At 38.8% G+C, this 234,083-nt stretch overlaps 8 protein-coding genes and 1 pseudogene across 10 annotated transcripts; 5 read left to right on the top strand and 4 right to left on the bottom strand.

The window, feature by feature from the left end:
- Positions 1-9,275: 9,275 nt before the first annotated feature.
- Positions 9,276-32,973, bottom strand: LOC308688909 (annotated as a pseudogene). Its single transcript has 22 exons — positions 32,941-32,973; positions 31,582-31,664; positions 31,427-31,479; positions 25,523-25,761; positions 25,180-25,463; positions 24,951-25,047; positions 24,319-24,626; positions 23,578-23,707; positions 21,101-21,209; positions 19,791-19,900; positions 17,445-17,544; positions 16,990-17,147; positions 16,141-16,252; positions 15,982-16,066; positions 15,699-15,808; positions 14,976-15,084; positions 13,673-13,859; positions 13,528-13,605; positions 12,852-12,947; positions 12,552-12,633; positions 12,240-12,388; positions 9,276-9,378 (listed from the first exon to the last, which is right to left on the bottom strand). The product of its transcript is annotated as an uncharacterized misc_RNA (transcript).
- A 2,340-nt stretch (positions 32,974-35,313) lies between these two features.
- On the top strand, positions 35,314-50,208 carry grapb (GRB2 related adaptor protein b; the record flags this gene model as incomplete). The annotated part of the gene is made up of 5 exons (XM_081360276.1): positions 35,314-35,391; positions 36,158-36,255; positions 38,450-38,569; positions 49,038-49,206; positions 50,029-50,208. The coding sequence occupies 5 exons, from the start codon at positions 35,314-35,316 to the stop codon at positions 50,206-50,208; spliced, it is 645 nt and encodes a 214-aa protein (XP_081216402.1).
- A 2,578-nt stretch (positions 50,209-52,786) lies between these two features.
- On the bottom strand, positions 52,787-84,933 carry slc5a10 (solute carrier family 5 member 10; the record flags this gene model as incomplete). The annotated part of the gene is made up of 15 exons (XM_081361584.1): positions 52,787-52,983; positions 54,391-54,481; positions 55,758-55,973; positions 57,995-58,163; positions 58,638-58,788; positions 58,934-59,041; positions 67,347-67,482; positions 69,771-69,976; positions 72,233-72,313; positions 74,183-74,288; positions 80,360-80,464; positions 80,729-80,788; positions 81,927-82,031; positions 84,237-84,308; positions 84,823-84,933. The coding sequence occupies 15 exons, from the start codon at positions 84,931-84,933 to the stop codon at positions 52,787-52,789; spliced, it is 1,914 nt and encodes a 637-aa protein (XP_081217710.1).
- Positions 60,085-70,141, top strand: fam83gb (family with sequence similarity 83 member Gb). Its single transcript, XM_081361582.1, has 5 exons — positions 60,085-61,303; positions 62,412-62,579; positions 62,674-62,798; positions 65,089-66,301; positions 67,635-70,141. Exons 1-5 carry the CDS (start codon positions 60,845-60,847, stop codon positions 68,115-68,117), a joined length of 2,448 nt encoding a protein of 815 aa, XP_081217708.1. The 5' UTR covers positions 60,085-60,844; the 3' UTR covers positions 68,118-70,141.
- A 4,140-nt stretch (positions 84,934-89,073) lies between the features above and the next one.
- Positions 89,074-144,635, top strand: LOC308687754 (caskin-1; the record flags this gene model as incomplete). Its single annotated transcript, XM_081360475.1, has 22 exons — positions 89,074-89,655; positions 115,031-115,082; positions 117,276-117,373; positions 118,258-118,403; positions 118,527-118,622; positions 121,048-121,169; positions 122,853-122,961; positions 126,549-126,657; positions 126,768-126,862; positions 127,820-127,934; positions 133,905-134,144; positions 135,992-136,093; positions 137,996-138,186; positions 138,312-138,393; positions 138,857-138,966; positions 139,870-139,980; positions 140,060-140,161; positions 140,554-140,692; positions 141,506-142,449; positions 142,682-143,315; positions 143,579-144,398; positions 144,539-144,635. The coding sequence occupies exons 1-22, from the start codon at positions 89,562-89,564 to the stop codon at positions 144,633-144,635; spliced, it is 4,608 nt and encodes a 1,535-aa protein (XP_081216601.1). The 5' UTR covers positions 89,074-89,561.
- A 5,090-nt stretch (positions 144,636-149,725) lies between these two features.
- LOC308687763 (interferon-induced protein 44-like) lies at positions 149,726-155,437 on the top strand. Of its 2 annotated transcripts, XM_081360487.1 has the most exons (7): positions 149,726-149,950; positions 151,779-151,812; positions 152,143-152,344; positions 153,701-153,841; positions 153,950-154,145; positions 154,426-154,530; positions 154,704-155,437. In XM_081360487.1, the coding sequence occupies exons 1-6, from the start codon at positions 149,917-149,919 to the stop codon at positions 154,509-154,511; spliced, it is 693 nt and encodes a 230-aa protein (XP_081216613.1). In that variant the 5' UTR covers positions 149,726-149,916; the 3' UTR covers positions 154,512-154,530; positions 154,704-155,437. The 2 variants fall into 2 exon arrangements, 1 of the variants encoding a protein (XP_081216613.1); XR_014029793.1 differs by having other exon boundaries at positions 149,783-149,950; positions 153,950-154,530.
- A 10,801-nt stretch (positions 155,438-166,238) lies between these two features.
- Positions 166,239-167,525, bottom strand: LOC308688908 (paraneoplastic antigen Ma1 homolog; the record flags this gene model as incomplete). The annotated part of the gene is made up of 1 exon (XM_081362347.1): positions 166,239-167,525. One exon carries the CDS (start codon positions 167,523-167,525, stop codon positions 166,239-166,241), a length of 1,287 nt encoding a protein of 428 aa, XP_081218473.1.
- Positions 167,526-179,307: 11,782 nt separating this feature from the next.
- LOC308687759 (interferon-induced protein 44-like) lies at positions 179,308-207,051 on the top strand. The gene is made up of 7 exons (XM_081360483.1): positions 179,308-179,563; positions 179,645-179,678; positions 204,395-204,599; positions 204,755-204,901; positions 205,004-205,175; positions 205,516-205,616; positions 205,703-207,051. Exons 1-7 carry the CDS (start codon positions 179,527-179,529, stop codon positions 205,868-205,870), a joined length of 864 nt encoding a protein of 287 aa, XP_081216609.1. The 5' UTR covers positions 179,308-179,526; the 3' UTR covers positions 205,871-207,051.
- Positions 196,285-203,501, bottom strand: LOC308688354 (uncharacterized protein; the record flags this gene model as incomplete). The annotated part of the gene is made up of 3 exons (XM_081361358.1): positions 203,247-203,501; positions 198,322-203,158; positions 196,285-196,308 (listed from the first exon to the last, which is right to left on the bottom strand). Exons 2-3 carry the CDS (start codon positions 202,465-202,467, stop codon positions 196,285-196,287), a joined length of 4,170 nt encoding a protein of 1,389 aa, XP_081217484.1. The 5' UTR covers positions 202,468-203,158; positions 203,247-203,501.
- Positions 207,052-234,083: the final 27,032 nt, after the last annotated feature.

The following is a 234,083-nucleotide window of genomic DNA, read 5'->3' as shown; positions in this document are numbered from 1 at the left end:
ATGACAGCACGTTATGGCTCATGCTCTCAACTGCGGCTCCCAATCCCACATAAAATTAGTCCCATCACGTCCCTTCTTCATGAAAGGATCCGGAAAAACAAGAACGATGCATAAAACTCTCAGTTACATCAGGTTTAAGGAACTCCTTGTATGATAATACTCCTTGAAAAGCGCGAGGGTCAGTGCCGCGCGTCTTGGCACACTCGAGCCTGAAGTTTCTACTGGACGAGTGACGCGCTCTGTGGCGCGAGGAGAACTCCTGTGCGCGCGCGCTCCCTCTCTCTCTCTCTCTCTCTCTCTCTCTCTCTCTCAGTTCAGAACAAACGCGCGTCTTCCACAGCAGCGCAATTTATTTCTTCCAGCAGAAAGTGAGATGTGGAGGACAGGGATTCCCCCAGGAACAGATCCAGATTCAGGCGAAACATTTACAGTTTCTTTCACACAGTCCCTCGACGGCATACATTTATTTACCTTAGAGATGCCTTTTTGAGGGCAAAGTTTCGTAAGTTTGCTGTATGTGTCTTTATCCAGTAGCCTATTAGGTGACCTGAGCGCTTATTAAATGTAGTCGTCTTTGAACATTAGTGTTTCTGCTGCTCTTAATGAGCTCATCCTTAATGACTTTTAGTCCACTCTTACCTCTGACCTTTCAAAGATTGACCTTTTATTTTCCATAAATTATACCTTCAGACAGTAATCATTTTCAGCCAGCAATCATATTATTCTTCACTTCTTATTCTAGCCTATAGTATAGTGTGTGTCCTAAGGTGGAATACTGCCCTTTTACTAATATAAATAATAGCCTACTGTGCTGTAATGTCATTCCAACAAACTGTGTACAATATACTTTTTGTACAATATACTTTCATATAGCCTACAGTTCAGTGATAAGCTGGAGCTTATTTTGTACTAATCTTTTTTTTTTTCTCAGCTTTGAGCATCAAACTTCAAGTCTTAATTTCTATGCTGTATTTGGCTATTGAAATAATACATTTTATGAAGAGAGAGAGATGGGGGAAGAAAAGGACAGTTGGGTAATTCTCCCTTTATAGGGACTTTTATGAATATCTTCATTTGGAAAGATTATTCATAAATAAAGAAATGTTTTTTCATTGTAAAATGCAAAACATTTGGTATATGGTTCATTCTAATACATTTTACCCAAAAACATCAGAAGCCATTTGTAGTAAACATGTTTGTGTGCGTATCTGATTCTTCGCCAGACATATGATATCAGCATTAGTTTTGTGACCCGGGTTAGGTTACCATAACAACCATTGCTATGACATCACCATAAAATGCATTCGGTGTTTTCCTGAATGTGTGCACAATTCGTGTCCGTTTTAAAATAATGCCATTCTGAATTGTAAAGGTTTAGTTTCATCCCTAATTAAACATCTAAATCAGCTAATCAATGTCTTCAGGATTACTTGAACATTGTGTGTAGAAAATTACTTCAGGAAAGTGACCCCGCCGAATTACAGGCCTGATAAAAATGACAAACCCAGAAGCATATGGTGTAAAAGGGTTAATCACAAATGATACCCTGTAAGTGGATACTCCTCAAATGATTGTGGAAATGAAGTGCTCAGAATCAGACTAATGGTGCATGGAAGCGTCTATCAAACCAAGTGTGTGCTTTGTGCTCCGTCTGTTTGTGTGAGTCTGAGCTGCAGACAGGATCGAGTGTTTATAGATTTAAACAGGTTACAGGCCTATGCATTCCACTGTGACTGCAGTACCGTAAAACTGCAACATGGGCAATACACCCTCACACACACACACATTCTTGTACATCTATCTTTATGAGGACATTCATTGACACAATGCAATCTCTAGCCACTTACCCTAACCTTACCCATCACAACTAAGTGCCTTACCCGAACCCTTACCCTAAACCTACCCTTAACCTAATTATAACCTTATCCCTAAAACCAAGTCTTGACCCTCAAACAGGCCTTTAAAGGGCTCTCAGAAAGTGAGGACTGGACAAAATGTCCTCACTTTACTCTCTTTGTCCTCACTCCAATGGTCTAAAACTCAAACTGGTCCTCACAAAGATAGTTGTACAAGTACACACACACACACGCACACGCACACACACACACACACACACACACACACACACACACACACACACACACACACACACACACACACACAATGTCACATTTAGTTACATTTTGGGCATTCATTTTGTCCCCAAAGTATAATTTAAGAAACAGGCATCACAGCTTTCTTTACCAATGTGAAGCAAAGTTCACATGTAATTTAGTAACACTGAGGGCTTTGTACTTTGCAGTGTGGTTTTTGCATGAGGACTGATGGATTGAGGACAGAGCAAAAATCAATGTGATCACTCAGCGGAGTAAATGAAGGGAAACAACACTATAGGTGACGTGATGTGTTTGATCCACTGCAGTGGTTCTTCCTCAAGTGAGTCACGAGCGCACAGAATTAAAAGGTCAACCGAGATAAAGTGACAAGCAATGACTGATTAGAAAACAAGTGCATTCAGAAACATGGATGATAACAAGTGGCACTTCCAATAGTAATAAATAAGCCCTATTAAAAATTTCTTAAAAATGAAAAATTTCAAGAAAAAGTCTCATTTTGATCATTTACTTGAAAGTGTTAGTGAAATTATGTACACAATATAAAAAACACACTAAAAAAATTTCAGCCTATTTTTAAAATTTACACATTTTAATTGTATTGTAAAATTCCATCAAATTAAATAAAAAAAACATGACAATATGTTTAAATTTATGAAAACGAATCACATAAACTAAATGGTCCATTACCTTGCTCCATTTCAGTTTTTTTCGATTGCTAAACGACAGTGAGCACAACTGGAGCTACATGTGCAAAACTCTGTCAAAACTACAGTCTGCACTACCAGCAGTCACCTGAGCTAAACAGTTCACATCACCTGCAAAGCTCACTCCAAGCAACACAACTCTTAACACATGGCTCAAAACAGGCTCAGTGCAGCCAAACACTCTGCACAACCCTCACTGAGATAACACACACTGTCACTCAGAACACACTGAGAGTGAAAACACTAGCATCAAACACCAATACAGAAAATACAAACTTTGCCATCTTTACAGTTTGAACAATTTCAGTGACTTCATACAAAGTAATATTTTCTTCAAAGAAAAGAGTGACATTCTTTCACATGATTTATAAATTTTTTTAGAACATAATTCTTTAAGGTAAATGAAAATTAGCAGTTTGCTTCAATACAGTTTTTCTGAATTGCTAAAACACTAAACCCCATTCTCTGAACAAAATTCTCAATAGTCTAAACCAATTTGTCGAATAAATCGCTCTTTCTGTGAAACATTAAACAAGTTCAGGTAGTTAAAACACAGTTTGCAAATCTCATGCACTCTCTTTTCAAAACTCTTAACACATTCTCACTCACTAAAACACATTTTGCACTGTGATGCACTTACATTTCAAAATGCTAAACACAGGCAGGCTAAGGTTTAACACAACTGCAACACAGTTGTCATCGTTTACACACAACGACTCAAAATTGTTCACACTTATTTCTAATGATGTGACCAAACCAACTGTACATAATACAAGTCAGTTCAGAGTCCCAGAATTTACTCAAAATGTTGCACTGAATGTTGATACCAACAATGGATGGAAACAATATAAGAGGGAGAGAAGGAAAAGGACGAGGAAGAGCAAGTTGGAGAATGTTGTCAAGGCTGGATCTGCTTTAGGGTTTTTCCTTTGCCTGCAGAGATGACATTGTCTGAGATGTGGAGAAACTCCTCCGGCCAGACCAACATGAAGACATGAAGCTGAATACAATCTCTCTCACTTACCTTGATTTTGAAGTTGCACAACTCTTCTGAGTGTACTTTACTGTAACATGCTTTTCATTTAGAGTTTTTTACTGTAACCTTTTTGTCTTTTGCAGTTGGGTCACTGTATTTTCACAGTATGCAAGTGGTGAATATACAGACATTCGATAGGCCTACAGGAAGTTGTCATTACTATACTTTTTTTACGTAATTGCTAAATTTGTTTACTTTGTTACAATATACTTTTTTTCTGTAACTGCATGCTTTGGATTCTGTGTTCTCCATTTTTTGATGTAGTGTGTAATGAATGATCTGTAGTGTTTATAATTTTGACTCGCTGTGTGTATGATCTGAGAACATTGTTTGAGTTTGAGAACAGATAAAATGGTTTTGAGGCAATTGTTTGATTTTGCCAGAAGAGTCAGAGGTTCTGTGAATGTGGTTTGAACATTTGGTTTTGTGTTTAAGGTTTTGAGAAAGTGAGTGATGGTTTCAAGAAATGTGTTTTAGCAATTCAGAAAAACTGTAGTCTGTAGTAATTTACGGAATTACAGTAATTCGAACAAATAATTGAGGGGCTAATCCTGCCTCTCTCTAGCATCAGGCCACAGGTTTTCATCAACATCAGTTCCCATCAAAACCCGTCTTCCTTGTTCCATTTCCAAAATTAGTCTTTCTGAGCTCTACCTATATATATATATATATTTGTGTGTGTGTGTGTGTGTGTGTGTGTGTGTGTGTGTGTGTGTGTGTGTGTGTTTACTAACAAGTCTAAAACAAGACACCTGCTTAGCCTTTCAGCCGAAATGGCAATCAGCAGTGTTTGAAAGGCACAAGGCTGAAATTTATTCTGTTTTAATGTGTGGTTCACAGTTTTGACAGCAGTGTGTTAGCATTTGAACAAAGTGCTGTAAATCCACAGTGTTGTGCAGGTTGTGGTTAAAGTCGTGGGATAAGTGTGTAGAGTTTTGAAAACTGTGTTCAAGCAATGAAAAACGAACTAGAGTTTGGTCCACATGAACTGCTGCTGTGCAGACTGTAGTTAGAGTTTTGCACATGTGACTCCAGTTGTGCCCACTGTCGTTTAGCAATCGAAAAAAAACTGTAAGATTTATACAAAATATTTTATTAAAGGGTTAGTTCACCCAAAAATCTAAATTCTGTCATTATTTACTCAGCCTCATGTCATTCCAAACCCGTAAGACTTTCGTTCATCTTCAGAACACAAATGAAGATCTTTTTGATGAAATCTGAGATTTCTGTCCCTCCATTGACAGCTTCGCAAACTACCACTTTAACGCTTCAAAAAGTTCATAAAGAGATCGTAAAAGTAATCCATATGAATTGAGCGGTTTAGTCCTAATTCTCTGAAGAGACACGGTTGCTTTATATGATGAACAGATTAAATTTAGGCTTTTATTCACATATAAACATTCATCAATGCTCAGATCAGTTGTGGTAAACAGAAGCTCAAGCATAATCGCTTGACGTGCGAGAACCAATGAGGTTCATTCTCGTTACGCAGTACATTTGAGCTAGAATATTTAGTTAGAATATGTGTGTGTTTGTGTGATTTGGGCCTTAAAATGAATGAGAACCAATGTTTGGAAAAGTGTAGTTTAAAATGTTTTTGAAAAATGATACACACACACATTTCTTTATATGAAGAGTTCAGATGCAAAAACCTCTAAGTGCCATCTGAAATTTTCTTCTAGAATGATAATTTTTATCAAGCTCGTATATTTAAGTTCAGTAATTTCACTTAAATGGCAATGAATTTCATTGCCATTTAAGTGAAATTACTGAACTTAAATATACGAGCTTGATAAAAATTATCATTCTAGAAGAAAATTTCAGATGGCACTTAGAGGCTTTTGCATCTGAACTCTTCATATAGACATCTATTGGAGATTCGGGGCTGTTGAATGCTTGATTCTGATTGGTTGATGAACATTCTAAGGTGTGCGATTATTTTCAGGAAAACTGAAGTAGTTGAAGTAGGCTGAAGAAGTTCCAGGTCTTGACCGCATCCCCATTACAGTTCCATATCACTTTGCCAAATGATTTTAGTTATTTCAAAGGTCCTTCCAGCTTCACCGCATGGCCACATTACCACCTTAAGTGTGCATTCTTTTTCTAATAATTCAACAGTCCCTTGACAATTATTCCTTACATATGTGATTTGGGCCTTAAAATGAATAGGAAAACCAATTTGTACCCTATTTGTGCAAAGTGCCAGGTAATGATGAAATAGCTGGCAGTTACATACTTTACATAAATTTACATGATTTAGTTTCCTTTTATAGGCGATTCATTCAGCTAACTAAAATACACTAAAACTAGGGGTCTGATAAATGGCTCTCTTTGTAGAAACATCTCACAGCTCATTATATTTTGACCTGGAGCTAAGGTGCAAGAATGTCAGTCGCTCTCTGTGCAACTGGAACATGCAGTGATTATGTTTGCTTAGATGTGGTAACTGAATACTGTTTAATCAACACTAGAACACATTCATTATTCTGAACTATAGTATATAACATGCTTAAATGATCTATGGGACATAAATGGTCACTTGAATAAACTGGTGTGATCATGTGATCTACCTGACCTTTATATCTGTTCAAATGCATACACAATGGACATGGACTGCAAATGGCATTTTTAAATACAGCAAGTCACAGCAGTGATAATCTCATGCAAAGTGCGCATTCACTTAGTCTATGAATTTAAAAATATAAATACACTCGTATTCAAAGCATCATCTTCCAAAAGGACAGTGACTGCAGATGAGTTGCTTAGCAACCTTTGGCCTTGATAAGAGGAAATTGTAGTCACCACCAAGCAATCACAGGTACACATACATTGAGGCCAGCAAATTCAAACAGCGGGCGATATTCCTTAGATGAATTAAGAGTTTGTTAACCTTCGTTTTATCAGCAAAAGATTAATGAGGACGGAGGAAGCTTGTGCCGTAGGTAGAGGAAGTTGATAAGAGAGTTTTATGGCAAACACAGTGCTGAATCAGCGACTTTCATTGTTTTAAAGGAGACAGCAAAGGGGAGATAGGCGAAAGAGATATATCATACACTGACTCACTAACACAAGCTGAGATCTTCCCTAGTGTGCAGAACCATAAAGCTGCTTATATACTCACATCATTTCCCTACATTCAGGTATAGCTGACAATATAGAATGACAAGTCAATCACTCTCAAATCCGCTGACCCAGCATCTCATAAATGATATTTTATTAAAAGCACTTAAAGGGGGGGTGAAATGCTCATTTTCACTCAATCTCCTGTTAATCTTGAGTACCTATAGAGTAATATTGCATCCTTCATATCTCCAAAGAGTCTTTTGTTTTATCATATTTTTAATTGAAAGATTGGCTGTACCGAGTCTTTCCGGAAAAAAAACGAGCGGCTGGGGGCGAGCCGTGTGGGCGAAGCTTAGCTGTGCTAACGCGCCGAGCTAACAACAACACACAGAGACATTTGTTCAACAGTTTTACTCACCGTTCCAACGCACGACCGCGAACCTTTATCATTGTGACTGCTCGATCCTTAAGCATTAGACGATCTGCAAATGTCGATCTGGGCTTTGTTTATAAAACAATCATTGTCGAAATGCAGGGAACAACAGTCTTACACAACTCCGTTTATGCTCAGGAAAACAAACTCCATCCACGGGTGCCTTAACGCTGGGTTCTTTGGGAATCTGTGCAGGGTTGTCTTGCTCTGGCAACCAAAAACACACTTCTTTGGTGACATTGACTTCCCAAAAGCCGGGCAGGGCGCTTTGATGGCGAACTGCTTTCACTCTCTTGCTCTGGTTTACGAGTGCGCGCGCGCCCGCGATCTTACCGGAGAAGTGCCCTTAGGACCCGTATAAGGAAATTCCGCTCTATCTTACGTGAGACAGAGCCATACTCGAAAAAAACTTTCCGAAACTTGTGACAAACCAGAAGGAGTATTTTTGGAACAAAAATGCTCCTTCAAACGTACAACTTAGTTTTTGAAACTTTGTCCATGTTTAGCATGGGAATCCAACTCTTTACCAGTGTAAAAAACTCAGTATGCATGAAATAGCATTTCACCCCCCCTTTAACATCTGTTTGCTGGATGATTATATATAGAGTTCCATTTGAAAGCATGGACAATAGAACCAAGAGGTCGCTGAGAATTGTGTTTCTGAACGAAATATGAAGTGCCATGTTTGTGTTCAGGACTTATGACAACATTAAAACTTAAAATTGAAAAGTATAATACGAATTAAAGTCTGTGCCTGTGATTGTGCAATTACAAAAAGAAGTAATACAATTATCAAGCCTGATTATAATGCAATCAAGAAAAAAAAAAAAAGTGTATGGGGAGTTACTATGCAATAAAATAACTTAAAACTGACATAACATCATGTTGGTCAAGAGAGAAAACGTCTGCAGACTGGAGAGTGTCTCTTTTAAGGGTTGCTGATGTTGTTCTCATCTTATTGCAGTACTGCCACCTAGAGGTCAACACTGTATTTGATTGCATTCTAATGCGGTATGATGTGCCAGTATGAAAGGATTCACATGTAAGTTTGTGACTTGTTTTTGACAGATGTGTCAAAAAAGGGAGTTCATGCCGAGTTTGGTGTCAAATTGAAGCCTCACCCTCATCCATAGCAAACAACCACAGACCCACAGTCATTTAACATGTATGACACAACAATACAGTTAATCAAATTAAAACATGCACAATACGTAAGAACAATTACGCATTTTATACATATTTTCAACAACCAATTGGTACATTTAAAATGAATAAACATGGCCACACTATTTAATGCTATTATTATTTGATCTATATTCCAATCATTAGAAAATGCATATTCACTAACGTTCAGAAGTTTGGGGTCAGTGGTACTTGTATTTTTAATTAATAGACATTTATAGTGTTATACAAGATTTCTATTTCAAATAAATGCTGTTCTTTTTAGCTTTCTATTCAAAGAATCCTGAAAAAAATATATCCCAGTTTCCACAGTGTAATCAGCACAACTATTTTCAACATTAAATCAGCATATTGATTTCTGAAGAATCATGTGACACTGAATACTGGAGTAATGATGCTGAAAATGCAGCTGTGCATCACAGGAATAAATTACATTTTAAAATAAATTAAAATATCAAACAGTTAAAAAAAAAAATTATTTGGATAAATGCAGCATTGGTGATCTTTAGAAAGATATTTCAAGAACAAAAAAAAATTGACCAATCCCACACGGTAGTTTAGATTCATATTTAGATATATGATCTAATCTAGAAAACATTAGAAATTGTTTTCTAATGACTGAAACATATTTTAAGTTATAAAGTGTAAGCATATTCTATTCTATTGCATTACCTGATCTCATGCAGTTTGATGCCCTCATTGATAAAGACCAGTGGGATCAGCTAGAGGATTCCTAACACTCAGGTTATCGTGGGAATATTAGAGATATAGAACGTGTGGTGGAGGTCGGGATCATGCCAGAGGAAGCGGGACGCCAATGCTAAAGAAACATTAAGAACTGGCCTGTGAGGGAAACAGAAAACAACTTTATGCCCAGAAGTTTAAACATTCAAATGAAAGTTATTCATTATGTTTTAATGTTCATCTAACTGTAGGTACGGTACATGAAATGTATAAATATGTAATGATAAAAAGCTACTAACACATGCAGCGGTTGCTCAGCCAACTCTGTTTCCACATGAGAGCAGAGCGATGCACATGACTGATGGAGATACACACTTAAAACACACACACACAGACCTTGTACAAGAGACACCAGGTTCATACTCATACACATCTTCACTTTCAGCATGCTAAATGATTCATCTTTAAAACATGATTTCCGCAAGCTTGATGTGCTTAAAGGAACAGTTCACCCAAAAATGAAAATATTAGAAGAAAGAGGATTTTTTTTTTTTGAATAGCACTGTAAAGGAATTTCAACAGAATTACTTTTAGCATGACATATACAATACAACAAGAGTGATTTATTTGCACTATGCTCCTTTATATGCTTTGTGATTTTTGTGAACTGTATATGAAACAATATGCATTATTGTCACATGTATACTAGTGATGTCTTAATATGTCTACTTCCGTACTCTAAAGGTGAAAAACAGTCTGAAGTGTGCATTCGATGGGCATGAGGCCATGGAAGAGGATTTGTGAATGGAAGTGAAGTGATGCAACTGATGCCCTAAGTCACATGACAGTGACAACATGGCAGATGTCATACTACACACATTCATACTATATAGAACATACTTTTTTAATGGTCGCAACGTAGGTTTTAAACCAAATGTAGTACCTACTAATCAGTATGCAATTTCAGACAAAGTGAAAGTCATCTTGGACACATTGTATTGTGGGATATCATATAGTATATATATACATATACAGTGCTATGCATAAGTTTAGACACCCATGCTAAAGTTGACTAAAAAGAGGAATAAAAAATCATCTTTTGGAAATTGAACTTAATGCCTTAATTAAAAAAATTAGGAAACATCCAACCTTTAAGGACACCAATTTTCTTTGTGAATGAATAATGTATCGTAAATAAATAAATGTTCTTCCTTAAAATACAGGGTGCATAAGTCTGGACACCCCTATGTTAAATTCCCATAGAGGCAGGCAGATTTTTATTTTTAAAGACCAGTTACTTCATGGATCCAGGATACTATGCATCCTGATAAAGTTCCCGTGGCCTTTGGAATTAAAATAGCCCCACATCATCACATAGCCTTCACCATATCTAGAGATTGGCATGGTTTTATTTCAGTTTCAGGTTTGATTTGCATTGAGAGATGATCTTATGGAAAGTACTCCATGCCAATTTCTAGGTATGGTGAAGGCTATGTGATGATGTGGGGCTATTTTAAATCCAAAGGCCAAGGGAACTTTATCAGGATGCATAGTATCCTGGATCCATGAAGTAACTGGCCTATAAAATAAAAATCTGCCTGGCTCTATGAGAATTTAACATAGGGGTGTCCAAACTTAAGCACCCTGTATTTTAAGGAAGAACATTTATTTATTTACGATACATTATTCATTCACAAAGAAAATCGGTGTCCTTAAAGGTGCATTGCGCAAGTCTCTGAGTTTTTGCAGAACTATGCCCCCTCTGGCGACAACCGAAACTGCAACACTGCAACTGAACGCGCATGACGTCACGCCCAGTCTCAAATTCCGACCCGAATCCCTCTTATTTATTTTACTGTACAGGATTATAGAGGCAATCGCAGTGATCAGAGAAGGGCTCATTCAGCCCATCAGGCAATTGTTTAAGCATGTATGGGTTAGAAAAACGGGTATTATTAACATGAAATGTTGCGCAATGCACCTTTAAAGGTTGGATTTTTCCTAATTTTTTTAATTAAGGCATTAAGTTCAGTTTCCAAAAGATGATTTTTTATTCCTCTTTTTAGTCAACTTTTGCATGGGTGTCTAAACTTATGCATAGCACTGTATGTACATATAAGCGCTGTGTGCGAATATGTCTACTTCCACACTATTTAGTAGGTGAAAAACAGTGTAATATAAAAAAAAACAAATTCATAGTATTTATAAAACAGAAGGCGAAAAGTACCCGGATGACCTACTACTTCCAGTGAGATTCTGAAGTGCGCATTCAATGGTGACTTTACTATCCCAGGGGAGAGGATTTGTTCATTCATACTACAACCATGTATACTATATAAAACATACATTTTTTTAAAGCTCGTGAAGTAAGTTTCAAACCAAATGTAGAACCTACCATACAGTATCCGATTTCGGATGTAGTGAAGGCCAACTTGAGCACATGCCATTGTGAGACATAGTGTATATCATAGATTTATATAGTATACATATGACTCATTATTGTCTGTTTCTATGAGCTGATACGTAAGCTGTCCGCCATATTGGAATGGTCAAATCCAGTCTGTGAACACTCGAGAGCAAGTTAACTGTGCATCTGCAACCTAGTTATTCACATACCTATATCTGCAACAGACATTTGCAGATGATTTTCACAGCATGTAGTTTATCATTAATGTGATAATTCAGCATATGGATAATATTGCATATTGAGTTATACATAAAAACACAAACCAGCACATTCCCATCTCTGAAAGGTTATCCCATTTCACCTGGATTGTATAGCTCTTTGTCTTTACAGCCTTAGGCTGTATGAAAATTTAATGAAATTTATTGATTTGTTTGTGTGAGTGATGAACAGCGTCATGTTAATGTTTAAAGATGTCAAAGTGTCTAGAGAGGTTGAATGTGGAATCTACGTATACTATGGCGTATACTGCAGAAATACAGTAGAAAGAGTATCACTGTATGTTAGAACGCTATTACACAGCCAGTCTACATGTATCACATATATTTCCACATACATGAGTTGTGCTGTTGGGTGACAGTTCTTCATCTGGGTGGTTAATATCAAGACAGAAGCTGTGCAGCAGGAGGCCAAAGCATGTGAGGAAGGTGCAGACGGTGCGAGACCAAACTTCACCAGGAAACACAGCACAAACAACCACAATGTCTACACAAAACTACTGTACATCACTTTAGCTGATCAGATATTCAAAATAAATAAGTGTATTTAAGAATAAGCAGATAATGCTCTTCCAAAGCCAATGAAAGATGAATTAAAATGTTCAGAAAATGCATGACATACCCCTTTAAAAAGCTTCGCCCTTCTTTATCTTTTTTGGTAGGAATCTGAGATTTTTCCCAGTTGGAACTTTCATGATGGAATTGTCCGATGGCTTTCCCAGAAGGGACACACTGAAAAAAAAAGAAGAGTAAATCATAATAAAATTATGCCTCTAAAAATTATTTTATCTTATATATGAAACGTATGGGACTGTTACAATATGTTTATATACAAGAATTTTATCTAACATTCATGATTGGAGCAGGTTAAATTATAGGAATCAAATATGACCAACCACTTATCTGAAAGTTTAGGAGCCCTCCTATCATTTTGGGGTTTTGTTTGGAACATTCGTTCATGCTTGAGTAAGGGAAAATAGAAACAGGACAGAAAGAGGACATCACTTGTGCCCAGTGGAGGAGGAAGTTGACACACACGCCAGAATCTGTGGAAATAAACAAACACACACAGGCTTACTCAGCTGCGCCTGTCAAACTCTGAGCTTAAGATGTGTTACTCATTACTTCTGACAGAAATAGCAAAGTCAAAGAAAAGGAGTGCATGTGGGACAGAGCAAAAGAGTCCGATGTTATGGAGTCCTAGATGTCCTCCTAACATGAGGGAATCAGTTCATTCTTAACTAAAAATGAAATGCTAATTTTAAATGATTTATTAAAAATATATACAAATAAGAAATGGATTAAATAATGAATTAATTAATGTTTAATTAATTAACTTAATTAAAAATATGTTTTATATACATGCACAATTGGTGTGATGTGTTAATGTAGTATTACTTAATTGCAATATTGCATCATATTATTGTGTCATATTTGAATTGTCCTAGACTCTGTATCTGATACATTTGCCTTCACTGGCAGTCATCTGATTTTTGGCAGAAGGATATGTCTTAATTTATTAGATTGTTTTTATTTATTTATTTTCAAATTGTGATTTTGTGTCACTTTTTAAATTTTTTAATTAAATTCATCTTTTTATGTGGCCCTCCTAGTCCTCTCTTATACCTGAATGAGGACAAGGGACAGCTGACACTGGAGCAAGAACAGAAAGCACTTTCTGATGCCTGCCGTAGTGTGACGTGCCTGAGGAAAACAACATTATAAAGTGCATTCACCACACTGATATATAAAAATTCATCATATATTACACATTCATCCATGTACGATGAACCTGATGACTGTTGTTGTCCTGTTAGTTAAACTGTACTGTGCAGGCCAGCCCACAGATGGCGCTAGAGAGCTGAATTACGCTCAGAGAGTCAGATGTGTTCAAAGTTCCATCCGCTGCATCAGAAGTGGACCAACAACATGCGGGAACCAGAGGATCTAATGCAATGCTGTGAATTAATAGATCGGAAACAATGGATAATGTACAGTTGATTAATATAATATAATATATACACATATAATAAAACTATTTTGTAAATGCATGCATATAATAAATAAAAATGCGCATAATACAATAATGCAGATAAAACGGCAAGTGATTCCACTTACAAGACATGGCTATATTAGTGAAACCAGGATTTGTGCCATTGTGACAACTTATGCCATATAGTACAACAACATGGCCTGCAAAAGGTTGACATGTTTAAAGGGGTCATGACATGAGAATTCATATTTGCCTTGATCTTGTGACATATAAGAGGACTTTGTTACCATTAAAGCATCTTGCAAGTTCCATAGCTTAAAATATCCTCCTCATTATAAACAAAACATTTATTTAAGATCTAAAAACAGCTCGTTTTGATATTGCGGGATCTGTGACGTCACACGGGCAAATACATTTGCATACAACTGCCTTTGGAGCAAGACATTGATGAATAGTTATACATCATCACACTTTAGACCCTGCCCACTGGCATTCAGTCGATAACGGCTGACATTTGCCTACACATGATGTGATCGTCAAATAGAATCAATTATAATCACTGACGCTGTCTACACTGGATACAGTATACAGATGCACGTTCAGTTTCTGACATATTCCACTCACTTGAGTCTGTTGACAACAAGACAAATGAAAGAGTGAAAGGACTCGCTTTTGTTTAGTAAATGAGGCACAGTGTAATGAAGAGCGCAGCTGACTGTATTGGATCTGACGGTATATTTTGTTTGTTTTTTGTGCAAAAACTTTATTAACATTATAAGTGAATATTAAATATTAAAATAGTCAAATTTGGCAAGATTATAAGGTATGTCTACACAGAAATTGATGTTCAAAAATAAATCTGCCCTGAGAAATGTTCACTGGAGTAAAAAGTGTGACAACTAACCCCAGTCTTCCCTATGACATGGCAATTTTAATGCAACAATGTTTCATGCTAACATTACAATGAATTGGGATTAGGGTGTTAAAATATTAAAATGAGTAATGTCGTGTCATGAGCAAATTCATTCTTGGCAGATTGTAGAGAAATGAGCGGAGTTGAGTTGTAGGATAGAAGGATCACCTGATATCACTTTGTAGGAAGATATCATTGTTGTTGATGTTTTAACTGCTCCCGAGGCACCACACGACCTCTCCATCCTCCTGCATGATACACACCATCTCATATTCAACTACACACTCACACACGCACACACACACACACACACACACACACACACACACACACACACACACACACACACACACACACACACACACACACACACACACACACACACACACACACACACACACACACACACACACACACACACACACAGGTTATAATGGTTGCTTTGTTGATGATGATATAAATAAATCTAAGCAGTATTGCCAGATCTCACAAGAAAAACAAGCAATCAGCTCTGATAAAACAAGCCAAAAAAAGCAACTGCAACTGCTATTGGTCTTCCTCTGGGGGGTGTTTATGAATCAAGGATTGCTTCATTTAATTTATCTGAAAAAGAGATGTTTTAAAAAGATGTTGTATATATTTATATATAAAATAATGTAAACTTGCATCAGTAGTGGACCAACAACACATGGGAAATGGATTGATTAATAGGAATAATATATATATAAATAAATATATATATATAAATATATTAGTGCTGTCAACTAATGTATGCAAATTAATTTTAATCAAAACAAATACAAATAAATAAATAAAGGATTGTTGTTTGTGTGTGTGTGTGTGTGTGTGTGTGTGTGTGTGTGTGTGTGTGTGTGTGTGTGTCTGTCTTACTCTGGGATGTGCAGTCTATGTGCAGTCTGAATAAAGGGACCAGCAATGGAACATTTATCAATGTTCTGCAGATGTGGCCTCACATTCTCTATTCCTTTTGGAAGTTTGGCCTGGAAAAACAAGAATCAGGTTATCTCTATTTATGTCAAAGTGTGTGTGCGTACAGCTTGTCTATCAGTTTGGAATCCTACCTCCTGGTCCCAACAAAGAGAACAGCTTCTTAGAAGGTCTACATAATTCCTTTGTAGATATCTGAAGTGTTAACAATGTAAATGAGTGGCACCCTGTTTAAGTCCTCGATAAGACATGCTCCATGGCTCTTGACTCTGTCCTCTCTCTGACATTGTCTCTTAGCAGACTTTCCTCCTCTGAAATCAGTGAACAGTACCGTTTAAAATTCAACAATTGGCCATAGACTAGCCAGCATGTGTCTGTCTCTCACCTTCCTCTGTCTCTGGCTCCTCCACGTTATCTGGGTCGAGAGGGAAGCTCTCTGATTGGAGGGAGATGTGACAGTTCTATCCTGTCTCCAGTCCCATTTTCTCATCAAACACCTACTCATGGAGTGATTCAAAATGTAAATAACATGAATAAAACATTTGTACAGTCAATCATCCGACATTGCTTGAATAATGAAAATTTTAAAAAGTAGCTGAGTAAGTGACATGATTCAGGACATGTTCCTGGATCAACATCCTTTGAAGCAGAGGAAGAACATTCCTATCCAACAATCATAACCTACCCTAAAGTCAACAAAGACCACATTTACTTTTTATACACATTCCTGGTATTGTAGTGCATGTTTTGTCAGTGTACAACTGCTAACATATATATATATAAAAAATGTGTATTACGATTTTTACATAATATTAAGCAGCATAACCATTTTCAACAACAACAACTGAAGACTGAGTAAAATTCAGATTTGCTATCACAGGTATACATTACATTTTAAAATATATTAGCATAGAAAACAGTTACAATATTTTAAATTGTAATCATATTTCAGAATATTACTGTTTTTACTGATCAAATAAACACAGCCTTGGTGAGACTCTTATGACCCAATCTTACTGAATCCAAACGTTTGAATGGTAGTGTATGTCATATTAAATGTATTTAAATTTATATTTAAATGTATTATATTTTATACAGCTATAGAAACTTTCCTCTAATGCCTTTAAAATGACTTTCCTTTTCATCTGATCTGTTCAGGCTATTGGTTAGCATTAACCGGGGGGCAAAATGCCTCAGGCTATTACTATGTGTAGGAGTGTTTGTGTCTGCTGACCTTACTTCGAACTTCCTCTTCAATGGAAAAATAGACTAAACGAATGCAAGCACTGTCCAGCCCTGAGATAAGTCTAACCACATCAGGACGAGCTTGATACTGTGACGACACCAGACCAAGAAAGATCTGCTCCCTGAGGGGTGTGATATAGATGTCACACACACACACACACACACACACACACACACACACACACACACACACACACACACACACACACACACACACACTCACACACACACACACACACACACACACACACACACACACACACACACACACACACACAACACACACACACACACACACACACACACACACACACACACACACACACACACACACACACACACACACACACACACACACACAGTTTACCTCCAGATATATTTTTTTAATCAAATACATGATCATAATTCTTCACACAATTATAATCAGACAATATCATCATGTGCCTGTAGTGTCAGTATTGTGGTTCAAAGGCAGTTCCACACAGGTGTCATCTATTTGCGGGTCATGTGGTTGTAACAGTGGCTTAAAGGAAACAGCCACACACTGGTCAGTAGGTCAGTAATGAACATAAAGAACTTAAAGAGCTCTGACCTGAACCACCTGACTGCTGCAGATTAATTTCGGCGTTGATAGTGTTGACATAGAAACGCATACATTTGAGTCACGAACCACTCCGAGTATAAAGTCACAGGTTTCCATCTCTTCCAAATTACAGTAGTCATGGCGTGAACGCAACATAAGCTCATTGTTTTGGATCAGGAGGAACTGTTAAAGGTGGCTGCTGTTTCGTTTGCGCTGCTCAGTGACTGACGTCTGTCTAACTCTGCATAGCATGAAACACTCGACGTGTGATGTCTGCGTGAGCAGGTGCACAGATGTATGGAAATACATAAGTTGAAGCGATAAGACGAACATTTTATGGTCCTACGCCTTCCACAGACGATATATATATATATATATATATATATATATATATATATATACCTTTATACCACTTAACTTAGTGATTGCCAGCAGGATGTGAAGAGACTTTCAACCAGCATAACAAAAAACAATTCTGGAACAAATCGCCTACCCTGCCTTTAAGCCAACAGTAGATACTCTAGAGTCTAGAGGGTGTGCCAGCAGTAAATGTATTAGAGATGGGGTACTTGGACTCAATTGTGAATGAACTCAGACTCACAGCAGGTCACTCCATTGCGTCTAGTGCTCTAACACTCACACATACAGAGTTCACAGCATGAATCTACAGTAGATTGAAGACCTGTCAGAGTCGGTGAGGTGTTGAATATCCACACCATCCCAGAATTCAGTGCATGTACCCAAAATTACATCAGCTGAGCCATATGAGAACAATTGAAGATCTCCTTAGGACAAAAATAACATATTGTTCTCAGTGTAATTTGTAAAATACAAAGTTTGTGATATTATGAAACCGTTAATCTCAATTCAATTCAGTTCAATTCACATTTACTTGTATAGCACTTTTCACAATACACATCGTTTCAAAGCAGCTTTACAGGAAACGCATGTTTCTACATTACAATTTAGAGTAATTTGTTATCAGAGGTCACTGTGTCCAAGTAATCTCCATATTTCAGAAATGTACAGTTCAAGAAAATACAAATCATGCAGTTAGCTAACATCATGCAATCATTTTAGGCAGAAACAATGAGCTCATTAAAGCAATTATTACAAGAGCCTTAAGAGCTATGTTTGGAATAACATACTACTCATGCTATTTAGGAGTTCTACTGTGCAGTGTGCAGATTTTCTATCTAATGCTGCATAGATTAAAATGTCCCATAATGTGAAGTACTCAGCTTTACACAGTGCAATGTGAAGAATGAACTAAAAGTAATAAAAAATGCAATTTGCTTCTTGATTATTCGATCTGTTAAGATGCTTATTTTTACACAAAATCAGATAAAAATTTCAAAAATAACCCTTTTTATTTCCTATATGATACATCAATGATGTTATTGTTTAGTAAAACTAAAACTATTAAAAATTGCTTTCATTAATGGAAATAAAGTTTGAATAAAACAAAAATACTAGACGGACACTTGTACTTAAAACACCTAAATGAAAATTGAAATAAATAATTGAAGTTGAAGTACTAAAATGACTAAAACTGTGATACAATGAAATTAAAGCTAAATAAAATGATAATAATAAAAATGACAAAAGCACAACAAAATTATGCAAACTTAAACTTAAAAATTAAAACTAAAGAGCAAACCCTCTTTTGGCATTAAAAAACTACTGTCAGGATTTACTAAAGACATGCAGTGAAAAATTAGCGCGTGGACAGGGTTATTTTTGCAGCTGACCTTATTACATATGCATTTGCAGGAGTTTCCCTTTCAGACGCAACTTTTCTGGGAGGAGAGCAAAAAAAACTATAAAACTAAAAAACACTCATGATCTCTTTTCTCTAACATAATAATGATTTATGAATTCATGAGAAACAATTTCAATAAATACTAAAAATTCAAGAAATATTTCATGACCTTTTATTTATTTGGTAAGCAGCCAAGCAAAGAGTGGGATAATGTATAATCTACAAATTATTATCATAAAATAAACCCCTTCCTTACATAATGAATTTTTTCACATACTATTACAGTGTACAGTATGCAGTAGGCATAAACATAGTAACTGCTTACTATTGGCGGTGCGTGTTGTATGTCACAGGTCACGCGCGTCTAAGGATGTTCATGCATGTATGCATGTGTGTATGCTCACCGGTTTGTGAGATGTGAGAAAGGAAGCCGTCTCATTGACACAGAAGGTGGAGCAGTGATCTCTGGGTGTCCAGAGTAGGAGATGGAGGGCAGAGTGTAGGCTGTCACACTCATTCTCTGTTCCAAAGGATCATTTGCGGAGGTGGAGAAGCCTGTAGATATGAACACATGCACTGTTAGCAATACAATTACACTTTTCTCAAAATTAGTTTGATGGAAACACTGATGAATCAGTAACCGTAATATTACGATGATATTTTTAGAATAACCGTACAATACTAAATAAATACCATGGTATTAATTAATATGATTAATTAAAAATGCTCTTCTATTGGCCAATAACCATAATGATCCCGATATATTGTGCAACCCTACATTCTAGGAAAAGACAATAAAAAATAGGGCCTAATGTACTCTGTTAATAATATGATGGAATTTTCCATTGTGTCGTGTTTTAGGGTCAAAGGAAATGTCAGTAATCTTAATGGATAATGTGCCATTGATTACCAGTTCCTTTTCCATTTTTCTATGGATTTTTTTCTTACAGTGTACAGTACCATATACCACATTTCAATAGTGTTATCATCTTGATTTAATTTAAGACATTATTAGACCCATTTATAAACCATTTCAGGACCATCAAAAACCAACAAGGATGTTTTTGTTATATTTATGAATACATTTAAGTGTAGAGTACACTAAGATCACATGGGATTTGTTCACAGATATTCCTGCATGCTGATACTGTGACCAAGTGCATTCTGGTACACACTCAAAGCTCTCATTTCAGTATTGCATTACTTTGAGAGAGATAGAATAGCATTCACTGCCCCAACGTCACCTCACGTGAGAGATGTTATCATTGTAGTGCAGAAACACTAGGCAATATACACAGCCCCCAAAAAGTATTTTGACATTCATTCACTTAAAAACATATGAATACCATTGCATAATAGACTATTTCAAAGTTAGATTATTGCATTTATTTCAAAGATAAAACATAAAGTTTGCAGGTGGCAGTTGATTATTCAATGCAATGACATGCATACATTTTAAGCGTGCCTTTATGTCCTAATTCTTACATGCAAGTCTTTTTAGCTTGGTTGCACTTACAGTTCCAGATCCCAGACTGTGCAGCAAACTAGCGGTGTGGCAGAGAGTCGATGTTTGACCCCAGAACACTGAGTAACATTTCTTGAAGGTCAACTTCCACATTTCCAATTCAATGAAATGGACATCAGTTTCACATTCCAAATCATTACCAACAACATATTCATTCACATGGTTACAGTTGTGAGCAATAAAAATACAGCCAGCTATTGTGTGGTTTCCTCTTTATTGAACATACCCACCAGTCCGCTGGCTGCGAGCCCATCTGTAACTGAACACGGCCTCTCTGTACATGCACACCAGAAAAAGCAGGGGGAAAGTCAGGGGCAACAGAGGTAAAACACCATTAACCTGCAACACAACATTTGATGTATTAGCAAGAGATGCATTTTTGTTTTATGGTCAATATTTTAAAGAAACACTATGCAACTTGTTTTGTTTAAAATGAACAAAATTTAAATAATGAATCAATACTTCAAAGTCTGAGGAAATAACAGGAGGATGCAAAATGCAAGTAAAATCTCAGTTTATTTGTAAACGGTCAGATGAAGACACAGGTCGGGGACAAACACTCAGGTGGAAATGAAGCAGGGACGAGATGGCGATCCGGTGGTGGTGCGGTGAACAGCGTGCTCGAGTGAACAACCAGGAACCGTGGAACATCCAGACGACACGAAGAACTGACGAAATCCAGACGAAGAACTTAGCAGACGAGGCACAGGAACAGGACACACACCGAGGAACAACCACAACGATCTGACAACATGAGAGGGAAATTACTGGGCATATAAAGGGAACTGGGATTGATGACAGCTGGAGACACTAATCAACACAACGAGTAACCACACCCACACAATTACATTCACACAGACACATCAGCATGAGACAGCCGATTCATGAACCGTGACAGTACCCCCCTCCCTAGGAACGCCTCCTGGCGTTCCCAGACAACCTTACCTGTCGATTGTAATCATCGATAAGGGAGTGATCCAGAATGTCTCTAGCAGGTACCCAACTTCTCTCCTCCGGACCGTAACCCTCCCAGTCCACCAAGTACTGAAATCCGCGTCCCCTCCGTCTCGAGTCCAGAATACGATGTACCAAATAAGTGGGTTCCCCATCTACGAGTCGCGGCGGGGGGGGAACCGGGGCAGGCGGATTAATGTGAGAATAAAACACGGGCTTGATTTTAGACACATGGAAGGCGGAGTGAATTCTCCTGTACGCAGGAGGAAGTTTGAGTCGGACTGTCACCGGACTAATATTTTTGGTGACAGGAAACGGGCCAATGAATTTGGGAGCTAACTTGTTAGACACGGAGCGGAGCGGAATATTCTTGGTAGAAAGCCACACTTTTTGACCCACGACGTAAACGGGAGGCTTTGACCGGTGGCGGTCGGCCTTGGCCTTCATGCGCCGCCCTGCTTGGAGTAGAGTCTCACGGGCTCTAGTCCAAGTATGGCGACACCTCTGGACGAATGCGTGAGCGGAGGGGACCGCGACTTCGGATTCCAGACTAGGAAAAATTGGTGGCTGGTAACCTAAACTACACTCAAATGGCGAGAGGCCCGTGGATGACACTGGTAACGAATTGTGGGCGTACTCCACCATAGAAAGCTGTTGGCTCCAGGACGAAGGATTCTTGGCAACCAAACATCGCAACATTCTCTCGAGGTCCTGATTGGCTCGCTCAGACTGGCCATTGCTCTGGGGGTGATAGCCCGAGGACAGACTGACCGTGGCCCCCAGTAACTTACAAAATTCTCGCCAGAATTTGGACACGAATTGGGAACCTCTGTCAGAGACCACGTCCATCGGGAGGCCATGTAACCGAAAGACGTGATCTATGACTGTGACCGCTGTCTCCTTGGCTGAAGGTAATTTGGGCAAGGGGATGAAATGTGCCGCCTTCGAGAACCGGTCCACTACGGTTAAAACAACCGTCATGCCTCTGGAGGGCGGGAGGGCGGTGACAAAATCTAGAGCGATGTGGGACCAGGGTCTCGAAGGGACAGACAGCGGTCGAAGTAACCCATCTGGGGGCTGGTTAGATGTCTTACCAGTGGCACAAACTGAGCAAGCCAACACAAAATCGTGAATGTCGCGAGCCATTAATGGCCACCAGAATCGTTGTTTAACTAAAAAACTGGTTCGCGTCACTCCTGGATGACAAGCCACGTTGGAGCAATGACCCCATCGAATAACGTCGGACCGTAACCCCTCCGGAACAAACAAACGGTGGGCAACCAGGCGGAGGCGTTACCCCTTCTAGGGCTGTCTTGACCCTCGATTCGACCTCCCATACTAGAGTGGAGATGACAACCTTCTCAGGTAAAATACACTCGGGAGTCACCGGGCGTTCGGATGGATCAAAAATACGAGATAAAGAATCGGGTTTGATGTTTTTGGAACCCGGGCGGTACGAGAGAACAAAATCAAAACGTCCGAAAAAAAGAGCCCACCGAGCCTGCCTGGAGTTGAGTCTTTTAGCCGATCTGATGTACTCAAGATTCTTATGATCGGTCCAGACGATAAAGGGTACCCCCGAACCCTCTAACCAATGACGCCACTCCTCCAACGCTAACTTGACTGCCAACAACTCTCTGTTACCAATGTCATAATTACGTTCGGCAGACGATAGTCGATGAGAGAAAAACGCGCAGGGATGCATCTTGTCGTCTGAGGAAGCGCGTTGTGAAAGCACTGCTCCTACTCCCACCTCTGACGCGTCGACCTCCACCACAAACTGACGTGTGGGATCAGGGGTGACAAGAATGGGAGCCGAAACGAAGCGACTCTTGAGGTTGTTGAACACTGCCTCGGCAGTGTTCGACCACCTGAACGTCGTTCTGGGGGAGGTCAAGGCAGTCAGAGGTGCGACTAGTTGGCTGAAATTGCGAATGAAACACCGGTAAAAATTGGCGAACCCCAGAAACCGCTGTAGGGCCTTACGGGAATCTGGACTTGGCCAATCTACCACAGCCTTAACCTTGTCAGGATCCATGCGCACTCCCTCAGAAGAGATGATGTACCCTAGGAAAGGAACAGACTGTGCATGAAACGCGCATTTCTCCGCCTTGACAAAAAGCCCATTCTCTAACAACCTCTGGAGCACTCGTCTGACGTGTTGAACGTGTTCCTGGAGAGACGAAGAAAAAATCAATATGTCATCCAGGTAAACATATATGAACTGATCTACCATGTCTCTCAACACGTCATTAACGAGTGCCTGGAAAACCGCTGGACTGTTGGAAAGCCCGAAGGGCATAACCAAATATTCAAACTGTCAGAATCAGAAATATATTTCTCCATGGCCTCCCTCTCGGGAACAGAAAGAGAGTAAAGTTTGCCCTTAGGCGGAGATTTACCTGGCAGTAGATCTATTGCACAGTCATAGGAACGATGCGGAGGGAGAGAAGCAGCACGAGACTTACTGAACACCTCCTTCAGGTCGAGGTACTCCGCGGGCACGTTAGACAAATCCGCTGCCTCACTCTGAAACACAGAACCAGACACAGAGGGACAGGCAGACACTAAACAGGACTCATGACAGTGGTTACTCCATGTGGAAACAGTGTTAGTGCACCAGTCGACACGGGGGTTGTGTCTGGAAAGCCACGGGTGTCCCAAAACCACTGGTGCAAGTGGTGAGTCCATGAGCAGGAATGAGATAAGTTCTGTGTGATTGCCAGAAGTGATGAGGGTGATGTTTTCAGTAGAATGAGTAATCCGGGGAAGCTCTTGTCCATTGAGTGCGTTGGCGGTAATCTGGTGTGAGAGGGGAGTGACGGGGATCTGAAGCTTAAGTGCAAGTTTGAAGTCCATGAAATTTCCCTCCGCTCCCGAATCCAATAGTGCGTTGGTGCAGTGCGTCGATGTTCGACATCTCAGTCTTACCGGGAGGAGGGTCGATGATGGTGATGAGGTCTTCTCGGCGGAGATCCCACCCGATAGTAGCCTCATACTTACTACCGGGCCTTGCTCCTTTACCGGGCAGGAGTGGATGAAGTGGCCCGCCCGGCCACAGTATAGGCAGAGTCCTTGGGATCTCCGCCTCTCCCTCTCCTCCCGGGAAAGCCGAGCTCTCCCCACCTGCATGGGCTCGTGGTCGAATGCGGGGCTGACCGCGCTCGCACCACCGGGCTGGTGGTCCTCCGTGCTGGACTGTGGATGGCTGGGACGCGTCAATCTGGTCACACGATTCAGTCGAGCGTCCACTCTCAGAGCTAGTTCCACCAGTCCGTTCAACGTCTCCGGTAAGTCCATCGCGTAAATTTCTCTCTGAACGCGGTCAGCCAGCCCATGCAGGAACCTATCCCACTGCGCCTCCTCGTTCCAACGGCACTCTGCGGCCAGGGTGCGGAACCGAATGGAAAAGTCCGCCACCGAGCCTTCTCCCTGTCGCAGTTCGGCGAGTAATCTGGCCGCCTCCTTACCCGCCACTGCACGATTGAAAACTCTCTTCATCTCTTCGGAGAGTGCCTGGAACGAGGTGCAGCAGTTGTCTCCGTTCTCCCACACCGCCGTTCCCCAAAGCGCTGCTTTCCCTGACAGCAGGGTTAATACAAATGCCACCCTTGCCTGTTCGCTCTGGAAAGTGCGTGGCTGTAAGGCAAAATGCATGTAACATTTCGTGAGGAACGCTCTGCAATATTCAGGCTCACCGGAATATCCCTCTGGTGGGGCGCTGATGGTGGGGGAACGGTCGGCGTGGGGGGCGCAGTGGGACTCCGTAGAAGTTGTACTTGTTGGGTGAGCTCGGACACCTGCTTCACGAGTGCTTGCACCGCACGACCTGTGCCCGAGACGCTCTCCTCTTGTTGGTCCATACGTGAGATACTGTGAGCGATGAAATCGTTGATCTGGGACGTGCTTGCTGCATCCATGATGTGGTCAGATCGTTCTGTGAGGAAATAACAGGAGGATGCAAAATGCAAGTAAAATCTCAGTTTATTTGTAAACGGTCAGATGAAGACACAGGTCGGGGACAAACACTCAGGTGGAAATGAAGCAGGGACGAGATGGCGATCCGGTGGTGGTGCGGTGAACAGCGTGCTCGAGTGAACAACCAGGAACCGTGGAACATCCAGACGACACGAAGAACTGACGAAATCCAGACGAAGAACTTAGCAGACGAGGCACAGGAACAGGACACACACCGAGGAACAACCACAACGATCTGACAACATGAGAGGGAAATTACTGGGCATATAAAGGGAACTGGGATTGATGACAGCTGGAGACACTAATCAACACAACGAGTAACCACAGCCACACAATTACATTCACACAGACACATCAGCATGAGACAGCCGATTCATGAACCGTGACACAAAGCCTGTTATAACTGCTTATATTTTAGACCTGACGGGATGTTTTTTGTGGAAATTGTGTACATACGTCACTCGCCAGTGCGTGTCTCGTCATATCCGTAAATAGAGAAAAAAGTTGCTCCGGCTACTTTGACGCATGAATTGTGTGGTAATGACATAGGTTAGTTGTCACAACGAGCGAGAAAGGTTGATATGGAGAACACTACATTTCAAACCTTCAGGGAATGAAGCCCTGAACAGAGGAGAGTGCTGGCAAAAAGAGAACGTGACAGAGCTCGTAATAAAACAAGAATTAACATTGGCTTGATTTTTCGGGGATGGCAAGCACTGAGAGATCTGAATTGTTGTAAAAGTGACGCGAAGATGGTGTTTTATTACTCAACAGGTGAGTAAGGTGTTTAATTGAACAGATAAATTGGCATATGTCGCTCTCTAAAGCCCCTTTCACACAGAGATTCCGGAAAATACACGGATAAAGTGACCCGGGAATTGACCCGGGTTCGTTTGATTTTGGTTCATTCACACTGCCAGTGATTTTCCGGAATCAGAGAGTGCATTCACTCACAACCCGTAAAAATCCCGTAAAGACTCGTGACATCAATGTGACTTGTAATGTCTAAGCAGCGTCTTAAGTTTGCTTATGAGCTGCGATTTCTCTCTCTCCAGTGCATCTCTCTCCAGTGCAAACCACGCTTGTGCATTTTTTTCTCTGATTCGATCATAAACTTGCGCATTACGTACCGTTTCACAGCTGGCGAACGATCCCGGCTTCAGCGTCATCGCTACGACACGGCATTATTATGGCTTTTGTTCACACAGCACGCGTTCCGGGACTGAACACGGTAATGTAACTAGGTCCCCAACCCGGCATCGATTCCGGAATCAATCCCGGGTCATGTTTGCGTTCACAATTTCTTGGGATCATTGCGCTGTGTGAAAGGGGCTTAACAGAGTTCAAAGCATTATCTATTGTGAAGGGTCATTTCATTATACAGTAGTTGTTGTAATATATTTTCAAGGAAGAGCCTTGTCTATTGGGCAAAGCTACAGTAACGTCTTCAGCTAGTCAGCTTGAGATTGTTTCCATCTAAACTGGTTATATCTCTTAAGCCTAGAATGTTAAGAGCAGAAGGATAATCTATCTCTCTTAAACATAAAAATATTCATCCGCAGTCCCGCAGAGCTGAAGCACAGCCATAATAATGTTCTTTTGCAAAATGCCTTGTTTTTTAACTGCTAAACTGCCATAAGTTACATAGTGTACCTTTAAATATAAAACATTGTACCTGTTTTGCTCTACTACATCACATGTTCTCACAAAATATGTAACAAAACACTCCTTATGGTTGATTTGGACTATAATGTTTCAGACATTACAAGTATTTGCATTTTGTGTGTTTCAGAGTATGTTAGTGTACAGATGTGTGTATGCTTGTTTTTGGATATCCTTACAGGTAGCTACAGGAGTGTGACAGGCCATGGTCCCACACCAGGAACGGCAAACAAAATATGCAACAGATTCAGAGCCAGGAGCAGCACCTTGAGAATAAAGGTCAGATAGATGTTACAACCAATCCTGAACAGGGGAATTTTCCATTTCATAAACAGTGAAAAGGCTATTTCAGTTCATACAGTTCAACACTAACAAAAGAAATACCAAAACACCATGGTACCTTGTTTTTCAGGGCAAGAAGCTTGAAAATGAACAAATACCAATTAAAACAAACATATACTTTGAAAGCAATGCTAGTTACTTCTTATAAAAATAAATATGTCAAATGAATAACATAAAAAATATAAATAAATGAGTCTCACCAGGACAAAATGTGCTGGGCTTCTCTCTAGTAAACATTGCACAGTGAAACGTTCATTATCCAGAACTGACACAGGTCTTTGATGAGAGAGCTCCAAACACCTCCTACATAAAAAGATCCATACAAAAGAGATTCTGTGCCAAATTCTGGGCTTTTTTCCATAAATCCTGCTATTATGAACATCCTGGGGCTGTAGTTTAGGAGTTCAAGAATTGGATATGCTTTGCCATTGTCAATGATAATTTCTGTCATGCTGTTACAAGCTGACCCAGTGACAGTGCTGTAATAGTGGAATATCATATTGAATACAGTCCTTAAGCTCTTAAGTCCTCCACTAGGATCTGTGTTTTGTGTCTGGCACAGATGAAATAACATTAAAAGACTCTTATTCAAAAGAGAGTACTAGAACACCACTGGGACACAATAGTGCTTGTTATCTAAAACCCTTTGCATTTTACTTCTATAAATATGTTGATGTGTCAATAAAATATAACTTATTTTTGGTTTCATTTGGCTTGCAGTACTGAACCTATTTTATTTTATTTTATCATTGAGCAAACAAATAGCAAAATGATAGCTATAACACCAAAAAGGTGTTGAGAAAAAAGAAAAGAAAAATGAAATTATAAAAGAAAAGTGAATTAATAAAAGAAGGACAATTTAAAAATGAAAAAACCTACTGAACCACTTTGGCTGCTGTAGTCTTCGTTACTCTGCTGTGGTTGGAGCAAACGATGTGGGTGGGGCCTTCCACTATCCAATGGGGATGGAGGAGAGGTGACTGAACACATCACTGCAGGATAAGACAACATGATCCTCTTCCTGTCCTCGTAGACCAATCAAAGAAAAGAAAATAGTTTTATGACATTTTATGCTCTTGTGCAAAGAGAAAGTCATTTAGTTCCAATCAGTGATGGAAAAGAATGGAATTCATCTGCTGAAAACAGCATAAAAAGATGCAAGGTAGGTATTTAGCCTTGGGCACATTGGAAACAAACTGTATTTACATAGCCTTATTTATTCATTATAATGGTTCACACAAAAATTAACACACTGCTCTTTTACATAAAGCATATGTCAAGCTCCCTAAATACTGGTCTGTTTGTCACACAAAGCACATTTTTGCTTCAGAGAACTAAGAATATTGTGCATGAGTCATATGGACTATTTTTATGCTGCTTTTTTTGTCCTTTTTGCAGCTTGGCAGCCTCTGGTCACTGTTTGTTTTTGTATGGGAAAGAGAATTGTAAATATTCTTCAAAATCTCTAATTTTTGTGTTCTACAGAAAATATATTCATACATCTTTTCACTTTTAGGTGAACTATTTCTTTGAGAGTGTCATGTATGCTCTCTGACCTGAATTCCTCTTAGTTCAGTTGGCGCTTCACTGCCAGGGCGTAGAGAGATAATGTCATCCTCCACCAGCAGACTGACAGGCAGATTGGCAAGTTTCCCATCACATCCACTGTCCTGACACCACAGGGGAGGGTGGGGTGAACAGGTCCTCTGTGACTCTTAGCCAATCAGAGGAAGGATGTTTCAAGAACTCTGGATGCATCCAAAGAGTTTAAAGTGACCATGAAATCAAAATTGACAATTATTTTTTTGTGGAATATTGCGGTGTTTATTATAAATTATTAATCCGTGTATCAGTTAAAAAATAATAATAATAATTCATGTGCCCTTGTAATCTTTAATTAAAATAACTTCCCCTCCATCTTGCAGCGACATCTCTTCTCTGATGACATTACTGGCAACGAGGGCGGGACGACCTGTCACTCACATGACATCACAATAGCAAACCACAACCATGCAATCAGTTCCCGATGGACAAACTCAAGTCTCACCCTACATTTTTTCTTGTTTGAGAACACAGATATATGTCACATTAGGGAAAAATAGAGTATTACAACCTCTGTTTCATGCTGACTTTAATTATTTTTCTTTGCAAGGTATTAAAACAATGTAGCTAGCTTAAGCTACAATAGCTGTAAACTTTCAAGAACCCTTAAAGTTTAAAGTTAGCTAGTTGCATTACCACCTACATTACAAAACTTTTTTTGTTGTTGTTGTTGTTGTTGTTGTTGTTGCCTACTACAGAAGAAAATATCATTAGTGTTTTGATCATTTTGTCAGGAAAATGTCGTGCAGGTAGTTGAATTCGTTCCTGGTGGGTAAATGTCCAATTTATTCAGCGTCTCAGAGCTCTCTTTCTCTTTCTCTCTATGACAAGAATACTTTAATACTAATGAATGATAAACAGCTCCAAACGACCGTGTTCGGCGCGAAGTACCGCGAGAACGGTAGGAAGTACCATCGTGAATTTGATTCTAAACAACCGACAGAAAATACCAGAGATACACGACATAATAGCTGAAATATTGTCACGGGCGAAGTAACATTGTGTTAAAACTTATTTAAAAACTAGATGCTATTTAGTAATATCATTAACAGATTTGCTTTTAGCACTGCTTGATACTGATATTTCTTTATATAAGTTAATTTGTATAGGCTAGATCAAGGAGTGTTCCTCCTACTGTCCTGCAGAGCTTCCAATAGTTCCAATCATGCTCTAACACGCCTTTAATTTAGATCTTTTAAATGTCAATTATTTGTCTTAGACTAGACTTACTGGCGAGACTACAGAATAATGGGAAGCAAATGGACTTGCTTAGTGCCCTGCTTCTTTTTTTTTTGCAGTTTGGAACAAACATAAATGACACAATGTTTAAAGGATTTTTTTAAATTAAAAAAACATAACTATATAGTACACCATTAAAGCCCACAGTATAGTATAGCCTATTTCAGTTTTTATGTGTACACCTAAGTCTCCCAAACTATGAAAGAGCAACCTCTGGGCAATAAATGTTCTCCTGGCAAGAAACGTAGATGAGCATGTCTCGACTATTCACTTTTGTACTGTGTCAAACTAGAACTGGAGAGTATAATCAAATGAATGACGCTATCAGGATGTGTGCTCAGTAGGGCACATGTAAATAACCCTGTAAAGTGTTCAGTAAAGTCTCCACACTGCTGGGCATCTCCTCTCTTTCTCTCTCTTCAGCCACTGGAAGATGATCATGGCAACCAGCCCAGCCAGAAGGAGATGCAACAAAGTGTCAAAGCTGTGCTGTCACTATGACAACCATACAACAAGATAACTTGTGTAACATTGCAGACTATATGCAAATGACAGATAAATCAGTATTTAAGATGCACAAAGTATTTTTTTGGCTGAAACCACAGTGGTTTTGTATTTTCCGAAGGTGTATTTGGCACCCTGCACCACCAACCTTTAAGTGGAAAATAAATAAATAAATAAATGCACTTAGTTAATATATGCATTTATGTAAATGTCTTATCTTTTTGGTTCAATTACATGGCAGGTGATCACACAGGGCTGTCAGTAAAACCCCTGACCAGTGAAGACTGGACCATATGGAGTGATGCAGAAAAAACCTGATCCACGCTGCCTGAACAACATCATAACAAAAGGTAACTTTCTGACAAAAGACCACCTCTGATGGTCTCAGGTTTTAAAAGCTCTTTGGGAATCTTAAATTTAGCCCACTTGCCTTCCATTGGCCATCTGCATCTCTGTGTTGTTGCAGATGACAGCTGAGGATGAAGCTGAGCTGAGGATGAAGCCGGGCTGTCTCTAATAAGAGAGATATATTACAGAAACTGATTTGCATGCAAATCGTCTCTAGTGAGCTGAAATACATCAAGCATCAGTGAGTACACAATCTTTGAGATATGATCGTTTGAATGGGTTTTTTGTCAGTATGACCCTTGAATCGATAATAACGTTTATGCAAATTCTTTCAAGAGGTCAAATGCAATCTCTAAATTCTAAATACTTAATGTAAAGTTAAAAATTGTGAACTTTAAATATTCCAATATACCGATTTATACAGTGACACATGCAGTAAAATAAAAAATATATTTTAATAAAGTTATTAATTTGCATATGAGTTTGCAGTCTGAATTGAATGTAATGAGAATGTAAGAGGAATCTTTCAAAAAGGCTCCCGATTATGTTACCGGTCTGATAAATTGAATCACATTCTGAATTGCAAGCTATAGTTATTTTCAGCGATGTCCATCTCAAAACAATGCTAGGTTCATGAAATATATATCAAGGTTGTTTGTAATTACCTCAAAAATTTATATCTGAATTAACTATGCATTTAAATTGAGTATATCTGCTAAAAATGCATTCATTATGCAATATAATTTTGTCTAAGACATGAAATTGGGCGAGCTATGTGAGAAAGAGGTTTAACTTCTAAAATTTTAACTAAACTAAAACTAAACTAAAAGAGAAGCATCACTTACATTTATGCTATAAGCAGAAAGTAAATGCTCAGCTTTTTTATGCTAATAAAATTTAAAGTTTAATTTAAAATGTTAACACTTTTATTTGTTAATTTTTTTATGCTAAGCTTTGGAAAATGTTTATTTTCAGTAGTTTATGTTATAACTTTTTTCTTAAAATTGTGTTGATCGTGATATCTTTATTCACCATATTTTGTGCATATTGTAATATTTTTTTTTTGCTCATATCGCTGATCCTTATAGCGATATGAGCAAAAAAAAAGTCTCTTATGTATAATTACTGTAATGTATTTCTTGCATAGTAACTATAATTTAAACTGTGATATTTCTATTAAGTAACCATAAGTAACAATAGATGGCTCCTCATTACCATGTTCAAATCTTTAACTATATTTACCAAACTGGTGCTTGCAATGAAAGCATAAACTGAAATGATCTCCCTCCCTATATGAATCCTCAATGTTAACACCATACCATAAGTGTTCAGTTTTACTATAGTACATTTTCAAAAGTGTCAAATATGTGTTGTACTTCTAGAAAATATAATAATATCACTATTCTATTCATTTTAGTGAAAATAATGCTTCTGTACTCACTGGCTCAAAGCTATCCTTCTTAAAAGCTCTCATTGTGAGCACTGAAGGGCACTATGATGATTTCTTACATCTTTGTGTGTGTTTGTGCAGGATAGGGGGCTGGGTGGATGCTGCCACCAGCACATGTTCTCAGACATGCCCACTGACTGTCTTCTGTCAGATACAGAGAACTGAAATTATCTCCATGCAAACAATTAAATATTCAGTGCAGTCTCATGTGTAAGCTATTCAGTTCTGAAACGCTCTCTTTAAAATGAGTTAATCAAGCTGCACTAAGTCAAGAGGCAGAGATATTATGTGACCATGTACGTTTATTAAATGTCGTGTCATCTGAATCAGAGCGGACGTGACCAACATGCACAACAATCAAACACATGCACAGCTGCAGCAAGTGCCCACTTATAAGGGCCATGTTGTTAGTTCAACAGAAACTGCCATAGGATAAAAAGCATGTGCCCCCTCCAACAAGATTTATGATTAAATATACTTCATAAATTTATATATATATATATATATATATATATATATATATATATATATATATATATATATATATATATATATATGTACTCTTTGTAGACTATTTTAGTAACACAAATGGAAGTATGTGGAAATTCTGTAATTGTAATTTAAGTAATTGTATAGTAAAATTCCATCAAATTGAATTCAATAATCCTAACATATTATTCATATTATGAATAAGGAATTTTAAATGAGTAAAACAATCCAGAGTTTAGTAAAACATTTTGTATAAATCGTCATGGAATGAGGGAACATTTAGTTCATGTGATTCGTATTCATAAATTTAAAGTCCAAGTGAACTGGAAGTTGCAAACGACTTTTTTCCAGTGTTGTGACATATTTCCAAGTGAAACGAAATATTAAATAGAGGGCAGGGTTTTACTTCAGTGCACCTCCTCTCCATCCCTTACTCATGGAAAACTGACGGTTGGTTAAGGATATTCAACCCAAGCCGTCAAACTGACGTCATCAGAGAAGAAACGCCATTCCAGAGCGGAAGCAAATGTTCAGATATTGATTAAAGATTACCATGACAAGCAAATTATTTATGTGTATTAACCTGTATGGATTAATTGTTCACCACAAGACTAGTAATGCATGCTAAAAAAAGTAAATAGGGTAAAAAAAAAAAAGTATGTATGAATATGAATCACATCAACTAAATGGTCCTATCAATAATAATAATAATAATAAGAATAGCAGGTTATTAACATGTTGTTAACAAGTTTTAGCATGTTGCTAACATGATTTATCATTCTGTTAGAATTAGCATGTTGCTAACATGTTTTAGCACATTGCTTGCATGATTTAGCATGCCACCAGCATGTTTACAGTGCTAACATGCATTAGCATGTTGCAAGTATGTTTTAACATGTTGTTAGCATGAATTAGCATGTTGCTAGCTTGATATAGCATGCTGCTAGCATGTCTTAGCACATTGCTTGAATGAATTAGCATGTTGCTAGCATGTTTTAGCATGTCCTAGTTGCTAGGCTTTGCAAGTGATAGATACTTGGTGGATGAAGCTACTCTATTAGAGTATAGCCTAAACATTTTGATCCCCTCAATGAAATTCTATGGGATTTTTCATAGTATTGATTGCCGAAAACCTAAATCTAAACCTAAAGAAAAGATTTAGCAACCCGAGTCAGAACAGTCTGAAGGTCTGACCTGAGTTTGGTGGGTGTAGCTTTAAAGCTATAGGAAGAGATACTGACTAAATTTAGTCTCAGAAGAAGAAGATGATGATGATGATGATGATGAAGAAAAAGAAGCTTAAATAGGATTTCAGTATGCTGACTTTGTCAAGCCAACATAAGAACAAATATAAATTCACTCAAGTGTCTTAATTTGTGACTGTAGGCTACATACATTTTTTGTAGTGCATTATATTTCATTATATCTCGGCCATTTGAAGAATTGAATCAAAAGCATGTGATGTTCTGATCTGGTCACTGCTTTTCTGCTCTCTTTAATTTTCTCTTTTTTCTTTTCTCTCACTCACTTTCTCTCTCTCTCCTTCCCCCTCCGCTGCACAGCTGTACTGGCAGACACACATATTCTCTCCGTTTCTCTACCAACATTGTGCTTCCTCAGTTTTTCACTCAATGTTTTTGTCGCTCCAGTTTTTCTGCGCTGAAGGCTGTACTCATCATCCTTCTACAGATTATTCTTCTCATTCACCCTCTCCATTCTACATCTCCATACTCCATCCTTTTCAATAATTTTTTTCATCTTTTTCCATTTGTGCTCATCCTTAGCCATCCTTTTTTTCTCTTTCCTCTTTCTTGTCTTCATCCTGGTCTCATCTCCACTTCACTGCCTGTTATTTTCTCTTCTGTTCTTTCTTCAATGGAGGCTGAGGCTCTTTACAGTTTCAGAGCGAGTGAATGTGATGAACTCAGTTTCCAGAAGGGTGACATCCTGAAGGTGAGTCTGAGTGTGTATGTGTGGATGTGTGTGTGCATGCAATAGTTCACTGTGAACACTAGTATGATACTACGAGGATTATAGTCTGCATGCTGAACCTTTGCAGAAAAGACTTGATCAGTGTGTGCATCAGTGTTCTAGCATCTATTTCAGTTTGGATATCTGAATGAATGGGTTGTGGTTTATGTAGCTGGGCAGATTGTGGGAGGGTACAGTGCAAGATAATTCTTTCCCCCGGTTTCACAGACAAAATGCATATTTGAGATCTTTTAACTGAAGAACTTGCACTGGCATATCTTAAAATATGTCACTGCCATTGTTTTGTCTCAAGATGCACACCAGTAATTTTTTTTCTAAGTCATGTTAATAAAAACTACTTAAATGTCCTAATTGAAGTTAGGCCTAATCCTGGCTTAATCTAAGCCCTGTCTGTGAAACCGGGCCATTGTCTACTTTACAATTCGAAATCTATTAGGGAAAATTGTAAACATGTCTCAGGGTAGACTGTATGTTAACTAGTCAGTAAAATACTACACCAGTCAGTCATTTGTTTATGCGTTATTTGAACTTAAGCGGAAAACAGGTCATTTGCATTGTTTTGCAAACTTTTTTTTTTCTTCAAATTTGTTATCTGGGGCTGTTACATAGTTACATGATACTTGATACATGATACATGATAGTCGTTCAAATTTCAACTAAGCAAATAGTTATTCTCTAACCTAAGCTGATAGTGGACATCTGAACATTGATCTTATGCTTATTTTAGGTGACAAACATGGACGACGATCCAAACTGGTACACAGCTGAGCTGTTGGGTAGGCGGGGCTATGTACCGAAGAACTATATCAATGTAAGACCTCACACGTAAGTATCACGTGACCAAAGTCAATCTAATTTAGCATGTGAGTTTATCTGTGAATGACAACATTCATCAAGATATTTTGGGAAACCTTTGCAGTAATCTTCTGTTCTGTTCTTGTAACTCATAATTAATATAAATAAATGATGTAGTTATTGTCTTGTTCAGTTTAATTAATTAAAATGAGCTAAAGTAACACGATGTGTCACAACTTAATTCAATCCACCTAATAGGCCTATATTTAAAACTGAAGTTTACTTAATCCGCAAGAGTCATTTTTGTTGACATAAATAGAAACTGGGCTGGGGATCTGTAGTTCCCAGCATGCTTTGCAATGGACTGCACTCGGAGAGTAAATCTAGGGAAAAAAGTGATATGTGTTATTCAGTAAAGGGAAATCCATGTTAGTGTTTAATGTTCAGCTATGTTGGACATTTAGAAGAGTTTCTAGTGTATGTTTCACACTTTAGTATTCTAGTGTTTATGTTTCACACTTCAGTTAACTTCCGTTAGTGAGCAGTGATGCTCAATGGTTTTCAAGGTGTATTGTGGGTCTTTTTAGGGAGTGAACATTTCTATGCCCTGGAAAGATTTTGCAATTGAGACAGCCCTTAAAAAGACAGACTTCCTGATCAATGCACTGACTTCTGAATATGAAGCTGATTGAGATGCACCATAAGTAAGGGTCATTTCTTTTAGTCCTGATATCGCTAGTAGTTTGTGCTCCAGAAGGTATTTGATAGGTGTTGTTTCTCTGTGGTTCTGAATGTTGTATTTGTGATGTACAAGGTGGATGACAATTGCATCAGTCCCGACCTTGAAATGGTGCTGTTGGATGCACAGCCGGAGCTTTAGGGTTGGGTGTAGGATTATATGTTTTTTTTTACAATTAATCTGATTCATCCAGACTAGATAAAAAAGGTTTCTGAAGAAGTAGCTTCCTCTGTACAAATGTAGGGATTTCCCAGCATTACACCTCACTGTGTCATACAATTTACTAATTGCTGTGGGTGTGGCCTTCCCGATGGTGTGACTATTACTGAAACTGCTAGGTAAGGACATTGCTAGATAAGGACTTCCTTACCCTGCAGTTTTACCATGATGTGGATGATTGAGATTCTTGTGAGACAGTGAGGATTAGCAAAAATCAAAGACCTGACCAAAGCCCTTCAAACATGCTGTGGCTTGACCTGAACAGAGCAGTTTATGACTGAGAACCGACCAGTCATTTTTAACTGAAAGGATGAGTCAGTTAATATTCACGATCGTAATGAAAAAGAGGACTGAATGATATCAAACATCGGCTTACGGTCAATGCAGCTCAAGTAACTTAAGCAAAAACGACAGAACACTTTCGCACAGTGAAACATGTTGTTTCACCCTACCCTATATCATGCAAACACTCACATTTCAAAAAATCTCAAAACATGATGAAAACAATGCATATCTAACACTGAAGGAATTTTGTGAACAAATTGTTTTGTGAAAAAAAAAAAAAAAAAAAAAAAAAATATATATATATATATATATATATATATATATATATATATATATATATATATACTGTATATATACTGTATATATATATTTACTGAAATTTCTAAAAGTTACCATAATTGTAATAATAATTTGGCATTTCTATAGATCAAACAAAGCATGTCGTAAGTCATAGGTTAAATTCCCAGAGAATGCATGAACTGATAAAATGCACTTCTTAAATGCAATTTAAAAAGTCAAAAAAATGCAAAATGTATGAAATGTACATGGAGAGCAAAGTGCTTGAGACAAAAAACACACACACAAAATCAACTGATCATTGTAAGAGGAATAAACTCAACCTGACATCACAAGACAATAACATACACACGTGACAACAAAATAAAAAATAAAAACTGGCAAATGGTGCGACCATATTAATTATTCATAGCCTGATGCATGCTGGGAAGAGGTAGACTGAGACTGAATCACAAGTAAAATTTTCAGTGTAGGCAATTTTTTGAGCTAAAAAAAAATCTGGCTTAACTTAAAACATTGAATTGCTTCTGTTCTCTTCTACAAAGCTGTACTAAAATAATCAAGTAAATCTTTCTTTGATTTTTTTTTTTACTTTATCAAAGAACCCCCTTTTTTAAGTAACCCCCTTTCAGTTTATAAATATACAATACGATGTATTGTGACAGATGAGCTTGTATTTTGCAGGTGGTTTGTGGGTGGAATATCACGGCAGGCTGCAGAAAACCGCCTGAGACCGCTGGAGTGTGGAGCGTTTCTCATTAGGGAGAGCGAGAGCACACCAGGAGAGTTCTCTGTGTCTGTCAGGTCAGATACACCCTACAAATGAAGCCTACATTCACTGCTCACCTCTACCACACACATGTACACTTCATACAAAGGCTTGATATTATTATCCCCTGCATGTGCCTATGTTTACAGCCGACATGAGTGTGCTTGCATATGCGTGTGTGTTAATGTGTGTCCTTGTTACCCTATCTGGCTCTTCATTAATACACTCTAATTAGAGTGGAGTGCATGGTAGCATTTTGCTGTGATGTAATCCTTTAGCTCCCAGCACTCCAGAACCTATTTAAACAGTTCAGAGTTCTCTTGGTGGAAACGGAAACCTTTTAAATATGCCAAGCAAAAAGTACTTTTTATAACAATTTGTGTTATGCATGCATACATAACACATACAAGTGATGTATGCATGTACTTCATATACACGGTTCAGATTGCTAGATTATTGCTAAATGTCTGGTGGTCACTTGTGATTATTTGCTAGATGTTCTGGTGGTTATTGCTAGGATGTTCTGGTGGTTACTTGCCCAATTCAAAAGAGCCTATTAAAGTCGGCATGAACAGAAGTTTAGAGTCTTTTCTTCCCTATTGTGACGTATATCCGAGTGAAACGGCTTCATGAGCAAGAAAAAAAAATGTAGGGCGGGGTTTGATTTTGTCCATGGGGAACTGATTGGATCTTTAAATGGCCGTGGTTTGCTATTTTGCTGTTTACCGCTCACAGCTCATGGTAGAATTCTATTGAATAAGTTGGCATGCGTTGGGAAGGTGGACATGCATGGATTATTTTTAGATCACTTTGCTTTACACCTCTAAAGGCCTGACCCAAAACGTCAAATTCTACTGAGACTAAGAGAAGGAAATTGAAAGAGAAATCGAGGGATAGTTGCAACACAATTGCAGCACAATGAATCCAGTCTAGTCACATATTATCAGCATAGTGCCTCTTAACAAGCTTGAGTACCTGAGGCCAGCACAGATGTTTCTGTGTGTTTACACGTGTGTGATGGAGAGGGAGCGAGAAAGCAAGGAAGAAAAGGCAGGGAAAGACAGAACGATATAGTAATAATAATCATTTATATTTTTAGGTAAATCAACCTTTACAGACCTATGCAGTGACATTTAGTAACCTTTAGTTTAGGAACTCTAACTAATATGAATGCTTAACACACTCTCAGAAAAAAGGTACAAAAGCTGCCACTGGGTGAGGACCCTTTCAAAAGCTACACCTTTGTACCTAATAGTACCACAGCACCTCAGGTACATATTGGTACCTAAAATGGTAAATTTTAGAACCTTTTTAAAGGTTCCTCCCCAGTGACAGCTTTTGTACCATTTTTTTCTTAGATTGCATATCATTTGCAAATGTTTGTTTAAGTAGTCAGAAAAGTCATAACATTTAAGAAAATGTTTATAATGTATATGTCGACAGACCTCCTGGACTACCTCATGGTCCCCCAGGGAATGTGCTCAGTAGCTGATGAACAGCTGTTTTGTGGTATAGTTGTTAAATTATTGTGTAATTTAGCACAGCTGGAATGCTGTATTGACTAGTCATCATTCAGGAATGAACTGAACTATACATACATACAGTACCGTCAAATGTTTCGACAATTTTTGCTATTTCATCAAGCCTTATTTGATCAAAAATAAAGGGAAACAAATATTATTGCAATTTAAAATAATATTTTTCTATTTTAATATACGATGCAAAGCTGAATTTTCATCAACCATTATTGTCACATGATCCTTCAGAAATCATTCTAATTGGCTGATTAGATACAAAGTTGGAAAAAGTTGTGCTGCTCAAGTATGAAAAAAAAGTATGTACATTTTTTTTTCTTTTTTATATTAAGCAGCACGTTTCCAACATTGATAACAAATCAGCATATTAGAATGATTTCCGATCATGTGACAATGAAGACTGGAGTAATGATGCTGAAAATTCATCACAGGATTTTTATTTTATTTTAAAATATATTACAATTGAAAATAGTTATTTTAAATTGTATTAATATTTCAATATATATATATATGTTTTTATTGTATTTTTGATCACATAAAAACAACCTTGGTGAGCATAAGAGACTTTAAAAAACAGTAAAAAAATCTCACGACTACACTATACTGAACCTATAGATAGAGAATGACAAAACGGGTCAGTTGTATTGTTTTGGGCCAATCACAATAAAAGCTGAGTGAAAACAGAAAGCACAATGCTACACAAAAACCAGAAAATTAATGCAAGACAGTTTATGTTGGAGCTTGTGTCTAAGAATTGTTAATGTGTGTTTTTATTAATGTTGGGTCATATGTAATGACTGCGATTATAATGACTTATAATGTCTTACTCTCCCTAAACATGCCCTGTTGTTTTGATGATCTTTAGGACAACTCTCTCTCTCTCTCTCTCTCTCTCTCTCTCTCTCTCACACACACACACACACACACACACACACACACACACACACACACACCACACACACACACACACACACACACACACACACACACACACACACACACACACACACACACACACACACACACACACACACACACACGCACACACACACATCCCAGAGGCAGTTCCTCATTCTGTCACCGTTTCTGTCTGAACAAGCAGAGTGATCTATGCAGGATTGCATGGACTGATATGCATCTGTGTATGTGTGTGTGAGTAACACCCACACAGGTTAAGGGCAGGTGTGGTAGGGTGGAGCCACCAGGTGATTAAAGACACATGCCGCAGGCGCAGGGTGTGCGTCAGTGTCTGCATGTTTCTCAGTAAACCACAAACAATTAAGAGCATGTGTTCAAATAAGAATTATTTACAACAAATTTATTAAAAATAAGATACATTTATATATTTCTTAAAGATTTACCAATTTACAAGGGTTGTGAAAGGCAAAACATATATATTTAAAATAAATTCAAATGCAAGTGATCAAAATGAATTGTAATAAATAAATAATTATACATTCCAAAATTAAATAAAAACAAATCATATTTTAGAATATAGACTGAAAGATAGATTGATTGATTTCAGCAATTAAATTCCATTTGCACTGAAGAGTAATTGAGGAACAATTATTGATGATAAATATGTTTTTGAAAAACAATTAACACATGTACAGTTATAAAATATACTTTTTTTCACATACTTACTGGACATCCACTGTATTACTGCATCTTAAATGTAGATGCATAAGGATATTGATATTGATATTGTATTGTTGCATTTTGAGTGTATTATTATTTGATTTTTAGGCCTGGTTTCACAGACAAGGCTTAGATTAAAGGTAGGGTAGGCAATTTTCAGAGAGGCTAGCAATAGTGAGCTAGCTTTGAAAGCATACGATCCCACCCTCCCTTCAGAGCGCCTCTAAAGCCACGTCTCCTCCAAAACACATGAACACAGCAGGGAGCAAATAAAATTATCACGAGGGACGGCGTTAAACTACCTCATGTCTCAAAGCACATAACCTTACAATAATAATAAACATAAACAACTTAAAGAGCTCTGACCTGAACCACCTGACTGCTGCAGTTTAATTTCCGCATTGATAGTGTTGCCATTGAAACGCATGCATTCGAGTCACAAACCGCTTTGAGTATAAAGTCACAGGATTCCATCTCTTCCAAATTACAGTAGTTATGGCGTGAACTCAACATAAGCTCGTTGTTTTGGATCAGGAGGAACTGTTAAAGGTGGCTGCTGTTTCGTTTGCGCTGCTCAGTGACTGACGTCTGTCTAACACTGCATAGCATGAAACACTCTGATGACGTGTGATGTCTGCGTGAGCAGGTGCACAGATGTGTGGAAATACATAAGTTGACAGGCAGGTAGGACATCGTATCATTGCATTTGGACTGAATGGCATGGTCCTGTGCCTTCCATAGATGATAAATATATACATATAAATACCTTTATACCACTTAACTTAGTGATTGCTATCAGGACGTGAAGAGACTTACAACCAGCATTACAAAAAATATTTTTGGAACAAATCATTTAACCTGCCTTTAAGCCAGGATTAGGCTTTAGTTAATTGATACATTTAAGGTGCTTTTATAAACGTGCATTAGAAAAAAACGTTTAAGTTGCTTTTGTAAACATGCTTTAGAAAAAAAACATTACTGGTGTGCATCTTGAGACAAAACAATGGCACTGACAAGTTGCTTTCAGTTAAAACAGCTCAAACATGCATTTTAGTCCAGTCCTAGGCTTAAGCCTTGTCTGTGAAACTGGGGGATAGTGTATTCATTAGTACGCTGTTGAATGTACTGTACACTGTAAAAAAAAAACCTGTAAAAAAACGGTATTATTCCGGCAGCTGGGGCGCCAGAAAATTACCGTAAAATAACGGCAAAAAACAATCACGTTAAAATACAGTAATTTTCCATAATTAAATAACAGATTATATCTTTAATATTACATTAAATCTTATGTAATTACTGGGATTTTTAATGTTTTAAAAAGTCATATACACCTTTAAAACAATTAAATACTGTAAATTTAAAGGTCCCGTTGCATGCGATTCCATGTTTCAAACTTTAGTTAGTGTGTAATGTTGCTGTTAGAGCATAAATAATATCTGTAAAATTATAAAGCTCAAAGTTCAATGCCAAGCGAGATATTTTATTTAACAGAAGTTGACTACAAAAAACGGCTCGATTGGACTACACCCCTCTACATCCTGCATTAGTGACATCACCAGAACCGTTTCTTGACTAACCTCCGCCCGCAGGAATGCTCCCTCAACTCTACTGGCTAACGTTACTTGCACACTTCTTATAACTTAGCCTACTGTGTTTACTCAGCTCTTACGGTGATTTTCTGAAGTAAAACTGACGCTTCATCTTTTGTGTGATGTACAATAAACTTTATTAAACTCATCAGTATGTTTGATCATCATTCAGACAGCAGACTTGTAGGCTATTATTAATAAATAATGGATACATAGCCTACAAGCAGATGACAAATACGTTATAATAACCGTAATTAAACTACTAAACCATACCTGTTTCATCTCTATACAGCAATCTGACTCTGTAGGCATTATTGTCCGACTCGAAATGAACGCCGTTACTGAGAGTTTCTGATATTATCATCATTCCGTGAGATGAATTTTTCCTGACAGACTGAGCGCGAGCTCATGAAGCTCCGCCCCCTGTGTCGTCCAGCAGCACCTCATTTGCATTTAAAGGGGACACACTGAAACGGCTCGTTTTTCTGAGCCCCAAAAAATGTCAATTTAAACATGCTGTAAAAAATGATCTGTTGGGTATTTTGAGCTCAAACTTCACATACACACTCTGGGGACATCAGAGACTTATTTTACATCTTGTGAAAAGGGGCATAGAACGGGACCTTTAAGGTTTTATAAAATTATTTTATATAATAATGCTGTCTATCTACAGTAATTTTCTTTTAATATAGTTTTTATGTGTAAAATAACAATGAAATTATGTATAAAAAATGCACACAAGTACATAAATTCAAATACAAATGTTTGTAAATTTACAGTTTTATTTTTTATTTGTACAGATCCAATTTCACAACATCTCTAATTACGTTCTTAATAATAGCAAATGTACAGTCAATTTCTTTTAAATTAACTAAATGTATGAGTACAAATTACCTGCATATTTAAAGTATTAGTAATTGAACAAACACTAAACATCAAGATAAGTGATTGATAGGAAATAGAAGCTTAGTATATAATTTAGAACATGTAAAAATATCCACAATAAAAAGCAATTACCGTATACCTTTACAGTATAACTTATTTTAACATTTACAATTACATTTTATCCAAAGTGACTAACCAATTAAGATAATAATTAAAGATAATAAAAAGCAACAAGTGCAGTGACAAGTCCCAGTTAGTCTAGTACAGTACACATAGAAAGGTGTTTTTTTTTTTTTTTTGTAACAAAGATTAAGTATTATTGGGTGAAGTGTTTATGAAAAAGATGGATCTTTAGCAGTTTCTTGAAAATGTGTTGCGTTGCGCCGGTCATTCCACCACCAGGAAACAGTCCAGGTAAATGTCAGTGAAAGTGGTTTTGTGTCTCTTTGGGATGATGGCACCACAAGGCGCCGTTCACTTGCAGAGCACATGCTTCTGGAGACACACAGATCTGAAGTAGTGAGTTTAGGCATAGGGCTACCTTTAAAGACAACTCTTGCTGCAGCATCTGGATCAGTTGCAGAGGTTTGACTGACACTGGAAGAGCTGCCAGGAGGGCATTACAATAGCCCAGTCTGGATAGAACAAGAGAGTTGTGTAGCTCCGATAGGAAGGGCCTGATCCTCCTAATGATAAGGCAAATCAGCAGGATCACAGCAAGTATGTTTTGGCTGAAAGCTGAACCATAAGCAGTTCTGTCTTGGCAAGGCTGATTTAAAGGTGAAGGTCATTCATCCAGCAAGAATTTTCCATCAGGTAGGCTGAGATGCGAGCAGCAACCGTCAGATCATCTAGCTGGATTAAAAGATATGTGTCATTAAGATAGTAGTGATAGGAAAAGTCATGTTTCTAAATGACAGAGCCCCACTAAGCAAAATGATGTCCGAAAGACGTCTTTTCAATGTCTTTGTTACAAAAATCAAAGGTTGAAATGCCGTCCACTGAGGAGCCAGAATGAAAGTTATGAAGTCTTTTTTTGACGTGTTCTGCACGTCCGATATAGACGTTCATCGAACCTTCGTACAAGGTTAAAACTAGTTAAAATGTGGCCATTGTGGACATATTTCAACATCATTTATGGTCTCATTTAGACATAATTACTTTGACTATTGCTGTCAGATGATCTTAGTGAGAATTAACAGAGGTTTAGATGTTGATATTCGTTTAATTTGAAGTGTCACCATTGTGGCGATCCGTGTTTGCTTTAGTTGGGCTCTTGGTCCCCGTTCCTTTTATTTGAGCTTTTCTTTGGCTGCTGTAACAGTGTGTTTGTGTAACACAATTGTTGTGGCAGAGAAAGCCTAGAAAAAGTTTGAGGTGTTATCAGTTCAATGTTGATGATGACATAATTATCACAAAAATGGGCCTTTAATATTGTGTTTAAAGTTTTGTGTTTATATTTGCCATTAATAACCAACAACCTTGTGGAACTGCATTATTGGTGAAGGTGTATTTATTTGAAGGTGTGTAAAAAGCATGTGCACATGATGTTTTGAGCAAGAGTATCATACAGTCACACACAGACATCAAGATTGTGCATATGATTTCCAACAATGGTGACAATTAAAAAAAAAGCTTCATGCTGCAATGCATGATGGGTAGCTTTCATAGTACAAAACTCATCCTTAATTCCCAAGCTTTTTTTGGTTGTCACCGTTGTTGTGATTCATATCCAAAATCTTGATGTCTGTGTGTGACTGTATGATACTCTTGCTCAAAACATAATGTGCACATGCTTTTTACACACCTTCAAATAAATACACCTTCACCAATAATGCAGTTCCAAAAGGTTGGTGGTTATTAACGGCAAATATAAACACAAAACTTTAAACACAATATTAAAGGCTCATTTTGTGATAATTATGTCATCATCAACATTGAACTGATAACACCTCATACTTTTTCTAGGCTTTCCCTGCCACAACAATTGTGTTACACAAACACACTGTTACAGCAGCCAAAGAAAAGCTCAAATAAAAGGAACGGGGACCAAGAGCCCAACTAAAGCAAACACGGATCGCCACAATGGTGACACTTCAAATTAAACTAATATCAACATCTAAACCTCTGTTAATTCTCACTAAGATCATCTGACAGCAATAGTCAAAGTAATTATGTCTAAATGAGACCATAAATGATGTTGAAATATGTCCACAATGGCCACATCTGAACTAGTTTTAACCTTGTACGAAGGTTCGATGAACGTCTATATCGGACGTGCAGAACACGTCAAAAAAAGACGTCATAACTTTCATTCTGGCTCCTCAGTGGACGGCATTTCAACGTCTGATTTTTGTAACAAAGACATTGAAAAGAAGTCTTTCGGACATAATTTTGCTTAGTGGGTAGTTAAAAAAATAATAAAAAAATAAAGAAAGATGGGTGGAATCTAACACAATCGTAATCTTGCTGTAGCAAATCCAAACCTTGTGCATACTTTTAGTGCAATCATATGGAATCAGAAGACTGTTATGAACATATGGAATCAGAACCGTTATGATTTTTATGTTTTAATGAATTCTTCCCATACCTTGTTTGCCATGATCATCTGCTTTCCACGTGACCTGAAATCACACACACACACACACACACACACACACACACACACACACACACACACACACACACACACACACACACACACAAGTTATTTTAAAACTCAGTATTAGATTTACACATGTCAGAATATGTTCCATTGGGACAATGCAAAAACTCAAATGACTATGATCTTGAAGCTGAGCTGGAAAGGCTAACAGTAATATTTTGAGCTGCCATGTGATTTTAGCTAAGTTACATTTATAGAAAGTAAAGTTAAATGAATATGATTTACTGTGACCTAGCTGCACACCTAGGTCCTAGGGGTTCATCATGTTGTATTCATATTCTAGTATTCCTGTTCTAGGCTTTCCTGTATCATCAACAAGTACCTTAAGTTACAGTATTTTGATTTCTTAACGGTCTTAATAAAGTTAGTCATGTTAACTATTACGAAATAAACAAAAGAAACACGGTAGGCCTATTTTTAGTAAAACTGTGGCTATTACAATGGTAAAAAATCAGCTAAAAACGTGTTTACTACAATTATTATAATAAAATAAAGTATTTTTTTAAGAGAAAAGTTTTCAGCTTCCAGACAGTGTTTCAAAATATCCCGCCATTTATTGATTTAATGTTACTGACTATCATAACGAAGATTTTATACACAATTATGGACTTTAATATGAATAACAAGTCTACTAAAGATTGTTTTAGGTCTTTAAGTTAATAAGTAGAGATGTGGGTTGGGTTCAACTGATCTTTCTTAACACAGATCGATAATTAAAAACGCATGCTGCATTTTCAGTGTTTTGCCCTGACCCAGTTGTAACTGAACATCATTTAAGAATGCTAACGTTAGCATGGAAACTGTCTAACCACTTAACACAAATGTAATATAAAATATCGTACACACATGTAGTATGAGACTCTTACCTCAGCCGTTGATCGGTCGGGATGAGGTCCGCTGTGACGACGAACCAGGCTCACTGAAAAAGGGCGCATTATTTCTGGACTGACTGACAGACTACAAACAACTAATATGTGTTCAGCGCTCCTGCTCACGGCTGGTTGCTTCTGTCGAATACGATTATAGCTTTGAACCACTGTGATCACAATCCACGACTACTTCACGAGCGTAGACTGAAACTTCAAATCTCCCGCTTGCCCTTGACACAGATCGACGACAGAGACAGATCTGTAGCTAACTGTTGTGGGCGGGACTAGCAGCAACGAAACGTAATGGCGGATAATTTGAATCTGCGCGCGCGCGCGGGCACACACACACACACACACACACACATACATACAAACGCACACAAAGCCACGCAGATTTGGAAAAACGATTCATAAAAGACATAAAATATAGGCCTAAATGAAATTTTCGGGCAAATAGCCTACAAATGATGATCAAAATGAACATCTATTTGCAAGACAAAATTAAAAGACTATAAATAATTAAATAGGCTTGCCTAATGTGTGTACAAATCTTAAAACTCACTTTAACCCCCACATGCTTAATAATCTTTAAGGAAAACATGTTTAGTGACTGCTGATTTCTGCAGTTATACCTTATTTTCTTTGTTTTCTAATTCCACAGAAATAATCTGTAAAATATTACTTAATTTTTTATGTAAAATTACACATAACCCTATAAAATTACAGAGAATTTCCTTTTAAAAACGTAAAATTAATGTAAAACCAAAATAAAAGCAATTACCTGTAAATTTAATAGTGGACCTTTAAATTACAACAAATATCTGTAAAATAACAGGTATTCACTGTATAATGACAAAACGACAAAATTCTGTTAAAAAATACAGACCGTTTCCTGTAAATGTACAGTTTTTTTTTACAGTGTAATGAGCATTTTATCTGAGAGGAATACTGTAGTGTATCTGCAAGAGAATAAGCACAGACTTGTTCAGAGCCTAATTTGATTATAGTTATTAACACAGTGCTTCTTCTGAATCATTGTGATTCAAAAACTTGCTGAGAGCTGAAATGTCAAACTGTGATTTATTGGGCAAAACCTTCAATCAAACACTCTTATGTTCATATTTAATAAACTGGGAAGTCCAGGCAAGATCTACCCATTAATCTAGAAGGTAAACAACCTCTCTCTCTCTCTCTCTCTCTCTCTCTCTCTCTCTCTCTCTCTCTCTCTCTCTCTCTCTCTCTCTCTCTCTCTCTCTCTCTCTCTCTCTCTCTCTCTCTCTCTCTCTCTCTCTCTCTCTCTCTCTCTCTCTCTCTCTCTCTAGTTACGGGGACCATGTGCAGCACTTTCGGGTTTTGAAGGATGGATTAGGGCAGTACTTCATATGGGATGAAGTCTTCAGCTCCCTCAACCAGCTGGTGGACTTCTACAGAATCAACAGCATTGCCAAAGAGAGGACCGTCTTCCTGCAAGAGCCCGAGGGATCATTAGCTGTAAGAGCCTCACTGAGGTGCCAAAGTTCAACTCTGGTGAACTCTGATCTGCAAATTTGCAGAGCGAAAGGATGTTTGACCAATAGAGGATGTTAAGTCAAACTTTGATCTCTTGGCTCAATGCAAACCTCTTTAGCGTGAGCGTGACATCATATCCTGTTACAAGCTCTTACGAGGCATGCGTAGAGCCAAATGTGACCCCTCCTTTATCAATATCATTGCTGATTTTCAATGGGAATCCTTTTGAACTTCAGAGGTATTTTATTTATTTTTTATTTATCATAAATTGCAACTTTTTATCACACAATGGTGGCAGCTATTTCTCACAGTCGTAATTCATTTTTATGTAATTGTGACTGTCCTAAATTTCCATTTTATTTCTTCCAATTGTGACTTTATCAACTTTCTGTCATAATCATGAGACTTGTTTCTCATCATTCTGACAATATCTTACAATTGCAACTTTCTCATAAATTTAAATTACATTTATTTTGCTACTCTAATTGCAACTTTATTTTCACAGTCGTGACTTTATATCTCACAATTGACTTTCTCATCATTTTAAGACTTTTTGTAATGGCAATTTTTTTCTCATAATTGTGACTATGGCAACAATTTAGGCATTTTTTCATAATTCTGAGACTTATTTCTCCTAATTGCAACTTTATTCCTCCAAAATGTTGATATTATCTCTTTATTACTGACAGTTGTGACTTTATATCTCACAATTGTGGCATGTTTTTCATAAATGTGACTTTTTTTCTCATAATTGCAATGCATTTCCCGTAATTTTGTGTGTGTGTGTGTGTGTGTGTGTTTCAGAGACCACGTCATGCCCATGCCCTCTTCGACTTCACATCTCATCATGCGACTCATCTACGTTTCCTGCGCGGTGATGTCATTGATGTGCTGGACTGTTCGGACGCTCAGTGCTGGAGGGGGCGATGCCGTGGAAGAGTGGGCATTTTCCCACCAGAGTATGTGCAGCCAATTTACCACTGAACTTTAGCTTTACGTGTCACTGTCCTGTACAGCTAAACTCACCTGAATGAGAGCCTGAGACTTATTCATCCATTACACATACTCTCCATAAATCTGAAGGTTAACTAAGTGTCTAATGTATCAATGTTTGGTGTATCAGGTGATTACTTATGACACATAATTAAACCTTATGTGTCATGGTCAGCACTTGCCCATCAATCTCTTTGTAAATCATTTTTAGCAAATCAGGAAGCAATTCTAACTTGTCAACAAACCAGTTTTGTAACACCCTTAAGGATTATAAAAGTTGATTATTGAGTGACATTTACTCGCTGATCAGTCATCATCTCAGCTTCCTGTCTATTCTTCTTTTAAATACTTTCAAGTCCTTTCAAATGGAGAGAGTTTTGTTGCACTTAATGTTTATAATTGATAGACATAAAAAACAACAACTTTTTTTCACACCTACTATATATTCCCTCTTTTAAAGTGAACATTCATATTAAAGTTGTACATACTTGAATAAATGTTCTTTCTCTTTTTCTTAGAAACATACTTTCATGGCAATTTTTGTGATTTAAAAAATCCAATCCTAGATTGATATTCAGAGATATTGTTAAATAATCTGCACATTGATTTCTGTGTAAACACTGTGGCTTTGTGGTGCTATAAAAACATTTGCTCAACCAATGGCGTGAGTCTAGGGTAGGGCTATCGTTTTCTTCAGCCAATGGCAGATTGTGGGAGTGTCTAGGATCCCTGTTACATTTATTGTGCCACAGAAATTACACTTTACCTTAAAAAATAAAAAAAATAAAATGTTTTTACTGTTGTGCTTAAATATTTTAGCTAAGACCACTAGTTACTATATAAAAAAATCTAATTTAATTTCAAAAACCATAATTTAACAAATCATGGATAAAACTAACAGAAAGGAATTTATGTTGTTAAATAGGCCACTGGAGATGATTATACAACTGTATTGGATATGCGGAAATTATATATATATATATATATATATATATATATATATATATATATATATTTAACATTAATTGAAGTTTTTCTGTACTTCTTATTAGATAAGAGAGGGTTATTTTATTGTTTTCAGTCATATGTCTGTTCAGGAAGACCTCTGACTGATGTTCCTATGGAAAACAAATGTTGGATCCACCCATGCCATGTGAAAACATTTGGGATTCTATGCTGTTAACGTGATGACCATAAAAATAAGCAATAATAAGATAATATTATTTTCAGAGTGACCATCATTTAAGTAATTCTTTCTCTGCTGATCAGTTTATTTATTACAAGCAATGTAATTTCATTTACATTGGCATGTATGATGTGTGAAATAAAAGGTTAAACAGTTATTTTTCTCTTTAAGCTGCAACTGCTGTTCATTGATATGCAAAATAGTATATACAGTATTAGCAAGCTTTGGTGCAATGTTAACGGTCTGATGTACTGTGATAAAATATGAGTCAGCAAAACTGCTGACTCGTATTTACACCTATAAATTGCCTGCACGCATTGAATACATGATAGACATTTTAACTGTATAAGTTTTGTAGAAATACAGCAATCAGGTGTAATATTGCGTAAAAAATGTAAGGATGTATTTAATGAGCAGATATTGTCTCTGACCTTTCAACTCAAGGGAAAAAATAAACTTTTATCTACTAAATGTATTATTTGTTCTTGCCGTTCACATTTATATTCTATAAAGAAGCATTAAACCCTTAAATTAGATCATCTATCCATCCATCTGTACGTCTGTGGTTCATTCCCACACACACTCCAAACCCAACACACTTGGTTTACACATTGCTTCATGATTTTAATGTATCAATTTTTCATTTGCGCATTAACAATAAAACAATATAAATTAAGAGAAAACAAAAAAGTTACATATGGACAGTCACAAATATTCAAGTTAATGTTTAATGTAACCCACCCTGATTTTCTGTTCTTAAAATCATTTACAAACTGTTCTTACAGCCATATATTGCTAGTCTCACTCTATTGTTGAAATAATTATTTAGACACAAATTACACAGTCATTGATGTGCTGTACAGAACATTACAGTTTAATCACTGTTCATTTATTTCAAAGAAGAAATACTGCAGTTAAACTTACACCCACTTCTTTGGGAGTATCTAGTAATGAGTTTTTTTTTTTGTCCCAGTTAATGTGAACATATTTATCAAACATAAGATCTTACTTTATGCATAGCATATTGCCTTGCAACATGCACTGTGAGAAAACTCATGGTAACTTATTTTTTCCCCTATTCTCAAAGGTAAATATACAATTGTTTAACATATATGCATTCTATGAAAAGGTAACTGAACAACTATTAATAAGTAATTTGTATATATATATATATATATTTAAAAAAAACTGTTCTTTGTGATGATGATCTTAATTCAGCTATTGTATTGTTTTGCAGTTATTCTGATCTAAATTTAATTGTAATTTTAACATGGATATGTAACAAATAAAATCCCAAAGGTTTTGTCAGTCATCTAGGTGATGCACTTATATTATAATGACAAAAAACTGATGTGCGTGAGCGTGACTGCTAGCTTGAGTACGTTACGCATAGTAAGCATAGAGGAAGATGTTAATGCACACGAGGATGATGGCATTGACGCAGCAGAAGCGAGACCAGAAGGGATCTTCTCTGATGCTGTGAATGACGGGAGATGAATTCCCGGACACAATTCGGCCAGGTCGGGGACTACAGAACCCAGCGGTGCGCACACACTTACCCCTGCGCACAGACTCACAGCCTAGATTGAAACAAAAATGTTGGCTGTGAAATTAACTGCCAAAGGAGCGGTACAGTGATAGTATCAGATGGTAATACCATGGTGCTTTGATGTTTAAAGATTACCATATTCATAAACTTTGGGATATACATGGCAGCTTTAAAGGATTTACTTTATAGCTGAATCGACTTTGTTTCATAATTGACGAATCAACACTGAATTAACATTGAACTGACTCAAGCTGTGAAATGATACTATTCTTCTGCTGTTTGTAGCTGAATTTCAAAATTGATGAACTTTCTTGAACAGAATTTTAATTTGTGTCATATTTGTTGAAGTGTGCATTTTTGATTGCTTTTTTCCTGTTTATTATTGTGATGCTGCTTTGAAAGAATCTATATTGTATAAAGTGCTATAAACAAAGGTGACTTGACATGATATTCTCAGGTTCTTCAAAGAATACCAAGGTATTATCATGGTACAATTTAAAAATCCATGGGCATTTTTATGCTTAAAAAGCTTTAGAACTGAATGAAATGACATATTGCATGATTGCATATAACCTTAATCTGCCTTAAAGTTTTCAAATGTTGTGCTTGGTAACATAATCCACCTGCAGTAAGCTTACTTGCATTCCAAACCAAGAAAATCACTATTGGTATTTCTCTCAGTTCCTTGTGTGTGTTCTCACGCATATAGGACTCTTTTGTTTTGTCAACTGATACATAAATGTAGAACACCACCACACCCTGATGAATAGACCGCAACAAACCTCATGAGATCGATCATCCTGTAAACTCCTCTCACACCTCCATTCTGTCTCAGGAAGCAGGATTAGTTTGTGTGTTCAGGTTTATCTAAACTTGTGATTGTCAAAAATCTCCCCACTACTCAAAAATGGACCTCACTAGTTTAAAAGGCTTATAAATTTGCCAAATCATGTTTATATTCGAATCTAATATTTCACACAGGTTTCTGAAGGGTTCGGGTTTATATCAGCAATTATATAAAAACAATTGAAGTCTATGACATGTCCTCACTAATAGTCAAACAAACGTACGTATGCACGTGTGTGTTTGTGGTCCTGGTAAACCCTACAGTATGGGGTCAACATTTCCCCTCAAAGATGGCAATATCTAAAATCAATTTCCATTTTTTGGTCCCAATGAGGAAAACAGCTTATAAATCATACTAAGTGGTGTTTTTTGAAAATGTAAAAAAGCAGAAAGTTTTCTGTGATGGGTTTAGGGGTAAGGGTTAGTGTAAGGAGATAGAATATACACTTTGTACAAAAATCATTATGTCAATCGAATGTGCCCATAAAACATGAAAACCCAATGTGTGTGTGTGTGTGTGTGTGTGTGTGTGTGTGTGTGTGTGTGTGTGTGTGTGTGTGTGTGTGTGTGTGTGTGTGTGTGTGTTTCGTACCATCTGTCCTGCGGCTGAGTGTAGTTACTTTCTGTAGAGGTATTTCTCTCTCAGTGCTGTTGTGGAGAGTCCACCAAGTAAGATTATGTATCTGAAACAAAAGCCAAACACAATCTATATGACATGCTGCAAAAATACTACTGGATTTTATTAAATTACTTGATTAAATTACTTGATAAAAGACATCAAAATGTATCTTGTATAAGCTACAGTATGTTTAGAACAGCATACTACCATACTACTCTTATTATGTCTGCAGTATATTAGGCACAGTACATTTAATGTATATATAATTCTGTTTCCAGTAATGCAGGAATCCTGTAATGGAATGCTCTTTCCAGTATGACAAAGGAACTGAAAGTAATATCAGTTATGATTTTAAGATCTTTTCTTTACACATTATTTGATTAGATAGACTGTCCAAATTGAGACACATTTTCCACAAAATTGTATTAAATGAGCAAAAGAACCATTTTTATATCTGTATGGTATGCCAATTGCAGAAATAAACATGCATGTAATGAGGCCATGTGACAACAATGAATGTACAGTAGCATACTACTGTTTGCATAATGCTGTTTCACTGCAGAATGTACACTACATTTCAAAAGTTTGGGGTCTGTGATTTTTTAAAATAAATTAATACTGAAACATCAGATTGATCAAAAGTGACAGAAAGACATTTATGATGTTAGAAATCTTTTTTTATTTCAAATGAGTGCGGCTCTTTTGAACTTTCTATTCATCAAAGAATGTTGAAAATAAATAGGAATGTATAATGGTTTCAACAAATATATTAAACAGCACAACTGTTTTCAACATTGATAGTATTAAGAAATGTTTCTTAAGCAGCAAATCAGCATATTAGAATGATTTCTGAAGGATCATGTGACACTAATAAACATCACAGGAATAACTTACATTTTAAAATCTATTAAAAAATAAAACAGTTATTTGAAATTGTATTAATATTTCACAATATTACTGTTTTTACTTATCTTTTTTTGTCAAATAAATGCAGCAATAGTGAGCATATGAGACTTCTTTCCAAAACATTAAACAATCTTTCCAACCCCAAAATGTGAACGGTATGCCATTGTGAACAAAGCCAACATCTTGAGACTGGACAGTTAAAGGAGACCAGACAAGGATAACCAATCCTTTAATTATTTTAATATTCATTCATTTCATCTAATTCTGTCCCAATAATTGGTAGCTACTGTATGTGTTCTATTTTGGAATCTTATAGGAACTTTTCCAGTAGGATCCATTTGGACTGGCTTCAAGTTTTGGTTCTAGGAATTCTGATTTTAGTATTGGTGTAAAACTTAAAATCTATGAAAACATTTTTCAAGAGAGAATATTACCTGTTCCTCATTGGGTGGAGGGGTCAGCAGACTGATCACAGCCACAACAATAGCAGTGAGGGCGCACAGTATGATGGCAAAGTGTAGGTAGTGTACACTCCTCAGGACAGAGGGAGCAGGGTCAAACACTCCACAGCGGGGGGGAGGGAACACAAACTCAAGGACCATCCGTGTCGAGCCCACCACTAGACCCACCATCAGGCCCCAGAAGGCTCCCTGCAAACACAATACCAAACAAACACACATTCAGCTCTGCTGCTCTACGTACAAACATCGCTGTTCCTTTTTCTCAACATGTTATATGAGCGTGGGAGACTGTTAAACTAACTGTTTATTTTAAAACCCTTATTTATTTCAGGTATCTGAGAAATGTTCACTGAATGAACTTTGAGCCGAGATTCTTGACATGACAGGCTCTTATTTGCTTATTTAGGGTTCTTAAGGGTGGAGTGCAGTGTGAAGATCCCTTGACAAGTGTGAAAATTCCAGTGAAATGTTGTCATATTTCAGTGAGAGGTGTCTATTTGTCTATCTATCTGTCTATCTGTCTGTCTGTCTGTCTGTCTATCTGTCTATCTGTCTGACTGTCTATCTATCTGTCTGTCTATCTGTCTGTCTGTCTGTCTGTCTGTCTGTCTGTCTGTCTGTCTGTCTGTCTATCTATCTATCTATCTATCTATCTATCTATCTATCTATCTATCTATCTATCTATCTATCTATCTATCTATCTATCTATCTATCTATCTATCTATCTATATTTCGTTGAGGGGTGTCTGATATTTATGTATGTGTTTTGACAAAGATGCCTTGAGTGTAAAGACAGTAGATTTAATAATTATGTAAGTTAAACTGGTTTTATTCTTGTACATTTTGTATCATTGACTTACACGGATGCGCTTACACAAATATGTTCTACTGTAACAATTTATTTCTTACCCCCATGAATGTCATCTGGCCAGTTTTGGTTTCTTAAGGCAATCTTCTCGGGGCAACTTTAGCTTTCAAAATAACGCCCTAAAACGTTAAACTAATGTTCTCAATGCTGAAAAATATTTTCAGAGCAATTATACTCATAAATCTCACTAGCTAAAATGGGTATTTCCTTTTTGCTGTGGGGGACGGGGATAACTTTCCAGTAAAAGACCCTTCAGGGTAAAAACACACAGGAATTCTGAAATCCCACCCTCCCAGTTTTAAAGCCCTGAAATGATGTGTTAAACAGGTTTTCATTATTTTGCTAAACTGCCTGGTTTACAGCTAATCTTTTGCTAAGACAATATGAGCACTGCATTTTAGCACTAATGCACTCTAATATGAAAAACAGTATTTTGTTCTACTTTGTGAAACATCCAAGATAATCAGCCTAGTACACCACAAAACATTTATTCTAAGCATATTTGTCAAAACACATTGGGATAAGGAGTTTTTCATAGAATCAAATGAAAGAATCACGAGGCCTTTTTTTCTTTTTCTGTATCTTATGCACTCTCACACAATGTTACTCCTGTTCTATGAATATATCCTTGTTTATCACTGGTAAAGACCTCAAGAAACACGTCACACTGGTTTGTTAACAATATCTATCTATCTATCTATCTATCTATCTATCTATCTATCTATCTATCTATCTATCTATCTATCTATCTATCTATCTATCTATCTATCTATCTATCTATCTATCTATCTATCTATCTATCTATCTATCTATCTATCTATCTATCTATCTATCTATCTATCTATCTTATGCAAAGTTTAAATTCTTTCCACCATAACATTATTATACTAACAAACAGGACAGAGGATACACAAATGGAAATTTTGTACTGAATGTAAATGCAATATGCAGCTTATACATATGAATTATCAATGATTTTTTGCTTCTCAAAAGCACACTTTACAATGAGTCATCAACACAACAATATAATGACTTATATTAAGGTGTGACTTATTTTCCAGAAAATACGGATATCTATCATCTCAATCACTTACAAGTGAAAGTTGGAAATCACTTAAAAGTGAAAGCTCTCTTTTGCTGTCATTCAGACATGTACAGTGTCTTTGTGTGCTTTTTGAACAGACAAATACACACACCCTGACTAATCCGATGCAATAAAATAGCAAGACATTCCTTCTTCACGAGAGTGAAGTGGGTTCTTCGAATGCATGTGACTGTCAGTATGTCAATATGTACATAGTCCTCGGACAGTGTTTATTGTAATCTTTTGTGTGTGCATTACCGCTTCATTGGTTCTTTTCCAGAAAACAGCCATTACAAAAATGGCAGTAACAGGAGGAGCCAGAAAGCTGGTCACTGACTGGATGTAAACATACAGCTGACCGCTGTTAGCGCTCTGAAGAATTGGGATCCAAACCACGCTAATCACCACCAGAATAACCGTCACTATCCTGAGAAAACAAATTGCCATACATTTTATGATCATCTTTAGCTTCAGCAACATTTCTTGATATGATAAAGTTGAGTTCTGCAACATCCAAATCCTTGGGACCCCATAAGTAATATTTGCTAATTCATTTCTATTATTCAGCTACTAGTTATCTATCTTCCATCTTCTAGTTAGATAAATAAGAATTTCGTTTTTTAGTTTTTTTATTTAAAATGATCTCAATGACAGGGCATAAATATTTAGCTAATCTAAATGATTAATCCACTCCTTGATTTCTAGTTCTTCCTGCGGTTATGCATTGCATTTCTGAAGATATAAATCATTCTTCTTCTGTGTAATTGCTTTTGCATAAAAAGATGTTGGAACTTGGAAAACATGTAACCTTTAAGCATGTCATAATGATCGATGGTTTTAAATGGGTGACACAATTCTACGCATGAAATGCAAACACACACTCATAAGCACACATAGACACCTGCCAACCAGCAGCAGCTCCTTCTCGCTAGCCCCTCTTCGATACTTCTTCCAGATGTCCATGGTGAAGAGGGTACTGCTACTGTTAAAGATGGAGGTCAGTGATGACATCAAAGCAGCCATCATTACAGCTATCATTAACCCCCGGAGTCCTGGAACACACACACTTACAATTACTTGATTTTTAGGGCTAAAAGATTGTGGCATGGGTTTTATTCACATTTGCTCAAGTTATGTTAACAGTTCAAACATATAATATACACTATTTGAAAAACATAAAATCCTGATCCTGATTACCACTGGGCATGAGCTCGATGACCAGTTTTGGATAAGCAAGGTTGGAACATCCCACCTCTGCACCACACACCTTTACACACTCTTCAGGGTCCACACAGGCCACTGTGTCTGAAAAAAGGAACATGTAATAAACAGTCGCCTATTTAAAATAAATTATCTATAGCCTAAGGTACAATTACGAAACAAACCATTCATGTCTTGTACAATTACAAAACAAAACATTCATGAAACCGCAAATAATGGAAAAGGAAAAAAAATAGCAAACTATAATCAACTATTTGAATAGTAAGGGATACATAATGTTTGATATATCCTCATCATATACAGGGTGGGCCATTTATATGGATACACCGTAATAACATGGGAATGGTTGGTGATATTAAAGTCCTGTTTGTGGCACATTAGTATATGTGAGGGGGCAAACTCCTCAAGATGGGTGGTGACCATCACATATACTAAATGTGCCACAAACATGACTTTAATATCACCAACCATTCCCATGTTATTACGGTGTATCCATATAAATGGCCCACCCTGTATTACGAAACAAAACATTCATGAAACCGCAAATAATGGAAAAGAAAAAAAAAATAGCAAACTATAATCAACTATTTGAATAGCTAAGGGATACATAATGTTTGATATATCCTCATCATATATAGTAAGGGATACATAATGTTTGATATATCCTCATCATATATTACGAAACAAAACATTAATGTCCTGTACAATTACGAAACAAAACATTCATGAAACCGCAAATAATGGAAAAGGAAAAAAATGAGCAAACTATAATCAACTATTTGAATAGTAGCCTACATATATATTCATTTCAAGACAAAACGCACAGTTGTGGAAATGGACTTTTTCCTCAAAACTTTAGTTAGTGACATTCATTTCTTGAGGCATCTTCCCCGTGTGACAACTAGCCCCGGCTGCCCATTTAAGTGTCTGCCTACAACCACTACTTTGTTACAAAGTCAGGGGAAAATAGGAAGTGTCTGTTTCACTTTCCTCCGTTTCCTGTTCTTATTTTTTCCCGGACACCCCGCCCAAAACCCACGTAACTGTTGACTCGACACGACAGTCTATTCGGCCAGCACGAGCACGCCGCGTCATCGGTGCTCATGCTGCCCGACGTCTGGCTTCTTCCTCTTTCTAGCTCCTCAGAAGTAGGGCAAAGTCACACAAAAGCCCCACAGGACTTAATGGACAACAAACTCTGGACATTATATAAACCGGGAGACGGAACGTGGAAGAAACTGTGGAAGTTTTGTTGAAGACCCGGACACTTTTGTTTTATCGCTGTTTTTATTGCTGATATTCAAGGTTTATGCTTTGGTGGAAGATAAACGCGGATCTCGCCGGTTTGGCTTAAGTCTGTTGCACTTGTGTGTGCATATGTGTGTGTGTGTGTGTGTGTGTGTGTGTGTTTGTGCCCCTCCCGGTCAGGTGACTGAGGTGTGTCTAATCACCAGAGCCTCTGGAGATGCTTTGTTCTAGTCTACCTGTCGGTAAAACTGAAAGATGATCTCCGGCTCAGCGGTCAGCCGTGTCCTGTAGGCTATTACTGAACTAAGACTCTGCTCGGGGAAATATGCTCAAATAACGTCTGAGGAATCGTTTATATCTTTAGGAAACAACATAGCTTTTATTTTAATGAAAAACGAGCTTTTGGTGCTTAGGTTATAGCTTTTATCCGCTTTAATTGACACCAACAAAATCGATTGAATCGCCACTTTACCATGGAAACGCTTTACCACGATCACGAACGGAATTTTTCTAGCCGTTAACCGAGGAAGAAAAACTTTGAGAAGGCTTTAGTGGGACTTAACTTATTAAAATCCTTAACGAGAAGAAGAGAAAAAGGAACCGGTTTCTATCACCTAATTCGGATTGTGTGTGGAAACGATGGCGCTCTCTCAAGTTCAGTGTCTTGATAACAATCATGTGAACTGGCGTCTAAATGAATCTAAACCGGAGTTTTTCTACAGTGAGGATCAGCGGCTAGCGCTCGAGGCGCTTGCTACGAAAGGACGTGACGCTTTTGACGCATACGTGAAAGAGCACGAGCTGCGTCCTTTCCTGTCGGAACCCGAGCTCGAGTTGCTCCGTCGGAAAATAGAAGATTATAAGCCCGGTTCTGAGCATCAAAAACCAAATGGTACGACGGAGGGAGAGGACATTGCGGTGTCTTTGCAGTATTGGCCGGACCGCTCCGATATCTCCATACCGAATCTGGATCTCGGATGGCCCGAAAGCACTTCTTACCGCGGAGTCACGCGCGTCAATGTGTACACGCAACCGCCGTTGGACGGACAGACGCATATAAAAGAGGTGGTGAGGAAAGCCATCGCGCAAGCACAGAAGGTGGGTAAACTAGAGAAACTTGAAAAGCACGACTGTATGGTCAGTCCGCCTCAGTAACACTGCAGACCCTTTGTCTATGTCTAGATTAGTCAGTGACTTAAAAAAAAAACTTTTTTTGTCAGCAATTCGGTGCACAGTCGTGTAACGTTACGCGACACATTTCACCAACTGTCCAGTGTCCACTATCTTAACTACAAGAGATTAATGTTATGCATTTGTGATGTGTAAAATGACAGCTAGTGTTCACTTAATTTAGCGATCTGTCGCCCTATTGATAATAAAGGAAAATGCTTAAGCAATATGCATAAGTTGCTATGGCTACCTTTGCACACTTGTACCCCTCTCATTATTAATATTTTTCATTATTTGTCTATAATTCTAAATACTCATCTTGCATTTATAAGCTATCATTTTAATCATGGCTATGAAGAGCAATAATAATCAATGACAACAGGTGATGGCCCAGACAGGGGGGGGGGTATCGAATATCGAACTATTGTATAATTACTAATAAGCAAAAAAAGCTGTTATATTTTTTGTCAACACACTATTCATCACAACTCTTCTCCTTCAAGCTCATTAATTTTTAAAAAGATATCCTGTTTTTTTTTTATTTAATTGTCTGTTATTAATTGAGTTCAGCAATAAAACTAAAAATGTTGAATGTCCAAATATCCATCACGTTTCACAATCACTACTGGTTTCCAACTGACTAATTTTTCTTGTTAGAACTTGCTAAAGCTTGAACCCAGAGCTTCGGCCCATGACACATACCGGCACAAATTCTATTCCTCCCCCTCTCTCTTTACCGCACACACTGAAATGTTCATTCAAATAGATCCCTTTATCCAAAGACATTTGTCACAATGAGTGCTTAAAATGAGATGTAGGTAGAGTACAACCGACTTTGGGTGTGTAGGACTTGTTTTGTGTCTACATCATCATGTTGTATTCTTAATAAAGAGAACATACTCCTTACTACAATAGAAGTGTAATTGGAATATGGCCTGTATAGTATGCACACTGAGAAAGAATTCAAAATTATTTTTATGTTGTCTGGGTTGAACTGTCTAACTAACATCTATACATTTACTGTGTGTGTTTGCAGATGATAGCCGTGGTAATGGATGTTTTCACAGACGTTGACATTTTTAAGGATCTAATAGAGACTGGATTTAAAAAGAAAGTGGCTATATACATTATTATAGATCACGCTGCTGTACAGGACTTCCTATTTATGTGTGAGAGAGCCAAAATGCACAAAGGGCACCTCAATGTGAGTTGAAGACGCTTTCTGTTTTGTAGACTGTTTTAAGTCCTTAATATCACTTATATATATTTATTAATATATTTGTTTGATTTTTTTTTAGCATCTGAGGGTGCGAAGCATCGGTGGTTGCGAATTCTACACACGCTCAGCTCAGAAGGTGCGTGGCTCATTGAGTCAGAAATTCATGTTGGTGGATGGAGACCGTGCTGTGTCCGGATCATACAGGTTTGTACTGTATGTGTGAATTTTAATGTGTGTATGTACATGTACACAGGGCTTGACATCAACTTTTTTGCTCACCCGCCACTGTGTCTACTGATTTTCCAAAGTGACTAGCCACTCAGCATTTTGACTGGCCACAATTTGACATCGATCCAAAAACCGCCATTGAGATATTTTTAATATATTATATTATTTCATAATTTGACAGCCGATATATTAGGCTGCTGTCACTTTAAGACCTGATGCACGGACTCATTATACTGTTTTATATAGCCAATATACTTTATGTGCGTGCACTTTGGGTGTGAGCACAAAATCTGCGGGAATGAGTAAAATTGCGTATAATTCAGTATCAATATGTATAGAAAAATCGCTATTTTTGACAACACTACATTGCACTTAGTTTATTATTTCTTTTAAAAGACTACAATTGAACGATGTATATATTATAAAATTCAACCTGCCAAAGTGGCTAGTAGGTGGGTGTTAATGTCAAGCCCTGCATATACATGAAGCTGTGTTTCCTAAATACAGGCCAATCACATTGTGTCAGAATGTGTCAGAAACTGGTCTGTGTGCCTGTAGGATGAAGTACAGATATATAGCAAGCATGCTAGTTAGGGATGGGCATGATTAATCGACGATCGATAATTGATCGTTAAGAATTTTGTCGATCACGTTTATTTGTTATCGATTAATCATGCAGGTTGCGTTGCGTAGTGTGAGTCTTGAAGCAATGGAATTCATTTTAGCGCGGAGGTAGGCTACCTGTGCATCCCGGCAACGTCATTCCCCTCAGAGCGGGTGTTTTCGGCGGCTGGACTGGCTGTCACCACGTTGCGGTCGCATCTGATCCCAGATCATGTCAACATGCTTATCTTTCTCAACAGAAATCAGTGGACTGGTGCAGAAGTTCTATGGGAACTTCATGCGTTTTCTCAGATCGGATAGCTATCTGATTTATCAAAACGATTCCATTTACACCTGGTCACATAAATGTGTTTTTGCAAAACGGATATAAATCCGATCTTGAATTCCCGCGCTACATGCATATTTAAATTGTTGCACGTCCGAAAGCAACTGATATGAGCTGCATTTTATTGATCATCAGCGGAAATTTCTATATCAAAGACGGCAACAAGATATTGCGGCAACAGCCCTGGTAAGATCATTTCGGTTCTTTACTTTTAATGAAGATGATTGTGTGTTGATGAATTACTTTCACTTTGATTTGCGATAGTTTGCACGTTGGCTTGATGAATAGATGCTCATCTGTGGTGATGCGTGTTGCAGTAGCGTCGTCATATCTGGCTATAACATGACATATAGCCTAGGCCTATAAAACGCTCTCACATGTTTATTTCTTAGCATTTTTGGGATAAGTCAAATTTACATAGTGATTTCAACAACCAGATGCATTTACACTTGTCCAGTTTCGTCTGGAATGCGTCTCAGATCTCCTCCTGAAGTGGTTTGAGCGATCGGGTTTAAATCCGTCTCGAATGCGTTTCGGAGGGCATTTACATTTGGTCTTTTCACGGATAGCTATCCGATCACAGAAAACGGATGAAGTGGCCATGGGTCTCTGTTCAAGAACGCCGGCTCGCAGCTGCAGGTTCCGCTGTTTTAGAGCACCGCAGGGCATCTTCAAGTCTAACGTTACCGAACGTCCAGTTTCACTGCCACAAGTTGATCTTCTTGTAATAAAGATCTCATCGAGGACAAACAAACTGTATTTTTGTATTTACATTGCATTTTTAATTTATAAAAAGTTAAAGAAATAATGAATTTCAATATAAAAATATTAATGATTAATCGATAGTCGATCGTTAATTCCCCCGACGATCGACTAAGAAAATTTAATCGAATGCCCATCCCTAATGCTAGTAAAACCTGTATGCAAATTAGAGGGTATAAATATACAAGGGGGTAACAAAACAATCAAACTAGAAAATGAATTAAAAACAATAATCTAGCCAAACAATAATAAAGTCACACAAGACAAGCCTGATAAACCAATCACATGGTAGGAAATACCAGAATACAAAAAAGGGAAGTGTTAACAGACAAATCAAGAACAGGAAAGCTACAGTAGTGAGCTACTGTACTGTCACAGAATTGGACAACATAATGTTGCTATTAGGTAGTTACCCCTTAACACTGGTGGTAACATTCTTTAAGATATTTTGAGTTGCTAGTTTAAATGTCAATTTATGTGCTTCTATTCTGTGCATGTATTATTTGTTTGTCCACTTTGTTTTTGTTTCTGACTTCTGGCATTTTCATATTTCAGTTTTACGTGGACAGCTTCTCGTTTGGACCGCAACATCATTACAGTCATGACTGGGCAGTCCGTTGAAAATTTTGACAAGGAGTTTCGCGAACTGTACCTGAACTCTCTTGGGGTCAGCCTCACCAAGATTCCTTTGGTGGAACTTCCGGAGCCTGACCCTACCCCAGTTGTCGTTCCTCCCCCTGTTTCCGCAGCTGTTGCAAGAAAACTAATTAACCCCAAATATGCATTGGTCAATGTAGATACAACAAGCAAATCCTCTTCAGACAAAGCTAGTGCCAAGATCAATCCTCTGGTCCAGATTCCCAAGCCTCAAAAGGAGTTGCAAATGCACCCAGGACTTGTAGGCTTGCCAAAGGCAGATCTCATTCTCTACTTGCCCATCTGGCCCGAGCCAGACCCATCCAGTGATGTTATTGGGTATATTAATATTCGTGACACAAACAAGCCAGCACCAGTGCATTTAATGCGCTCGCAAATGTTTGAAACATCTCAAGCGATCCGCTTTAAAGACCCTTTCACTGGCCCACCTGAGGAACCGCTACCAGATAAGGCAACCCTTCGTTCTACAACAGCACAGTTGTCTAAAACAGATGCTGTAGATGCAAAAGGTCAATCACACGCCCAGCTTCAGCCGGAAGCTGAATCTAGTAATGCCCTTAAAGAGACACCAGCCAATACACCTGATTCGCCAAGCTCTCCAATCCAGCAACAAGACCCCAAACCCAACCTTCCTCCACAAGAGCAGGAGCCCAACCATGAACCACCAGAGGTCCAAAAGGCTTCAGATCTGCCTGTTCCCAAGCCACGCACTATTCAGTTGGTGGTTAATATGCCTAAAGGCTCAGAAGACTTAGAGGTCACTTTAGTCAGAAGGGAGGAAAACCAGACGTTGGATGCACACATGGATGCTCAAGACAACGACGCCATTAGCACTGCTGTGACCTGTGCACATTCATTAAAGGATAAAGATGAAAATTCCACAATGTCAGATGAATACTATGAATGTACTGATTCCGATAGCAGTGACAAACTCCCTAACGGAAGGTTAACGGGTTCCGGTCGTGTTGGAGAACACAGCCCTAATGCGCTTAACGTGATGGCCCGCTTCTCTCAATCCATGCTGGACTTGAGATCGGATGACGTTGAGCTGGATCTGCAAAGCACTGCCGAGAGGAATCTACTGAACACGCAGAACAGAAACAAAACAAAGGTAGGTAGGACTTTGATTTAGTGTGTCTGAATGTGAAAGTGCTTTTTATCAGATTTGGCTCTCCACTCTACCAGTCATTAAACCTGGGAGTGTCTCAAATAGATGAAAAGAAGCCAGGCATATGCGTTATGAAACGCACAAGGGTGTGCCGATGTTGATATTTCCTGCATGCCTTAACCTGCTAAAAAAACTACCCCTATAAAGTGTTAAAACGCATATATAGGGGTAGTGGATGGGAGGAGGGTAAATGTAAATGAAGTTACATATCAGATGAGAACAGGAAAATAGCATGTTATCAGGGTTTGTCAGATCCCCATTTTGGTGGGATTTCCCCATGAAAGTAGTAGTAGTGTTTTATTGGATAATATATATTATATAGGCCATTATTGGATAAACTTGTGCATGCTCCTTTTTTCCCCATTATAAAATGATATACATTTAGATTCTGCTCACTTAAAGGTAATCTTTAAAAACTCAAGTACTGGTATTCTTTAGCAAATCTCAAATGAATATGCATTTTTCATATTGTATGTTTTAACTTAGTGATGCCTTAATAAACTTTATAAATATGGCTATTTATTGTTTATCAACCATAACATGAAAATAATAATTTCCCAATATACGGACATCCCTACTTTTATCATATAGTTCTAACAAATATTTGCCTAACGCCATTAAACTATTTCCAATAATATTCTAGACTTTCTATAAAATTCGTCCATTTAGTATGATGTAAAAATATTTTGAAACCAAAAGCATTTTGGGGGGCATAAAATTATCCAGCTTAAGGTTGTAGCTGTTTTTTATATGGTTTCTAGCTGGTTTAGAATAGTGTAGTACAACTTGGTCAAGCTTGGTTAGGTGTCCACCTTGGACCAGCAACAAACCAGCTACCATGTACCAAAAACCAACTTGACCACCATAAGCTGGTTACCTGATTTTCTTTAGGTAGTCTTAAAAGGTGACAAAGCTTGCACAGAAGATGACATAGCACAGAATTTTTGCAGCTCTAGCGGATACAGCAGCTGGAGCGTGTGTGTAGTACCTGGGTAGAGTGCCCTGCTGATCATGCCAGGTAGGATGATGAAGATCATGGGAAGCATCTTGAGATAGCTGGCAAAGATGGACGCCCCTTTGGCGTGACTCATATTCTTTGCTGACAGAGATCTCTGCACGATTACCTGCCAATGATCAACCAACATTATTATTTTGTATTTGCTGAATTCTTTAAAAATTCATTAGAACATTTTATAGTTTATGTCGAACCATTTGAAATGATGCCTGAAGGCTGTTTATCATTTTTCTTTTTCACGTATACCTTCCTCCCTTTCAGCTTTACCAGATGGTCTCCAGGTCGCCTCTTCGAGACGGTTATGGCCGGGCCAAAGTGGTGATTGCAAAACCTGGAGTGTTCCACAGACCCCCTAAAAGCAGCGGCCATGTGATCGGGGGCCACAGGTACTGGCAGGGGAAGATGCATGGCCATGAACTCTCCTCAAGTGGATCAGGCCAGCAAAACCTAAACCGTTCAGGTCGGTCCCCCAGGAGACAAAGCCCCGCCTATACGATAGAAGGACTGCGAACAAGCCAATCACCCGCTCAGCGCCTCATGCACTCTCAATCTCTTTCCCCTGCTCAACGGGCCTCTCAAACAAAGTCTCCGTCTCCTCGTAGACGGGTCGAGACTCGCACGCCATTAGGAATCTCTTTATCTAAACTCGCCAGTTTCAAACACCTCAGGGGGAAGGTTCCAGTGAACACGTCTGGTTTTGCTTTTGGGGATAAAATGTTGACACATAGTCAAAGTGAAAAGTAACTGATTTGTAGTGGCTTTCTTCCCGTAAAACACAACTTTGTATTGAGTACAAAGGCATGAATGTGTATTGATGTAGCCACCAGTCTCCACTGATAAAGGCTTTTCAACTGGAGTTCAACTGGATCTAAACTGACATGAGTGTTACAGTGGCACACAAACACTGACATTTTCTGGACCGTGGCAAGGAGCACTTGCTGCGTAAAGCCTTACTCTTTATTGACATGCTTTTGAGTAATCTGAACTAGTGGAAGGGAATTTGGTGGTGGATTTATGACCATGGTGATGGCAATTTCACATTCACCTCTATTGGCTAATTGGTGTCTCAGATTGTGGGAAAAGGACGTTGAAAGTTTGTTACAGTACAGACTGAAAGTGGGTTATATTTTAAAACGCACACACTAATATTCTGAGTCTGCAGTTGTCCCTGTTTTTTTCAGAGGAGATCAAGGCCTGTTCACACCAGGACAGATGTTTTGTGCAAAAAATTAGTTGTGAAAAACATTTTAATTTTAGTTAACGGCTTGTAATGCATCGTTTCACATCAATTTAAACATTTGCTTGCTGTCGATGCAATTTTCTAAAAATAAGGTTGAAAGGTTTGTGCATTAGGTCACATTCCTGTTACATAAAACTAAGACTTTGTGGTACACACAAATCTAAAAGACTATTTTGCTTAGAAACAGATTATAACCTGGGGAATTCAGTTTTTTTCCATAAGCACCACCTACTTTCAGAAGTAAGTTTGTATTTTCTTTCAGCCTATCTACAGGTTTTTACATTTTAATCTGAAAAAAAAAAAATTGCATGCAGATATTTGACCATATTTTCATGCCAAACATTTGTGGTGGTGTGAACAAGCCTTCAGCTTTTGAGTTGGAGTCAAGGCCAATCCCTCCAACATCCAGACCAAGACCTGTCCATTTCTTATTCAGAAAAATGCTGAATTTATTACAGCATTCATTTCAGATACTGAGCCACTTTTCGAGGTGTTAAACTGTGGTCACGGCTGAGGACCTTAGCTAAGACCCAAAACAAGACTTTTAAGATTTGAGGAGCCCCCAACCAGGGGACCTACTGTAATAAGACTCAGACCAAAACAACATGTATTGGGCCTTGAAGGGATTCCAACTCTTGACAGTATTTCTAGGAATTTAATAATTTGTCTTCTGATGGAATTTTTTTTTTTTTTTTGCCTTCCAAGGAGGTTTGAAAATAAAATGCTTTTTAAAAATGTTATGTGCACTATACTTTAAAGAAGGAACGTGTTACAACTTTAATTAGTACAAAGACAGTCTTCTAAATTGTCTCAACCATTGTGCTTATGTTTTTAAATAAATAAAGCTTAAAAAGCAAGGTGTTTTAAAGATGCTAGTCAGCACACACTGATTCCTACTGTTTCTGTAAGGATATACTTGAATCATTTGGGGATGTTTTCAGTGACGCAAGAGCCAATGTAGGCTTTAGTCAGGGTAGTTGTACTTAATTTGACGCGAATCTCTCAAAGTCTCGTTTTCATTGCGTCAAATTAGATGGGTCTACCCTACCCTGACTTAGGTCCATTTCAGGCTCATGTCCTCTACATGAGGCCTTTTACATTGTGAGAACCAGGGTGGACTTCTCTATTTTTGTGAGTAAGTGTGTGTTTAAGCATACCTGATCAGTGCACCAGTACCATGTTGCAAGAATGGTTAATCCCAGTGTCATGCCTGGCCAGGGTAGGTCTCCGTGAACAGGGTCTCTGAACAGGTGCATGGCATCAGCCCTGGGCAGGTGACATGTTGTGTTTGGGATGATCTTAGATGGCACCGCTTTCAAATACACGCTCTCCAGGTTATTGTAGCCTCCAATTTTATTGAATGCTGTAACGTACATAAATACATATCAGCTAAATCTACTACTGTTTTGGGTAAAATGTAGAGATTTGGCATAAAAATGGATCTTTGTAGTATTGTCAAACAAACATGGCGTCAAAACAATGTATATTTTGAATTGAATACAATTAAAAGTATTATTTAAATTTCTTTAACTTGTTTAGACTTGTGTGTATCATTGTGTGTGCGTGCATTTTTCATTTACTTTTCGGTTCTTTAAAAACGTTACAGATGGTTTTGTGTAAGTGGCTAAAGACAGTCATGGGATTTACCACATCCCCATGCAAACCAGCTATGCAGGTTTTAAAGTGTTTCAATGTGTCCTAACCGGACATGATGCGATAAAACCTCTCTCTTTGACAAAAATGTGAGGTGCGTTTTTTGTTCATTCTGAACAGCTGTGTAGAGTTACGGGACATTTCGTTTATTGCCTGTGACAGCCACTGAAATCTGCTCCACATTACACCAAATATGTTGATTTTTGCCTGTTACTGTGCAGCATCATGTAGTGTTTTCACTTTGACTGAGGAAAGGCAAATTCCATCATAAGGTGAAAGTTTGACCGTTACCTCACTAGCACCATGCATTCTTAAAAATAAAAGGTTCTGTATTGGCATCGATGGTTCCATTAGGAACCTTTCCATTGCACTAAAGGTTATTTATAGTGGATAAAGGAGATCTTTAGATTATTAAATGTTCTTCACACTAAGTAAAAAAGTGGTTCTTCAGGGAACCCAAAATGTATATTCTATGGCATCACTGAAGAAACCCTCTTTTCGAACCTTTATTTTTAAGAGTGTTGGAATGTTTTTTGTTTTATTAACCTGTTAACTGTCACCCCCCTTTTTTTGAGTAGACGTTAAAATGCACATTTCGAACTTAAATGGTTGTAATTAAAGAATGCTTTGGAGTATAGGCATACAATTGGTCTTGTTTTAAAGAAGACATTTGGCAGATTTTTGTAGAAGTGAAATAAATTAAGAAAGTGAAACAGGAAAAAAGTTATAGAAGTTTGAGTTTATGGAAAAGTACAATGTAAAAAAAATAATTATTCATATTTTATATAAAATATATATTTTTAAAACCTGGGCAACTCTAAAACTGGAAAAAAATCAAAGCCAAAAATCTGAACAAGTTGTGTTTCAAAATTTAGGTTGATATCTCAAAAAATGAGCTTTCAGTAAGATTTTGTTTGGGCGCAGTACCAAACCTTTTCACTAGGTGACAACCAGACTCCATTGCTACCCATATAAGGGCGCCTCCATTTCCATATGTGGTGATCTGAACCATTATTTCCACAATTTTCATACAATTTATGAAGTAGACATTCTATTCAGAAGTAATATGGGAAGTTTGGCAGATTTTGATATGAATTCAACCTCTAAGAAACACATAAAAATGTTCATTGCTATTTCAAAATAAAGGTCTGAACACGCCTTAGGAATATGAAAATATTCTTGATGCAAATTGATAAATTAATAATGATAATAATGATAAATTAATCTGTAATTTATTTTGAAAATCAGTCACCAAATATGAAAACTAGAGATTGTAAGCTTTCAAATGATATATAGTTTGTCAAGATTAGTTTAGGTTTAGTATAGGATATTATTGTTTTAAATATGTAATGGATTTGGGCCCACCGGTGGGCCCGTGACAGTTAACAGGTTAAAGCACTTATTTGCACTGAATACTCACGTTTGTGAATATTCAAATTTGTATGCATTTTACAAAAAATTAACGGTGCAAAATTTTATGCATTAACGCAAATATAATTTTTAATTTCCGTATTTATTTTAGGCTATCTGGAAAATGTATTTAAAAAAAAAAGTTCTAACAGTCCATGCTATTTGTTTAGAGTTATTTATGCTATTTTTGATATTTAGAAATATTTATCTATTTCTATTTCTGAACCAAATTTCACTATATCGCAAATTTTTACTATTACTTATTTTATTATTTTCAAAATACCAGCAGACAACCATAGATAAGTCAAGCTAAAACTGACTGTATCTGCATTTAGGTATCTGCATTTATATGCTGAACATATGACATATATGTACATGGAATGCATGGTTAAAAACCACATATAACCCTGAAAATGTGTTTCCCAAAGATGTTCTCTTCCAGCTGCCATCTGTTTTCAGCAGTGGCACTTTCACAAGATGGTCTTACTTCCCTAGTGACAGCTGACATTAAATCCCTGCCAGAAGAGAATAAAAGAAGAAGCCTAGACTGACTGACCTGTAATGGTGAGGATGACTGCGCCAATGATCATGACAAAGGTCTGAAGAGTGTCGGTGTAGATTACAGCAGCCAAGCCACCTGGAGAAACAGAGGACTAAGCCAGTATTGCTCAATTCTCTCATGATGGTTTAATATGATATGAGTCATCGAGGTCAAGTCTGAATCAGCACTTGTAGACAGAGGAGTAAATACAGTGACAGCAGAGCAGCGGATTAAAGTCATTATGCAATTATGCTGGAATCAGTCATGTAGACTATAATTACTGCTGCAGAAATTAACTGTTACTGAACCGCTGGGCTTCTGTGAGAAAGTTCAAACAAGTAATCATTTAGTAGAAGCTTTTATCCAAGCAATTGACAGTAATACTGTGGTTAAGTACCTCGCTCGAGGTTTGCACTGTCAACAACTCAAACCAGCGACATTCCTGTTACCAGCTCTGAGTTTTAACCATTATGCCACTCTATCCAGTTTTACAACATTGCAGTTGAACGGCGTGACATCTTAAGCTGTTTTGTCACGCTACACTGCTGATTGTTGGAAAAAGTTCTCACTACTGAAACATGTAGTGGTACCCTTTTATACAATAAGCATCATGAACAATGATAATTTATTAATCTAGGTGGATGCGAAGTTATAAATATACTATTGTTCATTGTTGATTCATGTATTATGAACAAACATTAACAAATGTTAATTTATACTTGAGTAGCAGCCTATATAAAATGTAGCCTATTAGTAATGTAGAAATTAACATTAACCGAGATTAATAAATGCTCTCGAAGTATTGTTCATTGTTAGTTTGTGATGCCTAATACACAAATAGACTACCATTCTCAAGTTTGCATTAGAAAGACAGTTAAGTTCCCCCTCCCTCCCAAACTTTTATTTCAAATAAACACATTTCTTTTGAACTCTCCATTTATCAAAGAATCCTAAAAAAAGTATCACTGTCTCCACGGAAATATTAAGCGTATTAAGATAATATTAAAGGGATAGTTCACTTTAAAATAAAATTTTGGTATGTTTTAGCTTACCTCAAGGGCATCCAAGATTTTTTTTCCGCAGTAGTTTCAATTTTGATATTTTTAGGCCAAACCGTTCTTGTCTGTCAGTCATATAATGCAGGTCTACGGTCACTGTCTCAAAGAGCATGCACAGAGTCCAAATTAAAACAATTCCCCATCGTAATTACACATTGATGGCCTAAGACACGAAACGAGCAGTTTGTGTGAGAAAACGAACAGTATTTATATCGTTGTTACCTCTTGAACACAGCCGCGTCCAAATGATCTGAGGGCGCGGGCGGGTATAGATATATACACTAGACGCGGCTGTGTTCAAGAGCTAACAACGATATAAATACTGTTCGTTTTCTCACACAAACCGCTCGTTTCGTGTCTTAGGCCATCAATGTGTACTTACGATGGGGAATTGTTTAATTTGGACGATGTGGGATTGTTTTAATTTGGACTCTGTGCATGCTCTTTGAGACAGTGACCACAGACCTGCATTATATGACTGACAGACAAGAACGGTTTGGCCTAAAAATATCAAAATTGAAACTACTGCGGAAAAAAAGACACCTACATCTTGGATGCCCTTGAGGTAAGCTAAAACATACCAAAATTTTATTTCAAAGTGAACTATCCCTTTAAGCTCAACTATTTTCAACAGTGATAATGATAAGAATCTTGAGCAGTAAATCAGCATTTTAGAATGATTTCTGAAGGATCATGTGACACTGAAGACTGATGACGCTGGAAATTTGGCATGGGACAGGAATAAATTACATTTAAAAATGTATTCACATAGAAAACAGTCATTTCACAATACGATTGTTTTTAATTCTGTTTATCAAATAATGCAGCTTTGGTGGGCATAAGAGACTTCTTTTGAAACACACAAAACAATCTTAATGACCCCAAACCTTTGAACGTAAAGACAAACCTGCAATAGTGTAGAGGGCAGTGACGACCAGCATGAGGACAGTGGAGAGGTAGAGATTCCAGCCCAAACAAACCTGGACAAACAGAGCTCCAGAGTACAGATCCGTCTGCAAACCATACAGGATTTAAAGATTTTAGGTTGCTCATAGATATAGGAGACTTAATTGTGAAGTGTTTCATCACTATAAAAAATGATATGATCAATAAGTTATGACAACATATGTTTTTACATTGCTTTAACTCATCAAAATATGTTAAGCAATTTTTAGTAAGTTATCTAAGATTCAACTCATTTTTAAAATCAGTTTAAGTTTAATGCAATTTAAGTTGAAATGACTTAAACATCCATGTTGATTACTTAAAAATATAAGGCAGCATCCTTTTTTACAGTTATACTGCATTTGAGAATCAACTCTGTTTACTCTTGTTAATAAAGTAAAGACAGTCGTTGACACACATTAAAGGGTTAGGGTTAGGGTTCACCCAAAAAGGAAAATTCTGGCATTAATTTACTTGTAATTGACATGTTGTTCAAACCCGTAAGACATTCGTCCATCTTCAGAACACAAATGAAGATCTTTTTAATTCAATTTTTAATTCCCTTCATTGACAGCCTATGCAACTACCTTGCCAGCTACATGTCACCCAGTGGTTTAACCTCAGTGTTATTGTAATGCCAAGCCAGCAGAGGGAGCCATCACCCGAGTACTGACTGAGCGCTCCCTCTGCTGCTTCTACATTCACTTCCTGTTTGGGACTACTTAAGCTGGGACCATGTGCTTTCTCATCGCGAAGTACTGCCAGTTTACCCTGCCTTACCAAGCGTTTTTCCTGATATTCTGCATGTGTATGATTCTGCCTCGTTCTCTGACCATTGATTCTACGGATTTCCCTTTCTGGATTGTTTGCTTGTGTGGACTGATCTCAAGGTTTGACTTCTCTGCCTGGTTTCTCACTAACGTCTCTTGGATTATCCTTTGGATTGTCGAAAGATCGGACTGCTTTACTGTTATCGACCCTCTGCCTGTTTCCACGTGTTTGTTGTTTGGTATTTGCAATAAACTTCTGCATATGGATTCTAATGCTGCATCAGCGTCCTCATTACAGAATACTTCGCCTACCGTGAATCCAGCGGAGGTTTCCAACTTACAAGCCGCATTCGCTTACCAAAGTGAGGTTCTGAAGAATTATCAGGAACAACTTGCAAAGCTACAATCAGTCAACGAACACCTGACGCACTATGTACGATCTCTTCCTCCTCCCACGCCTTCAACGGTAAGCTTTGCTCTTCCTAATAAGTTTGATGGCTCTGCTGAACAATGCAAGGGATTCATTCGACAAGTAAAGCTATATTTTGAGTTCCAACAAGATCGATTTGAATCTGAGAAGAAGAGATGTGCATTTCTCATGACTTTGCTCACGGGAAAAGCCCTCGATTGGGCTTCAGCGGTGTGGGATAGCGATACACAACTCAGGAGATCCACTGAGTATTTCTTACTTCAACTTCAAGAAGTTTTTGAATATCCCGCAGGGGGCAGGGATATTTCAACACAACTTATTAATGCAAAACAAGGTAACCGCACCGCAGCTGATTATGCTATTGAGTTTCGCACACTGGCAGCTCAGAGTGGATGGAATGATGTCTCTCTTAAAGCTACCTTTTTCAACAGCCTCAATGTTGATCTGCAAACTGAACTCGCCTGTCGTAGAGAGGATTTATCATTTTCAGAACTTGTTAATCTCACCATCAAGATCGATAATCTCATGAGACAGACTCCCAAGCAACGTACTAACAGAACAGTTTATAATCATTCCCCTATCAGCCATCTCACAGTTGAAAAATCATCTGTTGAACCCATGCAACTTAACGTTTCTCGATTGACGGAAGAGGAACGAACAAGACGTCGACAAAATCATCTTTGCTTCTACTGCGGAGAACCAGGCCATCGCAGTATCGGTTGCCCACTCAAGGCCAAGTCTTCAACAGGGGTAAATATTCACAATTTCTCTGTCCTTAAAAATAAGTCGCTTACACTACCCGTCACCATAAGAACTGATACTCTGTCTCTTGATCTCACAGCGCTGATTGACTCTGGAGCAGCTCTGAATATCATCAACAAGGACATAATTCAGAAGTTTAATATTCCTACCCAACCATGCATTCCACCCATTCAGATCAAAGCTATCGACGACACTCTCATCAATCAAGGTATCCAATGTCAAACAAAAACCTTGAAACTTCAAACCGGTTTGTTCCATCAAGAAAACATCACCTTGTATGTCGTTGACTCACCCAAATACGAAGTCATCTTAGGATTTCCTTGGCTCACCATCCACGATCCTTCCATTTCCTGGTTCCAAGGGGAATTAACTCACTGGTCTCCATTCTGTTTGATGAACTGCCTTTCAATTCAGCCACAACCATGTCTCACCACAAGCATTGAGAGTCCCGAAACCCAGGTAAAAGTATCCATCCCCAGTCAATATCAAGATTTGTCTGAAGTTTTCAGCAAGACTAAGGCCACACAACTTCCTCCACATCGTCCATGGGATTGCGCCATTGATTTGCTTCCCAATGCCATGCCTCCCAAAAGCAGAGTTTACCCGTTGTCCAGGATTGAGGATCAAGCTATGGAGGAATACATTGAGGCGGCTTTAGACTCAGGGTTCATTCGTCCATCCACATCTCCTGCAGCCGCCGGGTTCTTCTTCGTGAGTAAAAAGGATGGTGGTTTAAGACCCTGCATAGATTACCGTGGACTGAACAATGTCACAGTAAAATTCCGCTATCCCTTGCCTTTGGTACCTCCGGCTCTGGAACAACTACGAGAGGCCACCATTTACACCAAACTAGACCTACGAAGCGCATACAATCTCATCAGGATCAAAGGTGATGAATGGAAGACTGCATTTCTCACCACTAGGGGGCACTTCGAGTACCAGGTAATGCCCTATGGGTTAGCCAACTCTCCAACTGTCTTTCAATCCTTTATAAATGAAATTTTCAAGGACTTCATGAACAAATTTGTTATTGCCTACATCGACGACATTTTGATTTATTCCAAGACAGAGACTGAACATGTTACTCATGTGCGTGCAGTATTATCCCGTCTACTGGAGAACCAACTCTATGTCAAAACTGAGAAATGTGAGTTCCATGTCCATCAGACATCTTTTCTTGGCTATCAAGTCAGTCACCAGGGAGTGAGGATGGACTCAATCAAAGTTCAAGCAGTCACGGATTGGCCTCAACCTACTACCATTAAGGAGCTTCAGAGATTTCTAGGCTTTGCCAACTTCTACCGCCGTTTCATCAGAGATTACAGCACTATCGCCTCTCCTCTCACCTCACTCTTGAAAGACAAACCCAAGAAACTCGGTTGGAATGAAGAAGCAAGCCATGCTTTTGCCACCCTCAAGTCAAGTTTCACCTCAGCTCCCATCCTGAAACATCCTGATCCTGATCTACCGTTTGTCTTGGAGGTGGATGCATCAGACTGCGGAATAGGAGCTGTTCTCTCCCAACGTCATGGACAACCAGGCAAGCTTCATCCATGTGCATTTTACTCCAGAAAACTCACGAGTGCAGAAAAGAACTACGATGTTGGTAATAAGGAATTATTATCCATGAAAGCAGCCATTGAGGAGTGGAGACATTGGCTAGAGGGCGCTCGCTACCCATTCCAAGTCATCACCGACCACAAGAACCTTGAGTATATAAAGGGAGCAAAAAGACTTAATCCTCGCCAAGCTCGATGGGCCCTCTTCTTCACTCGTTTTGATTTCACCGTTACTTATCGACCAGGCAGCAAGAACAGTAAGGCAGACGCACTCTCCCGTAAGCATGACCCTCCTATAGAGGATTTCAAACCCGAAACCATTCTACCACCCACTGTCATTCTGGCTCCAGTCTCATGGGACATCATGGAGGAGATTCAACGCAGACAAGAACAAGATCCGCCACCACCACCACAATGCCCACCAAACAAACAATACGTACCCCAAGACATGCGTCACCAAGTACTCCAATGGGTTCATACATCCATCAGCTCAGGACATCCAGGTATATCACGCACCCTCCATCTGGTAAAGAACTCATTTTGGTGGCCTTCAATGACCAAAGACACAACCATCTTCATCAAATCCTGTCAGATCTGTGCTCAATCCAAGACCCCCAAGGAATTACCCTCAGGCCTACTTCAACCATTACCCATCCCACAACGACCATGGTCTCATCTCTCTATTGACTTCATCACTGACCTGCCACCATCTGACGGATTCACAACCATTCTAGTCATCATCGACAGATTCTCAAAGTCATGCCGGTTAATTCCATTAAAGGGATTACCTACAGCCATGGAAACAGCTTTAACTCTCTTCAACCATGTATTCCGCATGGCTTACCTGAGGACATTGTCAGCGACAGAGGAACACAATTCACCTCCCAAGTCTGGAAAACGTTCTGCAAACAATTGGATATTAACGTTAGCCTCACGTCTGGATACCATCCTCAGAGCAACGGCCAGGTGGAGAGACTCAACCAGGAGATTGGCCGTTATCTACGAACCTATTGTAGTAGGGAACAACATAGGTGGTCAGAGTTTCTTCCCTGGGCCGAATATGCCCAGAATTCACTCACTCATGCATCTACAGGCCTCACCCCCTTCCAGTGTGTCCTGGGGTATCAGCCCCCTATGTTCCCGTGGTCGGGTGAACCTTCCTCGGTTCCGGCAGTTGACGACTGGATTAAACGTAGTGAGAGGGTGTGGGACAGTGCTCATGTGCGTCTTCAACGGGCTGTAAGGAATCAGGAGATCCAGGCCAACAGACGCCGACGTCCACACCCTCCCTACGAACCTGGACAGCGGGTCTGGCTCTCTACGAGGGACATCAAGCTGCGTCTGCCCAGCAGGAAGCTCAGCCCTAGGTACGTAGGCCCTTTCAAGATTCTCAGACGTATTAATGAGGTAACGTACCAGCTGGAGCTTCCTGCTAACTACCGTATCTCTCCCTCTTTCCATGTGTCCCTTCTCAAACCGGTCCACCCGGAGGCTGACCCCGGCCAGATGACCCCAGAACCACCGCCACCCCTGGATGTAGGTGGTATGCCCGCCTACCAGGTAAAAGAGTTACTGGACTCTCGCCGTAGAGGGGGTCAGCTCCAATATCTGGTGGACTGGGAAGGCTATGGACCTGAGGAGAGGTCATGGGTGGCCGCCAACGACATTCTGGATCCATCGCTCACGGAGGAATTCCATCGAGCCAGACCTGACCGTCCAGCACCCCGACCGCGGGGACGTCCTCGCCGAGCTCCAGGAGTCGCTCCTAGAGGGAGGGGTTCTGTAATGCCAAGCCAGCAGAGGGAGCCATCACCCGAGTACTGACTGAGCGCTCCCTCTGCTGCTTCTACATTCACTTCCTGTTTGGGACTACTTAAGCTGGGACCATGTGCTTTCTCATCGCGAAGTACTGCCAGTTTACCCTGCCTTACCAAGCGTTTTTCCTGATATTCTGATTGTCTGCATGTGTATGATTCTGCCTCGTTCTCTGACCATTGATTCTACGGATTTTCCTTTCTGGATTGTTTGCTTGTGTGGACTGATCTCAAGGTTTGACTTCTCTGCCTGGTTTCTCACTAACATCTTTTGGATTATCCTTTGGATTGTCGAAAGATCGGACTGCTTTACTGTTATCGACCCTCTGCCTGTTTCCACGTGTTTGTTGTTTGGTATTTGCAATAAACTTCTGCATATGGATTCTAATGCTGCATCAGCGTCCTCATTACAGTTATGAAGCAACGTGAGAGCATGTTCACGAGAGCACCACGCCACATGCAAGAGCAGACGTTGTTGAACGCGTGTTGGAGATTAATATTTTGTAAATAAAGTGGTAAATTTTGTGCCAAAGTTATAGCATTAATGGTTTATTAGCAAGCCAACAAGGAAGCACACAGGCATTAGGGTGTGAGTGTTTTTATATGCCTGCAGTGAAAAACAGATGTTGAAACAGCTCAACTACATTCTCTTTCACAACTTTAAATTCCATGGGTGCAGAAACATGCCAGCACAGCAATACAGGACCGAATAAATGAAGCCTTTGTAGATTAATGTTTGACTTTTAGCTTTGTGTGAATGAGACAGCAAAAACCATGAGTGAATGTATGTGTTTTCATGCTCACTGAGATCTTGGTAAACACAGACAGCAGCAAACTGAGAACTGACAAGTACGTTCGAATACGCTCTCCTCCAAACCGCCGACCCAGATACTCTGGCATTGTGACAATCTGAGAGAGAGAGAGAGAGAGAGAGAGAGAGAGAGAGAGAGGGAGAGAGGAAGTGCAGAAGGGAATGGCATGATCTAAGCAAATTAATAAGCAAATCTGGGAAAGTAGAACATGTGGTGAGTTTGTGTGTGAGAGAAAGAGATTGTGAGTCTATAACACGTGGCAGTATTAAACATAAGTTCTGAATTATTAATTCACATAGGACTGTATAGCTCAGCTAGAACATCGGTATGAACAGTGAGTCAGTGTACGTCTAAAACTCACCCCAGAAGACACATAAACTGGGACAAAGACCCAGGCAAGGGCCAACAGGACATAAGTTGCCTAATAAAGAAAGAAAGAGTTAGTGCACTGTGAAAAATCTATTTCTTCATCAGGATCAATTTATTTGTGAAACACATTTAAACATCTCATTTTACAACAAGATCATTTTACTTGAGGAGCAAAACTGCATGAGATATTACATTGTGTTTGCATTGAATATACAGTGGCCCTAAAGGGTATTTTGAAAATTTAGATGCATCTAAATTTATATTTTGTCATCGAATCTAATGACATTCAAACAGCTTAAAGGAATAGCTCACTCAAAAATGAATTCATTTATTCACCCTCATGTCATTCCAAACCTGTATGACTTTCTTTCTTCCACAAAACACAAAAGAAGATATACTGAATAATGTCAACTGTTTACATGCATAACATGAAAAGTTAATGGGGTCCAATATGACATTGGACATCATTGTCTTTCATTGTATGGAGAAAAAACAACAAAAAAACAGACATATTTTAAAATATCTTCTTAAAGTAAGTTATACAGGTTTGAAAAGACATGAAGGTGAATAAATAATGATGAATGGGTGAACTATAACTTTGTGCAATTTAAGTCTCAATTTTTTGGGAATTTAGTCATGCATGAGGTTTTATTTATTTCACATTTCACATATACACCTCTATAAATTTAGACAACATGTACAAGTAAAAAGACAAACTACTTAAGCCTTAAGATACTATATTTTTTACTGACATTCTAGACAAAAACCAAGAATTATATTTTCGGTAGCACTTTATTTTACAGCCCTGTTGTGATACATATGATGTACTTATTATAATCAATTACAATAACTGGGTAATAACTCGTTACTAACCCTGAACCTTAACCTAAACCTAACCTTAACCCCTGTAGTTACCTTATTACCCAGTATTTTCTTAGGTAAGTACACTCTAAGTACACGTACTGTAAAATAAAGTGCAACTGAATTTTCAGCACCCATAAATAATGTAGTTTTAAGACAGAATCTGGTCTTTTTCTCCCCCTAGTGCTGATTGAATGCTGGTGCATTAATATGAACTGCTAGATTTTTTCGTGTTAAAGTAATGATTAATAACGAATTATGACTAATACATATTTTGCATTTGTTTGGAGTAAATGGGAAATGAGGCGTTAAAAAATGATGTCTCTCACATTCCATTCAAATCCAGCAACAGCGATCCCTCCTGCTGCTCCTGTCCCAGCCAGACCGATGAACAGTCCTGAACCCTCACTGCTGGCAAACAGAGATGCACCAATCTGCACACATTCATTCATACTGCATATTAGTGCCATTCTCAGGACGGACGACGTGAAACAACTTGATTTACCACAATCAGCTTCACACTCAGTATTTGCAAGATCGCTGACAAGACATGTGTTACATAGCCTACATTTCTTTTTGAATTATTATTAATTGTTAACAAACATGTATTCATTACTTGAATGAGCTCATTGTTTCTGCCTTAAATTAATAAATGGTTTAAATGAATACATTATTAGCTAACTGTGTGATTTGTACATGCATACATTTCTGAAATACAACTTGGACACTTTTCTGAGAAGCTGCTTTTCACAATATGTATTGTGAAAAGCAATGTGAAATTCGTGTATAATTATTATAGCCTACATATGTCATATATGTTTAATAATTATATACAGGGCTAAATTTGTATGACCTCATTTTTTGTGACCTCATTTTAATTGCGATGTACATGGAATTGTACAAATTTATTTGTCACTATGCGGGACTAATTAAAGCCACTGCATGCAAATGAAAAAGAATGTGCTGAAAATGAAACAGAGCACCTAAAATATATGCCTTCTCTTATTAAAGAGGGGTCCAGATGTCTCAAACCACTAGTTAAAATACTTTATTTGGGGTATTTTTTATTATAAATTCTACATAATAATATGAGCAAAAGGTTTAATTAACATTAATATATATTTGGTGTGTCCATCTTTTGCTTGACTCTCCAGCTGCATGAACTTAGCCTTATAAATGTATTAAATGGAACTTTATAAATGTCTTTACTGTAATTTTTAATCAATTGAATGCGTCCTTGCTGAATTAAAGTAGGCCTATTAATAAATTTCTTACCCTAAATTTTTACATTTTTGAATGGTAGTGTATAACGGTTTCCACAAAAATATTAAGCAGCATAACATTCATAATAATAAGGGCATGTTTACACAACAACATTGCATTTGCGTTTTCGCATACAGACATCGTTGTCAAAACTATATCTGTTCACAAGGATCCGCGAAAACGACTAAAAAACACTGTATTATCCTGTCAGGCCAGTAGTTGGCGATGTCACTTTGTAACGAAACACTACGCGCTTATAGACTGAACACGCATGTGCATGATGTCACTGTTTTCACAAATTCACTTTTCTTTAGTTTACACAGAGACAATAACAGTATCGTATTTAAAAACTTGCACTTTTAAACAAGTTTTCAAAAGTTTGTGTTTTCAGGTCCCCAAAAAGCCGCTGTTGTGTAAATGAACGGCCTAAACGCTTAAAAGGTTTTCTGTTTTTAGTTGAAAACGGTGTCATGTAAATCAGCATATTAGGGGCTGTTTACACGACACCAATTTCAACTAAAAACGGAAAAATTTTAATGCGTTTTTGCCGTTCATTCACATGACAACAGCGTTTTGGGGACCTGAAAACACTTTTGAGTTTTTAAAACGATACTGTTGTTGTCTCTAAACTACAAAAACGTGAATTTGTGAAAACTGTGACGCCATGCGCATGCGTATTACGTGTTCAGTCTTTAAGTGAGTAGTGTTTCTCATAGACATCATGATGTCTATGGTGTTTCTTTACAAAGTGACATCAACTACATGCATAATAGTGTTTTTAGTCATTTTCGTGGATTCGCGTGAAAGGAGATCGGTTTGACAACATTGTCGTCTGTAGCCTACATGAAAAACACAAAGGAAAAACTTTTCAGGTTTTAGTACATCGTTGTCGTGTAAACGTAGGCCTACCCTTGGAATCATTTCTGAAGGATCATAATTGTACATTAGAGCAAACTGTTTTAATTTGGAATTTTTTTGGGCTTATTTATAGATTTAAATTTGGTTTTGCAGTTTGACTTTTGGACACCACTGTATATAAATTCTGACCTAAAATCTGGATGTTGAAAATAAATAGTTTCATGTCCATGTTATTTTACTCTGTGCCTATTAAAAAAAGAAACAACTTTATTCAACATTGTCTATAAAACGTTTGCCTTGAGATCACTTTTATCACATCAACCTCTGTAGTTTATTACTCTACCACTTAAAAGTAAAGTTTTATTTTTAGGCTGTAAAGTAAAAAAAAAAAAAACTAAAACTAAACTAAGTATTATTTGTAAATTATCTCCTCAATAAGGCTTAAACAATATACATTTAAGTAAATGTATGCTTACATATTGCTTCAACTGGTTCAGTTTACATTAATGATCACTCACCGGCCACCAAGCCATGTCTCTGCCAGCCAGGAAATATCCACTTAGTGTGTTTCGACTCACTCTGCAAGATGACTGAAACACACAATAGTTTATACGGAATTTGTATTCGAACGTTGTATTTCCCACTCTAATATCTTAGATGTTAGAATAAAGTAACGTTTAAAAAAAAAAGATTCCTTTCTAAATCCACAGTTTACATCCACATGTTCTTAAACACAATTGTGATCTATTTTTTTTTTTTTTAAATATAACTCTTAGAAAAAAAGTTCTATATAGAACCATAAAGGATTCTGTCATGTGCTTCATAGAACCTTTTAGGGGTTCCCATCATTTTATGGATTTAGTTTAATTAATTAATTAACACACTTTATCACTAGAATACAAAAATGAAATAATCCCTTAAACATGAAAGTATTATGCAATCATTTAATACATTTCTCCGTATGTATAACCTTTTTCTGCAAAAGTGCATTCAACCCCATTGAATCTTTTTTTCTAAGAGTGTAAAAACACTGTGACAACAGAAAAGATATATAATGTTTGATACAGCTAATACACGCACATGCGATACACAAATATATCTCACCCATATTCCAACTGCGACGTTCAATAAAAAATACGCTCCAATTACAATGATATCAGATACGCTGAAAGACTGGGAAAGGGCGAAAAATTTAGTGGTAGAGTTAGACGCCATGTCCTGCCTTCACACACACTACACGCAGACTAAGACCACAAGGCAAAGAGGCTAGAAAGACACAAGGCGTTCCGGTCAGCCGGCTCTGTGTGTGAATTGATCATTAAACACATCAGTTTAATGAAGCAAACTTGCACCTACATGAGAACAACAAGGCAGATGAAACACATCCGTGAAGACACGCAAACCCTGCTGCTTGTTTGGGTTTCAGAGACTTACACATGCACCTGCACATAGAGACAAACACCAATGGCTACACACACACACACACGCACGCTTAGACGTATAATCAGAGCATTTAGACGTGTGATCTAACTAACCTAATGTGACTGTCAGAGTCTAAAAAACATCCCTAGACACACTTAACAAAGTGAATCATTTACTTAAACACCCACTGGTGCTAGCCATTAACACACACACATGCACTAACCGTCAGCATCAATCTTACACATGGACATAAGTATACCTTTAGTGTTTGGGGTCACTGTTCACATTAGCAGTACTTTATTTGACAGTGTGGCAGGAGTATTTGCAATCTAATTTATTTGAAAATGCACCACAATTGACCCATGATAAAGTTAATTATAGTAAAAAAAAAACCTCTGACTTCTGTTTTCCAGAGTATTTCTTTCTAGTATGTCATTTTATTTTGGCCTTGGTAGTTTTAAATGATGGCAGTGTTAATGTTTCCGGTGACTTTTTGTCTCTCATTGAGTTATTTATTATATTTAATCTTTAATGCTTTGAAAAGTGTATGGCGGATAAGATTTTGCTCTTATGCTCACCAAGGCCATATTCATTTGATCAAAAATACAGTAAACAGTGATATTGTCAAATTTAAAATACATTTTTTTTCTATTTTCATATGTTTTTTTAAGTAACTTATGAGGTCAAAGCTGAATTTTCAGCATTATTACTCCAGTATTCAGTATCACATGATCCTTCAGAAATCATTCTAATATGTGAATTTGCTGCACAGGATAAAAATCGTATTATTGTTGTTAAAAACAGTAATAATATGTGGAAACTGTGATACCATTTTTTTGAGGATTTTTTGATAGAAAGTGCAAAAGAACAGCATTTATTTGAAAGAAATAACAGGTAAAAGTCTTTTATGTCACTTTAGATCTGTTTACTTTTAGATCAAAATAATAATTAATACCCTCATTACCGCAATAAAAAAAAAAAATATATATATATATTATATATTTAAATAACATACAATATAGTAGTATGTATTGCGCTGTGTATTACAGTAATGAGAATCCAATGAGAATCCACACTGGGAATAATAGAAAAAGAAATAGGAACACATCTGGATGCATTACGCTACATTACACTTTCATGCTGAAAAAAATAAGTGCGCTCTTACGGTAGCTCAATCCTTTTCCTGGATATTTACTGTACCTTCTGGAAGGGTTTAGTTCCAGCCACACTTGCTGAATTAGCTGTTTCAGTTGTGTTTCATTACAGCTGGAACCAATCTCTGCAGGAGGGAACGGTTGGTGAACTAGTGATTAAGGTTGGCAAACACAAAAGATTCCAGGTTGGACAGAGCCAGGAACTGGTAGGAGGGGAATCTCCCTGCGGATAATTTGGAGAATAAGTTTTACCTCACAAATAACTGGGTATTAATTTAGTTATTGCAGTCCTAAAAACTGACAGTGCAAAATAAGTAAAGAACGGCTAATTACCCACTGACTGATGTGGGTTAGAACGAGCCCAAATTAGACATCTGCTCTGGTTCTGCTGACACCCTTAGGGAGGAATGTATCGTATCAGAGACTTTTAATTGTAAGATTGTCACCAAAAATTATGTCTGAAATGACAGAGATAAGGAGTAAGAGAGCGATTAAATTATATGATAATAATCAGAGCAGAATGGCTATCAGAGTCTGAGGGCCACCAATGAGATTTAAAGGAACAGCTCACTTAAAAATAAAAGAAGAAGAGAGAATACTGTTGTGTTTCTTTCTTCTGTGGTATAGAAGTTTTCATATGTTTCACCATACTGGAACATCATTTTCATAATAAGCATAACTGATATTAGTGTGATGCACCATCAAGGTTTTTCACTAAATACAACTTACATTTTCATCTGTTCATCTGTTGCTCACAGGCTGTTGCTTTTAACCTTGCCAGGTTGTGGTCACTGTCATTGCTTTTGTTATATTGTGTGAATATATTGGGAAATATTCCCTTTTGTGTTCAGCTGGAAGAAAGAAGGTCAGATTTGGAATAGCTATGGGTGAGTAGCCTAAAAAATGACTGAATTTTATTGTTTATTTTTTTGGATGACGTGTTCATTTAATAGTGTGCATCTTCCCCCCTTCTTTAAAGGACTGTATGTCTATGGCTCAATACACGGTCAGTACCTACCCCACTAAAATTTGTCCTGTGACCTTTCTCCTCAAAAACACACTTGCTCGCTCACACACAAAAACAAGACACACTGCTTCCCTCCCTTTTAATCTGTCAGCTCATGGGAAAGGGTCTATTTAGTCACGCCCCCTGATTGATGCAGCACCATCAATTTAACCAAGCTCTCTCTCTCTCTCTCTCTCTCTCTCTCTCTCTCTCTCTCTCTCTCTCTCTCTCTCTCTCTCTCTCTCTCTCTCTCTCTCTCTCTCTCTCTCTCTCTCTCGCTCTCTCTCATACACACACTGTGGCAAGCTGCTTTAATATTAATTCCTTTAATGTGTTTTTATGTTAATAGTACTTACTTTATAATTACTAGTGTGTCATCCAGACTAGTATCCCTTTTTTAATTCACTACACTCTAAAAAGAAATCCAGGAAACCCATTTCTGCAACAAGTTTATAATTTGAATGTATTGATTCACTTCATCTTTCTGTAAGGTTGAAGTTTTGTGGTTATTGTGCTGAAGAGGTTGTGGGTGGCTATATGAAGGTATTTACACTACAGTGACTCTATGAGCAATGACTGTGTTAACGCCATTGACAAGTAATGTTTTATTTGTTCATTAGATTTATATGTTAAATAAGTTAGTTTGTGTTATGTTAGCTGTTTATTTTAACTGAAAATAATAAACGTGACATGACTTTATTACAATGCCGAATTCAGAGCAAACATATTCACGTTGCTATTATCAGATGATTTTCTTATAATTTATTTAAAAAAAATGCTTGCTGTTTTTTCATTTTTGTTGTGTTTATTTTGATATTGAGAGGAAAGTACACAGCACATTTACATATTCATCTAAACGTCACTCTCAGCAGAGTGGGCGGCATCAGATGTTCGCTTACAGTATGTCGCTGGTCACGTATTTCGAACTTCGTTTTGCCCCTAAGTGAAGAACGAAAAATAACTCCATCGAGTATATCAGGGCCTTAATGATATTAAAAACTTGAGTTTAATGCTACAAATTATTACGTTCCCCTAACTCACAGTTATTTGTTGGATGAACATAATTTCATTGGAAATTGTCATAGCTCAAAAAGATTGATGGTTTAATTGCAGTTAGATTAGTTGCAGTTCTTTTTTTCAGATCCCACATGTTCACCTCCAGATAGCATATATATATATATATATATATATATATATATATATATATATATATATATTTTTTTTTTTTTTTTTTGGTAACTGATAGTGTTTTTACTATAAACTATTCTAGTTTTTAGTTTAGTTTTCTAGTACTAACTGAATATATATATATATATATATATATATATATATATATATATATATATATATATATATATATATATATATATATATATATATATATCAAGAGTTCAGATGCAAAACCCTCTAAGTGCCATCTGAAATTTTCTTCTATAATGATAAGTTTTATAAAGTTTGTATATTTAAGTTAAGTAATTTCACTTAAATGACAATTAATAGGTAATTTGCATTTAAGTGAAATTATTGAACTTAAATTTACAAGCTTGATAAAAATGATCATTCTAGAAGAAAATGCATCTTTGCATCTGAACTCTTCATATATATATATATATATATATATATATATATATATATATATATATATATATATATATATATATATATATACACACACACACATATATATTATTCTAGTCAGTTTTTTTTTTTGAATAAATGTTAAATCAGCTTGCCATACATACACAGATAGTACACAGACACACACACACACACACACACATACATGCGCACATGAGAAAGCGACAGCGGATTACAACCTCCAGCGCCCGCACGCACATCTGCCTGGATGTTTACGTAATATATACGTTCTCTCTACGAGCTTCGGGTCAAAGAGACGGCTTCTGTTTTGATTTACACAACATCTGATGTTTTTGTAACGAGCCATGTCACCGTGCGTAAATACGCGCAAGGTTTCCGCGCCGTCCCTTTAACCTGAAAACGAGTGGATTCTGTCACCTCAGTACGCAATAAGACCTCTTTTCGTCGTTAGCGACTGCGTGGACGCCACTGGTCACTTCACTGGGCATGTAAACGCGTCTTGCGCCTCTCTGCGCACTCGACCTTTTAACGATGAACGGCGAGGATGTGCTGGCGTTAACGGCACCGTTAGGTCGCCTGGTCCCCTGAAGATGCGCTGGATGTAAAAGTATAGCAATGACCGAATGTGTGAGAGAGGGTGCTTGAGTGTGTGATTGAACAGGATGGGGAAAGAACAGGAACTCTTGCAGGCGGTGAAGACGGAGGATCTGATTACCGTCCAACGGCTCCTCCAGAGACCCAAACAGGGCAAAGCGAGTGAGTATCACACCCACCGATCTTAAATGTCTCATCACACCCTCCACACACCCCCTTGCTATTGCTTCAATGACCACTTAAACCGACGCGGCTTTTGAATATGTGATATTATATGGCAAAACACTTTGCTTTAGCGAAATAAATAAATGTGTGGTGAACAATTTCGTGCATTTTCAATCAATTACCTCTTAAGAGCATGTAGAAAAATGACTTTGTAGGCCTTCTATGTTAGTGTCGTATAGCTACGCGTCTAGATTGGGAGCCGAGAATCGTTTCTGGTAAAGGACCGCTTACATTTTTAAAACGTACCAAAACTAAATTATTTTTGTAGCGTTCACGAACGCTTCTCGTGCATTTTTTTTCGGAGCACCCTTTACGTCCAGTTCGATATCTAAACGAAACGTTCCTTTTAGTGACTCAAAATCATACAGCGCGGCAGGGTCATCCAAATGACTCTGGCGTGAGCCGGTTCTTTTTTGTTATTATCAGCGCAGACATCTACATTCGCTGATTATAACGGAAGCGTTCCACTTTTGTCGCGTCGCTCAGTGTAGATGGATCGTCAATACTTGATGCTCGCTGTGGCGGGCCGCGCCAAATCCGCTTTGATGCCCAGATGAGCGCGCGCTCAGATATGGCAGGTGGCTCAAGATCGCCAAAGATTAAAGAGATGGAGTATTGAAGGAAACATGTGCAGATGGATATTGGCATTTTACAGTTATGGCTCATTAAGTACCTGACTATTCTTCATATTATATAGATTTATAATGTCGATAAATAGATACCATCTTTATATTATATCAAAGTACCTGTTATTCCTATCAGAGAGCTAGAAACGTTGTCCTTATTTTATTTCCAGCTACCTGTAGATAGATAGATATATTGGTAGACAGACAGACAGACAGACAGATAGATAGATAGACAGATAGATAGATAGATAGATAGATAGATAGATAGATAGATAGATAGATAGATAGATAGATAGATAGATAGATAGATAGATAGATAGATAGATACCATCTTGTTTGTCCATGTTGGGAAGCATGAGGCTTGGGAAGGGAAGAGGGATTATATTAGTGAAAAGCGCCAGATGTCAGAGTAATAAAGTGTGTGAGTATATGAGAGAGAGAGAGAGAGAGAGAGAGAGAGAGAGAGAGAGAGAGAGAGAGAGAGAGAGAGAGAGAGAGAGAGAGAGAGACTCAGCTGTTTGGGCGTCTGTCCATTATGACGTGTAAAGGGGCGTTCACGCTGACAATCTTTTATTGTGACCTCACTGGGTCACAATACTGTTTGAAATAGGTACACGTATTGCTAGGTGCCATCATTTTAGTGACGTATATGTAGCTTGTTTTTAGTGAACTTTTGGTAGGCTATAGTATTGCATGACCACATGCTTTTTTTCTGAGGCAAGTATAGAGGTCAATTCACACCAAGAACAAAACCTATAAACATATCCATAACAATAATTATACTAGCATCCACACCAATGCACAGTAACGTTATAAGCATGCGCTGCAGTTTTGTGATCTGTCACTTTAAATGTTCAAGGTCTTTAAAGTAGGATGGATTCTGATTGGCTGTCCGTGTTTTGATCTTTCATCAGCTGGAAAAATAGTTTTGAAAGTGATTCCATGATATAATTCCTCTGTGGGGTTATCATTATAGTTGTGTTGTGAACACTGCTATTCCTTTACATTTAGAATGATTTTATAACTGTTGTATAATAACAACGTATAATATACATTATAGTTATCATCCTTGAACATCCCTTAAAATGTTCTGTTAGTTATCGTCCTTGGTGTGAATGGGCCTTAAAACAGACAGTTTTATCTATCTGCATCCATATTGAGGATGCAGAAAGTATTTGACTGTTTTGGTGGGTCACAAATCATGCTCGTTTGGAATAGCTTTTCCTCTTATTTATACAATGAATTCTATACAGTCCTATACTATACAGTACATACAGTGACTGTTGCACAAGATCAGGCACACGCCGCACAAACATACGCGGACACATGCCTATAATTGAAATGCAATTACCACTTCCAGTGCTGGGTAACATCCCAGGTGGTCAGAGATGCATCTCCTGCTATGGTAGGAGGGGCGGCCTGAAATGAAAGCAGGCCACTCTCTCTCTCTCTCTCTCTCTCTCTCTCTCTCTCTCTCTCTCTCTCTCTCTCTCTCTCTCTCTCTCTCTCTCTCTCTCTCTCTCTCTCTCTCTCTCTCTCTCTCTCTGTGTGTGTGTGTGTGTGTGTGTGTGAGAGAGAGTATTACAATAATAGCTATACTGAAGATGCCCTTCTTTTCCTTGTGTTGGTAAAGAAACATACACCTTTTTTCTGGTGCATTTTTAGACACCATCATCTAGAAAAAAAGAGCACAGGTTTTTTTTAATGTATACCTGTAGAGTGCGTGTGTGCTTAATAAAGACATGAATGAAGACATATTTACCTTTGTAGATATTCTTTTAAGAGAGTAGTTATTGTTTTCCTCTGAAGGCATAGTGAGGATCAGTTGATGTGTCGGTATGCCAGACTGCATACATCCTTTCTGTGATAGTTGCTAAACCCTTGCTAACACCTTTATGTCAATGTCCAATATGTTCTGCTGTTGGGCTGTAGATGTTCTCATCTCAGAAAGCTACATCATCTCTCAAGAGACTCATAAATTAAAATGTATGTTCTCTAAAGGTTTATTACATGATCTCCTTGAACGTTCTTTCCCTTGACCTTTGATACCATCTCCCTTATGCTCCCCTGAAACTACATCAGAAAAAAAGTGAATTTGGCACAAATTCTGCTCTGTTAATTACAATATATAATATCTTGTATATTATGCTGTGGTGTTGTTTTAACTGTGGTGTTTGAGGGAGTGGCTATTGACTCTTGAATATGGATATTTAATTAGGTAGGCAGGGCAAAAAATAAGGATTGTAAATAGTTGATGCTGGTAATTAATAAGGCTATAGTTGCTTTTAAAGTTCAGTTTAGTGTTAATAATGCGGTTGTGTGCTAATTTATGCTGTGTTATTTGAAGCCACCATTATGGAGGTTAGCGCTTATAAATTTGTTGGCGATACTGGGTACATTCCAACATTTCTTTTGAAGCATTGTCTGCTTTTGTGTTATATTTGTAATTTTTATGAATGAACGTGTAGATTTGCGTATAACTGACCTGATATAAAGTACGTTTAACAAGTAATTTCTATGTAGATAAATCGCTTTTGTGCTTCCACATAAAGTATTTTTTCTGTCCTAGATCTCTTTTAAACAACGTGTTGCTCACCATTATCTGAACAAATTGATTCAGTAGAGCAGATGTCCATAGACCTCCCAAAAGATTAAATTAGTGCCTGTAAAAGATTCATATATCTTAAGCAGGTTGATTTGACACCGTTGCTTCGAGAAACTCCTTGTTCTTGAGCAGTTAAATGTTGTTCTTGCATGGGCAGTGATCACTGATCATTGACACCAGGGCACTTAAAACACCTGCTACTGCGATTAGCATTTAGAGCAGTAAGTAGATTCCAGTTCTGTTTGAGCATTTCCAAGAATTTTCCTGTTTAATATGACTGAATTAACTTGACTACATCAGATACAGTACATCAATTCATCTAATTTAATAAAAAATATCTTCAGTATAAGTAACAACACATAGTTTAACTTTTTGTGCGTGTAACACAAAGTCTTATTTGATTCGGAGATGTGAAATAATTCATTACTTCTCATGTTATTCCAGATCTTTTATGAATGACAAGCTACGCGCAGATTCATTCAAGCAGCAGAACAGATGAAAAGCAGGGAAAAATCAAAGCATTTCAGAAATGTTTGTTCACAGCATAAATGGTTTTCAAAAATCCATGCACAAAGAAGCACATTTGACCTATTTTTAGTATATTTCTGTCACTGATTTCATTTTCACATGGTTCCCAAAGGTCTTAAGAGAAAAAAGAAAACCCAAGTGCACTAGATGTTTGATAATTTACCAGCTAACAGCATTTGTAATGTTTTTGTTTTGTTTCTTTTTTTAAGAATGAACATGTAGATTTGCATATAATTGACCTTATATGAAGTAAGTGAACTAGTAATTTGACCTATTTTTAGTATATTTCTGTCAGTGATTTCATTTTCATGTTTCCCACAAGGTCTTAAGAGATAAAAGAAAATCCAAGCGGACCAGATGTTTGATAATTTTTACCAGCTAACAACATTTGTAATAGTTTTAAATGGTAATTTTTTTTATATATGCTGGTTTGTGCATGGTTGCATTTAAAGATTAGTATATTGTAATATAGCCATAAAATAAAAGATGGATTGTTGCATCAGATATGACTGCAGAAAACTAGCTTGAGGCTAGTTTTCTTGGCCGGATTATTAGTTTTCTGTAAATGTGATTTTCTGGCAGGTTAAATGCTTGACTGTCACTTTAAGAAGTGATGGGGACAGTGGAGTTGAATATGAGGATTGAATGTCAAGTATTAATCATCTGTCTTGCGTGACAATTTTCAATTGGGGGTCTGTGGGGGTTCTTGAACATACTGCTTTGGGTCAGTAGACTAAAATGTCAAAAAAATTATTCATTTATTATTTTAGCATTGTTTATTTCTAAATGCAGTTCATTTCTTCTATTGTTTTTTAATTGAAAGAAGCTACAACATGTACTGTTTGCTAATGTTATAAATAGGGGCATATTATGCCCTTTTACAAAGTCTCGGTTTTGTTTTTGGGGTCTACTAGAATTGGTTTGCTTGAATGTTCAAAAAACATATTCTTTTTTTTAGATATTTTACAATACTGCAGCACCCCAGTAACGCTCTAAAGCATCGTTAGCCAACTATGGTCGCAAGTTCCGTCGTTATCAGCATAGTTCAACGATTTGGTGTTTCCCGAAACCATCGTTCCAACGAACATTCGCAAACAGCATCGCAAACTTGTGTGGTTGGAACGACAGCTCTCGACCTGTGGTTAGAAGCATAGTTTCTAGTTTACATGAGATGTAGACTGAATAAATCCTTATCTTTAGCAAAATAAGCAAGCTGACATTCAGTACAGCCCGTGTTACTTATTTGGAATACATACAAATGTAATTTACGTCTTTTAGTTTGTCAAGAGATTTAAAGCACCGTTTTTGAAGAGTGCGCATGTGCGAACGTGCTCTACTATGTAAGAACGAGCCAAATATTGAGCAAAATAACTGAGAAAAATTAGAAATGGTCTTCAGATGCCATGTCTGTAACTTATATGACAAAATCTAGCGTTAATTCGATCTCAAACAGATTAATTAAAATAAGTTATTAGTCCACCACGTGCGAGACGTCATAAACCAACGTGGTTGAACGATACTTTGCTACATACGGTTTCGGGAAACAGTCGTGACTAGCTAGTTGATTTCTCCAACGATGCATCGTACTATGGTAGTTAAGCAGCGAGCTATATAGTTGTACGGGAAACGCACCCCTGTTTAGTTCCAGTCTATACTTCCGAAAAGTGTAATGTGCTCTGATTGGTTGGCTGGACCAGTTTGTTGTGATTGGTCAGCCGCTTCGAGCGTGTTTGGGAAATGTCACGCCCCTCACCATAACTGCAAGTTTCAACACACTACTAATGCAACTCAACCAGGCCTTTTCTTTTTTTTGCGCATATGTTGGGCGGAAATGATTTAAATGAGGAATATATGTTCATTCCTAGAAGAAAACTCAATCGAGGCTTTTCAGAGAGTTTAAGAAAGAGTGCGCACTGATATAGAGAAGAATCAGACCTCAAACAGCAACATTAAACACTAAAGAAAGTTGAAAATGTAGCATAAAAGCATAATAGGTCCTCTTTAATAGAAGTTATTCAGAAGAGGTTCCTAAGTTGGAAAATGTTGGCATCCTTTGGGCAAGTGTTATCACTTTGTGTATGAGGTATTTTATTTTCTTAATCTTTCTGTTTTAATGAACCAAACTTGCTTCTGTGGATGTTTATCAGGAGTGGCGGCACATTTGTTTTGGGATTTCAGTACAACAGATAGCGAGTCGGAGAAAAAAAAGCTGATGCTTTCTGCTTACTGATAACAACCTCATTGAGCAGTCAGCAAAATATTAAAAATAACAAATTCCAGCACTGACTCATTCATTATCGCATACACAAACAAAATGAAACCCATGCTTGACAATTGGAAATGCTTCCCCTGTATCAGATAAATCCTTTTCGAGGTGGAAACAGGCATTGTGTTTGCAGATTCACAAACTTGAGTGATGTTTTTGGACTACAGTTACATTGCTTAACATGAACTTACTTCATTTATATTCATGTGTAACTGTTTTTCTGCAACTGTGCCTCTTCACAGGGCCTCATCTTTGCACAGTGTGTGTGTGTGTGTGTGTGTGTGTGTGTGTGTGTGTGTGTGTACTATAGCCACCGTGTACGGTGTGAGCAGGACATTCCCAAACCAGCAAAAAGAAAATGCCAGAACACATCAGCTCAACCAGCCATGAACATCAATGCACTCTCAGAAAAAGAAAGCGGGAGTGAGAGACAGAGAAGGAAATACCATTTATCTCACCCTAAAGGAGAGCACATGAGAACACGCAAGACTTCATAGACAGAAATTTCTGTATGCATATCTCACATCCAGGGAATATATATCACTACCCTACAGATATATTCACCTCAATTTAAACTTTGCATTTAACTCTCTGATGCATGGTGAACACTACAGATGTGTAACTCTCTCATAATTAATCATTTTTGAATTATTACTTCCATATTATTAAGATATGGAATCATTACGTTTGTGTTTAGAATTTTAAATAAACACAATTGTTGTTATTGTTAATTGAAATTGAATTAAAGGTGAAATCAAATTAAATATAAATATTATCTGAAAAGCTTGAACTTAAATAAGTTAAAATGAAAATTAGAAATGTTGTCTTGAAGTTGAAGTACTAAAATGACTAAAACTGAAATAATAAAGCTAAATAAAAACTAATAAAAATGACAAAACCACATAATAAAATGATTAAAACTTAAACAAATATTAAAATATAAAAGTCAGTTAAAATTATTAAGAAATACTATAATAGTATATAAAACCAAAATATTATAATTAAGATGATTATTTTTTTATATTTGTGTTTTAAAAATTCCTGCATCACAGGGTTAATTCTGCCATCTTGGGTCTTTTCTTTAAAGCACTGACATTCCCAACTTATGTTTTATTAGCTTGGTTATTCATCCAAAATTGTAGTTGTAAGGCCACAGGTTATGATTTAGCTTTGTTCATTTAAACATTTATTGTGTATTTGTTTACGTTTTTGGTTCCTTGAATGCTGTCTGACCTTAGATCAAATCAGAAGATGGCGTGAGTGTGTTTAGTAGCAGTTCAATTACTTGCATCGAGCTCTTTCACGCATCCATAACTGTCGAATCTTTAAAGTGGGTTTTACGATGGCTTCCCCTGTGCTGGTTTTGTCGTTGTCATTGTCAGATCTTCGCATTGTAAACTCAAACTGATCCGTCCGCCGTTGAAGCTGACACTGATTGGTTGGGCCGTAATTTTCCCGGACAAGGAGGTTTCAGTGGACTTGAGGCCAAATGTGGAGTTGAGAATGTGAACGCTGAAGATTCATCTGTGTGTACAAGGCCAAGTGTGTGCGGTGCTGCACTTTCAACAGGGTGACACAGATTCCTGCACAGGCCGGTTACTCTGACCAGAGCCCTTGTGTCCTAGAGAAGGGCACTTAACCTTTTGCTTTGGCTCCATGCTGTGTATCAATGTTCCTGTTAGAGTCTAGAAAAACAACTACTCCTGTATTCAGTATCTATCCAAGTCATAAAGGTTAAATGGCAAAAGAAGATCATTCAGTACAAATTTAATTCTGCAACCTCCATTCCCTTGTCCAAATTGTACATTCATATAAGCTGGTCCTTTTCATGGCTAATATGAAACATTTGGAGGCAGATGTATTTCATTTATGTTAATTATTCATCTGTTTTTTTTCTTCTGTTGACTTTAGTTGTCCACTTCACTTTGGCATTTATAGAGACATTGCTGCTATGTGAAGGTAGTAGACTTTAACAACAGCCCAGTATTTACTTGGTAAAGTGTATGTGTATTCTTCCTTCCTTCCTCCCTCCCTCCCTCCCTCCCTCCCTCCCTCCTTCCTTCCTTCCTTCCTTCCTTCCTTCCTTCCTTCCTTCCTTCCTTCCTTCCTTCCTTCCTTCCTTCCTTCCTTCCTTCCTTCCTCCCTCCCTCCTTCCATCCTTCCTTCCCACCTTCCTTCCTTCCTTCCTTCCTTCCTTCCTTCCTTCCTTCCTTCCTTCCCCTTCCCCCCCTTCCCCCCTCCCTCCCTCCCTCCCCCGTCCACCCTCCCCCGTCCACCCTCCCCCTTCCACCCTCCCCCTTCCACCCTCCCCCTTCCTCCTTCCTTCCTTCCTTCCTTCCTTCCTTCCTTCCTTCCTTCCTTCCTTCCTTCCTTCCTTCCTTCCTTCCTTCCTTCCTTCCTTCCTTCCTTCCTTCCTTCCTTCCTATCTACCAACTTACCTACCAAATACTATGGGTATACAAAAAAGGTAATTATGGGATAACAGCGGTTATAGTTTAATTATAATTGTATTAATATTTTGAATGAGCTTTTGTTTTGTTGTTGTTGTTGTTGTTGTTTTCATGTTAGTTATAGTTAGCTGTTAGCTATTTCATTTTGTGCTTTTGTTATTTAAAAATATTGCTATTTAGGTGTCATTTATATACCCTCCCTCCTTCCCTCCTTTCTTCCTTCCTACCCTCCCTCCCTCCTTCCTTCCTTCCTTCCTTCCTTCCTTCCTTCCTTCCTTCCTTCCTTCCTTCCTTCCTTCCTTCCTTCCTTCCTTCCTTCCTTCCTTCCTCCCTCCCTCCTTCCCTCCTTTTCCCTCCTTCCTTCCCACCTTCCTTCCCTCCCTCCTTCCTTCCCTCCTTTTCCCTCCTTCCTTCCCACCTTCCTTCCTTCCCTCCCTCCCTCCCTCCCTCCTTCCCTCCTTCCCTCCTTCCTTCCTCCTTCCCTCCTTCCTTCTTTCCTTCCTTCCGTACTTCCTTCCTTCTTACCTACCAAATACTATGGGTATACAAAAAAGGTAATTATGGGATAACAGCGGTTATAGTTTATTTATTATTTTATTAATATTTTGAATGAGCTTTTATTTTTTATTTTTTGTTTTCATGTTAGTTTTAGTTAGCTGTAGCTATTTCATTATGTGCTTTTGTTATTTTAAAATATTGCTATTTAGGTGTCATTTATTTTCATTTACTTGCCAAGGCAACATTTCACATTTTTGTTTAGTTTTAGATTTTTAACTAATATATTTTGTTTTATTTCAACTTTATTTGAATTAACCCTGTATTTTAATTAAAGAACCCTGTATAACAAACTAGCTTGTTTTAAGTATTCAGATGACATACTTATTAAATTAGGCAATAATATTGGTCTACAGTTGCTTCTTCAAAAGAGTAACAAACATTTTATTTTATTTTATTTACTCACCAGTGCAATTGAAAACCCCTTCCGTCCACATGTTGGCAGAAGTAAAGGTATAGGAAAACAACACACACATTTGCACAACAGGCAGCGGCAGCGTGGTGTGCGTGTTGTCTAGCACCTGAAGCTGTTGATGTTAATGTGTAGTAAGATGTTTCAGAGGTTATGGTAGGTCAGCTGGAGTCTGGACAGCACAGGTTTTTGCTGCATTGAGCTGAGCTTGACAGGTCTTGTCTTGGAGATGAAAACAGAACAAGGCAGGCCTTCAGTAATATGACTTGTTGTGCTGGTTCTGCTTGTGTCATTTTGTAAAGCTGTTGTGGGTTCATTCTGGGATTTGGAAAATAACATCTGAAACATCACACCAAAATAAACATTCTGCCATCATTTACTCACTCTCATGTTGTTCCAAACAGGACAGCATTTAAGTCGCTACTCACGGAAAATCTTATCTATTGTATGGCTTCAGAATCATTGTAATTAAGCACATATATACATTTAATGTTGCTTTTTTGTCTTTTTTGGAACTTGTCAGTGCCTGGGTAGAGTTGCACCAGACTTTCGTAAGTTTTTACTTAAATTGGAACGTAAAGTCCTCACTAGGTACACATTAATACTAGCTGGTTTGTAACATAGTCATATACGTAAAGTCCCACTGAAGAGCCTTGAAACGTGCAGCTTTATACAGTATTTTGACATAATTTCCACAGGGCGGGGCATATCAAACAGCCCCTCCCCTTTTTTAAAATAGCCAATTGTGTTTAGTATCACTAATAAACTTGACTTGACTTGACTTGACTTGACTTTAATGTAAGAAACAAAGTCAAACAGTTTTGGAACAGCATGAGGGTGAATAAATGATAACAGAATTCTTGTTTGGTGCTGACTTCAAAGGAAGCTTCACATTTTGTTCGATGATTCTGCTATGGAGAAACGGCAACAAGAACACAGCATGAAAGTACTTCATAATCTCCTACAAACATAATTTCAACTCGTTTGTGATTTTGTCCTCAGCTAGGATTGTCTCTTAAATAACTCAGTGACTTTAATGAGGATATTATCAATCTGACTCAAATAATAGGGAGATTACCCTCAAAAACATAGGGAGCAAGTTTAAATAATCCTCTACACAAAGGGAATATAAGCAGCCGCTTTGCTCTTCCAACAGTTCTTCCAGTAAATATATTTCATATGATATATCATATTTCAAATATATTTTATACTCAAAATATTGTGACATTGCTTGTGAAATAGTATTTGAGGTCTAAGGCTATATAGGAAAGAATTTGCTCATTGTTTTTCACTTCCATGCTTTATGTTGTTTTTTGTACTCCTGAGATGAACAACTGGTGTTTGTGTATGTGGAGACATTGTACATGCTTAAGTACTGTTATGCATAAAACTATTTGTCAATTGAGTGACCAGGGCAATGCTGAGCATCTGTATTGGCTCAGACTAGAGCCGTGTGTCTGGGCATCGGCATATTGCACATCCGTTTTTTATCCTCTTAAGGCTCTGTGTTGGTGTGTGTGTGTGTGTGTGTGTGTTTTGGTGGGGTAGGCTAATCCTTGAGGTGACGAGAAATGACCAGAGGAACAAAAACAACACTGTTTCTGCTAGAACTTGAGATCTGAAGCTGCCTTTTCTTGTTGTTACATTGGATATTATTAATATTAAATTACTTATCTCATTACAATGGTGCACATACACCAGCAAGAAGCATGTCTGCCAATCAGCATATATTTAACATTTAACTGTTACGAAAGGATAGAGGGGACAATAGCAAGTAAAACAGGTCTTTATTAGAATATAAAGCACAAGTCTCAGAGTGAAAGGGATGCAGACAAAGTTCCCAGAAGTGTTGGAAGATCGCCGGTACAGTTCTCAAGAGAGGTGTGTAGATCACAAGATCCTTCTCAATGCGATGGAACACTTTGATGAAGATGCAGGCAAGGCAGCGCAGGCTTGCGTGGACAACTCGATCAGATGGTCAGACGTGAAGTGATGAACCCAGTGTTGGTGAAGAGTGAAGACTTTAACTGTAACGACGAACTTCCAGACGAAGACAAGGCAGGAGACACGAGGAGCCGAAGAAACGGGAACACAACAGGCAACATCCACAAAACAACGATCTGACAAACACAAGATGCATGAGGTGAGTATAAATAGGCAGTGGTAATGCACAACACCTGTTGCTGATCTCCCGGAGGACAATCAGTGGCCACGCCCACACACACACACATTCATTCACAAAACACTCACACACAGTGCAAGGGAGCGTCAATGAATTCCTCAACCGTGACAGTACCCCCCCTCCTAGGAACGCCTCCTGGCGTTCCCAGACCCCCTTACCTGGCGATTGTAATCATCGATAAGGGAGTGATCCAGGATGTCCCTAGCAGGCACCCAACTTCTCTCCTCCGGACCGTAACCCTCCCAGTCCACCAGGTACTGGAATCCGCGTCCCCTCCGTCTCGAGTCCAGAATTCGATTTACCGAATAAGTGGGTTCCCCATCTACGAGTCGCGGCGGTGGGGGAACCGGGGCTGGCGGATTAATGGGTGGATAAAATACGGGTTTCAATTTGGAAACATGGAACACGGGATGAATTCTTCTGTACGCAGAATGGAGTTTGAGGCGAACTGTCACCGGGCTAATGATCTTGGTGACAGGAAATGGGCCAATGAATTTGGGAGCTAGCTTATTAGAAACGGAGCGGAGTGGAATGTTCTTAGTAGAAAGCCACACTTTGGAACCGACGACATACACGGGAGGTCTTGACCGGTGGCGATCGGCCTTAACCTTGGTGCGCGCCCTTACTTGGAGCAGAGTCTCACGGGCTCTGGTCCATGTACGGTGACACCTCTGGACAAAAGCGTGAGCGGAGGGGACCGCGACTTCGGATTCCAGACTAGGAAAAATAGGTGGCTGGTACCCTAAGCTACCCTCAAACGGAGATAGGCCCGTAGATGACACAGGTAACGAGTTGTGTGCGTACTCCACCATTGAGAGTTGTTGACACCAAGAGGAAGGATTCTTGGCGGCAACACATCGCAACATTCTCTCCAGATCTTGGTTGGCCCTCTCGGTCTGTCCGTTGCTCTGGGGGTGGTAACCCGAAGATAGACTGACAGTGGCCCCCAGTAATTTACAAAATTCTTGCCAAAATTTGGAGACAAATTGGGATCCCCTGTCAGAAACCACGTCTGTCGGGAGGCCATGTAACCGAAAGACGTGATCGATGACAGTCACCGCTGTTTCCTTGGCTGAAGGCAATTTGGGCAAGGGAATAAAATGAGTCGCCTTCGAGAACCGGTCCACTACGGTTAAAACAAACGTATTGCCTTGGGAGGGTGGGAGGGCGGTAACAAAATCTAGCGCTATGTGGGACCAGGGTCTCGAAGGGACAGACAGCGGTTGAAGAAGCCCATCTGGGGGTCGATTGGAAGTCTTACCAACCGCACAGGTCGAACAGGCCAAAACAAAATCTCGAATGTCGCAAGCCATAGATGGCCACCAGAATCGTTGCTTAACTAGAAATCTAGTACGGTTTACTCCTGGGTGACAGGCCACATTGGAACAATGACCCCACTGAATAACGTCGGACCGTAATCCCTCCGGCACAAACAAACGGTTCGGTGGGCACCGAGACGGAGGCGTTACCCCTTCTAAGGCCGTCTTGACCCTCGATTCGACCTCCCATCAGAGTGTGGAGATGAATAGAGTCTCCGGTAAAATGCACTCGGGAGTAGACGGGCGTTCGGATGGATCAAAAATACGAGATAAAGAATCGGGTTTGATGTTTTTAGAACCCGGACGGTACGAAAGAGTAAAATCAAAACGACCGAAAAAAAGAGCCCACCGAGCCTGCCTGGAGTTGAGTCTTTTGGCAGATTGAATATATTCTAAGTTCTTGTGATCGGTCCAGACGATAAAAGGTACCCCCGACCCTTCTAACCAATGTCGCCATTCTTCCAATGCTAACTTGACTGCCAACAACTCCCTGTTACCAATGTCATAGTTACGTTCAGTAGGAGACAAACGATGAGAAAAAAACGCGCAAGGATGCATCTTGTCGTCTGAAGAAGAGCGCTGAGAGAGCACTGCGCCTACCCCCACCTCTGACGCATCGACCTCCACCACGAACTGACGTGATAGATCAGGGGTCGTAAGAATGGGAGCCGAAACGAAGCGGCTCTTCAGGTTGGCGAATACAGCTTCGGCTGTTTCGGACCATCTGAACGTCGTTCTGGGGGAGGTCAAGGCAGTCAGAGGCGCGGCTAGTTGGCTGTAATTACGGATGAAACGTCGGTAAAAATTGGCGAACCCCAGAAACCTCTGTAGGGCCTTACGGGAATCTGGACTTGGCCAATCCACCACAGCCTTAACTTTGTCAGGATCCATGCGCACTCCCTCAGATGAAATGATGTAACCTAGGAAAGGGACAGACTGTGCATGAAAAGCGCATTTCTCCGCCTTGACAAAAAGCCCATTCTCTAGCAACCTCTGAAGCACTCGTCTGACGTGCTGAACGTGTTCCTGGAGAGACGAAGAAAAAATCAATATGTCATCCAGGTAGACATAAATGAACTGATCGACCATGTCTCTCAGCACATCATTGACGAGTGCCTGGAAGACCGCTGGGCTATTGGAAAGCCCGAAAGGCATAACCAAGTATTCAAAGTGCCCTCTGGGGGTGTTAAAAGCGGTCTTCCATTCATCCCCCTTCCTGATGCGGACCAAATGATAAGCGTTACGTAAGTCCAGTTTTGTGAAGACCGACGCTCCCTGCAACCTCTCGAAGGCTGAAGACATCAACGGCAAAGGATAAGTATTCTTTACCGTGATGTTGTTCAACCCTCGGTAATCAATGCAAGGTCGCAGAGAACCGTCCTTCTTCCCCACAAAAAAGAACCCCGCCCCCGCTGGAGAAGAGGAAGGTCGGATGAACTTGGATGCCAGAGAATCAGAAATATATTTCTCCATGGCCTCCCTCTCGGGAACAGACAGAGAGTAAAGCTTGCCCTTAGGCGGAGACGTACCTGGCAGTAGATCTATCGCACAGTCATAGGGACGATGCGGAGGAAGAGAAGCAGCTCTGGACTTACTGAACACTTCCTTCAGGTCGAGGTACTCCGCGGGCACGTTTGACAAATTCACCGACTCTTCCTGCAAGACAGAACAAGACAGAGACGAACCAGCAGACACTAAACAAGACGCATAACACTCAGTGCTCCAGGCAGAAACGGAATTATGTCCCCAGTTCACCCTGGGGTTGTGCTGCACCAGCCAGGGGTGACCGAGGACAATGGGAACCTGAGGGGAGTCCATGAGGAGAAATGACAGTTCTTCGGAATGATTGCCGGATGTGGTGAGTGTTATCAGAGCGGTGGTGTGAGATACTGTGGGTAACTGTTGTCCGTTGAGTGTGCTGACTGAGATCTGGTTAGCGAGTGGTGTGGTGGGAATCTGAAGCTGTTGTGCAAGTGACCAGTCCATAAAGTTACCTTCCGCGCCGGAGTCGAGAAGAGCTTGACAGTGATGTGACCGAGTTGCCCACTGCAATCTCACCGGGAGGAGGGTGGAAGAGGTTTTCTGGATGGAGACCCCGCCCGACAGGATCCTCTTCTTCACTGCCGGGCACGCTCTTTTACTGGGCAATTATTGAGAAAATGTCCAGCTCCGCCACAGTAGAGACACAAACCTCGGGACCTCCTTCTCTCTCTCTCCTCCCGGGAGAGCCGGGCTCGACCCACCTGCATGGGCTCGTGATCGTCGACGGGGCTGACCGCATCACGAGCGTTGAGTGGGGGGATCCCAAAACTCCTCTGTGTAGGTGTCGTACGAGTGTGTAGTTCCAACCGATGCAGGCGTGCATCCACTCTTAAGGCCAGTTCGATCAGGTCGTCGAGCCTCCCTGGCAGATCCAGGGTATAAATCTCGCGTTGGATGCGGTCAGCCAGCCCATGCAGGAAGATGTCCCATTGCGCCTCCTCGTTCCAGCGGCACTCTGCGGAGAGGGTGCGAAACTCAATGAAATAGTCGGCGACGGATCTTTCTCCCTGGCGGATGTCTGCCAGCTGGCGAGCCGCCTCTCTGCCTGCGACTGCCCGATCAAACACCCTCTTCATCTCCTCCGAGAGTGCCGCGAACGAGTCACAACAGGATCGATGGTGTCCCACACCGCCGTCCCCCATAGCGCCGCACGCCCGGACAGCAGTGTGAGCACGAAGGCCACCTTCGAATCTTCAGTGCAAAAAGTCTGGGGTTGGAGAGCAAAAAACATAGAGCACTTGGTCAAGAAAGCTCTACAATAACTTGGCTCACCAGAATAACTCTCCGGCGTCGGAAGACGCGGCTCATGTTGACGGGCGGGTGCGGGCGGTGCGGGGGGGACCGGCGGTGGGTTGGGCGCAATGGGCTGTGTCAGTTGTTGAATCTGTTGGGTGAGCCCGGACACCTGCGCTACCAATGCCTGCACCGCTCTTCCAGTTGCGGCGAGATTCTCCTCCTGCCGCTCCATACGGGCTGTGTTGTGTGCGAAGTAATCTGTGACTTCAGATCCGCTTGCTGCCCCCTGCATGGTCAGATCGTTCTGTTACGAAAGGATAGAGGGGACAATAGCAAGTAAAACAGGTCTTTATTAGAATATAAAGCACAAGTCTCAGAGTGAAAGGGATGCAGACAAAGTTCCCAGAAGTGTTGGAAGATCGCCGGTACAGTTCTCAAGAGAGGTGTGTAGATCACAAGATCCTTCTCAATGCGATGGAACACTTTGATGAAGATGCAGGCAAGGCAGCGCAGGCTTGCGTGGACAACTCGATCAGATGGTCAGACGTGAAGTGATGAACCCAGTGTTGGTGAAGAGTGAAGACTTTAACTGTAACGACGAACTTCCAGACGAAGACAAGGCAGGAGACACGAGGAGCCGAAGAAACGGGAACACAACAGGCAACATCCACAAAACAACGATCTGACAAACACAAGATGCATGAGGTGAGTATAAATAGGCAGTGGTAATGCACAACACCTGTTGCTGATCTCCCGGAGGACAATCAGTGGCCACGCCCACACACACACACATTCATTCACAAAACACGCACACACAGTGCAAGGGAGCGTCAATGAATTCCTCAACCGTGACATTAACAGAGTGCAGCAATGCCCACTTTTCCAGTATTGTATTTTTCCAATTAATTTTTCCCATAAGGATTTAAAAAAAAAAAAGGTCGTTGTTAGTCGTGAACCAAACCAACTAGATATGAGGTGAACCACAACAATGATTTGTAGCAAAAATTTAGACAAAAAGGCAAAGGTACAAGACTGTGTACATAAAGGCTTTTAATGAGAGAAAGAACTATTGCAAATGACGTAATCAAATGAAAAATTATGGAGAAATATAAAGCTATTGATTTAAAGATGTTGATTATAAATCTTTAGAATCACTATATTTTATGTTTATTGCAATATATATATATATATATATGCAAACAATTACACTGACTTATTGGAGATTTCTTTGCAGAATCATGGGTAATGTAGTTTTTCACCAAGAATTCTACTGTTCAACATGATAATAAAAAAAAATTAATGCTGATGGCTTCAGCAAAATCATCATATATAAACAACCTCAGAGCTCACAGTATAGTCCCTATAGGTCTGTCTTTAACATTTGAAAAGTTATTGTTAAAAAGACTATTGCACTCTATATACAGCAGACCTCATGCGCTGGAGAAACAAGCGCGCAGCCATCTTTAGAATTTTGCGTTTGAACTTCTGTTTTTACGGTAGCTCTGTATATTTCTATAGCATCGCTGTTGAAGAGTAATTACTGGTGAAGTGTAGAGTTAATGTTAACATGAGCATTGTAATGTTTGAGGCGGATGTCAGTAGACCGGGAAGATTTTAAAACGAGCTGTTCATTCAAAAATATTAAGATCTTACCTTAATGCTATGGAAATACAAACCGGAAGACCGAACACAATGAGCGCAGCGCTGAAAAGGGGCGGGGCTACATGAGGTCTAGAGTGGAGAGGAATTTTGGACCAATGAGTTTTCATGGTGGGCGGGGCTATGTAGCACAACACATTCAAAAATAGAAACCAGTTTGGACAAAACTTTTGGATTTACATTGATGAGATATAACTTTGTCTAAAGCCCTATTCGGACGGGATTAACTTTACAAGGGTAGATGGAGTAATGTAATTTTAGAACAGGACGTCTGTAATATATATATATATATATATATATAACAGTTATGTATATATATAAAACAGTTATGTCCGGTCGAACGATGTAGGCCTATTAATTAACTTCAGATTGGATTGTGTTGGTAATAGGCACTTACCTAACGCTAAAAGATGTTTTGTGCCTCTAACAAGTGCTTTCGATCTTCTTTCTGATCTGAGTGGTATGTGGAAAACACTTGAGTTTTGCCACAGACTCGTCCCAGCGTCTAGAACACAACTGAATGCTTTTCCAAGCGTCTCCATAATTGAAAAACTGCGGAAAACTACTTTTAAACAGGAAATGATGAAATGTTTACATACATATTTACAGCGGGTCTATTCACACAGGATTAGCATTACCTGAGGTAATTTTTCCGGAGCTTTTTACTGAAGGTAAAAGTCGCCGTAATATTTACTGACATTGTCCGTAATGATTACTGAGATGGCACATTCGGACGGGACTAAAATCACAGAGAAGCTCTGGTAATTATTACTTTACCCCACCTCATGTTAAACTTCAGTAAAAGTATAAAGCTATATCTTTTTGATAATCAATATATTGTTCTCTGGAGAACTTTTTAAACAAGTTTATTTAATCTCATTGCTGTCTAGGAGGAACTTTTCTATGGGTTCCCTCATATGTATTTTTAGAGTCTAGTGTGAAACTGACAGTCACGTGTACGGCATGTGAGGCCAAACTAGTGGAAGAAAATGGTTGTTCTCTCCATGTTTCTCTCTCTCTCATTTTCTTTTCACAGTCAGCTTGCTTCAGCTTCAGGGCATGGCTGCTTTAAACCGAACACAGTTAGATGATGCTGAGGGATGCTGAGAGTTTGTGTGTGTGTATTGTGAGAGTGTGTGTAAATATGCAGTGCACACTAGTCCTTTTTTTGGTGGTATTGAAGAGACCGTGGTACATTTACTTTGACACAAAGAACCAAATATAACTCGCAGAATTCAAAGGGAGTAGAGTGGTAAATGTGGCAGTATATGTTCAGCATGTGCTTTGCAATTCTTCCTATATATAGTGCTCATGCTTTCAGGTCATTTTAAAATGATAATCATTAAATATAATTATAGCTATGGGTTAGAGCCTAAGAATGGGGGGAGACAATGTGTTTGTGTGTGTGTGTGTGTGTGTGTGTGTGTGTGTGTGTGTGTGTGTGTTGTTCAGATTACTGTGCTTGTCCCAGATTATGCTCCAGAGCTGAGAGATTAAATTACTTCCTTTTTAAAAAAAGAAAACAAGCATGGAGGAATGCTATTATTATATGCATTTTTTTTTCTGAATTATATATTAGGTCACTCAAATAATTTTCTCACTGTGCCATTGTGTGCTGTTTTTAAAGGTGAATCTCACATCCGTCTTAAATGAAGGGGTTATATTTTTACATTACATTTTGCATAAAGAAAGGAAGACAATTTTCTCATTAGATTATTATTAAATTAAAATGAATTATTATATATTAATGAATGAATACAACTGAAAAAATAATATAGTTTAGCATTACTCTAATGAGAATAAGAGTTATAAGAGTTCACATAAGACTCATTAGATTCTCATTACAATTAAATTAAATAATATATTTTATATAATATTTTTTAAATTACATTATTGACAATTGAGGCTTCATTGCAATGAAAATAATGCCACAATTGAATTTCTTTAAGCAAAATATCAGCACTCCACCCCCCTTCTTTTCGATTTTGTTTTGAATTATGACCTGGACATGTTCTTGAAAGGTTTGGTGAGATTCACCCATAAAGCATATCACGCCTCCAGAGCGAATCTTATCCTCTATAAATTATACTCCCTTTCCATTTCCTCTTCTGGGAGTACACTTGGGTAACCTTAATCTAATTCCTGAATTGTGAATATTAACCTCAGTGTCAGTTCCATGAAAGGTGTGCAGCTCTCGACACCTCTTTTGTATTGAACTTGTGTTGTATCCTTCACTATCTTCATAACCACTGATAAGGCTGGATAAGTCTTAGCTCGTCCCTGCAGGGGATTTGAAGCTCAGTAAGTCATGTTCTGTGTTCACCCTATCGCGCGTATAGCATCAATATCATGCAGCTTGACAGATTAATGTTGCATTGGATTGGAATGTTGAACATTCCGAGGTCCTTGAGTATTAAATGTAACATTTCTTCACACTAACTATGAGGTTCTCAAACATAAAACAGCTGATTTGTACCATTAGATAAGCAAGTTAAGAGCAAGTTATTAAGATTATTACCTTTACGTCCCATGCAGCAAGAACAAGAATGTTGCATTTTGGTTGCAATTATGTTACATTTCACTAAAAACACTACTTTGACCCGCCCTAAAACACTGTAGGACGGTGACTGGAAGAGTTTGGTTCATGTTGTCCACATGTTGTGTTTTCTGCGCTGCATGAACTTCAAAAGGATGAGGACTCACGCTGGAATTATGGAATTCATATGAATCCAACATTACTGTTCGTATCACTGTGTATCAAGCGCTGAGAAAGCCTCTAGAGATGAAATTCAGATATGGTAATAGACGTTTCATTTCTGACATGCGCTGTAATTGGAACTGTTTCAGATGATGTGCAATGTGTTTTATGAGAAAATTAAAGTGTTTTTTTTACCTCGGATGCTTGTAAACCTGTTGTAGGAGACCTCCAAAACAAAATTAAGAACCTTTAAAATAACATAATGGGGGCACTTTAAAAGAAACATGGGTATATGTCACATTGGGTACATTAGTAAATTAGTATTTACCACAACCTTTTTGTAATTTTAAAAAATAGTTCACCCCCAAAAAATGTAATTCTGTCTTCATTTACTCACCCTCATGTTATTCCAAACCCCTACAACTTTCTTCTGTGGAAAACAAAAGAAGATATTTTAAAGAATATTATATATATATATATATATATATATATATATATATATATATATATATATATATATATATATATATATATATATTTTTTACTATTGAGATTTACCTATAAGATGTTTCTTCACATAATTCAGAGCTTCTTCCCCACTCTTTTCTCTCTTAACTCTGTTCTTTACCAGTGTTATTTTAGTATTCATCCATAATGTTCCTATTGTAAGCCACACCGGGTGAATTACAGTGAAGTATCAATATACTGATACATTACTGTCATTTGGATCTAGACAGAACCTGCGGGGCTGAGCATTTGCTCTAGAATTGATCTGTGATTGTGAATCTGATGTCAGTCAGTTACATGCTTGTCTAGGCGTCTGTGTCGTTGGCTGTCAATGAATTGATTATACATAATCACTAACAAAATGAAGTACAATGTAGGGGCTTTAAAACTGGTGCTTTAGTGCAATGATTATCCCTTTTTCTTGAGAACAAGAGATAGTGATAAAGATAGAGATTCAATAGTGTTAACAAGGTGTGAGAGCCTAGGTAATTTATAGGCTTTCATGCAGCTCTAGAGTTGGACTAGAGTTGGATTAGAAAGTGCAGAACAGGCTAGACAAAAACTGTGTGTTTTGAAGGTAAAGTGTGTCATTTCTGTTCAACTAGCAGCACCAACTGTAAATGCAAAAATAATGACTGTCCTGTGGATGTTGTGTGGGCATGTGCCCAATTACCCATATGGTTAATCTGGCCCACAGCCTAACTTTGCCTAATTTAATATAAAAAGCAGTACCGCTTCTTCACCATTAACAGAGGGCAATGAGGGCATCTACATTTTATCCACCATATGTAGCATGAAATCGCCATGCTACAGGTGGTGGCCTCCCATTGGCTGGATGTTTCAACAACTGTCTTGATTTCATGTGGTGAAGAGACTGGTATTCAAAAGCCAGAGAAGGTACAGAACCTAAAGTCATGGCTATCAGAGGGTCTGAGTGCTACTTGAATCTCTGCAGTGAGAGACTGTAGGTTTATTAGGAACTATTAGAGCATTTTTTTGAATGTTTCCCAGCTGTGACTTTCTAAATTTATCAGTGTGCTGCATAGCTAATTAACTGGTTCATGTCATGATGGCTCAATAATACCTATTTAAGTCCAAAAACATTGCCTTATACCCACAATAGCTATGTTTCCATTCAAAGTTAATTTAACTTTTGCGAATAAAGCGTCGTTATGTTCAAAGGAAATTGGTGCTAAAAATGGAAGTTGCTGCAATCAGGGAAGCCACTGTGGCTCTTTTTTCCTGCATCATAAATGACTGGCATCTCAGCTCTCAGACGAAACGCAATAAACGCTTTCATAATATCTTGTGTTTGGATTCCTGGTGCTTGGGAACTCAATCATGTGAGACACTTCTGGAAGGGAATTAAACCAAATCATTCTGATGACAGACTTTGGCTCAGGCACTTCAGAATGATCAAACCAACATTTGAGATGCTGTGCAATGAGAGAAGTCCGCTGGTTAGTCCAGTTATCCAATCACATCCACTGCGCATCGAGGGATTCATTAAAAATAAACAATACAGCTTCTTCACCATTAATAGAGGGCAATGAAGGCATCCACATACTAGCATTAATTGTCAGATTATATCCACCAATTATGAAGATTCTATCATTTACTCATCCTTATGTCTTTCCAAAATATGACTTTCTTTCTTCTGTAGAACATAAAACAGTAACCAGCTTGTCCAAGCGGCTCTTTTTCTTACAATGAAAGTGAATGGTGACCACAGATGCAAAGCTGGAGATGCAAACGACTTAAATTTCAACCTGTTTCTCACACACAGCTTTCTGTGAATGCAGAGGACTTGGAATATAGTGCACAAGTCAAATGAACTAGTTTTAATGCATTTACGCCGCTTTTTGGAACTTTGATATTCATTGTTTCATTATAAGGAAGAGAGCAACTCGGACATTCCGCTAAATCTTTCACTTTGTGCTCCATGAAACTGAAGAGTTTGGAACGACATGATGGTGAGTAAATGATATCAAGATTTTTGATCATGGGTGAAGTAATCCTTTAAAAGGCCGTGAACTGTATGGCAATATAACGCCAGGGATTGAGCTCTTTTTGAGAATTACTTGGGGAGAAGTCTTGTTGGGTTTCAGGGGAAATATATGATTTCAGCATTTGCCATGACAGATGATGGATTATATCATCTTAACCTTTAACCTTTTGTAGATTCCCAAGTCTTGCACACTCTGCAACACTCCAGCTGGGTCTGCTGTGAATAAACTGAATGCAATATTGAAAGAGGATCCAAGGGAAGATGAGTAATAAAGAATATTTAAAACACAGGAGGTTTTGTGCGCTCGTGAGCAGGGGCTGGGCAACACTGATTTTTTTGTCATGGTTAAGGTCAAGGTTTCCATAGCAACAGGCACCATTGAGGTTGCAGTGATAATGGTATGAATAATTTATCACATGGAAGGATTATGACTGAGTTCCAAAACACCTCATGGTGTGTGACTGTATGTGCACCTGTTTGTATGTATGCAAAATGTATGGTTCTGCGGCCGTTAACTTCTTCCTTTATCGTGATACCATCACCACCGTTACTGGACAGACATTGCATGGCAACTTCAGGTGAGGAATTGCCATGGTATTTCTGTCACATTCTCTAATTAGCATCACAGTGACATTGAGTCGTCATGGAAATGCTCATTTGCGTTTTTCTCATTCCATTCAGTTGTGTTTCTGAAGGTGTCTGGGAGTGTGTTTGTCGAAAATAAGATGCTTAATTAGTTGTATATTAAATGTGCAATAATTACGTATCTATTAATTTAGAGATAAAGTTGAATAAGGAAATTAATGAACTAATTTATCATCACCACCACCGTATAAGCATAATTGATTAGGCTGTGATCAGCGAGTATGAATAATAATGTCATTCATACATAATTAATAGCTTCTTAAGCACGTTTAGTAGAATAAGACTGCTATTAAGGTCAAACGAGCATCACACACACATACAGGTTGTTTATTTCACAAAAAATAGTGATATTTTTTCTGCATTTCAAATTTCTGTCGCTTTCTGTCTGTCTCTACACTCCCATCTCTGTCTCACCCTCTGAGAAGGCTGCCATCTGGACCACTTTCATTTAGAGCACACACTCACACACACACACACACACACATACACACACACACACACATCTGGAGATTAATGTATCAAGCCATAGACATTTGATGGAAATATCACCCAGAATTTAATGCATGATTTTGATTAGGATTGTCAGTGTTTTGCTGTAATACGTCATTGTGTGAATGGGTGGCTTATAACCAGCTGTGATTAAACAGTTTTGTTTGAGTTTAATGAATGGAAACTCTACCTGCTCATGGGTTTGGCTGAGAGGAATCCCCTCTGTGACTGATCCACTTTGACCTTTGACCTTAGTCCTCAATATAAACATGGTGGGAAAGTATTTTATAACTGCCAACTAGGATCCTGCTTCAACGTTGTCACAAACGGTTGCACAAACGTGAGGAAAGGGTCTATTTGCAGCAGTGTCAATATATCCCAGTTTCACAGACAAGGCTTAAGCCTAGTCCCAGACTAAAATGCATGTCTGTGAAACCAGACCTATATGTAGGACTATTAAACAAAACTCAAAAATACTCAACGGGAACAGAACAACCGTAATACCACGACGAGAACTGACAAAGAACAGAAAGAAAACCAAGGCTTAAATACACAGAACAAACCAATCAACGAAATGAGCAACAGGTGTAACTGATAATCAAACAATGATTAACCAAGGTAACCAACTGAAAATACAGGAAACAGAACTAATCACATAGAAAAACCCAGATAGTCTCATATGCCTTGTATACATTGTACGATTTTGGGCTGTCCCAGATGAAAGATGACCAAACGTGCTGATTTCTGTGGAAAAAAAACACAATTGCCAAATTGCGATTCATCTGGCTCTATTTGTTTACCACGAGCGTATGCTGATGATGTTTTATTCTTCTATACTAATGCTGCGTTCCAGACAGCTCGGACGTCTGATTGCCTGGAACTCACCGAGATCTGAAGTGGGATATTTAATTTGACATATTCCCACATCCAACCTCATCTGGGATGCAACATAACTTGCGTCATAGCCTACGATTTAATAGGTGTCATTATCAGTCTACACATGTCCTACCCAAGTTTATTAGATCCATGTTGTACAGTGCGACTTGTAATGATCTTATAGGATTGCTGAAATCGCAGGCATTACTAAAGCAGGCATTACTCATTTTAAAATCTTCCCGGTCGACTGATATTTGCTTAGTCATCTGCTTTAAACATTTCAGTCCTCATGATAACTTTCGTTAACTTTACATTAAGTAAATCCACTGCAAAAGCTAATTACTCCTGGACAGCAATGCCATAAAAATATACAGAGCAACCACAAAACGGAAGTTAAAAGACAATATTCTAAAGATGGCAGCGCCCTCGTTTCTCTGGCGCATATGGTCTATACAATTATTGTTTTAAAAGGATTTTTTATTTATTAAAAGTAAACACAAAGCTATTATGATTGACTATATTTTCATGCCATCTTTTCATATATAACCATTGCATGCATTATGTTTATGTCTGACCAAGAATGTTTTTTGTTAGTTGTGTGTCCGTTTGGCCAAATTAATGGAACATCTCCCTTGACAATTATAAACTGCATTAATTCTTTATCATTATTTTTTGTTCAGAGTTCAGAATATTCTGTTTTCTCCTGCAGAGCTCCTGGGTGCTGCTAAGAAGGTGAATGTGAACTTCCAGGACACAGACGGGTGAGTTTCATCTATACTACAGTGACATCACATGATGTCAATCAATTAAATTGAGTAGTGATGAAATGATATGGGCTATTCAGTGGCCAGCGCCTATATTAAAGGAAACAGCGTTTGCAACTTAATGTAAGGTATTTCCAGGTGAAACATGGCTGTACGTTATTTTATTCTTTGGCACTTGATTGGATTTCGAAAAGTGAATGTTATACGAATTGGCCATTAGGTGGTTAGAGGGAAGGGCTTGAAAACTACGAGTGATTGATGACATCAGTACCATGCAGTCTATTTTGAGTTCATGGTTAAGTTAGCTAGTGGACAGTGCAGATTACAGCTAAAGCAGAGGTGTGTTGTTATTAGAATGCTGCAGTGTGCTAGTAGTAGAGAGAGATAGTGTGTGTGTGTGTGTGTGTGTGTGTGTGTGTGTACACGTGGTTTGGGGCTCTGGCAGAGAGAAATCTCTTACTCATGGAAGTAGGTCATAGCCTCCTGCTCAGTTAGACAGTGAGGGATTGGAGTAAAGTGGCAGAGTTGAGCTGCAATGAAGTCAGATTAGGGACTCTCTAAAAAGTTACGCATCGACCTCAAAGTGCCCCATTATGCTCTTTTGGATAATAGTGTGTAATATATCTGTTTGTGAATGTAAAAGGTCTTCAATGTTTCATTGAACAAAGTGCATGATAAAAGCAGTCATTGTCTCCCAAAAGAAAGAACCAATTCTGAACTGCCTAAAACGAGTCGTCAGTAATTCTTACTGTACTTCCTGCTCGAGCCTATGTAGGTTTGAACAGTTTAAAAATTCAGATATGGTAATGAGCGATTGGTTTTCTTACACACTGTAAGTGGCAGACCAGTCATGACAGACTGGGCCATTTGACCAATCAGAGCAGGCTTTCGGAAAGGAGGGGTTTAGAGAGACTGGATCAAACCAATTCAAACACTGTGAGAAAAGAGGTGATGCTGCGATGAATAGCTTTTATGAGAAAATTAACTACCCAAGCTTTCCTTGGAGTGTTTATGAGCAAAGCTGTGACTCATTTGTGAATGAAACATTATTTTGAGTGGAATCTCCTGATTGAATTGGTTGCTCCACTTCCCAAACGTGGGTTGCGTCTGAAAACTTAGGCAGCAGACCTGTTGAAATTAATTCTTTAGTTTTTATTGGCAACCTGTAAAATAGCAAAATATGGGCACTTTAAAGCACTTGGATTGGAAATAAGACCTGACATATTAGGATTGGGCATTATGAGGACATATAGCTATTAGACTGTTTTGAAGAAGATATCTTGACCATAGCAGGCCTAGAAATTAGTACACACACAGATTAACCTCAAGATTTTCTGCAGAATAGTAATGCCTGTCATTCACTCCCCTGTTTCTGATCACCGACCATGAGTTAGTTTATCCTTATTTAATTGCATTTTAAGTGCAAGTGGTTAACTTAACTAACTTAAACTTAAATTTTAAATACATGTTGAATACAGGTTTTTTAACATGAAATTTCATTATTTTTGTCTATTCTAAATGGAATCAATAACAGTGCAGTAGAGGTGATTACGGGGGCAATTTCTACAATTTCAGGACACGCACAGTTCTGTCTCTAACTGAGAAAAATGAATGCCTTTGAGAGAAATTTCATCAAAAACAGATTTTGAGAAGTCTTCTGCTGCCTGAACTTCTATTATCTTTGAATCCATAGTAATATCTATCTAATCTCTAGTAGGACGCTGGTTGGATGCTTACATGAATGACAGATGCTAAAAGATTTAGTACCAAATAAAGGTGAAAAAAATTCAGTAACATTAATTAATACATATAAAGCAATTATAATATGACTTTGATATCATAATGATTTACCAAAACCTGACTTTTTTTTTCTTATGTGACAGAAATTGGCTTCCATATTATGGTACAACAGGTTATTTTAATTTAAACCCAACCACTCTTATTGCACCAATAACCTTTTATTAAATTTGAGTCATTTATTGGCTCGGTACTTTTGCCATATGAATGTTTCTTATACCAAAAGATCCCCCATACTTCAACATTTTTACCATATTTAAATCGATTCCAAAGCTTTCCCTCCTAAAAACATGTGCATAATTATTATTTTTTTTTTATTTTTTTTGCAGATTCTATATGTCGCTATAACATAACATGGTTAATGCATATTGTGTTTGTGTGCTTGTTTTGTAGGTTATCTGCCCTTCATCATGCTGCTCTTAATGGTAACGTGGAGCTGATTGCGCTGTTGCTCGAGTCACAAGCCGTCGTTGACATCAAAGACCAGAATGGTACAAACACACACAGTACCTTTTAATAGTCTCATATGTACAATATGTACAGTATTTACTCAATTTACAGATGAATCAGTTATTAAAATAGTTAGACTACCGTTCAAAATCGCTAAGAGTTTTAAATATTTTTTGAAAGGTCTCTTTTAAACACCAAGGGTGTATTTATTTGATCAACAATACAGTTAAAACTGTAAAATATAATTTAATTTAAAATAATTGTTTTCTATTTTCTACAGGTATCTAAAAAATACCTGTCCCCTTTGGAAGCTTGTTTCCACAAATGAATATAAAAAAAAAATCTCTTTTTATTTCTCAGATATGATGTTTTTTTCTCAGAATTGCGTAATATAAACTCGCAATCGCGAGTTATACAGTCAGAATTGCGAGATATAAACTCACAATTGCTAGTTTTAAAGTCAATATTGCGGATAAACTCACAATTGCGTGTTATAAAAATCATATCTCAAAATCAAATCATCTGAATTTTGTTTCTCAGAATTGTGAGTTTATAAAAGTCATTTAGAGATAAAAAGTCGCCTTTACTTTTTTTTATTATTATTAATTTGTGGAAACAAGATTCCATAGGGTACAGTATTTATTTTTAGATAGAAAATAGAAAACAATTATTTAAAAAAATGTAATAACACGCAATTGCGAAAAAAAAAAAATGTCAGTCTTTTTTTCCTCAGAATTGGACTTTGAAACTCGCAATCGAAAATAAGTCAGAATTGCGAGATGTAAACTCACAATTGTGAGAAAAAAAAGTCGCAATTGTCTTTTAAATAATTTTATTTCGTGGAGGAAACAAGCTTCCATAGTCCCCACACCTTTGAATGGTAGTGAATATGTTTCTCATTGTAACTACCTCCTGTTTTCTGAAGGGATGCGGCCCTTACATTACGCTGCTTGGCAGGGCAAATGTGAGCCCATGAAAATGCTGCTCAAAGCAGGGTCATCAGTCAACAGCCAATCAGATGAGGGACAGATCCCTTTACACCTCTCATCACAACACGGCCATTATGAAGGAGTGAGTAAATGCACATAAACAGTCAGACTTGCGTGCTTATGCACATATGCTGTACACACACACACACACACACACACACACACACATACACACACATACTCACTGCACTGTGTGTGTTTGCAGAGTGAGATGCTGCTCCAACATCAGTCGAACCCCTGCCTCAGAGACCACGCTGGGAAAACCCCTCTAGACTTGGCCTGCGAATTTGGACGTGTCACGGTCAGTTACGCAGTGTTTGTGTGTGTCTCTCTGTGTACGGCACGCAGGGGTTTGTGATAGATGGATGAGAAGCGGTGCTCCGCAGTGGGAATGAGGGACAACAAACCTCTTCACGTTTTCAGCCAAATGTACAATAGGAAGCCCGACATGCACTCACACCCCGGTTTCCACTGCTTGCAAATGAGCACAAGAGACTCCTACGTAACAGTTTATTCAGACTTGGGTTTTGTTAAAGGTACAGTTCACTCAAAATTAACATTCTGTCATTATTTACAAACTCCAAACCCCTATGACTTTTTTTTCTTCCGTGGAACAAAAGGAGCATTTTTTTTAAATTGTACTGGATACTAGTATTTTCATGCAACTGGAAGTATTCATGTATGTATTTTTATAATTATTTATTGAATCATTTCAAATCACCTTGTTCACTTATTTATGCATGAATGTCTGGGTTTGTTTGTTTTTATGTATATTTGATTATTATCTCTATTTGTTCATTTAATCATTTAAAATCCCCTCTTTCATGCAAAATAACCATAAATGTATTATAAACATCCATGTACTCTTTACTTCAAATCTTATGAAGCCATATTAGCCATAGTTTTGTGTGAGGAACAGAGCAAAATTTAATCATTATACACTGATAATCTTCACGTCAACCATTGCAACTGGGTTATTCAGTTCACCGAGAACCTTCAGTGAACTAAATCAGTCTGATTTTTCAACGACTCATTCAGTCCACGGCTCCGTCCGAAAACTTAAAAATGCTGCCTTCTGAGGCTACATTTCAAGATAGGAAGGCATCAAGGCACATCCAAATCCAATGTTAGCTTCTTTTCCAGTCTCCTGAGATACCTTCATTGTAGTAATTAAATATTTGCTTGGTTATTACCAAAGCTTGCTCTATTTTGTTGTAGATCATTAAACCATCATGAGGTATCTTCATGTGCCTACAAAGTCATTGCCTGATAAGGCAGCGAGGCAACAGGTCAAGTTTTCAGACGCAACCCACATTTTGGAAGTGGAGCAACCAGTTCACTCAGGAGATTCCACTCAAAAGAATGATTCATTCACAAATGAATCACTGCTTTGCTCATAAACACTCCAAGGTAAGCTTGGGTAAATCCATTGAAAAATGACTTATCTGTTCCTCACATAAACCCATCAACTTCAGACGTCTTGCACTATACATGAGTCCATAAGTGAATTTATGAGTTTGATACTTTAATGGTATTTGGCATCCCTTTGAAGTTTAAAATCCTTCTTTTGTGTTCAATGGGAGAAATAAATTCATATGGGTTTAGAGAGTCATTGAGGGAATTATTCTTTACCATTCACCTTTGTTTTATTTGACATATTACATATTGTTTTGCTGACCTGTTGTTTTATTTGTCCTAATAGATCATTTCTTAGGCCATGTCTCATATTTTTAATGTTAAAGTTGCTATAAGTGATGTTCTGTTTCGCTAACTTCCAGCCAGACTCAGAATCTGAATTAGATCACTCCCTCTCTCCAAAATATCTTGCTCCTAAAACATGTCAGCGAACCTGTCAGCTTACTCGAACGCTCAAAGTGACTGACAGGCGGAGAGCGCCTCAAAGTTCTCTGATTGGCTAAACAATAGCAATCAAATTCGTTTTTTGCTGTTCACAGAGCTTAAAGCCGTCACAGAGACAGGTGTGATGTCTCATGATACCCATTTCAGTGATATATTGCATGCTATTCTAGAAAAAAATATTTACAACACTTTTAACTCATGTAGTTTTTACAGTGTAAAAATAATAATAATTCTTAGTTATACATATTAATACAAATTAAAATAAAACACAAACGCCTAATGCACTTTCTATAGTTGAAACGATTAATTCACTGAAGTACCATTTACTGTTCAAATGTTTGAGGTCAGTAAGATTTTTTTTTATCTTTTCTTATGCTCACCAAGACTTCATTAATTTGATATAAATACAGTACATACATTAATATTGTATTAGTTGTAAATTGTTGTAGATTGGATTACTACTATTTACAACAGTAATATTGTAAATTCAGTAAAAATATTAAAAACTGTTAAAAACAGTTGTGCTGCTTAATATATTTGTGGAAACCAAATTTCTTGATTCTTTGATGAATAGAAAGTTCAAAAAACAGCATTTATTTGAAATTTGAAATATTTTGTAACATTATAAATGTCTTTACTGTCACCCATTTTAATCGATTGAATGTGACCCCGAACCGGTAGTGCAAATACCATGCTGTATATGAGTGTGGCATCATCCAGCAACCATGGTATATATCAAAGTATCTTTCAATCACATAACAACTTTACCATGGTATTACCACAGTCTGCTTTTTGTTCTGGGATAAGGCTTACACACCCGTTTAAGCTGTGTGTGAATGCATGCATGTTTTCTGTGTGTTCTACAGGTGGTGCAATTGCTCCTGAGCAGTAACATGTGTGCTGCTATGTTAGAACCGAAGCCCTCCGATCCCAATGGCATCAGCCCGCTACATTTGGCTGCCAAGAATGGGCATATCGAAATCATCAAGTAGGTGTCCAGTGAGACTTCTTGGCTTTGCAACTACGATGACTTGGTTCTTACCACTTTATTTCTGCATGTATGCTGAAGTAATAACAGCTGTTAAGTTGTCATTTAGGTTGAACACATTGCACATATCCTATAGTCAGATCAAGGCTTTGGCATGATTATATTACAACTTTCTCAAACTATCCGCTGATTAGATGTGTTGATGAGAACACAATTATCATCAATATTTCTGAATATCATTAATATATTTGGTTAAAATATTTATTTTAAGAATATATCTTAGAATTAGAATATATGCAAAGTCTGCAAAACAAATGAGGAGGTAATGTGAGGATGTTTACGATAAAGTGTTTTATATTGCTTTCATTTAGCAGTTATAAATTTTGTACAAGGGGACAGACATTGACGGGCGCAAAATCCTGACACAGCATTTAGCTCAGTGACACAAAACTGTCTCTGTTGCATGGCTGATGTGGCAAGACAGGTCAGGAGCAAAGGGATCGGGGATGATGGGAGAAATGAAAGGCACTGTGAGCTGTCCGATCAGTCCCTGGAGGCTTCATTCATTAGATTCACACACACACACACACACACACACACACACACACACACACACATTCAAACCGAGTGTCCTCGTTTTTCCCTTTGATGGACAGTGCCGTCATTGCCTAGTGACGCACGTCGTTAATTAGTGATTTCATCATTCATCACACATTTTAGGCTGCTTGTGGATCAGTATGAATGTGTGCATGGTTTGACGGATATGAAAGACACATTTTAAATGCCCATCCTGGACATCAGTTCCTACAAAACGGCTTCTCAACTAACATGCCAAATCCGCTGCACAAATCTGGAGCAAGCAAGCACTTGTCCTGGCCACTGTTCATCTACCTTAGTTTTATGCAGGAATTATTATATTTTAAAGATGTCCTATTATGCTTTTTTACATTTTCAAATTTCTTTAGTGTGTAATGTTGCTGTTTTAACATGAAACATTTCTGCTAAGTTACAAAGCACAAAGTCACTCCAAAGGAAGTTATTCTCTATATCAGTGTGCACTGTTTCTGAACTCCCTGAAATGCCTCGATTGTAGTCTTGAGTTTTCTTCTGGGAATGAACACATCACAATATTCCTTATTTAAATAATTCCCGGCCAAGGCATAACGGGAAGAAAAGGACAAGGGCTGGTTCTGGGCGTGACATTTCCAAAACACGCTTAAAGCGGTTGACCAATCACAACACAGTGATCCAGCCTACCAATCAAAGCACATAGTGCTTTTGGAAGGAGGGGTTTCAGACTGGAACTAAAAAGAGAATTTCAGACAGAGTGGGAAGGGAAGTGCTGCAACAATGTCAAATATGTGATTTTTTTATGGAACATTCAAGCATGAAAACCTATTCGACCCCAAAAACAAAATGAATATGTCTCCTTTAATACTTACATTTACTTACTGATACTTACATTTGATGTGTTTCGACCCCTTCGATTTTTTATTTTAATAACCTTTTCCTGTAAATAAGAGTGCAAAAGGTCTATCTTAGACTCTAAAGTCTAAACTTAATTTTTTATGTTCATATTGATAAACTTTGTACTAGCTAGAATGATGTTGTGAAAGAGAGCCTTTTTAAGTGTTTAACTAAAAATATGCTTTTATAAAGTGTTTTGTGTGTGAATGTTTTCAGGTTACTGATCCAGGCTGGTATAGATATAAACCGACAGACTAAATCAGGCACAGCGTTGCATGAAGCTGCTCTCTGCGGGAAAATTGAGGCTGTACGACTGCTGCTGGATGTGAGTATTTCATTATTATATGCATTATATTATGTGTGGGGTCCAAAATAAACTTTTTACCACCAATGACATGCATACATTTTTTTTCAAAATATGCTTGTATATAAAATATTTACCGGTCAGTAAGATTGTGTGGGAAAGCTAAAGCTTGTTGAGGTGGAGATGAAGGAGACAGGGGACGGAGAGTGACTGTGCAGCGCATGTAATTTATTCAGACACTTCAAAAACCAAAATATATCACAAGAGCTTTTCAGCTGAAACTCAGACTTCGGTATACAACACTTTAGCACGGCTTTCACGTGCACAGCTCACTTACCAGGCAGGGACTCTCTGCACTCACGCCCTCTGCATTTCACCCGTCTCTCAACTCGCTGCAAAGTGCAAATACCTGTTAGTTCTCATTAACCAGGAGCGTTTCCCTTACCATTCCCCTGCTCTCACTTTCCACCTGCAGCTGCCAAACCACGCAATCTTCCACAGATTGTTTGATAATTTATTTGATCAAAATTACAGTCAAAACAGTAAAATTCTAATATTATTAATTTTTTTTATTATACTTATTACAAATCTTTTATTTGTAATATTTAGATTTTATTTATTCCGGTGATGGTAAAGCTGAATTTTCAGCATCATTACTCCAGTCTTCAGTGTCGTGATCCTTCAGAAATCATTCATATACTGTATGCTGATTTGTGGCACAAGAAACGTTTTTTATTTATTTATTATAATCAGTGCTGAAAACGTCTCAGGTTACGACTGTAACCCTTCTTAGGAGATGAGAACGTAGCGTGTGACGGCATACATGGAAGCTACAAAGAGCAGCCGATGAAGCAAGCCGCTCCCAGGCAGGAGGAGGAGTGGCAAAGGGACTCAGTGTCTCGTTCCCTTCTCAGGGAACAAGGGTTACAGTCGTAACCCGAGACGTTCCCTTTCGAGGGAACTCACACTGTGTTGATGACGACACTATGGGGAACAAAATACCCACTATGCCACAACGAAAACTGCCTGTCCCAGTGTGAAGCTGTCTCAGGCACAACTAGGACGAGAGCACTCATGCGCCAGGTGTAGAGGGGAGGAACAGACTATAAAATCTCATAATGTGTGCGGAGTGGCCCAGTCAGCCGCATCACATACCTCATGAATAGGTGCCCCTGAAAGGAGGGCTCTAGAGGACACCATGCCTCTGGTAGAGTGATCCCTCATGGCCAAAGGTGAAGGCAAACTGCGCACCTGATAGGCCAGGGAAATAGCCTGAACAATCCAGTTACTGATGGCCTGTTTGGATGCGGGAAGCCCGTTCTTGGCCGACCCGAAACACACCAGCAACTGGTCAGCCTTCCTCCACAGAGAAGACCTCTGAACATAGATGTTTAGTGCTCTGACAGGGCAGAGTAAATGAAGTCCCCCATCTTCCGCCGTCACATGAGGTGGGGGATGAAATGCCTGCAGAACCGTCGACCTCGCCATATTAGATGGCACCTTAGGGACATAGCCCGGTCTAGGGTGCAAGATGGCCTTAATTCTCCCAGGAGCAAACTCCAGGCATTGCTGAGATATGGAGAGCGCCTAGAGATCTCCTACTCTCGTAAGAGAGGTGATGGCAAGGAAAATGACCACCTTAAGCAACAGGTTCTTGGCCTTAGCCGACTCCAGAAGGTTGAAGGGGGCCTCAACCAGCCCTTCAAGGACCCCTGCCAGGTCCCATGTGGGACCACAGGAGGATCTGTTGCGCCAGTCTGGAAAGAGTGCGCAATCTCAGACCCCCTGGTGGTTTAAATAAGACACCACTGACGTATTGTCTGTTCTCAAAAGAACGTGGTGACCTTTGAGGTCTGGTAGGAAGCTACTCAGAGGCCGGAAGACTGCCAACATCACTAGGCAGTTTATGTGCCAAGAAGAATGCTGGTCCTGCCACAGACCTCTTGTAAAGCGCCCATCCATGACCGCGCCCCAGCCCGTGAGGGATACGTCTGTCGAAGCGGCTTTCCAGAGACATGACGCTCCAAACACAGGACCTTGGGACAGAAACCAAGGTTTCTTCCACATTGATAGGGAACAAAGGCATCTGCATGTAACCCTTAACATGCAGAACGGATTTCCCTTCAGGGAAAACCCCTTGGTTTTTAACCACCACTGTAGGGCTCTTATGTGCAGCAGGCCAAAATGTATCACGTTGGACCGATTCAGATGTCTTAGATCTAAAAATGGACACAACCCTCCATCCTTCTTTGGAACTATGAAGTACCGGCTGTAGTACCGAACTCCCTGTCTGGTGGAGGAACATATTCTATGGCCTCCTTTACCAGCAGCGAGTGAACTTCCTGTTCTAAAACCCGACCCTGCTCTGGGTCTACTGCAGTTCTGACCACCCCCTTGAACTTCGGTGGGCGGACCCGGAACTGCAGCCTGTACCCTCTTTCTACAGTGCGCAGGACCCATGGAGATATATTGGGGAGGCATTGCCATGCCTCGACAAAATTCACTTAGGGAACAACCCTGGGGGCTGGTGTCAGTTGAAGGGTTGTTCCCTTGGTGAATTTTGTCGGGCAACGGGCAATGCCTTACACAACTCATTGTGTAAGTCTGGAAAGAATGTGTTTGCCGTACGGAAGGCTGTGATCGGTGCTGCAGGAAGTGCTCATCAAGCTTGCTTGTAGCCTGCGCCTCCTGCTTCTCTTTTGGCCAACTGATGTTAAGTTTGGCCACAGCACGCGTCACAACCTCCACGAGCTCCTCATACGCTCATGTGCAGATTGAAATGGCACGTTTGATTCGTTTAGATCCCCCGCCGCGATGCTGAGCATGTCTACATCTGAGTCAGACAGCTGCAGCACCGGGCTCTCAACCCGAGCGGAAGATGCCGCGGGGCGGGCTTCCGCACGGGGAGTGAAGGGATCTGAGCTATTAGATAAGGACAGAGAAAGTGGCGAAGCAGCCTCTGCTAACTCTCTCTGCGAGCCCCACGATCTGAGCTGCTGCACCACCTCGGTGGACGTGGGACACCCACCACGGGGAGTGCAAGCCTGGCCGGCTTCATCAAATACACCTAGGCGGGAGCGCAGCACTCTGATAGATAGTGCTTCACAGTGGCCGCAAGCAGCCCCCTCAAGGGCTGCCTGGGCGTCCTATGCTCCCAAGCAGTACACACACACATATCATGTGTGTCCCCACCCGTGATAAAACGAGGGCAGGGATGCACACACATTTTAAACTGCTCGCTTGCCATTTCACAATATATATATCACAAACAACACCAAATAGACGATTAACACAACAGAGAGCGCTTGTTGAAGAGCAAAAGCTAACGCTGTTGTGTGCCGGCGTCCCTTTGTAGCTTCCGTGTATGCCGTCACACACAACATCACTCAAATCATCATGCATTATACAAGATGAGTCAGTCTCCATTTCTCTGTGAACCTTGTTGTGATAAATATTCCAAATCTTTGTGTGTTTGATATGAACACTGGTCGTGTTTGGGAGTTTGCTGGTATGTTAATGATTGTTATATACGTGAACATGTTCATGTCTGTATTGTCAGTGTAATCACTATGTACCATGTGAATGTGTATTCTGGCTTTTCTCTTCAGAGTGGTATCAGTGCTGGGGTGAGGAACACATTCTGTCAGACAGCGCTGGATATTGTTAACCAGTTCACCACTACCCAAGCCAGCAAGGAGATCAAACAGATGCTAAGAGGTACAATGGGAGAAAAAACATAAATTCACACAGAAAGGTAGAGTCAAAGGCTTTCTGAACTCACTGGTATCTGTGTGTGTGTGTGTGTGTGTGTGTGTTCCTGCATACAGATGCATCGGCTGCTATGCAAGTGAAGGCTCTGAAGGATTACTGCAACAACTATGACCTTACAAGCCTCAATATTAAAACAGGCGACATCATCACGGTAAAGAAGCAATTATTTTACTGTAACAATGAAGCAAGTTTACACCCTGAGTCACGCACATATTTTTTGTATGCAGGAGTAGTGGTTATTTACATACATTGCTATTCAAAAGTATGGGTCAGTATGATAAAAAAACCCCAGAAATTAATACTTTTATTCAGTAAGGATGCATTAAATTAATCAAAAGTGACAGTGAAGACATTTATAAAGTAACAAAAGATTTCTATTTCAAATAAATCCTGTTCTTTTGAACTTTGTATTCATCAAAGAATCCTAAAAGAAATCTTCAGTGTCGTTTTTCCAAAAAAATATTAAGCAGCACAACTGTTTTCAACATTGATATTAATAAGAAATGTTTCTTGAGCAGCAAATCAGCATATTAGAATGATTTCTGAAGGATCATGTGACACTGAAGACTGACAAATTATGCTGAAAATTCAGCTTTGCATCACAGGAATAAATTACATTCTAAAATTATATTATAATTGTCACGAACACTCGTTATTTTAGATTTTTGATTATTTTTCATGGACTTCAGAAGACAAAACTAAAAGTCCATGAAAAAGAATCAAAAGTGAAAGATAACTGAGTGTTCCTGACAATAATATAAAATAGTTGTAACAATCGTAATAATATTACTGTTTTTTTTTCTTTGTGAGCAAATAATTATATTTTAAAAGAAATGTTTCTAACCCCAAACTTTTGAACAGTAGTATATAAAACATAAGTCGCATACTTTTTGGAAACCTGGGTTCGACCTAATAGTCTTTATAACTTTATCCTTTTGGTAAGACTATACAATAAGGTTCTACTATATTATGTTAACATAAGTTAATGCAATGAAATAATAATGGGCAAAATACATTTTTTAAACCAAAATAATTTTATAATAAGATTTGTTGCATGGTGCAGAGCAATGTTTTGGTTGTTTTCAACTTTGGTCTGTTTGCTCCTCAGGTCTTGGAGCAGCATTCTGATGGACGATGGAAGGGCTGTATCCATGATAACCGCACAGGAAATGACCGCGTGGGTTACTTTCCGTCCAACATGGTGGAAGTCATCAAAAGGGCAGGTGTGCCATCGCATCGTCACATGAGCCTTCTAGGATGTCATGTGATACATATGCACATTTTAATCCACTTTAAAATCAAGGTCAATCTGAAGCTCATCTACCTGGCATTTAAATGTTCATGTGTGTGTGGGTTCTGGTGAGTTTGTATTTAGTGCATGCATTTCTGCATATATATGAGTGTTGTGTATTTATTGTTGTGTTTAGATTAGGGATGAACATTTTGTTCATTTTGTCTTCTTGAGTACTCAATTGGTACATCAACCTGTTACTATTGGAACAAACCTCTAAGTTTAAATATAGAGTGCATTAGCGCCCATCCCGTTTTTCAGCGGCGCATATTTTTTCCATTAATTTTTCCCATAGGGATTTAAAAAAAAAGAGTTATAAGCCATGAACCAAGACAATCAGCTACAAGGTGAATCACAACACTACAAACTTTGATTTGAAGCAAAAAAAGTATTTGAAAATCAGGAAAAAAATACAAAGGTAAAAGACTGTGTACTTAATATCTTTAGGGAAAGAACTACAATCCCATAAAGCATTGCAAATAGCATAATCGGATTAAAAACGATTGAGAAACATAAAACAGCTAATTTACAATTGTTGATTATAAAAACAAAATATTTTAAGTTTATTGCAAAATATACATATATATTCAAACATTTAAGTATTTTGAGAGTGTATAGATATTGATTCGATTACGCCATTCACATTGCTTCATGGGAGTGGGCGGAGTGTTGCTTTTTTGACTCTCTGATTGGTTTTCTATACAGCATCATGGGTAATGTTGTTTTTTCACCAGGAATTTCTCTATTAAACACGATTATTTTAAAAATAAGCTGAAATAATGTGGGCTGATGTCTTCAGTAGAAGCAAATGCCATTGATTAATAACCTCATAGCTCACAGTAGGTCTGTCTTTAAGGGTTTATAAGTTATCATTCAAAATCAAAAAGTTTTATATCCGGAACCTGGCTGTTGCACTCTATTAAACTTCCAAAAAACTACTGTTAGTGCCACTGACATAAATGATACCTCAAATTATGAAGCTTGCTGAACAAAGTGATCAGATGATTGTTTCCCTAGAGAATTGTAAACTTTGATGGAGCTTCTGTCTTCTGTGTCTTCTGTGTATTTAAATACATGAGTACTCAAGCCCAATCCTAGTGTGTGTGTGTGGTTGTGTGGTTGGCTGTTCATTCGCTCTATATCAGGGTTGCCAGGTCTGCACAATAAAACTAGCCCAACTGCTAAATCAAAACTATCCCAATCACTTTCAAAACAACCCCGATCGCATTCCCCGGGAAAAATCACGTTCCAGGGGGTAAAAGCCGCATTCCGGGGAGGGGAATGCTTCAACCCGCGGACTACAAAAACAACCCGTGGCAACGGTGTAAAACCACAGATTTGGCAACACTGTTCTATATCCAACTGCCCTGCCCTTTATCACCAGTCAAGTGATTCTAATTAGATGCGTCAGCTCGAAGACATGAAAGAGAGGGAGTGAAAAAGAGGGCAGATGAGAGTGTCTCATTTATCTGTCACTGTTCGGTCATCTCTGCGTCCACCTGTACCATCTTTCCATGCCCTCCTTCATTTCCTTTCAACTCACATCAGTGGATTCACACTTCTGCACATTCGCACACATGCAAACAGGCTTTCACACATTTATACATGCAGATCAGTGACAACTGCTGCTTCTCAAGAGTGAAGAAACAACATCACTTATCACTGTCAGAATATGTACTCAGATTTACTTTGTTCTGGTGTTTGTAATTTGCTATTTAATAAAAAACATTAAAGAGAAGCTGAGCTTCTAGTCAAGATAAAAATGACAGTGATTAAAACAAGGGCTGCGTGATTAATTGAAAGAAAAACAAAATTGTGATGTGGCTTAGTGCGCTTAACAAATCCCAAAGTTTGTGATTTAATTAAATAAATATATGGGCTGCATGTTTCGGCACTGTGTTACATAGTTTTTGTGTCTCAGAGCGGCTCAGTTCACACAGTAAAAGCTGCTCTCCATCTCCACATCTGCTCTGAGTTTGGGTCGCTTAATGTGTGTTTGGGAATGCAGCATGTGCCAACAATCTTCTCAAACTTTAGAAGTGCTTATAAACCAGCTTATGCCAACAAAAGAGAAGCTTTAAGGGTTCCTGTGGTTTTATGCCAGAAATTATTATTTTCTTGAATACCCTTTTTTACTGTGTTATTAGTGTATAATAATTGTATTAATATTATTTCTTAAAGTGCCCCTATTATGCTATTTTAAAGTTTCCTTATGTTGTTTTGTAGTCTTTTACAACTGGTTTACATACATCAAAGTTCAAAAAACTGTTTAATTTCCTTGTCAGATGAATCAATCTCTCTAAATCCCTCCTTTCCGCAAGCTACTCTGCTCTGATTGGCCAGACAGCTCAGTCTGTTGTGATTGGTTTACCGTGTACAGCGCGCGCGTCGAAAACAAAAATGCCCATTGCCATAACAACGTCAGATCTGTGTGTCCTGAGGCTTCCTTCACCGTAAACTAAACACAGTTATGAAAAATGACGTTGATTTTACCATATCTATGAGAGTGTGAGTCCGATTATGAAACATTGGAAGAACAATTATTGAACCCGAACCTCCATCGCAAGGACAACTCGAGCAGAATGATTCTCAGTGATACACTACTCAGTTTGAGGTACATTATGAGATGTTGCAACTGTAATTCCTCACCATCAGCATTAACAAGTGCATGTACATCAAACAAACCGATTATTTTACTTGTAATAATTTATTTACCGAGTATTTTTCTAATATATTGCAGTGTACACGTGGAAACTGTATCAATAACAGTGCATGTATGCAATGTATACATTAGCCGAGCTCTAGCGTGAATGACTGATTTAACATAAACGTTGGTAAAACAGGTCTTGCTCCATGCTTAATCTTTACTCAAAGTAGTGAGAACGACAGACATTATTAGACACAGTTATAGGTAATAGTGGCCCACAACTGATTAGCAGAAGTATTTCAGTAAGACAGTGATAACGTGAGTTAGCCAGTTAGCAGGAGACCTAGACAATATAAAACTCAAAACGAAGTATTTTGAACACCATCTTTCAAGAGCTAGCGGTTTGCGAATCCTGCATTGAACTCCGAGATTTGAGAAGCAGTCGTCAGTAAAATAAAGGGAACACAACAAAAGTTTAGGATTAAACTGCAGTGGTATCATGGTAAAGATGAATTTTAACCACTGATTCTTCACATGCTCGTCCTTGGGCAGTGGAAAAAAACTGGCTTTACCTTCACATTGTAGAGCACAGCGTCTTCTCGACATGATGCTATCCAGTATCCACAGGAATCAGCTGCAGGTTTGAGGTTCAAGTTTTCCCTGGTGTCTGCGCGCGCAATAAGTGGGTGGGCAATATGCTAATATTTCGTCTTGACGTCACAATGAAACAGCTTATGACTCGTTTGAAAAACGATTCATTTAATTGACTCAAGAGTCGACTCTTACTTTTGAAAGACAATAACTTTATATACGGTGCACTTTCAGCTTTAAAACTTTGCAGGATTCACTTAGAGCTATGTTACACACTACATGAAAGGTCATTTTCAAAAATCCATAATAGGGGCCCTTTAATTTGTTTAATAGTTATTTGTATTATTATTATTTTTTCATTTTGTTGTCATATCGATATATAATCACACATAACTTCTCTCATAAACTTCCATTGAAGTCTGAGACCCAAACTAGTGTGTTTAGAGCCTCTTGCTGGATGAACATCAATATTAGCATAATTTAAAATCAGTAATACAGAGATGTGCCATAGACTCCACGTGGGACTCTATGGGACTCCATGTGTGAAATTTGTTATTACTTTATACTTTTTAAAAATGTTTACTTTAATATTGCATTGGTGTAAAGAGTACCTGAAAACCATACTTTAAAGTTAAAGGTCCCGTTCTTCGTGATCCCATTTCAAACTTTAGTTAGTGTGTAATGTTGTTGTTAGAGTATAAATAATATCTGTAAAATTATAAAGCTCAAAGTTCAATGCCAAGCTAGATATTTTATTTAACAGAAGTCGCCTACATCGAACGGCCCGTTTGGACTACATCCCTCTACTTCCTTCTTTATTGACGTCAGTAGAACAGTTTTTTGACTAACCTCCGCCCACAGGAATACTCCCTGAACTCTACCGAAATTCGTTTATGTACTTGCGCACTTCTAATAACTTACTATGTTTACTCAGCTCTTACGGTGATTTTCTGAAGTAAAACTGACGCTTCATCTTTTGTGTGATGTACAATAAACTTTATTAAACTCATCAGTATGTTTGATCATCATTCAGACAGCAGACTTGTAGGCTATTAATAAATAATGGATACATACAAGCAGTAATTAAACTACTAAACTATACCTGTTTCATCTCTATACAGAACTCTGACTCTGTAGGCATTATTGTCCGACTCGAAATGAACACCGTTACTGAGAGTTTCTGATATTATCATCATTCCGTGAGATGAAATTGTCCTGAGAGACTGTGCGAGAGCTCATGAAGCTCCGCCCCCTGTGCCGTCCAGCAGCAGCTCATTTGCATTTAAAGGGCACACACTAAAACAGCGCGTTTTTCTGAGCCCCAAAAAATGACAATTTAAACATGCTGTAAAAAATGATCTGTTGGGTATTTTGAGCTGAAACTTCACATACACACTCTGGGGACATCAGAGACATCTTGTGAAAAGGGGCATAATACGGGACCTTTAAAGTAGTAATATTGTTAAGCCTCATCTACGGCTGAAGCCACATCCTCTTCTCATATATGAAACACTTACGATTCAGCAACTACCTGCTAATGCACTCGCATTTGCGTAAAGTAGACGTTTTGACAAGTTGGTGTGAGTAAGGGCAAAACGCACAAGATATAATACCTTCAATACCCTGTAGATGACGATATCGCTTCTTTTGTATAAGAAATAAACCACTGCAAAAAAAGTCAGGTGCTTGCAAAATGTAATGAGTAACTGCATTACTCATCACAAATGCATTGGAATATTTTGAATATGTTCAAAAATGAAGTCAAGTAGAGACAAAAGGTTGCTAATTTCTACCAGAAAGACTCAGAGTGCAACGTTTACATAATATTTATTCCATAAAGTATTAACAGATGGTAGTGAGCTATAATGATTCATATATAGTTATTATTATAAAAAAGTTATTTGGCTTAGGCCCCGTCCTTAATCCAGATCTTGGGGGAAGCAGATTCGGGCTGATCCTGCTGAAAGATGAAGGCAGGGGAAGAGCCCACCCCAGACGGATGGACAGGGACCGACCTGGTAGAGGTGGGGAGGATGGAGAGGGACGTCAGCCTCATCAACTGCCAATGTAAAAGAGAAAGTTCAGCACTCATATTCCAAATGTCAAGCAGTGATTGGCCAGACCTCATAGTTATGAATGAATGACGTAGCATTAGAGTCTTTCTGGTAGAACCTACGCTAAAGCTTTCATATATTCGATACTCAAAGTACAAAGTAGCCAAAAAGATACTTAAGCACATAATTACATTTACTCAAATACTTTACACCACTGCAATAATGAAATGCACCAATATTGAAATGTTACATATACTGATTGATGTACACATTCCAACACACTTCAAATCCCCATTTTCTCCCTTTTCGTGCATGAATGTAGTCTGCATGCATAACACATAGATCAGTTATAAATTTGGTGTTTTTGGGAATGCATTTCAAGTATGTTTTTTGAAAATAGTATGCATGAGTATAGTTCTTTTTTTTAGTTTTCTAAAGTGTTAATTTACACCTTGCATGTTAACTTACGGGGTAAATATAAGCTCAGCTATAGAGTTAGATATTTTTGCTTGAACATGTTTTGTTTTGTGTTTCCTTTCCTGTTTTTTTGTTGTTCTTGTTGTTGTTGTTTGTGGTTTTTTGGTGTCGCCTGTTGTTCTGTTGTACCCAGGTCCCTCGACCCAACAGTATCTTAAGATACAGATCCGTCCGCCAGCAATTGGTTCAGTTGTCATGGTGAACGGTGACTGCTCCCACATTTTTTCTCTGCCCCTCACTCCCCCACCCCCTCCTACCCAGCCCCTTACCCATCAGCCCCTCTTCACCTCATTTGGCTATAATATGCCTACCTGCAGCACAATTGGGTATGAACCAGCCTCCTCCTGCTCAGAGGAGCCACAAAAAGAGACAGGTATAAACACACACATACAGTCAGAAAAATACACATTTACCCGTCATAAGCATATCATATCATACACCTGGCTTTTTTTTTAAACTTCATGACCATAGTAAAATGGAGTAAACAAGATGTGAATCTGAATGTCTTTGAGAAAGTTGGATGTGTAACATACAAAATTAGCAGTATCAGAGATATTTGTGTGAAGAACATGTCCAGGCCATATTTCACCCCAAGAAAAAAGTAAAAAACATAATGTTTTCCATGTTTTCTGGTATAAACTTTTTTTTTTTTTTTTTTACTGCTGTGACTTTTTTAAATGTCTATTTAGCATATTTTCCCCCAATTCTCTTTTACCATATACTGTAGTTAAAAAATTATCACAATTAGTTTGAAAAAGGATATAAATATATATTATATACGTATTTTTTTACAGAAATTAATACTTTTATTCAGCAATGATTAATTAAATTGATTAAACGTGACAGTATTGTTTTAAAAAAAATCCATTTAAAATATATTCTGTTCTTTTGAACTTTCTATTCAATAAAGAATCCTGAAATCAGTTTCCACAAAAATATTAAGCATTTTCAGCATTAATAATAAGAAATGTTTCTTGAGCACCTAACCAGGGGTGCGTTTCCCAAAAGCATTATTAGCCAACTATGTTCGCAAGTTCTGTCGTTATCAGCATAGTTCAACGAGTCAATGTTTCACGAAACCATCGTTCTAATGAACATTCACAAACAGCATCGTAAAGTTGTGTGGTTGGAACGACAGCTCTCGACCTGTGGTTACAAGCATAGTTTCTAGTTTGCATGACATGTGGACTAAATAGATCCTTATATTGAGCAAAATAAGCAAGCTGACATTCAGTACAACCTGTGTCTTTTATTTAGAATACATACAAATGTAATTTACGTCTTTTAGTTTGTCGAGAGATTTAAAGCACCGTTTTTGAAGAGTGTTCATGTGCGAACGTGCTCTACTATGTAAGAACGAGCCTATGACTGAATCTGTAAATAAAGCAAAATAACTGAGAAAAATGAGAAATAGTCCTCAGATACCATGTCTGCAATTTATAGCAAAACATCTAGCGTTAATTCGATCTCAAACAGATTCATTAAAAGAAGTTATTACTCCACCACGTGCGTGACGTCATAAACTAACGTGGTTGAACTACCACTTTGTAACAATACAGTTTCGGGGAAACAGTCGTGACTAGCTAGTTGATTTCTTCAACAATGCATTGTACTATGGTAGTTAAGCAGCGAGTCACATCGTTGTTCGGGAAACACACCCCAGCATATAAAAAAAATTGTTACAGTATTTTTTTTTTCAGTAATACTGCAGAAATTACTATATTACAGTCTTGAGAAATCTTGGTAGCACTTTGTTTTACAGTCCTGTTTCCCATGTACATACTATGTACTTATTATAATTATAATAACTGGGTAATAACTAGGTTATTACCTTAAACCTGACCTTAACCCATGTGGTTACTGTACTTTATATTACCCAGTACTTTCTTAAGTACATTGTAAGTACACATACTGTAAAATAAAGTGCAAGAATTTCAGTGCTAGACATTACATTTCACAGCTAACTAAAGTTTTGTAATTCATTAAGGGGTCTGAATATTTTTTTGGTACTGTAATTACAAATATAACACACATGTTCATCAGCAAGGATCCCAGATTACTGTTGGATATGCTACAGTCCATTTGAACTGCCCCCAAATGATCCCTTTACTATCTGCTTCCTCTGTGTGTATCTGGTTTTGCAAATTAGGAGCTTGCAAAGCAATGTATTTCATTCTTACCTCACTATGAGTGTGTGTGTGTGTGTGTGATATCTTTCAGGCTCAAGGGGATCCGTTTCCAGCCCTCATGGTTCTCCAACCCTCAGCGGCCAGCAAAGCAGCGCAAATGAGGAGATTTGGGTTCTGAGAAAACCTTTAGCTGGTAAAGACACAGTTTTTCAATGGACAGTTGATGTGACGTGAGCAGTGACCTGTAGCGTGATATGCCATACTTTATCTCAAACTATTTATATTTATTTATGTTTATTATGTTTGCTGCTAATATGGTCTCATATTAAATGGGAAACTACATGGGATATTTACACGTTTAAAAATATACACTACCATTCAAAAATTTGGAGTCATTAAAATGTTTTCAATGTTTTTGAAAGAAGTCTCTTATGGTCACCCAGAAAGCATTTATTTGATCAGAAAAACAGTAATATTGTGAAATATTAATGCAATTTAAAATAACTGTTATGTATTTGAATATATTTTAAAATGTAATTTATTCCTGTGATGCAAGGCTGTATTTTCAGCATCATTACTCCAGTCTTCAGTGTCACATGATCCTTCAGAAATCATTCTAATATGATGATTTGCTGCTCCAGAAACATTTTGTATTATCGATTTTGAAAACAGTTGTGCTGCTTTATATTTTTGTGGAAACACAAATTGTGGTATAACATTTTTTTTCAGGATTGTTTTACGAATTGAAAGTTTAAAACAACAGCATTTATTTGAAACAGAAGTCTTTTGTAATATTATAAAAGTCTTTTCTGATTGTATTTTTACCAATTTAAGGTGTCCTTGTTGAATAAAATTATTCTTTCAACAAAAAACATCCTATACTGACCCCAAACCTTTGAACGGTAGTTTATAAATATAAATAAAAAGGACTATTTAATTGGATTCCAAACCTTTAAAGTCCCCCTGTGGTGAAAATCAATGTTTTAATTTTGTTTATATGTCTATGTGGTGTTATTAATGACAAACCATGTGCAAATTCATAAGTCAAAACAGCATTGCTGAGTATTTTCTCCTTAAAACGGCAGTGAACCAAAGACAGACTCAAAAATGCTGTTTGAAATTGCTGGTGTTTCTGACGTCACAAACCACCTTGTTACCAATCAGGTCAACGTGTGATCGTCAACGAGTGGATCTCTGAGCTGGTGTGAGTGAGTGGAGGCGGGGCCAATTTGCATATTCATAGAACCCCATATTCTAAATGAGGCAAGGTTGTAGAGTTACATTCAAGCAATGAATACTTTTTTTTCAAGGAAAAAACTTGTAAATATGTACTTTTGGTTGTCAAAGGTGAGTTTTAAGGGATAATATGATTGACCACAGGGGGACTTTAAGATTTTCTTTTTTCCTTGGAAAATAAAAGGAAATATATTTCAGAATGTTTGACGTGCTCTTTTTCATACAATTAAAGAAATAGACGGTGATTTATATGGTCAAGCTCTTAAAAGGAACAAAAGCACATTCAGTACAATGCACAATATTCCAAGACTTCTGAAGCAATACAATACCATAGTATGATGAAAAGACATTTAAGTGGTTTTTCACTGAAAATATCATCAAATCTCATTTCTGGATTCGTTTGTGGAGCTTCAAGAGCCGTCGCAACAGACATCAGTGATGTTATTTGTGGCTCTTATGCATGTCGGGACATAATACGCTTAAATGTTTTGAAATTACAGAAGATCCAAAAACGTTACCATATACAGTCATATAATTTCAAAGAAGTTTGTTTTAAGTTATCTGTCAACAACCTAAATACGTTACACTTTATTTCAATATTCCACTTTAGACATTCTACTGACCATAAGTAACTTTGAAACTTTTTTAGAGTATTAGAAGACTGTAAGGTCAGGGTTAGGGGTGACAGTCAACTAATACTGTAATGACTGCTAGTTGACATGTAGTTGCAAGGTTACTTACAGTTAGTAGAATGTCTATCAATAGAATGTACTATCGAAATAAAGCATACACACAAACATGGACATACTCAACGTTTTTTTTATTTCTGGTTTCTTGCATGATAACTTGTACCTGCCAGCAGGGGGCAGCATGGGCAGCACAGGCAGTCTAACCAGTGGACGTTCATCTACTAGCGGACAAAGCAGTAATGCCAACGCTCACCTCACCAACTCACCAGTGCCCGTGCCGACCACCCCCACACACTCACCCGGAGTTAACACACATGGCCTCAATGTGCCGGGACTGCATGCTCAGGCCGAGGGCGTGAAGGTGCGGCGCACACAAAGACCATAGATGCACACGAGGACAGATGTGTAAATTCTCTCTTTGTCTGTCTTTCTTTCTATTTCTCACATTACTGATCATGTTTGTGTGCATTTGCGTGTGTGTTTTAGCTGTTGGCCACGGTGCTGTCCCAGTCAGCCAAAGCAAAAGAACATCTTATGGACCAATCACAGTCTTTAGATCCTAATTCAGGTACTACGAAATGTATACCAACAATCTCAGATCTAACTTCACTTTTCTTGTACGATTACTGGTCTCCAAGTGAATTTTAGAGGATGTATGAAGTCAGCAAAACGATCTATTGATTTAAAATTTTTCAAAGAGTGTGTTTGCACTTTGTTTCTTTCAAATAAATGCCCCTGGCTTGATGTTTTGCTATAACATGCCATAAGATCAATTTTAAATGTGTGTGCAAATACTTTTGGGAGCCACTGTAATTTATATTTAATTTTATGCATTTAAATATTTACATTCAAATATTAGACTGATCTTAGAATACAGGTTTGTCTCATTATGTCTCATTTGTACACATCTCATATATCCATTGTTCTATGCCTCCAAATGTTTTAATAAGCCCATACGTGTATTCAAAGTCCTGTTAATTAAAAATATGAATCGTTAATTGGTTTTCATTTTATTTACTTTTTTGCTGTAGTGTCTTCTCAGCGCACTCAGAGTGCATCTGCTGCCCCGCGCCAGCAAAAGAAGAAACCCTTTGTGGATCCATTGCTCCAGAGGAAAGATGAAGTTTCAGCTGAGAGCAAGGCAAGTGTGTGTGTGTGTGTGTGTGGTGGCACAGATTTGTTTATGTGAATCATAATGTGTCTATTTTTGTTAGTGTGTTAATGAGAATAAATATGCTTTATTTATTTTTATTTTGAACAACAAAAAAGATACAAATAAGTCTAAGTAAAATTGATTATGTATATATATATATCAATATATTATATATATATATTGAAAAGAAATCTTTTATTCTCACCAGGCTGCATTTATGTGTTCACAATACAGTAATATTGTGAAGTATTATTATAATTTAAAATAACATTTTTTCTAATGGGATATATTTTTATGTGTAATTTATTCCTGTGACTCAAAGCATCATTACTCCAGTCTTCAGTGTCACATGATCCTTCAGAAATCATTCTATTCTGATTTGTTGCTCAAGAAACATTTATTATTATTATCAATGTTAAAAAAATGTATGCTACTTTTTTTGCTGAAACCGTGATACATTTTTTAGGATTCTTTGATGAATAGAAAGTTCAAAAGAACATTACTTATTTGAAATAGAAATATTTTATAATAATATGATTATACATGCATTTATTGTCACTTGTGCATGACGTCCCTGTTTAAGGGTTACTATATTCAGATATACAGTATCAGGGTTTACGTTAAGGTGTTTCAAAGAATATATCCAAAAAACACTGTATTACTATGGTATGTTTGGTTAGTGATTTATGATTTTGAAGCAAGAATATTTTTTGCTGCCACACAGTGGTTTTAGTGTGTACTACATGACACACTTTCATACTAGGACTTGGAATCATGATACTGTCAAAGCAATGTCTGAATTATTGATGCGTTTCCGTCTTTCCCTGCCATACTGTGTTTGTTTGTGTGTGTGTGTGTGTGTGTGTGTGTGTGTGTGTGTTTGTGTTGTAGAGCTCAGAGGCTGTTGTTGAATGGCTCACTAGTGCACAGCTGCAGTTCTACACGGCAAACTTTCTCACTGCTGGTTATGACCTGCAGACCATTAGCAGAATGACACCAGAGGTAACACAAATAGTTCTTCAACTTAAAGGAATAGTTCACTTCAATTAAAATTCTGTTTTTGTGTGTGTGTGCCCCACAGGACCTCACTGCTATTGGGGTGACAAAACCAGGGCACAGGAAGAAAATGCTTTCAGAGATCAGCAAAATGAACATCCCAGACTGGATACCTCAAGAGAAACCAGTAAGAGAAATAAAGTCGGGTTCCAGAAGTCTGGAACTCATAATATAATTTAAACATATAATAAAAAAGAAAAAAAAAGAAAGCTTTATTATAAAAAAAAAAAAATGAATACAAAATCTGTATCTGTATAATATTTTTGTTTCACATCAAATAAGCACATTTGTGACGTTTATTGTAGAACATGATTTTCAGATTTTGTGAAGTCATTAAAGCAAAAGAAGGACAGACCAAATATGAGTAAAAGTGTTTTGCTAATAATATATATATTTTTTTCTTTGAAAAGTCAAAATTATTATTTCATTAGGTTTTAGACTTTTGGACCCCACTGTATGTATACACATGTACAAACTTGCTGTTCAAATCTGTTACTAAATATCTGTGTAACTTTGTAGCCCAGTCTGGCTGAGTGGCTGTCTGCAATTGGTCTGAATCAATATTACCAGACTCTAGTTCAGAACGGCTACGACAATATGGACTTCATCAGTGATATTACTCTGGAGGACCTAAAGGAGATCGGCATCACTAAACTAGGCATGTATACTACAAATAATTATATTTAATAATATTTATAATAAATATTTTTTTCTTGATATCCCTGCTGAAAAGACTGGCAGTTGGTCACTAGTATATTGTGTTTTGGATGATGTTCTCTAGTGGGGGATGCATGTGCTGGTATGCCAAGCATGGCCATATTGAATAGCATGAGGAATAAGAGGACATTTAAACGCTCTGGAGCACAGAAATGAAACAAGTTGGATTTTAGATGTATATCCTATGCAGGTTTTAGCCAAAAAAAAAATTTTTTTGTGACACGAGTACTTTCAAGAAGAAGCTGACACACATCTTCCCTCAGCCCTTACTTAAACCACAATCAAAAGCACTTACTAAACTAAATGTTTTTCTCTTACTTTATGTAATTTTACTTCCGCTTTAGATGTTTTACTATTTTTTTTAAATGTAGCATTGTGGTTTTGTGAGTACTTTTGGATCTTGTATGAAAAACTGTTAATGTTCCTCACTTGTGAGAAGGATGATAATAGCATCTACTTAATGTTAATAGGGATGCGGGTTTTGAGTCTTCTTTTATGCATGATGTTTTTGTCTAATTTTACATATATGTTTTAATGTTTAAGATGCATTTGTGCCCAATGCCAGTGTCAGGGTACCAGGTGCCATTAATGCTGGTAAAATAACAATGAAAATAAGTCAGGTTTTTTTTTTTTGGTCAAAATAAACAATATGACTACACTGATCCACCCTTAGTATTTATGTTGGTCTTTTCATCAGTGAAAAGTAACAAACAAAATTAATTACTGTCCTCCTCTTTTTTTCTTTCCCACTTAGGACACCAGAAGAAGTTGATGTTAGCTGTCAAACGACTGAGTGAATCTCCAGAAGCAGACATTCACACCAAGGAGAGCCAGATAGAAGAAAGCACAGACTCAAAACAATCATTAGAAACCAGCACAGAACCAGATGTGAACTCCGTCCCCTCTGTTCGAATACGCAAAAGAACAGAAGGCCGTGGCTCTCCCCGGCACAGCACCCATGGGCGAGGCATACAAAGAGCTAATGCCCCTCCTCCTCTGAGAAAACCTAGCTCAATTGAGAGTCCCACCCCAACACCTCCACACACCCCTACTAAAGGCAGAACCTCATCTTCTGCTTCAAATTCTCCTACACACATCACTTCCTCCCCATTAAAAACACAGAGCAGGGCCAGAGGGCCTTGTGACTCTCCCCGTTCGCATGCTCAAGCTCGTAACGTTCCATTACTTTGCCTACCACCTGAAGGAGAAACCGAAGAGGGCAATGGTCAAACTCCATCCCAGCCAAGAAGTGGACAGTATATCCTTACTGATGCTGAGCATGACTTACCTTTGCCAGACTCCTCTGTGAAATACGCAACACTAGGTGGACACAGGGTCACTCCTTGCAGTTCAGCGAAAGCCTCTGGTGAAACCCTTGACATCAACAGTGTCAATCGCAGTCAGTCATTCGCCACAGCTCGGCCTCGCAGACGGACTCGTCCTCCAACTCCACCAAAACGCTCGTGCTCTTCCATTTCCACTGGTAACCTGGCTGATGAGGCTGTGGCTGATGATGTAATGTCTGGCGAAAAAAGGGCTAACAATTTGCTACTCAATGTGACATACAGGGAGCGCAGACGTAGCGATTGTGGAATTGCCTCTGAAAAAACTTCATCTGGGGGCAGCGTTAGAGACATTGCTGCCATGCTTGAAATGTCCAATATTGGAAGCAGTGGTAAAGGAAGTGGTTATTTGCAGGTAATTAAACAGTTACTGTCAAAATAAAACAATCATTCTGTGGTCAACTTTAAGATTCAGAGCAATTATTGCTGATCATTTTTTTTTCAATCTACCTGACATCAGAATTGTCCCTATTTACTGTCTTAAAAAGTTCCTGGACTCATTTTTATTAGTTAAATATCAATGTTTTACACATGCTTAGGTACGTATTGATGCCTAACTGAGTTTTGATGTTTTACCTGTTCTTCAGGCAAGCCAAAACCTCCTTCGGCAGAACCGAGAAGTTCTGAATTCTGACGCAGATAGTCGCCGCCGCACAATCAGTGAATTTTACGACTCTCTAAAGCAGCCTGACAATGATGTACAAGAGGCTGAGATGAGCCGAGCCATGCAGGACCTCGCACATCATGGACCAGCACCTTGTGAATCCCATCCAATTAAACAGGCCCCTGAGCCACGTCCACGTTCCATGATCACTCATCTGGAAGGAGTTGTTTCTTCTCTGCCACAAGAGGAGTGGTCACGGATGGATGCCACTGCAACTTTGAGAAGACCACGACCACCACATTATTCAGATAGTGAACATTTTAACCTGACAGAAACGAGTACGATAAAGCGAAGGCCCAAAGCATTGGCTCCACCACAGAGTAACGGCACTGATGGAGATGGGCTAGAGAACTTTCGGAGAAGACCTGTATCAGAAGCTTGCATTGGAGATGGTGGTAGGGAGGCAGAACTGCAACATGACAGCTTTGGCTCTCTTCCAAGACAAATACTAAAACCCCCAGTTTCACCTAAACCAGCAATGGCACTTCGCAAATTCGATCCCCCAACTCCTTCAAGGAGGGTTCCATTACCTGGACCAGAAGGTCAACATAGCCCAGGTAAGAATGTTATCTATGAGGTCATTGTGTTCCTCATATTATCTCACCCTTTGTCCTGCAAACTGGCAAACAAGCATAAATCAGCCTAGCAAGCCAACATAGAAATTCATGCATTTTATGAAATTCATGGGTATTTTTAGACAGTAGTTCAATGAAACCAGGTCCTCTGTTTAGCTTGATATCAACAGAGATATTTTCTGAATGGATTTAAGTTATTTAAGATGTAAAGTTGTACATTACATGGTTTCTTTGTCTTTTTATAGTGGAGATTAAGAAAATCCCCCCTCCAGTATCTCCCAAGCCAAGTCCACCTCCTACACTGCCCAAACCTGTAAAAATCAAGCCAATCCATACCACTGGAACTCCCGGTTCTCCTCAGGCTGATGTTCTCAGCCCATCTAGTGCCTCCTTCAGCCCTGCTTCAATTGAACAACTGGAACATCTAACACAGACTTTGAGTCCGGTCACCCCAAAACCAATGGAGGGAAGCATGCTGTCTCCACGTCCAGCAACTTCTCCAGCTCAGAGCCCACAGACACCCCAGACTCCCCAAACCCCACAAACACCCTCTACACCAGGTTCAGCTCCAGTGAAGCCCCCGAGGTCCTCCATGGCTGGTCTCTCAGTGGACATCCCAAGCCCTCTGGAAGTGGAGTTGCCTGGAGTAGACATGCAAAAGAGGCTTAGAGAAGTAGAAATACAGAGAGAGGAAGATGAAGTGAGGAAGCAAGAAAGAGTAGAGGAAGTCGGAATTGCTAGAATGGAAAGGGCAGGTCTGATCCAGGTTGATCCAACATTTCAAGGTGAACAAGGCCTGATTTCAGGTTCCTCAGCAGGGAGTCATTTCAAAGAGACAGGGGAGGGCGCAGAACCGGTGGTAATGAGAAGAAGGAAGGTAGGCGTAGCCAGACAGACACAAGTAGAGGGTGAACCACAAGATGGAGTTGGAAAAACAGAGGTGGAAAGCCAAGGGTTATTGATAGCTGGTTCAGGGAACATGGTGCAACTCAGACTGGAGGAGACCAGTGCGTCCCTGGCTGCTGCTCTGGAGGTAGTGGAGGAGAAGATTAAGAAGGATGACAGGTATAAAAGTAGATGTTTCTAGACACTAAAACAAATTATGTTCTTCCTCCTTGGCTCTTAGCAGTCTCTTCATTGCATGATGATGATGTTACTTGTTGAAACTCACCATTCTTCTACTTTCTGTTTCTTTTCCTCTTCAGCTCCATTGTGGACAACAAGAGCACAGTTAACATTCTCGATGACATTGGCAGCATGTTTGATGACCTTGCGGACCAGTTGGATGCCATGTTAGATTAAAAATGAAAAAATATATTAGATTCCTTAGGAAGTGTGAAACATACAAGCTTCACTTTCTCAGTGTGGACAACCGAAACCAACTTTGATGCCTCAGCAGTATTGGAATCTCGATAGGGCAAATTAAGCTCTTCCATTCTAATGTGTGTAAAAGTCTACAATTGAGCATCTCTGAGAAAAGCCTAAGATCTAAATTTTGACTAACATCATTCTCCACCTTTTCATTCTCCACCAGCTTTTCGTCTTTCTCTAGTGGCCAGAATAGGTACTGCAAGTACATATCCTGACCTGCAAATACGGCCTGCTGTCTTGCTGCTTCCAGAGATAAGCACAATTTTAAGAGAGATTATGTGACAAGCTTTCTAAATATCATTAAGCAGAGAAATGCTTATATGTGTGAGTGTGTGTATATGTGTGTACAATATGTGGGGTGAGAGTTCGATGAATATTTCTTTTTAAAGGCAGTGCTAAGAGCAGTAAATGTACATCATATTCTCTTTGATGATGTTAGGAAGCTGTATTGCTCTTTTCCAAATCTCTGCTGAGAGCTTGTCCACAAGTAAAGGGGAGCTTTGAATTTCACCTTGTGGTCTTCAGCTGGACAAGTTACTGAAAAACACTTGGTTTGGATTTGAAACTTGAAGAGCACAGTCCCATTTATGACCCTGAAAATATTATGACTTTTTTGAACTTATTCTTTGATCCCTTGAAGTATAATGAAGAAAAGCTTTGGACTTAAAGAGGTATATTGTAATCTTTACGTATGTTATTATTGTTGTTGCTGTTGTTGTTGTTGTTGTCAGTGTGTGTGAATGTTTGACTGTGTAGTGTAGTTTTTGCATTGACAAATCCCACCCTGCCCAAGGTGTAATACATAGACATAGACAGAATTCAGAATAAGACGCTGGAAAAGAGTAGTGTATATATGACATATAGGTTATAGTTATCATTGATAGTCTAGAGTATGGAATGCATCAATATGGAATGATACAGACACCTGCTCATTCCTAATGTGCTCTAATAAGTGTTTATGTGTGTGTTTGTTTGTGTGTTTGGAGGGGAGGTCTGTTTGAGAGTGAGAGAATAAGGAAGTGTGTGTTTATAGTTCTAGGAAAGAGATAGTATGTTTGTCTTCTCTTACAAAAATGTACCATGTTTTTGGACATGGTACCATGGTATTTTTGAAGTATCTTGGATGACCATGTATTGTATATTCTACAGTACATGAATATGGTGATCATATAGTACCATGGTACAGTACCAAGTACTGTTGTATTACTATCTGATACCACAGTACCAGCTCAGTACTTTTTGTAAGGGCTGAGAGTATTGATCTCTTGGACAGTGCAATTATTCCTGTTTTGTCATGCAAACAAAAAAGACTTGCTGACAGAAGAAGTTGCATATTCCATACAAGTGGCTAAAATTAGATAATTTAATACTGTCATTGCAAGATGTATAAGACTACAGAGCAATATTTTTGATCCATGCACCATGTTATTAATTTAGCTTTATAAGTAATACTTTAAAACCAGCCATCTGGGATACAACATAACGGAGTATTTTCCGACAATCATGACAATTTTGTCCTTGATTATGACCCTGCGAAGTCAATGGAATAGATGTTGGAGTATAAAAACTTTTACAGTGTAAAACTGTGTAATAATCAGTTGTTATTTTGTGTAAACCTTCAGATGGCTAATGTGTTTGTCTGACCCTGGTGAAAAAATCATCAAAGACCTCTTCCATGTAAAAAGCATTGAAAATATGTGGAATTAATATAAATAAATTGTTATGAATATAACCATAGTGACATCTGAGAGTTTTGTAAAGTATTTTATAATTGCCCATATATTATATCACATTATATTTTGGTTTGAATCATATTAAAGGAATGTTATGGAACTTTTTATGGTTTTATTTGAGGTAGCTTAAAATATGCATAACAATATGTAATTGTCTTCCAAAAATAATATTCAGAATTATCTTATAAAACAGAATCAGTTTCACTTTTAGATGCTTTACTCTTGCCTAAAACTTTAGACTCTGTGAAAAAAAAAAAAAAAATCACAAAAAGTGGCTGCATGCAGTGTGCTATTTCTGCACTGTTTAGAATACCAGGTTTCTCAAACACTCCCCCATCTTCCATTGGTTGAAAAAACAGATAGTCCCACCCCAAACACATGCCATTGGTTGAGCCAATGTTGCTATTATAGCTGGTTAGTTTTTGCATGCATAATAATGCTAACATTTCTTTATTGTATTATTACCTAGTTGTTTTATCAGTGTCAAATTTTCTGGAGGGATTTTAAAAGAAAGGTCAAGTCAAGTCAAGTCAACTTTATTTATATAGCGCTTTTCACAATACAGATTGTATCAAAGCAGCTTCACAGTATAAAATAAAATAGTACATCAGTGTATGTTTCTGGTGTAAAACATCCACGTTTGGTAATGCAGATCAATAGCACTGTTGAATCGATTAATCAAATTAAGTATCCCCAACTGAGCAAGCCAAAGGCAACAGTGGCAAGGAACCGAAAAACTCCATTAGGTGACCTAATGGAGAAAAAAAAACCTTGGGAGAACCCAGGCTCAGTCGGGGGCCAGTTCTCCTCTGGCGTTTATGAAGTACAGACCGGATTTAACTGTAAGATTAAAATATTATATGAATGCCTGGCTGAAGAGATGCGTCTTTAATCTAGTTTTAAACTGGGAGAGCGAATCTGAGCAACGAACAGAATCAGGAAGGCTATTCCAGAGTTTTGGTGCTAAATGTGAAAATGCTCTCCCTCCTTTGGTGGATCTGGATACCCTAGGTATGACCAGAAGCCTCGAATTTAGTGATCTTAAAGAGCGCGATGGATTATAGGGCGATAGAAGATCCGTTAAATAAACTGGAGCTAAGCCGTTTAGGGCTTTATAAGTCAGTAGCAATACCTTGTAATTAATACGGAACTTTATAGGTAACCAATGTAGTGATGATAAAATTGGTGTTATATGGTCAAACTTTCTTGATCTAGTAAGAACTCTAGCGGCGGCATTTTGGACTAACTGTAGCTTGTTTATTGAGGATGCAGGACAACCAGCTAATAAAGCATTACAGTAATCTAGTCTCGAGGTCATGAATGCATGAACTAGCTTTTCTGCATCAGAAACAGATAGCATGTTACGTAATTTAGCAATATTTCTAAGGTGAAAAAAGGCTGTTTTTGTAACATATGAAATATGATTTTCAAAAGACAAGTTACAATCTAATATAACACCCAGGTCTTTTACTGTAGAGGATAAAGTAACAGGACACCCTACTATGTTAAAGTTGTATTGAAGGAGGTTTTGTGGGTGGTTTTTTGAACCGATAAGTATTACCTCTGTCTTATCTGGATTTAATAAAAGAAAATTGTGCGTCATCCAATCTTTTATATCTTTAACACACTCTGTCAATTTGGATAATTTAGCGTTTTTATCCGGCCGTGATGAAATATATAGTTGAGTGTCATCAGCATAACAATGGAAACTAATTCCATGTTTCCTTATAATATTTCCAAGTGGCAGCATATATATTGAGAATAATAGAGGGCCTAACACAGATCCTTGCGGCACTCCATAGTTTACTGGAGTTATGATCGATTTTTCTCCGTTTAAATAGACAAAATGGTAGCGGTCAGATAGGTATGATCTGAACCAGCTTAATGCTTGTCCTTGAACACCGGTATAGTTTTGTAGCCGATCTAAGAGTATTGTGTGATCTATAGTATCGAACGCAGCACTAAGATCAAGTAAAACTAGTATTGAGATACAGCCTTGGTCAGAGGCTAAGAGTAAATCATTTGTGATTTTAACGAGCGCAGTTTCAGTGCTATGATGCGGCCTGAACCCAGACTGAAACTTTTCATAGGTGTCATTTTCTTGCAAGAAAGAGCCCAGTTGGGCAGACACAACTTTTTCTAATATTTTGGACATAAAAGGAAGATTTGAAATGGGTCTATTTGCTAGGTTATTTGGGTCTAATTGTGGTTTCTTAATTAGTGGTTTTATAACTGCCAATTTAAATGTTCTTGGAACATGACCTAAAGATAAAGACGAGTTAATAATATTGAGGAGAAAGGGGCATGGATTCTTCTTTTAACCTCCTGTCAGGCACATTACAGCCAATATTTAAGTGTTGTACATTTTTGTATCCTAAGGAGATATTTATATATTTACTTTACAATTTTAATATAGGCTATTAAATTTTAAGATTTTTTTTTTCAACAAAAAAGCTGTTCTTTAATGTCATTCACCATCGTTTTGAGGTTCTCTTTTTTTTTAAGTATCAGTTCAGGCACCGTTTAGGCACCGGTACCGTTTTAAAAGTATCGATTTGGCACCGGTATCGAAAAAAAACCAAACGATACCCAACCCTAATGGAGATTGGAATAACAGTTAAAGTTAAAATATACTTTTCTATGGTCACCTCCACAACTGTACACTTTGGGAAGTTCCCTTATATAGGGTGAGTTAATGTTGATTGAGATACTTTTTGCCAAAAAAGTATTGACACAAGGAATGTTGTGGACCCCCCAATAGCTCTGGGCCGCCTGTACTCCCTCTCACTTTTTCCCCCACTAGCGGGGCCCCTGGCTATAGCTTGGGAATGACACCATAAAACATGACTTGTGAAGCAGCCAATGTTATAATAGAATCACAAACCTACAGTAGCTTCATAGATGTTGATAAGATCAGAACAATTTTACCCAAATTTGTTCACACACCCTACAATGTGTCAACATTTCCACATCTCATCTGAACAAAGATTATTTGTTCCCTGCTGCTATTATCAACAACTTAGATCGCTAACATTATATTAGCAATTGATTTGTTACCCATTCTGCATGAAGAGAAAAAGAGAAGTATTAAACAACATTTACTATGTGCATTCCAGATTATCTTTTTTTTTTTTTTAATCTTTTTACAAACAAATAAAACCTTTTGCTCTGTTGCAGATTTTAACAGTACTCCTTTGGTGCCCTGTAAATTGGACGTACTTTTATGCATCATGTTCTTGTACACATGTAGTAGGCCTACACATTGTTTATTGTGTTGTGTTTAAAAGTGAAAATGAAAGTGTACAGGCCTAAAGGTATAAATACGTCCCCTGATGATTAGGCTATACAGAGGAACAGAAGAAAACATCCAGAGCAGTTCTCTAGTAATCCCTGCCTTTGTTTAATTTACATAACCTCGGGCCTATATCATAGACTTGGTATTTAAAGAGAATACAAGAGAAAAAACAGGAAGATAAAAAATGGGAGGATCACAATCAATAGAAACAGAATTAGGTGAGATTTTGTTGTTTAATTCATTCAGTATTTATTTATGTTTGCGTTATCTTAAAACACTCCAGGCTGAGCAGCATGACATAGCACATACTTCTTATGTTACATGTACACATCTATGTTTTCTTTGCGTTTTCTAATAGCCTACGTTCTTTAGGGCATATGCACGCACATCCGCATGGCTTGTATGTTGCAACACAGGCACCTACCGCTGTGCTAATATTAATAGAAGTAGGCTATTGAGATTTTTTTAAGCAGTTTTATTAAATGCAGAATTTTCTTCGGTTTGGGGAAATTCCACTTCATAAAAACAAATAATAAGTTTGCGCTACAACAAATTACTTATCCGTCAGTTGGACTGAATGGGCTGTAAAATTACGAATAGCCTATCTATAAGCGTCCTGGGGCGTAGTAAAAAGGTGGATAGAATAACTTACGCAACTGACAGACAGCATTAACCAGTTGTGACATTAAGCGTTTGTAGAAGGCGTCGCTATTTGATATTGAGGACAATGTATGTATGTAAACGTTCATGACTTTCACTTCATTCTTCAGCGTCACATTGTTCCGGTTCTGTGTTCAACTGCCCCCTAGTGGCTACGTTTCTCCATCTCTCTACAATGTTTAGGTTCCCACATTAATTTCACACGTCTAGGCTACAATTAGCCTATGTGGTCTTGTTTTATACTTTTTTTTCTTTATTTACTCCAAAAGAATGGAAGTACACTGTGACAACATGCCCCATATGCGGATGTTGTAACATGACCGTATGACAGTTTAAAATTTTATCTGATTTAATAAAATATATATGACAAACTAAAATATTTTGACAAAATAAAATATTATTAAAATAGAATATTAACTTTTCATATAAAACAATGGCATTTGTTAAAAATTGGTTGACTATGAACATACTGCAAAACACAAATACAGTGTAGTTCAAAACAATGTGGGCAAACAGATAAAGAAACATGTTCAGACATTCAGAAACACACACACACACACACACACACACACACACACACACACACACACACACACACACACACACACCAAGTCTGGTTCACTATCTTTGTGGGGACTCTCCATAGACGTAATGGTTTTTATACCGTACAAACTGTATATTCTGTCCCCTTACACTAACCCTACCCCTAAACCTACAGGAAACATTCTGCATTTTTACTTTCTCAAAACAACTCATCCTGTGTGATTTATAAGCCTTTTGAAAAGTGGGGACCGCTGGCTGGTCCCCACAATGTATGTGATCTCAGGTTTTACTATTTTTATGGGGACATTTGGTCCCCACAATGTAATATAAATATAAGGGCACACACACACACACACACACACACACACACTGTTTGTAATGGTTTCTCAATTAAATTTCTAAAAAGTTGTACACGTGAACTGCATTGCTAACATCATAGAATAGCATATAGTGGGCGAGATAAAACTTGCCCAGCCTGCGCATTTAAACCTGGCTTTAGCTAAGCATTAAAGAACTAAACTGCTAAATAACAGATTGGAGATTAGAATAATATAAAATTTGTGTCATTTTAAATGAACTAGAAACTCAGCTGAAAAATTGAGTACAGTAAGATATTTACGTTTGCTATGGTTAAATGTTCAGCAATATTTTCCAAAGATGTCTAAATTTTTCTCTATAGTGTTGATATGGCAACTAGTAAGTGCAAAATCGTCATGCTTTTATGTGTGGACATTTTTAAACCATGTGTTGCAACTAGCCCCACGTTAGTTTGTGCCAGAAGCTGCGCATGAACAGACTTCATAAATTGCCCTTATTGATATATGAATCACATTCATTTCACAGAATATGGCAAACCATGGAGGAAAACTCCCTGGGGGTAAGTGAAAAATATCTATCAACATTAAAGGGAAAATTATAAATGTGTAAACATTAAAATTGAGTAGTTTTCTAGAAACTTTTGCCCACCCTAAATTTATTAAAAATAGTCAAATATAATAGAAAAATCATTTACTCTCGGCAGGATTTCAAACATTGATTACTAGAAAGCAGTTATTATTTTCTTTCAGTTTTATTTCATCTTAAGTCTACTTCCTTAAAATGAAAGTTGAATTACAATTCTTCATCCTTTTTACCACCTCATTTCAAATTCATGAATTGGAATGTTTAAGGCACCCTTGTTTACCATTACTACTTTGTTTCTGAACAGAGAGGAAGAGCAATTGGAGAAAAGTCTAAGAGAATTCAAGCTGGACACTCCAAATATCAAGCATGTGAGGATCTTGGTAATCGGAAGAGTCGGATCAGGAAAGTCCAGCTTCATCAACTCAGTTAATAGTGTTTTCCAAAAAAGAATCACAACTGAAGCCCTTGTTAACCAAACATCTGACAGCAGAACCTTCACAAAATTAGTAAGTATGAACATATTTATGAGCATGTACATAAAAATAAGTGGTTTACAAAATTATATGCATTTTACAGTTTTTCTCAATTGTTGACACACAAATACTGGTACTTGAGACACAATGACCACAAAATGTAACTCATTCACCAACCCCCTGAGCCAATTCTGCTAAAACTACAAGCACAATTCCTGCTTTATACTCAGATTGCACTTCTAAAACACACTTTTTTCAAAACACTACACACAATTCTCTGTTTTTGACACAACTTTCATGCAGAAAATCTCTTGTTTTCACAAGGAACACACTGCCATTCAAATATGCACACTGACTCTTCACATGGGCAAACACCCGTCACACAGTTTTACAATTAGCAATCAGAGCTTTAGCATAAAAGGGCCACAGGTGAGCTTTTCAATGGAGCAATGGATGCCAACATTGGATTTTTTTTTTTTTTACTGTAACTGTATACAGTCAATTCTTCTGTTGTTTTGTATGTAGACCACTGTATGTGCAGCCTTGTGTTGGTTGGGATGTACACTGTGTACATCGTTTTTGTGGGAAAAATAAAATATATTTGTTTCCATGTATTTGTGTGTTCTGAGTATAAAAACAATATTCTCAAAATTTTACAACACACTTATGTTTGTACTGTCTGTAGTAAGTGTAACACTGAACAAAAAAGGCCTAAATCATTATGATGAATGGAGAAGAAGTGTGTTCCATAGTGTTTTACACTGAGCACACCAGTGTTCTTATAAATGTCTATTCATGTGATGGTTTGTATGTGTCATTTGAAAACAAAATACCATTTTGAGAAGAAATAACATTGTTTTGGATGTAAAGTTTCATTTTGCAGGAGAATTGAGGGGTTTTGCCCATTGTGTGTGTTTTTTAATTTGTGTGTAGAGTTCTGAGAATATGAGGCATGCTTTCAGAAAATGTGTGTAAACAATCGAGAAAAACTGTAATACAAAATATACTCAAGTTTAAAAGACTGGTGACCCACATTACATATATTTTATAAATATTTTTTTTCACTCTTCCTCATTAATTTTTTTTTTTAAAGAAGTCATGCTCTCAGATTTATCTTATACAGCTTTAGACAATGGACCCTTTTTACAGACTGTGATGACACATTTACACTGTTAACATCAGATACACCACGTGTTGCTAGAATTTAAACAAGCTTTGAATTTTTTTTTTTCTGTGCCAAGGACAGAAAACCGGTTCAAATGCCTTTTTTACATATGGGCTGGTTGTTTTGGTCTTTGTTTAATGGATGTTCAAATTAATTATAATGAAATGGACAAATATCATTTACTTGTCACTGTTATTTTTATTTTTTTATTTTTTATCTTACAGTACAAAACCTATTACATAAAAAATGGACAATCTGTTCTGCCTTTTGTCTTAACTGACACCATGGGCTTGGAGTCTGAGGGTGGCGTACATCAAGAGGACGTTGTCAAAGCCATGGAGGGCTGCATAAAGGAAAGATACAAAGTGAGACCTATTCCTTTGCATTTACTCTTGTACATGTGAATTGATTTTTCAAAGGTTTTTCAACAATCCTCCATAGTCACTGTTCTCTCTCATGCATCCTTTTTTCAGTTCAATCCAGATTCTCCTGTTTCTCCTCAAGATGAGGGCTACAGAAGTAATCCAAGCCTTCAGGACCAGACATACTGCCTGGTCTATGTGCTGCCAGCTGACAAGATTTCACTGACAGTGAATAATGATAATGATACTGATGATGATGAAGTCACTAAGAAGATTAAATATATTAAGAATAAGGCCAATGAACTAGGCGAGTATAAAAGCAAGAAAATGCCAGAGATCTTCATTATCTTTATCATAGCAAAGTCAAAAATCTCATTCATGCGACTTAATGACATTGTCCCAAGATTCATAATCACGTCAGTCACTGTCTGGATATGCTTTGTTACAAAGTATAAAAGCATGTTTTAATGATTAACTAATCTAGATATTGTCATATTAGTATAATACTTATACATCAAATCATATGTTGTGACTTCAACTGTATCACACAATGAATAAACATATGTATTCATGGTCACATTCAACAGAAATCCCTCAGGTGGTCATCATGACAAGGGCGGATGAAGGGCGGTGTCCACTGGTGAAAAAAAGACACAAGGAAGATCTACACTAGCAAGAAGATAAAAAAGAAGGTAATTGCATTTATATTACGTCAAAAATGCCGTCTGTACTTTCTGTACTACAGAATTAGTACAGAAATACTTGCTTCTGTTACAGTTGAAACTGGTGTGAAAGTTTACATTTTCCCTGAATAATAGTTTGACAGGTTCACATCTCAGCTGACAGCATGTTTGTTTTTCTCCAGTTGGAGGAGTGCCCTGAGTGTACAGGTATCCCAGTGAGCCACGTCTTCCCCGTGAAGAGCTACCACGATGAAATTGATACACAAGCGGACATAGATGTTCTGATTCTGAGGGCACTAACTCATATTGTGCACGTGGCAAATGATGCATTGTCAGTGAAGAGCAATGAAAGTAGAAATTCTGAATGAAAACCTGTGGTGGCTGACCAATAGAGGGCGCTAGCACACAGCCCTTCCTGAGTGACACACACACACACACACACACACACACACACATTGCTTTTCATGTTTTATGGGGACATTCCATAGACATAATTTTTATACTGTACAAACTATATTTCCCCAACCTATAATACTACCCCCAAACCTACTCCTGCATATGGGTCCATCGTTATCTCCAGTGTTGGTGTGTTATTACTATAGTTTTAGAAATTAAGCAGATGGCTTTCTTTTTCAGATTTTCATTATGTTAGGTTTTAAACTTAAGTTTAAAGTTTTGAAAAGAGTATGTGTACATGTGCAAATGTGGTGTGCCAGTAGGTACAGTATATAGAGTTCTGGTGGCGGTTGAGTCATGAATGCATTAATTATAATAAATTATGATAAATTATCCACAGTCTAGGCCAGATAGACTGTCATGATCATTGTGGGAAGTGTTTTGAAAATGTGACAAGTATTGAGCAATTTTTCCTATGTAGTTACTCTCTCTGTTCATTAAAGTCTATGTATTCCTGGTTCGTTCTGCTTCACACATCGTCTTTTGGATCAAAACCACACTGCCCCGTGAGACACAGTCATGCACTGAATATTCCGAACACACTGGTGCATTGGGTTGATATTCACTAGGAAAGCGGGGAGGCATTTCATGTTTCAGAAATGACCCTGTGGGCCAGGGCCGGAGTGGGGCCACTTTTCAGCCCGGGAGTTTCAGGCCCAAGACCGGCCCACTTTTTCCAAGGTGGAATTCCAAATTAGCACTTTTTCTAAATTGGATAAATGAAGCAACAGTTCAGCTCTTACTATTGTGTAGTTTGTATTAATACCATGGGTTAACAAATAATGTAAAAGTTAAATAATTCACTTAGACTTTATAAGAAGCAATTACGACTTTATTTCACACAATTCTGACTTTATATTTCGCAATTCTGACTTTATAATGCGACTTTATATCACAATTCTGACTCTATATCTTGCAGTTCTGACTTTATAAGCAACTGCAACTTTATTTCACGCAGTTCTGACTTTATAACACACAATTCTGACTTTATTTCACACAATTCTGACTATATAGGCTATCTTGCTGTTCTGACTTTATAAGCAATTGCGACTTTATTTCACACAATTCTGAATTTATAACACACAATTGCGACTATTTCACACAATTCTGACTAAATATCTTGCAGCTCTGACTTTATAAGCAATTGCGACTTTATTTCACACAATTCTGAATTTATATCTCGCAATTCTGACTTTATAACACACAATTGCGACTTTATATCACGCAATTCTGACTTTATAACACGCAATTGCGACTTTATTTCACGCAATTTTGACTTTATATCTCGCAATTCTGAGAAATAAAGTCAGAATTGCGAGATGTAAACTCGCAATTGTGAGATAAAAAGCCGCAATTATCTTATAAAATGTTTTATTCTGTGGCTTAAAAAAAGCTTCCATACCTCCTGGCCTCTTCCTCCCATCCATCCTCCCTGACGTGTTACGGTAGGGCCGGCCCAGCTATCGGTAGGCGCCGGCGGTGCCGCGGTAGCCTTCACCTGAGAAAACGTTTTGGAAAAGACCATAGACAGTAAAAGAAATGGACACAGCGACCCCATTGGAACTCAATTGAGACAAGTGAAGCCCATTTTTAGCGATTTCTTAGCACTTCCTTTCCTGACGCGCAGACTCAAACCGAGCAAAGCGTTACGGACCACGTGAGCAACCCGTCTGTCTTCTAGTAGCTGTGCCAAGAGAAATCTGAATCATTCCCTTCCGAATCTTGCAGAGACGGAGAGTGTGAGTAGGAATTGTCCATGAGCTTGGAGCAGGAGCAACTTTTGCTAGGTATTCTGATTAATTATATTGTCATTTTGCCTCTACGTCCCCCCGATTGCCTGCGAGCTTCTCTTCACGTCCATACGGTAATCTCTCTAATGTGCGACAAAGAGTCGCTTGGTTATGACGCAATCGTTAGCCTACTTTTACAAAAACTGCTTCTACGGGGCCATAACATAAGCTACAAGGTAATGGAGCATTTTATACATTGTCGTGTTTCTTTAGAAATAAATAATGGACAAATGGAGTCTTCAAACGCCTCAGATGTAAAGTTATTCGCTGTCAAAGTGACGCCAAAATGAATGGGAGTCAATGGGATGTTAACTGCAGGTGAAGTTTTGCTACAAGATGGTGGCACGCGGCCGGCTTCAACTTCCGGTCGACTTCCTTCCCGCCTGGAAAAGACGGACTATGGACCCAAACAAATCTATAGGAGGGGAGGGGAGAACTCCCTCACATGGTACAACCCATGCAGATGCTGCGCGCTGCGGTGTCAGAATGCGAAACGTGTGTAGCCTATGTAACTAACGTGACATTGAAATGTGAAAAAAAAAAAAAAAAAAATTCCTCGACCGGCCCAAAAGTTAAGCGGCCCACCGGGAATTCTCCCGATTACCCACAAATGTGCTACAAATTTATTGGGAAAACAGGGTTTTTATAGATTCGGTGTCTGTTCCTGTAATGATTTGGTTGTGGTGGCAAGACCGCATTCAGCAGAAAGAGTGAGAATACAAACACAGTTTAGGTCATAGTCCATACCAGGCAGATGGTCAAGCACATGTTATCAGCCCAAGCACAAATACAATCCACTGAGGCAGACGGGAACAAGAAATCCCAACCTCAGGAACAAATAAATATAAAGAAACCAGGAACTGCTCAAAATGCTGACAGAGGAACTGAACTGAACCGAACTGTCAGCTGAATGAAGGCAAAAGGCATTTAAATAAACAGGGTGATGATCAAATGAAACAAGACACAGCTGACACAGATAAACTAATAATGAGCAGAGGGTTCTGGGAAATGAAGTCCGGGAATAACAGAGTCTATGGAAACAGTGAGGGACTAGGCTGCCATCTGTTGGTAAATGGCAGCTGACAGATGTAACAGTTCCAGTCTGTTCCCCGTTTCCCTTTAGGTTGTGTTTCCACATAGGGGATAAGCTTGTTCAAATCTTCGAAGCTTCGACACCACACAGCTCAACTGCTGTACACTTTTCTATACACTTTTTAATGTAAGCATGTGTGGCCATCTGTAAATTGAATGCGTTTGTCATCTGGTCTGATCCCATTCCGGTAATTGCGGTTACCGACTAATGAATCAGAAGCACATTCACAGAAATGTGTATGTCATACACTTGCAATGAAGCTAAAAATATAAACAACTACATCATTATGTTGATATCCAATATTTTTACAATAAAACTTACAACAAACATGTCTTCTAAAATCCTCAGTTGTATGCCGAGCTGCATCGAACACATTTGTAAATGACTTTCCTCGAACCCATTGTGCGGGTTCACTTTAATACCGCGTGCTTTATATACATGTTGCTGTTGATTGGACTGCAGTTCTGACACACCCACCAAACAAGAGAAAACGTATCTCAAACCCCGTTGCACATCGGTGCACGCCGTTTCCAGGAAACATGACGTTCAACCCGGAAACCGTAGCAAAACGTTGAGCACCGTTTTGAACTTGAACGTGCCCCAGGACTTCCTGTGATTGTTTCAGTGAATTTTTGTGTAAACGTTGTCTGCTTCTGATTGGTTGGATGGCAAAATGATTGCCAGTGATTGGTTGGTTGGCCGAAAGAGCCTTTGGTCTTGTTCTGAGTTCAGGGGCAGTGGCGTGCGTGTTCAACGGCGTGTACTGGTGTGCAACGGGGTTTGAGATATGTTTTCTCTTGTTTGGTGGGTGTGTCAGAACTACAGTCCAATCAGCAGCAACATGTATATAAAGCACGCGGTATTAAAGTGAACTCGCACAATGGGTTCAAGTAATTTACAAATGTGTTCGATGCAGCTCGGTATACGCAACAACTGAGGATATTAGAAGACATGTTTGTCGTAAGTTTTATTGTAAAAATATAGGATATCAACATAATGATGTATTTTTAGCTTCATTGCAAGTGCATGACATTTGGTATAGAAATAAAACAATGGTAATTAAGTGTGTAACCCTTCTCACAATTCCATTTTTTTTTTAGGATTTATCATGTGCATGGGGAAACGAATTGGTGAGAGGTTACTAGAATTTAAAATCAGGATTTACATATAACAACTGAAACTTCGGGCATGAAACGCTTACTAAAGTGTAGAGAGGCCTGGTTACTGTGTTCGTTTGTTTTCACTGTGAGCATAAACTCCCATACACATATATATTTAACTTAGCCACTATAACCCTTATTTGAAAAAACATAAATAACTGAAATCACACAAATCACATTTCACTCACACACACTTAAATATCAGACCACAAAGACTTAAAGTTAAACTCAAAATGTATTTATATATTTTCTTCAGAACTTGGTGAGTTAACCTTTCAAAATGTTCTCATGTTCAAATGAAATGACAGTTAACAATACCCCGGGGTTTTTCTACTAACTGTCTCAGTTTAGTGACACCACAACGTTGGCGCGCTTGTTGGAGCTCAGTTGAGAAAAAAAAATATTGTCTGTACTCACAGTTCCTCGGTGACAGAAAAATTTACATGACCATTCTGGTTCAAACCGTTTGATCCAGTGGTGAGATACACGATGAAGAAAACCCGTCCTGAAACTCTGTCCGTCTGTGTGAAAAACACAGACATCTCTGGCCTGCAGCACGAATCCCGAGCACATCTATTGCAGCAACATGGATGGCAGTCTCTGATGCACACTAGCCAACAGTCCACAAAAAAAACGAATGAGCTTCATGATATCTTTTTCAAGTTCATTTTAGTTCACATACTCACTCAGAACTCGGTGGCAAATTGGATTTCAGGCAGTTCACACGTGGCTATGCGCGTCGCAGTTCACACGTGGCTATCAGTTCACACATGCTAAGTAAGCAGTAGTTTCACTTCATCCGAATCTCCGTTGTAGATTCAAACAGCTCCAAGCTAACACTCACTTTCCCGTTTTAACAGTGTAGCACCTTCACAAAACTCAAGCAGAATACCCCACTGGTTCTCAACATCGATGAACAGCAATGTATAAATCACACAGAACTTACAGCTAGCTCGCAGCGATCTCTCAGGCTTTTTTTCTCGTACTTTCTCCGCTCGGTCTTTAGTCCCACCCCCTCAACAATCCGGTAGGCTGTTACACTGCTCTATGGATGGAACTGATTGGATAACTAATGAAACTGACACCTGGCCATCCAATACGAAATAAAGTGACAGAAGGTTCAAAGGTTACTCTCAAAAGAAAAATAATATTTTAACATCTCTATTTATAACTGAATTAACACGCGTAATAATACAAAAAAATGTATTACACACCAGGGCAATTGAACTGGCCCATATTTCAAGATACTGTATTTGTTAACAGAACACAAAATAAACAGATAAATTTAGCAGGGTGCTACATTCTCCCCCCACAAGAAAAATGGTCATGCCCTCATGACATGTCTAAAACCGTAAATCACTTTAAGGAAAATAAACACATTTTCTTAAAGGGGTCATATAATGGTACATGCACTTTTACAAGTTGATTGCACTGAAATGTCTGTTGGCAGTGCCTGTACACAACCATCCTATCATGATAAAAATCCATCCAGTGGTTTTGTTTTAATCTCCTTATATGTTTGACCCTCTCTGAAATCAAGCCGTTCGATATTGTGACGTCATAAGATCGTACGCCCCTCCCGCTATTGTGAGTGACAGCCGTGTTTCAACACAAGACCCGCCCTGAGCGAGCTGTGACAGCCGTCATAGTAGTCCGCCATTGTTGTTATGCTGGAGTAGAATGGCGTCTAAGCGATTGTGGTGTTCAGTTCTTAGATGTAATAAGGAACACAGCAGTCATTTGGATATTCCTAAATCCGAGCCGTTGAAGATGCAGTGGCTGAGTTTTGTTTTTGAAGCGATATGCCCAAAGGATTGACGCGGGGATTCCCTCATGGGGATTCCCCACGATCGTCCATGCTTTCATGTTTGCGCGAATCATTTCACACCAGACAGCTTTACAAACGAGAAAAAATGGATCGGTACCAACGTGCTCCTGCTGAACCTCCAGAAGATGTGAGTGTAATGTTTTATTAACCTTTATATTAGTATTTATATTAATCTTTGCAAAATTTGCCAGCCTTGCTGCAGGCTTCACGATGAATGCGTCTAAGGTTTATACTCAGGGTACATTACAGCATGTTTTCTATGTACGACATTCTCAATATATTTCATAATCCCACGTTTATAATGAACAACGCGTGGTTATTGTGTGTAGAAACGGTGTACGCACAGAACAGAGGGGCGGGGTGAGCAAAGCTCATTATCATTTAAAGACACATGCACTGAAACGGCGTGCTGAAAACAGAGCTGTTTTTGACCAGGTAAAATTAGTGTTTTCTTACAATACTAATGAGAATTTTTAATTAAAGTATATTACAAACTTTTAATTTAGACCCTAAAGAATCATATTAGCTTGTACAAAAATGGCATTATATGACCCCTTTAAAAGATTGTGGTAGGAAGATTATTAAACATTCCCCTTAACCTATCCACTTGTAAAAATAACTTTTGTATTTCTTAATAGGAGATAGGGCTAAAGAATCTTTCTGGTCATTAATCTCAACTACAGTAGCACTATGTGTACCAACTGCCACTGACGTTGGGATCCCTAAAAAGTCATAAGTTAGTCTGGTTGGAGCTTTCTTTAGTCTCTGAGGCCGAGTTGTCTTGTCATGGCTTTCTGTTACACTGTTAAGTCTCTCAGCTACATCTGACATCTGTATTTCAGTGTCTCTTTCTCGTGGCACACTTTCTGCTGTCACATTTTGTACCACATGGTCATTCTCCTCCACTACGACAGATTTTTCAACTGCATCATCCATTTCTGAGTTACTTGTCAAAACAGCCAGATCCAAATCCAGATCAAAAGGCTCACAGTAATCAATGTTTTGAGGTTCTGGTCCTGACAGCGTTTGTGGTACATAATAGTCATGCCATACACCCATCTCATCATCTTCAGAATCAGATGTTGCCTCCATCTTATCCTGTTCGGGTGCTGGTAAACATGAAGTATCAGAGTTCCCTTTTCTCTTTGCTTTGAGCCGTCTGCTGGCTCTGCTTTGTTTTAAGGGCTCCTTGTTCATCTCAGGCCGCAACTGCACTTCCTGTCCGATTGGCAGAATGTGATTTCGGTGTAGTATCTTTTCAGATCCATGTCCACTCTCTGGCTTCAGTTTGAACACAGGCAAACCAGGCAGTTGACTCTCCACAATGTAAGGAGTATCTTTCCACCGATCAGCAAGCTTGTGTTTCCCCTGTAACCCAAGGTTTCGGATCAAGACCCTGTCCCCGGAATCTAATGGACAGAAACGAACTCTTTGATCATAGCGTTGCTTGTTCGCTTCATTCTTCTTCTCTGCCATACTCCTAGCCAACTGATAGGCGGCTTGAAGCTCACGTTTCATGTTTTTGACATACCTCAAGTAGGATTTTGTGGAGGTGCCGTCACTTGAAACTCCGAATGTCACGTCTATGGGCAGCCTGGCTTGTCGTCCAAAGTCAAACATTAGAAAATATGGAGAGTAGCCTGTGGACTCATTCACTGTGCAATTGTACGCATGTACAAGATGACTGAGGTGCTTACTCCATTTTCTTTTGTCTTGCGTTTCCAGCGTTCCGAGCATGTCAAGAAGAGTCCTGTTGAAACGCTCAGGCTGTGGGTCACCTTGAGGGTGATAGGGAGTGGTTCGGGATTTCTTTATGCCAAGCATGCTTAACAGTTCATGGATAAGGCGACTTTCGAAATCCCTGCCCTGATCTGAGTGCACCCTTTTTGGCAAACCATAGTGGACAAAGTATTGTTCCCACAGAACCTTAGCGACAGTTGATGCTTTCTGATCTTTAGTTGCAAAAGCTTGAGCATATCTCGTGTAACTACGAGCACATTGCAGATATTTCTGGAGTCAGGCTCAATCGTCAGAAAATCCATGCAGACGAGATCCATCGGTCCATCACTGTTAAGATGCGACAACTCAGCAACTCTTTTAGGCAGCGTTTTCCTCTGAATACACCTTGGACAGCTCTTACAGTACTGTTCAATCTGGACTTTCATGCGAGGCCAGTAAAACCTTTCCCGTATCAGTCCGTATGTCTTGTCAACCCCCAAATGGCCCGACTGGTCATGCAATGACTGGAGCACAATTGTTCTGAACTCTTGTGGGAGCAACAGCTGCTGCCAAGCTAGTTTGTTTGGTGGATGGCTTGTTCTGTACAACACAGAGTCTTTGACTATTAGCTTCTCCCACTCTTTTAACAACAATGACACATCAGGATGTTTCTCTTTGTTAGCTTGGTTGGCACTTTTCTGAACTATAGCACGCCACACTTCTCCAATGCATGGGTCTTTCTGCTGAGAATTTGAGATTTCTGCTGCACTCAATTTGGGCAACTGCTTAGTGTTCAGAAATGACAAGTTACAATAGGCTCTGGGCACAGCACCTTTAGATGAGCCCATGAGATCTACAGCTCTGCACTGGCGACAGTGAGGTACTCTGGCTTTAGACATGTGACAGACAGCTTGGACTGTGGTGGCAAGCAGAGTTTCCTTCTCATGTGAAGCATTTTGATTTGCATGAGGGCGGCGTGACAATGCATCCGCATCCACGTTCTGTTTTCCAGGTCGATACTTTAGACTAAAATCATATGTTGACAATTCCGCCAACCATCGATGCCCTGTTGCGTCCAATTTAGCTGTAGTTAAGATATACGTCAATGGATTGTTATCAGTGTGAACCTCAAACTTGACTCCATAGAGATAATCATGCAACTTGTTGACAACAGCCCATTTTAATGCCAGAAACTCGAGCTTATGTGTGGGATAATTCTTTTCTGTTGGAGAGAGGCTTCTGCTGACAAACGCAACTGGACGCAAACCTTCTCCCTGATCCTGATAGAGGACAACTCCCAATCCTTCCCTGCTCGCATCGACATGCAGCACATATGACAGTTTTGGGTTGGCGATTGCCAGCACAGGCGCCTCTGTAAGACTTCTCTATAAAGCCTCAAAAGCTTTCTCACAGTCTTTATCCCACCTAGTTCCAAAACTCTCAGAAGGATGGTACCAATCTTTTGTTGCTGTGGCTGCTTGTGCTTTACTCTGCTCTTTGATATCTTTATTTTTCTTTGCCCCTTTCCCTGTCTTTCTAGATACAATGCAGCCCTGAAGCAGATGATTGAGTGGATAACAGACTCGGGAAAAATCCTTTACAAAACGTCTGTAATATCCACAGAAGCCAAGGAAGGAATGAAGAGCAGTAATGTTTTAAATGGTAAATGGTAAATGGACTGCATTTATATAGCGCTTTCACAGACCCAATGGCCACCAAAGCGCTTTACAATATTGCCTCACATTCACCCATTCACTCACTCATTCATACACCGACGGCGGTGTCAGCCATGCAAGGCAATCCAGCACGTCGGGAGCAGCTGGGGTTAGGTGTCTTGCTCAAGGACACCTCGACACTTGGTCAGGTGGAACCGAGGATTGAACCACCAACCTTCCGGTTTGTAGACAATCTACATGAACCACTGAGCCACTGCCGCCCCCTGCATTGTTTTCTGGGCGGGGCCATGATTTCACTGCTTCAATCTTTGCCGGGTCCGTAGCAATGCCATCTCTAGACACAATGTGTCCAAGGTAGGTAACAGAGGGGCAGCAGAACTGACATTTATCCAACGATATCTTTAATCCTTCCTCCTTCAATCGGTCAAGGACTTTAAGAAGGCGCTGCTCGTGTTCCTCTAGCGTTCTTCCGAAGATGATCACGTCATCCAGATACACAAGCACTTCCAGTAGGTTCATATCACCAACAGTCCTTTCCATAATTCGCTGAAATGTGGCCGGAGCCCCACAAATCCCCTGCGGCATCCGCTCAAACTGATAGAACCCTGCTGGGCAAGTGAAAGCTGTTTTTTCTTTATCAGCAGGAGCTAAAGGGATCTGATAATAGCCGCTTCTGAGGTCAAGCACACTGAACCACTGGCTACCACCCAGGCAGGACAAAGCATCTTCCACACGAGGGACTGTATACTGGTCCGTAATCGTTCTCCTGTTTAACGTTCTATAGTCCACACCACATTCGTATAGTGCCATTTTTCTTGCGAACCACAACTATTGGGGAAGCATATGGGCTTCTGGATTCTGAAATGATTCCGGCCTCTTTGAGATCATTCAGATGCTTCCTCACGTCCTCCAAATCACCCGGTGGTAAACGTCTAGAACGTTCTCTGAAAGGTCGATCATCTGTCACTCGAATGGTGTGTTGTGTGCTCTTTGCACAACCCACATCAAACTCACTGCAGGAGAAAACCTCTTTTCTCTCCATCATCTATTGACAAAGTCGCTCCTTCCACTCAGGAGGCACAGGAGAGTCACCAAAGTTGAAAGAAGACGGGGACAATTGAGGTGTGAGCAGCTTAGGGCCCTCCTTTTCACTGACTGTATTTATTACATCTACAGGGAATAGATGAGCAATTGGAATTCCACGTTTTAATGTCACATTATGACTTGACACATTTCTTACAGTGACTGTGATGCGACGACAGTGAACAGCAGTGGACTTTTCAACCACCGGCATGACCAGTAGCTCTTCAGGAAAACAATCTACCTCTGGATGGTCTATAAGGACAGCTTGGCAAGAGAGACCACCAGTAAACTTTGGAATACCAACAACCGTAGCAACGCCGCCAGGTGACAGAGTGAAAGGCTTGTCTCGTGTAAACCAGACTGTTCCTCTTTTTGTTTCAGCTGTGTCGTCAGAAGTTTCCTGAAACTTTTCATAAGCAACTTTTATTACTGGATGAACAGACAGGGTGTTGAGAAAATTGTCTCCTCCATGTGTTTTGCATGAATGGAACAGTCTTCGAACTATTGAGGTGTTTGTGCCGACCACAAGGGAAACATCCCCTGTAATGACCGGATCTGGACACACAAGCACAAGTGTTTCTACAGTCTCAGCTACTCCAACTACATCTCCAGTAAACTCAAGCTTCAAGCACATATAACCATTATATGGATACTCCTTTGCGCTGAGGCCTCAGATCTCAAGGCACTCAATAGGGGTCAAAGGCAGGTGCTTCAGATATTTGTCATAAAAGGAGCGATACAGTAAGGTAACTTGAGACCCGCTATCAAGTAAAGCTTTGGCGTAAATGCCCTCAATTTGTACTGAGACAATAGAGCTAGGTCCTACTAAACCTTCTGGCAAGTTAGCCTTCTTTTCTGGTAGCGTGTCACATCTTGTGGAACGTATTCTATCCGGAGCATCAGGCCGTTCCTCTACCGAGCCCCTGGAAAGTTTCCCGTCGGCGGTTTCATTTTCAAAAGGCGCTTGTTCACTTTTCTGAGATTTTCTGGATTTTGACACTCCCGCTGGAAATGACCATCTTCACCACATTTGTAGCAAAAGACATCAACACGATACTGAGGTTTGGGAACCCTCTCCTTCACACGTGCATATGAGTTTCCAGTAGCTTTCTGGCTAGGGTTCTGGTCTACGTGCTCTGCCACACTGGCTGATGCAGTCACAGAGGCAGAAAGGAGACATGCAACATCAGTCTTGAGACCTTGAAATTCTTTCCTTAGATTCTCTATTGCAAGATCTTTCTCTGCTACGTCAGGGACTGGCGCAGGCTCTGGCAGTGCATGTACAACTGAGGCTGTAGCACACTCGGCTCGTCTACCAGTAGCTAAAGACGTGACCTTCTTTGCATTCGGTCTTTCTAGGATCATCTCCTCTTCTTCTCTTACATCCCGAAGCAACTCAGTAAAGCTGGGAGGAGGCTTGAGTTTGTAAGTCAGTCTTATGCGAAGGGCTACGAGGTCATGAGGCAGAGAGCCTCTAGCAACTTGATCAATGCGTGTTCGGTTCATGTCAATCACTTCAATTCCACCTTTACGATGGACTGCATGCAATAGCTTGTCTAATCTGAGTAAGTAAGCTGATAATTTCTCACTTTCTTGCTGGAAAGTATTACGAAACCTCACCATGAGATCAGCTGCACTGTCTGTGGTTCCAAAAGCTGCTTCGAGGACTTTAAGGTAGTCATTGGCAGTGGCCTGGGGATTAGTGACTCTCAAACCTCTGACAATATCTGCTGCTGGCCCTTTAAGACACTCAGCTACTCTCTGTCTTTTGACAACATCAGAACACTGCCATTCATCCAACATGTGAGTGGTCTGTTCCGCCCAAGCGTCATACTCCTCTTCTCCATGTGGAGTGGGTTTCATACCTGAGAACATGCGTAGCTTGCGATAGGCTGGTCCATCGCCAGACGTGGCTTGACACTTTTCAACTAATGAGGAGATGGCATTCACCAGAGTTGCGTTCAGGTCTGGATTGGTGGGTGGAGCAGTGGGTAAAGAGCTGGGTGGGGCAGAAGCAGAGGTAAGTAAGCCAGTGACATCAGCTAGTGTCTTCCCTTCATTTGCTAAGAATAACAGCAACTTGGACTGGAAGTCTCCTTTATCAGTTACAGGAACAGTCTGGGTGTCAGTAACATTCACTATCCAAGGTCCAAACTCATCTCCAGCTAGTAACTGTTCAGGTATGTCAGTCTTAGTCATATCATTAACAGTTTCAACTAAAACTGACTGGCTTTTATTGGAGTGTTCTACACATTTGTCCTCTTATTTTACAGGGACCGAAAACTTCAGCCTCATCCAGTACCCTATACATAGTCTCATCAGTAACATCAAGAGAAACTTTACTAAGCACAAATGCTTTCCTTGCATCAACACATTTGTCTTTACACCATTTGAAAATCTGTTCTGGATCCATGTTAATAGCTTCGGATAAACAGAATAAAAAAAAAAAAAAAAAAAAAAAAATCTCTGAAACATAAGTGGCTATAGGGCTTTTAAGCTACCTCATTTAGCACTGACTTCCTATTTTAATTTTATTTTTTATAACATGCTCACAAAACAAAACAACAGTAAACAAAATCCCGGACGAGCCCCCACGTGTAACCCTTCTCACAATTCCATTTTTTTTAGGATTTATCATGTGCATGGGGAAACGAATTGGTGAGAGGTTACTAGAATTTAAAATCAGGATTTACATATAACAACTGAAACTTCGGGCATGAAACGCTTACTAAAGTGTAGAGAGGCCTGGTTACTGTGTTCGTTTGTTTTCACTGTGAGCATAAACTCCCATACACATATATATTTAACTTAGCCACTATAACCCTTATTTGAAAAAACATAAATAACTGAAATCACACAAATCACATTTCACTCACACACACTTAAATATCAGACCACAAAGACTTAAAGTTAAACTCAAAATGTATTTATATATTTTCTTCAGAACTTGGTGAGTTAACCTTTCAAAATGTTCTCATGTTCAAATGAAATGACAGTTAACAATACCCCGGGGTTTTTCTACTAACTGTCTCAGTTTAGTGACACCACAACGTTGGCGCGCTTGTTGGAGCTCAGTTGAGAAAAAAAAATATTGTCTGTACTCACAGTTCCTCGGTGACAGAAAAATTTACATGACCATTCTGGTTCAAACCGTTTGATCCAGTGGTGAGATACAAGATGAAGAAAACCCGTCCTGAAACTCTGTCCGTCTGTGTGAAAAACACAGACATCTCTGGCCTGCAGCACGAATCCCGAGCACATCTATTGCAGCAACATGGATGGCAGTCTCTGATGCACACTAGCCAACAGTCCACAAAAAAAACGAATGAGCTTCATGATATCTTTTTCAAGTTCATTTTAGTTCACATACTCACTCAGAACTCGGTGGCAAATTGGATTTTAGGCAGTTCACACGTGGCTATGCGCTTCGCAGTTCACACGTGGCTATCAGTTCACACATGCTAAGTAAGCAGTAGTTTCACTTCATCCGAATCTCCGTTGTAGATTCAAACAGCTCCAAGCTAACACTCACTTTCCCGTTTTAACAGTGTTGCACCTTCACAAAACTCAAGCAGAATACCCCACTGGTTCTCAACATCGATGAACAGCAATGTATAAATCACACAGAACTTACAGCTATCTCGCAGCGATCTCTCAGGCTTTTTTTCTCGTACTTTCTCCGCTCGGTCTTTAGTCCCACCCCCTCAACAATCCGGTAGGCTGTTACACTGCTCTATGGATGGAACTGATTGGATAACTAATGAAACTGACACCTGGCCATCCAATACGAAATAAAGTGACAGAAGGTTCAAAGGTTACTCTCAAAAGAAAAATAATATTTTAACATCTCTATTTATAACTGAATTAACACGCGTAATAATACAAAAAAATGTATTACACACCAGGGCAATTGAACTGGCCCATATTCCAAGATACTGTATTTGTTAACAGAACACAAAATAAACATTAGATAAATTTAGCAGGGTGCTACAAGTGCTTTTCCTAAAAATGAGAAAGAAAATACAGGGTATTAAAACAGTATGAACTACAAATAAAGTCAGTATGTGAAGCTAAATAGATGTGTTTTAGTCTGAATTAGGTAAGATGTGTGCTTCCATTTCAGTTTCAGAAATCCCTTCACTCGATTGGGATGTTTTCTTTTGTTCTGGGCGGCAAGTGCATAACTGTAACATCGGGCATATTTTGTAGTATTAAACATATTCATCATACCGACTTCATCAGGCTCCGAAAATTCTTCACAAAGAATACAAAGAATAGCCTTCTCGGCTGCCATAGTTGCAACTCTTGCGTCATCAGAACAGTGTGTTCAACGCATCACCGTTTCTGTTTAAAAAACGTTGTGCAACGTTTTGTCGGGGCTGAACGCAGCCCTGATATGATTTTCCATTAAGAATGATTAACATATTCGGCCCTTTGCAACAATACTGTTGATAGGCTTCTTTTTTTCTTCACTCAAAATAATGACTTCTTCCAGTCTTATTTTCATTGTTGTTGTTGGAAGCTGCATAAAGCCCCATCCATGCAATCAGCGACATCCAAACTTACAGATCTCCAAAACATGATGCTCAGAAAAGCATATCAGAGATTTAAAGTTAAGTAGGTTTAAATCATCCGACAGTAATAATGAACTGATAAATAATTTTACTACTAACACTTTCTCTTCTATTCTATTCTGTTCTATAAAAAAATTATTAACATTTAGCCTACTGCGTTAGATTAAACTGAGAAGGGTCATAGCACTTGCATATTGTTGTCAGTGTTAGTTTTAACTGCTTCTATTGTTCTCATTTGTAAGTCGCTTTGGATAAAAGTGTCTGCTAAAAATGAATAAATGTAAATGTAATTTATTTTGAAAAAGTGTTACATGTATGAAAAAAAAAACATCATAAAATGTATATGTAAAATGAACAAAAGTACCATATTGGTAACTTCATTAATATTTTAATATAATTGTGAAGATATGGTGCTTTTGTGCACACACACACACACACACACACACACACACACACACACATACACACACACACACACACACACACACACACACACACACACACACACTTACTTTTTGGACAGGATGACCTAAAGAACAGGATGTAGAAGTGGGTTTCCTGTATGAAGTGGTGGTTAGTTTACAGTTATTTCCAAATTACATGCACAACACAGTTATTTAAACTGACAGACACACAGAGAGCAAAACCTCTTCTCAAGTCTCCAAAAGTCTAAAAACATTTTCTGCTTTACACACATTTTGCAATTCAAAATGGCACTTTTTAAATGCACTGAACACAGTTCTCTGCATAAGACACAGCAATCTGACATAAAGTCACATGTTTGCCATTTCAAAACACTGCCATTCAAAATGACACAACATGAGCTATTGGCCAATACATGTGCTATGGCCAAACACCAATGGTTAACTGTTAACACTTCAATCTTTTTCAGTATACTGTTTTTTTTTTTTTTTTTGTTCAGTCCCATGTAAATATATCTGCTGTGCATATGTTGCACCGACTTGTTTGGTGAAAAATAAAATAAATAAATGTTTCAACAGCATGTGTATCTGCAAATATTTCTGTTCAAGTGAACAATCTGAAGAGTTTTCTACAATTTGAACTATTTTAGTATTATGGCAAAGCACACTAAAGATGAGAGTGCCTTTCATCACAGTAAATTTGAAATCCGGAAATCAACATCAATAGAGTTAATTTCAACACTTTAAAAGTGTATATATGGGAACCACCCACAAAGTGTTAGTTCAACACTTTCAAAAGTGTTGCCTCTCGCAACACCGACACAGTGTTACAACCAATGCAGAGAACAACAACACTGTTACAGAGCTGGGAGCAGTTAAAATTCTACACTGTTCTGGTGTTGACCTATAGAATGGAAATTACAATCTTCTCAACCTTATAGGAGTCAAATATTACACCATCTTGGTGTTGATAAAACACATTTTTACAAATAAAAACACCAAGGGAGTTAACAGTTTTTCTTATTAGTGTTCTGCATCTGCCACTTTAAAGAACTGTAAAATAAACTCTTTGAAATAAACACATCACTCTATATTACTCTTTCAAACCTTTATTTCAAAACAATCCAGAAAGTTAAATTGTAACCTCAGTCTGGGATCATAGTAGAATTCTGTTCATTGTAAAGTTAAAAATAAAGGCAAAATGCAAGCAGTTGTTTTAACAAACTAGTTTTTTTATTAACTAACAAGCCCCTTTACATAGGTTAACTTTTAAAATAAATGATGAAGGCACAATATAGGCATTTCTGTCACCAGAATTATATGAAAGCTGCTTATTCAAATGGTCTGCAATACCTCAAGTCCTGTACAGTCAGTGAATGTAAGCTCTGTGTCAGTGAAGTTGATTCAGTACCTTCGACTTTGCAACAGTACAGCAGTGCTTGGGTCAACAACATTCAGCAGATGCAAAACAATTGCAGAATATGAGTGGATTAGTTGTGTCCAGTTGCTAACAGTAAAGTTCAGTGCATAGTTGTTTCACAGAGAAGGAAAAGCTGTGCAGATCCAACTTTCTCGAAAAATCCTGGAGTGCTGGTTCCCTAGACAACACAAAACCAGACCAATTACAATCAATACAATTTGTGTTTTATAAATACAGCAAGTTTATGGTGGAAAAAGTTCAACCATCTTAGACTTTCGTGACTCAAACAAGAAACTATTTTGGTTAGATTAAGACTTGAATTTACTGATTTACAAGTAAATTAAAGACTTAATTCATCCAAAAAATTTGTATTCTGTCATTAATTATTCACTCTTATGTTGTTCCAAACCAGTAAGAGTTTTGCTCATCTTCGGAACACTTAATGAAGTTATTTTTAATGAAATCTAAGATTTCTGTCCCTTGATCGACAGCCTATTCAACTATCACTTCCAAAGCCACGGAAAGGTATAAAGAAAATCACAAGTAATCCATGTGACTCCAGTGGTTTGACCTCAATTTTATGACTTTTTTTACAACAATTTTAACTCAACTTTATTTACAAAATATTAATCTTCAATGCACAATCACACAACAACATCTGCTCTCGCATTAACAACATGCATGTCTTGTAATTATCTCATGAACGCATGTTGGAAATTAATATTTTATAAGTTGCGTGGACTGTCAATGTAGTTGCGTGGACTGTCAATGGAGGGACAGGAACCTCTCAAATTTCATTAAAAATATCTTCATTTGTGTTGTGAAGATGAAAGGAAGTATTACATGCTTGGAACTACATGAGGGTGAGTAATTAATGGCAGAATTTCCATTTGTGGGTGAACTAACCCTTTAAAGGGATAGTTCACTCAAATTAAATTTTGGTATGTTTTAGCTTACCTCAAGGGCATCCGAGATGTAGGTGTCTTTGTTTCCGCAGTAGTTTCAATTTTGATATTTTTAGGTCAAACCGTTCTTGTCTGTCAGTCGTATAATGCAGGTCAATGGTCACCACCTCAAAGAGCATGCACAGAGTCCAAATTAAACAATTCCCCATCGTAAGTACACATTGATGGCATAAGACACGAAACGAGCGGTTTGTGTGAGAAAACGAACAGTATTTATATAGTTTTTACTACTGTACACAACCACGTCCAAGTGATCTGAGGGCGCACGCGCTTCCTGGTGTGTGACGTGTGTGCGCATTCTGGCTTAGTCTGCGCAAGCGCCGGAAAGCGCCAGAAGTGATCTCTCGCGTGTATACGTCACTCATTGTTTACACAGAACAGAGACTGTAGGTAAGACGGCTAATAGAAATGGTACTAATTTGCCCTTGAGGTAAGCTAAAACATACCAAAATTTAATTTCAAAGTGAACTATCCCTTTAAGAATAAATTAAGACACGCACCTTAAGAAATCTCACTAAATAGTCAGCTGCCGGAAGAATCTTTGGTCCGTTGTTGTGGCTTTGTGATGTTGGGGGCAGGTGATGGGCAGCTTTCCCAATCAGTTGAGTCTAAAATTAAACAGCAAGAAATCATACCTGTCAAATCATGAAAAGGTTTGAAAACTCATTTTAAGTAAAAAAGAAAAAAAAAAAAGAAAAAAAAAGGATTTACTTTTGTAAAATAATTTGACTGGACAAATTCAAAATGAGTGTTATGAAACACAGGAAATCTACCAAATAGCAACAAAGCTATGATTATTTTTTATGTTTGTGCCCATGATTCTCTCATACATGTATGTTATCTGTTAAATCTTACCATCACCAGGTTCTAGTCTGTCTTTAAACACCCAGCCTGCTACTCTTAGCTACTTGGTGCATCATAGAAATACTCCTAGCAAACACAAATAGCAAAATCAATACATTTAAAGCATATCCAAACATCAACCAAAAGTAAATCTGATAAATACATTTTGCATACTTTAATCTGAAAGAATTAGGCTACTTACCAATTTTAAGAAAATTGGTCCACCAAATAAGGAAATAAAGTGACAATTTCACGTGCATTGTCGGTCCGCAATAAGTTTGTGGAGTTGTTCTTCTGTTTTTCAGTTAACGTTATATGTTAGGTGTGCTGGCAAACGAGAGTAAAAGATAGTTTGAGGATAAATACATAGGCTACTTTATGATATTTGCACATCACAAATATTATCATAAAACAATATAACATTATAAAACACGTATTGTAAATAAGTTAAAACACTTACTCCGTGTTTTCACTGTTAAAGGCAAACTCCGTGTCTGCACCATAGACTGTAAAAAAATAATAACTTGTAATTCCTTTGAACAGTTAAAATCTAATTGAAATCAACAAATTTAAATATTCAAAGCATCAGAGTTGCTATTCAAAGGAGATTTACTGAAGTGCACGGTCTGTGTCTTTTTCTGAGAAAGGGTCTTGCTTTGTTTCGAGTTAAAAAGATCTTAATTATTAGACCATTATTATTATTATTATTATTATTAGACCATCTTAATCACAGATGTTTCCGTTCAGTTTAGTGCTTGTGTGACAATAACAGCTTGCATAACTGAAAGTGAAAATAAAAATGTGCATACACATAAAATCGGATCAACTTACTCCAGACTTTAGGACAGGCCAATTTATTGAGACAATCAAAAGCCCAGATAAACAAAAAAGTGGTACCAGAAGTCAATTAGTTGTTCATTTAATGTACATATTATTGAACATAAGTCTGTCATTGGTTTACAATCCACAGCAACCCATTTGTGAACCTAATTGTGAACAGTGAAGGATGGTGGTGGCATCATCATGCAGGTCGGAGTTGGAAGAAAAGATGAATGCAACAAAACAGAGATAATACACAGTTAAATATATTCCAGAGTGCTTATAGATCCTCAGACCGGGCTTAATGTTCACCTTCCAGTAGGACAGGGTTTAAAACAAAACTTTCTGTAGTGCTTTATTTTATATATGAACTGTTGTCTACTTCTGATTGGTTGGATGGAAGAACGATAGCCAGTGACTGGTTGTCCAAAAGCACTAGTAAGCACTTGTATCTCATTAATCTCAATAGGATGACTGTCCTTGCTTTTTCACCAATATAAAGAGCCTTCACTTTCCTTTTCTTTCAAATAATAACTGCTGATCACATTTTCATTTTCATTAAGAGCCTTGGGTGCGTAAGTAAATGACCTCAGAAACATATAGGACAGAATATAACATCATGATAAAATCAGTTCTTGTTTCACTTTCTAATTACTTGATTCTGTCTGGTATTCTCTCTCTCTCTTTCTCCCTATGCTGGTCTCATTCACACACTCACACACACCCTCCTTTTACACACACACATACACTCACTTGTACTCAGCTGTTCCTCATTACCTGTTGCCATCACGCTCAGCCTTTCCACACCTGTCCCCTCTTTCTCTCTGATTAGCACCACTACTTCTAGTTCTCTTCTTTCCTTTGTCCTCTGACAGATTATTAACGTTGTATATGTATGTGTCTGATCTCTCTACCACCAAGCCCTGCCCTGCCCTGCCCTTCCCTGAATCTGTGCTCTGCCCTGCCCTGCCCTGAATCTGTGTTCTGCCCTGCCCTGAATCTGTGCTCTGCCCTGCCCTGCCGTGAATCTGTGCTCTGCCCTGCCCTGCCCTGAATCTGTGCTCTGCCCTGCCCTGAATCGGTGCTCTGCACTGCCCTGCCCTGAATCGGTGCTCTGCACTGCCCTGCCCTGAATCTGTGCTCTGCACTGCCCTGCCCTGAATCTGTGTTCTGCCCTGCCCTGCCCTGAATCTGTGCCCTGCCCTGCCCTGAATCTGTGCTCTGCCCTGCCCTGCCCTGAATCTGTGTTCTGCCCTGCCCTGCCCTGAATCGGTGCTCTGCCCTGCCCTGCCCTGAATCTGTGTTCTGCCCTGCCCTGAATCTGTGCTCTGCCCTGCCCTGAATCGGTGCTCTGCCCTGCCCTGCCCTGAATCTGTGCTCTGCCCTGCCCTGCCCTGAATCTGTGCTCTGCCCTGCCCTGCCCTGAATCTGTGTTCTGCCCTGCCCTGCCCTGAATCTGTGCTCTGCCCTGCCCTGAATCTGTGCTCTGCCCTGCCCTGCCCTGAATCTGTGCTCTGCCCTGCCCTGCCCTGAATCTGTGCTCTGCACTGCCCTGAATCTGTGCTCTGCCCTGCCCTGTCCTGAATCTGTGCTCTGCCCTGCCCTGCCCTGAATCTGTGCTCTGCCCTGCCCTGCCCTGAATCTGTGTTCTGCCCTGCCCTGAATCTGTGCTCTTCCCTGCCCTGCCCTGAATCTGTGCTCTGCCCTGCCCTGCCCTGCCCTGAATCTGTGCTCTGCCCTGCCCTGCCCTGCCCTGAATCTGTGCTCTGCCCTGCCCTGCCCTGAATCTGTGCTCTGCCCTGCCCTGCCCTGAATCTGTGTTCTGCCCTGCCCTGAATCTGTGCTCTTCCCTGCCCTGCCCTGAATCTGTGCTCTGCCCTGCCCTGCCCTGAATCTGTGCTCTGCCCTGCCCTGCCCTGAATCTGTGCTCTGCCCTGCCCTGCCCTGCCCTGAATCTGTGCTCTGCCCTGCCCTGCCCTGAATCTGTGCTCTGCTCTGCCCTGCCCTGCCCTGAATCTGTGCTCTGCCCTGCCCTGCCCTGCCCTGAATCTGTGCTCTGCCCTGCCCTGCCCTGCCCTGAATCTGTGCTCTGCCCTGCCCTGAATCTGTGCTCTGCTCTGCCCTGCCCTGCCCTGAATCTGTGCTCTGCCCTGCCCTGCCCTGCCCTGAATCTGTGTCTTCTGCCCTGCCCTGCCCTGAATCTGTTCTGTGTTCTGCCCTGCCCTGCCCTGAATCTGTGCTCTGCCCTGCCCTGCCCTGAATCTGTGCTCTGCCCTGCCCTGAATCTGTGCTCTGCCCTGCCCTGCCCTGAATCTGTGCTCTGCCCTGCCCTGCCCTGAATCGGTGCTCTGCCCTACCCTGCCCTGAATCTGTGCTCTGCCCTGCCCTGCCCTGCCCTGCCCTGCCCTGAATCTGTGCTCTGCCCTGCCCTGCCCTGCCCTGAATCTGTGTCTTCTGCCCTGCCCTGCCCTGCCCTGAATCTGTTCTGTGTTCTGCCCTGCCCTGCCCTGCCCTGAATCTGTGCTCTGCCCTGCATCTGTGCTCTGCCCTGCCCTGCCCTGAATCTGTGCTCTGCCCTGCCCTGTCCTGAATCTGTGCTCTGCCCTGCCCTGTCCTGCCCTGAATCTGTGTTCTGCCCTGCCCTGCCCTGAATCTGTGCTCTGCCCTGCCCTGCCCTGAATCTGTGCTCTGCCCTGCCCTGCCCTGAATCTGTGCTCTGCCCTGCCCTGTCCTGCCCTGAATCTGTGTTCTGCCCTGCCCTGCCCTGAAACTGTGCTCTGCCCTGCCCTGCCCTGAATCTGTGCTCTGCCCTGCCCTGCCCTGCCCTAAATCTGTGCTCTGCCCTGCCCTGCCCTGAATCTGTGCTCTGCCCTGTCCTGCCCTGAATCTGTGTTCTGCCCTGCCCTGCCCTGCCCTGAATCTGTGCTCTGCCCTGCCCTGCCCTGCTCTGCCCTAAATCTGTGCTCTGCCCTGCCCTGCCCTGAATCTGTGTTCTGCCCTGCCCTGCCCTGCCCTGCATCTGTGCTCTGCCCTGCCCTGCCCTGAATCTGTGTTCTGCCCTGCCCTGCCCTAAATCTGTGCACTGCCCTGCCCTGCCCTGAATCTGTGCTCTGCCCTGCACTGCCCTGAATCTGTGCTCTGCCCTGTCCTGCCCTGAATCTGTGCTCTGCCCTGTCCTGTCCTGCCCTGAATCTGTGCTCTGCCCTGCCCTGCCCTAAATCTGTGCTCTGCCCTGTCCTGCCCTGAATCTGTGCTCTGCCCTGTCCTGTCCTGCCCTGAATCTGTGCTCTGCCCTGCCCTGCCCTAAATCTGTGCTCTGCCCTGTCCTGCCCTAAATCTGTGCTCTGCCCAGCTTACCTGCCGCTGAATGCTGTGATCGGTTCCGTGAGTACACCAGTCTATGCAGTGGAGTAACAAATGTGTTTTACAAATATAAATAAATGAGCCAAGATGATAGCCTATTTCACAAATACAAACATCTTACAAATTGCATGTAGGTAAATATTCAGGAAATGTAACGTCTTTACAAAAATGTAAAAAAGCAACATATAATGGCAGAGCTTTCAGCTTATAGATTCCCCTATCATAGAGAGAGTGAATTGCTACTAAGTGCTAATCTGTCTAGACATGTAATAAACATTTTGCAAAAGAAAACTTTAAAAAGGTTAATTATAGATAAAGTAAGATAGAAACACGCTTGTTCACCGGTCATTTTCCAGCTGGCAAAGACAAGTTTTAAATCAGCGCTTCTCCAGGAGAAGTTGCTCAACTGCATTTGTGAGAAAATCTGCCTGGACACATTTATGAGAGAATCGAGCCGAGAGATCTCATAAAAAGCCAAGTGTCTCACAATCATAACAGACAGATATGCATTTGTATGCACTATATTTGGTATCTGTTCAAAGGTTACATGCAATTTGGTTTGTATTTATTTGTGAAATATTATCTTGGCTCATTTATTTATATTTGTAAAACACATTTGTTACTCCACTGCATTTTTGCTCAAATTGACCTTTGTACCTGCACATTGCTTTCTGTTTGTTTGCGAGTCGAGTTTTTCTTTGCAAAGCAGATTGAGTTTGTTTGCAAAATGCTGGATTTGTTTGTTTAATTATGGCACAATATAAACTCAGGACTTCTTTTTGTCTGTGTCAAGACATGAGCCAGATTAGGAACATTTCTGTGGAACTCTTAAGTCATATTCTTATTACAAACTTATTCACTTATAATATTATTAGCCAAATAGTGTCTTGGTTTGTTTAATCTGTAAGAAATGCAAGCAATTTAATGCCAAGGTTAATATAACACTATAAGTGTAGTGTTTTGGGGGATTTCTGAGGGTAAAATGGCTCCAGTTTATGTATGATTTATCCAGATCATGCATGATGGCACTTATTAGGCTTGTTTGAGATAAGCAGGTTCCACACAGAACTGTTCACCAGTGATCATCAAGTGTTGTCCTCACCAAAGTGTTTCCAAGTGCAAGATTATAAACCAGGCCCATTACAATGAATCCACTAATTACTCCGACACTGCCGTTGCTCTTCACTATCACCAACTCACGTTAGCACAGCACTCCATAGTTCCCTCTGCTTTTATATGAGTTTTTTTCAACAACTTTCATCTGTATTTTTTTAATTTAGTGTTTGTTCTAAGACAATGTTTTTTCCTTATAGAAAAATACATATGAAATTATATTTAGAACTGTTTTATTTAGAAAGGTTACAAAGAGACATGTCTGATCAATGTATACAAATATGTTGGCTCTGTTCTGTTTCTTTCTTTTTAATAAATTTGCAAAGTTATCAACAAATCAGTTTTCTGCTTTGTCATTAGTGTAGACTGATGTGAAAAATAATTTAAGCATAAGGCTGCAACAACATAATGTGCACAGTGCATCATTAGACTCATATTTATGGGTGGTATCTACTGTTTGACATGTCAATGTGTGATCAACAGCATAGACAACTAAAAAGAGCAAGAATGGGTGTGGGCAGTTTTTATTGCATGTATGCTTGCAAAAATGAAAGTGAAATTGAAATAGCCTACAGTATATAACGGCTCTCATTTCCCTCAAGTCAACTGTACTCCAGGAGAGAGCTGATATAATTAGTTATACTGAAGTGGGTGAAAAAAAAAGAGAGAAAAAAAAGCAAAATGGGATCATCAGCCTCAAAAGTGCAATCAAATCAAGGTGAGAGGGTCTTTCTTCCATATAGATTCTCAGAGATACTACCAAATTATTGTTAAACTTAATTGCTAAATGTGTTTCCAGAACTGGCTGAACCATGGAGGGAATTTGACTGGGGGTAAGCCATTCATGGACATAAGCTATTCTGTATGCAGACCAGTACTTTATTTCGTTTTTATGTACAGGCATGTCTTTGTGCACAGCAGTCAAAACACTGATCTGTTCAGATAAAACTGCAAATACTGTGTGAGGTGAGAATTTATTTCCCTGTAAAATATTATTAGTATCTCTCCCCAAACATTTTACTGACTCCCAAACATTTTACCAACCAAACATTTTAGAATTATGTTGTCTTAAGAAGAACCACAATCTTATTTTAATCATCCTATTGACCAGACTTTAAAATTTGACAAACTTATGTCCTCCGTAATCGGATCCAGCATCAACTTCGTTTATTGTCTAAAATCAAAGGCTTTCTCATTCCGAAAACTCTAGAAATGGCTGTTCATGCGTTTGTTACGTCTCTGTATATCCAAGTCTCAAATTGCTCGTCTTCAAGTGATGTTACATTTGACACTGAAGCTTCAAAGCGCGTATCGAGTAGCCTACGCAGCGCAATTTCTCATGATCATATATTCTGAATTTCTGACACATAAACAGCATAGAAACCATAAAATAATTAGACCAACATTTACTTGCATCAAGAAACTCTGTTGGAATTTTTATAATTAGTAGGCCTATTAATACAATTGTTACATTTATTTCATTGCCACACTTTAATATGTGAATTATATTATCAGAAAACTGAACATTTAGCGTCGTCAGGCTTTTATTTGTGCTTAAAGGATAAAACACTCATAAACAGGGCTGCTATAAATTTTACCTGCCACAAGATGGCGCTGTTTTCGACACTCTTGATGCTTCGAATCTTTTCCCGAAACATTCAGGGGAAACCCTGAGGCTTCATTTGCACATCCCTATCGTCTTCAGCTTGTACAAAACACGACTCTGGGACGCCCTGCCTCTAGAGATTAGAACGGCCCATTCTCTGTCTTTTTACTATTTAGGGCCCAAGCCCTGAAAGGGCGAAGGCCCTATTGTTTTCGGTAGGATTATTATTATTATTAGGGCCCAAGCCCTGAAAGGGCGAAGGCCCTATTGTTTTCGGTAGGATTATTATTATTATTATTATTATTATTATTATTATTATTATTTTGTCAACCTTTCGGGCACTTTTGGGGCCCTTAACATGCTCGAAAACTCTTGAAATTTTGCACACAGGTCAGAACCCGCGGCCATCAGGGCCGGGCTGAAGCTGGTAACCGGGCGTGGCAGGGGGCCTCGACAGCGCCCCCTGGAACAGGATCCGAACACTTGTCCATAAATCAGACACGCTTGCATGTAATAATATGAAACTCGGTACACATATAGACCTCATCGGGCCGAACAACTTTCGTGCTCTAAGTTTTACGCCAGACCAACAGGAAGTCAGCTATTATGGGTTGTTTGGAAACGCATGCTGTGGAATTTGATGTACTCCTCCTAGGAAATTCATCCATTCGCCTCCAAACTCGGTCGGCATGAAGTCAAGACATTGAGGATGCTAAATTGCGGACGGATTTTTGATATCTCGAACGGTTTGGCCGTGGCAAGGAAACGAATTTATGGCGAATAATTCAAACAGGAAGTGTGTTATAACTTCTGCATACATTAACTGATCTTGATGAAACTTCAGCAGTGTGTTAGTTGTAAGAGGCCGATCACATGGATGTGACATTTGTGAGTCAAAGTTATAGCGCCACCAACTGGCAACAGGAAGTGTGTCACTTTCAAAATGCTTTGAAATCACCCTCTTATTTTTACCCGATTTGCTTAAAACTTTATGTGTATAATGTAAACACACGGCAGATGTAGACCTGTGAAAGGATTATTGATATCTTAGATACTGTTGCCGTGGCAACGCATTAAACTTTAATATTGTTTTCGGATGCTTTTGAGACTCTTCACATGCTTGAAAATGCATGAAACTCGACAGACACATCACATATATTATCCAGTAGACATGTGCAAAGTTTCAGAAACGGGCGTGGTGAAATGGCTCAGTAGCGCCACCTTTAGTCAAAAATGGGGGCTTAGTTTTTCCTAGAATCACAAAACTTGGTAGGTGTATTGTTCTCATCAAGCCGGACAACTTTCTAATTTACAGTCATAACCTCAGACCACCAGGAAGTCAGATATTTTGGTTTGAATGTGGATTTTCTGGAGAATTTTCTCTCTCTCTCTGTGTGTCTGTGTGTGTGTGTGTGTGTGTGTGGGGGGGGGGGGGGGGGGTTGTATATTCCATTTAATCTTTGTTTTTCAAGGTTTCAGGGGCTTTTGGGGCCCTTAACGTGCTCAAAAACTCTTGAAACTTTACACACAGGTCAGAACCCACGGTCATCAGGGCCGGGCTGAAGCTGGTACCCGGGCATGGCAGGGGTGCTCAACAGCGCCCCCTTGAACACGGTCTGAAAACTTGGTCCATATATCAAACATGCTTGCATGAATTAATATGAAACTCGGTACACATATAGATATCATCAGGCCGAACAACTTCCGCACTCTAAGTTATTAGATCCGCCCAACAGGAAGTCTGCTATTATGGGTTGTTTGAAAAACACATGCTGTGGAATTTGATGTACTCCTCCTAGAGAATTCATCCACTCGCCTCAAAACTCGGTCAGCATGAAGTCAAGACATTGAGGATTCTAAATTGCGGATGGATTTTTGATATCTCGAAAGGTTTGGCCGTGGCGAGGAAACAAATTTATGGCGAGAAAAGAGAAACACGAAGTGTTATAACTTCTGCATACATTAACTGATCTTGATGAAACTTCAGCAGTGTGTTCATGGTAAGAGGCCGGTCAGATGGATGTAACTATTGTGAGTCAAAGTTATAGCGCCACCAACTGGTAGCAGGAAGTGTGTCACTTTCAAAATGCTTTTGACAAAAGTGGGGGGGTTACTTTTACCCACAGTTACAAAAATCAGTACGCATATTGGTCTCATCGAGCCGGACAACTTTCTAATTTACAGTCATTAGCTCCGAGCAACAGGAAGTCAGATATTTTGGTTTGAATGTGGATTTTTTGGATATGTCAGACACTGAGTTTTTAGTTACTACTCCTAAGTGGTTTATTTTATTCACACCAAACTTTTTCAACATGATAAAAATACATTAAAGATATATATATATATATATATATATATATATATATATATATATATATATATATATATATATATATATATATATATATAAATATAGCTGCGAGCAGCGATGAAGGGCCAAAGCCGGCGGCACCGCCACCCCGGTGCCTTTAGGTAACTAAAGGCATCGGGGTTGCGGTGCCACCGGCTTGGGCCCGTAATCGCTGCTCGCAGCTATATTTATTATTATTATTATTATTATTATTATTATTATTATTTTGTCAACCTTTCGGGCACTTTTGGGGCCCTTAACATGCTCGAAAACTCTTGAAACTTTGCACACAGGTCAGAACCCGCGGCCATCAGGGCCGGGCTGAGGCTGGTACCCGGGCGTGGCAGGGGGGCTCGACAGCGCCCCCTGGAACGGGATCCGAACACGTGTCCATAAATCAAACACGCTTGCATGTAATAATATGAAACTCGGTACACATATAGATCTCATCGGGCCGAACAACTTTCGTGCTCTAAGTTTTACGCCAGCCCAACAGGAAGTCGGCTATTTAGGGTTGTTTGGAAACGCATGCTGTGGAATTTAATGTACTCCTCCTAGAGAATTCATCCAATCTCCTCCAAACTCTGTCAGCATGAAGTCAAGACATTGAGGATTCTAAATTGCGGACGGATTTTTGATATCTCGAACGGTTTGGCCGTGGCGAGTAAACGAATTTATGGCTAAAAAATGAAACAGGAAGTGTGTTATAACTTCTGCATACATTAACTGATCTTGATGAAACTTCAGCAGTGTGTTCGTTGTAAGAGGCCGATCGCACAGATGTGACTATTGTGAGTCAAAGTTGTAGCGCCACCAACAGGCAGCAGGAAGTACATCACTATTAAAATGCTTTGAAATCACTGTCTTATTTTTACCAGTTTTGCTTCAAACTTTATGTGTACAATGTAGACACACGGCAGATGTAAACCTGTGAAAGGATTATTGATATCTTAGATACTGTTGCCGTGGCAACGCATCAAACTTTAATATTCTTTTTTTATGCTTTTGAGACTCTTAACATACTTGAAATAGCATGAAACTCGACAGACACATCACATTTATTAGCCCGTAGACATGTGCAAAGTTTCAGAAACGGGCGTGGTGAGGGGCTCAGTAGCGCCACCTTTAGTCATAAGTGGGGGGGTTAGTTTTATCAACAGCATCAAAACTTGGTATGTGTATTGTTCTCATCAAGACGGACAACTTTCTAATTTACATGATCTATCTCCGACCAACAGGAAGAGAGATATTTTGGTTTGAATGTGGATTTTCTGAAGAATTTTCTTTCCCTCTCTCTGTGTCTCTGTGTGTGTGAGGGGAGGGGGGATTTGACTATTGCTTTTATATTGTTGATCAAGGTTTCAGGGGCTTTTGGGGTCCTTAACATGCTCAAAAACTCTTGAAACTTTGCACACAAGTCAGAACCCCCTGCCATCAGGGACGGGCTGAAGCTGGTACCCGGGCGTGGCAGGGGGGCTCAACAGCGCCCCCTTGAAAGGGGTCCCAAAACTTGGTCCATAGATCAAACACGCTTGCATGAATTAATATGAAACTCGGTACACATATAGATCTCATCGGGCCAAACAACTTTCCCCCAGTCAAGTTTTACGCCAGCCCAACAGGAAGTCGGCTATTATGGGTTGTTTGGAAAACGCTTGCTGTGGAATGCGAAGTACTCCTCCTAGAGAATTCATCCAATCCCCACCAAACTCGGTGTGCATGAAGTCAAGACATTGAGGATTCTAAATTGCGGACGGATTTTTGATATCTCGAACGGTTTGGCCGTGGCGAGGAAACGAAATGATGGCGAGAAAAGAGAAACACGAAGTGGTATAACTTCTGCATACATTAACTGATCTTCATGAAACTTCACCAGTGTGTTCGTGGTAAGAGGCCGATCAGATGGATGTAACTATTGTGAGCCAAAGTTATAGCGCCACCAACTGGCAGCAGGAAGTGTGTCACTTTCAACATGCTTTTGACAAAAGTGGGGGGGTTAGTTTTACCAACAGTTCCAAAAATCAGTATATATATTGGTCTCATCGAGTCAGACAACTTTCTAATTTACAGTTATTAGCTCAGAGCAAAAGGAAGTCAGATATTTTGGTTTAAATGTGGATTTTTTGGATATTTCAGACTCTGAGTTTTTAGCTACTCTTCCTAACTGGTTTATTTTATTCACACCAAACTTTTTCAAAATGATGAAAATACATTAAAGATGCTAAATTGTGAACGGATATTAAACATCTCAAACGGTTTTGCTATAGTGAGGGACTAAAGTAATGTACAAAAAGGAAACTAAAAGCCTCATCTTCTAAAAATGTAATTAAAAACCATTTATTTCTATATAAAAGTATACAAATATCACAACTAAACCCATTTTATTCTTTTCTTTTCCAATTTAATAATTATTTATAAGTTTAAAAATAGTAATTGTACTATTTAGTCCCATAAAAGTCAAGTCATACATAGGGCTATACTGCCCTCTTGTGTTCAAAATCAGGTTGGCCTATTGTATCTACATAAAAATATACTAGGTTTGTGACGGTGAGAATATTTTACCACTGGTTAATCTATGTGTGACACCGCTGGGGGCTTTTGAATCGCCAACTTAAAAACGAAAGTAAAATATGCTCGTCCGCACTGACATTGATAGTGGTTGAGCGAGCGTTTCAAATGAATTCCTATGGAAGTAGGAATTAACTGAAAAACATTCACTCTGTTCTGCTCGTTCCTCGCCGTGGATGCGCACCGTTATGAATGCCCGTGCAGCCATGAGCATTTTAGTTTCATTTTAAAATTAGCGCCTTTCGGGGGGTGGATTGCTTGAAATTATTTTACAAAAGCACAATGTTGTGTTTTATTGCGACTGTACACACATATAAGTTAACACTTTGCAGTTTGAATGTCGTCCTGTATAATGACGGAGTATGTTTTTATGTGTCCACTCTTCAATCGCGCCCACGCCACACACACACACACACACACACACACACGGTTTACTATCTTTGTGGGGACTCTCCATAGATTTAATGATTTTTATACTGTACAAACTGTATATTTTATCTCCTTACACTAACCCTACCCCTAAACCTACCCATCACAGAAAACTTTCTGCATTTTTACATTTCCAAAAAAACTCATTCTGTATGAAGCTTGTTTACCCATGGGGACCTCTATTTAGGTCCCCACTGTGATACGAGTCCCCATGAGTCTGTGTGCATTCAGGTTAAAGTCCCCACCGGGACAGAAAAACATGAACACACATACACACACACACACACACACACACACACACACACACACACACACACACACACACACACACACACACACTCCAGCATTGCAATCTTGACATTGCAGCCTGTTCATTATAGACTTAATAAAATATAATAATAAAATGGTCAACCTAACATATAAAGATTACACTGCTCTAAATAGTCAGTAGTACAATTCGTACATTCACAGTAAGCACCGCTCCACTGTGAATTTTCCAAGCACATTTTTGCGCATGTGAAGAGGATAATTTTTCCCTTCGATATTGGAACGTGAGTGAAGTACAAAGCATATAATAAACAATAGTTTAGCATCCAAAAAAAGGTAATTATATATATATATATATATATATATATATATATATATATATATATATATATATATATATATATATATATATATATATAATGTATTTATATATTAAAAATAGGAGGAAATTATTATATAATAATATATAAATATAGCTGCGAGCAGCGATGGAGGGCCCAAGCCGGTGACACCGCCATCCCGGTGCCTTTAGTGTAACTAAAGGCACCAGGGTGGCGGTGCCACCGGCTTGGGCCCGCAATCGCTGCTCGCAGCTATATTTTATATTTGAGTCTGATAGGCTACTGCTATTCCTGTTTTATGGTTACTCTCGCTCTCGTTTTTTATTAGGGCCCAAGCCCTGAAAGGGCGAAGGCCCTATTGTTTCCGTAAGGATTTTTTTTTTTTTTCTTCATTATTTTTTTTTTTGCCTTTTTGCCACTTTTGGGGCCCTTAACATGCTCAAAAACTCTTGAAATTTTGCACACACGTCAGAACCTGCGGCCAACAGGGCCGGGCTGAAGCTGGTACTGGGGCGTGGCAGGGGGGCTCGACAGCGCCCCCTGGAATGGGGTCCGAAAACTTGGTCCATAAATCAAACACGCTTGCATGTAATAATATGAAACTCAGTACACATATAGATCTCATCGGGCCGAACAACTTTCGTGCTCTAAGTTTTACAAAAGCCCAACAGGAAGTCGGTTATTATACGTTGTTTGGAAAACGCATACAATGGAATGTGAAATACTCCTCCTAGGGATTTCATCCGATCGCCACCAAACTCGGTGAGAATAAAGTCAAGACATTGAGGATGAATTCTTGCGAACGGATTTTTGATATCTCGAACGGTTTGGCCGTGGCGAGGAAACGAATTTATGGCGAATAATGGGACACAGGAAGTGTGTTATAACTTCTGCATACATTAACTGATCTTGATGAAACTTCAGCAGTGTGTTCGTTGTAAGAGGCCAATCACATGGATGTGACTATTGTGAGTCAAAGTTATAGCGCCACCAACTGGCAGCAGGAAGTGTGTCACTTTCAAAATGCTTTGAAGTCACCCTCTTAATTTTACCCGATTTGCTTCAAACTTTATGTGTATAATTTAAACACAGGGCAGATGTAGACCTGTGAAAGGATTATTGATATCTTAGATACTGTTGCCGTGGCAACGCATCAAGTTTTAATATTCTTTTTGGATGCGTTTGAGACTCTTAACATGCTTGAAATTGGATGAAACTCGACAGACACATAACACTTATTAGCCAGTAGACATGTGAAAAGTTTCAGAAACGGGCGTGGCAGGGGGGCTCAACAGCGCCCTCTTGAACAGGGTCTGAAAACTTGGTCCATATATCAAACACGCTTGCATGAAATAATATGAAACTCGGTACACATATAGATTTCGTCGGGCCGAACAACTTTCCCTCTGACAAGTTTCACGCCAGCCCAACAGGAAGTCAGCTATTATGGGTTGTTTGGAAAACGCTTGCTGTGGAATGTGATGTACTCCTCCTAGAGAATTCATTCAATCACCTCCGAACTCAGTCAGCATGAAGTAAAGACATTGAGGATGCTAAATTGCGGACGGATTTTTGATATCTTGAACGGTTTGGCCGTGGTGAGGAAACGAATTTATGGCGAGAAAAGAGAGACACGAAGTGTTATAACTTCTGCATACATCAACTGATCTTGATGAAACTTCAGCAGTGTGTTCGTGGTAAGAGGCCGATCAGATGGATGTGACTATTGTGAGTCAAAGTTATAGCGCCACCAACTGGCAGCAGGAAGTGTGTCACTTTCAACATGCTTTTGACAAAAGTGGGGGGGTTAGTTTTAAATACAGTAAAAAAAAAAAGTTTTTATATTGTTCTCATCAAGCCGGACAACTTTCTAATTTACATTCATTAGCTCAGAGCAAAAGGAAGTCAGATATTTTGGTCTGAATGTGGATTTTTTTGCAAAATCAGCCTATGAATTTTTAGCCACTCCTCTTAAACTATTTATTTTATTCCCACCAAACTTTTTCAACATGATGAAAATACATTAAATATGCTAAATTGTGAACGGATAATAAATATCTCAAACGGTTTTGCTATGGCGAGGGATTAAAGTAATGTCCAAAAGGAAAAACTAAAAGCCTCAAATTTTCTAAAAATGTAATTATATACCATTTATTTCTATATAAAAGTATACAAACATCATAACTAAACATTTTATTCTTTTTTTTCAATTTAAGAATGAATTTTAAGTTTAAAAACTGCCAGAATGGTTGTTTAGTCTAAACAATACATAAATAAAGTCAAACATAGTGCTATACTGCCCTCTTGTGTTCAAAATCAGGTAGGCCTATTATATCTATATATAAATATACTAGGTATGTGACGGTGAGAATATTTTACCACCGGTTAACTGACGTGTGACACCGCTGGGGGCTTTTTAATCGCTAACTTAAAAACTAAAGTAAAATATGTTCGTCCGCACTGACATTTATATTGGTTGAGCGAGCGTTTCAAATGAATTCCTATGGAAGTAGGAATTAACTGAAAAACGTTCACTCTGTTCTGCTCGTTCCTCGCCGTGGACGTGCACCGTTATGAATGCCCGTGCAGCCATGAGCATTTTAGTTTCATTTTAAAATTAGCGCCTTTCGGGGGGTGGATGGCTTGAAATTATTTTACAAAAGCACAATTTTGTGTTTTATTGCAACTGTACACAAATATAAGTTAACACTTTGCAGTTTGAATGTCGTCCTGTATAATGATGGAGTATGTTTTTATGTGTCTACTGTTCAATCGCGCCCACGCCACACACACACACACACACACACACACACGGTTTACTATCTTTGTGGGTACTCTCCATGGACTTAATGGTTTTTATACTGTACAAACTGTATATTCTATCTCCTCACACTAACCCTACCCCTAAACCTACCTATCCCATAAAACTTTCTGCATTTTTACATTTCCAAAAAAACTCATTCTGTATGATTTATAATCTTGTTTACCCATGGGGACCTCTATTTAGGTCCCCACTGTGACACGAGTCCCCATGAGTCTGTGTGCATTCAGGTTAAAGTCCCCACCGGGATAGAAAAACATGAACACACACACACACACACACACACACACACACACACACACACACACACACACACACACACACACTCCAGCATTACAATCTTGACATCGCAGCCTGTTCATTATAGCCTTAATAAAATATAATAATAAAATAGTCAACCTAACATATAAAAATTACACTGCTCTAAATAGTCAGTAGTACAATTCGTACATTCACAGTAAGCACCGCTCGCTCCACTGTGATGTTTCCAAGCAAATTTTTGCGCATGTGAAGAGGATGATTTTTTCCATCAATATTGGAACACGAGTGAAGAACAAAGCCTATAATAAAGAATAGTTTAGCATCCAAATACATCGCAAATGTTGAAACATTTTGATTCTGATGAGAGGGTTACGTGAGCCCAACACTGCTTACTTTCATTTTTACTTTTACATTAAATTTAAAGGATTTGTTGTGGAATATTTTGTGTATCATAAAATCTGAATAAAAAAATAATAATAATAAAAAAAAAAAATGAATGAATGAATAAATAAATAAAAAAAAAAAAAAAAATATATATATATATATATATATATTTATATATATATATATATATATATATATATATATATATATATATATATATATATAGCTGCGAGCAGCGATAAAGGGCCAAAGCCGGCGGCACCGCCACCCTAAAGGCACCGGGGTTGCGGTGCCACCGGCTTGGGCCCGTAATCGCTGCTCGCAGCTATATTTTTATTTGTTGTTATGCATGCTATTTCTTCTTTTAATCATGTTATTCTGTAAAGCACTTTGGTCAGCCTAGTGGCTGCTGTAAATGTGCTTGAACTTGAACTAATTAAAGAAAACTCTGTAACGTTACTTATTGAAAGAAGCAGTTCTTTATTTACCCTTGCATCGTAAATAAGCAGAGATGCGCCGAACTGCTTGTGCCACTTCATTCAAGATAGAGGTGGGGTGGGTGGAGCATAGACAGTATATAAACGGGGGTGGAGCATAGACAGTATAAGAAGTGGACAGAGTCATCTCATTGGAACTCAATTGAGACAAGTGAAGCTCATTTTTATCGATTTTTTAAATCCGTTCCGTTCCTGACACGCAGACTCAAGGCTTGTTCGACTTCATGCAGCTCTGCGCAGACCGATCGGCGGCTGACTTGAAGCAGTGCATGCCGGTTAGAAATTTTGTCCGACTTGATACAGCGCCGACGCCACGTGCCTGTGACGTATGCCATCAAAGTACCGCGAGACCGATTCGAGAGTAGCCGGAGAACTCAGCCAGCGCAGCTTCTCAAGAGCGGCTGCACTGGGCTTCACGAGGGCTGATGACGACACAGCTGTTCCACGATTGGCCAGATCCATTGCATGACAACGATCACGTGTGTTTCGTGTTTATTCAAACACCTTTAGTTCCTCTAAAGCGCACAACAAATCAGTTTTTTATAACAGTAAACACTCTTTTCATGTAGTTGCGATGTTATATTGTGTCATGTTTATCAAAATAAAACTGATTAAAAAACGTAGACTCCACTTCATTGATAGTAGCTTATGTTGAAGGTTGAACTTTATTCTTGTTCAAACAGACGCTGTGTGAAGAAGCAGTATATAAAGTATTGAATGAAAATGTCTCTGAAACATTATTTGGCAAATATTGCATTTATTTCACTTCAGCTGTGGTAAAGTATGCAAACACCACGTGAGCGGTCACTACGGGAACCAGAAAGTGTCCGACTTCACGTCTCCGTTTGCAGCTCCTCCCCGCCTGCACGCGGCTACTCTCGCCGATCGGGTGCATCCAGCCGCAGCCGATGTCGAACACACCTTCAAACTAAGCTTGATGACGTGAGCAACCTGTCTGACAGATGTAAATCTTCTAGTAGCTGTGCGTGCAAACTGCCTTCTATCTACATCAAACCGAATAGTAACCATAGGCGTAATTTGCGGGTGGGATGGGTGGGACATGTCCCCACCACTTTTTGCTAAGGTCGATATTTTCCCCACCACTTTTGAAACATCTCGCGGCACGAATGTACCAATACAAATAAATAAAACATCTCCAGTTAACTAGCAGAGCATTCATTTAGTTCGTTTGTAAGAGGCGATCTACCGCTGAAATGTGTTGTTTTTGAAATCAAGTGGTCAAAGACAGTGCTCGTTGCCGCTGCGATCAGTGGCGCGGATACTGTGTTCTCTTGTGGCTCGCGCACAGTCTTCACTCGGACGCGCGCTTCAATCCGTTGTGAAGATCTCTATTCGTTCCGGTGAAATTACCAAACAAAATGCATACAAACGTATGCTTGCCTGATATACAACCACTGATAAACATAATCGGTTTTAATGAGAAGAGAAAAAAAAAACCTATACGAGTGTGGATTAGAACCCACAACCTCTGACACGCTTGGCAAAAATTCTACCACTGGACCATTTCAATACACATTTATATTATGGATTTACTCACACCAACATATCAAACCTCATTAAACGACAAATTAAACCCATGCACTATTTCAATCGATTGCTGGACATCGTAATGTTATTGTACATACATCGATTTATGATTCAGCATTCATAACCCCCCCCCCCCCCCGGTAAAAAAATAAATAAACCGTCCCACCCACTTTTTAAAACAAAGTTACGCCACTGATAGTAACCCATCCAAAACACACATATATAAGCCCAGGAACCATACTGTCAGTATACAATATCCCCTCGAGTCATTTTCGTATCCATTCAATATAGGCTATTCATTTATAGTCTCTTAAAATTGCTTATTGTTCTACATGATTTTATCTCTTCACGTAAAACATTTGCCCATAGGCTAATATTCAAATAGGCTATATAAATAATTGTGAGCTAGGTGTTAAATCATGCAGTTTTGGCTAATAAATCATGGTCAAAAGCACTTTTTTCGAACAAATTTTTTTTTTCTTTATTTCACATTAGGCTGTGACATTTTGTAGATGGCTTCCGACCAGGATGAAAGGGATCACATTCATCTTCAAGCATAGATCTGTAAATAAATAAAGGAACGTTAACCGCGATCAACATTGAGATTGTTTTCTTTTCTTACATTGTCTGTATAATTTCCTGATAATTTCTCCATCCCCCGTCAATATACCGCCCGTTACCCATACTTCATTATTTAATGAAGTAGACAAATTATTAAAGTTCGTGGATAAATGTTTCTTCATATGTATTCACTTGCCACATACCGAATTATTTCCAATTCCCCAAAAACGTTGTTGAAATATTTTGTCCCGTTGCTTTTATGGACTCTATATCTATGGGCTTCTCCATTGACGTCCCCCCGATTGCCTGCGAGCTTCTCCTCCTGTCTGTACGGTAATTTCTCTACTGTGCGACAGAGAGTCGAGTGGTTATGATGCAATCGTTAGCCTATTTTTATAAAAACTGTTTCTAGGGGACCATAATGTAACATAGAAGGAAATGGAGCCCTTTATACATTGTTGTGTTTCTTTAGAAATAAATAATGGACAAATGGAGTCTTTAAACGCCTCAGATGTAAAATTATTCGCTGTCAAATTGACGCCAAAATGAATGGGAGTCAATGGGATGCTAACGCAAGTGAAGTTCTGCTACAAGATGGCGGCACGCGGCTGGCTTCAACTTCCGGTCGATGGATTACCCGCCTGGGGTGGAGTCATAGACAGTAAAAGAAATGGACACAGCGACCCCATTGGAACTTCAACTTCCGGTCGACTTCCTTCCCGCTTGCGATATTTTTTTTCCCAGGATGGTAGGGGAAGACTCATGAATATTAATTAGGAAAGTCATCCCTGATTGGTCTTAACCCCAGTGACGGGTAGGTTTAGGGCGGGGCTAGGGGTAGATCGTCAGACCCCCAGTGGCGGGTAGGTTTAGGGGTGGGGTTAGGGGTAGGTCGTCGGACCAATCAGGGATGACTTTCCTAATTAATATTCATGAGTCTTCCCCTACCATCCTGGGAAAAAAAATATCGCTTCCCGCTTGGGTGGAGTTATTCTTCTCCTTCTTCTTTTGTTATTTGCAGCAGACTACACGCATCTAAGGCGTATTGCTGCCCTCTACAGACCACTTGAAGAACTCCACTTAATAAATGATATCCTTATAGTCCGATGCAAACATTTGACAACAACTTTTGTTGTCTCATAGTCCTTATTGATTTTAATGAATAATTTGAAACTCCAACTTCCAACAGCTCTGATCACATAAGTTTTCTTTCTGTACAATGAAAACACAGTCCATTAATACATGACGCACAGTTAACAATTATTTAAAAAAGTAATTGGACAGAGTATGCACAAATATTGTAATTCCTCCAGGTACCAACAGACACAAGTGGCTTTCTCATACTGATGGATTTATTGAATCCAGCTTGGTCAGGATCATAAACACACCGTGAAAACTAAAAGCACATAACAAACAATAATTAGCTTAAAGAAAGAAATTTGACAGATAAAACTATTTTGACAAATACAACATACAAAACATACCTCGTTGGCTGAGTACCGAGAGAGGAATTAGTTTAGTCTTTTTCTTCTTCTTTTGTTTATCTTATTTCTCTTAAACTTAGCTTAGTGACCACACTTTAGTCATGCATCTTTCTTTCTCTTGAGAGATCGCTTCTTCTGCGGAAATTAAACTCTTCTCTGCATACAAAGCTTACAAAGCTACAGCGCCCCCTAGTGGCACTCAACGGTAATAATAATAAAAATACAGAAAATGAATAGAAACGAAAATGTGGCAGTAACACTCCCACCAATCTCACAACTCTTACTGTGGGATTTCTATGACTTACATTCAGACTGACAAACTGAACATGAAAATGAACACAAACTCTTAGTCCGCTTCTAGCAAAACAATAACCTTATGAATAGGTCGTTCTAATGAGACTGTTTTAGTCACAAGTTTACTGTGTTTGTCATATGTCCTTTCACTAACCAAAAGTCGAACCTTTCTCACTTTGTCATCAGTTCCTGGATAGACATCAGTGACTTTGGCTAGCTTCCATTCATTACGTGGTGCCATGTCATCTTGTAGAAGCACTACATCATTTATCTTCAGATTCCTTCTGTGTACATTCCACTTCTGTCTTGGTTGCAAGTTGAGCAAATATTCTTTTCTCCAACGGATCCAAAACTCATTGGCTAAATATTGTACTCTTCTCCATCTTTTTTGAAGATACAAATCTTCTTTCATAAACTCTCCTGGAGGAGGTTGAACAATGGTTGACTTCATAGTGAGAATGTGGTTGGGCGTTAATGGCTCAGGACCTGTTGGATCACTTAAATGCTCAATGGAAAGTGGCCTACTGTTGACAATCGCCATGACCTCGTACAACAAGGTTCTCAAGGATGTACTGTCGAGTCTCTTTGCTGACTGGTCAAGGATAGCTGAAAGAACACTACGGATGGTCCTGATCTGTCTTTCCCATATTCCACCCATATGGCTTGCCGAAGGGGGATTCATGAGAAATTCACATCCAAGTGCTTTTACCTTCTCCTGATTCATTTCTTTCATGAGATCTGTGAGTTCTCTCTGGGCACCAATGAAATTGGTTCCTCTGTCACATCTCAGTTGACGCACATTTCCTCTTATTGCAATAAATGCTCGCAGAGCATTTAGGAATGCGTCTGTACTCAGGTCGTCTACTACTTCAATATGTATGGCTCGTGAACATAAACAGGTTAGTATGAGTCCATATCTCTTGAGCTCCTTTCGTCCATCTTTGACGTATATTGGTCCAAAGCAATCCATTCCGACATAAGTGAAAGGCGGGGTAGGCTCCGTTCGGTCTACTGGCAATTCTCCCATACTTTGATTCTCCGTTTTCCTTCTGTATTTGCGACATCTGACACATTTGAAGATGTATGATGAAACTGCACGGCTGCTCCCAAGAATCCACCAACCATTTGCACGTAACTCATTCATCGTCATTCCACGACCTTGATGTTGAACCTTCGAGTGAAAATGTCTGATCAGCAAAGTTGAAATATGACTGTCCTTGGGAAGTATGGCTGGATGTTTTACATGCGGGTGTAGTACAGCTTGACCCAAACGTCCACCCACTCTGAGGATTCCTTCTTCGTCCAGAAACGGACTTAGTTTGTACAGTTTATGATTTGTGGTCTTGGAAACTGTTTTCTTTGATTTTAGACTCTTTATCTCTTCTGCGAAAGCTTTCTCTTGAACAATTTTGATGACAAACAGTTCTGTTTGTTTTCTCTCTTCCAAAGTTGTACTTTCTTTGGTCCTTTGTATATCACCCTTGTGTTCCTTGACCTTTCTTCTCAAGATTGCAAGTGCTCTTATCAATCTGGACCATTCTGAGAACTTCTCAAATCTGCTGAAAATAGTTTGCTCTTCCTTTGCATTGATGGTATACACAGAGGCTTTGCGAAGTTCTGGATCATTTTCCCTGATCTCTCCCACCTTGACATCTCTATCAGGAATGTTCTTCTCCCAGAGAAATGCTGGCCCCTCAAACCATTCAGAGGACTTCAGTTGTTCTGCGGTTAAGCCTCGAGAAACGTAGTCTGCAGGGTTCTGCTCTGATGCGACATACGCCCATTGTTCTGGCCTTGTGCTTGACTTGATCCTTTGTATCCGATTCGCTACGAAGACTTGAAACCTTTTGGCATCATTATTTATGTAGCCGAGAACAACGGTGGAGTCTGTCCAGAAAAACTCTGCAATGTCTGGGATTTCAAGCTCTGCCCTGAGTAGATCACTGACTCTAACTGCAACAACTGCTGCTGAGAGTTCGAGTCGAGGGATAGTTGTGACACTAGTAGGTGTGACTCTTGACTTGGCCATTACCAAGCAACAATGGACTTGATCTGATTGGTTAATGATTCGCAGGTAAGTACAAGCACCATATCCATTGACACTGGCGTCTGCGAAGTGATGAAGCTCGTAGTTTTTAACCCTCTGGGGTCTGAGCTGTTTTCTGGGCCCTGGAGGTGTTCTGACATGCTCTGACATTTGTGGTTATTTCTGTTACTTGTGACATTTTCATGGCTAAAGTCTAATTACACTGTATTCAGCACAAACTCTGCTACAATAATATATCAGCAGCATGTATGTAAAAGTTTGTAGTTTTGAGATAATGACATTTATGCGTGGTTTGTGAAAATACAAAAATAAATTCTCACTGAAATAAGGTCATGAAACCCATACTGATTATTTCTTCACAAGACTTTTGAAAATTGTATCACGTAGCCTAGAATATTTGCTCCAAAACGATGTGAGAATCACCCTGACTGCTCATTCAGAGAAGACAATATATTGATTTAAAAATTTTACGACGTGTTTTGTGTTAGAAAGCAATATGCGAAGGGGCGGATCACCTCATTAATATGAAAGCTTTCCACACCTGAGAAAGACAAAGAACCTCCCTAATGGCCCTATTAGGAGCTTATCAGGGCCCATCATTCTGACCAACCTTGCACAAAGAATGAGGAGATTTAAAAAAGAATGGCTTTTAAAATTGTTTGGATTTATTTACAACACAACATAATCTAAAGATACACAACAAAAAAGCACTTATTGAAGAAAGAGACCTTTGTGCCATTCCTAAAAACATTGTACATACCTTTCATTTTCTAAGGTGTTTGACTTTCACTTTACCATGTTCATGTACAGAGACATGTACTGTGAATGTTGAAGTCAGCAGGACTCAGTGGCATCTGGGCCCTGAAAAAAAAAAAGTGAACATACTGATATCAAGAGAAAGGCCTGCACGATTTTGGGAATACATTTTAGATTTTTCTTGTTAAAATTGCTTTTTAAAATTCACAGAATACACACACACTCACACAAATGTTTCCAACAATATATAATGAACACCAGGTTTGTTGTGCCTTGTAGGTATAGGCTATGCGCAGTGCTGCATAAAATAATAACAATATAGCAGCCTATATATATTTTCAAAAAGATTTCAGTAACAACTAAGCTAGAGAAAAATATATTGATTATCATGTTACTTCAAATGTTTCCATTCGTTATGATGATATGAAATGAGATAATAGTAAAAACATGAAGCCGTTTGGAGCGTTTTGCTTTTCCAAAATATGATACATTCAAACGCGATCGCGATCAAAAATATGATACATTAAAACGCGATCGCGATCAAAAATATGATACATTAAAACGCGATTGCGATCAAATATAAAACATTATGGTTAGGCCTACCATATACATAGCCTATCTACGTTTGAGCAGATATCCACAAACACAGTAACAGTAAACACGGGTCTAAATATTATAATATTCACCATATATCTAGCAACAGTTCAACTGCAATGTGAAATTTATGCAACAATAGCAAACTAATATGTAAGAATTTCTTACCTTATCTTTCTTGTCTTCAAATATCGTTCTTCTTCTTCTGATGTAAATCCAATGTAAGCTCAGGCACGTCTTTCAAACTCGACGAAAAGTGAAGTGAAGTGTTTTGTTGTTGAGGTAATGAGGGCGATCGCGTTCCATGTGGAGATTTGCATGTGAATATCTTTTGCGCGAGTGGGCGTGGCCGAATTAAAAATAATTAGGAAGCGTTTGAGAAGCTGGAAATCTTGTTGGTTTTATACAAATTACTTAAACAGAGAATATTTGTTTTCGTTTTGAATCCGATCATTTAAAAGTACACACTTAAATGTTTATAAAGGTGTATGGCTCATAAATGTGTAACAAGTATTCGCTGAGTTTTGTTTCAGTTTATAGACGTGCTCAAGAAAAAAAAGTTCACCGCGACGGAGAGGCAGAACGCACACACTGTTTTTTTTCCTTATTTTACAAAAGCACAATGTTTTGATTTGATTGGAAGTGGACACATACAAAAGTAGAAATACCACAGATTCTTTTTTTATATTTATTTTTTCTGTATGACCATAAATGACGGAGAAATTTAAGTTTAAAGTGCTACAATGTGGAGAAAATCCAGCAAAACGCGCCGGCGCGTTTGTCGACCTCAGAGGGTTAACCTGACCAAAATCTGTAGGAATGAAACATCTTTGAATCTGCATGTTGGCTAAACTTGGAAGGTCTTTAATCCAGGATTCCCACTGGGGTTTTAAGTGCTCTGGAAGCTCATGGTCCCACTCAACCTTATCCTTGCACATTTGCTGGAGAATCTGCTTTCCCAAGAGGACGAACGGTGCAATAAACCCCAGGGGATCATAAATGGAGGCGACAGTAGAAAGTACACCTCTTCTTGTAAGGGGGTTCAACTTGACTTGAACTCTGAATTTGAAAGTGTCTGAAGTGACGCACCATTCAACTCCAAGAGCTCTTTCAATGCGTGGTAAACTTAGAGACATGTCAAGGTCTTTCACTGTGGCACACTCTTCTTCTGGAATAGTGGACATAACTCTCTCACTATTACACACAAATTTGTGGAGTCTTAACTTTCCTTTGGAATAGAGCTCTCTTGAGTCTTTGATGAGCTGAATGGCTTCCCTCTCAGTAGTAACGCTTGCCAAACCGTCATCAACATAAAAGTTTCTCTGTATGAAGTGTATGGTGTTTTCTTTGAATTGACCTTGTCCCTGGGCCGCGAGGTGTTTTAGGCCAAAATTGGCACAGCCTGGAGAAGACGCTGCTCCAAAAAGATGGACCTTCATACGGTAAACTGATGGTGATGCTTCCAAATCTCCCTTCTCCCACCAAAGAAACCTTAAATAATCCTGGTCTTCTTTTGTGACATGGAATTGGTGAAACATCCGCTCTATATCACACATGAACGCGACAGAACTTCTGCGGAAACGACAAAGAACACCAACCAATGCGTTTGTCAGGTCAGGACCGGTTAAGAGATGGTCATTGAGAGAAGTGTCCTGGTACTTGGCCGAGGCATCAAATACTACTCTGATCCTTCCGGGTTTGTGTGGGTGATAGACCCCATGATGTGGGATATACCATGCAGGAGTGTTATTCAACTCTTCGTCAGGAACTCTTTCAGCATCTCCTCTTGAGATGATGTCATCCATGAAGTTTGTGTAATCATTGTAGTATGATTTGTCTTTCTTTAATCTCCTTTCCAGACACTTTAGGCGATGCATTGCACATATTCTATTGTCTGGTAATGTGGGTCTTTCGTGACGAAACGGTAGTGGCATCTCATAGTGGCCGCTCTCATTCTGTGTGATGTTTTCTTTGAGTTTTGTGAGAAACTTTATATCTTCTTGTGACACAGGGTTGCCATCAATGGCTCTTTCAGAGAAATCTCCTTCAAGTGCTTTGATAATGTCCGAAGGGGTGATGTCCTTTACTGTTGTCCTACTGACATAGTGGACTTTGTTCTGAAGCTTTAGAGAGGGCTTAAGCTCTGGGATGACTTTCTTAACAATAATGCGATGACTAATTCCAATCGCATCTCCATAGTTCAGGCAGGGATTGGTTTGTCCAACTATACTCCAACCAAGATCGGTGCGCTGAGCGTATGGCTCGCCTTCCTTGCCTGACACAATCTCTCTCGGGAGAAGAGCTTGTGAGCAGTTGTATCCGATCAACAATCCTACCTCGCAGTCTTGCAAAGGTGCGATTTCTGATTGAAGGTGTTCCAGATGTGGCCAAGCTTTAGCTGTTTCATTAGTTGGAATGTGAGCTTTGTTGGCTGGAATGAATTCTCGTGTGTATGTAGGAGGTAAAGTGATTCTTTTGCTTGAGTTAAGGCCACGAACTTGAAGATCTTGAAGTCTGTCGGACTGAACAACTGTAGTCTGGGAAGACATAGTAGACAGTTCTAGTTTAACAGGTTCTTGGTTTGTCTCTAGTAACTTTGCAACTTCACTGAGAACAAAGGTTGTATCGCTTTGCGAATCCAGTAAGGCATACACAAGAACTTCTTTGGGTTTTGTAGAAGATGAAAGCCACACAGGAATGATTGCAGCTGTCTGTGTGTTATTTTCTTGACTTGCGACTCGGTTAGTCGTAGCCATGGCTGTAACTTGTTCTTGAGCTCGGTCGCTTTGACTTGACCTTTCGTTACTTGAATTTGGATTAGCTAGTGGTTGCCTTTGTTCTTCCTTGTCCTTAACTCTATCTTCATGAAGACAAGTCGGATGCCCTTTACTGCACCTTTCACAAATATTGCGGTTGGTACAGCTCTTCGAATGATGGCCTGGTTTGAGACAACCAAAACATAGCCTTTCTGACTTAATAAAGCTGACTCTGTCTGACACAGCCTTTTCCAGAAAACTTCTGCATTTGTGTAAACTGTGCTTAGGTTTCTTACAGAATACACATACCAGTTGTATCTTTTCTTGTGAAGTCGTCATCAGTGTTTTAACTCCAATTTCTTTCTGTTTTGTAAGTTTCGGTTTGTCTGATTTGTTAGGCTCACATTGTTTTAGTGACTGTAAAGATGTAACAGGATTACAGGCAATCTTGGCTTCTCTCGTTAGAAACTCAACAAACTGGCTGAAAGTGGGAAACTGATTTGTTTGTTCTTCAATTTCAATAACCTTGCGGTTCCAACTAGCAGCAAGCCAGTCTGGAAGTTTGGAAAGTATCTTTCGGTTCTCATTGCAGTCATTCAAGATCTCTAAAGACTTGATGTGAGCTGTTGCAGCTTCACAGCTGCGCAAGAAATCTGCAAAGTCTCTTAGTTCAAAACTGTCCCTTGAGGTCATTTTGGGCCATGCATGCAGTTTGTCTCTAAAGGCTTTTGCGATTGTGAATGGATTTCCATATCTTTCATCCAGAATCTTCCATGCAGCAGCATATGCAGATTCAGTTCCAAGCAGGAAGTATCCTTCAACCGCTCTCTTAGCTGGTCCACTCACATATCTCCGAAGGTAGAATATTTTCTCCTTGCCCGGGATATTTTTTTGGTCTATCAGCGTTTGAAATGACAGTTTCCAGTCACTGTAACTTAAGGGATCCCCAGAAAACACAGTAGGTTCCGGAACAGGGATACGGCTAGCACTTAGTGCACTTGCTAGCACTTTAACAAGATCTGATGTACCATCACTTATAGGAGTGGCTGCAGCTTGGGGTTTGACTTGTTCAAGCAGAGATGGGAAGCTTACATGTTCAGTGTCTTTCATTTCTGTGTTAATCTTTGTTACATCGATCTTTTGTGCTTCTGCTGCACTCATTTGGTCATAAACCTGCATCCTTGCTTGTGCTGCCTTTAGATCTTTGACCTTTTCCAGGTGCAGTACTTTTCTTTTCTTTTCATCAAGTGTTCTCTGCAGAGCTGCATACTCTGCTTCTTGTTGAGCCTTAAACTTTGCTTCATCTGCTTCTCTCTGCATTCTTAGTCTAATTTCTTCTGCCTCTCTTTCTAAGCGCTTTTGTCTAATCAATGTTTCTTGTTCTACTGCTTTTTTCCTGACTTCAGCTTCAAGTCTTTCTATCTCTTGCTGTTCCATTTCTTGTTCTTCTAATATTTTGAGAACAGCTTGACTCGCTGCTGCTTCTGCTGCGGCTTCTTGATGTTTTACAGAGGATCTATGTGAATGCTCAGATAAGTTCTTAGTGATGTGGAAGGAGCTTGACTTACTGCTTGAAGTTTGAAAGAGGGAGCCTGCTTCCGGCCAATCTTGTTCCTCTTTTCCTTCCAATCGGCTGGTTGCTTTATTCACAAGGAAACCTGAGATCTCCACACACAGATCTACTCTGCGACGTGACTCCTGATCCGGTGGGGTGAGCTTACGTAACTCTTCATAAACTTTCGTGACATCTGCACAAAGACCTCTAACATCACCAATAATATCTTCAAGTATGTCTTTATTCAAGGGTCCTGTTTGAGAGAGGGGTAGCTTGGATGCTTTTGCACGTGTTCTCCACTTTTCATAGTTGTAGTTAAATCTTTGCTGGAGTCCTTTAATCCTCTCATCCTGCATTTCTCTTCCCTTTTCTGTGAGTGTTTTCACTCTCTGACTTCTTCTAAGTTGTACTGATTCTTGCTGCTCACTAAGATCAGTACATTGGGTTTCTTCAGACTGCCTCTGGGGGTCTGCACTAATTAGTGGTGTATTTGGATCAGTCATTTTAACGTCTCGTCACTTGTCACTAAACAGTAAAACGTTTACGTTAACTAAAAGTCACCCCTGTACTGCAGGCAGTTCAAATATAAAGGCAGAATAAAATAAAAATGCAACACTGAATCTTAATTCAGTAATATGAATGTAACTTAAATTACTCTCAACTTAAATATACCCAAAACGAATTCAAATAAGAGTTCTTCACATTTAAACTGTTCACATGAAATACAGAATTCACATTACTGTTACAAATAGCGCAATAAAACAAATGTACTGATGCTTAAACTTAGGTGCTTTAGAACTTACACTATGGCTTAATAAACAAAAAACTAGGAATAGCAAAACGTTACTTTCACTTTTCACTGTTTGATTAATCAACCTTAAACTTGTGTTTTGTTTTCCTTGTTTAGACAAACCCTTAACTTATGAGTGTCCACACTTCTTATGGCCTTATCTTCAAATCGCTCTTCAAATCGTGTGTTTTGGTCCCGTGCGCGCTCCCCGCTCTGTGCACGTGCCGATCACGCTGTGGCAAGACTGCTGTTCCTTTGATCATGTCGCCTCGCCTCCACCCGCGTGCAGATCAGTCCGAGTTTTCACTGTAATTCCTCCAGGTACCAACAGACACAAGTGGCTTTCTCATACTGATGGATTTATTGAATCCAGCTTGGTCAGGATCATAAACACACCGTGAAAACTAAAAGCACATAACAAACAATAATTAGCTTAAAGAAAGAAATTTGACAGATAAAACTATTTTGACAAATACAACATACAAAACATACCTCGTTGGCTGAGTACCGAGAGAGGAATTAGTTTAGTCTTTTTCTTCTTCTTTTGTTTATCTTATTTCTCTTAAACTTAGCTTAGTGACCACACTTTAGTCATGCATCTTTCTTTCTCTTGAGAGATCGCTTCTTCTGCGGAAATTAAACTCTTCTCTGCATACAAAGCTTACAAAGCTACAGCGCCCCCTAGTGGCACTCAACGGTAATAATAATAAAAATACAGAAAATGAATAGAAACGAAAATGTGGCAGTAACAAATATAGATGGATCAATGAACTCAATTAATAGAAAAACTTAAATATAAAGAATGGAAAACGAGTTTCAGATAATGTGTCATTACTACAGAGCTTATGGCTATTTAATGGGCCCTTGGATGGGTGGAGGAAAATGGTACTGGTAAAAGAGTAATATGCTCAGACTCAACTGCAGCTTTAATGGCAATAAAAGGAAGGAAGAGTAGGGCCGGATCAGATTTAATAGAAGAAATACTAGTAACATTGAATCGAATAATTAATATGGGGAATACAGTGGGATTTCTTTGGGTTACAGCTCACAGTGCAGGGACATGAATAGGCAGATAAAATGGCAAATATATATATATATATATATATATATATATATATATTTTTTTTTTTAATATACAAACCTGTATATAGATTAGTAATGTTTGGAAGTAATGTATGGAAGGGTTGAGTGTAAATTATTCAGCAAGGATTAATAAAATGATGGCAAAAAAGAATGGGAAGAGGGAAATAAAGGCAGACATTATTTTTTTCTTCAGCCAATAGTGAAAAATTCAATAAATATAAGGTTAGGAAGGAGGGATAGTGTGGTTATTACTAGACTAAGATCGGGGCACTGTGCATTGAATTATGGGCTGTCATTGGTAGTAAAGCATCCAAATGACAGATGCATATGTGGAGAAGTGTCGAATCTTTCTATTCCTGTGAGAAGGTCTGACCACAAAGCACATTTTTCCTATTGCTGTTTTACAGGGATTAGTCAAGTAAATAAAGAAGGATAAAGACTCAACTAAGTAATTAAGAAGTGCAATAGCTCCGAATGGCGCCATAACTATGGCAAAATCACGTGGGGTGACAGAAGCTTTAAGTGAAGTTCTGTAAAATGTTGTTTTCATTTGACAGACAAAAAGAAACCCTAAAAAAAAAGCTGGAAAACTTCTCTCCGAGTTCTCCAGATGTAAAGGACATCAAGATTCTGGTTGCTGGAGAAATTGGAGCAGGAAAGTCCAGCTTTATTAACTCTGTTGATAGTGCCTTTCAAGGACGGATCACCACTAGAGCGCTAGCTAATTCAGCTGTTGGTGACAGCCACAGTTTCACACAAAAAGTAGGTATTTGTCAACTGTACCGCTGCATGTTTTCTAAAAGACAGAGATGTCCAGTTGACTTACTCTTGAGCATTGAGCATTTTAGTAAAACATATGATGATTTCTTGGAAATTGTTCACAAATATTTATGCCTCTATATTTTGGTCTTCACTAGCTCAAAGCCTATACCATCAGAAGTGGTAACAAATCTTTGCCCTTCGTCTTCAAGGACATAATGGGCTTAGAATCTGAGGCAATGGCTGGGTCACAACCAGATGACATCATCAATGCTGTGTTTGGCCATGTGAAGAAAGGCTATAAAGTAATAAACCCCTATATTGTGATAATAACATTTCAACATAAAGTTTGTGTGTGTGTGCAACAGGTTTGATGTTTAACATGTATTGCTTATTTCCAATCTTAGTTCAATGAGAAACAGGCACTCACTCATACGGATCAACATTACACCAGTGACCCTATACTCTCCGATCAAGCTTTCTGCCTGGTGTACGTCATAGCCGCAGATCTAATCCAATACACAGATGATAAACTTATTGACAAGTTGAGGATCATCCGCCAGAGAATCAGTGATGAGGGTAAATCTGACCCCTGAATGTTTTATTATGATTTTCATTCATGAGTTCACATACATTACATCACACAATCATTACATTACATGATAGAGAAGTGGGCATAAAGTGGGTTGAGTTTGTGTGTGTTTTTCAGTGTGTAGGTGGAAAAAAAATCCAGATACAATAATGCCAAGTGCAAACAGGGCATGTTACAAGGCTCAACTTTTCTGCTTAATTATTTACATGACCCGGAAAATGTATGTGGGTCAGTTATGTAAAAATGTCCAACAAACTGCCTGAAATGTGAAAAAACTTGTGTAAAACAATGTAAAGAACCTTTACATTGCCTCTACGTTTGCTGTAGGGATTCCTCAAGTGGTTGTCATGACCAAAGTGGATGAAGCATGTCCGCTGGTCAGCAAGGATCTAAGGAAGATCTACACTAGCAAGAAGATCAAAGAGAAGGTATGTGATATAATCCAAAGACATGCACGTGTTTCAATTTATCAATCACATCTAATTTTCTGACCTAACATTCTGTTCCTGTCCAGATGGAGTTGTGCAGTGCCAAAACGGGTGTGCCATTGACAAACATCTTCCCAGTGAAGAACTACCATAAAGAGATTGTCACAAAGGGTGACATTGATGCTCTGATACTAAAGGCACTTGAAAAGATTGTTCAGACTGCTGATGATAGATTGCTGGACATTCAAAGCTGATAGAAATCACATATAATGCATTTGGAGTGGGTCATTCTTTGATTGTGATACATTTTCATTTTCACAGGAACATAATTTTAAGAAGATTGTGGTTTAAAACTATATAGAGGGGATTGTGTTTTGTGTATAGTTTTACAAATATATGTACAGCAGGGTTCAAAGTCATTGAAAATCTGGGACTCTAAATCTAATGTAAACCTGAAAAATAATAGAAAGATTCAAAATTAGATTTTTGTTTTAGAGAAAAGTTACAATGTAAAATCTTTCTACATTAAACTATTAAATGACAACATTAAAACTATTAAATGACACAAATAAGTAATGTGGGAATAATGCAGTGACACTCTCGTATTTTAGATTCTGCAAAACATTTATAAATAAAATAACTTTTGCTTATTGAGATCTATTTTTGCTATATTGAGATATACTATGAGTATATTTTTTATTTTTTTTTCACTGATTTTACACCTTCATCACCGGCACACCCAAACAGATTAAATTAAAGGGGTAGATGACCCAAAACTTTAATTTAAGTGAGGATGAATACATTTAAATTTATGTGTGAATTATCCCTTTAAGCCATTACTGCATCACTTTGAATAAATACTCATTTGATAACTAATGTTAATGTATTTTTCTTTGGTATTTTGAGAGATAATCTCATGAACTGCAGGGAAGTGCAAAATCAAGTCAGATTTTAGAGGAACAACAATAGGAAAACTCAAACATTTCAAATTGTTAGATAATTATTTTTGTTTTGCTATAGTATTTTTGTTACATTTTGCAATTCCATTGACCATGTACTTCTATTAACATAAAGGTGGTAATACCCAAAAATTACATTTCAGTTTTACATTTACACAACCTAATTTCATGAAATAGGAAATACATTACATATGAATTAAGTCAAATACTCATTTGCTATTTTAACTCACTAGTGATGAACTAAATTAAATTTTTTAATTTATCCTTTACTTCCAAATGACTTTCAGTTTCTATTTCTAGGAAATGCAGCCTGTTATTTGAACATGCTATGAACAATTTCTATTTCTGAAGTATAATGTTTGAAAAGATATGCATGTCAGTAAGTGACTGATAGCTTGGACTAAAGGGGTGAGTGTGGTTCACATGAAGAACCTTTAACCTCCATGCAACCATTCCACTGCATAAAAGTTTCTGAAACTTGTTATGAACTTTTTATATTTATATTTTCATAGTATTTTGCAATAATATGCATGTCAATAAGAGCATGTGTGTGTGTGTGTGTGTGTGTGTGTGTGTGTGTGTGTGTGTGTGTGTGTGTGTGTGTGCGTGGTCTCAATTTTCATTAGTGTGAGTATCTGACAAATATAGCTCTTAAAACTTAAAGTATATATATAATATATAATAATATATATAACTGTTGTGGTGCGGACTTGATTTCAGTTGCTTTAAGCGAGATACAAGTCAACTGTGTTCCAGGATAGAGCTGATATACTGTAAATATATTTAAGGGAAAATAATAAAATGGGAGGAGCAAACACAAAACCAGAGCAAAAACAACCAAATCTAGGTGAGAGCGTCCTTATATGATTTCCCCCCAGTATTTATAAAGATCACACAATTATAGATACATTTATACATTCTTCTCAGAGAGAGATACAAGCAGTTTATTGTTAGAACGATTTTTTTTATATGATCTATATGTTGTAAACCTGAATAAGTTGGCAAAACTCAAAAAATGTAAGGCAATCAGTTGCCTCAAAATTTTTAAGTTAAGAAATTCAAAGTTTAAGTAAGCAGAACTGGAAGATTTTTCATTTGTACTCAGATTTGAATTCTTTTTGTTTGAGTACACGAAGTGTTGAGTACACTTCGACTTCGGCGCAGTAATATCTTCACTAGAGGGAGCGGGGCCGGTGAGAGGATTTTTCACGAGTGAAGATATTACTGCGCCGAAGTCGAAGTGCTTCCAAGCACTTGCTATGGTATTCCGCCATACAATATAGTTATCCATTTTACACGCTTAGAAAAGCGCAACGTTTTGTTTTGTGTCACCGTCCTAGGTCGAGTTACACTACGCGAGTAACTGTATTTAAATAGGGAAAACGTGAAGGTGTTTGGTAGCTTCTCTGCTTGGCCCATATTGAATGAACTGGGCTAAGCTAAGTGCTAACAAAGTTTCGCCGCAAGACAGAGCGATTTAGTGCACGCACTGAGACGAGAGAGGTATGTATCAACTCGTCTTAGTTAAGGGAATAACATAGTTTAATATGAAAAAACGGTGGAGTATCCCTTTAATGCCATTATGTTAAGACAATGGAATTTAGCAAATCAAATGACGCTTGCACTAGAGTTTGAAGAACCACAATATATTCAAGAATAAGCATAAGGAGATCTGACAAAAACAGACCCTATTGAAGATGTTAGCTTATTTGTTGTCTGTATTTTTTTTTTTTTTTTATTATTATTAATGCCAAAATGAAGATGTAACAAGTACATAACAGGAACAATAATAATAAAAAAAAGACATAGATCACAAAAAAATAAATAAAAACAAAATAAATTGCCAGAGGAAAGAAAAAAAAAATTATACAAGATTAAACATAGAAAGCAATCTTTGACTTTTCAAAGACTTTTTGTTTTTTATGCCCATCAAAGACAAAACATAGGAATTATAGTCTACTAGAAAAATAGACAGTAACGGGATCTTACCCAAAAATTTGCATTTGTGAATAAAAAATTTACCAAGAATCATAAACAAATTAATAACGTATTGAATTTGAGAATTTGGATTATGATAAAGAAAAATAATACTAAAGGTGTTAATACATATTTTGACATTTGTTTTCTCTGAGAGATAGGTACATAACTCATTCCAAAAAGCTTTAACACAAACACATTCACAAAAAATATGTACAATTGTCTCTTCAGCATCACAGAAAGTGCATTTATCTTCTAGGTTTTGGATATACTTATTGAGTACACTATTACAGGGGTAACATCTATGTAATATTTTAAATGTAATTTCTTTTATCTTGTTTGTTAACAAATATTTGTGTGGAAGAGACCATACCACTCTCCAATTAATATTGTATAACGCCATCCACTTGAAAGATGATACTGGCATAGATTTTCTGTTCATAAGATTACGAACAAACTGGTTATTGAACTTGTCATCAGTAATCAAAATCCCTTCAATTGAAATAGAAGTGTTATATAAAGATATAGGACTATAAGTGTGCTCTCCTTTCAAAAGAGTTTTTATACCACTAGGAATGGCATTGAATACAATATTATATTCCTTTAACGAAGCCCCAAAACCAAATTTTCTGGAGAATTCTGGAAATGAATAAAACTGACCATTGTCATCCATCAGCTGAATAACAATATGTATGTTGTTTAAATACCATCTCTCAAAAAACAATGATTTATTTCTGTAAATAATATTCTGATTATTCCAAATAAAACAACGGTGAGGTGAAATATTATGTTTGTAAACCAGTAACCATGATAATAAAACCTGTTGGTGAAATTTTGCTAATTTAATGGGTAGTTTACCAAGTGAGAAGGGGCACTGTAACAAAAATTCAATACCTCCAATTTTCTTAAAAACAAAATTAGGAAATACATTCCATATAGAGTCTGCTTTTTTAACAAATCTTTTTAACCAATTTACTTTTAACACATGGTTAAATAGGGTAAAGTCAACAACTCCAAGACCTCCATCACTAATCCTATTTTTTAGAACCTCCTTTTTAATTTTGTGTGATTTATTTTTCCATATGAAATTATATAATAATTTATCTAATAAGGAACATAATGACTTGGGACAATCCATTACAGAAAAGAGATAAGAAACTCTTGATAGACCCTCTGCCTTTGATAATAAAACTCGACCAGTATGAGACAAATCTCTTGCCAACCAAGAATTGAATTTCTTTTTAATTACATCTCTAATAAGGTTTAAATTAATTTCTGTTATAACCATATTTGAATTCAATGATACTTTTACTCCCAAATAATTAACTACATCTTTAATTTGAATTCCACAGATCGCTGTTTTATCATTATTTTTTAAAGATAATATTTCACATTTTGAAATGTTGAGAGAGAGGCCAAAGATCTGAGAAAATTCTTGAATGGTCTCCAATGCTTTAGGAACTTCCAATTGATCTTTTAGGAAAACTGTGGTGTCGTCTGCAAATTGGGAAATTTTTATTTCTTTATCATGAATTTTAATACCTTTAATCATATTATTCTGCTTGACCATTACATTTAAAACCTGAGTAACTATTAAGAAAAGAAAGGGTGAGATAGGGCAACCCTGTCTTATTCCTCTGTGAATAGGAAATTTAGGTGTTGTTCCAGAAAAAAGTTTAACACAACTACTTCCTCTTACATATAATGTTTTTACTGCATGGATAAAATAGTTATTAAAGTCAAAGAATTGTAATACACTAAAAATGAAATTATGGCTAACTGTATCGAAGGCTTTTTGGAAGTCTAAAAACATAATTAGAGCAGGATCCAAAACCAAATCACGATAATCAATCAAATCAAGAACTAACCTTACATTGTTTGATATGTGACGTCCCTTCATAAATCCTGATTGGCACTCATCAATCAAATCATCCAGGCCATATTTTAGTCGTTTTGCCAGAACAGATGCCAAAATTTTATAGTCGTTATTTAATAATGTGATTGGGCGCCAGTTATCAATCAAAAGAGTGTCTTTATGGGATTTTGGTACTAGGGTTATAACACCCTCTCTCATTGATGGAGGAAGGCATCCATTTACAAATGATTCTTCATACACTGCCAATAAAAATTTAGATAAAGGGACACAAAAAGTTTTATATAGCTCTGAAGTCAACCCATCACTCCCTGGAGATTTGTTATTTTTCAAGTTATTAATCCCTTCTTTAACTTCTTCCAATGATATATTTTTTGAACATATAGAATTAAAATCATTACTAACAGTTTTTATTGATGTAATAGAATTTAGAATAGGATAGGGGTCAATAACATTAACATCCTTTTCATACAATTTACCAAAACATTTTGTTATATGGGATGAGATAAGAGTTGTATCCTCACAGACAGCACCATCAATTTTCATTTTTCTAATAGCATTTACCTCCACCCTTCTTTTTTCAAGACTAAAGAAATATTTACTGTTTTTTTCTCCCATCTCTAACCACTTCTTTCTTGACCTAATAAAGGCCCCCTTGGCTTTTTCTTCATATATTTTGTTAAGTTTATTTTGGAGTTCATTCAAAGTGGCCTGATCCTCGACAGTTAAAGTGGCTTTCTCCATTAAATTAGTAATTTCAGCTGAAATTTCAATTAAGTCTGCCCTTCTTTTAATAGCTATTTTTTTACCATAGGTCCTAACAGCACACCCTATTTCAAATTTCAAATGTTCCCATTGTTTACCAAATTCACCATTATTAATTGCAGAGTTCCAGTGATTTTGGATGAGTCTTTCTATAATGGATTTCAAGTCTTCAAAATTTAGCAATGAATTATTGAGCGTCCAGTATCCTCCACTAATTCTATGATCCTTACGCCCAGACAATGCAATTTTAAGGCAATTTTAAATTTTAATTAATTTTATGGTCAGTTAAAGCAGCAGGCAAAATAGATGTTTCTAAAATAGAAGGTTCTAAGTCTGAGGAAACCAACCAAAGGTCAATACGCGACTGTAATGAGAGATTTTTGTTGCTCCAAGTAAACTGCTTAGTTGAGGGTTTTTTTACCCTCCAGATATCAATCAAGTCAAGGCTGTAACTTAAACGTATAAGATCACTGGATTCACTGTTTGCTCTAGGAGGAAATCTATCCATTGAACCATTCATGACCAAATTAAAATCACCACCAATTATTAATTTAGCATTAGGGTTATTACTCATGGCAGAATTGACACAGTCTTCAATTTCACCTAATAACAAAGTGTTTGCATCTTTTGAACAGTACCCATAAACATTAACAATAATGAATTTACAATCATTGATATCAATCAGTAGCATTATCCAATGACCTTTAGAGTCACCCTTGCTCCATACACATTTTCCACGGAAAGTATGTGACAAAATTGCAACTCCACCGGAGTGACTTGACCCGTGAGCTAACCACATCTCACCTCCCCATTGGTTTTTCCAAAAATTAAAATCCTCAGGGCACGAATGAGACTCTTGAATGAAAATTAAGTCGCTTTTGCATTCTTTGCAAAAAAGAAAAAAAAGCTTTTCTTTTGACCAAGTTCCTCAAACCTCTGGCATTAATGGAACATAGTTTTAAAACCATCAAACGTCGAAACAAAAACAAATAAAAAGAGTCGAAAAAAGAAAGAAAAAGAAAGCTTAGCTTTTCTCCTTCTAAATTTGAACATATAGGCAAACAGCCATTAAATGATTGTAAACGTATCAAATAAAGAAGTGCTTATTTTCAGTAGAATCTTCCTTGATTTTACTCAAACACTAGCAGGAATCAGGAAGTATCCATTTTTTCTGGAACGATTTCTTTGCCGGCAATATATGCTTTAGAGCCGATGAAGTAAGCCTTTTTCCCTTCGTTGCGTGCTTTTTGTACATAAGGCCAGAGTAGTGCACGGGATCCTTTTTCTTCTTTTGTCAGGTCTTCTCCGAAGCGTATTTTGCGTTCTTTCAGGTATTCGCTGTTTTTTGCACTCTTCCAGATGAAGTCTCTCACCCAGTGCAGTGCAAAGAGGATGATAATGGCCCTCGCGCGACCCGACACCGGCCTGCCCAATCTATGAGCAACGTCCACCGCCTCGCTCATCTTTTCCGCAAGCTCAGGTACCACTCCTTTGCAGATCTCTGTCACTTTGATCTTGACATTTTCAGTTTCTGTTTCTGGAACTCCGTATAGTCGTAGGCACCACCGCCGTTTGTAGCGCTCTGCTTCCACGATTCTGTTTTCCAACTGAGATATCGTTGCTGCTTGTTCGGAAACTTTAGCTGTTAGTTCGCCTTTACACTTCTGCAGATCCACAATTTCTGCGTTGACAAAAAGTAGTGACGATTTCAGCTCTTCAATGGTGTTTGAATTCGTTTTTATCATTTCTTCAAGGGAGTCCGCTCTCTTGTTAAGGGCTGTGATAATGTTTTCTTGAAGCTCGTGCAACGAGAGATCAGCTTTTTGTTTTTTTGACGCTGGGCTATTTGTCGGCGTTCCGGCGAGGAGAGGTGGAAATGATTCGGCGCTAAAATCCAGCTCTTTTGAAAGATGCTTTTTCCCACTTAGACTTTTTGACTTGTTAGATTCCGTAGGATACGAGTGGTCCAATTTCTGGATACCTTTCTTGCTCTTTTCATTTGCGCCACTCATATTTGCGATGTTAATTTCTCTTAACTTTCACTGATTTCTGATTCTTCTCTTTTTACATTATCAAGTAAAGTGTTCAAGTGTTCCAACGATTCAAGCACTTAAAAAAACTAGGTAATCTGTTTAAAACAACATTTTGAAGGAGTAATGGCCAAAGCCTATATAGAGAATCTTACAACGCGTGTGTTTTCGGCGCCATCTTGTCGCCTTCCTCGATTTTGTTGTCTGTAATTTTTTCATTTTTTTTTCTTAATAACCACCCGGTCTTGAAATATTACACAATTTAATGTGGCGGAAAAAATATGGGATGGGTGTCAGGTTTGGGGGAGATGAAAGGAGCGAGGACTCAATGACGCAGATAAATGGGCTTTTTATTAATGGGGAGAGCCGGGACAGTTGAAACACTTTTCAGATAAATGTTGTTTTCTAATGTGGCCACCAGGGGTCTCTCACACACCCTTTAAATTCCTAATTAAATGGATCCAGAACAAATGGTTATACTAAATAGTCAGCCCAAAAAGGCCTACCTGGTTTCACGCAAGCCACCCTAATTAAAGGACGCAGGTAGAAGCTGGTGTATCAAAAATATAAATTTATTTCACAATAGTTCAATAATATAAACAGTTAAAAGAAGACAACCATGTAATACTCCATGACACTTCCCTCAATGTAAAACACCAAATGTTTAAGAGCAAATACTGAGTTTCCCTCCCGAGACATTTCCGAATTTAAATCACCCCACACGTCACTCTTAATATATAAAGTTGAGGAGAATATCACAGGCAAAATAGACACAGTTAAATCTAATACACGTGATACACAGCAATATACCCCCTTCACTACACACACACCACTGCAGCGTTTGTCTCTTTGGAAAACTACACGTTGCCCAATAGAGATCGCTAAGACATGTGACCAACTGGGCGGCAACGTCATCAGAACGCAAAGAATTATGGGTATGTATGGCCCGTTTACATGGGCTGGCATAGCAGGCTTGTGTTCTGGCATAAAAATAATGAAAAATTAGCGTGAAAAACAGAATATAATCCTACAAAATGCATCGGGCTAAAGAAAACATTGGCGGACCATATCGCCTAAAACTAAATCCTAATGCAAAGACGAGATATGACGAGAAAATAAAGGGAATCAAAGGACTGGATCCTTACGAGCATAGTGACTGGTCAGGGGACGTCAACCTGTTGCCCAACTTCCAGCACCCATATATAAACAACTACATGATATTAAGTGTTAGTACATACACACACAAAGTTTTCAGTAACTTCAAGTCGCTGCAGCAGGCCCAGGTCTTTTTTTACAGATGGATGGGTCCAGGACCTGGAGATTGTAAAAGTGGGGCAGAAAACTGTCGTCCGTTCAAAGGTATGCTAATGTTTTAAGCACCACACTCCTCGCTCTCTCTCATCTATCTGCAGTCAGAATTCATCAAACCAACGTAACTTACTAAGACAAACACATCATGCATAAGTTAAATGGTAAATTATGAAAAATTTGACTCATTTACTGCTCTTACTAAATGCGCTTTCAAGTAAAACACTGTTGTTGGAGCTACTGGTGCATGAGCCTTTTGGCAGGTGTCTGACAGTATGGGAGACTGTTAAATAAAATATAGTTAGCATGGGGGGGGGGGGGGGGGCAGGAAGTGTCGGGGTGGCTAAGGGCTGCATTAAGATAGAGGGGAGGGATGAATGATGTAAAGGTGATAAATGGTTTACATGTGGGGGCTGGGGGCAGTGTGCAGTATGTATGAAGGGAGTGAGTTTACTGGTGTTGTGGACAAATCAGTGTAGTAACCAGGTAAGCCCATCCATCCCATGGGTCATACTTACAGCATGTGTGGAAGTGGAGAGCGCTCACTGCACTTGTATGGCTGGCGTGGCAGAGAAGTGCGCACATGTGGCAGCCCTCCCAGGGGCGGATCTAGAAAAATATTTATATGGGGTGGCGAGAGGGGGGCAGGAATTTTTGAGGGGTGGCAACATATGGCAGAAGTATATATACTGAATTTAAATCACAGTTAAATTGGCCATAACTTTTAATTCGTTGCTGCCAATAGGGATGGGTATTGTTAAGGTTTTAACGGTATTACTACTCTTACCAATACTCCTTATCGATCCGGTACTTTAACGGTATTCTTATCGGTTCTTTTTGTTATATGTAAAAAAAGGGGGAAAAAACTATTATGAACACATATAATATTGCTTTATATTTTGAAATGTAAAATAAATATCTATAGCAAAAGAAAAAGCAATGCTTTAACAAAACAAATAAAACATGCATGTTATGCAGAAGGGTGCAGGCTTTTGAGTTTTATATTCAGAAGACATAGGACACCAAAAACAAAGTACAAACACATGGTCAAACAAAAAAAGTATACAATTAAACAAATATACAAATTATATACCCAGTGCTTTAATTTCAGTAATGTCGGCATTACTGTTCAGGAGTAATATGGGCTAAAAAGACATCTAATAAAGTCAGATTTAAAATAACACTGCATAGTTTATCATAGATATATTAAAGCTTATAAAAGCCAAAATTATTAATTCAAGAGCTGCGACTGATTTTCTCTTAGCCTTTTGTTGTTTGATTCACATTAATGGAGCAATCGTCAGCAGGTTTATTAGACTGCTGCCCCTTTAAGACCAAATGCAGATCTAATCATTATTACGCATCATATTTTCTCCCAACTATTAACGCCCATTTATGACATAAACTGTATTTAAGTGAATAAACTGTTTAAGTGAATCTCCAAGACAGCCATTTTGACATATTTGATCGTTTAGATGTGCACACAAAGCCCAAATATACGTTGCTTGACTCGGTAGTTGAACTTTTCTATTGTAAAACAGTCAAATATAAAAAAAAAAATCTACTTACATTTTACCAGGCATTCGTTAACTTATTTAATCATTTTGACATTGATGAGCTAGACCGCTGAACTTTTAGTGTTCCTAACAACAAACAGAGCGTTGTGTAATGTAGTTGTAAGACTGAAAATATTGGTTGCGACCTGATCTATGAGACAAAGGGGCCTTGCTGGCTAATTAGCATTCGACCTCCCCCATACAGCCTGACTTCCTCTCAGAAACAACAAAGAATTCACTCAAGAACATGGTTTGATGGTTTGATGCGAATGTTGATCAATAACTTATGTTTTTAGTGTCATTTGAAAGGTCTCAAAGTGAGTGGTACAGATATCTCATATCCAGATAGATAAAATAAAAAGTAATAAGGTTTATAGAAGTTTACAGAAAACTGGTTAAGCCATTGAGGGTGGTCTTCCCCATCCCCCATGTCACCTGGGCAAACAGTATAAAGGAAGGTGTGCTCTGGCTCTCGGGCCTCTTCTTTGCTGGTCACGAAATGGAATAGGTGGTCTCTCTCTCTCTCTCTCTCTCTCTCTCTCTCTCTCTCTCTCTCTCTCTCTCTCTTTCTTTCTTTCTTTCTCTTTCTCTCTCCCTATCTCAGGTACAAGCTGGGTAAGATTCTTTGGTGTAACCAATGTATAACCATGTTCTAGATATTTTAATTGATTGTGGAATTAATTTCTGATATCTGAAACATTAAAATGTTACATTCGATTATTCTAACTGATCTTGACATTGTTCATTTAATGGCTAAAAGGAATAATCAAATAATTCACTCACCTTTAGTGAAGCACAGATATTATTAAAACCTTTCATTTATGGAGTCAGATGAATTAACGAGAGAATACATAACTAAATGTATTGTAAATTTAACCAACCAATACTTCGCATGAGTGAGGACAGAGCACGTGATAACCTTCCCTGTGTTATTGGAAAACCTCCATTGGACCAATTTCACGGGCCTTACAAAATGGTGACGATCGACGTGATCTCAAAACAGATAAAAACAGTTTCACGAGAAACGTCCTTTCCAGCAAGTATTGGGATTTTAAAATCAACAAGAGGTTGAGAACATCTTCTCTTTCTTCTGCGGTTGTGGTAAGTCAATTTTCTTTGCATTTTCAGAAGTGTTGAAGGAATGTTTGATGCTGCAGCCAGATGAATTTTAGAAGAGATTTTAAAGATCTCCTTGTTTTGCCTAAGCAACAGGAAGCAAAACCTAAAGTAAGAATAATCTTCTAAATCTTCCAAATAATTAATAACTCGATGAAGAGCTAAAAAAGTCAAGCCTAAAAAGTTTTAAAATCAGCCGCATGTTTTCCGCCCATTGTTGTATTGGCTTTGTTTAAACACTAGCAACACGTGATGAGAATGAGCAAACAACAGAAAAAGAAAAATCTAAGTTTGTAAACGATCGGAAAACACGTGATTTTATAAATAAAAAGGCAGATCGATGCATTGTTTGTGAAAGGAAAATTTTGGGAAAACAAGATGATATAATTTACAGGCTAAAACTCAAATGTCAAGGATAATGGTAAATGTGATTGTCCATGTTGTTTTCAAAACCCTCAAGGGCTAATGCTAAAGGCTAAAGCCATGCTGCAATCAAGGATAACGCTAAACCCTATTGTCCATGCTGTTTTCAAAACGCTCAAGGCTACGCTAAATGCTAAAGCCATGCTGCGCTCAAGGCTAATGCTAAATGCTATTGCCCATGTTGTTTTCAAAACACTCAAGGCTAACGTTAATGCTAAAGGCTAAACGTCCATGCCATGAATTGTATAAAAACAGAGATTACAAGTACCAGAATAATCTAAGTAGTCCCATTATTGTGAAATCATGTGTACTGATAATGTCCTGTTTACATTATGGGCTGAAAAGGTTGAGCCTACACTGTACAAACTAAGTAGAAAAGGTCTTAACATGGATGCTATTGACAATGAAATTTTCACTTGGTGGAAAACAGTGGGTAGTAAACAGAAGAAATCAAAACATGGTGAAATAATTGAGGCTTTAAACTTCATAAGTTATAAAAAGCTAAATGAGTCAACAAAATTTCTATCTTCGCTTATGCATGCTAAATGTGAAGAAGTACATTCTAAAAATGCAGAGGCACAAAAGTCTGAGGAAAAGATTCAAGATCTTCAAACACAGCTAGAGAAATTAATGGCTGAGCTGTTAGCCCTGACTGGAAAGTGTAAAAATCACAAAGACACCATTGCAGATCTTAAGGCTAAGCTAAATGCTAAAAGCAAGTCTCCCAAAAAGCTTAACAGCAATTGGGCTAAAAATGCACACTTCTCAGATGAGGCAGCATCCTCTAATAATCTTGATTCTTTTCAGACAGACGAAGCATGTGATAAAGTTATGAAAAGAGTGCCTGTTTCAGCCCTTAAGGTGGTACGGCACCCAAACGGCACAGAGTCAACCATTCGGCGTCCTTTAACAGTAACTGAATGTAGCTGGTTTAAAGCAGAGATCGGACCATTCCCTCTGAAAGGGCCATTCGAACCATGGTGGAGACACATTGTTAGTCTAAAACATGCTTTTCAGCTCGAACCAAAAGATATTTGGCAAATTGTTATCAGCTCAATTCCAAATGTTCTGATCAATAAGATACCACAGGTTTTGATGACGGGCACCATTGTGCAGTCAATGCATCAAAATGAGCCTGAGTGCGAAATCTTGAATAGATTAAAACAATGCCTTCGCGAGCTGCGTGGTTGTAGTGCTGTTGGATGGGAATTGATTCTCAATCGGAAACAGAGTACTGAAGAATCGTTTGAGACATATGCAGAAAATATGTTTGAACTTTTTGAGGAGTATTCTGGAATTGAAGGTGTTAACCACAATAATGTAATTCTCCTTGAATTCCTGCTTACAAATGCAGGGCCGCGTGTACAGCAATCACTCATGTGTGGTGCTTCTCCAGCACAAAATACATTCGAAGGTATTGTTAGCTGGGCAACAAGAATTGAGTCACGGAAACAAATGCATGGTGAGGTAGCTGTGTTAGAATGTCATGAAGATCCTCCATCTACAGGAGAATTCAGAAAGCCACACTGTGGAAAACTGAACAGATTCTGTAATTCCTGTCACAAAACAGGCCATACAGAGGAAAAGTGTTGGTCACTGGGCAGAGGCAGACCTCCACCCTATTTCATAAAACGCAGACAATCACAATCTAATGACACGAACCAGCACTCAGCAAGTAACCAAAGCTCAAATGCATCTAAAACTCTTACTGACCTGACAACTTTGGTCACTCAAGGCCCTCAGCTATTAGCGTCATTTGCTAGTTGGGTAGCAGCCCAATAGCAAATAGCTTAATAGTTAAACATCTAAATTCATTGAACCTGTCTGCATTTTCAAAATTTGAAATTGTGCTTAACACATCATGCACTACACATCGTGCACATAGAACACAATTTGGTTGTTTGTGCTACAACATGCACATAGGCTAATTTAAAGTTTATTCTTTAACACAGGATTGCTTTACTGTAAGTGTATTTGAAATACTTAAGCAAAGGTGATATAGATGTTGTATTCTATTGCTTTGCTGTGAGTGTATTTGGAACACTTAGGTAAAGGTTGTAGATGTTGGATTCTAGGCCATGTATCCTGTGAACTGAATTAAACGTGTGTCTGTGCTGAATTTGGTGGCTATAATGTGATTCACAATGAATTTGAAAATCAGAAACAGCGAATGCATCTCATTAATCCTGAAACAAAAACCTTTTTATATTTAAAGCTTCAGAGAACTAAATATTGTTATGTTTGAATGTATTCTGAATTACTCTGAGATTTCTTTTTTCCAAAATAGATTAACGGATTCGTATATTACCACAAGATTGCGTCAGAGATTAGCGACGGCTAATAACTGATATCAGGAAGTGTGCGGGCGACTTGGATGAGAGGATGGGTTAGTCCGACTAGGATCAGCTTTACGCTGGTTGATTAACCTAGCTTGGACGCTTCCGATGACTTCTGTTCTAATTTAATAGTTTTGAAAAACGGTTGAATTAAGTTCCTGAAGGGCATCCAAGGGGGCTATTGTATATATCTTTGATTGTTGCGCGTGTACGGCAAAATCCATAGATATTTAGCCAACTGCCTCAGCTTCTGATCTTCGGGGCTGACCACTTGTGTCGTGCATCCTTGGGAAGGACTGCAAAGCGATATAGTTTTCCTTATCTATAAACGGAAAAATATAAAGAAAGAGTAAATTGAAGAATCAAACGTTATAATGGCCATTTAAAAAGACTAAATGAGAAGAAAAGGTATTTGAAACCTAGCAAAGGAAAAAAGAAAAACAGCGAATGTACATCTTATCAGCCCTGAGCCAAAAAGCCTTTTAATATTCAAATGTATTGTAGGATTATCCTTGAACAGTCCATTTCATATTAACCCAACACCACATTCCACAGTTCGGAACGATTCCCTAGTGAACCATTAGTAAGTCATAAAACACAGTCATGGTGGCGAGATGGCTAAAGGAGATGTCACCCCCCTTCCCCTTTTTGTGTGTGTCTAATCTCAAACCAGCGATGCCAGGACAGCAGGAAAAGATTCCTCTTTGTTCCACAAACTTAAGACCAAATGGCCAAGAACCCTGTGGTGACCCCAATGCATAAATCCACAGCCTTATCAGGAAACGAAGGATGCTAAAGCATTCTTATGGCCCAGAATCACCAGAAACCCTCAACCAGGGGACACCCCCCTTTCTGCAGTTGTAAATTCCAGAGACTTTTTGTCTCCAAAACCAATAGACTGAAATTAACCCACTCGTTGTTTAATACAAACAACGGTCTCAAAATTGCTTCCAATAAGCTGAACTGATCACCAGTATTTACCTCACATATATCTTAAGTATCATGTATATTTTATGTAACCTGTGGAGTTATTTCTGTGTGTTTAACTTTCATTACAGCCTATTTGTAAGGTTTTCTACCTCAGCTATAGGAACTAATCACCAGAAGTTGCCTCATACATGTGTATTCTCTGTAGTCTGTATGCTTTATATTACTCAAGTTAATTTTGTGTGTTAAACACTTATCACAGCTAAATCCTTATTTACTCCCACCTCAACTATGGGAAGTATATGTATTTTGGTACCTACTTGATGGGTAAATGATTTCTAGAATTTTGATATAAAGTAGATGTGTGTAGGATGCACCATATTTAAACTATTAAGTTTACTTATTAAAGCGTTTAACTAAACTCTCAGGAGTTTGGGCACACGTGATCATGTGGACTTTACGCTAATTACATGCAAGAACCGGAGAACAGGGCGTAGGTCCCGCCCAAGACAATATCTGATTGGCTGTCGCACTAGGAAGGACGGGTCAGATGGACACGCTTATAACCCAATGACAAGCAGCTATGAGTTGCTTTTTGCCTTGCTTTTTGCCTGCCTTGTGCCTCGCCTTTGCAGTGACGTTTGCTCTTGCTGACCTTTCCATCGTCCAGTGTGTATGCTTACATACTCTTCAAACCACCAAGAGCTCACTCAAAACTCATCAACTCTTCCGTAAGATCCTTCGTTGAACTTCGTCAAAGAAACTCCTCTCAGAGTCGCTCCAGACTCAGAGGAAACTCCGTTGCATAGCAACCCGCAATCCAGGAAATCCCGCGAACGAAGCGCCACCCGGCAAAGCCAACCAACCATTCACCATCGAGTGCTGTCCCTCAGAACGCACCATCGACCGACTGCCAGCCAATCAGCGCCGAAGAGATTCCCTCCAGCAACTGCGTCACAGACGGGAACGCACGCGCTTACAGGAGCATCCAAACGCAAGTACACAATTTCTCCTAATTCTGGCTGAACTGGTGCAAATCTTATTAAGAAAACGAACTAAGATTAAAGTGCTAGTAGATTGATTCTCTCAGGTTGCGATCAAGAAGTGTCTAACGCTAGACATTTGGGACTCCATTCACCCTCCGTTAACATCACTTTTCTCTGTAACTGCTTGAATGAATGTTTGTGTGTTTTCGTTTAGTTTAGTTTGTGTGTATTAGAGTAGTTCAATAAAGTCTTGGTTGATTTTACATACAAGCGTCTTGTGCTGTGTGCTTACAAGTTACTGCCTTAAACTAAAAAGATTTTGCTACCTTGCTCATATTAATCAGTTATCATAACTTTATGAGATTATTACCGTAGGCCACGGAATAATATTCTGTCCAGAATTGGTAAAATACCCTAATCTCAACTTATCGGTGGACGAATAGTTGATAAAGTGTTAAATATTAATTCTGAATAGTTTGCATAATAATTCGGTTCTTATTTCCTGTAATTCAATCCCCTTTGAGTTATATTGATCTTAATTCCCTTATTAATCTTACAGTATTGACATGAGAACAAGCAGAGATTTGACCAGGCGTTAAGTTGTTCCAGAGACTCTTCAGAGAATGAAAACAATATAATTTGACTTGTATTGTTAAAGAATATAATTATATTATAACTTGAATTATAATAAACATTATATTACACTCGCCGAGCAGGACAATAATTGGAGAAGTGTGACTTTCGTCATTAAAATTGAATTTCTGAAACAGAATTTCATTTGTGTGCTACCCAGTGCCAAAAAGGGGCGGGGTATGCCTTTATTTTTCACCGTCAGAAAACACGGCTAGAATTGTGGCACAGGTAGGCTAATAGCAAACCAAATTGTGCAACAACTAAAATGTAATCTGATCAGAGAAGTAAAGTTACAAGGAGGGTACCACAGTTTTTTGACATGATAATGGAACAAGTAAAAGAATTCCACACGTCTGAATTTAATGTTTTTGAAATATTGGAATTATCTGTGGTTCGCTCTCCTCTGTTTTCTGTCTCAGGCTTAGGCTACTTCTGCAAAATGGTGGAGCCCACCTGGAGCAAACCCAGGACAGCGGAATTGTTAGAACATAACCTGAGACTCGGGAGATGGGTGAAAAGACATTATAAAAGGCCTTTTCACACGTCACACTATCACATTACTGCATAAATATGGCCTCCCAGTTTAGAACTGGAACTAAATTTGCAACACAATTGTTATAGATTAGATTACACCCATCTCCTAGACATGAACACTGAACACACCCCTCCATCACTATACCCTCACAGCATCATCACCTGGGATAGATAGAGTCTATCCAGGCTGAACACTGCACATCAGACGAAGATGTGTCATCTTCACACTAACAGATCCAGATAGCTTCACACACACAGGGTGGAGCTGATCTCATGATCATTGTCTAACAGAGACACAGAGAATAGCATACGCTATTCACAACACACTGCCAACTAATGCAACACACATGGACAACTGGATGGCTAGTCACAAATCAAGACAAATTCTAAGGCAGACCTGCCATTAAATTTCAAACTCTATGATTGTTGGTGGGAGTTGGAAGATCAGAGGGCCCCTGATTTCTCAACTTACCACTAATAACAGAAACATAATTAAAATGGATAAATACCAATTCAATCAAGTACAAACATTTACAATTCAACTCTGTCATCGTCTGTGACTTAGCCAGATCAATACACACACTCTCAAACACACTCTCTCACAGACACACACACACACACACACACACCAACACACACACAAAAACACACACACAGACAAAAACACACTCTGACATTCTAAAAAATACTCTCACACAAACACACAAAACCATTGATTGGTTTACACCGACTTCTTTCTGCATTTCTGAAACTTATTTTGAATTTAATTTCTGAAACTTATTTTGATTTTAATTTTCTGAAACTTATTTTGATTTTAATTTTTTGAAACTTATTTTGATTTTAATTTTCTGAAACTTAGTTTGATTTCTGTTTATTTGTATATTGTCCATTTTACTCGCAACAATGTTTTTGGACATCAATTCAATTGAATCTCTATTTTTGGTTACACCAAAATTTAGCTGACACTCTTCATGAAATGTTGTTTAACCCAGCACTGGTTGTTTTGTTAGAATGTTATTTATTTAAATGTTTCTAGGAACAGGGTAAGAGCTTGTAGGATCTTCCTTTGTCCTTCCTTGACCCTCTATAGGAGTATTATTGGCATGGTAATTAAAAATCAGGTAATTAATGAGACCAAATGTACCACTCACATTTGCTGACATGAACATGGTATTTTACATTGAACATGACATGATTTTGCTTCATTGCATTATGCGTTCCTGTGCATTTCCTTACGACTGTAAGTTCATATATGTGCTCAATCGTGAAGCGGACATTTAGGATGCTTTTCAGGTGTCAAAGGAGAACCCCTTCATCCACTGAGGTCTGCCCAGACCACCGTACCACTGGAGGTGACAGGGTGGGTCAAGAAGGGTCAGATCATCATCGTGAAGAAGGTGCCAGGGAAGCGGAAGTTTCTCCATGAAGGAATGACACGTCAACTGAACAAGTCACAAAAGGTCCAGGTTGACTCTATGAACTTTGCTCATGTCACAGGATTACAGGAAGAGAACCTGAACTCATTCGTCCACCTGCTGGACTAAAGCGAAACACTGGTGAGAACAGGTGTTCTGCTGGTGAACACAGCCCACTGAGCTTCTACAGATGCCAACATTGCAATAACAATTTTTGGGCTACATCTTCAAAGATAATAACAAACGTCTTACTGTGACCCCGTAAGTGTTCATCGGAATGTGACCCACGGGGTCAAGGAGGGAGCTGTAAGACTGAAAATATTGGTTGCGACCTGATCTATGAGACAAAGGGGCCTTGCTGGCTAATTAGCATTCGACCTCCCCCATACAGCCTGACTTCCTCTCAGAAACAACAAAGAATTCACTCAAGAACATGGTTTGATGGTTTGATGCGAATGTTGATCAATAACTTATGTTTTTAGTGTCATTTGAAAGGTCTCAAAGTGAGTGGTACAGATATCTCATATCCAGATAGATAAAATAAAAAGTAATAAGGTTTATAGAAGTTTACAGAAAACTGGTTAAGCCATTGAGGGTGGTCTTCCCCATCCCCCATGTCACCTGGGCAAACAGTATAAAGGAAGGTGTGCTCTGGCTCTCGGGCCTCTTCTTTGCTGGTCACGAAATGGAATAGGTGGTCTCTCTCTCTCTCTCTCTCTCTCTTTCTTTCTTTCTTTCTCTTTCTCTCTCCCTATCTCAGGTACAAGCTGGGTAAGATTCTTTGGTGTAACCAATGTATAACCATGTTCTAGATATTTTAATTGATTGTGGAATTAATTTCTGATATCTGAAACATTAAAATGTTACATTCGATTATTCTAACTGATCTTGACATTGTTCATTTAATGGCTAAAAGGAATAATCAAATAATTCACTCACCTTTAGTGAAGCACAGATATTATTAAAACCTTTCATTTATGGAGTCAGATGAATTAACGAGAGAATACATAACTAAATGTATTGTAAATTTAACCAACCAATACTTCGCATGAGTGAGGACAGAGCACGTGATAACCTTCCCTGTGTTATTGGAAAACCTCCATTGGACCAATTTCACGGGCCTTACAAAATGTAGTGCATCAGAGCAGCATCAATAATATTATCAAGTGAATCTCTTATTAGCATCTTGTTGCGCAAGACATCTCTGCAGCAGTCACTCTAGTGTCACTGTCACAAAAGTGATTAATTTATTCACGGGAGAAAAATCAGATAGACCGCCATCATCTCTTGAACTCACAGCATCACTTTATTATGCACATGCTCATAACATACACAGCACACGGGGCACGCACGTTTCAATGACGTCACTGCGTAGACTATAACATGGCTTTGCCACTTATACTTATTCAAATATGCTTAACACTCCCACTCAAAGACATGTTTATAGCATTATATAGTGACAAAAAATAAATGAAATAAAAATACAAAACTCCAAAATAAAACATTTGTTGAAGCCAGTTTGGTATACTGGCATTAATCTAAGAAAAACTTCTCAAAAATAAAAACACCTGCCAGTTCACATTATTCTCCAAACAAATACCTCTTGAAGTTCTCAAACTTAGCCTTTGTCACCGGCTTGGTAAGGACATCAGCTATCATGTTCGCAGTAGGGCAATATTCTATAGATATTTTCCCTTCTGTGTGTGCAGACCGTACAAAGTGATATTTTATATCAACGTGTTTACTTCTCTGTCTGCGGGTTCTTAGATAAAGCTATCGCCCCCTGATTGTCCTCATATATCTTGACTGGTACATGCTGGTTACTACTATCAATTCCTTTAAGTAGTTGTACAAGATACATACTCTCTTGAGTAGTGGCAGCTAGTGCCATATACTCGGCTTCACAGGTGGATAAAGCCACCGTTGGCTGTTTCCTACTCTTCCACGATATGACTGGACCATTCTCAGTTAAGCTGAAACAATATCCAGTTGTGCTCCTCCTATCATTTTTATCGGCTGCCCAATCAGCATCACTATATCCCTCAAGCTGTAGGCTTTCCTCACATTTTCGGAAGTGTAGTTCTTGATCTATAGTACCCTTTAAGTACCTCAGTAGGTGTTTTGCTGTAGCCCAATGCTGTTGTTTTGGTTCTGCTAGGTGTTGTGAAAGTTTACTAACAACCCAGCTCAGGTCAGGTCGAGTACATGTCATAATGTATATCAAACTACCTACTATCTCTCTATATCCTGTTGAGTCAATGACTTCACCCTCATTGTCAAAGTTTAACTTTTGTTCACATGGGGTGGATCTCGGTTTACATTCGGACATTCCAAATTTCGCTAACATCTTCTTTATGTGTCTCTTTTGAGTCATTTTGATCTCTCCATCACTCTGTATAAAATCAATACCCAGGAAGTGTTTAAGTGGACCCATATCTTTCATCTTAAACCTTCTCTTCAACATTTCTTTTACATCACTGAGTAAGGTGTTGTTACTCGCTGCTATGATTAAGTCATCTACCCATACTAACAAAATCACTTTCTCGTTCTCAGATTCTCTGCTGTAGACACAATGATCAGCATCATTTTTTACAAAACCATTCCCTGTAAGGTGATCATGCAGTAACATGTTCCAGTTACGTCCGGACTGTTTTAAGCCATATAATGACTTATTGAGTTTACACACTAAGTGTTCTCCTGTTTTAGATTTGACCTCAAAACCTTCCGGTTGCTCCATATATACCTCACAGTCCATCGGAGCATGGAGGTAAGCAGTCTTTACATCCTAGGGTTGCCACCTTTGATTTGTGAAAAAACGGGACACTTTTTTTTTGGGGGGGGGGGGGGGGGGGTGTCGGTCAACCCATATTTGCAAATATACTTTGTTAACAGTTACCTATATTTGTCCTGCTCTCCCTGACGTAGATGCTCTTCCTGACGTAGAGGCACTCCCTGACATAGATGCACTTCCTGGCATACATGCACTCACTCTGGACTCCTTTCTACATTAAATGCATACATTAAATACACTTTTGTATAAACATTGTGTAAACATATACTGTTTAATTATAATCTAATATAAAATCTAATCATTTGTAGAAAGATAGGCTATACTCTTTAGCAATTAAAACATGATTACATGTATTATAGTAGATTATAAACAACTTTGTTTTGTTTTTGTTAATTTAGTAAATTTGGGCAACCTAAGACTGACATTTCTCACCTCTTTTTCCATGTGTATTTCTCATCCCTTTTTGCTGCCTGCAGAAGTCCCGGCTGTCCCTCAATGAATGCTTTAAACTCCAAGCATGATAATTTAAAGTTTAATCTAACTTGAAGTTCAGCTTTGACCAACCCCACTGACATCCTGTTCCTTTTGTCTGACCAGACATCCTCCATGTGGCTAAATACACGCTCAGCATAGGCGTTGCTGACAGGGACAGAAAAAACAATCGATACCACTTTGAGCAATTCAGTTGCTGCTTTCTCCTTCTTGAAAAAAAAGCCCATTTCTTGTCTGGTGCCAGCTCTTCTGGGATGCTTTCAAATACATCGTTCAGTACAGTGTAGTCCTGATACAGTTTGTCTTCGTCAATGCTCAAAGCTAATTTGTCGACCAGTCGCTCGAGAGCATCCCATTCCATTGGACCACTCAGTCGCAGACAGCTAGCGTTAGATATAACTGGATCATCAAAATCAAAGTTAGCCTCCAGGTATTGAACAGCCTTTTCAAAGAAGCTGTCGACCAGTGTTGCAAACTCCGTTTGGTCTCTTGCACTTAGTTTTTGGAATGCTTGCTTTGTTTTACTACCATAAAATCTGTCTGCACAACGCGAGATTAGTTGGCTGCGCAAACGGCTAATTACTCCGTGAACATCCAGTAGAGTAGCACTCTCATTTTCCAACTTCCGAATTGCGCTGTCAAATTCCTGCATTACATTGTGCATGAGCAACAGGAAACATCCAGACACTGTCACATCATCCTCATCATTGCTGTTGGCAGCATCAGCACCACTTCTGCATACAACCTTCCAGATAATGTCAGGACAATCCTTCTTTCCCAGTGACAAAAAATAAGAAGTGCGGGCAGGCCACCACTCCAGGATCCGCTGAATTGCAGGCAACAGAGATAACCAACGGGTTGGAACATGCCTCAGTATCTCTTTGTACTGTACTGAAGTAAACTCGCAAAACTCTTTCAGAGATTCTACTTTTTTGGCTGAGCATGAGAATTCACTGTAGATTTTTAGGACAATGGATTCAACATCATATCCTGCAGCGCTGAGAATTCTGTTTGCGTTTTTCAGGGTGTTGTGGATCAAGTGGCATTTGCAGTTGCCCTTTACGATGTGTGGACTGACTTCTTTCAGTTTTTGATAAACAGAATTATGCTTGCCAAAATTTACAGATGCATTGTCAGCACCATATGCACTTATCTGGCTGGCACACAAGCCATTTGTTTCTGTGATATCCAAAATTTGTTCATAAATAGCTCTGCTGGTTTCATGGGGGTCTTCGTAAAATTCCAAAAGCCCATATTTAACACCCTCGTCTTCGTGGAAATATTGGACTGTGTATGGAAATAGTTTGGCGCTCCCCGAGTTTGATGCATCAGAGCAGACAGAAAAATATGGGGTACGTTTCAGTTCTGTAGCTAAACGCTCCTGACTGTAAGGTGCTAGGACGTTTTGAACTAAAGCTTCACTTTTTGTTCTTCCACATGACATTTTTGTGGCAATACTTGAGTCATGAAAGATTTTCGCACTTACTTTATTACCACAGTCTGTAGATAAGTAGCTGTGGCCGTGAAGCACTCCGTGGTATACACTGCTAAGCTCCGCTACTGCTATCCTGTCTTCCTCTGGTGAACCGTTCTTTGTCATAAACGTTGCAATGGCTAGATTTTTGCGTTTGCTTTATGCAAAACTCTGGTGCTTCTTTGTTTTTGCATGATTTTCCAGCGCTGTTTTTCCTTCATATTTAACTGAAATTTTGGCAGGACACAAAACACAGGTAGCAGAAAACAGGTCTCCTTGGGTGGGCCTTACCCAATCAGAAAAGTTTTCTCTTTTCACCCAGTCCGAGTTGTAGGTTGTAAATCGTTTTTTCTTTGACACTGGTGGCTCATCCGATTTTGTTGTGTTATCCTCCTCGTCCATCTCTCCCCCCATTTCACAAAACTGAGTTGATAGAACGTTTCAAAAAAGCTAGCTAGTAACTGAAGAACTCACACTGTTTCATCCTGGATGTGTGCGAGGATTGGAATGGATGGATGGATGCGCACGCGCGACCGACCGACAGCACAGGCAGTTGCTAGGCGATAAGTTGAGCTTCCAATCAAATAAAAGTAAACGCCTGGCATTGGCCAATCCACTGTTTGTTTACCCGTTTTTACCCGTTTATGGACACAGGATTGGATGTACACAACCATAAAGAAAAAACGGTTTTATTTGAAACCAGGAAATTCGACTTTAGAAATACATTTTCACAAAAAAACGGGACAATTCGTGTCCCGGGAAAGAATATAAATTTTCCGGGACTGTCGCTCAAAAAAGAGAACAATCCCTGGAAAACCGGGACGGGTGGCAACCCTATTACATCCATTTGATGTAGGGTAACGTCCTCCTGTACAGCCACTTGCATTAATGCTCGGACAGAGGTCATGTTGGCTGTCGGTGAAAAGGTCTCTTTATAGTCAATCCCTTCCACTTGACCATACCCTTTTACAACATATCTGGCTTTACAAGTCTCAGATCCATCTGGGCTCTCTTTCACTGCATATACCCATCGACCTCCCACTGCTTGTTTGCCTTTTGGCAGTGGCGTCAGAGTGAAAGTCTCATTCTCTGTCAAAGAGTTCATTTCCTCTTTCATCGCTTCAGTCCAGATTTTTTACTTCTTAGAGTCCATAGCCTCTCTAAATGTTTTAGGTACATCATAAGCCACTCTGTAAAAAAAATCTACATTTTCTCTTTCATCATTATTACACTCAGCTTTACACTGGTAATCATTAAGGTATTCTGGAGCTTTTCTTCTTGTAGGATACCTTCTTTCTCCCTGTTCACTCTGAGTACTATCTGTCTGGGTCGGACCCTCCTCCGTACTGGATTCTTTACTCTCTTTAGGCTGTTCCTGACCTTGGTTGACTATTTTTGGTGATGTATCTCCATATCTCTCAATTTCGTCCCCCATGTCACAATCTGTCTGAGTCTGGCTATCTGCGTTACCTTTGGTGATGAATTTGACCAGCCTATGTTTTAGGACTTTTCCTGTCTCGGGATAATAAACATTATATGCTGGACTATATTTATCATAGCCTACGAAAATCCCTTTTTCGCATCTAGAATCCAGCTTCTTCTTATCCTGCTTATATACGTAGCATTCAGAGCCAAAAATCCTCATATTAGACAGGTTAGGTGTTTTGCCTGTGAAAACACGGAAAGGTGTCTGCTCTAGCCGCTTACTGTAACACCTGTTTCGGATTTGAGCTGCTGTCTGTACAGCATATGTCCATAATTGCTTTGGGAGGTTACTCTCCAAAAGCATGCATCGTGACATCTCAAATAAGGTTCTCCAACCTCTTTCGGCAGTTCCGTTCTGATGAGGTGAGTAGGGTGCACTGGTCTCGTGCCTTATCCCGTTACTTCTAATTAGAGACTGGAATTCCTGCCCGGTATATTCTGTACCGTTATCAGATCTTATACACTTTATCTTTCCATATGGAGCTACGTCAGCTATGAATTTTTCTGTAGCCTTTGTCGTGTCACTCTTTGCTTTGATAAAGTATGGAAAAATCATTCCAGTGTAATCGTCAGTAAATGCTATCGCATACTTGTATCCATCTTTATCAGCTGGTTCTATAGGGCCGCATAGGTCTGTGTGTACTAGCTCTAGTACGGTTGTAGCTTTAGCGTCTGCCTGTCTGTTTCTACTTTGTGTAAATTTGCCCTGTGTGCATATTTCACAGTTTTGATTGGACCTGTCATGTTTCCCTCTTATCTTCATCCCTTCAACTACCTTTTCTAATTTTGCAACATCATCAAAATTACAGTGACCAAGTATCCTATGCCACGTCTGAATGTCATGACTACCATACACTTCATCAACATTTTCACTTTTTACTGTGTTCAAGGTAATAAAGCCTACCATACACGTCCATTTTGAATTTGGTACCGTCTTTGTGAATCAGCCAGTTATCACCATCTTTGAAGTGCATCTCGGCTCCGTTAGCTGTAGCTGATTTGACTGAAAAAATGTTTTGTGGAATTGATGGGATGTATAGTGCTTGCTTTAGCCTCGTTTTCACTTGTCGTCCCTCGCTGTCCAGCAAGTAGACTTCGGCTTCTCCCCTCATCTTTGCCATCCCGCTCACCTTGGTTCCGTCGGCAAGCTCGATCATGTGATCCTCGGGCCTGAAGCTCTTGTCAACTGTTGTGAACTTTGTGGCGTCGTTTATCATGTGTGATGTGGCGCCGCAGTCGACCATGAGACCCTTCTTGTTTCCTCTTTGAATAGGACAGTCACTCATCTTGAAGAAACAGAAAGATGTAGGCTCTGCCTCTGTCTTTCCATCTGCTTTCTTCACGTGATCACGGCCTTGTCCTCGGCCGCGTCCCTTTCCTCACTGTGGTGTGTCCCATTTTCGATCATCTCTTCTCGCCTGGGATTCGTCGGGACATGTCCTGGCCATATGTCCCTTTTTACCGCAGGTGTAACACTCAATATCAGTCAAAACCATTTTCTTTCCTCTCCCTTTTCCACGTGATCTCGTTGTCCCGCTAGTCTTCATCACGTTGTCTTCTTCTACATTCACGTCACTTTTCCCATATTTTTCAGTACTCTCGTAACTTCGTAGTTTTGTTTTAAACTCACCGAACGTTACAATGTCATTAGTCTGCGTGATGTGCACAACAAACGGCTTGTATGAATCAGGTAGCCCCTTTACTACCATAGCTATCTGAAGTCCATCACTAATCTGCTCGTCTGCTCTTCTCAATGACGTAAATATAGTCTCTGCTCGAATAATATAGTCAGTGACCGTTTCATTGCTAGCCTTATGGAGTGAGGAAAGTTCACAGTACAAACTCACAACGCGGGGTTTGTCCTTTCCGGCGTAATGCTCGCAAAGAATCTCCAGTGCTTTTCTTCCATCACGTTTCGCGTCCCTCATTATCAACGACAAACTTTTGTTATCTAGGCATTGTACTAGCTCTGCATATGCCTCTCCGTTCTTTGCCTCATCTTCCGCGAGAGCTTCTTCGTCTCCCTCGTCTATCTGCGGGTCCTCCAAAATAACTTCTCTGAGGCCACGCAACTCCATGTGCGCGAGGAATCTCGTTTCCCAGAGTTCATAATTTTTCTCATCACCGTCGAATAAAAGTCTGAACCACCTTTGGCCTGAATGACTGGGCCCATAACCTGTTGCGCTAGACATCTCTACAGCAGTCACTCGCGTGTCACTGTCACAAAAGTGATTAATTTATTCACGAAAGAAAAATCAGATAGACCGCCATTATCTCTTGAACTCACAGCATCACTTTATTATGCGCATGCTCATAACATACACAGCGCACGGGGCACGCACGTTTCAATGACGTCACTGCGTAGACTATAACATGGCTTTGCCACTTATACTTATTCAAATATGCTTAACACATCTTAAGTTTATTGCCAATAATAATGACAGGTTTGCAAACGTGAACTCGGTGAGCTCGCGCAAAACACATCTTCAGCACAGCGACTCATTTAAACGCCTCTGATTGGCCGATGTGATCAACAGACATGTCTGTGATTGGCTACAATGCTCAACGCTGCAAAAGCACGTCAAAAGTACCTTCAATGCAAAGAGAAAAATATAAATAAAAATGTAGGCTAATATGCACTGTTCATGATTAGGTAATCGCGGCCGCTGTAATCTTATTCACATTTGTTTTTCTGATTAATTGCTTTGCTCAGTGAGAAAGACAACCTAACAAAATATTCGGGGCTTTACTAAAAACCAGCCCTAGCGCTGCCCCTCAATATATTTTTTATTAAGCTGTTCTTGTCTTTACTAAAATCAGAATTAGGCTAATCAAAGGGAAGAGTGCTCTTACAAATCACGAGGGAGCGATTTGACCGCTGATTTTGGCTAATGTAATAGACTCGCTGTTTTTGCTGATGCTGAATCGTCTTTAGCATACAATACATTCATTACAAATGTAACTTTAAGTTAAACGTGTGTTTAAACTACACCTGGGGAAACTCACTTCACCTTCAGAGGCTCTGTCAGGGGCAGCTCAGTCTAGTCGGGTTGCAGGATCACCGCACCGAAGCAGACTTGCTGTGTGTGTGAGCCAGACTGAGCGAACGCCGCTCTGCACGTTTGAATCAGGGACCTAACTAATAGTGATGCGCGGGTCGTCTCATAACCCGCGGGCCCCGCGGGTAGCCCGCGGGTCGGGTTGGGGCGGGTAAAGAAATTGTCACTTTATTTGCGGGGCGGGTTGGGGCGGGTCATTAAAAACAAAATAAAATAAAAATCCATATATGTTGCATGCAATGTCCAGCCCATATTAAATATTTGGGAATATCAATCTAATCATATTTTTTAGTAGGTTCTTTGATAACGCCATAGCAATGCAACTTGC

This window comes from Scardinius erythrophthalmus, assembly GCF_964197995.2.
Source record: "Scardinius erythrophthalmus genome assembly, chromosome: 3".
Classification (NCBI taxonomy): Eukaryota; Metazoa; Chordata; class Actinopteri; order Cypriniformes; family Leuciscidae; genus Scardinius; species Scardinius erythrophthalmus.
Note: the sequence above shows the minus strand (reverse complement) of the source record. Positions and strands in the feature narration are given on the sequence as shown.

Bases quoted from the DNA above. Each gene is read 5' to 3' on its own strand.
- fam83gb (XM_081361582.1), top strand. From the start codon at position 60,845: ATGGCGCTCTCTCAAGTTCAGTGTCTTGATAACAATCATGTGAACTGG. The intron at 62,580-62,673 runs GTGAGTTGAAGA...ATTTTTTTTTAG, and splicing joins TGCACAAAGGGCACCTCAAT to CATCTGAGGGTGCGAAGCAT. The intron at 66,302-67,634 runs GTAGGTAGGACT...CCTCCCTTTCAG, and splicing joins AGAACAGAAACAAAACAAAG to CTTTACCAGATGGTCTCCAG.
- LOC308687763 (XM_081360487.1), top strand. From the start codon at position 149,917: ATGGGAGGATCACAATCAATAGAAACAGAATTAG. The intron at 149,951-151,778 runs GTGAGATTTTGT...TTCATTTCACAG, and splicing joins ATCAATAGAAACAGAATTAG to AATATGGCAAACCATGGAGG. The intron at 154,146-154,425 runs GCGAGTATAAAA...CACATTCAACAG, and splicing joins GAATAAGGCCAATGAACTAG to AAATCCCTCAGGTGGTCATC.
- LOC308687759 (XM_081360483.1), top strand. From the start codon at position 179,527: ATGGGATCATCAGCCTCAAAAGTGCAATCAAATCAAG. The intron at 179,679-204,394 runs GTAAGCCATTCA...TTCATTTGACAG, and splicing joins TGGAGGGAATTTGACTGGGG to ACAAAAAGAAACCCTAAAAA. The intron at 205,176-205,515 runs GTAAATCTGACC...CGTTTGCTGTAG, and splicing joins CCAGAGAATCAGTGATGAGG to GGATTCCTCAAGTGGTTGTC.